This window comes from Homo sapiens, chromosome 5 (genome assembly GCF_000001405.40).
Source record: "Homo sapiens chromosome 5, GRCh38.p14 Primary Assembly".
NCBI lineage: Eukaryota > Metazoa > Chordata > Mammalia > Primates > Hominidae > Homo > Homo sapiens.
Window position 1 is genome coordinate 24,477,710 of NC_000005.10, and position 288,358 is coordinate 24,766,067.

The window sequence follows — 288,358 nt, forward strand, 5'->3', positions numbered from 1 at the left end:
AATTTACATCTCATAGTACAGACAGAACTAGAGAATTTAAGCTTTTCAAAAGAATTTTGGGTGTGTTAGAGGAAGATTAATAAATGGATGCCAAGGTAATATAAAATTACTTAAATTTATCATCAGATTTTATAAGAAAGCCAATTTTATTTAGATAGGGACTTTTAATTTAGTTTTGATCTTTTAAATGGAACATTAAACTCAAGGCAGGGCCCACCATGAGTATTGGATTTCGACGAAGGAAGAAACGCCATGGGGACTGGGCCACATAACAGTTTCACAGTGAATTTCGCTACAAGGAAATTCCTCCAAGGCTGGTGGGCAACCAGATGCCAATCAGCCCACTCTGTGATCAGCCCATTCCCTTGTCATTATATACACCAAAGCCAAATTTTTTACGATACAAAGTAATTTCTTGTACCCCCAAAAGCCAAAAAGATAAGGTTACGCAATCCAAAAAAAAGCAGAAGTTTGGATTTGAAAGGACTCTGTTCATTCCAACTCTTGGGATTCCCTGAGTTAAAAAAAAAACAGCAATTTCTCTAAAAAAAGTAATCTGCAGTGCCTTTTCTGTTTTTTCTTAAGGAGGGAGAGGGGGTTGGCGTGGAGGTTAGAAGTCCCAGGCTGTTAAATTTTTTCTTTTTGTCCCCTTATGTTGTACCAAGGGTTGCAAGAGAAAGGACGGGCCTATATAAATAAATAGGGAAACAGAGGGAACTCATGTGGCTGGCAGAGGTTTAAGAGAGAAATTTAGTTGACTGAGAGCTTCACAGAGAGAGCAAATAGAGGTCTTATAACTACATATATATTGATATATAATCTAAATGTCAGTTTTTATTGTCGACTTTTGAGGATAGAGCTCTTAAAAATCCTTTCAAATTTCTTATTACTAGATTTTAGATAGAACAGTTCATATTTCTAATATTTCTGGCTTTTGAACTGCTTTAACAAAAAGTATCCTCCCAAGTACCTTAACCAAGGATATGACTTAACCTTGGACACACAAAGTGTCTCCAAAGAGGTGACAAGCAGTTTTTTTACAAAATCCAGAATCACCCAAAAGATAGCTCAGAGAAGGACAGTGTCACTAGCTATAAATGAGGTATAACCCACACTTCTGTCCGGCCATACTCTCTGGGGTCTTCGTTTCTTGGATGACCTTCCACTCCAAAGGCCCAAAACTCTGTGAACTTCCTGCAGATAGAAGAAGGCAGGAAATCAAAGGCTGTTCAAGGAAGGGGGAAAGATCAACAGTAAATTGGTACCCCAAAAGTCACAGAAATAAACTAAGAGATGCTGGTTCACTGACCAGCAATCAAATCCTTGCCATAGCAGTGAAAGTGCAGAATTGAATTTTAGCTATTGTGCCATAAGGTTAAGTGGCCCTTGTTCCCTGACCAGATAGCAAACCTAAGCCATGGTGGGAGTTTTAACTGTTTAGGTCAGATTTTTTTCTCTCTCTCTTAATTTAGCCAAGAGAATTTTTAAGGCTGGCCATGGCACTATTATATGTCCTTTTGAAATTTGATCTTTTCATTAATTATGTAGAATAATAGATCTCTATAATCTTTCAGTTAGTAGCACACAGAGAGAAAGGCTGGGAAGGCAGATTCGTTATATAAAGAAAAACCCTCAGGTAGTCAATTTTTTAAATCTTTCTTAACTGGCCAGGGTTTTTTAGAGGTGGAACTTAACTTTATACAGCTATGAGGGTTTCACTTGACATTAGAGGGAGCCAGGAGGTGGTTAAATCTAAGGGAAGATAGACTAAAATTTACAAAAGAAAGAAAAAAAAAGGCCCAGTGGGGTGGCTCACACCTGTAATCCCAGCATTTTGGGAGGCTGAGGTGAGTGGATCACCTGAGGTCAGGAGTTCGACACTATCCTGGCCCACATAGTGAAACTCCAACTCTAATAAAAATACACAAAAAATTAGCCGGATGTGGTGGTGCATGCCTGTAGTCCCAGCTACTTGGGAGGCTGAGGCGGGAGAATCGTTTGAACCCAGGAGGCGGAGGTTGCAGCAAGCCAAGATTGAACCACTGCACTCCGGCCTGGGTGACAGAGGGAGATTCTGTCTCAAACAAACAAACAAACAAACAACAAACAAACAAACAAAAACAAAAAACAAAAAAACAGAAAAAAGGCAGTCACACAATTTACATAAAGTCAAGATCTCTGAGCATAAAAAGAAATGATAGCTGACAGAACTTGACCTTTAGCTACCAAACCCCAAAATGAAGCCCCAAACCACTTACCTGGAGATGGAGCCCAAGTGGAAGCCTGCTCTTGGCCATCACAGAAGCAGAAAACTCCCAGAAGAGGAGCTCAGCAGCAGAATAAACCTCAGATCTCAACCAAAAATTATTGGGAGATCAGGGATCTCTGGAGGGAGAAGCTCCCACACTTTAGCAAATCAAGTCATCTGTCAGGACAATAAGAGCTCCAGCTAGTAGCAGGGCCCTGATAGGGAAGCTGCTGTAGACCGAGGTCTAAACTTCACACTCCTTTCAGAGAATGCCTTCATGGCTACCAAAATGTAACCCAACGAAAGAGTGACTGACACAGATCTCAATTGATTAGAGGTTTATCTTGCCAAGGTTGAGGATGTGTCTGGGAAATAGAAACCCAAGTCACAGTAGGACCTGTGACCAGCACTTTTTCCGAAGAAAGTTTTGAGAATTTCAATATTTAAAGGGGAAAGAGTGAGCAGGAGGGAAGCTCAGTGAATTAGCACTCAGTGAGTCTACTTTTTTTTTTTTTTTTTTTTGAGATAGAGTCTTGCTCTGTCACCCAGGCTGGAGTGCAGTGGCACAATCTCGGCTCACTATGACCTCCACTTCCTGGGTTCAAGCGATTCTGCTGCCTCAGCCGCCTGAGTAGCTGGGATTACAGGAGTGCCCCACCATGCCCAGCTAATTTTTGTATTTTTAGTAGACATGGGGTTTCGCCATGTTGTCCAGGCTGGACTCAAATTCCTGACCTCAGGTGATGCCACCCGCCTCAGCCTCCCAAAGTGCTGGGATACAGGTGTGAGCCGACCACCGCACCTGGTGGAGTCTACTTTTTACATGAGAAAATAAAGGAGTAGAAGGAAAAGTCAATTATGCATTCCTCTTGTGCTCAGTAAATCTGTTTTACTTAATATTAAATTTTTATATTACCCAATTTAAGCATGTGGAATTATAGCTATCTGTTTGGGAACAAAAGAAAGTCAGTGATTCAGTTCCCAAGGTTAACTTTGCTTTTGGCATAGGGAGTTTGGGGTCCTAGGATTCTAATTTTCTTTCACAAACATTTTGGAGAGGGAGTTTGAGTTCTTAAATCTCTGGTCATCTGTTCCACTTCATCATTCTCTTTCATAACAATCTTCCTCAAAACCTTGCCTGAGTGACATTCCTCTTATTTGCCCTTTTCATAGTCTTTGAATATGAAGTTCCCCAAAACTGTGACTCAGACTTCATCTACATTAGAACAGAATCTGAAAGAGTAGTCATTCTCTGACACTAATACTTATTTTATGTTAAATCCTACTATCATTATCACTGGCACTTTGCAAAAGTTCCAAATATATTTGCAATGTAACTTCACTTTTTTTCAGATTCTTTTAAGGTTTATTTCTAATTTCTTAGAGTAATTAACCAAAATAATTACTGGCTATCATTTATTCTTAAAATGGTGGGCAAGCACTGTTGTATTTTGGGGAAAAAATCAGTTGTCTTTGTAAGAGTTAAAGAGGAATGAAAAATGAAACGCGGCTGGCAGTTAAAGACAGGTTTTCTTTAGTTAAAACCTGAGAGGCACTCCTGGCTGATTTCGGTCAGTTGCGCTTTCTCTTACAGACTAAGAGAATATATTGGTTTTAGGGTGAGGGGGCTTATCACAAGCTTGGAATGTTTATATGTGTGGAGAAGTTTTTGACAGGATTGGAATCTCTCTGGGAGGAGGGGAGGTTATTTTGGGGCAGGCATCTTTCCGGCCTGGAGTGGGGTTATCTCAGGGCTAGCATGTCTCTGGTTGAGGAGGAGTTTGGAATGTTTTTGGTTGGAGATGTTATTTGTGGTTTATGGTCATGCTGACCTTAGCCATTAGGCTGATGCCCTTTGGTTTTAGGTGGCTTTTTATTAAGGTGAACTTTAGAATCAGGGGCTTGTCCAAGATGGCAGTCCTCCTGCTCTGTCAGTCATAAAATGAACAAACAAATCACTAAGGCACCTCCTATAACTTTAAGTAGTTCACTAACTAAAGGAGGAGGCAGAAATATTGCATACATATAATATGTTTATTGCCTAAAGTTCAGCATAATATGTGATAAATTTAATAGTAAAGTATTTGTTAATTCTTCCAACAAATGTTTTTGAGCTCCTAGACAGATAGACATCATTCTATGTATTTGGTCATCATAGTGACCAAATTTACAATTAATGACATACTGTCATGAATTTTACATTCTGTCTGAGGGAGACAAAAAGTAATCGGTGTAAACAAGTAAGTAGCATTGAGGAGAAAACAAATGCAATGTAAAGGAGGGACTAGGGAAATACTATAGTTTTAAGAGTGGATAGGATAGACCTCAAATCAACACCAGCATTTGATCAATTGATCAAGAACTTGAGCTAGCTAGGGAGACCAGCTACAGGAAGAAGGAATGGTCAGTGTGAACACAGGAAGGCAGGAAAAAACAGTACCAAAAAGAGACCAGAGCGAAGTTAATAAATGGGAAAACAGCAGAAGAGAGGTCAAAGGGGTATGGAGAGGCTTTTGGCCATTATAAGGAGGTAGTTTTCTACTCTGACTAAAATGACAAATGACTAAACAGTTTAAAAGAAGGAAATGACCACATAGACAATTTATTTTGAAAAGATTTTTCTGACCACAATGCTGACAGTTGAGTGTAAATGGGGCAGGATGGAAAGCTATGAGTTAGGAAGCTAATTGTTCCTAATAATTGAGGAAGAAGGTATTGGTGGCGATCAGAAATAGAAACGGTGAGAAGTTGTGGGACAATGTGTGTTTTAAAAAGAAAACTAATCTTTTTGGAGGTGAGATTTGCAAGAAGCAGTATACAGGGCGACTCGAAAGTCACGGGCCTGAGCACTTCACTGGAGGGAAAGCATTGCCAATCAGTGCTGAAGCAGATTGCAGGTGAAGCAAGTTTGGCATGTATTGGTGGGGAAATGTGTGGTACTCTTCTGGATATATCAAGTATAAGGTGTTACTATTAGGTAGTAGTTATCTTTGGAATTTCAGGAGAAATTCAGACTTAAATAATAAATTATCTGGTCACAAGTTTTAAAATGACAATTCAAATCCTCATAGCAATGAGAGAAAAAAACAACTTGAGGGAAAATATTGTTCTATAATAGGATTTCGGAATTGAGCCTCTAGGTGAGAGGGTGCAGTTAAGTATTTGACAATGAGAAATATGCCTTTTTTTTTTTTGCTTTGAAGATTACTAACCTATTTTTTGGTTTTTGCTTTTATTTTTTTTCTTTTCTTTCATTTTTATGAAAATAGATGGGTAAGCAAAATGCAAAATTGTATTGCAGACAAGGAGAGAAGTTTGAAGACTGTCACACTGACAGTGAAAAATATAAAGGGCTCAACTGCAAGGAGAGCATCTTCACGTTAATACCACAGTAGTTTGCAGCTCTATTTATTTGTAAATCTTGTATGCTATGGGGATATTAATACATTGGAGAACTTATTGTAAAGATTAAGGGCAATCTACTTTAAGTGTATGGCAAAAAACTGACACAGTGGTGCTTAATGATTGTAACTGAAAAATTTATTTTAAAACAAGAATGGCAGTAAATTAAAGCATATTTATTTTGGGAGATTCTATAGTAAATGAAAACTGACGTGATAGGTATGGAAGATAAAGAAGGCCTCAAGTCTAGCTTGAACAGCCATAATTGATGGTGAGGCCATTGGAGAATGACAATAGGAAACATTTAGAAAATGTGTTGGGGAGATGTAATGAAATTATTTAGCATTATGAGTGACTATAACGTGCCAGAGACTGAGCACTGAGAATATAATGGAAGGAAAGACTGTCCTTGAATTAAAGGAGCCCACAACATTTTTTATTAAATTCTTACTTTTCATTTTGTATGCCATTTAGTTATTTTGGGGCATATATGTAACATTTCTTATACCATAATTGACTAGAGGCAGAGTCCATAATTCAGTCATTGCTTTTGTATCCTTGTACAAAATAATTATATGTTCTGTATAATTCAGTTCTTGCAAATTTATAAACTTTATCTCCTTTTACTGTTCACCAAAATCTATGAGGCAAATATCAGTCATGATTAGTAATCGACTTCTGAATGAATGTAAGGATCACACCATCCTTCCATTCTTTCATTCATCTATTTGAGCACAAACGACCTATAATGAGTAAGGGATTTTGAAAAGTGACACTATTTTATTGTTAATAGCTATGTTAAGCTGAAATTTTTAATAAAGACATATGAATATGAGTGTGTATATGTGTATTTGTAAATGAAAAAATAAAAGGAATAGTTTCCTTGAATAGTATATGGAGTCTAACAGTCATGTTTTATATGTACATACATGTATATATAACATAGACATAAATTATATATAGACACTTAGGTAGCTATATTGATAAATGAATACAGATAAATAGATATCCTTAATCTTAAAAAACCTGAATGTTAGGGTTTTATAATTTTAGAAGATCCTAGACGTCTAATTGCTCACACTTAATTCATGTCTACTGATAAATATCTGCAATTCTTGAGGTTGTGTAATAGTATCTACTTCATATATGGTGAAATCTCAGCCTGAGTATGTATGTATCATTGCATACATTTTCTTTCGTATTTTGTTGATAGTAGAACCAATGAGAATTGATCAACTTAGTCACCATTTCTAATGATCAAAAGATTTATAAATCAACTCTTATTAGCTTAAGTTATGAAAAAAAGAAGAGCAAAATGGTTTATTTGCTGTTTAGAAAAGTAAACAATAGGGCATAGCATGGTGGCTCACGCCTGTAATCCAAGCATTCTGGGAGGCCGAGGTACGTGGATCACTTGAATCCAGGAGTTTGAGACAAACCTGGGCAACATGGTGAAACCTCATCTCTATAGAATATAAAATAAAATAAAAAATAAAATAAGACAAAATAAAATAAAATAAAATAAAAAATTAGCCAAGGATGATGGTATACACTTGTAGTGCCAGCTATTGAGAGGCTAAGGTGGGAGGGCTGCTTAAGCTTGGGAGGTAGAGGCTGCAGTGAGCAGTGATCAAACCATTGCACTCCAGCATGGGGAAAAGAAAGAGTGAGACCCTGTCTCAAAGAAAAAAAAAAAAAGAAAAGAAAAGAAAAAGAAAAATTAATAATGGTAAAAGTTAGATATTGTGTTAACTATTTTGCAATTTTTTTCATTTAATAGAAAAATCATGCAGTAATATAATGATCTATGATTTATTACATCTCTAGTGTTTAAAACATCCCTTGATTTTATAATAGCTGCTCAAAAATTATTTGACGAATGAAGGTGTAAGTAGATGAATAAAAGAAAAGCCCACATTTGTTCAATGAAATGAATGATACGAAGAGAGGGTTGTCCCAGTCCCCACATAAAAGAGATTTGGGGCATAGAATAATCTATATATTGGGCATTCCTTTCTCTCCTTTGGGAGAGCACAATGGCAGTGAAATTACTGAGAGAGTTTTAGCAGGTAATTATAGGCATACATTTTACATTTCAGGATCACCAATTAATTTTTAACTTATCACCTTCTGTATCAACAAATAAGATAGCTGTTACTGAATAATTTCTGTGCAATATAGGCCTTACAGTGACAAAGAAGCCTGTTACTAAATCTCCCTAAAGAGAATTATTGGAAACCTGGATTGGATGATGTTAAACATTAGTCCTTTAATTTAATAAAAACCAGAATGACACAATAAATGATAGCAAGTTCATGTTACTTTAAAATTACATAAATGAGGAAAATTAAAATTATTCAAATAAGAATTCCAATCATTAACATCAAGTATTAATATAAACAACCAATGCTATAAATTTTAAAACTAGTTTTAATCAAATATATATTTTGAATCATATCTAATGTAAAATTCTTACAATTTGTACTTTTTAAATTTTTCCATTGTTAGCTGATTTTGTTTTTAATGAGTAGTCCTTTTAGGATATTGAGGATGTTCTCTCCTTTTAGTTAAACATATATGATCAAACTTTTTTTGTTCCTTAAACTTTGTCCTTTTGACACCTAGCCTTCGGTAAAAATGAATGGGTTCTTGGAAAAGAGGAAATCTGCCAAATCATGTTATCGTTTAGTCTTGTCATACGACTGTATTTTTAACTAGAATATATATTGTTTTCCTTTTATAATCAGGCTAACATGCAAACAAAAATATCTGTGTTCAGAGTGATGTGGGCCCTTTCAGTCTGGAAGTTGGGAAAATATCATCACTTAATAAGATTGAAATAATTCTACATTAAGGACACGTCAGTATTGCACCTTGATTCAATCCAAAAGCACAGCATTTTCACTAAGTAGAGAGCACACTGATCTTTGGTATTATTTACGATATACTCAGCAGGGAACGTGGCTTCCTAGTCTATGCCCAACAAAATGCTCCTTTTATAAATAAATCCTGTTGTGGAGGTTGAGAAATAAGGAATCAGTTAGTGTCAGCTAACTTTCATGATTCTTAGGAACTCTGGATAATTAGCTGCCAGTGTTTCAATTTTTTTATTTTTATTTTCTTGCCTTCTATGGAATCTTTGACAGGAAAGCAGGCTTTGTTACAAACAAATGTATCATGCGTTTTAAAATCTTGATATAATTGTAAAGCTGTGTCTTAATGGAATATTCTGCATTATTACTGTCATCAGTAGGCATTTTCAAAGTCACCACGGGAGGTAAGTATATTTTCCATTAAAGGATTCTTTTAGTCTGAAATCTGCCTGAACTATTATTCCCTATAAACGTCAATGGCATGAATGCCATAAAAAATGAGAAAATGTTTTATTCTTTCAGGTATGATTTTAGTGAATATAAACAAAATGAAATTACTGCATTGTTGGTGTCTTGAGATATTTAGCATAAGGATGGCCATGTTTTAAGTTTGTTTAAATGGCAAATTTTTATGTGTTTTATAAATGACTATTACTTTGTATATGAAGAGTTTTCCACATATCATAGCATATCAAGACTCGCTGGAAAAATAATTCTTGCCTAAATCATATTAATTTGGTTAGCACTTTCAATACTAATGATAATGACATTGTGTTCTTACCTGTATGTAAGGTAATTTTGTATCAAGATATTTAGTTCAGGGAGAAAGTCTTCCATCCTAGGGAAAAAAAGAAGCTACAGACAAAGTAGTTGTAAAAACTGGTTTATTTTTTTAAAAATAAATACAAAAATATAAATATAAAACATTAGCAGATAGAATTTGATGAAATGAAATTGCACAAATGTCTGTATACCAGGTTGCATATCACACCTACTAACATCACATGTACATTTTTGTTTTTTTAATTTAATGTACAGAACAGGATATACTGTAAAATTTTTCTTCACCTTTTTAAAAGCTTCATTTGCAAGGGCAGGACATGTACCTAACAGAAGCGGCTTGTTTGTGAGGTTGCTTAAGGGAGAACTATCCTGTTCATGTTTCTGAAATTATCTTTTATTTACTAAGATGGACAACACTGTATTTCCATAGCTTTGGCTCTTGGAAGTGATTAAATAAAATGTCATATATATTCCATGAGACATCCTACAGGAAAGAATTAATGTAATTAATGAACAAATTAAGAAGTAAATGAGAAAAAAAATTGTGCTGACTGGCAGGAAAATGCTCCTGAATATCAAATATTGTGAAGTGGAGACAGCATGGGTAGAGTTACTTTCTCTTGTTTGAACAGAACATATATCCTACGTTAAGAGTCTTTGTCACTTTCCCCACCACCATACATTTCTGCTAGCTTATTAAACCGAGGGCCCCATTCTCGGAGGTAATCGTAGTTTTGGTCTCCTTCAGTAGTACCTGATTCTAATGAACTCAGAGATTCAGCAATGGAATCATTTCCTTCATAGGCATAGGTTGCAAGTGAGTCGTAGGGGGGTGCGGTGGGGTCAAGATCATGCTCTTTTAGCCTTTCATTAATGAAATCCCGGACGTCCGTGTTATCTGGAGCTGTAGGAGTCCTCCGAGGAATAAATAACGTTTCTGGAATAATATCTCGCCGGAGCTTTTTTTCCTCAATGGCTGCAGGATTCCTCAGGGTGCCGATATCAAAGGCCTGGGTGTCCTCCTCTCCACCACCCTCATCGTTATAGCTCACAATGTTGTCTCTGATATCTTCTTTTGACAAGATCAGAGGCTCTTTTTTTCGCTGTCTTTTCAGAGCTGCAAACAGTACTACTATAACTTGAAAAAAGACAAGAAGATACATTAGACGTCCGTTCAAAACACTATAAATAACGAGTGGAAATACTATAAAAGAGTTTAAGTTACTCAGGCTTTCTATAACAGCTTAGACTTTCAGATTAATTTTGTGCTTCCCACAGTTTGGGGGAGGTGTCAGGGGAGACGCTGAAGGGTTTAGCAAGGGTGGGTGGTGTTTAAGATCAGTGTTTCTAATTTATTTTTAAAACAACGTAAAATATTCCTTAAATATAGTGACTTACACTTTATTTTCCTAGGAACCATTTAGTTCCTCATTGTACAGATAATATTTATCTTCTGCATTAAATAAGGAACATAAGATACTATATAAAATTTGTGTGTATAAATCTACACAAATTGAATTCAGCTTCAAGTAAGACAATTTAAAAGGACAACACGATGCTTACTTTTTTCAAAGCATTTACACAATAGCAAAAAGCAACATCATTCACAACATACTGAGTACTGACTTCTGTTAAATAGCTTTGCTGATGAACTTACATATTTTTGTTACTTTACTAAAAGAATGCTGTAATTATTGGAAAAAAAACAGATTAGTTAGAGTTAGATGAATTTAGAAATTCCTAATGTTTCCATGAAAATATATACCTTGCATGAGACCCCCCCCCCAAAAAAAATTGTTAGGTTATAAGATGGCAAAGAGTAAATTTCTCAAATTGCAATACTGAACTAACTCCCCCCAAAAATGTATGAATCTTGGCTAGATTCATAATAGAAAAGTGCACTGCTCAAAAAGAACATTTTCCCACTTCAATGAGAGACAATATTCATAATCAAAACAGTGGTAATAGCATAAATGATAAGAGAAAGTTAATATCAAATTCTTCTGATTGCATTAGAGTTTCTCACCCTTACTCATTATTCCCAAACATTTTGATCCTCAACCTTTAAAAGGATTTGAGGGAAAAAGTGTGAACTCAATTAGATAAGATAAGGATGGGAAGACTCTTACTGGATATATATATATGAAGAAATATTGATACAAGTATTTATTTAGCTTCTTAGAACACACAGAACACACATTTAAAGAGTATGTAATTAATTACATTATTATATGAAGGGATATTAAGTTATGTTTTCTTTTTTATTAACATGGAATGCACAGACTAGTTTGTCTTCAACCTGTGAGAGAAGGCAAACAATAAACTTTTTTAATGTCATGAAAAAGAAAGTTTTAGCTATTGATAAGTGTTCTTGCCCAAGCAATTAAAAAGCAAATAGGCAGAACTTTTTAAAAAGTGTATTCTTCAAGCTTTTAAGAAAATATGCCATTTTATTTTGCCTAAATTCATATATTTATGCACATGAAAATGTGTAAAGATTTTAAATCTCAGATTATTTATCATCAACCAAATGACCTTGCCCAGCAAAAACTTTCTAATGTTGAGGATAATGACAACTTATTACAATTCGCTCCAAGTCCAAGTTCATTTCCCTCTTTTTTGAATGTTTTTTGATTAGGGTAACAGAAATACTCACAAAAAATAGGTTTAAACTAACAAAACTAGAGAGAATGCTTAATCTGATTTTAATTCAAAAGCAGTTAAAAGCAGTCTGCTCATGACTATAAAATGAATTATCATTGTTTGGGGGGAAAGTAAACCAGGTAAAAATCTATTTTAATACGATTTTAGTGAATATGTAAGATAGTGAGGCCTCCATCCAGCCATAATAAAAGTGGAAATACAGATTCCACTGGGAATCTCTGTATACACTGACTAATAGCAAGGTACCTTAGCTCAACCACTCAGAAATTGTGTGACCTTGGAATATGTTCTGAATATTTTGAATTTTCCGTTTCATTATGCATAAAATGAAAATAATAACACCATACATGCCAGACATTTTTTTGTCAAGTGAAAAAGGTTGTCATGGCAAAGTGCCAATGAGAGTCTGAAACACAGTAAACACGTACTAAAAACTTACTACCATTAATATTATTCTTACTAGAGACTTTCATTTTAATTACATATTTTAATAGAACAAGTTTTCTATATGATTTAAAGTATAAATCCCCCAAATAAATATTTATATTATTCATATTTGCAATTGTGGATTCAACTATTGTAAAGCACATTTATTAACTTTTCCTCAATGTTTGTTGTACTAATGGTAAGTCAAATTATAAAAATAAAATTATACCAAATTCTCATTCTATGAAATAAAATGAGGTATGCATTTTTTGTAGTACAGAGAAAAGTTTTGTTCTGGATTTCATTTCATAGTAACAAATTATAAAATATATTTTTTAATACGCACGTTCTCATTTCCTGAACTACATAAAAATCTAATCTTGAATTATTCAATTCATTCATTTAATGATTTATCTACCATAAGTAATTTACCTTTCTGTTATTTAAACACACAGTGAAAGTGCATAAATGCTATGATAAAAGTAGAAAAGTGGAAACATCTATAGAATGAAGTAGACATAATTAAGTCAAATAAAGAACGTGGAAATATTTTTAATCCATTTTTGTTGTTGTTGCAGGCCTTAACTTCATATAAAAACATGCTCTTTTTATAATCATAAAAATATTGCTACAATTTATTATTGTCTGCATTATTTTAAAATTTAAGACTAATGTTAAAGTTGTATTTAACTTTATTTTGTATATATGAAAAGTTAGCAATTATTGAATACAGGAATGCCGATGGGAAGTGCTCATATGTCAAGTTTTTGAATTGTTATTCTAACAAATGTTATCAACTTAACCTTTGTCTTTGTTGCTTTTAGTCTTATTGAGATTGATTAATGTCCACCTTACAGAGTTGGGGTTTGAGACCCTACTATTATCTTCCATCTCTTCCAACCCCTACTTGATTCCCGTATGGAGGATGTTTCAGAAGAACCATTGCCCCAGACTCTGTTACTACACCACTCAAGAGGAAAATAATGGGCCAGCAATAAAATAACTGGGGTCCTGGCCACTGATGCGTCTCCTTTCATTTGTTCACTGGACCTAGGTTCCGAAGATCTCTTAATTCCATTAGAACATTCAGCATGGCTACCAAGAATTTTGTGTCTCAAATTTCCAAGCTCCTACACATGCCATTCTGCATTCATTGTTCTTGCTTTTTCCTTTGTTTACTGCATTGTGGTGAAAGACAGTTGTTGTTTTTTCTAAATATTTTGATTCACACTGGAATGAATTCTAGGCCCCATTAGGTAAAGTTCCACTATTACTACAACAAAAATTCTTTATATATTCGTATATATTCCGATCAAATAAAGTATTTTAATATAAAGAATATCACAAAGTTAATTTATGTCTATCTTAAAATTTGGGGTGGTTTTGGGGGAGGGATTTTAATAGCCACAATTCTTCAAAATCATACTAAAGAGCCTAGAAAATGCTCCCATTGTTTTTAAGGTTTCTTACCCAGTAGAATGATGATGCAGAGGAGGATGGCGATCAAGGCCCCAGTGCTGAGGCCGGCAGGGAGGAGCAGGGCTTCAGCACTGCAGGATTGCATGTTGCCTTGGCTGTCACAAGCACACACTCGAATGGTCAGTGTGCCTGTGCTGCTCTGAATTGGGTAATCATTGTCTGATATCACCACAGGCAAGAGATAGGTACTGATTTCATGTCTATTGAATCCATTTTTTCTGGTTAAGATTCTGGCAGTATTATCTAAAACAAATTTTAAAATATTACAAATGGTTTGGGATAGTAAATTTTTCCCAATGTGATCACCAAGGTTTAACATATAAATAAAAACATATTTATGTAAAATATAAAATTGATATACATTTTCCTAAAAAACAAGTACAATGCAATTAATATATAGATAAGACAAATAATCAGTTTGAGAAATATACTATAAATTGTTCATTTATTAGGTTTTCATGTAATTCCTCAGTACTGTTTTCAAAGTGGTACATTTTTATAAGTGAATCATTTACCAAGATTACAGATGATAACAACTGGCTTTTCTCTTTTCAAAAAACCTATTTTGCATACCAAGAGAAAAACCATACTAAATGTGTGTTTTTTAATTTATGTGCATCTGTGCGTGTGTGCTTACACACATACAGAACACACATCAATCCAATACTCATGAAGAAAATGGATTAGGTAAATTTCACGCATTGTTGCATGTTTTAAATCAATAACAAAGTAGAAGAAGGTTTTTTAACCTTCAAGAGGCATGCATCTTGCCATTGCAACAGTACCTTTGTAACAATGCCTTCGTACTGAATCACCTCACAGGCTACTTCTCATTCTTTTCATTTCCTTATGTATATTTGGCTTTGGTGAATCTGCTGCTGCTAAATCTCACTGAAGTCTGCTTAAGAGTCTCACTGAATCATTCATTTTTCTACCCTATGTGTCCTATATTATTGTTGTAAGAATTATCTCCAGCCGTTCTAATCTTATCAAGACACAATCATTTTTTAACATCCATAAAGAGACCTCTTTCAGATATTTTATTATTTTAAAATTGAAGACAGTACACATTGCCAAAGATGGCTTTACTAAATATATCAAATACTTGATTAAAACAAAATTGTATAACTCAGATCAATAAATTGATATGGCATATATATTGCAATGGTTACACTCGGGAAATTTCCTGTTAATATCATCATAAGTCATAGTGAACAAGTTCTAAAATTTACCTTCATTATCCTGTACTGTGAAGTTTGGATTGACAGCAGCTAAACTGAAAAAAAATTTCTGTCCACCTAAAGGGTCATCTTTGTCTACTGCACTTATAGTCTGTATTAGCTGCAGAAAAAGAAAAATATATCTCATCAATATATCTCTTATCCATGGGTATAATCTGCACTTAAGATCTTCATTTTGTCTGAAGTTGTTCAAAATAATTGACTTTTATTTCATGTGAATGTATCCTTGAGTTAATCCATCTTTTTAGTATTACTTTGATTTTAATAATCTCTCCCTCTCTCATCTCTGTGTCTTTTGGATCATACCCTTTACTTCAAAATGGTAAATAAAAAATATATTATTTAGGGTTTTATTAATTTAGATATAGCACTTAAAATGAGATTATTTTATATGCATTTACACATTGATCTGGAAGAGTTTTTCGAATGTCAGAAAAATTTAGGAAATTATTGTGACTATGCTTTGTTTTTCCCCAAAAATAAAATGAAAAATGGTCGAGGAATGTAGAGATTTTATAGGTAATGTTATATATTACTTTTTAACAGAGTCTTAAACATTATTAGAAACCTTGAGAGTAAAAGTTCAATTAACTTACACTTTCAATAAAATTGTATTTTAAAAATTCAGCATATATAATATGTGTGAATTATTTTAAAAGGGTAAACTCTGATTGATTTTACGGTAGGAGAAAACATAAGACGCTATATGGTAGCAAAGTAGACAATTTAGCCCCTAATATATAATCAGATCACTGCTTTGGACATATGATATGATTAACTAATATACAAATATGTATGTATGATGTATATATATGTAATAGGTAGGTTTTTTTGCACCTATCTTCCTTTTGTTCTTTAACTTATATTTATAATACAATTTGTATATTTTTTACATATTTTAATTTTGAAGATGGCCTCAAAAGTTGTTAAATATGTACACTGATGCCTACATAGTCAAATTTATGTTTAACTAAAAGCAATACACTTTTTACTGCGTTAACTCAATGTTGTGTGGATGCTGGATGAAAATATTTGTTGTTGATGTCTTGTTGGTTAAACAAGTGATTTCAAGTTAAAAACATTATGTCAAAAATCACAAGAAATAAAGAAATTATTACAACTATCTGTATTAGATTACTTTTCTTTTAAAATGTCTTAGAGCAATGAAAATGTGATATATTTGTGGTAGCAATCTATTTAATTACAACCCTAACCATTTATTTCAAAAGGATACAAGAAATATAATTGGACCAAAGATTTATATTTATTGCCTAGAAATAAGCAGCAAGAAAAACATCATTTAAAACTTTGAATTATTTCAAAAGTACATTTTAAAAACATAGCAACATAATTATTTGACTAAATTTTAATTGTAACTTAAAATTAAATGTAAGCAAGAATTATAAAAAAGCAAGAATATAAATCTATTAAAATTAATAAAGTCAAAATATTGTTAACTAATACTACTTAAGATGTGTCAATTCAGTGAAAAAACATTTCTTGACTGATTTCTTGTCTGTCAAATGTACTCTTAAGGATGTCATTTTCAAATAATGATTTATAAGTATATATTGAAGAGGAAAAAATGACATAAATGGAATAACATCAAAAAAGACAGTAGACTACTAGAAATCCTTAGTCATTAAGATTAATATTTTAACATTCACATACAGACACAAAAAGTGACCGAAATGTAAAAATAGGGCTAATGGCCTTTGAAAATGGAAACTCAAATGTTTCAAAATAAATATACATTTCCAACTGTATATTTTCCCTTAAAATAAATTTACAAAGTATAATTTCAATTTATTTTTACAGATCAAAATAATGCAGTTCAGAAAACAAATAGTGACATCTTTACATATATCTATAATAAATTTTAAAAATTAACATTAAAATCTTTAATTAAAATGTATTTTAATCAAATATTATAGCACTATTGATTTAAAGATCAGTAGTTAATTTATACATTTTGAATATCATAAAAGGGGTAAGCCAAACTCATAGAGATGACACAAACAAAATAGAATGATGTGTTGCAGAATCTATATTACATTACAGTATATTTTTATGACCTTAAGACTTCGCTACTGCAGATGGAGGCACTTACATCCTTTACAAGATAATAGGTTTTTTTTTCCTTTAAGACATTACTTCTAGTGTTCAATTTCTTCATATCCTGAATTTACCTCTCAATCTAGTCTTCCTTTCCATTTTCAACCATATATTAAAAATCACAGTGCTTTTGTTTTGGTAAATGTGCCGTAAAGACTGGTAACAGATATCAGAACTTGGCAACAAGGAGGTAAAATTATTTTCCCTGGCTCTTTCTATAAGCATCCACTGTTTTGTTTTTGTTCTGGAGACAAACTCATTTTGGTCCATTTCCAATAAAAAAGTTTGCCATAATTAGGAAACAAACAAACAAAAACTAGTGATTTCCAGTATTCATTTTGAGCATTTGAAGAAAAGTGCACAGAGAAGTCATTTACATTTTATCTCCTTAGCAACAATATAATTGATTTCTGTCTTCACTGGGCTGTTCTAAAATAATCTTAAATCAACTTGAGGAATGTTTCAGTGTTCATATTATTACAGTGTCTGGAACCGTGAATGGGTTTTAAGATATTTAAAGTTAGAAAACTGGTTAAGTTTTCATATGTTTTAGCTTTTTCTATGGGAAGCCTTGGAGTTTCCGTTAATGAGAACATTTCCTTTGTGCTAGTAAAATGCACCCTTTTGGCCAGGCGCCGTGGCTCACGCCTGTAATCTCAGCATTTTGGGAGGTCAAGGTGGGCGGATCACAAGGTCAGGAAATCGAGACCATCCTGGCCAACATGGTGAAACCCTGCCTCTACTAAAATACAAAAAATCAGGCGGGCGTGGTGGTGCGCACCTGCAGTCCCAGCTACTTGGGAGGCTGAGGCAGGAGAATCACTTGAACCGAACCCAGGAGGCGGAGGTTGCAGTGAGCCGAGATCACGCCACTCACTGCACTCCAGCCTGGCAACAGGGAGCATCTTCCTCAAACAAAAAAAAAAAAAGAAAGAAAGAAAAAGAAAAAAAAAGCACCCTTGAACCCTTTTCAGTTGTTAGGGAAGTAATAAGCATAGAATTGATTTCTATTTTCACTGGGCTATTCTGAAATAATCTTAAGGAATGCTTCAGTGATCATATTATTATGGTGTCTGGAACAATGAATGGGTTTTAAGATATTTAAAGTGACAAAACTGGTTAAGTTTTCATATGTTTTAGCTTTTTCTATGGAAAATATGTAATGGGATATTTTTGGTTTCTTAAAGGCTTAGTTGTCATTTGGTTTCATATTTGTTGTTAGTTGACATGTGGTTTGATAAGTCATTTAGATACTATTGAAGGGAAATATAAGCAGCATATACAGATTTCCTTGGGAAATCTGTGGTATTAAATTCTTTCCATGAAGATTAAAATCATTAAAATGTATTTTATTTACTTAAAATATATTTTATTGACTCCAGGAGTAGGCATGAATGAGACAAGATAGAATGAAAAACAAAAACAGCTAGCCCTCTGTCCTGTCTTTTGCTGAGGTCCTCTGACTCTCTCTGAGATGGAAAAGGTGAAGGGTCAAGCAGCCTAGTTCAGGCACACGAGGGGACTACTAATATTACATCAGTTAAAAGTTGCAACATTTCCAAGGAGAAATTCTACACTTAGATCAGAAAATAGGCAAGAGCAGGGAATGGTCATTAGTTTTATTTGTCACCTCATTTTGTCCACAACCAAATGAATGGATAATTGTCCATGTCGGTGTTCTAAGTGCTACTCTTAAAGAGCAGTTAATTCAGAGGAGTGTTGGGTGGACTGAGATATACCTTAAGTAACTAAAGCACACCTAGGAACCCTGACATTCTTCTGCTTTCCTAGGAGAAGGAGAGTCAGAGCTAACAAATTAATTTTAAAAAGGCTCTGAACAAGAATTTTATCAAATTACCACTTTGATTTTGCCTGCTAGGATGTCATAACCTAGAATCTCATCCCTTAATATATAACAGTTTAGTTTAACCGAGGCATTTTTCAGCCTATGAGACCGAAGTGACATCTAACAAACTGGTCTTATTAGAATTTGCCTGTATGGGAGGCTATTGCACAGGCAGCCAATTCAACAAAAAATATTAATCATCCTCTTCCTATCAGGTGGGTCAAGATAGGCTAATTCCCTTTTTATTGAAATCATCTTTTGATTATTTTCCTTCAATACACCAGCTGTTTTTTAAATGTCCAAAAGGTATGGAGACGTTGTGAGCCAGTTATAGTGAAAAAGAAAATAGACAGAAGGAAAATAAACAAACATACTTTCTATTTTGTATATTTTGAATACATTTGTAAATCAGTATTTATAATGACTTGAGTGCTCTGAAAAGATATCTTTTGAAAATCAAATAGAATAACCATAGAGGGAGCGATGTATGCAGCAGTAGCAAAGTGGGTAATTTATCTCTTAGAGAAAAGACTTCAGCTTATATCATGCTGAGCCTGCCAAGCAGAGGACGATTTGGAATGGTATTTTTGGGGCGTGCACTGTTTCATTAAGTAGTAAGTGGGAAGCAACTAAGTCATTTAAATATTCCAAATTAAACATTTCCATAACATTTTCAAGTTAAAAAAAATGAATCAAATTGCAGCAATTTTACCATATTCAAACAACAGACAGGCTATTGAATTCTTGTTAGAATCTTCAAAAGGAAGAATTTGAATTATTCCACAATATAATTTGCATAAAAATGTAACAATGACATTGATGTTTATAAAGAGTATCAAATAATGTCAAAACATAATACAGTTTCGTGATGGTTCCTTTTTTTAAATAAACACATTTGATTCCCAATTATTATTTATACCACGCAGCTTCCTTCTGTGAAGATAGCACTCAAACCAATTAAGAGCATTCTCTTTCATTCACATACACTGGAGCTTTTCAATCAACAAAATGAGTCCACTGAGGAAAAGACTTACAGAATTATAAACAAAGCTGATGCAGAAAAAATGTTTTAAAGTACTAAAACCAAGTCATTAAGCACTTCATATGCTGCTGTAATGATGAAATGCAATATGTAAGTCTAAGGAGGAAATTCTGCTGCCCTGATGCAAAACCGTATCTGCACACATCAGAAAAGTGATTAAATATTCTGCTGCTCCCATACATTTGTCTCTTGTTTTCCACAGCATTCGTCTCTCATCTCTCTAGCAGGTACCAGTATTTATTTAATGACACAGCAGGCGGTCTTAGGGGTTTGCTTGTCTTTGTTTTTGAAAATTTTGAAAGTAGTTATTTTTTCTTATGCTTCAACTTTTGTGGCAACAATAAAATTTTATTCACACATTAGAACTTTACAAAGGAAATATGAAACTGGTATATGGTTTTAAAAATATTTTCACCTTTAAAAACATCAGTTATGGTTTTTAAAAATTATATTGGGACTCTATATGAGTATTTCCATCTCTGTGTATTCTTTCCTCTCAGGATTTTGAAAAGAAAATATTTTGCATACAGTTAAAATCTTTCCAGAGTTTTAATCCTGTAGGGGCTTACCTGCCCTGGTCTGGCATTTTCACATACAAAAGTGTCATAGAACACAGCAAACTGTGGGGCATTGTCATTAACATCCAAAATTCTCACAAAAACAGCCACGCGTGTTGTCTCTTTGGGATTGTCTGGAAAAGGGGAAGAAAAATATTGTTTAGGAAGATAAATTGGTGCATCAAATTTAATTTATATAGGCATCTTGTGGGTATGAAGTGCTCACATACAAATAAGCATTGCAATCATTCTACTAATATAATGAGCAAATGCAATAAAGAAAATTACTGCAGAGCCTAATTAAGTAGTCATGAATTCAGTTATTATTGGGCACAAGGGTACTATTATTATTTTGGAAAATCATGTTAAAAGTACAAGCCAGTATAATTGAGTTCACACTATATTTGCGTCCTTATTGTCCAAATATATAAAATAAGAACACTTACTTATTAAATCCTTGTTATACTTCATTATAATTATATCATTTAATTTTTAACCTTTTTTGGATGAAGAAATAGTTTTTTTTGTTTGTTTTTGTTTTGTTTTGTTTTTTTGAGCAGCAGCAAGATTTATTGCGAAGAGCAAAAGAACAAAGCTTCCACAGCGTGGAAGGGGACCTGAGCGGGTTGCCCGAAGAAATAGTTTTAAATAAATTGGTAACTTATCTAAGGTCCTTCGCTCGTAAGTGGTAACTGTTATAAAACCTATGTCTGTGACTACTTTTATCACCAAAATGTATTTCAACAACTGCTGTCAAATTTCTGTTTGAAAATTTTATTATATGGCTACTTATCTTACAAACTAGTTGGGAAATTTATGATGAAATATGAAGATTCACATATTTTATTAATATAGTTATTGCTGGTACCATCTCAACATTCTAGCTCAATTTTGCATTACAATCTATTGTCACAAATTAGCTCAGTAGTAAGAAATAGCATACTAATCATACCTTTTGCTATAAATGCTGAAATCAACAGCATCAAAGTTCTCACATAAAGAGATGCATTTCTGGCTGGCTCATGCACGATGGCTCGTGGCTGTAATCCCAGCATTTTGGGAGACTAAGGCAGGTGCATCACTTGAGGTCAGGAGTTCGAGACCAGCCTGGCCAACATGGTGAAACCCTATCTCTATTAAAAAATACAAAAAATAGCCAGGTGTTGTGGCAAGAGCCTGTAATCCCAGCTACTTGGGAGGCTGAGGCAGGAGAATCACTTGAACCCAGGAGGCGGAAGTTGCAGTGAGCTGAGATCGTGCCACTGCATTCCAGCATGGGTGACAGAATGAGATTCCATCTCAGAAAAAAAAAAAATGATGCATTTTCAAACTTGTTTTGATATGTAAATTAATAAAAATATAAATACCACTTTATTTAGCTTAGCTTTGAGTAACAACCCTGTATTGGTTATAATTGCATTTTTCCTATTATAGATTTTTCTAGGCACTTATGCTGGCTGAGAGTATGTTTACATTTTAAATTCAGTTTACATTCATCAGATTTTATGATATCAATATCTCAGTCTTTGGATACAGTTAAACTTCTGTGTACATTTTGGAAAAGTAAAGCTGAAGAGCAATATAATGCAATAAAGACTATAATTAGCTGAAAACAAAACAAAACAATAGCAGAATAGCTAGGGGACAGCAGCAACCTTATTAAATGGTCTCAACCAACATGGGCTGTGGATATCATTTTGCCTTGTAAAATTTATCTGACGTCTTAAGGTAATCTAAATAATTTTCAGATACAAAGGTAAAATATATTGTCACATACAAATAGGAAGTATATTACTACTAAAAATAATTTATATCCCCTTGTTCTCTCCATATAATTGAATGTTACTCCAATATTAAAATCAGCACTTTAAAAAATGATATATAAGAACAGACTGCTTAGCAGGGATATATTTACAAGGCTGAGCGAGAATAAAGAAAGGCAGACAGAATCGAAGTGTATTTATCACTTTTTGCAAGAGAAAATTTAAAATGCATCCTTTCTTCACCAATCCTTTTAAGTCTTACTGCAGTCTTCTGAACCCACATGGATTCAGTCGTCAGGTTCTAACTTCTTATTTGCTAATATGTTGTTGCATATTATCCACTTGTTCGTGTACCACGAGGTTTAGCGTTCAGGCCCTGGGGTCTAACATAGCTGCTGCTTTGATTCCCAAGTTCACCACTCATTTGTTATGTTACTTTGGCCAATTTACTCCACATATTCAATGTCTTGGTTTACTCAATATAAATCAAAGTAGAACCTCTAATCTCACAGTTACTTGTAAAATTAGGAGTTAATGCGTGAAAATTTCTTATGAAAGTATCAGTTTAATGATCAGGACTCAATATGCGTTGACTATAATCATTACCATCATCTTTATTATCATTATTATATCTTCTTCACTTTCTTATGTTACTTAAAAACTTATGCTTTCTCCACATAAAGTATTCACCTAATAAAAATACATTAATTAGCCTTTCTACCATTCAAGTGAGTCTGAAGAGGTATGCATTTGAGAAGAAGTGGAGAGAGGAGGGAAAATAAAAAGGAGAAAAATGCTATCTCATTATTTTCCACTTCCTCTATGCCAGACCATTTGCTAATACCCAGAGCCATGGGGTTCTCTACAAATGGACCTTTTGCTATCTACTTGTTGCTATGGAGAAAAGTGGGAAGGTATGCTTCTTCCATATTTTCTGGAATGTGCTCTTTAACCTAATTATATAGTGAGTGGACATAAGCAAAATATTTCCTTTCAATATAAAGTCTTGACATAAAAATATCCCTTGTTGGTAACAATTCACTTTCTAATGATGCCACAGAGACAGGAGAGACAAAACTTTCATAACTAAAAAATTCCGTCGTCAGCCCCTTCCCTAACACAATATAGAGATTCTCCAGGGTCTTTACAAATAATTCAAGGCTCTTAAAATCAAAAGCTAAATCCACAGGGATGAATGTGCTTTGTAAAGCATCGAGCCTGGAGCTACCTATTCAAAAAACAGTGCTTACACTAATTTTTTGGCTGGCAGATGCTGTCGCTTATGTATAAATAAGAGTATAAAGTGTTCCAAGGAAGAATCAAACTGAATAGCAGCTGGCATATATTTACCACCTGAGTTTCTCTCAAAGTTCTTCAGGGAAACACTACTATAGCAAGAAGGTATCAGCAATAAAGGATCTTAAAATGTATGTCCTAAGGTGAAGCCATGACGATGCATCCATGGGCCTTTTCATGCCTCCAAAGAGAGAAATTTTAAATCATTATCTAGAAATCACAGACATTAGAAAAATATAACTGTTTTACCTGCTTTGGGTAAGAATTCTATGAATAAGAACTACGGTGTGGATAATAGAGTTCTTTAGTCATAAACTTAGTTCTATTGTCCACAGAATGTATTGCAATGATTAAAGTCAAATTTTCAGAGGTAGTGAGAGGAGCTCTTTGGTGTCTATAACAAATATGCCCTAAAATCCCAAGTTTATTATTAAGTCATTGATTGTGACCTTAATTTTAGATGTTTTATTCTCCACATGGCCTTTTTTTTTTTAGAGGGAATCTCACTCTGTCGCCCTGGCTGCAGTGCAGTGGCGCAATCTCCGCTCACTGCAAGCTCCGCCTCCCGGGTTCACGCCATTCTCCTACCTCAGCCTCCCGGTAAGCTTGGGACTACAGGTGCCCGCCACTACGTCCGGCTCATTTTTTTGTATTTTTTTAGTAGAGAAGGGGTTTCACGGTGTTAGCCAGGATGGTCTCGATCACCTGACCTCGTGATCCGCCCGCCTTGGCCTCCCAAAGTGCTGGGATTACAGGCGTGAGCCACCGCGCCTGGCTCCCACATAGCATTTTAAAATATTTTTGAAGAAGAAAAAGAGGAGTTATTCCGTGATATGATGCACTAAATAATTACCTGGAGTGGTGCCTGCCATATGATGTGATATATTTGTATGTATGGAATGTAGAATTAAATGATTAGAAGAAAGGCCTTAAAACATATTGGTAAGAAGTACATTTGAACGTCATTGTGTCCTGCTCAGGGCGTGATGTATGACACACTGACTGTAAAGTCAGTGTTTAAAGTCTAGTAGAAAAAATTCCTTGTATGCTGTTTCCCTCTCATCCTCGTTGCATTTAATGCCCAGAACAGAATAATGGGATCCTGGCTGTTTGTGGTTTGGCAGGTAGGCATTTTTGGCAGTTGTTCTACAGATTGATTTTATTTGAGGACAAAAAAAAGATTCAGTCCTTTAAAAAAAGAAGTAATTGGCTTAGCTTTTTACAGAACTGTAATTACTTCAACTAGCTTTAGAAGTTAAATCTCACAAAATATCTGTAAGGGAAAATGCAATTCCTTGTTCACTAGGCTTGAATAAGGATATTGAATCAAGCAGAGAGCACAATCATGATTCTGAAATGACCAGATTGGATCATGTTAGGTACATCTAACTATGGGGATGTGGATACAGATAGAAATAAAAGCTTTCCTTAGAAGAAAAACTTGGAAATATTTAGTTAGCCTTAAAATCAAAAGCTAAATCCACAGGGTATTGAGCTTTTATATGCCATATATAGCAATTAAATGGAGAGAACAAGGGGCTATAAATAGATATTTATATCTCACTATGAAAAAAATGGATCATTTGAAATTAATCTGTATTTCAGGGGCAGATGTAAGAAAGACGCTAAATCTATTACTTTGTCCTGAAGCTTTTAGTTCATTGCTGATGATCTGTCTAGCCTAATTCAATTGTTCTGGGACACTTGGTGATTCGGCCCCATCCAATGCTTTGCCTTCCAAAGCCTGTAGTGGTTACTTCAAATAAATAACTTGACCTTGATACGTGTTTGTGGATTCAGCTTAGTATTACAGATCTAAAATTTATGGGCTTAATTTTTAAAAACGATTCTGTCCCTAATTAATGCTTATTTTAAAACAGGTCAAGAGTTGCTCTACACCACATACATCACACCATGGGAATTAGCAAATTTGAACAGGTTTGCATGTACATGTGCTGGCAGGGCTGGCTTCATGGGCCTGTGACCCAAGCAGTTCCACAGGGCCTTACCCTTAAAAGAGACTCTTGCATGTTTTAATGCTCCATCTCACATTTCTTAATTTACTTTTAACAAGCACCTGACATTTTCATTTTACAATAGGCCCCATGAATTGTCCTAGTATGGGCAAGAACTTTCATTACTAGAGACAAATGTGGTTTGAATCCATCAGGTTTTAGTGAATAAAATTTTGTAAATTAGCTATGGAATTAAGTAATGAATCTAGAAATGACATGGTTTCAAATCTCAGTTGTGCTACCTCTGACATGATAACTTTGGACAAGTTACTAAAGTTCCCAGAGCCTTAGTACCTTCTCTGTTAAATGAGGTTAATAAAAATATTAGAAGAAAATAAATTCTTTTTTTTAGAATGACACCTGGCATATATGATTAAATGTGAACTCTGATTAACAATATATTCCTGGGATTCCTCATCTGTAAAAGAGAAGTAGTAATATCTACCTACAGGCTTGTTCATAAGATTAAATGGTATCATATGCAACCAGCATTTAGCATAGATCCTAATTATTAGTGTGCAAGTGACAAATTTAATGTTTTTAATTTTTCCACAAATGATAATATCTTTAGTCTATAATTCAAGCTCATTTTTATTAGTTAATATTAAATATACATTTATATATACGGAAAGGTGGCAAAATATGCCATTTTGGCATAAAGATTATTTTGAGTTAAAGGTACTCAAAAAAATCCCGAAAAACAGCAGATGTAAGAAGGGTGCTCTGCTCCTCCCCTTTTCTTCCTGAAAGCAGGACATAAAACCCCCATATAGAAGATGTCCTCTCTATACCAGAAGAAAAGTAACATTCTTATCATCAAAAATGGGAAGTGAGGCCAAGAAAATTCCATACAAGTGATTCAGATTTTGTTAACAAATTTTTATCTTCATTTATGCTCTCCATATACATTTAATTACTTTTTCACTATTGCCTTTCTTTGTCATCCTAGTATAAAAACATTTCAGTTTTGCCACTTCATTGGGTCTTTCTTTGTGAGAGCTCCTGTGTCATGTAAAATTTATATTAAATGCTTTTCTCCTATTAATCTTTTTTTTTTTTTTTTTTTTTTTTTTTTTTTTTTTTTAAGATGGAATCTCGCTCTGTCGCCCGGGCTGGAGTGCAGTGGCGCGATCTCGGCTCACTGCAACCTCTGCCTCCCAGGTTCACGCCATTCTCCTGCCTCAGCCTCCTGAGTAGCTGGGACTACAGGCGCCCGCCACCATGCCCGGCTAATTTTTTGTATTTTAGTAGAGACGGGGTTTCACTGTGTTAGCCAGGATGGTCTGGATCTCCTGACCTCGTGATCCGCCCACCTCGGCCTCCCAAAGTGCTGGGATTACAGGCGTGAGCCACCGTGCCCGGCCTGTTAATCTGTTTCATGTCAATGTTATTTTGAGGCTCAGCCAAAAACTCCCAAGAAGGCAGAAATAAAATTTTTGCATCTTCTACCAATATGTATAGGTATCCCTCTATGCACTGATGTAAGAAATATTGAAAAAAAGTGTAAGTGCTGAGAAAATTAAAATTCATCTGTCCAATGAGAATGAATTATTTTTAATGTAAAATAAAACCTATAAAATATGTTAAACTGCATAAAATATATAAACATAAACATATCTAGATATATGTTAGATACATAAAATTCATCTTACTGATTTCAGCAGCAATAACAGTAAGATTATGCCACTGAGATAGTTCACGGTCAAGAGGTTTTGATGTATAAAGAGATCCATTTCCTGAATGAATGTTAAAGATTCTGTCAAGGTCAGTATGGCGATCCAAGGAAAATCTGAACATGGAGGGCAAGAAAAAATACATGGCAGCATTATTAATAGTTTGCAGGAAAAAATAGTGAAATGCAAACCCACACATATCACTGATAATTACAGGAAAGAACACAGTGCTGATCTGGAATGTAGATTGTTTGAATGACTTTTCCTAGTTGCACACACACATTCTCCTCAAGGCATAAATTGGTACTGCTCTGCATTTCAATGCTATTCTTCTGAATCCTTGTGTTATTTAAATTGTTGTCTATTGTCATATTCATTCAACTGACTTTGATATATTTGGTCACAAAACAGTTGGAATTACAGACAGCTATATTGCCAACTGACTTTATTCAGTTATTGGAAGTTCTGCTGAAGAATAATACAAAGATTTATTGCAAAAGATTATTCCCAGAAGCTATGTGTTGTTCTTAGAAAATTGGAGACAATGTTAGTTTCATCAAAGTAATAGACTATCAACTTATTATGGTGTTTAGCAGCTTCATGATATAACACCCACGTAGCTTCAGTTTCCTAGCCATGTGTATCATTATTACACATATTGCTTTTAACTTGAGATATTTTAAAAATAGAAAAGTCTGGATGGCCGGGCACAGGGGCTCACGCCTGTAATCCCAGCACCTTGGGAGGCCCAGGCAGGAGGATCATGAGGTCAGGAGTTCAAAAGCAGCCTGACCAATATGGTGAAATTCCGTCTCTATTAAAAATACAAAAATTAGCTGGGTGTGGTGGCACGTGCCTGTAGTCCCAGCTACTCAGAAGGATGAAGCAGGAGAATTGCTTGAACCCAGAGGCGGAGGTTGCAGTGAGCCAAGATTGCGTGCCACTGCACTCCAGCCTGGGCAACACAGCAAGACTCCGTCAAAAAAAAAAAAAAAAAGGAAAAGAAAAGAAAAGTAGTTTGGGATAAGAGTTTTTAATATATCTGTGTTTTTAATATATCTGTATCAAATAAAGTCTATATGCATTTGAAAAACAACAGCAAACTATCCTGCAACTTGATTGCCAGCATGGTACGCTGGGCATGATTTTAAAGCCTAAAACTAGATTAACATTCTGGTTGATGTAGTTTAAATAGATCCCATTATCTTTATCCAACTACATATCTAACATTCATGTATTAAGAAAATCATTGTGTCTCTCCACTTGGAATAATTATTTTATTACCGAAAGATCTAACATAAATTTCACCTCTTCCCTGTAGCCTCTCATGATGATGTAAAGTGGAAGCATTTGTCTCCTTCACTCATAAAGCAGATTTTACCACCATCTTTCCATTTACCACATTGTGTTAGGAATGAATTTCATCTCACATCTCAAACAGACAATAAAACATGAAAACACCAAGCCTCAAAGTCTACTAGTCACTCAATGAGTATTATTTGATTATCATCCTGAGTCTTCTTTTCTAACAGACTAAGAACTCCTTGAGAAACATGTTAATATCTGATATGGTGATCCACAAATATTTGTTAAATGAAAGAAAGAATGACCTAATTAATTGGCATTTTGGCAAATAATAAGGTTCCTTACTTCTGTAGAAATATGACATAAAGTTGAAAAATATAAATCAATAAAAGCGTCTGCTGTCATGCATCACTGATTTTGCTAAATCCATTTCATGTGTGTTCTTTCTGAATTAATTCTTGTAGTTCAGAATGAAGAAGTAATGACAAAATTTTGAACATTATGTGGCATTATCTTGCAGATACACAGAGATCACAGCTCTTTTTCAAATATGATTCAAAGTATATAGTTTGCAATTCTGTATTGGAAAGTTATGTGTGTTAACTTCCATTTTCCTTTCTAAAATAATTTCCAGAACACACATTTTAAGAAAATCCCTTTGATTACTGTATTAACATTCACAAGATATGACACAATTTATAGCATGTCAAGTATGATCCTTCCCATAACAACATATTGCATTAGTAAGGCTATTATATTTTTTAAATATATATATTCTATCCAAAGAATGACATCCAAGAATGTTCATTAAATTTCCTACATCAAATTAGTATAAAGTCAAAGTATACAGCAACTTAATGGCATACCCTCAGTCATTGATAAGCAAGGGAGCTATTATTTTTGCTATAATATGTATAATATTATACCTAAGAGTATTATAATATACATATACATAATAGGAATATAATATGTATAATAATATACACAAGATGATTCTTTCCTCCTAGTCTTTAGACTTGCATCCTCATTAACTATTTTATTTTAAATATCCACAGATATATTTTGACATATAATAATTATATGTCCATAGGAGGATTTAAATTCTATTTCATTGTGTGGAGAAATATCTTGGTATTACACTTTAAGTATGCCACTTGATATACATTTAGATAACAATATTATATTTTATTTTGTAAAGTCTATTTTAAAATCTGAAACACAGAAGACAGCCTGCTAAACCTTAGAATCTCTACCAAGAAAATGCTTGGTAAATATTTAATGAAGAAAATTAGGCCTGTGTATTGGTTATATAAAACTTTCAAAGGAAAAAGAAAAAAAAACACAAGGAATGCAGCAATACAGTTGTTGGTAAATGAATTGGGGAAGAGGCATTTATGGGAAAATCATGCTGGCATGTACAGGTTTCTTCTGCCAATATGTAACCTGTGATGCTGTGTGTGAATATAAGAAAACATATTTATGTGAAATTATAGAAATAAAAAGTAACATAGGTATTCATAAAATACATGATTTCACTTGAAGATATCGCAGACCCTATAGAATTTTTAACTGGTTGAAGTCATATGGCATATAAAATTAGAAGTTTCCTGCATGCGCTGTGGCATATGTAGGAGAAAGGTAAGAGTGCGCTCAGAAAGTGAACAATAACCATCTGAACTCATACTTGACTGGTTCACATAGAAAATGAGCAAGGAAAATTAGCCTGCAGAGATTTAGAAAACAAATGAAATCCAAAATACAAAATGGACTAATGGATTATAGTAAGTGTTCATTTTCATGCTGAATAGTGTATGTCAATATATGTATTTCTTTAAAGTAATAGAACAAGTGTCATTGAAACATTGATTCTTTTTCATTTTCAGTTTATCACATCTCATCTGTTTTTAAGCTGTCATAAGAAGGAAAACAAGAATTGAAAAGACTCATCTTTCTAGAATGTTCTCATATTTTTTGAAAAAGGCAGAATAAATAAATAAACATAAAACAGAAACCTCTCAACTTTGATGGCTGTGCATTAGGGGAGTTTCTAAAATCATAATATAACCCACATTGCAGCATTGCAATTACTTTTTTCTTTTTTTACAAAGACAGGGTGTTGCTTTGTCACTGGAGAGCAGTGGTGTGAATGAAGGTCATGGCAACCTTGACCTCCTGGGCTCAAGTGATCCTCCTGTCTTAACCTCCTGAGTAGATGGGACTATAAGTGTGCACCACCATGCCTGGCTAATTTTTTAATTTTTTATAGAGACAGGGTCTCAGTATGTTCCCCAGGCTGGTTTCGAACCCCTGAGCTTAAGCAATATGTCCAACATGGCTTCCCAAAGTGCTGAGATTACAGGTGTGAACCAGCACATCCAGCCTACTTTATAATTTTAAAACTTCTCTCATTCAACCTTACATTTTATTTAATAACTTGAAAGCACAAATAAAGTAGTTTGGTTGCATGTAAACGCAGAGTTGACATAGCACCCTGGATCTGTACTAGGGATCAGAACAATAAACACCGTAAGGAGACAGGCAGGTGTAACAAGCAAGGTTTCAGTCTAAAGGGCATGATGAAAATAAGAAAACCATGAAGCTTGTGCATGCCCTGGCCCAAAAACATTCAGAGGCAATTTACTAGAAATGCCTGTGCTCACCATATTTGTATACAACTTATGGAATGACTCTTGTATCTTCCATCGCATTAAATGTTTTAAATAGAATTTCTTGATCTGTATATGTATTTCAACTGCTTTTTTTTTTTTTTTCATTTTAAACAACATTTTGTTCTCCTTTTTCCTTTTTTTTTTTTTTTTTTGAGACAGATTCATCTCTGTCGCTCAGGCTGGAATGCAATGGCACGATCTTGGCTCACTGCAACCTCTGCCTCCCGGGTTCAAGTGATTCTCCTGCCTCAGCCTCCTGAGTAGCTGGGATTACAGGCACGTGCCACCAAGACCGGCTAATTTTTTGTATCTTTAGTAGAGACAGGGTTTCACCATGTTGGCCAGGCTGGTCTCGAACTCCTGACCTCGTGATCCACCCGCCTCGGCCTCCCAAAGTGCTGGGATTACAGGCGTGAGCCACCGAGCCCGGCTGTTTTCATTTTTAAAAGGCACACTTACCTAATGGGGCTGGAAATAGAATCTGGGTCCCTTGCCATTACAGTACCAATGATTGTGCCCACTTCAATATCTTCATGAACTTCAAACAGATAGGAGGACCTACTAAAAACAGGAGGTTCATCCACATCTTCTATAGAGATTTTCACTATGGTAGTATCTTTAAATGGTCCTAGGTAATAAAAACGGGGATCTACATGGGTGTTTTCTGCTTCGACTTTCAGAGTATAAAGTCTTCGGCTCTCATAGTCGAGTGGCTGTATAAAAAAATAAATCATCAAATTAGAGTGAGGGAAATTGGATGATATGCTCCCACCCAGTTACAGTATGATTTTTAAGTTGTGGTTGAGTTCTCTTACATAGTTCATTAATTATAAATAAAAAAGACTAACACAAATAATATAATCTTCATGTTTCATTTAGGATTCAACTTCTACTCTTTATGCATTCAATTAGTAAAACTTCGGAACATAGGAAATTGAGACTTTAAACCTTGGAAAAATTGGGATGGAAGCTGAAACCTATTTTAAAGGTGGTACCATTACAAAAAATGGGCTAATGGATGTTGCATGTGTTTGCGTGTGAATGTGCACGTGCAAAGGTGTTAGCTACTGCTAAATTTTTCTAAGTAAATACATGCAGTTATCTTTTTACATCTATGCTGTGATGTTTCCATTCAATGTAATGGGCTTATGATATTATAAAAACATTATGAAATCTTGGAGACTAATATACAACTTTCAAGTTATGTCCAATATTCAAGATAAGAAAAACCCTCTGTAATAAGAAAAAATTTTGATAGTAATTTGGTAAATAGGTTACATGTTGAAACAAAATACCTTAAATATTCATATAGTTTAACTGTCAGAAGTATAAAATCAACTATTTTCTATCTCACCTATTCTGAAATGTATGTTTTGTTAACAGATAAATGATATTATTAGTTCAGATTCCCTCGACCTTTTATTTTTGTTTCAAAAAGAACAAGATTCTATTTGTATTACTGCTGCTGTCTGGTCTGAAAAATGACAAGACAGCTGCTTTCCCATTTGCTAGTCACTGTCCATTTAATAACAGTTGGTTTTGTACTTTGTACCTTGCAAAAGTATCTCAGAATAGTTTAATTATTAACTAATGCTTGTGTAGTTACTCTATGTATGGCATTTCATTAGGACCTAAAGTTTAATGTGCCTTATTTTTTTCTCATAATGATGGCACTTATGCTACAATAACAAACAGGTTACCTTTAGATTGTATCACTGAGCATATGTTAGCAGAAGAGTTTAATTTATACAGCAGAAGGGAAAATGTGAACAATTAAATTATGTTCCAATCCATGCTGTCTCTTTTATTAGTAACTCTAATTATTGCTTCATCATCTGGATAGATGGCATTGGACTTTTTATACCCCCAACTGGGATGATATATTGCCATTATTAGGTATTAACTACACAATTTAAAATAAAACAATGTGATTATGATGGGCTTTTATTAATGTGGCTTAGAAATATGATCACACATATATTAACTTGCCTTTTATATTTTCTAAAGTTTCAGGTTTCCTGTCTCAATCAACCAAAACATGTGGTCAAAATTTTCAAGGAGCTCTTTGGCTTTATGTCTTTCTTATGTATGCACAGTATAAATTACATTGCTGGAAAATTAGAGTAGTATTTCCCAATGGATCATTCATGAGCGAAGAGTATATAATGCAATCCCTACTCCTGAAACACACAGATGCTTATTTATATGGATGCTGTGCACCTTTTTCACAGTGATGATGCCTTCCTGTGTGTCCTTCTCAGTCACGATGTCAAACATATCAGTACCGTCACCATCAATAATTCGGTATTCTACTTCAGCATTTTTCCCAGTGTCAGCATCAGTTGCTTTGACACTTCCAATGGCTGTGCCAACTGGGGAGGATTCAAGAACTCGAAGATGAATAGTGTCTGTAAAGTATAAAGAAAAGAAGAGAGAGACAGAGAGAGAGAGAGAGAGAGAGAGAGAGAGAGAGAGAGAGAGAGAGATTTCTCAATAGAATAGCCAAAAGCAAAACATGTAAGACGCAATATAATAGATCTTAAACTCTAAATCAGATGTTGACAAATGATGAATACACATAACATGGATAACATTAAGGTCTAGGAACTTCCGGGGCTTTTGTCTGCACATATTATGAATAGTAAGAAACAAATCCTAACAGTAGGACAAATTCTGGTTTAAAAATGAGTATGTTCATAAAAAGAAACGAGTTCATATCTCTCGCAGGAACATGGATAGAGGTGGAGGCCATTATCCTTAACACACTAATGCAGGAACAGAAAATCAAATGTCACACGTTATCACTCATAAGTGGGAGCTAAATGATGAGAACTCATGGACACAAAGAGAGGAACAACAGACACTGGGGCCTACTTGAGGCTGGAGGGTGGGAGGAGGGAGAGGATCAGAAAAACAATAATTACTGGGTACCAGGCCTATTACCTGGTCTATGAAATATATATCTGTACAACAAACCCCCGTGACACAAGTTTACCTAAGTAACAAACCTGCACATGTACCCCTGAACCTAAAATAAAAGTTAAAAAATATTAGCATGTTGTCTCTTTATTTTATTTTATTTTATCTTTTGAGATGGGTGTCTTGCTATGTTGCCCAGGCTGGTCTGAGCTCAAGCTATCTTCCCATCTTAATCTCTGGGATAGTTGGGATTAGAGACGCAAGCCACGCACCAACCAAGCGTGTATTTTTTCATTGCGTAGATCTGCTTTGAGGGCAGATATGTATTTATGTGTGTTTACACAATCACAACAAACCACAGGATATACACTGAATGTTTCTATGTAGTTGTTTTTACTATGCTATATTTAGTTATTTACTACTCATACTTATTTCAACTGCATGGCAGAACATTACAAAATCCAATGAAATCAGCCATAATGGGTAGGAATCCTATTTCTTACTTGTGACAGCAGGAACAAAGGACAGTCTGTGGAAAAAATATATAGATGCCCTTTGCAGTGTCAGAGTGAAAACACTCAATACTGACAAACTCCCCTTCATTCCAGAGAAACACAAAAATTTATGTTTTTGGTGTACCTAGATGTGCTTCCAGCATGAACAACCTCTACTGCTAATGAGATTTATGTTTCAGCACCTGATCATAAACTACATATTTCTGATGGATTAATCAACCTCAAGTACACTCTGATTATAGCACCTTCTTGCTCATAAACCTTAAGTAATTCTCCTTAATATACATAATAAAGTCCAGACCTCTTAGCTTGTCACAGTCTTGCCTGAATATGTCTCTCCTATATCATTTTGCATTTAGTCACTTCCATGAAAGATATGGACCAAACTGGGCTTTTCAAAGTTTTCTAGGCAAAACTTAATTTCCTATATTACTATTTCTTCTTGCTTTCTCTCTTTCTTTTCTTTTCTTTTCTTTCTTTGTTTCTTTTCTTTTTTTTTCTTGATGGAGTCTCAGTCACTCAGTGCTGGAGTGCAGTGACATGATCTTGGCTCACTGCACCCTTACCTCCCGGGTTCAAGTGATTCTCGTGCCTCAGCCTCCTGAGTAGATGGGACTATAGGCACCTGCCACCACACCAGGCTAATTTTTATATTTTTAGTAGAGACCGGATTTTACCATATTGGTCAGGCTGGTCTCGAACTCCTGACCTCCGGCGATCCTCTCACCTCAACCTCCCAAAGTGCTGGGATTACAGGCATGAGCCACTGTGCCCGGCCCCTATATCACTATTTCTATATTTCTCTCACATAAAATTCCTTCCCCTTATCCTCATGTTATCATAATGCAGTTTACCAAATCTGAGAAAATGACACTGTTCAAAGCTGACTGTTTGTTGGGCTATGCCAAGCCAAGGAGAGAGGCTTCAGAAAAAATGAGCCAGCAGACACCTTGTTCTCAGGATTCTAGTCCCTAGAATTGGGAGAAAATACATTTGTGTGGTTTAAGCCACCCATTCTGTAAGACTTTGTTGTGGCAGCCCTAACAAATGACTACAGGCATATACATACGCTACATGTTGGAAGTCATTTCCTAAGAGGCATCATTAAAACTCAGTTTCCATCACACTGCAGTTGGTCCCTTAGCCTGTATCCTTCATTTTTTCTATCTCCGGTAACACACCACTGAAAGCAACTCTCAATTCATTACTTTGCTACCATCTTATTGGTTCTCTTTGCCTTTGCTGATTCTTCTTGGAACACCTGTCCCCTGGATATTCTAATGGCTCCCCTGTTCTCTTCCTTCAGTTGTCTGCTCTATGGGGACCTCCTCAAGAGCTTTCATTAATAGCTTAACTGAAAATAGCCTTATCAAAAGTAGTGCTCACAATCACTTCTCCTATCATCCGTCATCACCAGGCATTCTATTATCTACTTACTTATTTGTATGGAACATAAGAATGTAACAGAAAACAGGCACTTAGCATTTTTATCTAAGAGTTCATCTGAGTGTAGTAGCCACCATATCATTATTTGTATATTATTTTATACAATAAAATAAATTATTTGTGTATTGTACATTGTATAGAAGCTTCCTACCTAGTCTACTAGCTCCTATGCTTGGCCAAATCAAATCAATTCACACACACTCTTAGTCCACATTGTAGCCGCATTGCCCCTTAAAAACATTCATATTATCAAGCTTTACTCAGAGTTTCAAAACTCTTTGATTGTTCCCATTATACTTAAAAGAAAATATCCACTGACTGACCCGTCATAATTTAGATCCTCTGTCCTGTCAGTTTCTCTCAAATTAATACTATCCAATTATCTTGGTCTCTTTTAGCTTTGTCACACAAACTTTTCCTACCTCAACACTTTTTCCTTCCTTATGAAAGATTTTCGACACAACTCTGCCTGATAACCACATCCTCTTTTAATATAGTTCACTATGATTCTACCACAGCACATCATAAATTCTAACCTGTTGATTGCAAGAACTCTCTTTAAAAAATTAAATTTTACACAAGTGGCACTTCAATAAATGAATTTATTACTCCTTAGCAAAGGTGACCTTTCTAAAATACAAAAATGATATCACTGCCCCAATGAAAGCACTTATTGTTGATGTTAAGTGTTTAATTTCATTTGGTGTATAAAGTCTTATAAAATTTGATTTCTGCTAAAATCTTCATTATTACTAGTATCTATTCTCAAAGCTAGAGCAAATAGGAAATGCAGCCACAATATTTTTTTCAATTAATGAGTTTTCAATTAAAAATTTTAAATATAAGGAATATTTAACAAAACAAATACAAATATATGGATGGTTAGATTGAGATATATATATACAACTTGAATAAATCATTTAGAGAGTACAGATTCTTTCAGAGCTGGCATGAAACATTTAATCCAATCTAACCAAATACTAAGTTATTACACAAGTTTAAATACATTTTAATAAACCACATTCAACTAAATATTCTGACCATGCCACAATTAAGTTAAAGGTTAACACAGAAAAGATAAACTCAAATCCTTGTATTCCTGAATATTTTAAAAGAATAAAATTAAAAATAACAGATAGTATCAAGATTGTGACAGTTAGAAAATATTACCAACACTTATGTGCTAATAAAATTGAGTACTTAGCCTTAGTGGAAAATTCCTAAAAATAATTAAAAATATACCAAAATCTACAAAAGAGAAAATCAAGTATGTTTTAAAATATTCTACCCTTCCAAATCCAAAGAGTTCAAACAGTTTTCAAGGAATATTTATGGAAAAGAAAATTCCAGTCTTATGCAAAGTGTTCTTGAAGAAAGAAAAGTGGGGCTCCTATCATAACTCATGAGAATGGTATTACCCTGATATAAAACCAGACAGGAGAAGAAGAGTCCAGTGGACGTATAGTGTGGTCAAAATTCAGGCTGTACCACATGGAAATGTATAATATTTAGTAAGTTCATTTAAAAATGTTTCCGTTTACAATCACTTATGTAAAGTTTAGTTTATTACAAACACTATTCTAATCATTTTACTACTAACTAAATTCCTGACTTTGTTCAAATTTCATCTTGCCATTAAAGTCATTCTTTTCTGGAGATCTCACTTTGCATTTGACTGTCATGTCTCCTCACTCTCCTGCAATCTGTGGGAATTCTTTAATCTCTGTCTTTCATGGCTGATATGGTTTGGCTGTGTCCCTGCCCAAATCTCATCTTGAATTGTAGCTCCCGCAATTCCCACGTGTCATGGGAGGGACCTGGTGGGAGGTAATTGGATCATGGGAGCGGGTCTTTCCAATCCTGTTCTGGTGAGAGTGAGTAAGTCTCATGAGATCTGATGGTTTTATACAGGGGAGTTTTCCCCTGAGCAATCTCTTTCGCCTGCAGCCATGTAAGATGTCCCTTGCTCTTCCACCATGACTATGAGGCCTTCCCAGCCATGCGTAACTGTGAGTCAATTAAACCTCTTTCCTTTATAAATTACCCAGTCTTGGGTATGTCTTTATTAGCAGCATGAAAACAGACTAATACAATGACCCTGACACTTTTAAAGAATACTTGTCAAGTTACTGTGCAGAATCTCTTTCAAGGAGGGCCTGTCTGGTATGTTCTTGTCATTAGATTAAAGTTATGCATTTTTGTCAAGACTATCACTGAATCAGTCTGTTCGTAGTGTATTATATCATAGCAGGGAGTATCCGATGTCAATATGTCTTAGGACTGATGATTTTAAGTCAATTAGGTGTTTCTGCCAGTTTTCTCGTTTGTTAAGTTACCATTTTTTTCATAATTAATACATATCTTGGTGAAGATATTTTGAGTGTATGCAAATATCCCATTTCTCCTAAAAAAATGCCCACTAATTTTAGCATCAATCAGTGATCTTACTGGCAACAATTAATACCACCATTTACTAATAGTGATTTTCAATTTTTTTTCATTCAGTTCCACATTTATTATTTGAAATTCTTCTACGAGGAAAAGCTGCCCCTTCTCTCTCATTTATTTTTACTTATGCTTTTATTTATTTAGATCAGTATAGATTCAAAAACATTTATTTTATTTTATATTATTTATTAGAATCTAATAATATGGTTATTTATTGTTTTCTGCAAATCCTTCTAGATTCAGCCATTGGATGATTTTTTTAGGTTGGCTCTGGTGCCTTTCAACATGTCTTCATCATTCCTTCAGCAAGCTTCCTTAATTTCTGGCATCACAGAATGTTCCAAGTTCATCTTATATTTTTTGCGCCTAAGCCCTCAAATCAAACAAGTTTCCATATATGCCTGGTTGCTTCTGCTTGAGAAAGAACCATAATTGTTTCATATAGTGCAGTATTAAAAATTAAAAAAATACATAACTCTTGCTTCATAATGTCTAAATATGTCAAAATATGTACATGAAAGTATTTGTATTTGAAATAAATCTAATTATGTATTGAATATAAAAATCTAAATAACAGCAAGTTATTGTTAACATGTTAATTGACTTTCATTTTAGAAATCAACATATCTGCATCCTTGAAAAGGAATTTTGAAATCTATGATTTTTAATATTAGTATTTAAGACTTTTCAGCAAAAGAAAAAATTCTCTACAAGAATAAAATGAAAGTATTTACATAGCAACACTATAACATTTGAACTGATTATGCATGCTTTTTGTAAATTTATATTTGTGAAGTAGTCGCACATTTTTGTTTAATCATTATTGCTCAAAAAGGTCTACAATTTCATTTCTTGGCGTGAAACACAATTCTAACGCCCAAACACTGGTCAGTAATACCACTGTTTTCACATTGATATAAACTAAATTTTCTTAGAGATTTGCTGTTTCTAAGTCTGAAGAATTGAAGGGAAAGTGGGAATAGGATTTCTTCTTGAGAACAAAATTAAGTGAGATATCAAAGATTAATGGGATCACAGAAACATACAAAGAAACCAATTGTTGCCTCCACTGGCCAACATTTAGAAAATTTGATAATCAATAGGAGAATAATAATTCAGGTGATTAAAATACATTGAATCATATTTGTTTTTGACAATGCAAGCTAAATAATTCAGTTCAATATCTTAGTGACAAACAATTAATATTTGTGGATTATATGTAAAGATAAAGATAGTTGAATGAAGGTAGTAAAAAAAACTCAAGTCCAAATTGAAGGGAAATGAGAGCCTAGAGAAGTAAGTGAAAAGCTAAAAGTTTTTTTGGCCTGGGGATATTTTCCATTTTCACAACATTTATCTTTATTTTTATGGCCTCTTGAAGCAAGGAGGGGATAGACCAAAATCTAGGTTATCTACAAGGTTATTTACTGAAGCCGCAGATAGACTCCACAACAAACTAAACCTAACGAGTTTTCACTAGGTTTAAGGGTGATCCAGATGTAAACCACCCTTGACAACATTTTAGATTTCGTAGTGTAGGCTCAGATAACCCTGGTAATATCTATTTTTACAGACACAGACAGCTTTAACTGCTAGGGGAGAGGGTGACACTGTGGTATCCACAATGGATTGGGATGAAGGATCACAAAACAGTCTAAAATTACTTGAGGGAGATTCTGTGTACAGACAAGAAAACCTCTAAGCTTGTCCTAACTAAGAGGACGTTTCCTGGCTGCTTTTCCACATACCTTTTTCTCTCAAGTGTCTTTTGCAAAAGTGAGGCACGTTAATATCTCTGAAACGTTTATTATATAGCTCAGTGAGAGTATAGTTGTAAACATTTAGCTCATAAAGCCAAAAAGGAATGAAAAATGATGGCATTAGTTACCCTAAAATATAGAACAACACATCAAACGCATGTTGGAGACAGAGACAGATATATATACACACACACATATATATGCACGTATACACATATTCACATATGTATATATGCACACAGATAAATATATTTATATATACATGCATATACATAAATACACGTAAATATATGAGTGTATATATACATATGTGGATATATAATGGACAGTTTTACCAAGCTAATAAATCTTTAATATTTTAATGGAATACCTTATTCACAGTCTTTAGTAAAAATAAACTTTTGAAATTTTCCACTGAGGGCAAATTCAGCCCTGCCACAATGTTGCAGGTTTCCCTGCCTCCAAGATCACAAGATCTCCCCTTTCAATGAATATCATGTTTTTTTCCCTGTTCTCTGCATGTCTCAACATAATGCTTGCACTCAAAAATATTAAGTCATATCTGTATATTAATAAAGTTATTTTATTGCAAAAGGCAGCTTTGACCTACATCGGAGAAGGATTACAGTGAGATGGTAATTTCTAAGTTTATCTTGCAAGGGACTAATTTTGATTTTTTGACATGTGCACTTTTTTTTTTTTTTTTTTTTTTTTGAGACAGAGTCTTGCTCGGTCACCCAGGCTGGACTGCAGTGGTGCGATCTTGGCTCACTGCAACCTCCACCTCCTGGGTTCAAGTGATTCTCATGTGTCAGCCTCCTGAGTAGCTGGGATTACAGTTGTGCACCACCATGCCTGGCTAATTTTTGTATTTTTAGTATAGATAGGTTTTTGCCATGTTACCCAGGCTGGTCTCAAATTCCTGGCCTCAAGAGATCCACCTGCCTCAGCCTCCCAAAATGCCGGTATTACAGGCATGAGCTACTGTGCCCAGCCCACATGCAAAATTTGAGTTAAAAATTCTCAGTCTGCATCTTTTTTGGTTTTCACCAGCAATCCTAAATTTATAAAATAATTTTAGCAAAAGTTTAGTTTATAAAACAATATAGATCAATATTTTAATGATCTTCAGTTTGAAAGGGATTTCTAAAACAACAAAATTTAAAAAGGTTGATAAATCAGTCTATACTCAAACTAAAACCTTCTATAAAATAAAGACAATGTGCAGAAAGTTAATCATTTTACAAATAAAGAGAAGAAGATAGTTTCAGCACACATACTTACAAATACAGTATGTTTAAAGATCCCTAAGAAAAGGCAGAATAACCTAGTAGAGAAATTAGTCAAGGATGTTGATAGAAAACAACTTACAGTGGAGGAAACATGAAAGATCAATAAACAGAGACAACTACCCTAAAATTAAACCAGGCAAATGCAAATTAAAGCCAAGACGTGATACCATTTTATACTTATGAAATTAATAAAAGTTAAGTCTGACAATCCCAAGTGTTAAAAGTATGTGGTAGAATAAAAACTATTATGTAGAATTGATGGATGTTATATTTGACACAATGACTTTGGGAAATGTAATTTCCTAGAGCTGCTGTAACAAAGTAACAAAAACTAGGTGGCCAATAACTATAGAAACATACTGTCTGAAAGTTCTGGAGGATACAAGTCTGATGAGGACATACTCAGAGAATCTTCCCTTGCTGCTTCTGCTACTGGAATTTGCTAGAAAGTCTTGGTGCCCCCCAGCTTGTAGCTGTATCACTACCATTGCACCCCATCTCCTCCCTGTGTGTTCACTTGGCCTCCCCTATTTCTGTGTCTTAATTGCTCCTTTTCATAAATATACCATTCATACTGGATTACAGCTTTAACTCTAATAACCTCATTTTAAACTATTTTCTCTATTTCCAAATAAGCTCAAATTCTGCGGTACTGGAGGTCAGTAATTTGACATATATGTAGACATAGGTCATATAGAATTATTGTTTGTAAAATGAAAAAAAGGAAGTAAACCAAAGTGTCAAACAGCATGAGAACAGATGAATAAATCATTGTATAATCACACATCTCAATGTAATATAAAAGCAAAAAATGTGAGCTATACTTATATGGAAAAATATGGGTAAATCTTGGGAACATATCATTGAGTGAAAAAAAGCAAGTTTCAGAAAATGATGTACAGTGTGATACTATCTTTATAAACCTCAAACAAGAAGAGCTCAATATATTTTTTAAGAATACATACATTCTACTATGAATATATATACACATAGTTACATACACATACACCTCCCCAACTCCGTCCCTTTCTATATTTATCAGTCTCAATGATCAGATACTATCACACGGTAATTAACTCTGGACTATCTAAAAGGAGAGGATGATATATGCACATGTAAAGTATTCTTAAAATCTTTGTAATGTAATTTTTCAGGTGGCGCTACTTATAGTCTTTTGTATTTATTAAACACGACTAGAAAATTTAAAACAAACAAACACATATACAACACAAATCACTTTTTTTTTGTTGTTTTTTTTGAGATGGCATCTCAGTCTGTCATCCAGGCTGGAGTGCAGTGGAGCCATCTCAGCTTGCTGCAGCCACCACCTCCCAGGTTCAAGCAATTCTCCCATCTCAGTCTCCCAAATAGCTGGGATTACAGGCATGTGCCACTGCACCCGGCAAATTTTTTTTTTGTATTTTTAGTAGAAATGGGGTTTCATCATATTGGCTAGGCTCCTGACCTCAGGTGATCCACTGGATTCGGCCTCCCAAAGCATGAGCCACCGTGCCCGGCCACAAATAATTTTCAAGTTGAGAATTTAAAGTATGGGTAGCATTCCTGGCACTCAACAGAAGCAAACACAGTTCTGCTATATAAGATTTAACAGGAAAACAAAAAACAGAAAAGCAACAAAAACTCAAACTCAAACACCCCCAAAACAAAACAACCTCTAGCTGAATCCGATCAACAAAACGGCTAATGTTGGAGTCATCAGATGCAGAACAATCCACATACAAGCTCACGCTAAATATGTTTAAAGAAGTAAAAGTGGGCCGGGTGTGGTGGCTCATGCCTATAATCCCAGCACTCTGAGAGGCCGAGGTGGGCGGATCACCTGAGGTCAGGAGTTCAAGACCAGCCTGACCAACATGGAGAAACTCTGTCTTTACTAAAAATGCAAAATTAGCCGGGCATGGTGGTGCATGCTTGCATGCCTGACTAACATGGAGAAACCTCCTTACAAAATTAGGTGGGCATGGTAGCGCATGCCTGTAATCCCAGCTACTCGGAAGGCTGAGGGAGGAGAAGAGAATCGCTTGAACCTGGGAGGCGGAGGTTGCGGTGAGCTGAGATAGTGCCATTGCACTCGAGCCTGGGCAACAAGAGTGAAACTCTGTCTCAAAAAAAAGAAAAAAAAATTAAAAGCATAAAAACATGACTAGACTATAACTCTAAAAAATAACTCAGCATATTTGATATTAAACCAAACTATTAAACTAAACATAACTGAATATTAAAAACATAATCATTGAAGTTAAGAAAATAATGGATGGGTTAAAAAGATTAACATCATCCAACAAGAAAATAAGTGAGCTGGAGGAAAAAAGGAAGGATGTAAATGTATTTAAAAACTGCTAAGTAGGCCGTGCCAGGTGGCTCACACCTATAATCCCAGCACTTTGGGAGGCTGAGGTGGGCGGATCACAAGGTCAGGAGTTTGAGACCAGCCTGGCCAATATGGTGAAACCCTGTCTCTACTAAAAATACAAAAATTAGCCTGGTATGGTGGCAGGCGCCTGTAGTCCCAGCTACTCAGGAAGCTGAGACAGGAGAATCACTTGAACCCAGGAGGCAGGAGTTTCAGTGAGCCGCAATTGTGCCACTGCACTCCAGTGGGCTACAGAGCGAGACTCTGTCTCAAAAACAAACCAAAAAACAAACAAAACAAACAAACAAACAAAAAAAACTAATATGTAATTGTGAGTGTTAAAAAAAAAGATTAAAATGTCACTGACATTTCAACAGCAACTCCTGATCCCACAAATTATTGAACAATATTATCAAAATTTTATGGTAACACTATTTTGAACCTTGAATGCTCACTTTAACCACCACATTAAGTGTGATAACTCAATGAAGATGGTTTTAGATTCAGCATAGTCCCTTTGGATCTTTTTAAGAAACCTAGTAAAGAATGCATTCTAGGAACATAAGGGACTAAATCAAGTTTTAGGAATGCATGAGATCCAGAAAGTTCAAATCCAAAGCAAGAAAGTAAATAAAATAAAATAAAATAAAATAAAATAAAAAAGTCTGGGATGACAGGCGTCCCTGACTATGAAGATTAGCCAGCCTGTGCTGGAACCAGAATACTGAGGGCTCTAAGATTGCATCTTCAGGTCTGCCAAATTGAAGCAAATGCTATAGGGCTGCTCACTAACAAATTTTCAGCAGCTGCCCACACAACACATCAAAAACACAAGCCTGTAATATCTTGGAAAACATAACCCTGCTAAAAAAGATCTAAAAGATTCATCAGTTGAAAATAATTACTTAGGAAATAAAATGTCTGCCTTTTTTCTCTTTGACCTTTGGGAGCAATGGTATGCTCTGCTATAAATTTTAGCACATGAGACCTAAATTTTACAGTTAACAGTATAGCATTTTTGAAAATTACACTAAAAAATCAGTTTGTGTCTTAAACAATAAAAAAAATTTCATACATTTAGTGCTGTAGTGAGAGTGCTCGTAGGACAGAAAGCCAAAGAAGGAGGTTGACAATGGTGAATATTAAAACAAAATAAAGGCACACGCAAAGGAAACCTTTCATAGCATGGCATTTAAATATGCAAAGATAACTAATACAGAAAACGGGGATGGGGGCAGGAAGGGAGGGTGGGGAGTGAAATTATATTTGGGGAGAACAGAATGATGGGTAACTGATGTCCATTTTCATCAATCATAAAAGCAAGTCAATGAGTAATGTATAAACATATCTCAACAAATAACAAGAAGATACTAGTTAGAAAATTGTAGCTTAATCCTAGATGAACTAAAAAGAGTAATAAAGTTGTTATCTGTGAGAATTAGAGCTATAGATGAGAATGGAATGGATGGCTTATTTTATATATGTATATATACACACACATAGGCATACATACATGCATTTAATACTCTAGTAAAAATTGTTTTTAAAAATTAAAAAATTTCCTAATGATAGAAGAAATAATCAGTTTATGATAAAAAAATTACCATATCAATGTTCTCTCCCGAAAGAGACAAAACAAAAGAAAAAAACATTCCTTTGTTCCATTAATTTTACTTTCATATGGAATTCATTGTGAATATTAACTCTGGAAATTTGTTCTCAAACATTTTATTTTTAGTTTGACTTCTTTGTGATTGTTTGATTTGTATTCTTAGGCACATGCTTAGAATCTGAAAATATGTCTGCTTTAAACTTGCCATTATAATTCTGGTCAAATATCCAAAAATTATTTATTACTGTTTTTTATTTTTCGATTGGTGCAGAGACAATATTTGTTACAAGGTGTATTTCATGTTTATGAGAGTTAGTGTTTTTCATGTTAATTTTTACTACTTTCAAGACTTAAACGGGAAAGTGATCATGCTCCACTGTTTCACATTAAAATGAATCTAAATTTTTTAAAATTTTACTGATGATACAATATAACTATATTGATGATCTATCAGTTCTTTTCCACAGTAATTTGTCTGAAGAAATATAGATGGGTTGTGTGTGTGTGCATGAATGCACATAAGTACATTAATTTTTTTCTAAAGCACACATGCATATAAACACATTTATTTTTCCCTAAAACAAAAATTGATTATATGGCAACATCAGTAATTAATTCATTCAACAAATTTATATTCAGTTCCCTACATACAGAAGTTAATCGTGCTTTCTCTGGAATTATGTTTATGCTCAGAAATCATTTTTAGGACAAGATTTATTGGGTCTATTTCAAAATTGAAAAGTGAATTTCTATATTTTAAATGTATGAAACAGTGATTCATTCACACTTTCTAATTTATTTCTAAGATGAGTCTGTTGAATAGAAGTATCCTACTTTGTCAAGCAAACTGAAATTACTAATTGAGAACCAGCATGCTCTTCCTCCAAGGGTGTTTGACATTTCGGGCAAGCAGTAGGCAGGGAACTAGAAAGCAGGCATAGATTGTTTATGCGTACACTGACAAAGGCAAATGAGTGCTTAAGTTTCATTTCTCCTTAAAGACACCTATTTGCATGCTCCTTATTTTTTTATCTTACAGTGATGAAGCTTTAATTATGTGGTACGCTTTCCTATCAATTCTAATTTATAGTTGTTTTAAATTCATTTCCAGGTGTCAGATTGAATCATCTGCTCCCCTTTTAATGTTTAGGCAGATAAATATTTCTTCCTGGTGGGTACATTCTTAGTATGGTTACCCATTTAAGCACAAAGGCATGAATGTGAGAAGGAGAGAGGTAATTGCCATTTCTATATCACATAAATAAAGTCGTATTGAAAAAGTAAAAATCTAGAAGGTAACATCGCAAAGAAAGCTTCCTAAGGACTGAGCAAAATGTGGGGCTACATAAATAAGTGCACTTTCATCCTGATACTGACAACCTCACACAACATCTGCACTGGCAGTTATTAATGATTTCAAACAATTTTGATGCATTTATGGTTTTTCACTATTTGAGGCTGATATTCCTGTTCACTTCTTCTACCAAAATTTGATCAATAGGACCTTTGCACTTGAATATTTAAAATACTGCCAATTTGTGTACAAGAGTTAAAAATAATTGACAGCTCACGTGAGTAAGCGACTTTGGAGGAAAGATATAATAGGTGATTTAAGAGATGTGACATAGTGACTTCCTTAAGAACAACAAAATGATGCCAGAAATCAACTGGGAGGGCGACAAAGGCAAACTGCTTACCTCTAGGTTTTGAGTTTAGCGACAAACAGCTGCTGTTTCTTTTTGTTGATAAAAACCAATAAAGTTCAAAGAGATATAATGTATCCTAATCCTTTATTCTCTACCCTCATTGCTACTCACATTTACATTAAAATTCTACTTCTCCAGAGTTGAGATGAAAAAGGCATCATATATATGAATCAACAAAATAATTTAACTTTAGCTTAATTTTTTTATTTGCTTTGTGTATAATCATATTGTAACATCGCTATGCTGCACGATAATCTCGAACAATACTTGCTTTAAGAAAAATGTCATAATTATGCACGTTTATAAACCATTCCATTGTATAATGCTTAAAAGATGTTTTTTAATGAGCTTAAGAGGAAGAAATTAAAAACAAGATAAAGCTCCTTGGAGGGAACTGCAGAGTAGTTAAGGAAATTATGCAATGCTAAATGGGCATTTAGGAGAAAGCAGAGGAGAGCTGAAAGTCACACCAGAGACTGAGAAACTACTGAGGCTTTCGAATTGAAGATTCTTACCAGAGGAAAGAGAGAAACCCAAATTTGTGAGCACTGGAGATACGATCATCAACTCAGCTTTGGGCATTTAAGTTAAATTAGAGCAAAACGAGATGCTGTACCATGTCTTAGTTTCCTGTTCAAGCTACTGAAGAAAGTAACTTGACAAAGCTTTCAGCGAAGCTGCCATGGATCCCCAGAGTCCTGGAAATCTGTTTTGCTACATTTCTCAAAAATGGTCTCCAAGTTAATTGGCATCAATAGATAATACACAATGGCAATGTGTAGAAACAATAAAAGCATATAGGATTCAGCGAGGTTAAGACAAACTTTAAATTAGTCACTCATAAATATATTGTCCTAGGTATTCTTTACAATGGATCTCACCTGAAATTGTAAGTGTACTAAAAACTCTGCAACAACAGCTTTAATTGTGTCTAAACAGGTTTGCATAACTGGTTTTACATCTATATTTCTAAATTTATACCTACTGAGGGATACTGTCCAAGTTGTCCTAGAGGACATCATGATACAGAAGGAGTGTGAATCCCATTATGTAAGATGCCAAGTAGTTCCGTCTAAGGCAACTTTCCACTGGACTAACTGGAATGTTCCAAGTAGGTTTTTGTATAATTTCCATATACATGATTTCTCTTAGAGAATTACACAGTTCATCACAGACGGAAAATGTGTATTTCCCCTGGTTCTGTCATGCTAAACATTTAGCCTAGCTGATATTTTACATGTCTATTTTCACTAATATCTCATTTGCACACATCAGATTCACATGCTGTATTTCACTAGCTACTAGATAGCACTATCTTTCTGCAGGGATCTCAATTCAAAATGCTCAAGTCCAGTTGAAATCCCTGTCCCTCTCTTCAACTAAACACTTCCGGTAGAAAGCTTGAAAGTATCTTTTCATTGATATTTTACCTTTTAACCCTCAAACCTTTTATCGACCTAGTTACTAAATTGTCTTAAATGTATCTCAAATTCCTCTTCTCTTCAGCATTAGTTCAGACTGCAGCAACTCTTGCTGTTCCTATCCAGCAATGTGCTTCATTGCTATCAAAATAATTGGTCAAAACAAAGAACTGTGCCTGATGCTGTCCGAAAAAAGATCTCTTAAATAATATATGCAGCATTTTATCTTTTTATTCAACCCTTTCATGATGCTAACAACGTCTTATCTCATAATCTCACCTCTCACAATCCCTGATTTAAACCAAATTACACACATTTCACTGAAGTCTGTTTTTATTCATTTTATCCCCTTTAACAACAATAACCACCAAAAATGTTCCTTCCCTCATTGCCCCTTATTTTTTTGCCTGGAAAATTCTTATTCATTTTAGAAGTAGTTTTAAATAATGTTCTTTTTCATGATTCCCTTATGTCTAAAATATTTAATTATTTAGACAATTATGGCACTAATCTTATTGCATTACTCTCCAGTTATATGTGTGTACACATTTATGTTTTGTGTATATATGTATAAGTATATATAATCATATATATTTTGTGTACATATGGATGAATATAAGTATATATAGTCATATATACTTACATAATTAAATACATATAGTCTTACATATACTTATATAAATATAGTCTTATATATATTTATATAATTAAATATACAGTCTTATATATATTTATATAATCAAATATACTTATATTTATACATATATACACAAAACATAAACATGTACACACATATTATATATATTTATATTTATACATACATACACAAAACAAAATATATAGAGTCATGTTTCACTTAACAGGGATACGTTCTGAGAAATGCATTGTTAGATAATTTTGTTGTACAAACATCACAGAGTGTACTTACACAAACCTAGATGGTATCGCTTTCTACACAACTAGGCTATATGGTACAGCCTACTGCTCCTAGGCTACAAACCTGTACAGCATGTTGCTGTATTGAATACTGCAGGCAATTGTAACACAATGGTATTTGTGTGTCTAAACATAGCTAAACACAGTAAAAAATAAGTATTGGTATTCTAATCTTACGAGACCACCATCACAATAGGTGGTCCGTCATTGACTGAAATGTCACTATGGAGTGCATGACTGTATAGTTACAAAAGCAAGCAAGAAAAAGTGAGAGAGACAATCAGTAAAAGAGAAACTGAAATGAAAAAAGGTAAATGTGTGTGTGTGTACGTGTGTCTGTGTGTATCAGAGACAGAGAGAGAGATTGTGTCTGTTTATCCTACCAAAATGCAAATTAGTTGTGAATGTATCCTGTAGGTAATTTCTTACTTTAAGACAATTACAGTTCATTTTTATTTCTTAGCACAGTTCTTGGCACATAGTAGGGCTTCGGTCAATGTTTAATACATCAATGAATGCTTTAATAACATAATTTCTTTGTAACTCCTTCAAACTATAGGCATTGGGAACATGAGGGAAAATCTGACAGAAGTTGAGGATATTTTGGTGGTCACAGTAAAAAATCACACTGTATCTAATGAACATAAATCGTAGAACAGTGCTTTTGCATGTAAGTAGGTTCATTTTTTTTCTAGATAATAAAACAGGGAAAAAGAGACATTTTTAATTTTATTCCCTTCTTTCTCATGCTGAAGCATCTTCCTTGGGGCATACCTGACAGTTGCTCTAGTTGAAAAGTGCTTGATAATTTTAAAATATGCAAATCAGCCTGGGGCCTACATTACCTTGGGATCCCCAGTAGAGGAGAGGTTGACTCTATTTACAAAGTGAAAATCAGCACTTATTAAATCAAATCTCTCTTGTACCAGGCAGGGATTATGATAGTCTCACAGCTCACTGAACGTACGTGTCTTAAATCCCTATGTATATCATATAGACATTTCCTTGAAAGACCTTGTCTCATGCAAACTTGTTTATCTGCCCAGGCAGTATAAGGATCCCAGAAAAGAGGTCAGTCGTGTTTGGTCCTTGGATATTGCAAAAGCACCAAGCAATAAAAGTATGATTTACCTGTCTCTGTATCAACATGCATACACATTTTAAGAATTCAGTGTGTCCTGCCTGAATTTTGCCCTATAATCTATGTAAAAGTAGTGAACTACAGAATTAACTAAAGTGGGATGCATCAAGGAAGATTAAATTTTTGATGTGCCAATATCTTTCTAGGTGTAGTGCTTTGAAGCACAGGCTTAAAAGCCGAATAACCTGGATCCGCAACCTGCTTCTTATTTATTTCATGAACAAGTGACTTTACATTTACATGATTCTGTTTTTTTAACTAATGAAAAGGGGTAGATTTATGTTGGTGCAAAAGTAATCGCAGTTTTTGCTATTAATGGAAAAATTACTTTTGCACCAACCTAATACATTGTCTATCTCATACGGATGATGTAAAGATTGAGTTTATATTTGCACAATATTTTACAGTAGTATTTAGTGCATGCTATATCAATGCCTAATACTATTATTTTTACACTGTTGCTGTTTTATTTACTTGGGCAAACCAGATAATCCTTTTTTAAGTAATTTAATAAGATAAAGTCAGTAGCCCTACAATGGCATTCAGACAAAACAAACAAACAAGCATGCATAGGTATGACATCTCTTTTAGGTTCCTCATAATTCTGGAATTGTTTACAGTTGCTTCTGAATTGGTTGTAGTTGTGTATAATCTTTAGTGTTAATTTGATGGGAAATATAATGAATTGATGTTGAAATTCTCAGGAAGTAAGATCTTCCTTCAGTTTATTTGTATACTCAAAGTCTTCCATCACCTATAATTTATCTTAATAAAAACTGTCCTTTAAGTGGGGAAATTTTTTATTAATTTTCACAACTAACATTAACCAAATGATGAAAAACTGCTTATATTTGTCACTATTCTCAATAATCCATGGGAAATATATAGTAGACAACAATAAATTCATTCTTTTGCGTGCATTTAGGATTGATCTGGATGCTTACATAATAAATATCATATCAAATCTCACTTAATTTGACATTGATTATCTATATACATAATACCCTGCATACATATGAGAGAGTCACTCAATCATACAGTGACCTTTTGCTTGGAGTTTGTAAGGATTTTTTCTCCCTCATAAAGGCTCAGCAAAGCTGACACTACATAAATGTACATGTTATTGGTCCATGACTTCTATTTGTCAACCTAAATTGTGTGCAATAATGTCTGTGAGTCAGTGAGTGTACAGAAGCATGATTCTATAAAAGCCAGGTTTCTCAGGAGCTCATACCCATTGTTAAGTGGAATTTGAAAACAATCTGCTTTCCTTGACTTTTGTCCCTGTGATGGGATGTATGGAAAAGCACCTACCTGTGAATAAAAGGCTCTATTTTTACTTTTTTTTTTTTTTTTTTTTGAACTAGTGTCTAGTCCTAGGCACCAACCAGTTGGCTGGGACCCTGACCACCTGCTTAAATGCTTTTGCAAACTCTTTATCTCTAGGTCTTGACCTTCTTCTCTGGTGCCTTTTTTTTTTCCTTGAATAGATTTGAGAGTCTTTTCAAATAGACATTCTCTGGAGTGTTAAGGCAAAGATGGAATTAGCCAGGCCTCAGTACATTAGATGTCCCTTAATCACTAACTATGGGCAGATGAAAATCAATATTGTAACATTTTCTCAGGGATACTTTTTGTAAAACCTTTTGGAAACAAATACTGTTGTCCCAGTTGGTTTTGTCAAGCCCTACAATGATCAGGTTTCAGTAATGTAATCTTTTCATAGACCTTTCCAATGATCAGTTTTCACAATTTTACATAATTTTATGATTTTCTATTTTTTATGATTTTAGAGAAAGAAGGAAGGAAAAGGGGTAAACAGGACTAAAAATATTCAAGTGAAAATACCAGGCAGATAGATTTAAAGTATGGAAGTATAATATTTTTCTAACACTAGCAAAATGAAACAGAAAAAAATAAGGATTATTGAATGTTTGGTTGGAGAGCAGGAAAATTTGCTCTGGAATCCTCCTCAATGGAACTGTTATTGGTACATATGAAGTAAGTGCATTTATTTCGTATACATTTTAATATTTAGAGCCCAAAGAGTAGAAAATACTTTTAGATATCAGGATTTAGGTATTAGATATTAGGATTTTAGATATCAGTTTTAAGGTGCATCCCTACCTTCTAAGCCATGAACTCCTTTTAAGAATTATACTAATGTGCATATGTTAATGTTCACATATTTATATACTTTAAAAACCATGAGACTATAAAGATAACTTAGATCAGGCACACAGTTATGATTTTGTTAATGGCAATGATAATTTATAATTATCAATGTTCCCCTGAGCGTAAAGCCCTCTAAACTCATCTCCCATCAACCTCCTCATTCTTTGGAATGTTCCAGCCACAGGAGGTTTCAGTTGTGGATAGACTCCCTTCAATTTCCAACCTCAGGATTTCCCACATGCTGATCTTTTTGCTTAGTGGATTTCTCCCTCTATTGGTGGCTAGATCCACTCTATATTGCAGTGTTCAGGTGAAATATCACCTTTTGAATGACAGCTTCTATTAGCCTTCCCCCTTCCCCAGTCACCAAATCCTGCTTACATTGGAATTGTCTCACATGTTATTCTTTTTATACAGGTCTGAACCAACCCCTTGCCAGTCACTGATGCTTTTACTTATGTATGATTTGTCTCCCCTGCTTTAATGAAAGGCAATAGGGATACAAACCAGGGCTTTTTGTTGCTATTTTGACAAACACCATATACTTGTACTTAGTTTCTAAAATGGCTGTATTAGTCTATTCTCATGCTGCTGATAAAGACATACACAAGACTGGGTAATTTATAAAGGAAAGACGTTTAATTGACTCACAGCTCCACATGGCTGGGGAGGCCTCACAAACGTGGTGGAAGGTGAATGAGGAGCAAAGTCACGTCTTACATGGCAGCAGGAAAGATAGCTTGTATAGAGGAACTCCCAATTATAATACCATCGGATCTCATGAGACTTATTCACTATCACAAGAATAGCACGGGAAAGACCACCCCCGTGATTCAGTTACCTCCCACTGGTCCCTCCCATGACACGTGGGAATTATGGGAGCTACAATTCAAGATGAGATTGGGGTGGGAACACAGCCAAACCATATCAATGGTATTTGGTGCAAGGGTGATCTCAATAAATATTTTTATATCAATGAATTTGTGATGTACTTGAATTGCCCCTCATATGACATCAAAATTTCTCACTTAGATGCTACTGGGATATTGGGCCAGATAACTCTTTGTCATTAAAATTGTAAGGATGCTTAGAAGCAGCCCTAGCTTCCACCCATTAGATTCCAGTAGTACTTGGCAGTTGACATAATCAAAAACGTCTTGGGACATTGCCAAATGTCCAGGGCCATGGCTAGGGAGGGCAAAATTATCACTGAATGAGAAACATTGTTATAAATCCACACAATAAAATAAATGAAAAAATAAAGCAAGATATCTGAGTTTTCATTTGTCTCTGTCTCCTCCAAATGACTGAGATTGTTGATACAGCATACAGGGAAATAATGAATTTGGATCAGCCAACCTAAAGGAAAGTTTGAGTTGTGACCTAACTTTTATAATACTGAATAATAATAATAATAATGGTAATAGAGCACTAGCATTAGTCAACATTATTGGATGCATAAATACACTAAATTCCAGCCACTGAGTCCATGCTTCCTAGATATTAAATTATTTAGTCTTAGATTACTCCGCAAAGAAGAGACTGCTATCCAGTGTTACTGATGACAATGAAAAATAGATGGTCAGTTTAACTGACCCAAGTGAAAAACCTACTGAGTGAAAATTACTGGGACTCACACAGGATGACTGCAGGGCCTGCTGCTGAGCTATCCAATATGGCAGCCACTAGCCAAGCCACTAACCGTCATATAGCTATGACTACAAATGTAGTTTTTGAAATGAGATTTGATGTAAGTTGAAAATACTTGATAACTTGATATAAGCTTAAGAATTAGATAAAAAAATTTAAAATATTTGAGTATGTTTTATATTGATGACATATTTAAAGGGTAATGTTGGGTTAAAGAAAAACATATAATTCAAATAAATGTCTCTTGCTTTTTGAAAACTTTTCCTATGTGGCTTTATCATTTCTATCCTAAGCCTCCTTTTCTTCTACACTTTGGGTATAATAATAGTAATGGTGTCTATAGATTAGTTGTGAGGTTTCAATGATATGCTACATATGAAAGGCTTCATGAACTGTAGAACTCCCTCCAAAGATTGTCTATTTATTTAAATAACATTCAATATGAAATACAATTTTCCAGACGTTATATGATTTAGACAATCAAATAACATTCTAATTCTCATGAATGTGTGTTCCCAAAGGTCAGATAAGGTTGTAAATATTCATAACAAAAAAGATAACTTAGAAAATAAAAATCCATAAATTATGTTTCCATCTATAATTTGAAAATAATGGGACAGTTCAAGATGAGCCTGGGCAACACGGCGAAACCTTGTCTCTATTAAAATTACAAAAATTATTTGGGCATGGTGGCATGAACCTGTAATCCTAGCTACTCATGAGGCTGAGGCAGGAGAATCACTTGAACCCGGGAGGTGGAGGTTGCAGTGAGCCAAGATCACACCACTGCACTCCAGCCTGTGGCACAGAGTGAGACTCACTCTCAAAAATAATAATAATAATAACAATAATAATAGTCATAATAATAATGAGACAAGATATGGGATGATCTAAAATCCTCTAAATGTATTGTACTATACATTCGGAGTTGGAGGTAGATTTAATTTACTTATTAAATGTGTCATTTGTAAATGGACTGTATTTTAGACACATGTGTATATATATTCCTGAAAATGTAAAATATAATACTACTCCCAAAGGAAATTTATTACTGATAAAATACTTTTTTTCTCCAGTAATAGTTTTGCTCATTGTGGATTATGCAATTAATTAGTTATGGTTTATTGTGCTGAATTTGCATGTTCATTCTCCTGGTAAAAGGCTCGAGCTAAGAGGTGGTCAAAAATACTTGTAAAATGTGAAATTTAAATTTTAAACAGCACACACCTTTAAACTTGTTCTAAGAAATATGCAGGATTATTATTGGTTTTATTTTTCTTACCAATATTAAAGGTAACCTGGAGCTGAAACCTAATTAATTGAAAAAAGCATAAGCACATGCCTTGCCCTATGAGTTCTGGAGCCCAGCACCACAGCAGCAGACCTGATGGGCATACGTTAAATATCTAATCAAAAACTGTCACAAATATATAGGTACGTGATTAGTGTGCTCAAGAAAATTCTATATGAATTTTGAAATCTTTCCAAATACATGCTTTTAAACAATTTAATTTGAATCATGCACTATTAATAATGAAAGTTAGGTAAAAATAGTACAGAAAAGAGAAAAAATGCTTTTAAAGAGTCAAAACAATGCTGTTAATTCTTAGACAGTAATTCCTCTGAGCAACGGCCTTTAATATAAAGATAAATATTACAAAAAAAGCTACTGCCTTTAAATTTTAATACTTTATCACAAGGTATTTAAAGTAAATTACAAACTAAAATGGTGGGGGGACCAATTCAGAGGTTAATATTCAGCATATACTGGACATTCAGGACATAGGCTGTAGTCGAATATTTTTTTTTGTGTCACATTTCTAATGACCCTAATTTCTATCTTTAAATACAGGATCTTTTAGCAAAGCAAAAAATTGGGAGTGTCCATTGAGACTTGATACCATCCTCTTTAGTATGCGAGCAGACATGTAATCTACCAAATTTGTACAAGAAAGAAGAATAAATGCATGTGTTTCTATGGTCAGGAGCTAAAGGTTCTTTACCTATTCCTAATCTATTTTAAGAATTTGAGAGGTCAGTTCAAAATAGATCTATGCATAGATCAGGAATGCAAAATGTTATACTAAGGTTGTCACTCCACACATAATAACATTAAATGCAAGTCAGATAGTTTTCGGAGGTTCTCGATCTACAGTGCTTTCTGGCTTAGTTCTTATAATTTGTCAAATTAGATTTTTTGTCGAAAAAAATTGTCCTCAATTTAGGTTCCCCTTTATTTAATTTGAAACAGAAACAAACATATTTATTGTAAAATTATGACTTTGTTTTCTAATAAACATTGTTTCCTTTTGTTAGCTGAAAGAAACAGTTCTTAAACTACAATTACAGATGCCAGGCTCACATATGAAGAGGTTTGGGATCATAGGTCTTCCTGTCTCTGAGTGAAATATGCTTGTAATATTCAATTTTATCTTTTAATAACAGTGAGTTCATCAGCATGTACACCTTTTGTTTACTTTTGTATCACATTTTCAATATGTTTTAAATTAAATGAATGACAATTGCTTTTTCTTTTCTTTTTCTTTCTTTGTCTGTCTTTTTTTACTCTAAATCTTTTGCCCGGCAGAATGACCATTAAAGGGTGCTTACTCTGGGGGAAACGTGGTGGGTTGTCATTGACATCTGTCAGCGTGATGTTCACAGTGGTTGTCCCCGATAAGCCTCCCATCTGGCCGCCCATGTCTTTGGCCTGGATGACCACTTGGTATTGCTCTCTGTTTTCTCTGTTCATGTTCGGTAAAGCAGTCCTGATGATACCTTGAGAAAATATAAAAAAACTTCCATTATCTTCACTGAAATCTCCATTGTTATTTTATTAAGTCCACAAAAAGTATTTTTAAGCTAGTGATTTTTTTGAAAGATACGTTTTGATACTCGTTTTTATTGTCTAGAAATTATAAAAGTGATTCTGCGGAAATATCATTTGTATTGTGTTACCCTTTCCTAGCAATACCACATGTGCTTTGAGTGGCCTATGCTTATATGTTCAAATATCTAAACAGAGGTTTCCATTAGTTCACTCTATCATTTAACTTTGAGTTCTTATATCTTTAAGTGTTGTGTCTTCACTCATCTGTGAGTATTAATGTTAAGGTTTTGTTCTTATTCTCCCATGGTCTTTCTACTGATAAAGGTCATAAAGATGATCAAATGAACAAACAGCAATTCATGATTCCTGACCTGTTTCAGGCTCCACAGAGAAATAGGGCTGCCCTTGAAGTATGCTGTAAATGACTCTGGCGCTGTTCCCATATGAAGGGTCATCGGCATCTGTAGCTGTGACTTGCACCACAGAAGTACCTGAAGTATCCAAATTCAGCTTAGTTCTGCACAGTACCAGAAGGAGGAGCAAAAGCACTGGTTTTCATTGAAGACTTGAATGATTTCTGGCTTTAATCATGACCTCTTAAAGAAACTTTCATATATAATTTGGATGAATATGTAGATATATAGTGTTATTACAGGTAAACTCTGAGTTCAAATACATAATATTTATTTAGTCAACATGTCTATTTTTATGCATGCAATAAATAATTCTAGCATACAGAATATAATAAATACAGTCACTTTACAAATGCTCAAGTTGGATATTGAAATTCATTTTCACATAATAGATTTGTTTTGTGTAAAGGGCATATCTAATCACACAGGAGTAAGTATGTTCTTCTTCCCCCTCTCCACTAATTAACTCTAAAAATAATTAACATCTGCTCTAGAATACAATTTTATGAATAGATTAAATTCTAAATTTAGAAACAATTCAACATGATCCCAAGTTCCATGAACTACTAAAATCTATTTAATAAAGTTCAAGATATTTAAAAGGACTTTATAGTGAGATGACTGCCAGAAGTTCTTGGGATTTAATGAAGTAAATATTAAATAACAATCCCAGAACAATGCTTTTGAGAAATGTAGAGTCTGAAAATGTACAACTATAACTGTTACAAGTAAAAAAAAGCTTTAGATTTGTTTAATCAGTTTAAACAACTTCACACATATTTGAGAAGTGTCTATTCTCTTACCAAATCCAAAAATATGACTCTAAAAATGTTATCACTGTTCTCTGATGCTTTTCATTGCCTGTCATTCTATATCTAATTTAAAAAATTAATGCAGTTTTAATTTTCTTGGCCTACAGATACATCTCCCATTTATGTACATTGAAAAGAGAAATTCTACTTTCTTGAATGTTATATTTCTACCTTTTTTCATGCCTTATGTTTTACAGGTTCCACAATCTAACTTGGTAATTCTGTATCAGTATGTATTTAACCATAGGTTTTCAACTGGTTTTTTTCGAAAATAAGATTTCAAAGAAGTTGAAAGATACCAGCAGAGTTTTATACATAATAATTATAATGATAGGATTTTTTTATGATGTTTAATAAAAAAATTCTAATCAATTTCCTCAATTGAAATATGTAGATAGTACATATTCCAGATGAAATTTTTCGGTAAATTATGACTAGAGTATATGTGAAGATTATATAACCTCTATGGTATTCTAAATGTATTTATATTATATTTGGGATCAGAAATTTATACAACTTTTATCTGAATCCAAGGGACAAAAAAATTATTTTCACAATTTTCTACTGAAGTTCAATGATATTTTCTTGATTTTTGAGGAGAGTGTCTACCTATATGTATTATAAAGATTCACAAATCTGTAGGAAGTGTAAATTGCATTGATCTTTTTTTTTCTGATTGTCTCCTAAAAGAAAAAATAAATAAATATGTACTCATGGTAGCAAATCAAAGAGGATTTCAATTAATTGATTATACTATTATAAGAATTTCTTGATTTTTAAAACACTTTTTGAATACCATCATAAACGCTGTAAATGAACTTACCTACAACAGACATTTCGGGAACACTAGCTGTATAGATTTCTTCTGGGAACGTTGGCTCATTGTCATTGATATCATGAATTTTGATCACAAACTCTGACTCTGGCTCTACTGGCCTCAGAGTTCTTCTGTTAATAGCTTGTGCGCGTAGAGTATAAAAGGCCTTTTCCTCCCTATCAATTCGCCTTGTGGCATGAATATCACCTGTTTTTTCATCAATAATAAAAAGAGTACCAGCTCCATCTCCAGATAAGATATATTTGAGTGATCCATCTCCTTTATCTTGGTCTGAATGTAGCTAGGGGAAATAAAAAAGAGTATATCCATGATCATGTATAAAGGTGCAGGATGCTGAAAGAATTCGCAGAAGGTCTTTCATGTCTCATCACTGAGCAACGGGGTCGGCTATCCTACTTCTTGAAATGAGAGCTGAATAAGTTTGATCACACGCATTTATACACTTTAAAGAATATGAATAGCCTTTTATATATCAGGATACTTTTTATTCTAAATGAAAAAAATGTAATAAAATTAAACCAAGCTCCTGTCTTTGCTTGGTAAATATTCATTTTTATGGGCAAATAAATTCTGTCCCAGATATAAGATATCAGTCTTGATAGGTGGGTGTAAACATTGCTCTCTCATCTCTTTCTGTGAATGAAAGATTATTTTATTCTTAAATGGTGCAAAACAAAATCTGCTATAAACTTGTTATTAGCTATCATATTTTTGTTGATGAATTAGTAATGTCTTAAGAACTGTAAGACAAGCAAAGCTGTAGGAGACAAAGTTCTTACTTTAAAAACAACATACATTATTTTTTGGTTTATACAATAGACAGCGATTACCCCACAAATATTTGTAGTACTCAGAGCAGATAGATATCTACATAACACATGTCTGTAAATTTTAAAGTTATAAATAAAATTAATGAACTATAAAATAAAATATGTTCTAGCCTCCTGCCTTGTCAAATCTACCTTTTTAAAAACCTACAAGGACAAATTCTGTGCAGGAACAAGGCAATACAAGGCCTGTGTCTTGCTTCTTTTCCTGAGCCTGTAACATAACCACACTGAAGCTTTGAGAATCACTTCATCACATCAAAGAGCTTTGCATGCCTTCATGTGGACATCTCAGCCCAATGTACACACCATCCTAGTGCAAATGCCAGTCCAGGAGTTCATGTGTCATGAACAAATTCCATCTAGGTTATTTTTCAACAGATGCCCTTAAGGCTAGCCAACAGGCTTAGGAGTACATATACTACTGTACTAGTGACTGAGTCTAACCTTTGGGCAATTAACTTAAAGAAGAGCCTCTTCTAAAACCTAGAAGCAAGCTCCGGAATGTTTGGGCAGGAAATAATGGGCCCAATGACCTTGAGAATTCTGGAAATGGACAGGCAGTTGCCAGATGGGTATACCTCCTGCCCTATATAGAATTCTTACTCTGAAAAGTAAAGCGTGGCCACAGGAAGAACAGATCTTGGCTTTGAGAAACATAAGAAGTGTAAGGTTTTTCTTTCAGTGTTACCACCCTACCAATAAACATTTTTACATGCTAGAATCACAGTTTTATTATGTGCAATGAGATTATGCTTCAACAAATTTTTATGTTGTTACATGTTTGATAAGAAATATTTTTAAAACTGTAGATCTTAATTTCTACAAAAATATTTATTATAAGACATCATTATAGACATGTTTTATGTTTTAATATTTACATAAAATCTAGACATAAATCAGAATAGGCACACTGATCTACAGCCTACAGAATTGAGAATTCGAGACAATAATCTTCAATTATATGAAAAAATACATAGAGTTACGTATTTACCTAAATAAGTTTCATTTTTGCTCTTTACTTACACCAACACTCATTTTCATCTAATTAAGTGTAGAATTTTAAACTAATTACGTCCTATTTAAGAAGACTTTTGTTTATTTAATTGAAAGGTTCTTTTTTACTTATGAGAACTTATTTCAATGAACTTGCCCCTGAAAACATTTTTATGTAGACACCAAAAATATTTAAAATAAATAAAATTTTATGTGTATTTATCTTTAATGCATGCTATTACTTGTTATCACTGGGTCTATAAAAGCAGTCTACTTTTTGGTTAATGGAAGTAGTAATTAGCACCTAGCCATCAACTCTGGATAAAACTACATTTCTGGATAAACTACTTATTAATACAGATATAATAGATTAAGAAAACCCCAAATGGGCATATACTTTGGAGAAAAAGATAAAGAAGTCAGGTAACAAATAGTTTCTTACTACATTTTTAGCTATTCATAAACAATAATGTAAGGTTGAGAAACTCAGGAAATAACTCCTTTTAACTAAAAAGCTTTCCGAAGTAACATGTGACTTTTATCCAGGAAACCACTCTTAAAAAAAGTCACAAGACTGATGCTTTACAGGAACTGAAAATGTACATAGTTGCTGGGAAACTTTCCAATTATATGCATGTGCAACACAGTGGCAATTTTCCAAGTTACAGATTTAAGCACTGCATATCTCTTGTTCTATCTGAGAATTAAAATAATTCAAGAAAAATTATTGATATTATCACTAATTTGATGAGCTGTTATGGTTTACAGTAGACAGTTATATTTATTCTCTATGCATTCAATAATTTTAATTGAGAAATATTTGCTTATTCTCCTAAGAATTGTGTACTTCTTAATCCAAATCAACAATTCCAGTCAGTTTCTGTGGAAGATCCAAACATTTGTGAAATGGAAATTCACAAGACAGCCCCTAAAAAAGCCCCCAGGAATCAATTAGGATTTGTTAAGCTTACAATACCTAAATTATCAAAGAAGGAGTAGAGGTTTGAACCTGGGAAATTTTTATATGTTATTAATTTTGCATTTTAGAAAGAACACTGCATAAATATAGAATATAGATTTGGAATGAAGAAGGATCTAAGGCAAGATAGAGGTCATTAAAACCCTTTCTCCTATTCTAATCAGTTAGACATGCAAAAAAGCTGCTAAGATGGTGAGATTTTAATTTTTAGAAAGCTCAGTTTTGGAATATAAATCACAGCAGGATTTATTATCTTCACTTATACTACAGAGAGTGAAAATTAAATCTTATAATTGGACCACATACTGTGGGAGTTTCTGTTGGATTAGAAAATTGAACATGGTAGTAGGGAATCAAAGAGATGGAGTTTGCAAGTAGACTGTGGTTTTGAGAATCAGAAAATGAAAGGATTTCTACCTTCACCAATGGGAATATAATTAAGAGAAGCAAATTACAACTAAGAATTTATACAGTTTGATCCTAAGACGACAGAATTACTATACGATTTACTTGAATCACTAGAGCTTGTACTAATGATAATGTATATTTAAAAAGTCACAGAGGGAAACAAATGATCACTAGCACTAGAATGAAGGGCAAAAAGGACTGTATTTGAGGGCATGACATTAGCCTATGTTTAATGAAAGATGGTCTTTGAAAACATATTTGATACATGGACAAGTAAAGAAACTACAAGAGATATTCACTGTAATAATGAGATTATGTGGATAATCTAATTGTACATAAAACTGTGATCCTGGCATGTAAAAATGTTTATTGGTAGGGTGATACAACTAAAAAAAAACCTTACACTTCTTATGTTTTTCAAAGTCAAGATCTGTTCTTCCTGTGGCCAAGCTTTACTTTTCAGAGTAAATAAAGGAGGCAGAAAGATGAATTTCCAGATCTCCTGAGACTTGGGGAATAGCTCCTCTTCTAGATGAAACTGATGGGATACAGGAACTAAGTAATAACAGGTCTATTGATATTGATGATTTCCTAACAGTTACAGAAACAGACCAAAGGACAAAGTTCTTGAGTTATAGTCCCCTTCCTAAGCTTCCCATCTTCTTTTTAAATTTCTCTTTAGTTTTTTTAATTATCTCTTATTCTGCATAATTTTTCAACAGTTGTTCTGGTATTACCACCTTCCCTCATTCTTTGTGCGTCTGCGGCACAATTTTACTTCCTATTCCAATTCATTGACTGAGTAATGATCAGACAAGGGTTAGTCTTTATAACTGCAGCTTTCTCATGATTCTTCCTTTTTGTTTTGGATATCAGGTAACAACACTTGGATTTAAAAAACAAACATTTTATTGAACGAAAGAGTTTACATTGCTGAGAAGTTGGGATCAATGGGTCACACGCCAAAAAACTTAAAGCATCTACTTTGAAAGATATGACTTATATATTGATTTGTGTTTTACTATTTTATTATGTGAGACATTAAGTTTTCTTTAAACATAAAAAAATCAGATTATTGTGGTTTTAGTTCCTCAGTAACACCTGTTCTTCAGTGTGAAACATTTGTGTCACACATTTTTAAAAAGAATTTTATGTTAATACTGACCTTTTCTTTCCTTGAGAAAAGCCTATTAAAAATTCACAACCTGCTGTGTTCCTTGTAAATTCACAACCAGATAAAGGACATGGCAAGATACATGACAACTAATGAAAATAGAACAACTGGTACTGCACTGCACATTTAAAAGTCATTTTCCCATTGTTTAACTTTTTTATTCAGACATTTAATTGTAATACATTATTACATTTGTTTATATTGAGTAATTTTAATATTTACAACTAAATGATAGATTGAATTTAAAGAAAAATTTAAACAAATTTTTCAATGAATGCCTGGTCACTTGAAATGTGTCAGATTTCTGCTAATTTTATAACATTTCTTGTAAAACATCTTTGTATAAAATGAAATTTATAAGTTAAAGGGGACTTACAGCCTATCTAGTTTAAGACCATTTTAAAAAATTATTTTTAAAGAGGAGGAAAAGAATATCCAATCAATTGTTTATCCAGTGGAAATGAAATAAGCTTACACGTAAGTATATGGACAGTGTTGGTAAAACATTTTAGTTTTTATCTGTTCAGTCTGCTATAGCAAACTACAATCATGTGCCACATGAAAACATTTCAATGACAGATTGCATAGACAACAGCAGTCCCATAAGTTTATAATACTGTATTTTTATTGTATATTTTCTATGTTTAGATATACGAAGACTTATCATTGTGTTATAATTGCCCACAGTACTCAGTAAAATAACATGCTGTACAGGTTTGTAACCTAGGAGCAATAGGCCCTACCATATAGCCTAGGTATGTAGAAGGTTATACCATCTAAGATTGTGTGAGTACATTCTACAATGTTTGCACAATGACAAAATTGCCTAATGATGCATTTCTCAGAAGTTGAAGCTATGCATGATTGGACCACAGACTGGGTGGCTTATAAGCAACAGAAATATACTTCTCACTGTTCTGGAGACTGGGAAGTCCAAGACCAAGGTGCCAACAGATTCAATGTCTGGTAAGGGCCCTCTTTCTGGTTTATAGATGATACCTTCTGGCTGTGTCTTCACATGGCAGAAGGGCAAAAGGTCTTCATTGAGGATCTCTTGCTGGAGCACTAATGCTATTCATGAGATTTCCACCTTCACACCTAAGCGCCTCACAAAGGCCCCACCTCCTAAAACCATCACCTTAGGAGTTAGGATTTCAACATATAAATCTTGGTGGTGAGGCCACAAATATTCACACCATAGCAAATCTTTAACTCTTAATATCGATTCATTTTTAAGTTACATTAAATGAAGAAATATTACCAAAAAAATCAATCTACAAAGTACAGGAAATTTAAGTAATTTGTTACCAAAAGGATAACAGATAAAATATTTTACTTTTATTTTCACCATTGGCTAGAAGAAAAATAAAGAAAAAAAGTTGAATAGTGAAAAAACCATATCTATCAGGAGGCACTTATATTGCTTATATTATTGTGAGATTATTTCTCATTCAGAATATTGATACCATTTTAGATATTGATAATTGTTGGTATTTGGTTTCATTCCAAAAACTGGAAAAGTAGAGATAATTAGAATTATATTTGTAGCACTACATTAGAATTATGTTTGTAATAGTTAGACTAGTTTTTAGAAAGATAAATTTCGATGAATGAATCACAAGGATTATAACATTCAGTATCTGAGTCAAACAATTTATGCTAAGTTTTTACATACATTAACCTGAAAATAACGAAATTATTAAATAGATTTTTCAATTTACAGTGATAATTTGTGCCTGATTTTCTTTCAAACAGCCAAGGTATTTTATATTTGTTGAAAAAAATGTAGAATGTGGCAAATACGCCATCCTCTCCTGGTGGTATCATTAGTATTCTGCTCTAATTGCTCCAGTTGATAAACATAATATTAAATGGAAAATAAAACACTGAATCAAATAACTTTAAATTTGCACCCAACAACAACAACAACAAAAAAACACAGGTGAAAAATTGTCTGGTATCAGAAAGCAGCTGAAAGCATGTCAAAGCCAGCAAACACAATCTGGTCAGAAATAAATAAATAGTTATTCATGTTGTTGGGGCTGAAGAAAAATGAGGAGAATGGGAGAAAACCTTGAATTAAATGGAGTATGGGAAGATTAGAGAGTAATGCTGGCAATATAGTCCTCCAAGTGTAGTTTGCTCCCTCCAGAGCACTGTTTCAATATTAATGTACATAAAAACAAGACCAATTTCATGAATCTCGATAAAACAATTCTTCCTTCAAAAGTGGAAGGCCGGGTGTGGTGGCTTACGCCTGTAATCCCAGCACTTTGGGAGGCCGAGGAAGGCGGATCATGAGGTCAACAGATCGAGACCATCCTGGGCAACATGGTGAAACCCCGTCTCTACTAAAAATACAAAAATTAGCTGGGCATGGTGGTGCATGTCTGTAGTCCCAGCTACGTGGGAGGTTAAGGCAGGAGAATCTCTTGAACTGGGGAGGCGGAGGTTGCAGTAAGCCAAGATCACGCCACTGCACTCCAGCCTGGAGACAGTGCAAGACTCTGTCTCAGCAACAACAACAAAAATGGAAATGGAGAGGGCAAATAAAGCTTAACAATGAAATAGATTATAAAAACAACTATAATAATTTGCCCATATATATGATTTAAATTGATAAGTACTTTTCTGAATAATTTCTTTCGGGGACCAGAGGCAAGTTTTGAAGATTTAAATGATGGGTGGGCACATATAGCTGCATAAATTAGTTCTTGGCAAAAAAGTTAAGTGGTTCATTCTTCACATTTGACAGGGTTCCCCAGAGATTTCCTCCAAGAGGGAAAACGTCAATAGGATCTGGAGTAAATAACTAGGGATTCCTCTTTCCCATTTAGTCTTCCAAGTCTGCAGCCTATTGAAAGTTGGCCTTGTGCTTGTGGCCACTTCTGACTAAGGTGTCCAATCTGGGATGGTCCTGGAGATGTAGGAGCTCTCTTTGAAGTCAACTTGAATTACTCAAGAACCTACAAGAGATCAGACTTCTTCATGAGAATGCTATATAATTCTAGAAGGCAGGTCCTGCTAAAAATGTTGCTATGTCACTTCTTGAAGCATTTCAACTAGGATATATTTATTTGCTAGCATTGGAAAGATATTAAGATTACACTAAAGGCATTTATTTATTTCAGAAACACACTTTCACAGGCATTATCTACTTCCAAGGCCAGAAATTTAAAAAATATATTTACAGGCATTAACTGCTTCAAAGGTCAACAATTTAAGTACTTAAGTTAACGAACCCTCCTTCTAAGTTCTTAAGTGGTATATAAAACACAAAATAGACACATTATTTCTCATGTATTAGCTTATCACTTGTAAAGAGAGTTATTGAGAAAATGATTTAGAGAAAGTTCATATTATTTTAGAAGCCAGGACTCTTCTTATATTTTTGAAGATCACTGAATTATGAAAATTATCTCCTTGTGGTCTGAAAATGACATTGAACGTTTTTACACCTTATTTTTTCCCCACAACTTGGAGAAGTCTTCTTAAGAATCTTGGATTTACAATATAGGGATATATGTACACAGGTGTCTAGGAAGTTGTTAAGTAAATTTACAACATTTAAAAGCAAGAGATTCATTTAAAAGAAGATCACAGAAAAATTAGTAGGGAAATATAACTTCTTTGCTATGAGCTATACAAATATCTGAGAATCATTCTTTCCTCCTTTTCACCAAGAAAGGCATAATGACAGAGAATTTTAAACGCAGGTGAGGGCTCAGTGTAAGTATTCACTAAGGAGCCTTTCAGGCCTGGCATGTGGCTCATACCTATAATCTCGGTGCTTTGGGAAACCAAGGCAGAAGGATCTTTTGAGGCCAGGAGATCAAGACCAGTCTAGGCAACACAGACTCCTCTCTACATTTTTTTTTCTTTTAATTAGCCAGTCATGGTGGCATGCCTGTAGTCCCAACTACTTGGGACTCAACTGGGACTCATAGGCAGGATTGCTCGAGCCCGTGCATGCAAGGTTACAGTGAGGTATGATCCTGCCATGACATTCTGGGAGACAGAGTAGAACTCTGTCTTCAAAGAAAATAAAAAAAGGAAATATTTCTGTAACTGATTGAATGAAACTAAAGAAGTGATAGAAATTCAAAGGGTGGTATTTTCGGACTTTAAAAGTTTGGAGACTTTGCTACAGAGACAATATTTGAAGGTCTGTGCCTCTAAGCCTTCTAAAGGTGCTTTTATTTTTCAGAAGGTATAGGTTGACAAATACCTGACTGGATTCCTGAAGGAGAAGGACTAGGCAGCAGACTACGGTCTCGAGGGACTATGGTCAAAGAGAGGAAAGAGATAAACGAAGTTGGATCTTTACATTTATTTGATTTTTGAGACACGAACTAAAATGAGCATTTTTTTAAAAGGCTATGAATGCTATCCTTGAAAAAACTTGTGTGTGTGTGTGTGTGTGTACAAAATACACAAACAATGCTAACACAGTATCAGGGGGTACAAAGATCCTCTGAAATATAGCCAAGCAACCCTAAATTAAAATAAAAATAAGATTCTTGTTCTAGGTTAACTTTCTGTGTTTTCCCCAATAAAAAAGAATTAAGAAATCAAGATCAACGCTCTCACAAGGAAAAGGGATTGCTCGATTGACTGAGAGATATTCATATCTTCATCAGATGAATATACCTATCCCCAAACATATCAATGTCATGACTCTGTGATTTGCGTCCTCCCTCATGACATTGATTTATCCACCCTAAAACTTCGTACTCATCTATAAAGATCCTATTTATCCAATTATACTTTTTACATGTGTGTGTATATGTATATACAATAGTATACAAAATTAAATATTTAAATTGCTTATGTATATATGTATATATAACTGAGCATGTACATGGGTATACATATATAATTTGTGTGCACAAATATATACACATATAAACTCTTAACCTGTAACAATTTTGAACTATTATTTTTGTAATTTTTTCTGAAACTAAAAGTATAGTTATTTGAAAATAAGAACCAAGTTTTCTACTCTTGTGGACTCCAAACTTCTCACAGCACATAGTACATTTTCCTTTTATCTATTTTATTTATTTATAAAAGAAAATGGACATCAGAGCCAGATGTCAAACAAATAAATAAAAAAGATGAGCAATGATTTTGGAAAGCCTGAATATTTTAAATGAAGTGAAAGAGAGCCAGAAGTTCATAATGAAACATGGGGTCAACAATTACTCTATGTTAAAAGTATAAATCTGCACAAAGAAAATTTTAGCCTTCAAACTGAAAAAGATTGGGCTGTAAGATATACAGGACTTCCAGTTAACTATGAAATTAGATCAGTGGACTATGTATACATGGATTACCAGAGGACGATTTAAAATTTTTAGTGAACTGCTAATAATATAAATGCTAATCCAAATTTGCCTTTGAAACTGTAAGTTAGATCATTGTAAACATCTGTAATTTATCTTAAGTGTAGGATGAGGTAGGTAAGCAACAGCAGGCCAACGTTCCCACTGTCATCATGTAGAACAGCTAAATAAATCACAGAAAATCATATTGCCAGGGCCAAATTGCTATGTAAACAAGAACTGAATAAACTGAAACCTGAGAGAAGAGAATTGTACAGATGTGAGCTGATTACTGGCAGCTGCTTTTTCCCGAGGGAATTTGCCAATTCTTGGCCAGGGGCTTGAAGGTGAGTATCTGTAACTGGCCAAGGAAAGGGCACTTCTAGGAGAAAAAAAAATAAGAGTTTTTATGGTACTGGAGTAAAAATATTGGTAAACTGAAGGTCTTCAAGCACATTGCCAGTCTTCCCCAAAAGACTTTTGTTGAATAGAGTCTGTAGGAGGCTAAAGGGCAAGGCTGAAAGCTTCTGAAAGCTGTAATATAATTACCCACATTTCCAGAGAATTGTGGTTCTTAGATTCAATTTTGTTTTTTAAGTAAAGAGGTGAAAGTTGGAAGTCCTCCAGAGATTATGGAATTGAACTTGAGGATTTACAGAGACTTATTTTTTAACCTAAGGGCATTCAACAATTCTCAGTGCCTCTAGAAACTAAACATACACACTGGTCCCTTGACAAATGGCCATCGCTCAGGAGAAGAGAAAGTAGAAGATACACTGCTCTTCATGTCAAGCTTAAGTGGCAAAACACACAGACAAATTCCTCCTGGTGACTTCTGTCAATTGTTGAAGAAGCGTAAAGCAAACAAATGTTAAGAAATTGGGTCATGCAATTGTCAGGGTTGGCAAGTCCAAAATCTACAGGGAAGGGCAGCAGATTCAAAATTCATGTAAGCGTTGATATTCCAGTCTTGAATCAGAAATCCACAGACTAGGCCACCACATGGGAACCTCAGCAGGGTTTCTTTTCTCTTTTTTTTTTCTGAGACTGAAGCTTGCCCTGTCACCTAGGCTGGAGTGCAGTGGCGTGATTTCAGCTCACTGCAACCTCCACCTCCCAGCTTCAAGCGATTCTCCTGCTTCAGCCTCCTGAGTAGCTGGGATTACAGGCACCTGCCACCATGCCCCATGTATTTTTAGTAGAGATGGGGGTTCACCATGTTGGCCAGGCTGGTCTTCAAACTCCTGACCTTGGGGGATACACCTGCCTTGGCCTCCCAAAATGCTGGGATTACAGGCTTGAGCCACCGAGCCCAGCCAAGGGAACCTCAGCAGAGCTTCTATGCTATAGTCTTGAGATAGAATTCCCAGTCCTCCTCTTTTTTTTTTTTTTTTTTTTGGAAACCTCAATCCTTGCTTTTAAGGCCTTCAACTGATTTGATGGGGTCCAATGGTATTATGGAGAGTAATCTGCTCTATTTGTTTACTGATTATAAATGTTAAGCAGATCTAAAAAATACCTTCATAGCCACAATGAGACTAGTTAGTTTGATCAACTGTGTACCACATCTTAGCCAACTTAACATATAAAATTAATAATCAGAGTGATAAGCAAATAATCTGATAAACAAAAAGAAAACTTTCCAGTAAAAAATACCTCACTCTGGAGTCTTTGTGTTCTTTATACATATTGTTTGGTTAAAAATAAATTTTACTATACATGCAAAAAAGCACAATTAGGGGATTAATATACAAGAATAAAAGTAGAGATAGAGAGAAACCATATTTGAATAACAGATTTAGCAAACAAGGCTGAAAAATAGCTATATTTAATGTATTTAAGAATATAAAACAGGTGGAAAAATAGATAATAATTGAGATAAAATGAATCAAAAGAGCATTCTGAAACTGAAAATACAATATCTGACATTCATAAATCAACAGAGAGGTTTTACAGCAAATTGGATACAGAAAAATGTAAGTTTAATCTTTCAGAGGCCAAAACAAAAATTCCCAGGTGAAGTCGTATATATAGAATATACACAAACTGAAAGATGCAGAAAACAAAAATATGAAAACGAAAATTACATAAGGTCACTGAATGCTCGTGAAGCACAATCAAAAGCTGCAAGACATGAAATCAGATTTCTAGAAGGAGAAAGAGTAAGAACGAAGTAGAAGTTGTATTCCAAGAGGAAATAGGTAAGAAATTTTTAAAAACTGGTGAAAGATTACAGCCTACACATTCAATAAAATGGAAGAACTCCCAAAAGGATAAATGAGAAGAAAATCACACCTAACCCAGTTATACTCAAAATTTTAAATACTCAGGACATAGAGAAAACTATGAAAGTACCTAGGAGAAAGACACATTAATGTCAAAGCAGCAAAAGTGGGTAATAGTTCGTGTTTCAGTAAAAATAACAGAAGCCAATACACAATGGAATGACTTTTTTTTTTTTTTTTTGAGACAAAGTCTGGATCTTGTCTCCCAGGCTGAAGTGCAATGGCACAATCTTGGCTCACTGCAACCTCCGCCTCCTGGGTTCAAGCGATTCTCCTGCCTCAGCCTCCCGAGTAGCTGGGATTATAGGCGCCTGCCACAATGCCCTGCTAATTTTTGTGTTTTTAGTAGAGACGAGGTTTCACCATGTTGGCCAGGCTGGTCTCAAACTCCTGACCTCAGGTGAGCTGCTCGCCTCAGCCTCCCAAAGTGCTGAGATTACAGGCGTGAGCCACTGCACCCAACCTGGAATGACATCTTAAAGCATTGATTAAAAAAATAACTAGCAGTATAACATTCTATATTGTATCAAAATAGGTTTCAAAGAAAGGTGAAATAAGTATATTTTTGGACAAAAACCAGGGAATTTATCCCAACAGGCATTCAGTAAAAGAAATATTAAACTGGTATTTTCAGGCCTAAGGAAAATGATCCCAGATAAAATCACTGAAGAGAATGAAGAATACCAGAACAGCAAATATGTGGTAAATATAAATAATTGCTGAATATACAAAACAATAATAGTCATGTCTTTGGATATAGAAATAAAGTACATGAAAATAATACATAGAAGAAAAGGGGGCAAATGTTTAAAGTATTCTAAATTTCAACCAGTGTGTGAAAATACATTGAATTGTACAGTTTTGACATGCATATTTTTCAGTATAATTCTTCTTCAATACAAAGTTACCATCTTTCATGTCTTTCCACTTTCCATTTGACCCCACCACCTTCACCCACCATCAACATCCAGGCTTATACATCTGGCTATAAATCTAAAAAAAAATGATGTATTCCACCACAATGGAATGTAAAGAGAACTACATAGAATAAGAAAACAAAACAAGGAAATACTAGGATTCCATAAATGTCAATATTTTTCCAAATTTATATCAGATATTTTTTACTTTAAGATATAAAATTAAAATGAACTGTAATTCATTCAGCTGAAATCTTCTCTATCTTTTTCTCCCTTTCTTAGATCTTTATACAACCTCCATCCTGAGGCTGGTGTGCATCTTTTTCATTCATATTTTATATTTTTACAATTTGGGTAAGAATACTTGTCCTTAACAGAATGCATCATTTCCATCCTCCCCACAAATCAGTCCTTCTCATTTTACTAACCTGCATGATAATCAAGCCAATTTTTCAAAATAAAAACCTAAGAGTCACTGAGTTTTTCTCCAACTTTACTCATTTATTCCATAAGAAAATCCCTTCTGACTTCTAATGTATCTCCAATTCCTTCTCACTGCCTCTGCTGTTCCCATTCCAACACAAATCGTCCTAAGCCATCACCTCAGCTCTCATTTAGTCCCTTAGCTTCTTTTTCGGTCATTCTATGGCTACTCTCTACCCAGTAGTGAGAATGATGATTTTTAAATGCATTGGCACTCCTCTGCTCAAAACCCACCAATGGCTTCCCATCACATTACAATACAATCTAAACCCCTTAGCCCAATTTACAACATCCATATGATGTAAGCTCCTGCCTGTCACTTTGGCCTCATCCTTTTCCATTCTTAAGCCATATAAGCCTAAACTGGCCTTTCTGTTTCTTAAATATGCTACACTTATTTCTACCTCAGCCTTTTGCATTTACTATTCCATGGAATGAGACTCACTCCCTCACTTATAATTTTATAGACTATTCAGCATTCCTCTTCAGTATGTTTATATTTTATTATTCCCTCTTGTTTCACTTGCTCTGACATATTCTTTTCAATTCGACACAGATACTTTATATATTCTGATTTAACAATTGGGTAATATATTACTACAAATATCTTCTTCAAGTTTGAGGTATTTTTTTAACATTGGTAACAGTTCATTTTGTACTAGAGAAATGTTTAATTTTAATATAGTCAAATTTATCAAGCATTCATTTTATGGTTACTCCTCTTTGTATCTTACTCAAAAATTATTTTTCTAAGCCAGTGTCATCAATATGGTCTCACAGTCTCTTCACTTTTATATTTTTAAAGCTTTTCTTTTGAAATTTCATTCACTTTCACCACGGAGATTTGCGTTTGTGTGAACATGTGTGTGGTGTGAGCAACAGATCTATATTTAAATAAGAATTCTCTAGAGATATTCATTTAGTCATTGATTTTTAATTCCAATTTTGTAATGGAAATATGTCTGGTATGCCCATCATCTGCTTTAGAACCTTCTATCTGTTCCATTTATCTATTGGCACCAGTATTACACTAACAACATACTCTTAGTTTCTGAAGCTTTACAACTATTACTGATATCTATCCAAATAAACATACTTCCTTATCCATCTTTTAGAAAAATCATCTTAGGGTTCTTGGTCTTTATGACATGGATTTTTATTTATTTATTTTCCATTTTTGACATGGATTTTCTACATGGATTTTTAACATCAGTATGTTATCTTCTATTAAAAACAAAGCAAAACAATAAACAAGAACAAAGTATTCTTGCAAAATATTTTATTGGGATTGCAATGAATTTACATGAAACATATAAGTGCTTCTTGGTCTCAAATATACATATATCTCCATTTATTTAGGACATCTTAATGTCTTTCACTACAATTTTACCTTTTTGTTTGGATATGTAGCTGACTTTTGCCATATGAATTTGTGGGACTCTGTTAGCTTTCTAGAGATATTGTGCTATTATGAGTGAGATTTCTTAACATATTCTTTTTATGGGAATAATCACTTCTAGTGTGCAAAACTATTATGTATTCTAGTAAATTGAAGAAAGGTCATTATACATGCATATTAACTTCAATATAATAATTATAATCAATATAATAAATAAGTTTTCATTAAATGCCTTTGTATAATTTATAATTTTCTTGTGAGTTTTTCCTATAATCTGATAGAAATAGCTCACTACAATATGTTGTTAGTAATTTTTTGTCTATTATCCTATTGCTAATCTTCTTTTTCTGTTAATGTTTGATTGGTGCATCATTTTCCATTCATTAATTTCGAACTTTGTCAATGCAGATTTCCTTGTTAATATAGGCAATAATAGGTTGACTCTATAATACATAGAACTGATATTAGTTCTATTTCTCCACCCCTCAATGATTAATTTTCCTTTAAATTCAATATTTTTGTCACCACTATTATTTCCTTCTTTCCTCATAGCTACTAATTGTCTAAATTCTTATTTTTCTGTGCTCCCTTTTATTTTTTTAACTGAATCACAAATTCTTCCATAACTTCTTAAATTTCCTCATCAATCTCCTGAGGATAAATGGGTTTCATCTTGTTGGAGATAAGATAAATCTCCCAGAGCCTTCTGACAGATTCCAAAAGGGACTGTTTGTGATTCAAACTTTGTTTAGAGCTGTCATCCTGTAATATTTCTTCACCAGCATCTTTGGCCTCTCCAATCTCCCATGTTTTCCTCTTTTTTTGTGTTTATTCTTGGATTTTAATATGACAACAAAATGCTGGATGTACATGGACTCTCTTGTTGGGCAAGACAGACAAGACCGAATATTATTTTTTTGGAGAATATTGAACCGACCATTTCATTAACTTCTTCTTCTTAATATTGCTATCAAGAAATATGTAGTCCTTCTGATCTCTGATCTTTGTATAAGAGCCACGGATTTATTTCTTTCAGAAGCTTGTAGAGAAGCTTTTGTTTGTCCATATTCCTGAAACTTTCTGGTATTGTTCCTTGGTGTGTGTATGTATTTATCAAAATTGCAGAAATGCTCAACAGGCCCTTTCAGTCTGCAGTCGCATGCCATTCTCTTCTGGGACAGTCTATAAATTGTTCATTGTCCCTCTGCTCCATTTTTCTTGCTCAGTCATTTTGGAATTCCTGTTTATTAGATATTCATCCTCCTGGCTTTTCCCTTTAATTTCACTGTCCCTGACTCCTACTTTCCATCTCTTTGTCTTCTTGCTTTACTTCGTAGAGCATTTTCCTGTTATTCTCCAAGCCCTCTATTGAAATTTTTATGATTTGTACAAAATTTTAATTTCCAAAGACAATTTTTATTCTATGTGAATTCATGTTTTGTATTATATATGTAGCATCTAATGTTTTCCACGGGTGGCTACAATGATACCTTCCACCCATATCTTCTTTCAGTAACTTGCCATTCCATAATCAGGAGGAAAAAGTCTATACCCCTCCTATTGAATCCCCATCAAGATGTGGAACCTAATTCCTCTTCCCTTGAATATTTTGTAATGGAGAGAACGTAAGTAGCTAAGGTGATACTGCATCATTTTTGAGGTTGGGTGGGGCAAGGTGAAGAAAGATGCCTCTGCCTTTGGAACTTGAACACTTGTACTACCACTCCCTGAGTTACCATGGACGCTATCCAGTTGTCTGGCTGCTACCAGAATTTCAGGAGCTCCCACTGGGCTGTGCAGAAACCACATGGGAAAGCCATTGGACCACATAAGGACAGAGTGAGAGTGAGAGCAGGCGTGAAAGAGCAAGACACAGAGAGAGAGAGAGAGAGGAGAGACAGAGAGAGAGAGAAGGGGAGGTGGGCGGGGGGGGGAGAGAGAGAGACATTCAATCAGCCCTCAGGAACTCTAGCCCCTCACCTACCATTTGACTGCAACTTCGTAAGTAACTCTAAGTAAAGAAACACCCAGCCAAATCCTTTCCAAGGTCCTGAAACCCAGGAATCATGGCAGATAAAATTATTGTTGTTGTGCTACATTATTAAATTTTGCAATGTTAGGCAGCAATGGCTAATTAGAAATGTAATTTATTATTATTTTATGAGTATAATGTATATAAAATTACATTGCATAATATCTTACATGCCTGTGAAACTTGGTGCTTCCTTTGAGATTTTATTTTCTCTGCATATTCTCTAACTTTTCAAGTTGTTCTTTCTCCCTATTCGTGTGTGTGTGTGTGTGTGTGTGTGTGTGTGTGTGTGTGTGTGTGTGCACGTGCATGATTTTTCTTGATGGCTTTCCTCAAATGTCTTGACTGATAATTCAACTAGTTATATATCCTATGATCCTAATATTTTTTTCTCAGAAAATTTTAGAAACTCTGTCCTTTTCTTCTAGTATCCAATATTGCTGTTGGAAAGTCTAGTCAAATCTGATTTTCATTTAATTATGGTAAAAAAGAGAAAGACTATTCTGAGAATGTGTAAAAGATCTTATCCTTGTGGTTTTAAAATCTCATAATAATAATTATAGAAATTGCACTTTTCCTTTTATGTGGTAATATATCATCAAGTACCTTTAATCTGACCATTAATGTTTTGGAAACATTATTGTCCAACATTATGTCTTTGAAAAATATTATGTAAATTAATATTTTATCTTTGCATTTTCTAATCTTTATTTGCTTCTTGCTCTCTCTTTACATTTTATATTACAGATTTATTAGACCTCAATTAATCCCTATTTTTCCCAGAACCTCCTTTAACATTTTCTTTGATTATTTATTTTTGGAGTATAATTTTTGCTTGCTTCAAATAACTCTTTTTTATAAGAATGTACTGTACTTTTTCTAGTCCCTTGAAAGATATGATTTAATTTTTCTAATGTTCTTTACTCTTCTCTGACTTATTTCTTGGTTCCCCAGAGAGTGATGCTCTATTTACTAAATGAGGTTTTTTTGTGCCACTGGATTTCCTAAAGTATCAGTGACATTTTATTATTCTTTTCTAATTTTGCAAAAGTTTCATTAGAGGCTTATGTGACTTTTCTCTTTCCTTACAAGCCTGACCATTAAATGAACACAAAGACTGCAAGCTATACATATAGGACTGTCAAGCAGTTCCCAAGCAGTAGCATGGTAGCAGCTGCCAGTCTGGTTTATCACACTTCCATAGATGTGGCCACTAAAGACACAATGAGCTCAAACAGATGTAGACATTAATTACTCTGTCGGCAGAGCAGGCAGCATAAGTTTCATGCTAGTATCAGTTTCTCTTGCCCCCTCGTTCATGGGGGTGATGTGGCATCACAACTCACTGATCATATAGTGGGTCAGTATCACAGCGGAAAGACACTGAGCCCAGGAAACCGTCAAGAGAACCTGTAGCTTAATCTATTTACCTGGAATGTATGCAAACTTCATCAGAAATGAGAGAGAGAGATTATCATCTATCCTCAAATATCACTTGGGAGTGAGCTATTTTATTATTCTGAAATATAAATTAATCTGAGTGAATTAGCTTTCAATCTCTAGAAGTGAAAAAAAGTGAGAAATCTATAAGCAACTGTCTTCTAGCAAGGTTAACATACGTCTATTGGGATTGGAGAATTCTAATACAAACAGCACATGAAAAAAACATGAAGACAATGAGCTGCCATCTTTACTATACCTCAAAGATAATAAGCTTGATGCTAGGTAGTGATATCCAATTTGGAAACCACAATCACTTCTAGGAGAAACCTTATTGGATGTTTTGCTTATGTTATTAGCAGAGGTGGGTGTAAAGGCAAGAGGAGAAGCCAATCAATATAACTTATTGTTGAGAAGAAACTTAAAACAAAAATAATGCAAATTTAAGGTAAAAATTAAACCCACTTCTATCTCAGCTTTCTTCTACATTACTAATCATTAGTGTTTATGTCTGCTCTCGTAGTTAGTATAGCCATTATGGAAACCCAATCCACTTTTAATTTATAAGTGTTATTGATTTGATGTATCATCAGGTTGTTCCTTGTGCTTCTAATCTATACTTAATTCATTTTTTCTTTAGCTAGGAAAGCAAATAAGAGTGGGCTACAATGTTGAAGGAAGCTTAACTTTAAAAAACATGCAATTTTACTGATTCAAAATGAATTGTAGTCTCTAATTGCTTTAAGAATAATTGTGTTTGATTTATATTAATAAATAAAATGTAACTGTGAAGATTGTGTTAATTTATATATTTTCTGTAGAATCTCAAAATTCCAAAAATATTTTAAACATTTTTTACCAGTTATTTTATATGATTAGCTCTGCAAGCCTCCTTTAATAATATTTAATTAAAATCAGTTATAATGAGCTCCATCCTTACTAAAAAATACCCTAAAAGTGTTACTACTACTAAAAATTAAACATCTTTTTTGGTTAAACTAACCATTAAATAGTTATTGTTTGGATGATTCTTAAAAACTTAATGACTAGAGAATTATAAGAAACAGAATTAAAATATTTACACAATTTAATAAAATATTTAATATAGCTGTATTAAAAAATCAGCCCATTTGGTATGCCTTTCATTCTATATATAATAAAGTTAATTGAGCATAATTTATTCTTCATAATTCTGTGATATTATTACACATTCAATTGGTTTCTAGAGATGTACACAAAAAGTATTTCTATATATATTCCCAATTACTTCAAATTTTTTAAACCAAATAAAATTTAATCTGAAGTTTTTTTCATATTTTTCTTTAAAAAAGTACAGAAAGAAAACATATTGGAAGGTATTCTTTTCAACTTGCCTAGACAAACTCATTTGATGTGCTTAAAGTCTCTAAAAAATATTTGTGTGTATTGTAGTGGTCATGTGGGAGGGGGGTGGAATGATGGTGAATGGCTTTCTGTTAGTACTATTAGTATATTCTGTAACTTTAAACAAAGATCAGAATAGAATTATTAACATCAGTTTTTTTTAATTACTTACTATAATTTAGATTATTTCTATCACTGATACCTTCCAGATAATTTTTTAATTTGAAATTTTCTGGGTTTTTTTGTAATACTTGTATTTTACTTTTGTTGCCAACTAAAAAAGGTGTGATTTTTTTCTTTCTACCAATTTAATGTCCCTAATTTACAGAATCATTATTATTTCCCATTATGTAATTTTCAACTTACATCCATTTCATTTTTAGTAAAACAGAACCAATTGCTGACTGAAAAAAAACTCAATACATTTACATATAATTTCATGCTTAATTTCATTTGTGATCCTCAGCCCCCTTCACATAACAATAAAGATAACACCATTAAAATTCCACAACTTAATCTCATTTTTTAGCTAAGCTGTTTGCTTGCATCCTTTAGTCTTGTCAAAGGAAAAGAAAATGAGATGAATTCACGATGCTTATTTCTAGTCAGTTTATAAAAGAAAAAAAATAATAAAAGCCTGAGGTTACCAGTAAGCATCTGTGTCTAATATAAGAGTAAATAACTACTTCGGCTTCTGCAGCAACTGATTGTATTACGATGTTCCAATAAAATCCTCCCTGCTGAATCTAACAATTACTTAAAAATTAGTATAGTCACTAAAGAAAATAAGATGAATGGAATGGATTAAAGAGGCAACTAATGATGCATAGCAGTTTTCTCAAGCAAGAACCAAATTTAATTGTTTTTAATCCCTTTGAGAAAGCATTACAGCAGTTTTATATTTGGCTTAAAACTTTCAACCACCCCCAGAATTCAAATTTTTAGAAACAAGAGGCAAAGTATGAAAATAAAATAATTTTTTGACTATTAGAATTCCAAGTGATATTAAGTAAAATAAACAGGAAAAAGGGGAAAAAGACAAAATATATTTTGAGAATGTAGAATAATAAGTACAAGGTTAACCACAGATCACTTAAGTGTTGGAAGTCTTAAATCCTCTGTAGGACATCCTGTAAATAATGTTGAGAATTATTTGTGTTTGGGGTCAAATTTCTGTAATGGAGGCTGTTTAATGCTGTGTTAGAGCATTTTATCATTTCAGAATATTTTGTTATATAGAAATTATATCTTTGTTTTAATAGCTCATTATTATAAACTATGACCAGGATTCTGAATTTTCCATGACATTCACAATTTCAAATATTTCCCCAGACTATAATTTGGGTTTAGCAAGCAATGACACTATGGCAAAGGAATTACAATAAATTAAATAATAGTAACTATTCAAATGAAAATCTTTTTTAAAAATTGTAGTCTATATTTAAAATACATTTATTTAACAATCAAAATGTATTTTAAATAAGTAAAAATAATTTTAGATGGCCATACTTTATATAGAATACTGCATTCAACTTCCAAAGGATGTAAGTATATACTTGAAGATATAATAAAATACACATCAAGGAGATGAATCTAATCAAGGAAAAAAGTCAGTCAAGAAATGAAGATATCTGCATATAAGTCAAAAGAGAAAACGAAACAGAGAAACATTTTTAAATATTGTAAGATACATCTATATTATTACCATTTATATCAGTTTGGTTCAAGCAACGTTTACAAAGCTTGTGCAATATGTTAGAATCAGGACGTTTAATCATAAAGTCTTAGTTTTTGCTTTGCTGTGGCCTGCCAATATAAACTTCAACATATATTAGTTATTCAAATATTCCATTTCAAGATCCAGATTTTTCTCTCATTAAATTAGTTCTATCTCATTCAGCATTCCCCTTTCATTTTCAATTATTTTACAGATTTTAGAAATCTCATCTCTTAAAAGCAGTTGCTTGGGGTGATGTCATGGGGAGGTCTGTCTAGTTTGAATTATTTGTTTTAACTTGTTTTTCTAGTAGAATAATTCTTCTAATAAAAATAGACATTGGATCCCTTATTTTGTTTTATTATTGTACACAAATATGCTGTCAGGAAATAGGTATTATAGGAATTATTTTTGTTTGTTTATTATAAATAAATTACTAAATAAAATAGGCTGTTAACATTTTACTCCTTGTGCAAATCATTTCCATAAATCTGTTTTAGTCAAGTTGTATCAGGCAGCCAATTTTAGCAATAAATAAGCCCTTGTTGGAATTTACTGCTTGGTTCTGACATTGTTCAGCTACAAATATGTGTAAACAAATGTATATCTGGGCACATAAGAGAAACATTCACAATAAATTATCTTTTTAATCCAACTGAATGCATAGCTACAATATTCATAAATTTATCTTAGATTAATATCCAATCAACAACACTTCCTTCAAACATTTCACTATTGAACTGATTCACACTGCAGTACTTTATGCTGAGATCTCTGTATATGGGAAGAGAAAATTGAAAATGTTTTTGGTCAACTGAAAACATGGGAAAAAAGAGAAAAATAGGTTTGTTCTGATATTGTGAAATTGTGGTTAAAATATTACCACAACTGATGAGTCTGCATGATAATGAAACAGGTGACAACAATAATTCATAAGTTTTTAATTATGGGACTGATTGAAAATGATGCTTTGAAAGAAAAGGCCAAGTTTCATACAAAGTAAATGTTAAAGTCTAGTTCAAAATTACTATCAAAAATGCGAAGTGAACATTTTCATTTGGAATCATTGAACTGATTAAAATGCAAATACCCCTATCAGTTTCTTTATTTTATGAGCCAGATTTGGGTTGCTATATGGCTTTTGGCCAGAAGACAAATGAAATGTGGTCATACTTTCTGTGTTTTAAAGTGTGACTTTATACTATTTTGCTTTCATATCACTGCTCTTAAATAACTTACCAGTTTTCATTATTTTGTCTCCAAATTTGTGAACACCTGACTATTTGTGTCTTTCCTTTAACTTTTTAATTTAACATGTTGGCTGATTTCACTTCAGTAATCCACGATCCCAGATGCTCAACTTAAAGTGAGATTTCTTCTTTTTTATTCTCCAGATTAAGTTTAAATAAGATGATAATGTTTCATTTGGAAATATTTGCAATTGTGTGTGTGTGTGTGTGTGTGTGTGTGTGTGTGTGTGTGTGTGTGTGTGTTTCAACATTCTACACATTTCCTCTGGCTTGCATGCTTCCTGCATATTAAACAGATCTGTAGGGAAATATGTTGGGAAAGAAGCCCAACCACCAACCCACCAAGGCACATGGCCAACATGTAATTACAACTTACACTGACTTCCACTTCTTACTATTTCCTTTAGATTTTTCTTTTCATTTATATAATTAAAACTGCATTGAATTAAATATGCTTTTTGATAGAAACTATTGTGTTTTTTCATTGAGGTGTGCCCTAAGTTTGAATAATGCTGGGCATTTGAATAAAACTTGATAGATTTTAAAGGATTTGCATATTTATTACCTAATTTTGATTCTCAAATTACAGCTTGTATAAATAGATACTATTATTTTATTTAAAACTATAAAAACTGAGACTGTAGGAGATTATGTCATGTTTTCAAGGAATCTTGGCTGCTAATCTATGCTGGAGTTGAAACTCCAGGGTTCTTTTCTCTATAAATGGTTGTCAGTGTATTTTTAGACCAAAGCAACTTCAGCCTTTAAAATGTATTGCTGATAGATAGATGTATTCAATCAGAAACCTGTCCACAAAAATAAAATAAAGTTGTTACTCTGTGGTGTTTTACATATATTTACTAATATGCCTTTTTTTACTATAGTGAAATAATCCAAATTTCCTGATTATATAATACTAGACTTGAATTCTAGCTATGTAATTTATTAGCTAAATTGATAGATATTATAGGCCACTTCCCTAAGCTTCAGTTTCCTCTTGTTAAAATAGGAATGACAATCGTTGTCTTGCAATAGTGTTGAGTAGATTAGAAATTCAGTATTTAAAGTGCTTAGCAATAGCTGGCACACACTATGCTCTCAATAAGCGGTAACCAGTATTAAATTAATTATTTTATGTTTAGAAGTACTACAAATATTTTATTTTTAAAAACAAAGTGCTAATATTATGTCAACATATGTGTAGTAAAAATGAGTGGAACAGAATATGTTTGGGGTTAAAAAGCGTAATCTCTGGAGGACTAACAAAAATTTCATATCCTATACTAGTCATTGCAAATATATGTATTTGGTATTAATTTGAGTTTATTTCATAATCAAGACAAATAAAATTAAAAATAATTATATGAGAAAATTGTGAGGATACACTTCAGTGAGAAGAGGCAAAAGACAATACTGTATCAGTTTCTAGCAATGTTACAGTAAATTTACTCTGAACTTAATTTAAGGGTAATTTGCCTGGCAATTAGCTCAAAGTGAGCCATCGTTCGCGACCCTACTGCATTTTTCAGTTCCCCTTTCCCTCCCTGTAGTAATTCTACAAGGCATATACCAACTTACAGTCATCCCTTCTCTCCCACAATTAGGTTAAAATGAAAGAATTAGAACAAAAGCTATAAAGTGTCTCAAAACTACCCACGTTAAGATTAAATGCAGATTATTTGGAATAATGGAAAATTAAAGCAAAGTAAAACCACAGCATAAGACAACCAACAGTAAGATCAGTTCATCTCTAGGAAATCCTGAAGAAGCTCAAGCTTGGAGCAACAAAACATAATTTTGTAAATAAACCGCAGGACACTGATCACAGTAATTAATTAAAGATTGGGATTCAGAACATTAAGAGAGGCCAGGCTTATGTTTCTCTTCCCACTACGAACCATGCACAGAAACTTAAAAAATAAAAACAAAAACAAACAAAAAACATATGTGATCAAGAATTTAGTCAAATTTGATTGGAGTCTTTCTTGGTAGGCCCAATAAATGGTTTGTTGTTTCTAATTTGCTGGATGCATATAATAAAATACTGTGCAACAGTTAGATGCAATAATATAGATGTAGAAGTTATGACATTATAAATCTTTAATATATATATTGTTAAGAAAAATGAGAAAATAGAAAAAATGAGAAACAATGAAACTACATTCATGTAAATTTAAAAATACACTGCTAAAACTATATTCACAATTTCTGTCACCATGCCATGTTCAAATTATACATCCATAATTTAAAACATTCCTCTTAAAGAGATTTAAACAGACTTAAATATGTCAAGAAGTATTATCTCCCCCTCCTGTACTTATGAGTGTATTTTTTCCTTCTTTTATTTTTATCAGCACTGTTGATATAGAATTACAGAGTCTAATGGTGTCTCAAATTTAATTTCACTCAACTACTCTGTTTTTAGTTTTGATCAAACTGGAAACCAAAGAAATTAAATGATTTTCCTATAATCATACTGATATTTAGAGGGAGAGCATAAATTCAACTTGTCTTATGATATACCCTACGGAAAAAAAAATCTACAAGACTATTTGACTGTATTTTATCTTATTATTTCACTATAAGCCACTGTAAAACTTGATTGTCTATTTATTCTACAAAAATTTCTGTAGTTAATATCATATGTGATGTAGAAAGACAAAAAATATTTCCCTGTAAGTTAAACAGAGAGAGAACATCTATTCTCACTCCTTCCACGTAACCTAACACTAGAGATCCTAACCACTGGGATTAGTAAATAGAAATACAATCACAGGTGTGCTAATTGGAGATGGAAAAAAATACCTTTTTTTAAAAAAACTTTGAAACACTTACAAACTTATAGAAAGGTAAAACTAATGTATAAATAACTTATTTTTTCCTCAACCATTTGACAGCAAGTTGTCAACTTGATGAATGATCATTGCTGAGCAATTCAGTTGGCATTTCTTACAAAAGGACATTCTTACCCGATCTCAAATCCTCTATGAGCATTGCTAATGTAATATTAATTTGTTATCATAATCCAATTACCATATTCCATTTAAACTTCACCAGTTGTTCCAATAATATCTTGTGTGGTACAAATAACCACCTCAAATCATGTGCTACATTTAGTTGTCTTGACTTTCAGCATCTTTGAGGCTGGAAGAGTAACAGTCCTTCCTAAATTTGAAGATTTAGGTGACTGCAATAATTACAGATGAGTTGTACTGTTGTATCTACCTCAATTTAGGTTTGATGTTTCCTCATGTTTATATTTGGGTTAGGCATTTACAGCAGGATTATCACAGAAACGGTGCTATGTTCTTTCTGTATCCTGTTGACAGGTGCGTTTCCACTTACGCCTTTACAGACAGTGATATTCAATTTGGTTGACTAAGTCCTCCACTAGAAAGATTTACATTTTCCCTTCATAATTAATACATCTTTTATAGAAGCTTAAAAAAAAAAAACTATGTAAACAGCCGGGCGCGGTGGCTCACGCCTGTAATCCCAGCACTTTGGGAGGTCGAGGTGGGCGGATCACGAGGTCAGGAGATGGAGACCATCCTGTAACACGGTGAAACCCCGTCTCTACTAAAAATACAAAAAAAAAAAAAAAAAAAATTAGCCGGCGTGGTGGCCGGCAGGCGCCTGTGGTCCCAGCTACTCCGGAGGCTGAGGCAGGAGAAAGGCCTGAACCTGGGAGGCGGAGCTTGCAGTGAGCCGAGATCCTGCACTGCACTCCAGCCTGGGCGACAGAGCGAGACTCCGCCCCCTCCACCAAAAAAAAAAAAAAAAAAAAAAAAGAGAAAAAAACTATGTAAATATCCCACTCTTTATAAAATGTTCTAATCAATCAATTAATAAATTATATCTGTATAGAATAATGGTTTTCTATCTTCTCCAATGGGTTGTAACCCATCACTAATATTTATTTTTATGTTCAAATCATATTAATCTGCTTCTGAATACTTTAGACAGGTTCCATTTATTATTTGAGCACTTACTTGCTTTTCGGCCCAAGAAGGGTTGAGTTTATCTTGTACATACAGTGGACCACCTGTGAAATCATCTATATCTCAAAAGATCTCTGGTTCCTCTTAGTCAAAAATGATATTTAGAAACAAATATCTCTGTAATATGTGTATTCATTGCTATTGGGACACTGCTTTCCCCAGACCCTCTTCATTGGACACAACAAAGAAATATTTGTACACACACATACTATATGTAGATATATTTCTTTTTGTTGTTGTTGAGATAGCTCTTAATATAGGTTGTACCAAAATGTCGAATGCTTTATCTGGACCTACTTTTGTGAAGAAAAGTAGAGAATACTAATTGGCATATAGAAACATTACTGGTGGTGGCATTCATCCTTCTTACAGGGTCTACATGGTGTGTTTTCAGTTCAGTGAAGGCTGAATAATTAATCTTTACAAAGGAATCACTTCTATAATGAAGTCAAGAAGATTTTTCCTCTTCATAATGGTAGAGGTCAGATCCTGGCATGGCATTCTTGGGTTCCGTGCTGCTGATGGAGCTGAGACCTCTGCCCCTACAGGGGTTGTTAAAAGTGAGCAAGTCCCCCACGGCCCCCTCCAGGACATTTTTATATCAATCTGAATAAATACGTTTAAAACATGAATTCACATCAGTATTTCTAATTGCTACCCAATAGCACAAAAGTGATTCTAATTTTCTTCCTTTTCTTATTTGCAACTTTCTTCTATGAGAGAAAGAATACTTGTTACAATGATCCTATACGTATTAACTTATTAGATCAATCCTGCTGCATGTAACAAATCTCCCATGTCTTCCACCTCTCTCAGGATACTTCATCTAGTAATTCCTGCCCAGGTTTTGAAACCTCATGCTGGACCCTCCTGTGCAAGGCTGCCCTGCTCATTCTGCTCTCATCTGATCCTCTCACTGGGCCAGTCCATTGAGTATATGCCCACCATACCCTTTTCTGACTCTGAATGCCCTCACCAGTCCAAATCCCTGTACAGTAAATTTCCTTACCTCTCCTGACTCTCTACATCAGCTCCCATCTCTAAGAATGCCTCCTTTACCCTAATTTAGTTCTGAAACCTCATTCTATGCAATAGGGTCCTTTTCAACCTAGAAAGTGGATGTATAGGTTAATCTTCAATAGAACTGAATTGTTTAGGAAAGAAGAGAAGAAAAAGGGAGGAGGAAAGAAAGCGATGCAAAATTGTCTTTATTCAGACAACATGATGATGTGTGTACAAAATCCTAAGAAATCTATATTTTAAAAAACTTCTATAGTTGCTAAATAAATTAAGATCACAGTACACAGAGTCAAAATAAATACAAAATATAAATTTCTATGTACTAACATTACATTCTTGGAAACTGAACTCTAACATACCATGCCTTTTACAATAGCACAGAGAACATAAAACACTGATGATAAATGTAACAGGATAATATGTAAAATCTCTACACTAAAATCTGTACAAAATTGTTGAATGAAAGAAGTGCAAAATCAATGGAAAGATATAACATCTTCATAGATAAGAAGACTCAATGTTAAAATTTATTATGGACTAGATGTTTTTGACCCCCACCAAATTTAAATGTTAAAGCCCTAATTCCCAGAATAATTAGATTTGGAGATAGGGCCTCTAAGGAAGTAATTGAGGTTAAATGAGGTCCTAAGAGTGGGACCCTGATCCTATAAGATTAGTATCTTTATAACAAGACAGGGAGAACTCTCGCTCTCTGTCTCTATCTCTCTCTTTCACACACACACACACCCACACCCACACATACACCTTGGAAAGGACATGGGAGGACATAGCAAGAAGGCAACCATCTGCAAGTCAGGAAGACAGCATTCATCAAAAACAATCCTGGTGCACCTTGATCTGGAACTATTAGCCTCCAGAACAATGAGAAAATAAATTTCTCATTTAAGTGACTCAATCTATGGGATTTTGTTATGGCAGCCCAAGCAGACTAATACAAAGTACTAGTCTGTCCAACTTGGTTTACAGATCCAATAAGATTCAAATAACATCATAGTTTTTTGTTTTGTTTTGTTTTTGAGACAGAGTCTCACCCTCTTGCCCAGGCTGGAGTGGAGTGGTGCGATTTCAGCTCACTGCAATCTCTGTCTTTCGGGTTAAAGCCATTCTCATGCCTCAGCCTACCAAGCACCTGGGATTACAGACATGCACCACCACACCTGGCTAATTTTGTATTTTTAGTAGAGGCAGGATTTCACCATGTTGGCCAGGCTGATCTCGAACTCCTGACCTCAAGTGATCCACCTGTCTTGGCCTCCCAAAGTGCTGGGAGTACAGGAGTGAGCCACCACTCCCGGCCCCTAGCATGTTTTAAATATATTTTTGGTAAAGGTAAAATGTATGTGAAAATGCAAAAGATATAGAATTATTTTCAAAATACTTGGAGAATAAAACACAGTTGGTGCCTTACTTTTGAAGCTACAGTAATTAAGATAATGTGTTATTGGCCTAGCTATATATATAGAATAACCGAAGAGAATTGATCATTCATAATTAGACCCCAAAGTATATAGTCAGTCGACTTTTGTCCAAGGTATGAGAACATTTCAATGAGGACAGGAAAGTTGTTTTCACAAATTATGCTAGAACAACTGGTTCTCTATATGGTAAACAAACAAAAAAATCACCTATTTATATATTATTATGCTATATACAAAAATATATTTACGTTCTAATGAAAATCTAAAACTATGTATTTTCTAGAAGCCAATACAGAAGAATAACCTTATGATCTTAAGGTAATAAAGGATTTGTTAGACAGGACCCAAAAAGCGCTAACTATAAAAAAATAATAAAATGGACTGCACTAAAATTAAAACTTCTCCTCAATGTAAAGAAAATGAATGAGCAAGTCAGAGACTGGGGGTAAAATCATTTAGAATGCCTACATATTTGGTAAATATCTTATATCCAGAATATATAAACTCTTATAACACAATTATAAAATCCCAACTGCCCAATAAAATATTTGGGCAAACCTCAGAAACATCTTGAATAAACTGATATATACAAATAGCCATTAAGCCATTTTATTAAGCCATATTAAGGATGCTCAGCATCCTTAGTCATCAGAAAAATGCAAATAAAAAACTACATTACACTGCTATTATATACCTTTTAGAATGACTCATTGAAAGACTCTAACAACACCAATATTATCTAGGACACTGACTAATAGGAATTCTCATGTACTAATTGTGACAGTGTAAATTTTTACATATATCCACCTGAGAAAATGAGAATGTTCTCATTAAGTTAACACATCCCTAGGCCATGACCCAGAACTCCATTTCTACACATTTGGAAAAAAAAAAGAAACTGTATGTGCACAAAAGGACCCAAAATGCCCATTAACAGGAAACGAGATACACAAACTATGATATACTAATATTGTGGAAGAGCACTCACTCAGCAATAAACAGGAATGAACCACTGATTAAAATAATAGCATACAAGATCCTCAAAAAATACGCTGAGAAAAAGAAGCTGGATATGTAAGAGTGTATGCTCCAAAGGTCCATTTAAATAAAATTTTAAATGAAAGAATATTAATTCCTGTTGAATGAAATCAGAAAGGTGGTTGCCTATTGAAATAGGAAATGGACTGGGAAGACACAGAGGGAAATTTCAGGGTAATGAAAATGATTTGTATTTTCATGTAATTGCAAATGTATATGTATTTGTCAAAACTCATCAAAGTACACTCCATGTCAGTGTACTTTGCTATATGTAAATTATACTTCAAAAATGTAAAAAAGTACTTCTCATAAGGACATTTAGAGAGAAAATTTAAATAAGCAAATAAGTAGTATCCCTTCTTCCTATAACTATGTATGCATTTTTTCTTTCTTTTCCTTTTGTCAGCAGTGTTGATATAAAAATGTACACTTCAATGATGTCTCAAATTTAGTCTCACCCAAAAAATTCAATTTTTAATCATGATCAAAACAGGAATGCAAGAAATTAAATGATTTTCCCATAATTTTATAGAGAGTAGCAGAGGGTGAAACTGAGGGTTCATGATCTATTCTCCAGAAAAATATCCACAAGACTGTTTGCCTGAATTATTTTGAGTTTTTAATGTAAGTAGCTTCAAAACTTTAAGAGTCTTGTTATAAACAAAAAACATAGGATAGAAACCAGAGAGAAAATATTAATATTTTGGAAATACGACATCCATAAAGAAATATTGGGCATGGAGAACATATTCTTAATTTACATAAAAAGTAAAATTATTCAAAACTAAAGAATTTTAAGCAGGCAGCACAATTAAAAAAAGATCAAAGAAATGTAATAGACATTTCTCCAAAGAAGACATCCAAATGGCCAGTAAGTACATAAAAAGATACTCAATATCACCAGTCATTAGGGAAATGCAAATCAAACCACAATGAAACATCATTTCATACCCATAAGGATAGTTATTTCAACAACAAAAAACAGAAAACAAGTGTTGTCAAGAATCAGGTGAAATTGGAACCCTTGTGCATTGCTGGTGGGAATACAGAATGGTTCAACTGCTGTGGAAAACAATATGATACTTCACATAGGTAATTCACATAGAATTACCACATGATCCAGTAATTCCACTTTTGGGTATATACACAAGAGATTGAAAGCAGGAATTTGAGCAGATATTTGTATAGCAATGTTCATACCAGCATTATTAACTATAGCCAAAAGGTGGGAACAATCCAGATGTTCATCAACAGATGAATGGATAAAGAAAATATGGTATATACACAATACAACATGATTCAGACTAAAAGAAAGGATTTCTTGTCCAGGAGCGGTGGTTCACACTTGTAATCCCAGCACTTTGGGAGGCTAAGGTGGGTGGATCACGAGGTCAGGAGTTCAAAACTAGCCTGGCCAAGATAATGAAACCCTGTCTCAACTAAAAATTCAAAAATTAGCTGTCCGTGGTGGCAGGCACCTGTAATCCCAGCTACTCGGGAGGCTCAGGCAGGAGAATGGCATGAACACAAGAGGCGGAGCTTGCATTGAGCCGAGATCGCATCACTGCACTCCAGCCTGGGCAACAGAGCGAGACTCTGTCTCAAAAAAAAAAGAGAAAGGGTTCCTGAGACATGCTACAAAGTGAATAAATCTTGAAAACATATAATTCCACTTATATGAATTACTTAGAATAAGCAAATTTATAGAGACAGAAAATAGCATAGTGGTTACTATGGGTGAGGGAGATAAAGGGGAGTTATCGTTTAATTTGTATCATTTGAAATGATAAAAATATTCTAGATAGTAATGATGTTTGCACAATGCTGTAAATTAATAAACTGTACACTTAAAAATGGCTAAAAAGTACATATTATGCTGTGGTTGTGTATATTTTTTACAATAATAAAATAAATCATAGGAATTTTAGAAGCATATTGATTTAATAAACTTGATTTACAATGCCTTTTTCTACATATGCTAAAATAAATGCTACATATGTATGCATGTGAAAAACTCATTGAAATATTTTGAAAATAATTTTCATAAAAATAATGGGTTTTCCTCCAAATCAGTAATTTCCAAAATAATCTGTAAAAATTTATTTAAAAATTACTGCATACTTTTTCTTCAAAATAATTTATTTTTAAAATAAAATTTTAGCAGATAACATTTCAGATACATACTCTTTTTTCAAATCTTTTTCCTTATTGGGGAGATTCACTGTCATCAGTGTGAATCTTTATGTGAACAAATGTGTGCTTTTTTTTTTTTTATTGATGGAGTCTTGCTCTGTCGCCCAGGCTGGAGTGCAGTGGCGTGATCTTTGCTCACTGCAACTTCTGCCTCCTGCGTTCAAGAAATTCTGCTGTCTCAGCCTCCCGAGTTGCATGGGACGACAGGCGCGTGCCACGACGCCCGGCTAATTTTTTTGTATTTTTAGTAGAGACGGGGTTTCACCATATTGGACGGGCTGTTCTCGAACTCCTAACCTCAGGTGATCTGCCCGCCTCAGCCTCTCAAAGTCCTGGGATTACAGGCGTGAGCCACTGCGCCCGGCCAACAAGTGTGTGTTTTCTATGAGATTTGTTTTTGTCTGAAATTGGTCCAATTTTCTGTTAAATTGGGAATCACCCTCTTAGAGATATTAATTTGTAGAAACTTTTGCATACGATTTTAACACCAATAAAGTATTTCTATTCAACTTTGTTTTAACTGAAACAATAAGTTAAAGACAAGAAGAAACAGTAAGTCAAACAATAAGACAAAAATAATCATCTAGTTTGTGCATAGATTTACTAGCCTCAGTTCTGCCTTCAAGGATAGAGCGTTACTACAGTTGTACGAAATCCCTTTCAAGGATGCTTCACAGAGATGCCTAGTTCCGTTAGTGTCGGATAGAAGTGGAAGGTAAGGGCCTGGCCATTTCAGTTCAAAGAGGGACAATTCTGGTAGGATATTTAAGCTCTAGAGACCCCAGAAGGTGGGTGGAGGCTGTAGAGATTGCATCACTGCCCAACTGTTGACGTTATCAAATTCCTATCCACAGATGTTTATACGAAGAGCATTCCCGAATACATATTCTGATAGGCTATATCCTGCAACACCCATACTCAAAATGTACACTGCTTGTTACCTTACTGTAAAATATATATATGTGTATATATATATACTAGAGTAAAATGGCCTCTGCATTTCTATCTAATCAAATCTTTAAAACTGTCTGTATGAAATATAAAGAAAATGTCTGCTTATGATAGTTTTGTACTTCACATTTTTTATCTAATTTGCTTTGGAAGCTTTCAAATTTTACCTCATAGAAATAAGCTCGTTTTGAGAATGATTTGAAATATTTTTTGTTTTTTCAAAAAAAAAATTATGACCCGGCTAGACTCACTTCAGTGTGTAGTGTGAATGTACTACAACCTCTGGTTTTGAAGTCCTACTGGCTTATTACCTATTTTAATAAAGACTTGTTCCTGATGACGTGTTTTAAAATTTGGTCTGGATAAAGTAGAGGAATGGTGACCATCAGCCCATTCTTTCATTTAGAGGTTTCATATTCTTCACAATGGAATTTTCTGTCAGTGAAGAGCAAATTTAAGAGTTTTACAGAGAACCAATATTTTCTTTTCATGGAATCTCTCACAACCAGCATCTCAGTAATCTGAGGACTGTATACATGGGGTAAATATATTAATAATTCATATGCTTCAGTGTATTTTAATAGTTATGTTCACGATGAGCCTTGAAGATTGTAGAGATAAAGGGCAAAACATTTTTAAGAAGTTGGAAAAAATTTAAGAAAAAAGCAGGATGTGAGAAATAATAGGGACAACTTCAATTAAGCTAAGAAAAGACTGATTAATGCTACAAGCCACAGGGGTCAACAGTAAGAAAATGCCTCAGAGAAAGGAATAACTGAGGGGTTATGTGACAAGAAAATAAATTAATTTGAGTCAGATGCCAGGAAAGCATTATTACCCAGTCTGGAGTCAAGGTCAATGTAAGAACAACAAAGCAATTCAGAAGAAATTTTATATTGGCCATGAGAGCTAAATTTAAGACACTGACTAGAATAGAGCAGCAGGAAGGCAAAAAGTGGAGGAGATTTACTAAGCATTTATAATATGCTAGACAGAAAACCTACATAAGGTAGTCCATACATTATTACATTCAATTCTATAATAGCAATAGTTCTATGAAAAAAAATAATGCTATGTATCAATGAGCTGGCAAATCTTTAACAATTAGCTCTCTGGGAGCAGGAGTCCTGACTCGTAGTGTTTGCCAATTTCTGTGGTATAAATACTGCACCATACCCGATTTAAAACTACCCCCATGACCTCAGCTGGGCATGTAAAAATCCTAAAAAATTAACAATAGGCTCTTGCAAGTAAGCATGAGCCAGCTCCAGCACACCACACCATTGCTATGTATGTTTTACAAATGAAAACACTGCTACAAATAAAAAAAAAAAATCGACAGAAGGGTGGACTCAAATTTATGTAAAATTTTTCTGGTTTAAAATCCACGTTTTTACTAATCTACTATTCAGGAAACAAGCAAACAAACAAAACAAAACAAAATTTGTTGTCTAGATTTCTTTTGTGAAGTCTATATTATCTTGGAGCTCTGTCTGAAGAAGAAATCAAAATTAACCTGGAACTTACAAGGACCCGGGAAAGCCAAGGAGCAGAGCTAGAGAAGTGAAGTCCGCCATCTTCTGGGAATGCGGAATGACACCTTTGAACCATGCCTTTCAACTTCCAGGTAAAGAAGTAGCAATGCACAGAGAGAATTTCCCACTTCCTTTTTAAAACAGACTAAAGGCATTCGGCAGATCTAGAAGGAAAAATGCCAGCACCTTCTTTGAAGAAACCAAGAGATAGCCGGAAGCTATCTGCATGCTGTAAATTTTAAAATATCAGGAGAAAAAGACACGGGGAGAGGATTTCTGGACCTGAGGATCTTAAAAAAGGAAAAGCTGACAGAATTCAGTTTGACAAAACAATTAATATTAAATGCCCCTCCCCCCAAAAAAATCAACACTATCTTATTTAGAAAAAAGAGAAAGGTTATATTGGCTGATGGCAGGGGCATAGTGGATCAGTTCTGGCAGAAAAATAGCAAGGTAAAATGAATCAAAGAGTAGAATCGTATTTTCAGGAAGCCATGTATGTATGAGACTAAAAGAGGAGAAAATTTACAGTATAAGTAGTCTTAGAGCCACCAATTTCAGCTGACAATAAAGAAGAAAGCAAGCACACATAAATCTTGTGTCTTTCTCACACCATATTCACATAGACAGAGAATTCCTCATTCTTGCCTGTGCCTCACATATGATCTGTAAAAAACTGGGACAGAAAAGCTTTACTTTATTCAGTCATAAGGACCTGGTCAGAATCTGTATAATTGTACTTAGAAAAAGAAAAAAAAAAAAAAAAAAAAAGGAGAAGAAGAGAAGACAGAACAAAAAGACGTACACAAAAAATAAAAAATAAAGATCACCAGAAAATAATGATAAAACAAATATAAATTGATTTCCAAAAGTAACAAGAACATGTGCTTTTATCTAACAAGACTCCAAATATTGATATGAGTTCATAGAAGATAGTGCAATAAAATAAAAGATACTGCAATACAATGAAAAATAAATATATAAATAGAGCTCGGGAAAAAATTTGAAGAGTTAAAAAATAGTGACAGAAATAAAGACATGATTGTAAACAGTTAAAAAGACAGTAGAAATTGTTGTAAACATAGTAAATGAAAGAGAATACAAGACGAAGAAATCAAGCAAAGGGAATTATAAAAATAGAGTAAAAAGATTTAGAGAGAAAAATGAAGCAATGAAGGGAGTTGTTTCCAAGAGTACCAGAATAATGAGGAAAGAAAGTTTAAAGACAAAAGCAGGCCGGGCGCGGTGGCTCACGTCTGTAATCCCAGCACTTTGGGAGGCCGAGGCAGGCAGATCACGAGGTCAGGAGATTGAGACCATCCTGGCTAACACGGTGAAACCCCGACTCTACTAAAAATACAGAAAATTAGCCGAGCGTGGTGGCGGGCACCTGTAGTCCCAGCTACTCCGGAGGCTGAGGCAGGAGAATGGCGTGAACCCGGGAGGCGGAGCTTGCAGTGAGCGGAGATCGCGCCACTGCAGTCCAGCCTGGGCGACAGAGCGAGACTCCATCTCAAAAAAAAAAAAAAAGAAAGAAACAGCCATTCATATAACAACACAGTTCAATTTTCAATTATCATAATATATGTATTTATATCTTGTATATATTCATATATTTACTTAATTTTTATCGCATTAAATATTTATAACCATTTTCATATTATATATATTTATATTTACATATATTTCATATTATATAAAAAATATATATATTTTTGAGACGGATTCTCTCTCTGTCGCCCAGGCTGGAGTGCAGTGGCGCGATCTCCGCTCACTGCAAGCTCTGCCTCCCGGGTTCACGCCATTCTCCTGCCTCAACCTCCCGAGTAGCTGGGACTACAGGCGCCTGCCACCACACCCGGCTAATTTTTTCGTATTTTTAGTAGAAACAGGGTTTCACCATGTTAGCCAGAATGGTCTCGATCTCCTGACCTCGTGATCCGCCCGCCTCGGCCTCTCCAAATTGCTGGGATTACAGGCGTGAGCCACTGCGCCCGGCCTATCATAGTATATTAACTTGAGTAATTGCATGCTAGCTTTGCAGTCCTCAAGCCACTACATAAATAACAGTGATTATGATTAGTGACCAAATATGTCACTTTTTTCAAAATCCATCAGTGATTGATCACTGCGTATCTATTATTCAATTCATTTACAGATACTTAAATGTGTAGTTGCATTGTCTGGTTGGTTCTCAGTGATAAACTCGCATGACATTTTACAAAAATGGATAGTTGGAAGAGGATATTGGCCAAAATAGATGAAAGTGTAGCAAACCAAATATGACATTCTTGCAAGTAAAATTCGAATCAAACACAAGTGCAGCTGTAGAACAAATTACAACCACCACGGGAATATTGACGGTGTCACTACTTGAGATCTGATGCCACTCCAGATCTGATGCCAACTGAACAGTGAACAAGATATTGACATATTGAATAATGTGGATGTAAAGAAAAGAATGAAATGTCACAAAGGAAGTAACACCAGAACAAAATATCCTATTGAAGGAACTTCAGAGATGTTTGACAACAAACTCAGAAAGGAGTATGACAATTAACTTCCGAACTAACATAACAAAATAAAGACTTAGAGTTAATGGGCAAATACTAAGATATTATTTTTTAAATTTAATTAGTTCAAAAGATGATAGGAAAAAAAAACCAGAGAACAAAACTAGACGGTACAAATAGAAAACAAATAGATTATAAATTCAAACCTAACCCATGAAAGATACCTTAAATGTAAATAGTACAAATACCTCAATATGTTATTTAGAAATGAAGTTAATCACTATTACACAAGTCTGTTTTCAGGTAAATTTTTCATGGTCACTCAAACGGATCTGAGACAAGGAGGTTAATTTCACATTCAAAATGTCTCCTGCTGGTCCAGCACCAGTACCATGGCTCATGCCTGTAATCCCACCACTTTGAGAGGCTGAGGCAGGCAGATCACCTGAGGTCAGGAGCTCCAGACCAGCTTGGCCAACATGGCAAAAACCCCTCTCTCCTAAAAATATAAAAATTACCCAGGCATGGTGGCATACACCTGTAATCTTAGCTACTCAGGAGGCTGAGGCATGAGAATCGCTTGAACCCGGGAGGCAGAGGTTGCAGCGAGCTGTGGTCACGCCACTGCACTCCAGCCTGGGCAACAACAAAAACAACAAAAAAAAAAAAAAAAAAGGAAAAAAAAGAAAAGTCTCCTGCATCCTCAGTCTGTAATTTTAGAGTAGTTTATTGTTTCCATCTTTTACGAATTACGTTAAGATACTTTACCTAAAAATCAACTTAATGCTTAATGAACACTTGGCTCTATTATATTGCTTTAAAATGTTTGGGTTTTTGTTAAAATATAATATTTTTGAAAGCCAGAAGCAGATACCACTGGTCATAGCATTTCCTCAGCATCTAACTGAGGTTCTCAAATAAACATTTTTATTGAATGATTGAATAAATAAATATAAATGAACAAACATACGTTCACTTAAATGTAAGGAGTGCCTGCTTTACTTTTTGTAACATTGTTTCCAGTGATGGAAATATTCCTTTCCAATAGTATTTCCATGTGCTTTTATATTCTTTATATTTAAATACCTGTGCAAGTTTTATAGTGTGTTTAGATATCTTAATGTTTAGCCATTATTCTGTTCTTGAGAGTTTGAATAGGTTTCTATTGTATATTTTATAAATAGCACTTCTATAAACATTTTTTTTCTCTTTGGAGTTAACTTCCAAAATGTTCAAAATGCTATTATTGGATCAAATATATAAAAACTTACTGTTTGTTACCTATTGTCTGAAATATTGACTCCTGCTGATTTGAATTAACCCAAAGAGCTATCATTCCTGCATATCGGTTTCCTACAAACCTGCCAATAACATTTTTATGTATTTTTATAACTTTAATTATTTTAGGGCATTTATTTTTCTCATGTGGAGAGACAATTTGACTTTTCTATGTGATAATCTCTCATCTGTATTTCTTCAATTTTATCAGCTATAAACCAAAATTAAATTTCCTTATTGCTAGTGACAATAGCAATTAAGGTGAGGGTGACTTTTCCATTACTGAGTTGTTCCTGATGTGTATTACATTGATATCTCATAATACTTTATATCACCTTTTAGCATTTATTTTATTATTTTAGATTGTTTTTTCAACTTAGAGCCACGTGCTTTAGAAGATTATTATGTAACTTGACTTAAATTCTGGTAGGTTAAACCTCTTCACCATCTTTTTATTTGAAAAATGTCTTCTTGAAATGTCTTATTCGATCACTGGGCTAGAAAATACAAGATGAGACTGAGACATCTTGCAGTGCTCAAAATAAGAAAGTAAAAGTGCTCAAAACCCAAAACGATAGGGCAGAGTTCCCAATGGCCAAAGCTGGATCAATCTGAGTAACAAAGTCAGTCAAATAGTATTAGATTATAACCTAAAGTAAAAAGTAAATATCCAGGTGTAAATGTGAATATAAATAAATTACTAAATAAATAAATGAACAGGGGAGAAGAGACAAATATCCTACAGAAGAATTTCAGGTAATTTTGTAAATCTACACTTCAAAAAGTTAGAGAAAAATTGGCAGTCCCTTAAGAGTGGACTATGCTTAGTGACTAGTTTCCAAAAGGACAGTATAGAAAGCAGCATGCCAGTGGAGACTTTACCTAGGTTTCAAGGTTAACATGATCACTAATGAGCAATATTGAAAACATCTGTCCATGCCATGATATGATGTGCTGAGAATGGCATTTTTACCTCAGTGGTCTTCCTCCCAAAGCCCACAACCACAGTCTGTCCATTAGCTAAAATATTAAAAAAAAAAAACCCAAACTGAGAGATATTCTACAAAACACTCTAGTACACCTCAACGTCAAAGTTATTTAAAAAAAAAAAACCAAAAACTGTGAAGCTTCCACAGCATAAAAGAATTTAAGGATACATGATGGCTAAATGCACTGTAGTTTTCTGGTGGAATTCTAGAGGTGAGAAAGGTCATTAGGGAAGAAACATGAAAATCTGAATAAACCACAGAATTTATTTAATAACAATGTATACCTATTGGCTGATTATTTGTGACAAAAGTACTAAAGTAACTGAAAATGATCGCAAGAGGGGAAGTGAGTTGTGGGATATACAGGACCTTCATATTATCCTGTAACTTTTCTACAAACCTGAAAGTATCATAAAATATAGTTGTTCATTAATACGTTTTTCAAAATTTTAATTGCATAGATTTTCCATCACTCTTTATTACAACAATATTCATCTCATTTCCTTGCCTGCATACATGCAAGAAGATATGACAATAAAATAAACTCTGGCAGGAAATATTAGATAAACCAACTGATCTGTTAACGTTTCTCTTTCACTACATATAGTAAATAATTAAGAATATAGAATTTATAAGTCAAACATAATATTCTTATCAGGTATATGTCTGGTTTAGAAATTGATTTAATTTATGAATTTCCTAGATTTAGATTTCTTCCAACTCCTAAATTAATTCTAAACCTGTATTCTGTTGAGAGAATCTAAGCTGTCACCTTGTTCCTGAGGCTATAGGACGGCCATGCTCCTCTCATATATGTTATAAAAATTGAAGTCCTTACCATATAACAAGACCATTTTTACTGGGCCCCACACAAATAATAAGGACTGAAATCTTTGTTCAGTGTTGTTAAAGAGCACAATGATCAACACAGTCACAATCTACTAAATAACTAAATGTCATTAGAAGCCAATTCCATATGCTAACCCATACTGTCACCATTCTTCAGCATTGAAGAGCCTGACCTTCACTTGTAATGTCTCTATGAGGAAATGTGTAATGGAGAGGACAAATACCTGCCTCACCCCACCACAGTGCTGGTGAGGAGAGGACACTTTCCATTGTCCCTTCAGAGGGAGCAGAAGAGTGAAGCTCAACAAATGGGGCAGCAGCTAGATCTTTCATAAAATAGGTGTCCAAAATGAGAAGATTTCCTTAATGCCAATGAATACATTGTAACCAAGAAAATGGTTTTCACAAGCTTTATTATTTTTTGCCTAAGTTGGGTAACATGGAACTGACTCAGAAATGTTCATAGAGTTCACCCTTTTAAGCTAAAAAGTAATTACATGTTTTTAGCAAGTCCTGTCTTCAGCAGTTGGTTTATTGAAAGAAGCATCTTCATCTTCTTCATCTAGCTGTAGATGACCAGAAGACACATGGATTCTGGCCATGGAGACTTTATTCCTTTGCCATACAAAGAGTAATAGTCTGGTTTAAGAATCTCTGCTTCAGAATCACTGGATTCACCAGCTACATATCTTTCTGCTATACTCTGATCCATTAGAACTGCTGGAAACTCCTGCTCTGCAAATATATATGCATTACTGTTTTGTTTGTCAAAATCAGTATTTAATAAGTGCTAAAAATGAGGTTTACTAAAACTAAGGCTAGAAACAAGGAGAATTCAAGTATCTCTATAACCATTGAAGAAAACAAATCAGTAGCTCATTTTTTTCTACAACAAAACTGTGGCATTATAGGATATCTTTAATGAATTCTGTCTACCATTCATGAAAGCAATAATTCCATCTCACAGAAATTATTTAAGACAATGGAAAACATGTTGATACTGCCTACCTGATTTTATGTGGCTAATATAAGTTTGCCATCTAAATCCAACAAAAAGAGTTAAAGAAAATGCATTTTACAGGGAAATATCTTGTATAAAAAATGAAAAATTTTATAAAACTCAAAAATTTTAAACAAGCAAATGGAAGATAATAATTTTAAAAAGTTATAATTACCAATATTGACTTCTTCCAGATCTTCAAATTTGGTTCAAATGAGAAATATTATTTAAGGTAATCACTCAGGTTAATTTACTAAAGGGGAAATAAACAGGTCAATAGAGTTATAAATATATATGAAAAGATTTCATATTCATTTATGAGTAAAAAGAAGACACTATGATTAAAAGGCAATTCCTTCTTCTGCTAAAGATATCTTTAAAAACAACCTTAAGATACTTTATAATTAAGAGTAAAATGGTAAACATTTTCTCTGAAACCAGGAACAAAATAAGAATTCTCCCTATCATATTTCTTATTCGATATTGTATTAGATTCTTTATTCATGCAGAAAGACAAGGAAAACAAAAATATATATATATGTATACATAAATATACATCTATGTATATAGATATATATTTTTTCTTGATTACACTGACACTGTTCCCTGCCAGATACTGCTGCACGTATTTGCTCCTTTCTAGCAAGACTTTCTAAAGTTTGCTCACATGTGCTTTCTCCACTTTTTCTCCCTGTATGCCCTTTTAAATCCACTGCAAAAAGAATGCTGGACTCACTACATCATGAAATTACAAGCATCAAGCACACTTATAACCTCATGGAAACCAAAGTTAACAGTCAATTCAAACCTCTCCTCATTCTTGACTTAGCAGCAGCTTTTGACAAGGTTGACACATTCTCTTCTCCTTACATTTTCTTTGTCTTCTAAGAGGTTTTCCTGCAGCTCAAGAAATATTTATTCTCAGTTTCATTCATTGTTTTTTCTTCTCTCTCTCTCTACCATACACATGTCTTAATGAGGGTTTGCCCCTGAAAATGGACCTAGTTCTTCTCTCACTACACTCACATTTTTTTGCATATTATCTAGTCCCATGACATTAAATACCATACAGAAGGTAATTACTGCTAAGAGGTTCCAATTTACAATTCAAAACTTCATGTATCTTACTCTATCTAAAGCTGAAATCTGTTTTTTTCTCCCTAATGCTCTATCGCTTCAAATAAAAGCAGATTTATAGTCTCCAGTTGCTAAGGCCAAAATCTTTGACTTAGGAGTCATCCTTAACAACACTCCCAAAAACTCCATATATAATACTTGAGAAATTTCTGTTGTATCAACTTTAAAGCCAGAAGACAGAGTGAAAATTCTATTTTTTTAACTTTTATTTTAAGTTCAGAGGTACCTGTGCAGGTTTGTTATATAGGTAAACCCATGTCATGGGGGTTTGTTATACAGATTATTATATAGACTATATATAATTTTTGAGTTTTATAAAATTATTCATTTTTATACAAGATATTTCCCTGTTAAATACCTTTTGTTTAACTATTTTTATTGGATTTAGATGGCAAAGTTATATTAACCATATAAAATCAGATAGGCAGTATCAACATGTTTTCCATTCTCTTAAATAATTTGTGTGAGATGGAATTATTGCTTTCATGAATGGTTAGAAGAATTTACTAAAGATATTCTATGATACCTTAGTTTTGTTGTAGAAAAAAATGAGTTACTGGTTTGTTATACAGATTATTTCATCACCCAGGTATTAAGCCGAGTATCCATTAGTTAAAACTTAGTTAGTATAATATCAACCTTCTGCTAAAAATTCTACAGTATCTTCCCATGTAACATAGAGTAAAAGTCAGAATTTATATAAGACCCTACATATTAGTTTCCTATTCCTATTGTAAGAAATAACCACAAACCCAATGAATTAAAACAACACAAATTAATTTTCTTATAGCTGTTAAATGTCAGAAGTCTAAAACCAAGGAGATGATAGGGTTGCATTCCTTCTGGAAGCTTCAAAGGAGACTCCGCTTCCTTGCCTTTTCCAGCTGTCTGCATTCTGTGGCTTGTGTCCCCTTCCTTCATCTCCAAAGTGCATCATTTCAACCTCTACTTCCATTGTCACATCTCTTTTTTCTAAAATTGACTCTCTTGCTTCACTCTTGACAGAGACCCATGAGTTATGTTGGGATCATTCATGTAATCCAGGATACTTGCTTCACATCAAGATCCTTAATTTGATCACATTTGCATAGTCTCTTCAGACATTTGAAGTGACATGCTCACAGTTGTGAGGATTAGGGTGTGGCCATCCTTGGGGGCCATTATTTAGTCTACCACACCCTAGGGATTCTGGGCACCCCCCGACCCATTACCTCTTTTCCAACCTCTTCTCCTACCACTTTCCTCTTGCTTCCTTTGCTTCAGCTACAGTTGACTCCTTGCTTTCCTCAAATATTCACTAGAACCTCTCAATTTTAAAGCATTTGCAGTAACTATTTCTTCTTCATGAAAACAGTAACCCCTTGATAACTGCTGGTCTCATTCACTTCCTTCCAGTCCTTTGCTCAAATATCACCTTCTCCGTGAGGAAGCATTGATCACCATGACCTGTTCTGCCCTATTCCCAATATTCCTTATCTTGCTACATCTCTTCTTTTCTGATTGCACTTACATTTGTAACAACTATAAGAATAATATGTCTCACATTTATTTTGAATTTCCTGTATTTCTCACTAAAAATGCAAGCTTCGTGAGGACAGGATGGTTGCCTTCCATGCAGTGATGTGACCAAGTGACCTAGAGATTGCCCAGAAAATACTTGGTGTTCCACGCCTGTTATGAATTTGTGAATGAAGCAATCCACAAGAAAACAATAGACATCCTGAAGAAACTATTGGTAAAACACTTGAAAAACTTCAATACGTGGTTATAATCATCCAGACGAAGTGTCAAAGTAACCGAAACTTGAACTGTTTACTAAATTCTAGAACAGATAACCCAGGATGGAACCCTTAAAAATTGTGTTTATTTCATTATTTGCTTGGATTTATTTTTGGTAACACAAAAAGTAAACGTTTTGATCTAAAAAAACTTAATTACAAAGATGGAAGATTACTGATATTGAGAAAAATGAGAATAAAAAAGATATTTTTAAAATTCTAAAAATAAGAAGTTAAGATGTTGACATCAAATAACAGGAACTCATTCACTGCTGGTGGAAGTTTTACTGGTTACAACTTAGGAAAGTACTATGACAACTTCTGAAAAGATTAAAGCTAGGTTCATACTATAGAACAGCAATTTTACTTCAGATTATATACTAATGTACATGAGTATCAGGATACATGCACAGAAATGATCGTAGGAGCATTATTGGTAACAGTGAAAACTAGGGGAAGAGGCCACTCCATATACACATTGATATTGCATAACATATCCATTGATATGTGATCCATATTAATAGGATTGTACTGAATTCAAATACGTTTATGTAGAAAGATACGCTACACAACAATATTTGGCAAAAGAAGAAAGACAAAAGATTATCTGAACTATGATTATGCTTAAATTTCAAAAATAGCCAAAATTCTAGTATTTTATTTAGAAATACCTATATAGATATTCAAACTATAAAGAAAAACAGACACTATTATCACAAAATAAAGCTTAATAGCACCTCTTGGAAGGAAAAATGGTGTTGCTATTAATACACCACAAAGAGGGATTCCTGGGGGCTAGAAATTTTCCATTTCCTGGCCTGGGGAGAGGACACATCCATTGATTTGTATTTATTTGTTAAAGTGTATACATGTTTTATGTAAATTGAAATATGCATTATTTAAAAAATTTTTAAAACATAAAGGTCAATTAATAAAGACAGACTGTGGATCAAAAAAAACACTACCATGTCAATAGAAAGATTGACAAAGGATCTGAACACATTTGCAAAACGCAAAATGCTTCAAACACATAGATGCTCATGCTCACTTAGCATGAACAATAAAATGTCACTCATAAATCTTTTCACTTATAAACCAAAATAAATAAAAATGATAATGGTGATACAGTGATTTGCTACAGATGTGGAAAAATAGTTACTTTCCTAGTCATTGGTTTAGGTTGAAACAACCTCAATGGAGAGTAATATAAAATCCCTATCAAAGTTTAAAACTTTTCAAGACTATGCTTCAGGGTTTCTACTTGTAGTCATATTTCCTAAAGATATAACTCTGTGTCAAATAGCACCTGTCATATTGCTATATTAGTAATTTTTTTTAAAAAAACTAAACGTCCTTTAAAAATGTTAAAACAATTACAGTGCACCCATTAGAAAGAATATTATTCAGCTACTCAAAAAGAGAAAAACATCTTTATGTACTGTAATGCAGTGAGTCCTAGGTTACATTTTTTAGTTAAAAAAAAAAAAAAGCAGATTCCATTAACATCTCACATCTCATAAAGTACACTGCCATGTTTCCAAAAACAAGATAACACACGTCTTTACATGTTTCTCTTGGAATATGTAACAAAAAACTGGAAATATATATATTTTTAAAGAAGAAAACTAGGGATATCTGAGGATCAAGATGAGAATCTTAGTTTTAACTGTATACCTTTTCTGTATAAAGTGCATGCATCATCAATTCCAAATATAAATTAAATAATAAACACATAATGGCTATGAAAATTAATTGGATTTTTCTGTGAAATAGTCAAAATAGCTCTATTACATATGCAATCTTAGTTTTGTACTTAACTAGAAAAAAATCTGCTAATTTATTAATCAGTGCACTACTTAAAAATATAACTGTTTTGATGTGGTAATATATATTAATAAATGTAAGAATATTCTTTTTTGTTTGTTTGTTTTTTTGAGACGGAGTCTCACTTTGTTGCCTATGCTGGAGTGCAGTGGCGCAGTCTCCACTCACTGCAATCTCCGCCTCCCGGCTTCAAGCAATTTTCTGCCTCAGCCTCCTGAATAGCTGGGATTACAGGCATGTGCCACCAAGCCCAGCTAATTTTTGTATTTTTAGTAGAGATGGGGTTTCCTCATCTTGGCCAGGCTGGTCTTGAACTCCTGACCTCGTGATCCACCTGCCTCGGCCCCCCAAAGTGCTGGGATTACAGGCGTGAGCCACCGTGCCCGGCCAAGAATATTCTTAATAATGGCGAATGAGGTATAATGTTGATTCTAATCCTGGAGTCATACGTTCAGGGTCAGAAGTCCATTTTTACAACTTTCTTGATTCTTACCACTAGAAAACTTAGACAATGAAGGCACATATTTTTTTCTTAATTATAAATGAAAGATAATTGGAACTACCTCATGAGGTTGTTGAAATCCTAAAATAATAAAATAAACTTTAAAGGTATCATTATCAGGCTACATCAAGTTTCAAAATATTATATATCTCATTTAACTGTACCCCCAAAATTGTATGTGATAGTAATTATACCAATATTTTCTTCCAGAAGAACGTTAAATACAGATGATGAGAAAGGTCTTTTTAAAAACTGGTGATTTAAATTAGCATGTCTTTTTTTTCTGATTATGTATGATGGTGACTTTGAGCTTAATAGTTATATTTAATTACAATTTTTAACAAAAAGAGTGAGCTCACCTGATGTTCACGTTCACATCCTTTCTTTTCCTTTTTTTTTTTTTTTTTTTTGTGTGTGTGTGAGAGAGAGAGAGAGAGAGAGAGTCTTGCTCTGTTGCCAGGCTGGAGTGCAGTGGCACAATCTCGGCTCACTACAACCTCCGCCTCCAGGGTTTACAGGATTCCCCTTCCTCAGCCCCCTGAGAAGCTGGGACTACAGGCACGTGCCACCACGTCTGGCTAATTTTTTGTATTTTAGTAGAGACGGGGTTTCACCATGTTGGCCAGGCTGGTCTCGATCTCCTGACCTAGTGATCCACCCGCCTTGGCCTCCCGAAGTGCTGGGATTACAGGTGTGAGCTACCGTGCCCGACCTCACATCCCTTTTTACTATCCACATCATAATTTATCTTACCTTTCTGGTTGTCTAGTTGTTCATCATTTCAAATATAGCTTTTTTTTTTCCCCCCTGATACAAGGTCTCACTCTGTCATCCAGGCTGGAGTGCAGTGGCATGATCTTGGCTCACTGCAGCCTCAAACTCCGAGGCTCAGGTGATCTTTTCACCTCACCCTTTCTGGTAGCTGGGACTACAGGCACGTGCCACCATGCCTGGATAATTTTTTCTATTTTTAGTAGAGACAGTGTTTTGCCATGTTGCCCAGGCTGATCTCGAACTCCCAGTCTCAAGCAATCTTCGCTTCGGTCTCCCAAAGTGCTGGGATTGCAGGCGTGAGCCACTGCACCCGGCCCACTTAATTTTTAATCTTAATAATACGACTCTGAAAACCTAGCAAGTAGGCTTCTTCCAGTCTAGCTCAAAGCCATCTTATTCTCATTTGCCCAGATTATTACAACTAGTCTCTCCTGGGTCCACACTGATCTCGAAATTGCTACATCTGTCCCTGTAATGAGTTTGTATCACTCAACAAGATCAGTCATCAATTCCTTGGAACGTTTTGCTTCTTTGGCCTCTAGAAGGGTCATAGTCTCCTTCCCTCCACCAACACACAAACATACTTTTTCTTTAAAAAACAACAACAACAACAACGGAGTTTAGCTTTTGTTACCCAGGCTGGAGTGCAGTAGCGCAATCTCGGCTCACTGCAACCTCCGCCTCCCAGGTTCAAGCAATTCTCCTGCCTCAGCCTCCCAAGTAGCTGGGATTGCAAGCTCCTGCTACCACGCCCAGCTAATTTTTTGTATTTTTAGTAGAGACAGGGTTTCACCATATTGTCCAGGCTGGTCTCAAACTCCTGACTTCAGGTGATCCACCTGTCTCAGCCTCCCAAAGTGCCGGGATGACAGGCATGAGCCACCGCTCCCAGCCCAAACATACTTTTTCTTGGATTTTCTCTACATCTAGGAGTAAACATAATCAAAGGTCATTTCCTAGATTTTTGTTTTTTTCTCTTTATTGTGTCCCTTCAGAAGCTCAGTTATCACAGGGGCGGAAGCCTAGTCCTCTCATGATTCACAGTTCTGTCCCTCCGCTCTGCTAGACTCAGGAAAATCAAACAAACTAGATTTGGTGCTAAGCCTATGATGCAGACTTGCAAATAGCGACAGAGGAGTGTCAAAGAAAATTGAAAAAGCTCAGTCGTCTTGCACATTTTTTGGGGTGGTATTTGAAAATGACACCACTGAATGCTGAGAAATTTGATGATGTAAGTTAAGCTAAACTGCAGCCAAATTTAAATTCCTTTAGAAAATTTGATATAATAGTATACATTCTTACAGCTCAATTTCCTACTTGATAATATACCTCTAATCTTGGGCTAGGATTTAACATTTTAATTCAAAGTTCTACATTTAATAGCTTTATGTAATCTATAAATGCATAGTATATTTTTAAACATGAAGTTAGTGAGATAATTTTGCTAAAGGGGGAATCTGAAATTTACATTAAATTCCCTTTGCCTACTGTGGATTAGAGCTCTAAAGAGAGAAGCAAAGGTTTTAAGTTATAGTTTAACAAAGTTGCTGCTCCCCTCTCAATTTTAATCCACCTACCTGAAAATTTACATGCTTTATTAACTCCTTTTTTTTTTTTTTTTTTTTTTGAGACGGAGTTTAGCTCTTTTTGCCGAGGCTGGAGTGGTGCATTGGGGCAATCTCAACTCACTGCAACCTCCGCCTCCCGGGTTCAAGCGATTCTCCTGCCTCAGCCTCCCATGTAGCTGGGACTACAGGCATACACTACCATGCCCGGATAATTTTTTTGTATTTTTAGTAGAAACAAGATTTCGCCATGTTGGTCAGGCTGGTCTCGAACTCCTGACCTCAGGTGATCCACCCGCCTTGACCTCCCAAAGTGCTGGGATTACAGGCGAGAGTCATTGCATCCAGTCTATGTTAACTCTTAATTAAAATTACCAGGAGTCATGGAACACAGTTCAGTGATTAATAACAATAATAATAATAGTAAAACAATAAGATAGCCCATATTCTTTTTTTTTTTTTTTTTTTGAGCCGGAGTCTCGCTCTGTCGCCCAGGCTGGAGTGCAGTGGCGCGATCTCTGCTCACTGCAAGCTCCGCCTCCCGGGTTCACGCCATTCTCCTGCTTCAGCCTCCCGAGTAGCTGGGACTACAGGCGCCCGCCACCGTGCCCGGCTAATTTTTTGTAATTTTAGTAGAGACGGGGTTTCATCGTGTTAGCCAGAATGGTCTCGATCTCCTGACCTCGTGATCTGCCCGCCTCGGCCTCCCAACGTGCTGGGATTACAGGCGTGAGCCACCGCGCCCGGCCGCCCATATTCTTTAATAAAATGGATGTAGACATTTAGCTATATGAAGTGACTATTTAAGAATTTACTTTAAGAAATTTATTAAAGTGCTCCCTCCTATTCATGCTTTCATATGAAACAAGTGAGAATATGAATATATGAACATATGCCAATTATGAGACATTGATGAGCAAACACAATAACAAACATCCCTCTCTTTCATTTACTTTATAGAAAAGAGCATTATTCTTCAATACAATGGGTACAAAATTTAATTGCACATATAATTATGTATTGTCTCCAAGAAAGAAAATGAGAGAGCTCTGGTAGATATTCATAATATCATATTAATAATAACCATGCTTCATTGCCATTACATATGTACTTGTGTGAATTATGTGAATTATGCAAATATGAAGTATTGATAAATTATATTGAGATACCTTCTGCAGAGCAAAATTTATGTGAGATTTAATACAGTTTTCATTTACCAAGATTTCTCTTGAGCTTTTACTAAAAATCACTGACTCCATTTTCATATAATCTTAATATTCTTGACTATATATTTTAAAAATTCTGTATGTGAAAAAATGATTGGCTAAATTATAGATATAAATGTTTTATTTTACTTTGAATATTTTGATGGAATAAAGTTTTTCAAATTTATGACAGAGAATTTTGAGTGCAAAATGTATGCATTCAGGATTTTCCTGAATACTTTGCTAAAATGATATAGTGAGATTTGAAGATGTATTTTCCCTACATAACTGCTAGCTAAAATATTATTGTATTGAGAGATACATACATTGTATGCGTTTTGAGAATTAAAAACAAAGAGGTGGTCTGCTCTGAAGATATTATCACAGTTTTCTGCAAGACATGCCTCTATAAATGCTTTTATTACTTCTTACTTGAAGTCCCTAGAGATTTTAATATAGGTTTACATTTTGCATGTGTGTATGATCTTTACATATTAGAGAAGTAATGTCTATATTCATGCAAATGTCCACTCATCAGGAAGATATTTATAATCATTTAACCCAAAGGAGTCTCTGTCAATGTCTATCACATCAACCTGATTAATGTTTTCCAGAAATTTTTCTAAGTAAAATTTCCTAATGCATTTATCTCTTCATGTCCTATTCATTATATGGTTGCAATGGACATGGTTCAAATAAAAAATAACTGTGTCCCAATATCCCTGTATCCCCTACCCCATCTAACCACTAAAAGCAGGTTTATATTTAGTAAACAGTTGTTTTTTATGTAGGTCCTTTTGGTCATGTTTGGATAATTTTTTTAAATTACTTGGGAACGTTTAGTCTCAAGAACAGTCTCATTTCAGTTATGAAGTAGAGTGTTTTCTACATACTGAACTCTCATATAATGCAAAGATTTTCCACTTGTGCACTTGAGATTTATTTTAGCCTAGGAAGTCTGCAGTGGTGGAGGTCAGAACAGCTTCTCCTCCGACTTCATTCCAGCTACTCCTTCTCCAGCTGTGGCCAGTTGACATGACTGTGTCCATATTATCAAAAGTAAAAGGGACACAGTCTAACCTGGTGGACACAGTTGCTATTTCTGGGCTTTATTGATATTTAAATTTGAGTTAGTCTCTCATGGATCAGTTTCTACAGTTTCAGAGAGATCCTCTAGAAATTTTCAATTATAATTTCCTTATGAGGTATTTCACAGCAAAAATACATTCCCAAGGAATAAACAGATCAATAAAACAATAAAAACATGCTTTTTGAGTCTTCAATCTTAACATTTAGTAACATTGATTCGTACAGCAAAAACCCTCAAACTGTTTTATTTTCACTGTATTTACAAGTACTGCAGAAATAGGACATGGGAATATTTGTTGACTATTGTTTTGTTCTTGGTTTTGGAGTCTGTGCTATATCTGAAACAAAAGGGCCCCATAACTTGCTGTTATTCTTATTATTTGCTGTCTTTGAGCAGAGAGCTTATATTTTCCCCACTGTGTGCATAATACTGGAGTGGTACCTAGAAGGTCCTCCATATATTTGCTGAAAGAAGGAATAAACACTTCATGCATAGTGGGTGTTTGGAGCCGACAAGTCTATAGAGAAGGATGACCACGAGGCTGGAGAAAAATATATGCTTTAAGACTGGACATAAACAGGAGGTCAGGAGATCTTGTTAGAAGTCTACACTGTGGGAAACAAACAGTAATGGTAACTCTGAAGGGAAGAATATAATTGAGAGCATATTTAGAAGTATTGACAGCATATTTAGAAGTAAGAAGCCATGAAGAAATAAAATTAGTACTGTTAGGAAAAGGCAAGAGAGATTTTACTATACTGACTTAGAATCAGATTTATGGTTGCCCCTTTATGTTACTGATTTTTTTTTTTTGGTGTTTTGGGATTTTTCTCAATTTTTGGTTTTGATTAAAATCTGTTTTTAACATGCTTTTTACCACCTGAGACTAATTATAATATTAAATATAGACAAAGTTTGTGCAGTAAATATAGAATTAGTGATTTGCTTAGAACTGCATATTTGTTACAACTAAAAGTAAATTCAAGGCTTTACAGTTTAATATCATTATTTACTTTAGATTTGAAGATATGGAAGCTGAAGAATTTGAAATTATCTGCTCAACGCAACTGGACTGAGCAATAGGAAACTGATTAGAAACTACATGTAAAAAGATATTAAACTAATAAAAAATAGGAGTTTATAATCGCAATGTTCCTTGAATTTAAATTTGGAAATTTTAAAATATTTATAGAAGGTTTCACTACGGAGGTAACATATTTCAAAAGTAGGTTCCTTGAAGTTCAACATGTGAAGCTCTTGCCTTGGAAGATAAAGAGAGGGGAGTGAGTATATAGGAAATACCTACATATTCCAATAAATTCCAGTATACAGGAAGATTCTTAAAGGTCAGTGTTATGATTAGATCATGGAAAAAATGGAAAAAGAAAGCTCTTACACTAAATATATTTTTGTTTAGAATGCATTTAACAGAATGATTTACAGGAAAATGCTTCTATTTATGGCGATCTCAACAAATAAATGTTTTGAATTGAGCATGGTTGACTTTGTTTCTTACAAAACAAAAGGAGTGGTGGCAGTGACAATTAGCCAATGGGCTTTATTACTCTCCGTTCCCTTTCTCTCTCCTCCTCTTAATTTTTTTTTTCTAAATGAGTTTTTAAATACACATATAATTTATATTTATAATGTAATATTATTAGAAGTGAGTACAATAATAGAAATTATTTAGTATCTATATATAGTATATATTATGTTAGTGTATTAGTGTATATAATACACTATAATCATGACCTTTGATTTCATGGATAAGAAAATGAAGGCCAAGAGAAGTTGATAAACCAAGGGGAGAGAAACAGTGGCAAAAACAATGTCACATTCTAGGTTTTCTGATTGACAGTTGTATGTTTTCTTAAGCTCCTCTCTACTTTAACCCAATGAGCAGTAATGGGATTTTCGTTTTGCTTTAACCACATAGCAGTAATGGGTTTCTATCTGAGAAATTATAGGCATCAATTCTTCCTAGGGTCTGGTTAGCTAATTGTTTAGGTATTTAAAAAATTTTTTCTTCTGCTCCACACAGGTGCTTTTTAGTCTTGTCCTCATCAAACCAGTGTAAGTCTCTCCATTGCTAGTGGGAGAGTGCTTTGTGAGCTCCCAAAATATTCCCCACTACAGAGAGATACCTGTCACCATGTTTCCATATGTCTAGTGATTGGAACACATATTACTCCGACATCTAAACCAACCCAGAGGCATTGAAACACTTATCACCATATCACATGTCTACTTTAAAGGATGTAAAAACCGGAATAATTTCTGAAAGAAAATATGACTGTGATAAATTCCTTATAAATAATGATGGAGAGAATATGTGGGGGATTTTAAGTTTTTTATACTTCATGAGGAAAATATATTTTAGCCTCAAGTTATATTTATTGTAATGTTTGTTTATTAAAATATCATATGTTAAACATTGCCTTTTTGTCATATCATGTGTATGTTTATCTCTTAAATAAGATTGTAATTGTATAAGTAATTAATGTAATACAAATAATAAGGCAATTAATACAATAGTATAGTATAGACAAAAAATGTTAAAGCATCTATTTCACAGATTATGACATGAATAAACCACAGAAACTACAAAATTGATTGAAATGTGAGCTAAAATCTAGACACTCTGGCCATTAAAAGCAGACTCAGAGAAGTGTGAGAGTTACAACACCTAAATCATTTCTGTTAACTCTAGTAGTTCAGCACAGTCTACATGGAAAAGAACTGATGAACACATTCATAAATTCCTTACACCAACACTCATTAAAGAGTTTTCTAATTTGTTTTCATAAAGCAGAGTATGAAGCATAAAATTTGAGTTGTATATCAAGATGCATATATATTAAGTTTACCAACTTAATTGTCTTCAGTGATTACAACTTCTAGACTAGTCTTCTCTGCCAAAGAGCCAAATGCCACCAGATGGCAGAGGGAATTCAATTTAATATGACTCAGGTTGATTCAGTCAGCTAAATAGTTATTAAGATCTACTCTAAGAGCTTAATACTCTCTTACTACTCTAAGAGATATGAAGTACAGTTCTTGATTTCAAGGTGTTGATATTTTATGAGATAAAAATAAAAAATAAGAAGTAGCTTGACTATGAGAGTATATAATGTAATGATAATTCAATTTACCAACATTTATTAGATCATCATAAAGTACTAGATGAAGGGAAATAGATGCAAACAAGCTAACTGCTATGTACTAGTTTCTACAGCCCAGATTTCAGTTATTATCTTTCTAAGCAGTTAGTTTCATAAACTAAAAGTTGTCTATGAGAGCAACCTTCACTCTCTATTCCCAGGCTTTAAATCAATAAGATCTATGAAAAGCCTGCTACTTTGTGCTTTCTGGTAAGATTCCTTTGGTTGCTGTTTCTTTTCCTTTTCTTTCTAGTCAACATGATATTTAACCTTTAATATCATCTTTCTCATTTTACCAGATATTTTAAAAGGTCTGAAATGAGTGCAATATGACAAAACATATCAGTGTTTTAAAATCACTGAAAATGTTGTCTCAAAAACAGGGTTTTTAGAAGAAAAAATCTTTCACACAATTTTAATTATTTGAATGAAGATATTATAGTTAAGGTTAATGCAAGAATTGTCAAGGCAGTGATGTATGCATGATAATTGTGTAGTGTTAACATGTGATTTATGTTAGTCTACTTAATTTCCTTTTATTCCTATGACATAGTCTCACAATCTATAAAAATAATAATATTGACTATTAAAATGAATTTTTTTGTAAGCTCTCAAGTCAACTAAGCCTTTATCTAACTTCAATTAGATTCAGATAGCGTCAAGAAAGAAAATTTGAACTGAATACAACATAGTGTGTAAAAGCATTCATTAGTACTTTTATGTTAAGCTTCTCATTTCATTTCCAACCACAACTAATTATCCTCACTAACTTTATAATTCTGTAGAATGAAAACTCTTCCTGTCCACCTCATATTGCAGTAGCTAAACTATTTTTACTTGCTTTTCTTCCTATTCGTTTTTCTTTATACAAATGCACCCATAGTGTGACCTAAGAAAAATAAATAACATTCATACCTAGAATAAATTTTCTTATAATAAGCAACATTTTTGTCCTTGAATCATATTTTGATGACATTTGCTTTCTCGTTCTGTAGAAGATTAAACAACTTTGAAATGTTTTTGCTTCCTCACTGAACTCAATAGCAATGTGAAATATATATATATATATATACACATATGTATTTTCATTTAAATGACTGTATTTACATATAGGTTTCTCACTATCATTGCTTTCTAACCATAAATTCTAAAATTGCAGTTTTGAGTACCTCTTTAATCCATAAGTTATTGGGCAGAATTAATTCTAATAAATAAATTTATGCATTTATCATTTTATATTCATTCCACAGTTTTTATCAAATTGGAATTCGTGTTCCATAAACAAAAATCCTTTAGGGAGATTTAAAGAATCAGATTTATAAAAATGATGGTTTGATGACCTTCAAATTTTCATCAGTAAAATATATAAAGAGCAAATATAAACACGTGCCATTTTAACACAAGCTTACCTTGCCTACGTACTGATAATCAGATCCTGTATATTCTTCAAGTAAGAAAAATTGATTCCACATCCAACCACGTTTTTGACGATGGAGAATTTTGCCATCACTCCTTGGTACACGTGAACTTAAAATTCTTTGCTGTGGCACAGGCGTCCTTCTGAACATTATTTCTGGAGAGCAGAAATGTGGCAGGCATACCCAGAATAGAAACAGTAGCAAAAATTGATGTATTGTCATAGTTCACTTCTTGACAAATCCCAGTGTAGATGAAGAGAAGTGGTCCTATTTTACCCAGTTGGTTTTACTGTGTTTCAACTGGTTTCCAACATTTCATCAATGTTTTGTTCATGTTTCCCAAAGCTTCAAACAAACAAACAAACAAAAAAAGTTAGTTGACAACATTATCATTATTACTTTTCATTTAAAATTTAAAGTGACAATAGTTTATTAATAACAACCAAAACATTCATTTTCTTTATTTTTCATACAATAACGGATAGCTTTGAGAAATATTACTTGTCTAGCAATATGTCTACAATGTACAAAAATATAATTGTAAATGTTTATTTCCACCAAATTCTAAAGAAAGGACATTATTAGGCTTTTTTTTCTTTTGGCACTTTAACAGTTTTTAGTAATTACATTGCTATATACACAGGAGATATAGTTCATTCTGCATGTCAATTTTTTCAGAGTAATTTAATGCAAATTATAATTTTGAAAACAAAACTGATTTAAATAACCTACAGGAATCACGCCTTCTGTTGTGCAATTTTATATTTTAATGTTTTTAAACAGCAGCATCATTTCTTCAAATTTAATCCTACTCAGAGGTAAAAGTAAAGGCACAAACAAAACAAAACAAAACAAAACAAATGAGAAAACTAGGAATGCCTTCCTTTGAAGTGCTCTCCTCTCTTCCCTGTTAGGTTAGCCTGGGGAACACCTAGAGTTTCCTTGAGTAGAAAGTAATCACTACTACAGTGAACCAATTTGTAATATAATTAAATCCAGCAGATAATCTGCTTCTAACTACCTCTACTGCCTGGTCCAGAACTCCACTATACCCCAGGCTGACTATGGTAACAGCCTACTGACTGTTCTCTACACCCTCCGTGCCACTATTTTCTCAACAAAATTTCCTTAGAAATCCATTAAAATTTAAGTCAGATCATGTCATTTTTTTTTCCACAAAACACTCCAGTGGTTTCTTATCCCACTGTGATGGAAACCAAAATCTGTCCAATAATACTGCACTCAATTTCATCACTGCTGTCCACCTCTCTGACCATGTTTCACTTTAACCCTCCACCACATCCCCCTAAACTGACTCTTCTCCAGCCACAGGGTCCTTCTTGCTTCACCATGCAATACATTTTACATGCTCCCTTCCTTAACCAGCAACTTCCTACTTGTTCTCTGTGCCTAGAATGATTTTCCTGTAGATGTTCACTTAGCTAGATCCTCTGTTTCCTTCAGGTCTTTCTTTAAAACCACCCCTGACATTTCATATATTCCAGTATACTCCATGTATTTTATTTATTTATTTATTTATTGTGTACATATTCTGTTTTTCTTCTACAATCCCATGTAGGAAGATAATTTTACTCTTTTCTTCATCACTGTATCACAGTGTATAAAAAAGAATCTTGTCTATAATAGATGTTCAATAAACAGTTTGAATGTATGAGTAAATGAATGAATGAATTGCAAGTCAATGCAAATATTTGACTACCATTACCTGCTATATGTTTTTGTGCCCAAGCATTTATGTATAGAGATATATATTTTTGAATTACAGTAATTTTTATATTATTCTTCACTTATAATATTGTGAACATACTTATTTTGTTTTGTGTGTGTGTGTGTGTGTCTATTGTCTTTTGTTTCCTAATATGTATGGATTTTATTTCAGGATATAATAAAGTATGTGTTATAGAAAGTGATTTGAGAACCAAAAGGATTGAGTTTCACTTCTCTAATATGGCAATGCATTATAAGTACTCCTGCTTTTACATTTATGCTTACATCCACAGTAATTTGTTAGCAATCTCTTTACTTTTTGTTTCATTATTAAGAAGATTTAAAAGTTAATATAAATGTTTCAAAGAAATAAGATTAATAGTGAAGCAGTGCCTCCCTTGAGTGTATTAAATGACAGTGGAGTCGTCCACAATGCCTGAAGACGTACAGCATGATAGATGGAAATTGTATTTCAATATGTCATGTAATACTCTACTTGGAGTTTAGAAATTATCTGATGCATAAAATGGTCTTACATCACAAAGCACTGGAACTCAAATTGATTGGATTCTAAGTAATAGGAACATTTACCAAAATAGTGGCTTTTATATGTATTAGGATGTGCCAGACAGTATTCTCCAGAAATGTACTCTATTCCCAAGAGGCAGGGGAGAGTTTGTGTAAGTGAGGGTTTCTGCTTTCTTCTACAAAAGCTTTAAAACCTATTGAAGAAACAGTCATTCTCATTTCATCTCTTTTTACATTTTTAAAAATTGTCAGCAATTCTATGATGCATTGGTGATCATTTTCAATACAGTTATAACCTTCCCTAGTGTGAAAAGCCTACTCACCAATGTTTTGGAAAAGAGTAGGTGGGGACTATAGCTATAAAAGTTGCTATTGAATAATTGGACCCCACATGCATGAGATCATTTCCTTTGTTATTGTTCTAGTTTCAATTATTTAATGATAAATGTCCTGAAGAATCCCCAGTAAAATGCATTATTTAATACTGATGCAAGATAATTAGAAAGTATATAAAATACATTTTACATAAAGACTACAGTATTTGACAAAAACATTTTGAACAATGACACGGTTAAATAAAAATAGAAAATTATATGAAACAAATCTAACATTTAATTTCTCTGCAGTTAGTTCTTCCTAGTTATGTTCTAAGTAACTAGGAGCCTACATATTAGATATTTCAAAACATTGTGACTTTAGTATAAATATCACTAATAATCATCCTTCCAGTAACCTAACCCAAATTACAGAATATCTTTGGCATTTCCATTTAGCCAAGTGTACCTTTTACATGGTCAGTCAATGCATTGCTTTGCTGCTTTTTCCACCCTATGGCTCTCAGCTGTCTTTTTTTTTTGTCAGTGTGTCATCACACTATTTTAAACGATTATCATTTCATGCAAACAGCATACAATAACTACTAACGGCCGTTTTCCTTAACCTCAATCTTTCTTATTTAAAATATATCCTACAGGGTGTTAGCTAAATTAATTTTCTGAAGCCCACTTCTCCAAGGCTCAAATCAATTAAAATTTTTGAACATGTCTACCACTGGGAAGATTAACATCAAAACTTTATATTTCATTTCAATATCCGAAACCAGATAATTTTTAAAACATCATTTTGTAATATTTCTAGTTGTTTTAATTTCAACCCTGATATGTAACTTCTTATATGTATAAACTATCTCCCCACTAATAGACAATTCTGAATAATATCCAGGTGATTTGAAACGTATTGAATTTTCCTCAATAGTAAAAAGTGGTATATACAGATGTATCAGTATATGTCTCTTTAATTAACTGATATTTATAAAAGCCTCTCTAAATATGTTGGACTATTTATGATGAGAAATAAAAGCTAAATTTTAGGATATAAAAATATTACATAAGGGAGCTGTTGTGCTTGCTTGAAATTATTAACAGAATTATAATGAAAAGGAATCAGGTGGGTTGAAACTATTATTAAACTACCTCTCTGACTAAAAATGCTAAAATTAATGAAATTCTATAATTTCAGTCCCAGTTAATTTTATTTTTGGAAAATATTTTCAAAACTACATTTCTTTATTTTAATATCAAAAATAATTTAATATGAATATCCTATGAACTTTAAGAATTATTAAAACATCCTTCAGCCATTCTGCAATCCCATATTTCCTTTAGACCAGTGCTCCTCCACTTTTAATATATATTCACAACTCCTGGGTCACTTGTTAGATATCTATGTTCTCATTCAGTGGGTCTGGTGTGGGGCATAAGATGCAACATTTCTAATATGTTCACCTATAATGCCAATGCAGGCGGACCATGTGCTTTGACTGGCAAAGCTGTAGACCTCCCTCAGACCTCAAATCAACCTCAGAATGTTTTTATAACTTTTTCCTATTTAGTGCTTCAGCCCCCAGATACGTAGCCTACTACAATGAGGGGAATATAAGCTATATGGCGACTGCAGTCAGAAGATCAAAACATTATTTCTAAGTACTCTAAGGCCTTTTTCCACGTTTTTTTAACCAGAGGAGTTTGTTTGCTTCAAGCTACAGTAGATAGGATAGCAATTTTTCTCTTAATCATGCTGTCAACTATGTTTTTCTTTATATGTTCATTTTAAAGCATTTGTCTCACTGGGTCTCATTTCATTTTTACAATTACAGGACTTTCATTATTCTTCTGAAATACTTATCACAAATATTATTTTCTCTATAACCTGTTAATTTTATTATATAGGCAGCCAAGAACAGCAGATCACAGAATATAATATAATGGGCATTTTGGCACATCTCAATTACTAATTAAGTCTCCACACATCACAGATGATCAATTAAGCTACAATCTATTCTTGGCTAATAAAAGGAATTAGTCCTTCTTCAGTCAATTTATTATGTTGATTAGGATCCTAATGTACCAGCTTTTAAAAATATATATATTATTTATAAGAGTAATCGAAAATGCTAAAGATTATAGATATAAAAGTCCCTAGAGATGGATAATTTTAATCCTTTTAAAGTTTCATAGACCAAATACAGTCTAATAACATTTCAACACTGAAAAATAAAGGAAAATTTTTCAGATGTGTTTATACAATTAAAATGAGTCAGTGCATACTAAATGCATACTAAATACTTCCTTTTTATTCAGCTGATACCATTTTATGCATCTAGTCTAAAGCACCATGTGAGATAATTGAATCAAAGCATTACACTAAGGACTCAAATAATATGAGTCCATATGCTTGATCATATTATCCAAGAGTTCATTACACATTACCTACTGTGCTCTATTGTCATAGAAAATGTATAATTCTACATTGAATATTTATCACTCTGTTTTAAGTATTCTGCATATGTATTTCTATTTAGACTGTAAGTTTGAGGCAGGGTTTTATGTCGTCCATGCAAAGCTAGCAATATAGAGAATAATGCAAAGTGTTAAACAAGTATTTTTAAATTGGATTGAATATTATAATTATTTGTAAAACATTTCAATACGAAAGAAACTTGCTTTGTTGTTCCTAAAAAAAAAAAAAAGGTGGACCATTTTATGCCTATATCTTATTTGTATTTAACATGACAGAACTCACATAAGACATTAACCAAAAAGGCAATCAATATATCACTGTTGAATGAAATATACAACACAAAGGTTTGGTAGTCTTAGATAAGTTATCAACCATTGCTAGGATTGTTATCAATGCAGAAAGAATCCCAAGAAGCTCTGGTCCTTGCTATTCTTTTGAGACTAAAATTATCTCCTTCAAGCAAAACCGTTTGAAATTAGTTTTATTCTCTAGGAATGTGACCTGCACACAAACTGGTAATACACTTCTCCAGCTATACTACGTGCTAACATCTTTATGTGATAATTTGCAAAACCAGATATCAACCATATAAATTTGGGGTCAGTGGGTAGATAAAACATATGGCAGGGATAAAGAGGATTGTTGAATGAGGCACATAACTTCATGTGGCCATTATCTCTAAGATCCCTGCTAATAGGCTAAAGAATAGCATCCAAGAGTTCTTGCTACTCTCTGAGCAACCTTTTTAACTCAGCAGCAAATGTGACAGTCCCAAATGTAACTTGATCCACAAGCAAGTTAGCAGTGCTAATACAGATGTGACATTGCACCTGCTGCCTCCTGAAAGTCTCATTTTACTGTAGCTAGGATTTATTTCATTATGTGGAGAATGGTAGCAAGAATGCTCTGAGGGTTACTTAAAGATGTTCGTATAAAAGCCATCTGGTACCCAGTTTTCTTTGATCCAGGACTTGAACTGCTTCTGTAAAACAATGAGTGAAGAGATAGGAAGAGAGAGTTTGGGAGATTATTAGGATTTCCTTCCCAAGATGGTTTGTCATTGTTCACTTAATTCATTATTATTAGGACATCAAGAAAAAGAGCCACAGCTTGGAGAAAGAATCCATTAAAGATTATTTTTCTTCTAAGTTACTTCTAAGAAAACCATTTGTGCATGTACTAATGAATGGTGTGTAAACTAACTTACTATGCACTTTAGTGTGTTCAACTATGAGAATGTGTAGAACATGCATCAGACTGGCATAAACTGTTCTGCAAAATATGTTTCTGCTGTTATACCTGAAGGTGCAAAAACATACATGACACTCATTGGTGAAAAGCAATCAAAAGTATAAACATGGAGATATAAGACTGGCCATTAACAATCTACTTAAATGCATAAATATAGATCTTTACGCAAGGATAAGCACAGGAATCATAAGACAAATCTTTGTGGCACGTATTTGTGAGATAGTCAAGGTTAAGAATAAGAAGCAGAAAAAAACTTATCAGCACTAATTTTTGACTCTAATTATGGTTTAATATTTGCACAATACTAAAAACCCACTTTTAGATGGCCCGTCTTATCTCTATGTGTAGTCCCATTTTATAAAAAAAGGATTATCTCCTAAATTATGCATGTGTAGCTGAAATATAAAATTGGAATAATGTTCCATTAGTTAAATTTCATTTTCCTGAGGGCAGAAAGGGGCCAGATTGTAATTAATTCTTTATTTTTTCAAATGCCTGACTCAATTCTAAATTGTACTTACATTGTAGTTTTCAACTTATCAAAAAAGACAATACAAGACTTATTCCTCATTTTCTAATATCCATTTTTTGATTCTTAAAGGGATCAATCCCAAAATATAGAATATAGAATCCGAAACATGTTATTAGTTGTGTAAATCCTTCAATTATTGAGCTATAATACAGTGAACACCTCAGTGAACCAGTTATTGAAGAAATCATTGTGTTTTTTTCTTCACATCTCAACAGAGCATGTTTGGGATTTTCTTTCTATAAATAGGGTCATTGATGCTGAGAATTATTCCTTCAGCAATGTCTATGAAGCTCTATCTCAATGGAGCCATGAATTCTGTTGTGTGGAATCTGTAAAATGTAAACAAAATTGAAGTGGTTCTCACAATCCAAGAATTAACAATGGGAATCCATGAAAAGAGCACCTAATCCAAACACGGGTGGTCTGAGAAATCTTTTTGGAGGAAACCACATCCTACCTGGCACAAATGAAAGAGCAGAGCGTCGGTGTGCGTGCGTGCGTGTGTGTGTGTGTGTGTTCTGTACATGCATGCAGATGTACGTGTTTGCAAACAAGGACAGGAGTTAAAATGAGTTGTGGCAACACAAGAGAGAAAGTGCGTTTCATGAATTGACATAATGGGTCATAGGTATGTAATGGGTTATAAGAAAAGGAAAGAATGTGCAAAGCTCAGGGGGGAAAAGAAATATATACATTAAGGAAATAAAATTATTTTGCATGACACTTCTAAGGTGACTAAGTTCAAAAACAGATTTAGGTCTAGGTCTGATACAATGTGGAGTTCAAAGCAGCTAATCCTTTAGCCACAATTTTTTCTACTGTAGACAGTGTTGGGTTATGTCTTTGATGGGCCCTAGGCAGTTTGTATATGTGGCTTTTTTTTTCTTAAAAAAATAAAAGAAGAAAGAAAATACATTTTACAACTGCATTTAAGCAAAGAGCCATATATTAATATTATATGTTAGATAATTTTCTTTCATCTAAAAGTTCAGTTTTTTATTTTAAAATAAATTAAATCATTTTCATGGGCCTCCAAAAGTATCATGGGCACTCAGCTGGGTGCCTACTGGGCTTAATGGAAAAGTCAACCATGTCCTTAGCAGCAAACATATCATCATGGACTTTTGTATCCAGCTTTGGAAATCAAATTTTTCTCCCATGGGTTAATATGACAGATAAGGAAACAGTTTAAGAGTAATGTTATGTGATTTGCTCAGTCTCAAACAGTTAGTGTCATAACCAGAAATATAACTTGGGTCACCAGATTCCCTTTACACTGTTCTGAAATCTCCTACATAATTTAGTAATGAATAGATGTTACTATGATTAAAATTTACATGCTAATGTCCTTATCTAGGAGACATCCCAGCTAGCTTCCAGTTTGCTGAACACAGATAAGACAGACCCACTGGGAGTTGGAAGCGTATGAACTACAGACCATGAATGTACTTAGACACACAAAATAAGGGTCCAAGAAAAGAATACTAGTTCAAAACATTTAAAAATGTGTGGGATATCTAAATTCCACAGATTGCTTTGATTGCAAACATATCATTGATATGTTGAATTTTAAGTATAAATTTGCTATTCAAATGCCCTTGAGAATAAAGATTCAATAGCTATTTTTTTTTCTTTTTTTAAGAATTGTGCCAGTGGAAGGAAAGCTTGAATGGGTTAAAGTCGTAAATTAGTTGATAAAAAGATATTTTAAAAATTACCTTTAAAAGTGTGGACACATTAAGTGGTTTCTTCTCCAACACTCATTACATTCACACCCTGACCCTAACCCTACCATTATCATCCCCTGCTACTACTCTTGCAATTCCAACTAAATCACAGTTTGCAGTTTTTCATGCAGTAGGTTTTATGACCACCCACTTTAACAAATTTTGGTTTTTGTGTATGTATGTCTGACTTTTTTTGTAGTGCACACTACTGGTGAAATCATTACTTTTAAATATGTTTAACCATTAGAAAGTACTAGAGTTCATAAGTCTGATTCAGTGAATAATTTGGTGCACAAATCCAGTATAATACTAAACTAATCACTACAACAAAAATTCACACTTATTAAAGGCAGTGAAATTTGTAAGCTTTCAGACATTACAAGAGATTATACATTAGTCCTTGCACCAATTATATATTTGATCTATATTCAGTCACAATTACTGTGGGAACCAGAGAGATTTATCATTTCAGCAAGTATTTAGTGGGCTAAGATCACTGCCAGAAACAAAGCAGTACATCTAAATTCTGGACCATTAAGCCACAATCTGTAAACTGCCATTCATTCAGTTTAATTGCAAAATAGTAGGTCAAGCAGAGTGCTGCTCAGCATTTCCTGTCTTCCTTGGATAGCTGGTATACCTTTTGTGTATACCCGCTCTGTGTTTAAATGATATTTCCTGAATTTGTGCATGGTGATACTTACTACGTGATGTTACAGCACTTTTTACCTATTTCCCCAATTAGACATTCTGCAACTTGGGAAAATGTATTATTGCATTGCATTGCATGTGTGTGTATATGTGTATATGTGTATGTTCCCTTAATGACCTTTAATGGACTGAGTTAATCAAAGAAAAAATTTCTTTTTGAGTTTATTTTAACTTACTCTCCTGTCTCCTACCACAATCTAGGAATGTGCAGTAGTAGATGCTAGAGATAAGAAGATGGGAAAGAGATTAAGGAAAAAATAGTTTATTTAGAGTGAGTCTTCTCACTTTCTTACTCCCCTAACTCAGCTATGGAATAAAAATATGGAGTCATAAGGGAAGAATATGTCTCAAGGCCTAATTTTCTAGAATACATGCTTCCTGAATACATTCGCTATCCTGATTTCTTTTCTAAAATGTTTATTCACCTTTTTCAAGACAATCTATTGATCATTTTAATAACTTATCTTGGGATTACAGTGGCTTTGTCTGATAATGAAACTCTAAAAACTAGAAGATTTCAATTTTTTAAATAAGAGGAATCAGACAGCCACTAGGGTAGAAGTGAAACAGCTGTGATATATCAAGAGGAACAAAGAACACAACATGATAAGGAAGTACAAGTCTCTGTATAACTACTGGTGTCAGTTTCTGCCTTCATCAGCTTTAGTTGTAAAGACCATTCAATTCAATCTGCACATTTTCTCTTTGGAGTCTAACACAATCCAAACAGGTACTATATATGTAGAATATAAAGAATAAAAAACACTTCCCAACACATTTTATGTATGTATCATTACTCTGACACCAAAACGATAAAACATTACAAAGAGGAGAATATCAACAACAAAACAAAATTGAAAAACAACCTTTGTGAAGACAGATACACAAATCTTCACCAAAATATTAGCAAGTGGAAGCAATATGTAAAACATATAATACATCATGACTTCACCTTAGTATAATGTTGGCTCAACATTCAAATGCCAATCATTGTTGTAACTGTCATATCAACAGATTTTTTAAAACTATGACCATTTCAATAGATGAAGAAAAAACATTAGACAAAATCTGACATCCTTCATGATAAAAATTCTCCATAAAGTATGACTGAAACTAACTTCCTCAAGTCTTATATAGCAGACCCATAAAATCCTACAACTAGCATACTTGCTGGAAAAAAAAAATGCTAACGTTTCCCCCGTATATTCCGGAACAAAGTGTAGATAAGATACCTACTTTTACCACTTGTATTCAACTTTAAACTGGTTGTCCTAGCCAAAGCAGTGAGGCAAAGAAAAAAGAAATGGAAATCATACATATTGAAAAGGAAAAAATAAAACTGTGTCTATTTGCAAATGGCATGATCCTGAACATGGAACATCCCAGAGAAGTTACATTAAAAGCTACCAATCTAATCAATGAGTCCAGTAAGTTGACAAGAATATACGATCAAACAAAACAATTAAAGTTTTACATAAAAACAATTAATACTTCTAGATTGAAATAAAAATAAAAATTAAAAATGTCTGGCATGTGGCTCACTCCTGTATTCGAAACCCTTTGGGAGGCAGAGGCAGGAGGACTACTTGAGGCCAGGAGTTCAAGACCAGCCTGTGCAACATAGTGAGACCCCATATCTACAAAAAAATTTAAAAATTAGCCACATGTAGTGGCACAGGCCTGTAGTAGCTACTCTGGAGATTGATGTGGGAGGATTGCTTGAGCCCAGAAGTTCACAACTGCAGTGAGCTATAATCATGTAATTGCCCTCCAGCCTGGGTGACGAAGCAAAATTCTGTCTCTAAAAATACAATACAATAAAAAAAATTTACCAATGTGCAATAAAATTGGGTAGAAATTAAACAAAATATATGCAAGATCACTACGCTGAAACTTTTGTCTTTTGTAATTGGTAAAGATTTCTTTGAGATGATACCTAAATCATGACACATAAAAGAAAAAAACTGACAAATTGCATTTGATGAAAATTAAAAGCAAAAGTCTCTTCAAAGACACAATAAAATGAAAGATAAGTTAGAAACTCTTGGCTGGGCACGATGGCTCACACCTGTAATCCCAGCACTTTGGGAGGCTGAGGCCGGCAGATCACCTGAAGTCAGGAGTTCAAGACCAGCCTAACCAACACGGTGAAACCCCATATCTACTAAAAAATACAAAAATTAGCTGGGCGTGGTGGCAGGTGCCTTAATCCCAGCTACTTGGGAGGCAGGGGCAGAAGAATCGTTTGAAGCCGGGAGGCGGAGGTTGCAGTGAGCCGAGGTCAAGCCATTGCAGTCAAACCTGGGGAACAAGAGCAAGATGTCTCTAAAAAAAAAAAAAAAAAAAAAAAACAAAAACAAACAAACAAACAAAAGAAAGTCAAAAACTCTTAGAAAATAATTGAAAATGTGTCTCTGATAAAGTCTTTTTTCATACTGTATAAAGAATTGCCAAATCTCCATAAATGAAAACAAATAACCCAATTGAAAACAGGCAAAGAACTTGAACAGACATCTTTAGCAAAGAAAATATATAGATGGAAAATAAGCATATAAAGACTTGCTCAACATCATTCATCCGTATGGAACAAAAATTTGAAAATGAAGACCGCAATGCACACCACTACATTAAATTAAAATAGCTAAAATAACATTTTAAGAAGACATTACCAAGTGTTGGAAAGGATATAGAGCAGGGATATAGTATAGGTCTATGACCTGTTAGGAACCGGGCCACACAGCAGGAGGTGAGGAGCCTGTGACCAAGCATTAGCACCTGAGTTGCACCTCCTGTCAGATCCAATCAGCAGTAGAGGGAGGGGGGATTAGCTTCTCATAGGAGTAGGAACTTTATTATGAACTGCACAGGCAAGGGATCCAGTTTGCACACTCCTTATGAGAATCTCATGGCTGATTGCCTGACAATCTGAGGTGGAACAGTCATCCTGAAATGATTCCCCCAACACCTCCTCCCATCCATAGAAAAACTGTCTTCCACGAAGTGGGTCGTTGGCACCAAAAAGGTTGGAGACCACTGATATAGAGTAATTGAAACTTCCATACCTTGCTGGTGGGAATGCAAAATATCATAGACACTTTAGAAAACAAATTTGTGGTTCTTAAGATGTTACATATGTACTAATCATTTGATACAATATTCCTACCCTAGGTACTTGTTGAGGAAAAATAAGAAAATTTGTTCACATAAAACTTTTTACAAATGATTATATCTTCTTTATTTATAATCATCAATCGGGAACAACCCAAATGTCCTCAAATGGGTGAATGGGTAAACAAACTTTGGTGCATCCATACAATGACATACTACTTATTAATGTAATGGAATCAACAATTGACACATGGATGAATCAATTGACACACGGATGAATCTCAAATGCTTTATGCTAAATAGAATAAGCCAGCCTCAAAATCATATACAATGTATGATTTTATTTATATGACATTCTTGCAAAAGCAAAAGTATAGGGATACAAGAGAGATCGGTGATGGTTAATGTCTAGTCACCACAAAGTGACAAGAGGTAACTCCCTGGGGAGATGGAAATGTTCTCCATGTTGACTACAGTGGTAGTTATAAAACTGTAGGCATTTATCAAAATTCATAGAACTTTACCCTAGAAAGGATGAATTTTACTATCTGTAAATTTTACTTCCCTGCAAATGGCCCAAAGTTGCATGAAATGATGCTCAGCATCACTAATCAGGGAAATACAAATCAAAATCACAATGAGCTATCATCTAACACCTGCTAAGATGACTATTACAGGCCTGGCGCAGTGGCTCACACCTGTAATCCCAGCACTTTGGGAGGTCAAGGTGGGTGGATCACTTGAGGTCAGGAGTTCGAGACCAGCTTGGCCAACAGGGTGAAAGCTTGTCTCTACTAAAAATACAAAAATTAGCCAGGCATGGTGGCATGTCCCTGTAATCCCAGCTACTTGAGAGGCTGAGGCAGGAGAATCGCTTCAACCTGGGAGGTGGAGGTTGCAGTGAGCCGAGATCACACCACTGCACTCCAGCCTGGGTGACAGAATGAGACTCTGTCTCCAAAAACAAAGAACAAACAAACAAAAAAAAGATGGCTTTTATTTAAAAGGATGAATGCAATGTATAAAAAAGATTTTTACCTTCATCGTATTTTTGTTATCAAATATTATTTTAATAATTGAAAACGTTTAAACGTTTAAGAGTATGTAATTTTATGAATTACACAGGAAGCAAAACTTACTACATATCCATTATATATCTAAATATGCAGCATCCAGAAAAAAGCATTCATTTAAAAATGTTATTTAGATCAATGGTTTCTTTATTCTACTCTGAGACATTGGCGTTTCAAATAAAAAGATGCCCTAAATTGAATGTTCCATTTTGTTTCCTGTTATTCTTTGATTCTAGCTAGTTATCAGTTGTCAAAACAACAGACTAAGCCTAACACCTAACACCATGTCAAATATATATTTTTTTAATCTCTATAACCTCATCAGAACTTTATTTCCTCAGCTTGGCCTGGACACCCTCAGCTTCAGCAAACAGGGAGTCAGTGCAACAGTGCATAAAATATGAGGGCTCTGAAAGCCTGGGCCTGCTTAGGGGAGTGTGTAATTTAATAAAGTGTTCATTGATGTCAGCACACGGGCTCATCAGACTCATGTTGATGCCGACGCCTGCAGCACAGAGACTCCTAGTCCTAATTAGATGACTGAAGTAAGATTACATTTTCCCTTGGAGACAGGCACAAGGGTGGGAGAGTTACTCTCAAAGGGATTTAGACTTACAAGTATATGATGGAACAGAACAAAAATAGGGAAAGGCACACTTTAGGGAAACCAACGAGGGAAATGAACTTAACAGAGTCGCATTATTTATAAGAAGGAAAGTTAAAAAAACCACCGTCAGGTGTCTGTTGTTCCTACTTTATTCACACAGAAAGTCTGACATAAATTATAAATAAGGAAAAATATTTTTATGACTTATACGCTAAGCTTACAACAATCCCTGGCAAATCCCAGAGAAATTTTAGCAATATGACTTAGAATTTTAAGTATTATATTATACACTTTATTGTCTAGGGATGTCCGTTAGTTTTTTATGACTTTTAAAATTCTATCTGAAAAGGTCAAATTAATGATTTCTCAAAAAATTAAATTATGTATTACTCACAGAGCAAGGACATTTTGTCTCAGATCACACAATGAAAGTTTTGTCATAATGAGGAAAAAGCAAATATGTACCATTTTTGTGAGTGTTTCATTAATATTTTAAATGTTTTATCTCCTAGCCTAATATAAATAGGAGAGATTATCTGGTGATTAAACATTATTAACTAAGTATTGCTATATAGATAATTCTATATTTTAAAGCAGGCCCTCTATTTTTTGTTTAATTTGACAGCATCAACCTAGCCATTTTGACCTTCCTGACAATGTTCAAATCCTCATTCTTTGCTACTGAAATATCCTTGGCTAGAAATATTAATCTTCGGAGGAAAAACACTAGTGTATGTAAGATAATATTTCATATTTTTAAACAGTAGTATAGCCATGTTCTTATATTAAAAAAAGATTGCCGACAGAATTATCCCATTTTAAACCACTGGTAATGAGACAGAATATGGAGCAGTAACAGTTTCTGTTGGCAAATCGAGTCATCTTCTATGACTTTTCTTATTCTATTTGTCAACACACGTGTTGTTTCTTAGTGGCTTAATTTATTTACATTTTGAATGTTTTTTTTTATTATTATTTTGAGATGGAGTCTCACTCTGTCACCAAGCTGGAGTGTAGTGGCGCGATCTTGGCTCACTGCAACCTCTGGCTCCTGGGTTCAAGCGATTCTCCTGACTCAGCCTCCCGAGTAACTGGGACTAGAGGTGCGCACCACCACGCCCAGCTAATTTTTGTATTTTTAGTAGAGACGGGGTTTCACCATGTTGGCCAGGATGGTCTCAATCTCTTGACCTCATGATCCGCCCGTCTCGACCTCCCAAAGTGCCAGAATTACAGGCGTGAGCCACCGCACCTGGCCTACATTCTGAATGTTTTAACAAAAGGTTTCAAAATATAAAGTAGTAGTAAAAATTACATTATCCTAATGTTTCAGTGAAAACACATTTAAAAATTTTTAATCATCCCATCACTTAATTAATTTGTTTAATGAACAATTGTTTAATACTTCACATGAACCAGATACTTTGCTATATAATGAGGATATAATGGCACAAGAGCACTGGTTTAAAGAAAGCTTAAATTTCGTCAGGGTGAAATAGATATCTTAGCAATATAAAATGAATAAGCTGCAATTTCAAAGTTATTAAAATGTGTACATTGAAAAATTTCCCATAACACATTATGCATAGCTGCACCCCAATTAACTTAACATTATTCTTTGAGCTGGAGGCTTTGGATATAAAGCTCCAAGGGTGTGGATAGAATTAGAATAAAGGTGTGATTATATAGTTCTGAGTTTCAAATTGTATTTTCTTCAGTGGATTTGCAGAATCAGTGCTTGAAAATCACTAATTGTTGAATTTTTAAAGCTTTACTCAAAACCTCAGTATGGACAAAACTAAGAATAAAATGTAGGAGAATTCCCATCCCACTGGGAAGGGGGAAACCATTACGGATTCTGAAGAATGGCTCTCAGGGAAATAAATAGAATGCAGATCATCAAAGAGGGTCAAGCTATTGAGTCCTGGTTGATTTTTTCCCCTTCCATGCCTCTAGTCAACATCCTTGAGGCTTGGTGGAACGATAGTTGGGGGGAGGTTAGAAGAAGCACAGGCTGCGTGGAAAGTAAGAAATGGTTGATGAAACTGTCTAGGTAAATGAGTAAGAGGACAACCTCACAGAGCTCCACACAATCCAGTGTGCGCTGAAGATGTGACTCAGAGTAACAGAACACAATTTGGAAGGGAGGGAGGAAAAGACAAGAAACCTTGGACAACAGACTTCAGCAGGAGATTATGACAGGACACTATGAGAATATGTTAAGACAACCACACTGCATCAGATGCCAGCACAACTCTGAAAGTGTCTATCAAAATGAACGCTTCTTAAATGATTACAGTATAAGTGTATTGAAGGACTAGCTACTGTACAACAGAGACCCAGAGGAATTCAGGAGATTGTGTGTCCACCAGTGCAAGGCTGTGCAAGTTTCCCCACAATGTTTTGATTTCTGCTCTTTCTTCTTAGATCTCTCCTATACCTTTTCCGGCCTGGCTGGAGTCATCCTCACAACTGCTGATACTCTCCTAATTCCCCACTAGCTGGCTTCGCATCGATGATCAGGCACCCGTCAGAATGACTAATCGTGCTGCTCACTGCCTGTCGGATGTTCATCCAAGTCTTCCCCTGCCATTCACAGAATTCACGCTACAGCATCTGGTCACCATTACAACGTGCAAGCCAAGGTACGGAGTAGAAGAGCAGGGAGGGAAACGCGGTAAAAGTCACTCCCTCGCATATGGCAAGGAGGCCCTGGGCCCAGAAACGCTCCATATTATTACGCATACAGGAGAGGTATTTAGCTAGTTGATCATTGTTTGGAGGGCCTAATTTTATCCTGAGACAGTTCTGCAAAATAAACTTTCTTATGTTGCCAATTATTCCATGACAACTGCTTAGCAATGTACCTTCACAAATGCTAAATTAATTTTTAAAATATTGTGAAGTAGATTCCTAATGACATAAACGGGAAAATGAGGCAAAGAATCCTAAACATACATGTGTTGGACTGTAGAAAAGAACATTAAATAGCTTCTTAAATATAAACTTAATTTTTAATCTTAGTTACAATATTTTAGAGTACATTTAAAAATTGTATTGACTAGGATTATCTTTATTTTTGCTTCCATTATGCTAATTGTATTTGATTAAATTTAGAGAGATTTAAATATTAATGTGTTTTTTTCATATTATAAATATGAATGTTTGGCCTCTATTTCAAAATACACATGAATAAAACATTAGGTTTCCTCTGAATGGCAATGTTAAACTGCTCTACCGAATGGAATTATGATCTGTGAATATAGAGATTATATATTGATTTAATTTATTTCTGGTGAAATCTTCATACTAACATCAATAAATATTTCCTGGCAATATTCTCATCCTTGGCATTTTATTGTTCTCAGTTCAAATCCTCAAGAAGATTTTAAATGCCTTGTACCTATGTGCACTGAGGGGATAGGGAAGACAGTTTGGAGATGTGAAGAAGTTAGAAAAATGTAAACAGGTTAGGGCTGGAGAAAGTGGGGAAGCTGCACCTTTAACTGATGTCCTCCTAAGACTGTAACAATTGCTCCTTTGCAGTCACTGAAGGCTACAAGGTACAATATGTAGTGAGGCTCAGCAATCAGTATTTAGTAAAAGAAAACAGAAAAAGAACAATATCCCTCTTTAGTACCATCATTTGCTGAGTGGCTATTACACGCCAAACACATTTATGCATAGCTTAAACATTGTTTCTCATCTTATATTATTTGTTGCTCCAGGAAAGGACTATTTATTCCTTACCTTTTTATACCCAGCATTTAGCACAGATCCCTGTAGAGACAGTTGCTCAGTAAGTTCCTGGAAAATAATATATTGTTATTCTTCCCTCACGGGGTGCCCATGACTAGGCCATATTAAGTATCCACCCCTTTAATTGATACACCAAACAATGCTGATGAATTAAGTAATGTGATTAACATAATATAGCTTGTAACTGGTTAAACCGGGATTTTTTAAAGTCTTGGCCTGATGTGGGGGCTCCATGGCTGTAACCCTAACAATTTGGGAGGTGAGAGGATCGCTTGACACCAAGAGTTTGAGACCAGCCTGGACAACACAGGGAGACTCTATCTCTATTAAAAAATAAAATTAAAATTAAAAAAAGAAAAGTCTTTCTCTGTCTCCCTTATTATGTTGTCTTCAAACAATAGACTGTTCATAACTTGTAAAATATCGAAAAATATAGTTATAGTGAGAGAATAAAATAGGATTATTAGAAAAATTGTTAAACAAGTTTTGTCTCCTATTTTCAGAGTAGATTTTTGTTAACAATGAACTTTTAAGAGGGTCCCCCACCAATGGTCCCTTCCTCCTGGTATGCAAACCCTATGTGATCCCATCTTCTTGCATGCGCACCGATCTAGTAACTTGCTGCTAACCGACATAATTCAGCAAAGGTGAAGAGATACATTCCCATGATTCAGTTACAAAAGATGGCAACTTACATCTTGCTAGGAGACTCTCTATTGCCTTCTCAGCTTGCATGCTTTGATGCACAAGCCACCATGTTGAAGAGGATCATGGAGTCAAGAACTGACTGTGGCTGAAGGCCAATAGCCATCAAGAAACTGAGGACCTCAGTCCAACGACCCATAGAAACAGGAACCTGCCAACAACCACCCATTGAGCAACACCTCAGATGAAACCTTAATTGCAACCGGCAAGAAATCTTAAAGCAGTGGATCCAAGCAAAGCCTGCCTGCATTCCTGACCTACAGAACTTGTGAGATAATGGATGTAGGTTGTTTTAAAGAGCTAAATTTTGTGATAGTACGTTACACATTAATAGGAACCTAACACAATAACAATCAAACAAATTAATAAGAATTCAATATCATAGATATCTTTTTCTTTTAATAAGAATTAGATATTCTACATTTTAGCAAAAGGTATCAGTTGCTTATGATCATATGTGTGTGAAGGGACAAAGTGTCTTAGTGGCCCACTGGAAGTAAGAATAGTTCCCTGAACTACAATAAATGCCATAATCAGTGTGGTTTCAATTGCAATATGATATTCCAAAAAGGACATTTCATAAAGTTTTACAATTTTGTTTTGGTGAAAAATTTATTGCTTATCACCTTATCTCACAGATATACTTCTTTTCTGCATATTTACGACTGTGAATATAGAAAATGTATTTCAACTGACAGTACGGTTGAATTAAAAATAGTTTACTCAGTGTCACAAAATAATGGAGGTTATCCAATTGAGAAACCTCAATAATTGATCAATGCGTTAATGGTACACATTAATGCTTTTTGTATTTCTTTATTATTGGGGGTAAAACTACAGAAACACACTTGCCATTAGAAAGTCAGAAGTCAACTGAGAAAAGCTCTCAGGTTTATATACATAATTCTTATGGCAAAAATAACTTTTGGAGGAGTTATTTGTTTCATTTGTTCACATTTACTGGTGTGCTCCTATTTAATCAATACAGTAAGATTGATTAATAGACATAAATGGAACTTTTGAAATGTAAGGCAGTTTTTCAATCTATCATAAAATATTTGTGGTAATCAGAGCCCCTGATGGAATATTACTATTGTATTTTCAATTTTTTAAAAGATGACTAGACTTCTTCTCAAGATTGTGCAGTATGCTATTTGCAACACATTGAGGACACAGCCCTCTGAGAGATGTAATCCAAACCGACTGCTTCAGAAACATACTAGTAACTGATTTGAGTGTCATTGTCATTATCTAGGATAATTCTAGAGTACTTCCATATAGAAAAAAATGTTAAATAATGCAATATAGTGATTTTCATTCCATTCCTACTGAAGGTACCTCTTTCTTAAGAGAAAAAAAAAATGGATAACTGAAGTGCAAATCAGCCATAGGGAATATGTGGAGAGTATCAGCACTGCCTGTAGCTATTTAATGTTTTGTTCAAATATAGTTGTGGTGAGTAAAAGTACCTTTTAAAAACTCAGGAAAAACAATGCATACGTATTCTCTGCTGTTAATATATCTATGAGCAAGAATAAATAACACGTGGTTACATAAGACTCATTTTCATGCTTTTACAGCCTTCCTAGAAAAAGAGGAAGACTACGTCGTCTTTATTTTCTATGTGTTCTCTTTCTTTCCTGTGTAATAGTTTTCACATTTTCCTTCATTGTTTTCACTGTATTTTTCTGCTATTGTTTGGCTTGCAAGCATCCTCTTTGCTGGGAAAAAAAAAAAAAAAAAAAGGAAATGACAGCTTTTATTTACCGTAAAAGTGAAAGAATGTCCTTGGAAGTATTTGGGGCAGCTGGAGAAGAGTCTCAGAAGTACAAATGGGGACAATGTTGCTACCTAGGACACTGTGGCAATTGCCTCAAGCTTTAAATAAACTTCGAGGCACATGAATTAATGGTCACTGAAGAATGAGTTTCTCATGAACATATATTCTGTGGTACGGATAAAATATTTTCCCTAGTTTTTGTATAGAAAGGGCTTTTTCGAACTGGGTATTTATTGCTCCCTTACCCCACTAAAAACACCTTCTATATTTCTATTTATTTATTCAATATTCTATGTTCTATGTATTTATTCAATAAATAAATGTTGAATGAAGCATTCATTTAAGAATGGGACAAGGACAAATTCGACTTTGCATCTGAAGAATTACCTATTCAGAGAGATACCCAAACATCAAAACCAAGAGTTCATTTTGTGAGTTAAAAATGTGCATTCCGGAACAGTATAACTAAGTCAAAGCAGACAGATAAAGAACATAGTCTGATAATAATGTTGATAAAGGTGCTTCCTGGTTCTATTTTATGGTCAGTGTCATTACATATCTATAATGCAATCATGATGGATCCAAAAATGTTAAAACAATAATTACTCTCTATTGATAGGAAAAACTCTGTAAGTTCTACGGATAGGCTATATCCTTGCAATGAACATTTATGAAGTAGAAAAATGCAAACAAGTATGGATAATGTTATGCTTGAATAATGGAATCTGGCATTACACAGCACACAATATATTCCTTAATTCCTTCTAAAACCATACATAAATAGAAACATATCTCCAGAGCTTGCACCCTTTCAGTGTTATCCATGCTCCCTCCTGATCCAATGTTACAGAATTTGGAAAACACTAATTGGGTGCAGATTTCACTGTAATTGATGATGTGCATATTAAATAATAGCAGGCTGATAAATTAAGTATTTGAGGAAATGACTAGCATGACATTGCAGAAGCCAATAAAATGGGTCAGGGATGAACGTCTCCATTTTTTTCTCTGTCACTGCCTTTTACAAATTCTCATTGTTGGGGCCACCATCAGATGAAGACAGAATTTAGTTTTGGTTTCCAGACCGAGTAAACAGAACCAGTGACAATTATTAGCGTCCTCATGACTGCAATAATTATCTTTGCCAACTAGATTAAAATTTGATATTTGGGAGTATTTTATATGTACCCATGTAAACTGGGGCATAGTACAAGACTCATGTTTATGTCGCATTTGCTTCTTCATTTTGCCATCTAATTATTCTGTGAAAATCCAAGGCGGCAGGACTTATTTTTTGTGTGGTTCTCTCCTGTACTCCTATTGGTCAGAGCAGTAGCAGATGACGATGTACAGGCTCTGGTTTTACCCATTGTGCCATCTTCAGCTGCAGGAGTCAAGCACCAGGAGCATCTACATATTCTGTTGTCTCTGGTGAGTGTGGCCACCTCCCCAACAAGTAGACATCCACTCTCAACTATGCTTTCTTCTCAACTTGCCCACATTACCCACAATCCATGATAATACTGTTCTCGCCTGTTTCTCCAAACTCCTTTCTCACTGATTTCTCTTGATCAAGTATCATCTGGCACAATAGCCTCCATTCATTTTTACCAAAACACCAAGCTCATTTCTGCATCAGAATTTTTGCACTTGCTGTTCCTTTTGCATGGAAATCTCTTCTGCTCACTTTTCACATATTTCAAATATTTTATATTTCTGTTCGCATTTTTCAGTTCTCAAATATCACCTCGTTGACACTAAAAACTGACCTTCAAAGACATTCTTGATCAGTTTATCTTGTTTATTTTATTCACGTTATCACAATGTGATTTTTATAGTATTTAACTGTTAATCATCTGTCACTGAAATACATTCTACATGAGTACAGGAAACTAGTTTTGATTGTTCCCTTGGGAGCCACACTGCACAGAACAGTGCTTAGTATATTGTAGGTATGGAAAAAACGGAACAAAACAGATAATATGTGAATGACTTCAATTCTTTCTAAGACTATGGAGCTTCCCTATAAACTCCTACATCTTTCATGGATGGTTTTTGCTCTCTGAAGCCTGAAGTGTTGGTGAATATAATTCCCAAATAATACCAACAGAGCTCTCTAACCTTCACTTAATTTCCAGGTACCATAGGATTCTTACTGCCATGCCTACTTATTAGACTGGCCCTCTTCATAGAAATTAAATCATATATGCAATTCAACAAAGTGACCAAAGCTGAGCACAGCATATATTTTGGAAATTCTGCCTTGAGGCATGAGGAGGTCCTTACTGTGATCAACCTTAGTAGGTGTTCATTTCCCAGATCCCTTGGCAATTAGAAGTTGTGAGCCTGACCATAGTGTTTTAGTGTTTTTCATTTATCCCTTCTCATTGCCAAGGTGTTAGCATGTCTTGTGTTTTAATTACCCCAAATCATATAAATTATAGCCATATTCTTTTTATGGAATGTTGACTGTAATTATTTTGTTTATGTTCTTTAAAAAAAGTATATATTTCATTGCATTACATAAATTTAGTTCTTTCAGAAAGTTAAAAAAAAAAAGAAAGAGGAAGGTGTATGCAAAATAATTTTTAGGAAGAGGTATCTAGCCTTGGCAAACAAAGTAAACTTCCATTTTCTCATTTTTCTGTTGCAAAGACAAAGTAATATTTAAATGTTCATTAATTAAGGAACTAAGTGAATAACTTCTGCATTTCCCAAGGCTCACAAGAACCAGAAATTTGTTTTTTCCGCAACGAATTTGGATTATGGTTAACACTGTAATTTTTAAAGAATTTTTACATTGTAGGAAAGAACACTGAATATAGATTCTACACTTGGGGGTCGGATTTAGGTTAAAAGGTAAAAAAAGGAATGAAGGCATAAAATATATAGAAAAATGAATGGTAGAAATAAATGGCAGCATTGATAAATGTGAATAAAGCTCATACAAAGAAAAGGCTATTAGTAGATTGCAATTTTTTTTTTCAAAATCTGCACATACCTCATACTTTCTATATTTAAAAAAAGAATTCTACAATCAATTGTTCTTGTTCTGTGAGTACTTGGACATGAGGCAAAATAAAACTTATTCTCCAGAATAAACATTCTCAGGCACTCAGATGCTTTCATTGATTCCAGATAAGTAGGAGTATCAAATTCATATTTCTATTAGACCACTGGACTAAGGCCAAAGTCTTGTGTTTATCAATTTGTATGTCAGCTAAGTTCACTCTGTGGCATGACCATAAATTATACTGGTCCTCAGAGTGCATATACTATTTTTCCTCTAGCAGTTATCTTATCAATATATCTTTTTTAAAAAAATTCAAGGACATTTAAGCGAGAAGTAATTTTAGAAAAGCACAAATCTCTCATTGTTATAATTCCATTGAATTTAACACCTCATCTTTTGAAAACACATATTCCTTCAGTCAAAAATCTTTGCATCAGTTATTACGAAAGGGAATGGTCAATCCAGCCCCTTGCAGGTGCATCAAGCTGTATTCAAAATGAGTATATATCAGAGTTTATCAAGAGTGGCACTCTTGAGACTTTGGACTAGACAATTCTTTGTTAGGGAGGTGAATCTTGTGCATTGTAGGATGGTTAGCAGCATCCCCAGCCTCTACCTACACCATGCCAGTAGCAATGCACCCCTCCTGCTTTTGCCCCGATCACGGCAGACAAAAAAATGTCTCCAGATACTGCCAAATACTATCTGGAGGGAAGGGAGAAAAATTACCCCAAATGGAGAACCACGAAATTGTAATATTACCTAGAATATTTGTATTGAGATCAATAAGATAAGAACCAAAAGCAAACTTTAAACAAAATGTAGAAGTAGGACCTGGCTGAAGTCTGGAGTAGGCATTAAGCATACTGATCATTAGTAAAATTTGCTGATAAAATTAGTTGACTATTTGAAAAAGAATTGGCTCCTCATAGCCTATGCATGCCAATATAAATTCTAAATGACTTTAAGAGCAAATGTAAAAGTAATACTATTTTTTAAAAAGCTCTAAGAAAATACCATTTAATATTTATTAGATCTTAGGATAAAAACAGAACAAAAGAATAAAGAAATATCTGACCACAAATTAATGGAAGATGTAACAAAGGAATAATCAAACAGCTGCTTCTAACTCTTCATTTGTTCCTCTTTAGGATTACATATCCATGCTCCTTTGCTATGTGCCTCCCAGAGGCCTCCCTGCAGAAGAGATGATACCCACCTCCCCGCCTGATGCACTTGGATCACTTTGTCATTATCAATATAACCGTAAACCCAATTGGTCATCTTGTGAAGGGGTTGTTTACAAAGCCATACGGTTTTAGAATTGTAAGGAATCTTAGCAATCAGTCTGTTCCCCACCCTCTATTTTACATATCAGTGTCAAAAATGTTATGTGATTTTATCTGTATCATGTGCAATGGCTAAAAGGGTAGTTAACACTCCTCAATTCAAGAGTGTCCAATTTCAATGTGTGTTTGGTTAGGGGTTCATTTTTTGGTTTTCAGAATTTTTTCACTGTTAAATGTGAAATATGAGGTAGTTCATCATCTGTTCAGAAATCCACTCAAAGAATGGACCATTATTATTAGCATAATTATGGATAAAACTGATGTAAAATCATTTAACATGGATTTGATTGCAAAATTTCTGAGTCTCTGGAAACTGCACTCTCATGAATATGACTGAAGGATAACTTGTTACGAAGCAAAAGTTGAAATCATTTGAAGAGACAACGCTGTTGCAGAGTAAATCATGTAAAGGTGATTGCTGAGTGTTTCATTGCCATTTGTTTTTTAAATCCTTTCAATTAACAAGATGTTTACTTAATAATTTAAATATTACTCTTAAAACTCATGTGATTATTCTACAGCCTTGCACAAATATTAAGTGGATAAGCATGAAGCCTTTTTCTTTTCTGTACTTTCTATTTTTGTTAAAGTTCTACATGTGTATCAGCTATTCCTTTTAAACGCTGGCTCCTTAATTTTATCTGACATAGAGATTTCAAACAAGTACTGGTTCTAGCCAACTGATTAAGCGAATAGTCCAGTAACTGGCGCTGGTCACTTTAAAGAATCATAAAGAGGAAAAAGTTATATTGTGTAATTATCTAAATAATGCTTAAACTCTCCACAACAGTGTAATCAAATGTTTATACATAATCATGAAACTCCTTTGTTTAATTTGACTTCCTGGTCTTTGTTTAATTTGACTTCCTGGTCTTTGTAGAGCTTATTTTATACTGGTATTAAATGACATATTAAGAAGCACCTAGAGGCATTGTATATTATTTAATTTTGAATTTTTTACAAACTGCAAAGGCATCTATGTCAAACATCTGATTTTAATAATTATTTTAATTGTTTTAATGTGTTCTATAGTATCATTGAGTCATATACTAAAGTAGTCAATCATAAAACAGCCATGACACTCCTTTCTTCTCTCCTATTTCTCTACTTTTGAAATGGTAATGTCTACCCTGTGCCTGTCCCACCACTGCACGTTGGAAGTACATAACATGTTTGATTCCACAGATGCATAATTGCAGAGCAATCTCCTTCAAGATGAATGGTACCTCTAGTCTCATCTATATCTGATTTAGATGATTTTTTTTTTTCTTTTGAGACGTAGTCTCACTCTGCCACCCAGGCTGGAGTGCAGTGGCGCAATCTCGGCTCACTGCAAGTTCCGCCTCCCGGGTTCACGCCATTCTCCTGCCTCAGCCTCCCAAGTAGCTGGGACTACAGGCACCCACCACCACGCCCAGCTAATTTTTTGTATTTTTAGTAGAGACGAGGTTTCACCGTGTTAGCCAGGATGGTCTCAATCTCCTGACCTCGTGATCTGCCCGCCTCGGCCTCACAAAGTGCTGGGATTACAGGCGTGAGCCACCGTGCCCGGCCTGATTTAGATGATATTTAGATTAGACATTGGACTTAGATTTTAAAGTTGATGCTGGAACGAGTTAAGATTTTCAAGGCTATGTGGTAAAACAAATGTATTTTGCCTGCACGAAGGACATGAATTTTGGAGGGCCAGATGCAAAATGCTGAATATTTATAAATATTAATTGTCTGAATATTTATGTTCCTAAAACATTCATATGTTGGAATCCTAACCCCCAAGATAATGATATTACAAGGAAGAGTCTAGGAGATGATTGGGTCATGATTGGGATTAGTACTCATAAAAGGGACCCCAGACCACTAGCTAACTCCCACTACTACGTGTGGTCACAAGGAGGAGGAGCTGTCTCTGTACCAGAAAGAGGGCCTCGCCGTATACTGACTCTGCTCTCCTTCATCTTGGAGTTTCCAGCCTTCAGAACCGTGAGAAATACATTTCTAATGTTTAAAAGCTACCCACTTTATGGTAGGTTGTCACTGTAACCAGAAGGGACTAAGAAAGTCACCATTGAGGTTTGTTCACAAAAAGAAATACCTTGTAGCAGTAAAATAAATGATATATATTTACACACATCAGAATAAATACTTCTGCAAAAATCTACCTTAAATTATCTCTTTTTTAGTTCTACCTTACTAACTTCAGCTCATAAAGCTCTTATCTCCTCACACGTTAATAGGCATAATATTTTTTATTAAACACATCAATAGTTTTTCTAAAGTCAACAACTTGTTTTCTGACGTCCTTTTGTGAGCTCAAAATGCAGTCATTATTTACATCTATTATAGTTTGACAAAACAATATACATTAAAAGAAGATTGCACATCTTTCTAAGATGTACATAAGCTCCCTCAATAATTACATCTCCAAATTGGTTGAGAAAAAAAATTATTAAAAAGCAGTTATTCATTTTTGTCTAAAATGAATCAGCCTTAATGATTAGTAAATTAAGATAAGACCTTGAATAATATATATAAAATGTGATTGCATCCTTTTTCTCTTCAAAATCTGGTTATTGAATAAAGAGAGATCTCTGAAAGTGAAAACAGACCTAAGCTCTGTGTCTGATTTAAAATCATACAAGTTAAACTATTTTTCCATATATATACTAAGGACAGTACATATACTTGTTAAAGTTGTACTTTTCTGGCCTTTATATATTGTTTAGAATTGCTTTGGGAAATCAACTTTGAATATGCCAGTTGTATACTACCACACTTATAGGGCAGAACAGGTTTTTTTTTCATCCTCTTCTCATTGCCCCTGTTTTGTTAAGCGGTGCCCATACCAGTCTGTATTCATATTAGACATAAAGAATGTTGACAGAAGAGGCACAAACAAAATAAACAAATCCCATAAAGCAGCAATCAATTTAGCTGACTGACTAGCTCTGGACAGCTTGTTTCAACTTTTGAAGGTTTATGGAAAACTCTTTTTAGTTCCATCTTATCGTCAAGGTCTAACTGCCAGCATAATATACAAGACACTTGGACCTATCAGCATTTGACTTAATATTTTGAGATTGAAACTGGGATATATCTGCCAGCATGCAGCAAATATTGGTAGGCCTGATGCAGTTTAATTCAGGAGGGAGCCTCCATCGGCTGTCTCCTCAAGGACATCAGAACTGCCAGGTCATGAGAGCCCTTAGTGTGCCTCTAAGAGCGCTCACTCTGCCTCTCACCTACAGTGCCAATGAGTGTCAGAGAAGCAGTGTGCACAAGGAGTCCCAAAGAAGAAACTGAGTCTCCCTGAGATCTCTGGGACTGGCTGCCATCTAGAAACCCCACAGAATCCCCATATCCATTTATTTATTCATGCATTTGACCAAGGCATATCTACTAAGAGGACACAGAGCTAAACAAATCAAACAACCTTCTCAGCCATAAAAAGCTCGCTTCCATTTTAGTGGAAAGATTCAGACAAGTACAATAAATAAGTAACACAGCAGAAACAAAACCAGCAAACTCACTGTCAGCAAGAAGCTTGATTTCACTGAGAGGATATCAACAATAACCACATGGAAAAAGTAAAATACAGAGTATATTGCATGTAATAAATGTTCAGAAAACACCAAAACAGGAAAATGGCATAGGCAATGTGGAGAGATTTCTATTTTAAATTGGAAAGTCTGGGGAAGCCTTCCTGAAAGAGTCATTTTGACTAAAGAACTGAAGGAAAAAAGAGAAAGCCTAGTTGATCTCTCTCTCTCTTTCTCATCTATATAGATAGATGGACATATTTATGTGTGTGTGCATGCACACATATATAATCCATTTATATGCACACATATAATTCATTTATATGCATTATATACATGATATACGTGTGTATACACACACACACAGATATAAACATCTTTCATGCATAAGGGACAGCAACAAATAAAGGCCCCACCCAAGGTAGAGACATGACGGAATGTTATATGACCAGCCTAAAACTAGTATGACTGGAGTGCTGTGAGTCCTGAGAGAACGAAAGAAGATGAGGTTAGAGAGGAAATGCAGATCCAAGTGCATTGGCTTCTTGCCAGCTCTTGCAACGTCTTTGGCTTTTACACCAAGAGAGACATTTGCACAGAAGACTAACACGATCTCATTTACTTGGGTTGAGAGAGATTGAGGTGCAGCAAGCACAGAAACAAGCAGACCTGCTTGAAGGCTACTCAATTCAGTTAGAACGAAGACTTCAGAAAATGTCAGCACAAACTCAAACTCACAAGTCACAGCTGACCTTTGACAAAACATATTAATTTGATGTGCGAATGTTGACAAAATTTTTCAGCTTCTAAATGTTATGGGAAAGAGTATGCATGATAAATCAAGAATATATCTGATCGCAATTTGGCTGTGAGAATTGGCAAGGAGGGAGAAGAAAGGGCCTGAGGGAAGAAGGGACATTTTCCTGGCTAGCCACAGCAAATTCATTAGCTCTGTTGATATTGAAGGATCAGTTTTAGCAGGCTGCAGAATTTGGAATGCATTAGCATGGATGAAAATTTGTAGATCAGATTACCTTATTCAGATCACTCTAGTGTTCTGATTAGAGAATGGATTACCATTCTAAAGCCCAGCCAGTTTTGACAGTGATAATCATGAGGCAGTTAAAATCTGCTAATATAAACTTTTGAATACAGACTCTAACTCCTCTTCAGGTCCCCAGGACTTAACAAAATCCTAGGACAGATGCGGTATTTATTGGTGGTGGTAGCAGGGAGGCTCTCAATATTCAAGAGACAGCAGGCATTACTTCATGTATTTTAATCACAAAGAAATAAAAGTATAGGTAGTTAGGGGAAACAACCCTCTAATGTCAGGTTTATATTTTACTCTCATATTTTTAAAAATAAAATCTTCACTTAGTATCATTCCGTTTTGTAAATTTTTAAAAAGTTAGAAATTATTTAATTTAATCCTTTTATTTTCAAGAGGATTCTGAGACCACATAACGTGATGTGACTCGCATATTTGACCTCAGTGGTAGCACTTTCTAGGGCACATAAAACTGTGAGACAGCTTCAAAAAGTGTTGTTCTTATAATGCCAATTGTAGGGAAAAGGGAGAAAATGCTATGCCTCCGCCAGAAATGAGAATTATTTCACATTTCCTTTGTGTCATGCAGGAAGAAGATATGACTGGGAACTAGAGCTACTGGATCAGAGCAGCCTCACAGCACTCATTCTGCAGCCAGTTCCAAGCCAGCAGTCCTGCAGATGCAGGGAAGCTAGTCAGGCACGCTCCTGGTGGGGGTACTAGTTTTATGTAACAGTCTTGAACAGCTGGAGAGCACAATGCTAACGACCACTTGAGCAGGAAAGTGTCTGATGATTGCATATAAAATATGACATGCAATGAGGAAAAAGGGTAATAACAATATATCACTGAACAAATGTACAGCGCCAGGCCAAAATGTGTAAACCGCATAACAAATTTTAAAAGAGAACTGTCATTGTAATGTGCATTCTTAAAGTGGACTATTTCTTTCAAATCAGAAATAATTTAAACAATCAGAGAAATTCTCTCTTTTCAATCACCTCAAACATATGTAATTGGAAAATGATGCAATATTAGCAATAGAGAAATAAGAACATCCCCAAAAGAGATATTTTCAGGTCCAGCAGGAGTTTTTCAAATGGCATTTAAGCATCATGTGAACAAAAATATTTATGAATTGAAGCAACACAGAGGTCTGAATATCTCTTACCTTGCAGAAAAGGAATGCTATCAGAAACAAAGCAAGTAGAAGGCAGTGCTGAATTCCAAATGCAATTGCAGGGTGAGCTGTTTTTAAATAACAGCATATGTGTTTTTAGGGATTTGCCTCGCAGCATGTGTCTCTTTTTTTCACATAACTGTCAACTATACCAGTGATGAAAATGAAAAATGTATCACTCAAAACTTTTTTTTGTTTTCTGAACTGTACCTTATCTAGTGAGAAATGAAAGTTCTCTCTCTCTTTTTTCCCTAAGAAATACATTCCTGTAACATTTCTATACTATCAAAGCATAACAGCAGGTTGAAGGAAACACAGGACATAGCCAGATACCCACACAGCAACTGTTTTTTGCTTGTTTTGTTTTTTGAGAGCTCAGTACGTACTCTGAGGTCTAGTAGAGAAAAAGACTCTGTCATCAAGGAGCGGTGTCCTGTGGTGAGAAGAAACAACTTATAAACCAATAACACTCCTCTTCTCTGCACTGTTTCCTCCATAGCACTTATTACAAATAAGCCATATGAAATGTTTTTGTTATTCACATTGTATTGTCTGATGCCACCCTTGAAAGTAAACTCTATGAGGTCATAGATTTTCATCTATTTTATATATGGATTTTTCCTCACTGCCTCAAACAATATTTAAATAAATCAGATAATAATTATCAAATATTCCTGTTAATTCTACAAATTATGGGTAAACAACATGTACTAAGAGATAGGAAAATTTAATTCCCTCTGAGACATGTAAAGAGACTAATGATGAGGTGACACACTGGGTATGGTGATCTCTAGGTCCTAGAAAGTTTCCGTGTCAGAATATGAAATTGCATGGCTAAAGTCTAAATGACTTCATTTTGTTTCTTGTCTCATTAACCACCCCTAAAGTATTTCTTAAAGTAATTTTGTAGTTTCATTTCTGAGATTCCAGGTTCAGAATGGAATTTAGAACCAATTCTTCTAAGTGCCAATGTTTGATGAAAGCAAACTAAAATCAAGAGGTAGTAAGGCATATGTTGAAGGTCCCTTGATTGGTGAAAAAGGCAAGTCTGGAATCCATATGCTGAAATGCTCATCCTTTCTATCATTAGCTTCTATCAACCATGTGCCTGCATGTTCTCACACAAAGAACTGTATTACCTCAAAGAAATACAATAGAGCTGGAAAATGCTAACAGGAAGACAACTAAACTATCATTAAAGAAAAGAAGCAGCTTTGTAAAGGGAGACCCTAAAGATTAGCATCTTCAATCTGGAAACTCTGACATCTATTAAATCATGAAGAAGGTGAAGAGTGTAGAAGCCAAGCTATCCACAAACTTCAATTATACTAGGTCTTAGGGCACCCTTTGAAGTTTAAAAGAGATAAATATAGGAAAATAATGGGAAGTGCCATACTACTTTATTTATTAGGTAGAGTGCTCATGGAAGTAACACAGGCTGAAAATATAATAGGTTCATAAAAGGTTTAGATAAAAAACATGCAATAAATCAATTCCAGACTATTAAAGGGAATTGGCCCAATATACTGTTACTACCACTTTTATCTTTGTCAAAGGACAGAACTCTCCTTGCTCTTTAGTTATATTGGAAGTGCCTGAGTTTGAACATTGTTGCACTGATATTAAAAAGCCAGATGTCTTAGTAATATGAACTAAATAGCAAGAGTAGATGTGGAGCAATACTCTACACATAAGGCCAAGGTGAAATTTCCAAATGACCATTATAGCAATGTGATTAGATATAATAAACTCTCTCTGAACACACATTTTTCTCAAGTGTGTGTATTACGTCTTTAAATTTAGATGCGAGATCTGACTGAGATCAATCTATTTATCTATCTGTATATATATATATATTCATATATATACATATATTCATATATATGAATATATATGTGTATATATATATTCACAAATATGAATATATATGTGTATATATATATTCACAATTCACAAACATGAAAATGTACCAAAGGCTATTTCCCTTCTAGGTGTACAGTTTAGATTTTGGTACATGGTTTTAGGTTTTGGTACATGGCATCATTTTGAAGCATCTTAGGCTCTTGGTATCAGGGATTTATAAAGTTCTCCTACATCACAAAATTCATTACATTTTTAAGTATTAATCTTTGTTGCAGAATAAAATACTTTCATTATATATTACTCTCATATAGTAATCATGATCTGAAAAAATTTTACTATCCTTTAAGAGAGAATTTATTTATCTTGGGCTCTTACATTGAATCATGTTCTCTTATCATGATTCCTACTGCTACATTAATATGAATTAATTGTAGAATAATGTTGCTGGAACACATGTAAATTAAGCCTAAAAGCTTATCATATAAACATTTGTGCTTATAATGCTTACAAAGTCAACGCAAAAAATAAAAATAACTGCAAACACAAATCACAAAACCAATGGCCATTCAAATTCATGTTAATTTCATGGATCAGATTCTTTTGGTTCCCAAAACAATGTGGTTGACGACTATGTGAATAGGCACTGGGAGCTAACAGAGAGAGTTTTAGACATTGGTAGGCTTGAAGTAAACTCTTGATTCATTTTTTCTCTATATGGGAAAATTTTTACATAATTCTCATAATTCACCATTACATAATTTGAAGCTTATTTGGCAAAAACTGATAAAATATATAGTATGTCTTTATCTGTTCCTTTTTCAGAGGCCTCAAGGAGGCATGAAAGGGACAATAATCACGATGGAAAAGCAGGTCCTAAAACATGAAAGTAATTTGATAGAAGAGTTACCCACGTTAAGCATGATTATATTAAACACATTCATAGTATCACATGAAAGTTTTCCAAAGTCATACAACTTGAATCAGGTTTGAGAAACACTATTTTATATCATAACTTTGATGTAGATTTCTAATAGTAAATTTTTATTAAAAAATATAATCTAGCTGGCTGTACTGGCATACACCTGTAATCCCAGCTACTCGGGAGACTGAGGCATGAATCACTTAAATCTGGGAAGCAGAGGGTGCAGTGAGCGGAGAACATGCCACTGCACTCCAGCCTGGGCAACAGAGCAAGACTCTGTCTCAAAAACCTATATATATATATGTGTGTGTGTGTGTGTGTGTGTGTATAAGTACATATATATAAGTGTATATATATATAAGTGTATATATATGTGTATATATAAGTGTATATATATGTGTATATATGTGTATATATAAGTGTATATATATAATTTTATTGAAAAATTAATCCATACTCATAAAAACAATTTCTAAAAAATTAAGTACAGTGAAAAACAATCCTCTAGATGCAGACATGCAAATCCCTTACCCTTCTACCCAGAAGCAACCATTGTGACCATTTTCCTGTATATAATTAAAAATATTCTATGCACATTAAGTAATATCACCATATGCTTTATTTGCCCTACCAGTAACATTTTAAAAAGTAAACTATTATATAATGCTAAAAGGATGACATGAAGTTCACTGAGGAATTTATGGCTACTTTTAAGTTAGTTTTAGTGACATTTTCTTACACATAATACTAATCTTCTCACTACTGTGAATACATTTCGACAACTCGATTTTACATATTAATAAAATAAAACAGTGTTTAAAATATGACATATTTGGTGTACTCTTAAATGCTTAAATCCTACTTAATTTTAGGGCAATTTTCTCTCATTGAAAAGGAAAAAAATAAGTCACCAATAAATAGAAATTTTATAAAAAGAAAAATATAGAGTGAAATAATAGATCACATATTTTTTCCTCTCAGGAATACATGCATGTATATTTAAACATGCAATAGCGGTTACGAATGGAGGAGCAGGGACCATATTATAAGAGTTTCATTCTGGCTCTCTTGTTTACTAGCTTTGTGATTTGTGAAAGTCATCTAAACTTCTTTGAGCCTCAGGTCCCTCGTTTGTAAAATGGAGATGATAATATCACCTGCCTCCTTTAACATGAGGATGAAAGGGAATACTAGAGGCAAATCACTCTGTACATTGTCTAGTATGTAGAAAGTGCTCAATAAATAATAGCTATCCTTTATTTATTTGCTTTAACACATTTTAATAGCAGAAAAAACATCTACATATAATCAGTATTAGTGAAAGCACAACGATAGCTTTACATATACGAACAGTATGTACTGCACAGCACACACGCACGCCACACACACACTAATATAGTATATGTATTATCTCAGTTAATTAGAAAAAAATAAACTCATGAAGTTGATATTGTCCAAGTTTTTATTTTATAGTGAGGAAAACTTTGACTACTCTTATGGCATCGTGGTAATAACACAGGAATGGGAATTTTAGGTGTAAGCTCTACATCATATTTTGCTGATGACCAGCTACAAGATTAAGAGCAAATTGTTTTCCCAGGGGAAATAAAAACCACAGAGTTTGAAATAAATACTGCCTCCCCTGGTTACACAGATGAGCCTGAACTGAGGTATGATTTAAACAAAACTATCTTGCACATCAAAGACTCATCAGTGTGAACATCAGTAGTTTTAGCGGCTACAAAACACCAGAACACCAACAGCATAGACTAGAGACAATTAGACTTTCATCAGTGGGAGAAGATGCTATACAGCAATCAACCCAAAACCATGATATTTTAAACATATTAAAGACATTTTAAAGCTATCTTCACTGGAAATGTAGTGGAGACAAACTGCAGACACCAAGTGGTAATTCAATATACATATGAATTTGTGAGCACATATGAGAAAAATGCTAGGAGTGGAGAACAGTTTAATTCCATTGCCACCCCTCAGGTCGGCTTATCTGAAAGAAAAGCTTCTGGTTGACTTTGAAAGTATTTGGGTGTATATTAACACCAACAGCCATGCATGTAAAATGACAAGAACAGAGGTTGATACTTTTTTACCCTATTTGTCTCTTTGAACTTCTTTTAAGTGAAATTTTTAAATAATACCTCTTTTATAAACTTTTTCATTATGTCTGAACCCTTTAAGCTTGTATTCAAGTTTCTTCACAAATGTATTTTCTCAGCATAAACCCAGGTTGGTGTCTTAGTAACCAATTAAACTTCCATATTCATTCCTGCCTTTGCTCACAGAAATACAAATTCTAGAACACTTGCCGCCCCCCCCACCCCGCTCCCCACCTTGACACACACACACACACACACACACACACAGACACACACACATTCTATGTATTTTCCAAGCCAAGCATTACTTCAGTTTTCTTACTTATACTGATGATCCTAGTACTTTATTCGTTTCTTATAGTGCTTAATTATATGCCACCAAGTACTTCCATGCATTATTTTATTTCTCAAAGATATGTCTCTTAGTTTTTCTACTATATTCATCTCATTGAGGCAAAGTTCTGTAGAGAATATGTGTTTAAAACAATAAATGGCTATAAAGCAAGAATCAGTTTAACAAAAATCAAATAATTTGTATTTCTCAAAATGAGTAATATCCTCTACCATAAGCCTACTTTAAGGAATAAATACTTGTCATTTTCAATGTATTTAGAAAACTTTCTCTTTTAAAACTGATTTTAGATTCAGTTTATGAGCTTGGATATAAAAACATCTCAGTATTTTCTAGTTACAATTATGAATCTACCCAAACCACCCAGCAAGAATTTTAAAATATATTTCACCATACCATAACTTCAAAAATTCTGATTCAATAGGTCTTAGGGTGAGGCCAGTTGTATATATTAAGTGAAAAGGATAACAAAGAAATAAATAAAAAGCAAACTCATCAGGTGAAGAAAAAAAACTGCTTTAAAGTTTCTCCTCTTAAAAAGATAATTGCTTTAGCTTAAAGAAGGAAGTGATAGAGTTTGGCTTTGTGTTCCCACCCAAATCTTATCTCAAATTGTAATCCCCAGGTGTTGAGGAAGGGGCCTGGTGGGAGGTGACTGGATCATGGGGACAGTTTCCCCATGTTGTTCTCATGATAGTGCATGAGTCTCAAGAGATCTGATGGTTTTATAAGGGGCTCTTCCCTCTTTGTTCCTTCACAGGCTCTCTTGCCTGCTGCCATGTAAGACATGCCTACTTCCTCTTCTGCCATGATTGTAAGATTCCTGAGGCCTCCCCAGCCATGCAGAACTATGAGTCAATTAAATCTCTTTTCTTTATAAATTACCCAGTCATGGGCAGTTCTTTATAGCAGTGTGAGAATGGACTAATATAGAATATTTTCCAGTGGAAAGAAAAACACCTTTTGTGTCTCTCATGAGTCATTTAATCTTTCAATTACTCAATGTTAGTATACCTGTCTGTAAAATGCAAACCATAATATATGTTCTACTTATATGGTGCATGAGTTTCCTCACTGAACATCTGCTACTATGTGGGAGATACTAGGCTGTGAGTTGGGGATGTAAATAAAAATCAGAATGATCTTGGTTTTAAGAAAGTAAAAATATACAAAAGGAATAAGGCATGCAAAAAACAACTCAGAGCAGATGATGATCGACAGTAAAGAGAGGTATAAATTAAGAGTGATGAGTTTTCCAAAGCCAGAGAGCCCTAGTGGCTGGAGAACTCAGGGAATATTTTAAGGAGGCCACACACAGGGGCTCACTCCTGTAATCCCAGCACTTTGTAATCCCAGCTGAGGCCGGCAGATCACTTGACGTCAGGAGTTTGAGACCAGCCTGGCCAATATGGTGGAACCCCATCTCTACTAAAGATAGAAAAAATTAGCCTGGCATGGTAGCTTCTGCCTGTAATCCCAGCTATGTGAGAGGTTGAGGCATGAGAATTGCTTGAACCCAGGAGGCGGAAGCTGCAGTGATCTGAGATTGTGCCACGGCACTCCAGCCCTGGTGACAAAAAGAGATCATCTTAAAAAAAAAAAAAAAAGAATATCAAGAATATCTTAAGGAAAAAGAAACATTTGAAAACTCAAGTGTGAGTTTTAGCAGCCAGAACCCGAGGGCAGACTGATCAATAGAAACAAAATGAGAGAGATTGAAATAATAATAATAAAATAAATAAACAGAACTCCTAGAAATAAAAACTGGTCTATTTGTCAATATCATGAGGCAAATTACAAGAGAGGCAGAGAAGCTACAATGAAGAAAGTATTAGAACAGATTAAAAAAATTGACTATTACCTAGTAAGCAGTAATACATGCTGATAATATTTAATAGGCATTTGTAATTGCAAAAAAAAATACTCTGCCAAGTGCTTTGTAAGTTTCATTTAATCCTTTCAGCAAAGTTAGGAGGCAGCAACATTATTGTTCCATCTTCTAGACAAGGGAACTGAGGTGTAGCTAGATTGAATACTTTGGCCAAATTTTCAAACTCCTTCCTTGGTGGAAGTGGTAAAACTCTTAGTAGATCTGCCTCAAGTCTGCAGTGAGAGCAATTTACCACTATGCAGTACTGCCTCTGGAAATGGGATTGTACCCAGGGTAAATACTGAGCTAGTGAGTAACACAAAGTGTCACTGCCTTAAGGACTTAGGTTAATCTCATCCCTGAAGGAAAGCTAACACTGTATGTCATCAACTTTAGTTCTTATAATATCCTGTATGTTACTTTTCTGTGAAATTTTCATAGTATATTGTAATTTCTGACCTCTGGAAAACACCAGAAGTCATTTGAGGGCAGGAGGTCTGAATATGGCTTATTTTTTATCATATCTTATTGCCTAACGTGTTGCCTTCTTTATAATGAAAAATCAGTACATATCACTGAATGGATAATTGTGGGGAAAAAATCAATTAAGAAAAATATATTTCAGGAAGAATTGGAGAGGGAAGAGATACAGGCATGCAGATCAGCTCAGCCAGGTCTTTGGATTTGCAGACAGCCATGCCTCCTGGCTCATCAGCTTCATCTTTTAATACCCAGTGAAAGAGTACTCACCTTTCAAGTCCCTCTTCAGCTTCCCATGAGTAGAAGACCATGTTCCCTCATCCACATTTTCCTGAAACTCCAATCATATCGCAAGCAGAACACTAAATAATTGACAATGTACTTACTTTTAAACGTGGCTCTCTCCTACTATATTTCCATTTCATTGAGAAAGGGGACAAAAAAATCTCATCTACATCCATTTCTCAAGTTACTAGCACACTTTATAATATATATATTAAAACTCTAAAATGTTGTTGACTTGTGAAGGAAAGATGTAATTTGAACCTCTTCTTTAGTGTGGAGTTGGAATCAAAAGGAAAGGATCATTTTTTAAATACAGATAGAATTAAAATCATTTGTCAAATAATTCTATTTGAGAGGAAAAAAGTTGAAATTTACAGAAAATACATTTTTTGCCTTAAGTTAGTGGAAAATGAAAAGCAGTTCAAAAATGGTCCCAGGGTGATGGTTGACTATGAAAATCTCCCTTATCACTTGAGGATAATTATCTTGTATAAACAGGTTTGCTATATTTTAGACAAAAATTGAGAAGGAAGTAGATATTTCTAGCTAAAATTATTTTGGGTTGTTTCTTGGTTTTTACTTACTTTGGGAGGTGCTTTCATATGCTTCTTTCTATATTTATGATCCATTTACTATTTATTCTGCAAAAAACCTTTGCCCTAAAATATAGCACTAAATATGACTATGACATCATCAGAAGGTTGCATGCAAATTTTAAACATTTCTATACTCTTATATACACCATTTCAATTTCAATTTCTGTTTCCCCTTTGAAGTTGAAATAAATGCTTTATATATTCATTTGAAATAATACCTAGTGTGCAGCACTGCTGAGAAAAAAACTCCATCAGTCTTTTGAGAATAAAAGCAAATCAATAGTAATATATCTCAGAATAGAAGCACTTTTGTTGACAGAAGGAGCATGGTTTAATGGGAAGCAAAGTAATCTTTGTTTTCAGTCAGACTATTGGGCTGTGCATGAGAAATGGCATGCTCTGACCACTTGTTCTATATTAAAGGGCAGTATGGCAGATTCAAAATAGAGAAAATAATTTGCCTAATAGCAATGGACAACCATAGCTTTAACACATAACATAGAGATCATTATTATAAGATTTGTATGCAATTTTATAAATTTGTCTTTAGTTCCCATTTAGGGCTATTCTGTTAATTAAATCAAATCATCCCAGTGCCCCAAAGATGGGTGATACAGAACCTATTCACATGGTATCCTGTAATTGTGATTAAGCTATTCCATGTCCAACACCACAACTGAAGTTTTACTCAGGTTTTGATGATGATGATGATGATGATAATGATGATGAGGAGGACAATGTTGATACTTTAGGATGTAACATAAATGTATCCAGATCGATTGATAAATAGATACCACTATAGATATAGTTATACATATAGAAATAAAGTAGGGAAAAATTTTGTGCTTATATATTCCTATGAGCTATATACAAAGACAATTTATTTTGATCAAATTTATTCATGTTTACCTTCAGATAATAAAGTAAAGAAAATAAGAGGAGTAAGACCACATAAGCAATCAATGACTATTCTTGACTTAAATACCTAGGTCAATGCTTATTTTCATTTTCTAGAAAATAATTGTATTATTTTCTTTTTAAGTATAGGTACATACTAGTAAAATTACAAGCAGTAATTATAGGTCTTCCTCTTCTGCAAGTACATTACTACTTTATAAAAAACCCAGTCAAAGAGGCTTGATATTTGGTGAATACGTATGTTACACAAAGTAAAAATGAATTGTTTTAGAATGTATAAAAAAAATGTAAACAAATTTGTCTCTTTGAACTTCCAATGAACCCACTGAAAAATGCATTCAATGACCAGAGTTTGCTGGTATTAGTTCTCTGCTTTTCTTGTAGGCAGCATATTTACATTTAAGTTTTACAAAATGCAAAAATAACAATAATTCAGCCCCTGGTTTCTTTGTGTTGAACACCAGAGGATTCTGAAAGGAATTTTTCCTTGAGAAGGTTAAATGTATGAGTCATTAGAGTTTACTTGTAACTGCAAAGTAATACATTTTAGTTTAAAAATGATATCTTGCCTCAAAAATATTGTTTAAAAGATTTCATGCAGATTTTGTAAAACATTTGCTATAATTCATGTCAATATGTAAACATTAAATGGCATTCATTTAAAAATGATTCATTTTCAATGTCATCTTATAACCCTTAATGTAAATTCACATCTGTTTCAATGCTTCCAAGTGCAATGTTCACTTGGAAAAACGTCTAAAGCCAGAAAACATTGTGTACTATAGAACAATAATTCTCAACATGACCACAAGGTGGCTCTCAACACCGAAATATGTTATTTTCCCTCTGGACAAGTGAATAGAATTTTACCAGAAATATTAGCAGCAATTTACCCTATAAATGGGTCAATACTTCAAAAACGTAAATTCATCTCAACCCTCTGATCACGTTGTGAAGCCTAATTTATATTGTTTTAAACTTCAGACATTCAAAAAAACACATGAAATGGTTGAAAACCTTTAAAGAATTTGAAGGATTTTGAAAAGAAATGATTATTTCAGTAGTCTGCATAATTAATTATTCAATAACCATTTCTTGGGCTTTAAAAATTAATTTCTCCTCTAATTTTGCACAATGTTATTCTCACTTTACTTCCAACTAAATGAAAGCAAAATAGATGCAAGTTAAACTTTTTCTCTAGTATGATTAAAGAATGTGAAACTTAAAGAGAAAGTATGTCAAAGTTTTTAGCCTTTGTAAAGTCCAATTCTAAAAGTATATATACATTTAGATGATCAATTATACTAAATGTAAAATGTGTGTAATATTAATAGAATATTTTAAATTAGCCATCCTGATGAATAAGCCATGAGGTTAAATTATTTTGCCAAATATTATAGTGAAGTTGTGAAAAAAAACAATCCTATAAAATGGCCACAGCATTTAATCAAGATGATAAGAAAAAGATAACTGTGACTCTGATTAAGCAGATAATACATGATTAAAGAGATAATAAATGTAAATATATAGCTATGGCAAATACGAGCATTATCTTTACTATGCTCACCAAAGTATAACTTTCAGCTAGGTTTAGGAGTCTCTATTATAGCTTACCTCATCTTTACAAGTTATTGGACAAGATGAAGTGCTAAGTATGCCCTACCAGTATGTGAATGTATAAATAATATATTAATTATCCCTGAGCTATAAATAAAACTGAAAGAAAAAAACTGTGATATAATCCTGGATTTTTAAAATAAAGCTTTTAAAAACGTATTTATGAACCCATATAAATGTATATTTTATGACCTCAATGTATGTTTTCATGTGTTTATGTAATCCGTAGAAACCATTCCAGATGCTTTTTAAATTAACATATAAATAGAGCCAAAAAAGGAAAAAAAAAAAACAGAAACAGTGGTTTCAAATTGATCTTCATATCACCTTGAATGTGAAGAATGAAAAGAATGATCTAAATAAAACCTGTTAAATTTTTCACATTTTGCAGCAGGTTCTATGTCTTCATCAGACAGTTTCAGGGACCTCGTCTAGGTAATCGGTAGTCCACTGACCTTTCAGCTTGTAATATAGACTGCAGAATTATTCTTGAGATTTATAGGTATCAAAACGTTAATGGAATAATTTCTGTAATGCACTGCCTCTGTTCACCATTCTTTTTCTAATTCTCATTACTCTGACCTCAAGAAGGAGAATCTGAGAAAGGAAACATTACTGCAGTGTATTCAGAAATGGCTCATGTTTCACCTGAGTGAGTTTATGTGGCTCATGGACCTCACAACAGTTAGTCTCACTCTTTCTTATGCTTTTTTCCTCCTCTCGAGTCTTTCCTATCGTTTTCAAAATTCGTATCCATCAATTCCCTACTTCATGCAATGCCTCTCTGAGAATGCAATTTAAGTTTTCAGGTTACATTCAAGTCTTTATGCAACTGACATTTTCACTCTTTCTTATGCATTTTTCCTCCTCTCGAGTCTTTCCTATCGTTTACAAAATTCGTATCCATCAATTCCCTAGTTCATGCAATGCCTCTCTGAGAATGCAATTTAAGCTTTCAGGTTACATTCAAGTCTTTATGCAACTGACATTTTCACAATCATTAGAGAATGAATATATTTATAAAAGTTTTATATTGAGCCCTTTCCAATTACAATCATAGACTTATGAGCCCTTTCCAATTATAATAATAGATAAGTCAACTGTGTGCCTGGAAATGTTTTGGTTCAAACTCCCACTTTTCCAAAAATAAAATTCAGAATGAAGAATTTATTACATTGTCCGTAGAATTAGTAAGAGAATTAGACTTAAAACACCAAGAATTTCTCACTTCAAGTACAAAATTATTACATAATACAAGTTAAAATATTTAAATATTTTAAAGTTGTAGCCCTAATGATATTAAGTGCTGTGGTAAAAATACAACACACTCAATATTCATTAAGCATAGGTCACATGAATTAACATCTAATAATAATACAAATGACAGTAATAGATAGCACTAGAACACCTATTGTGTATTAGGCATTGTTGTTAGACACTATAGTAATTGCTTATTTTAATCATGACAATTGTCCTATGATGTAAGTATAATTATTAACCCCATTTTACAGATAGAAAAAACTACCAGTGACATTAAATATGAAACATATGGTAAGTGGCACAGCTAGGATTTAAATCCAGACAGTCTGGTGCCACGATCCATGCTTTTATCTGTCAAAGGACCTTGTGAGAGCACTTACGTTAGGTTGATTGCATTTTCTAAGAAAGGAAATCTCAGTGCTTCTAGAATGTAGGCTTATCACTGTGCAGTCTCCTATTAAACATGACCTTCCTCTGGTGTCCTCACAAAAACAGACTATTATATAGAAGAGTCTTTTTCACAGTGACCAAGTTTTAAACACAGTGGCTTCTATGAAGTGCTTATTTTCATTACTTTAGGAATAAGGAAGCTCCTGTTCGTAAAAATTTTCTGTATACCAAACTCCCATAACACACAATACACCTATATAACAAACCTGCACATGTACCCCTGAACCTAAAATAAAAGTTAAAAAAAGAAAGAAAACAAAAAAATTAGCAATAGAAATTTGGGATACATTTGGCCTCCTGATACATAATTCTCCTGTAGGTTTCTTGATGGGGATGGGTATATTAGTCTCAACTTTGGGCCCTTGCTTTATCCCACATAGTCCCCTGTGTCTGCAAGATGATAACTGGCTGTTGCAAATTTGAAGTGCACCACGGATCACCAACCAAAAGGCTGCTCCTAAGGGAAGCACCAATTCAAAATCCATTCTCAGGGATTAACTAAAGAAATCTTAGGCTACACAAAAATGTTATCTTGAACCAAACTGTTAACTCTGATATTTTCTTTAATGATATGGTATGGCTATAAATGCAACAATGCAGCTTTAAAAATATAGATAAGTGAGATCCTTATATTAGTCACTTTAAAAGCACCTAGTACTTATCTTTCTTGTATTTATCAAAGCTGGAATATAACAAGTCATGTGATTATTCATACAATGGCTCACAGTAGCAGAGACTTTTGTTTCTTTCTCCCTCTTTCCCTGTCTTCCCAAGTTTGTCTTTCTGGATGCTTGCACAGTGTCTGGCTTATGGTAGGCACTTAAATAATACTTGGCAAATGAAGGAATGAAAGAACGGATGAATAAATAAAATGCTTTTGAGGGGTTTCTTCAGCAGTATATCTAATGGAAGATGAAAACTTAAGACTGTGGTAGGTGGAGGAATACATGACTGCCCATGATGTTCTACCATCTAATTCTACTACTATTTCATAAAAATGGAAACATTTAGAGCACAACTACTGATATTTCCATTGTAAATTATATTACATTTAATTATAAATATCTCAGATTAGAACCTGCCTCTTCTCAAGGACAAAATTTGTACTAAATTCATCCTTGTATCTCCAGGTGTGACAGAAGGGAATGCGTCACAGTAACTTCCCCCAAAATGAGTGAAATTAATTAGGAGCTAAAGAATAATTGAGCAAATTATTGTATAGATAACAGGATACCAGTTAAATTAATAACAGAAGCTGCAAAATAAAAAGTATAACACATATAATAATAAATAGCAACATATGATAGCCTAAAATCAAAAGAGAGTTATTTAATGATTGTGAATTTTGAATTCATAGTACTGAGCCCCTAAGTACTATCAAAAATTTCAAATTTCCCTAAGGGTGTTTCTGGAAACAGCGGTTCCTATGCAAAGTTTCATTTTGCTTTAATGAAGTACAAGGCTCTCCCTCATCCACACTTTTTTCTTCTTCGACCTACCTAGAAACAGGCTTGATCTAGCCTCTACTTATAAAGCAAAGTGATTAATTTCATTGCTCTTAAGTCAAGATTATGGTTGCCATTCATCTATTTTCTCATCTCCACTGGGCTGGATTTCAGATTTCATACTCTATATGATGGCAAATCTAAGTCCAAGGGGAGAAAAAAAATTAGTAAAGAAAATATTTTTCTCAACTTAGATTTTAGGAGTATTTCATTTCTGCCGTTTTTTTAAGTATCGATAGCAAGTACTTATGCCTATTCCCAAGTTAGTGAAGGCTTATTAATTAATTTTTAAAATATTATGTAGAACTATCTAGTATTAACTATTGAAAATTAGGATATATATTTTAAAAGACAGTTAGCTAGAAGACAAGAAAGTCTCAGAAAAAGTAGAGTTCTCATTTATCATTTTTAATTGCATACAGCAAGAAGGGGGGGAAGTCACTTCTTTAGTGTAGAAATTCTGTAGAAAACCTCCACTCTTCACTCAGTAGTTGAAAACAAAAAAAGGAAAAAGAGACAAAGTGACAGTGCCTCTAAGTATATGTCTGTGCTTAGGATTCATTTTTTAACTCATCTCCAAAGGAATAACTAAAGTCTTGGTTGAGGGGGTAGATAAATAAAGATTTTCTGTAAGTTTCTACTCATGGAGAAATATTCAAATTTAGGGAGCCAAATGCAGGCAGAATAAATCTGCATGTTGCTGTTTTTCACTCTTCAGGGACTACATGTTGAAAAATCACTCTGGTGACAAAATATGGTTCAAGACTACAGAGCAGGACTAACCCCCAACTTATAATGCTTTAAGAAGAAGTCAAAAAAGAATAGAAAATATATTATAGTTGACTAAGCTAATAGATAATCATTGGATAATCAGCTTCTTATTTGATGTAATAAGTTGACATATATTTTACTCCAATAGTTTCTTTTCTTCAGGTCATCACCAAAGCAAATCAATATCACACTGTTGGTTTTGAAAGTATGTAATTCATGTTTTTGATCTTATTAGCAATAGATTTAAACCACTTGAGTTAGAGGTATAAAAATTTTAACGTTTTGGTTTATTTAAGGAAAATATTTTATATAAAATAATTGATAAATACACTTTAGAGGTTGAAGATTTATATGGAAACACAAAACCCTTAAAATTCCTCAGGTAGCTAAATATTTTCAAATCTATCAAAAAATAAGCCTACTAATTTAAAATTTACCTTTAGAAGACAAATTATTTGGAAACATTATGGTGCCTCATTTAAATTTGAAGTTCGCTTCAGTAATTATGAAAATATTCCTTAATTCAGAAGTCCCAGAATTTACAATGGATTCAAAGGAAGTTTATTTGACTTAATTTTATTGAGAGTGGAGCTATATTTTTACGAAAGGAGAAACAGTTACATTTTAAAAGTTTGTATTAATATTATGTACAAAATTTACTCCAAATTTTCCAATTACTAGGGCAAATATATGGGCTGCCTTTGATCTATTCAGATAATGATATTGAATTTCAACTTTAATTCTTGTATTTATACATATTACATTAACCATAGAGAGAATTCCCAGTATAACTCAAGGTAGAATATTTAATGTATTCAGCTTATTGATTATTTCATTTTGTTACATATTATGCCTACCTCAATTATTGTTACAGTTTCTGTTTCCCAAATTTCCAACTGGAAACAAAAGCAATGGTAGTTCTTTACAACATTTGCTCATTATATACCAGATTTCATTTTTAGATTCTAAACTGGTAATACTTGTTTCTTGCAGCAAAGAAGAATCAACATGTCTAATGAAACATTGCTTTCTAGAAACATGTAATTTATGTTTATTTTAAAAATCAGGGCTCTGTCAAACCATTTCAATATCCTCTCTTATAGTAAATCAGTAAAGATTCCTAATCAATAACTTATGCATTGAGCATAATAATTCATGTCTGTACATTCTACATTCTGATAATTTGGAGGAGTCATTTCAATAATAAGTGCTGAATTCCCACACTTGGCTTGCTAGTGCAGTAAACTACACTGGTGCCAATTTCAACTCCTTAGAAGCCTCAGTGTTATAAAATTTATAAAAGAGTTGCTTTCATTTAAAAGAATAGATTCTAGCCAACTGAACTGTCATATACTTTGTGCTATAATGCAAAGGATAGTGTAATAAATATAATGTATAATGTGGCAGATGATAGAATACTGGCCATAAAAATCACAAGATTTACAGAAATATAACTTTACAACAGGGCAATTTTTTTTAAAGCACATGGGAAATTTAATCAAGGAGTTTTGTAATTGTTTTAAATGAGGAAGGAGAGAAAAGGAAAAAAGAGAGGGAGATGGAAATAGATATAGATTTGCAGAAAGAGAGATGGGGTAGAAGAGAGAGAGAGGGAGAAGATGACCTGCTAAATTTATGGGGATCAGCAGGGCTCTGAAGTGTTTAGAAATGTCATTTATTGCTGAATTTCCTGTTGTGAAGCAATGTTGTATTATATCTTATAGTCTATTGTTTAATTCTGTCCTGAATCTTGAAATGTCATTTAACTTTAATTTATATCATCACATCATATAGAGTATGTTGAATCAAGACTACTTTCTTGAAAAAAAAAAAGAAAAGATTGAAAATTGAAATCATGTGATTTCGTAAAGTGCTTATAATGTTTCTGACAAACTCTCTAAGGATACGAAACCCTTTACTGAAAGGCATTTTTATATGAAGGCATTTCAATCTCCCACAGGCAGGCATTATTTTGAAGGAATGCTACATTTTATTTCCTAAAATGATGTAAAATGTGATTTTATTGTATTCCTTCTTATTTAATTTGCAGCTTTCCCTTTCTTTAGTTCCATAATGTTTAACCAATGTCTCTTAAAGTGTATAGGTCATCACATACATTGCCAGAAAGAAATCAGATAAAAATATAAAGAAACTGATGAAAATAAAGCACTTTCATTCTTAAAAAAATCAAGAGTTACTTTTTTGTGAGAAGTTGCATTGATAAGAGAGTTAAGCAAAAGTTGTATTAATAATTTTTAAACAGGTCAGATTATTTCAACTCATCATTGTTAATATTTCATTAAGAATAATACATTCCCAGAAATCTACAAATTTAATGTGATGGGTCTTATTTTTTGACAATATGTGTCTACAGTTAGTTCAAGTGAGTGATGACAAGAAGGTATGGGAAAAGCAAAATGGACTTATACGCTTTAGGTGCCCTTCTATTCAAGAAAGACAGGAGAAATGGATTATAAAAGGGCTCAAGGGCTCATACTAAAATGTCAAGTGAGGTGAGACTGCTCTACAGTCAGAAAAGAAGAGGGCACAGGCGACCCAGAGCTGATATTGTTATCTTAGAAAACAGGCATTGCTTGGTAATTGTTTGAAATTGTTTCTTGTTCTTATGCATGAAAAAAAAATCTGTAATTTTGAAGGTTGAACTTATTGGGGTAAATGCAGAAAATTATATGAATGCTCCGTGAATATCATCCAAAGGTTTCAACTAGAAAGGAAAAAGGCAGATTTTCTTTTAAATTTAGGACTTGTATTTTTTCTGTAGATTTCAGATTATTGTAATTATGACAAAACAATATATTTTTGTGAACTCATTGGTCTGTGTAAGTGTCAAGAAAAGATAAATAGATTTGTCTGTGCTAACTTTCAGTTTTTCAAATATGCATCTATAGTGTCATTCCGAGAACGCTTCTTTTTACTACTTAAAATATCATAATATGAACCATATATTGTACTTAGTATAACGCTTAATCAATTTTACCATTGCTCAGTATACGTTTAAGAAGGATGAGGAAATGTTTCTTGCTACTTGGTTTTTAACTTCAATCTATTCCAGACATGACTGTTAAATACAATATGGTTAGTAAGTTGTCTCTTTTGAAACCCTATTCCAGATAATATGTTGGGTTAATTGAAAGTAGAGTTTTCAAACATAGACCTGAAATTTAGAGATCAAATATCTGCATAAAATTACTTATAATTGGCATAAATAATTTTACTGTTTTTCTATTTATAATTTCAGTATTTTACAAGTACTTCTAATGTGACAGCAGTATTAGAATGTAATTTGCATAGTAGAAATCAGAATATAATATGGCTAATGCTTTTAATACCCAAGGGCTACACTAGAGATAGTTGGGTTTGCATCACTGGTTTGTATTAATTGCTTACTATGAAACACTATTACTGATAATAACACTTAACAAGAATATGGTTCACTTTGCTGCTGATTCAGCATCATCAGAGCCAATACTGCTGCTGTGCTGCAGCCTAGTGGAATGATTTGGTATAAAAATGACATATTCCAGTAAGACGTGTTATCACTTACTGCAAAGTAGGTTAAGAGACATAGGAAATCAGTCATAAGCACAGAAATCCCCCAGATAGTATATACTTTGCCTCAGTTATTTGCTTATATAAAAAATTAAGTAAAGGTCAAGAAATTCACCCTATTTTTTATGCAAGATTCATATATTTTGGAATTAACCTTTCCAGTTTCAAGTAGTCTATTTTTCAACAAGAAAAAAAACATACCTCTTCCAGATTACACTAACTTTGTAAATAACGTGTCAGAAATATCACTCTAAATTAAAATCAGTTTTGTATCCTCTCTTTTTCTTTTTTAAAGAAAATCCCAGTGTGGGTAAAAATCTAACAATGAAATATTAAATTGATTACCTGCATAGCACTGTTCTAATTAATAAACAGTTTCTATAAACATCAAGGAACATCACCTAGAGCATTAATCAGGTACCAAACAATTTAACCATTGACTTCACACATATGCATATGTAGGTGGATGCTCATACAGTTTACCTTCTTTTTTCCCATTTCCCAGAGATTTTGGTTTTGTTTGTTGTTTTTTTTCCCCCAAACCTTTAAGTGTATGAAATTCTATTCTTTGATTGAAGTCAGGGAAGGCGTATGCATTCACCAGAGAAGTCAATTTGTTCACAGCAAGTATTTGAAACCCAAGAAGTATCTGATTTAATGAAAGCAGACATTGACTCACACTTTAATAACACAGCCAAAAAAAAAAAAAGTGAAAGAAGTATTTCTTTATATTTTTATCATCAGAATGGGTTTGCATCTGACGTGTCCCTAAGGCACAGATCCACGCTGTTTACACCTGTGCACTCTCCAGTCTCTTCACCACATCCCTCCCCAAATAAACCATTACTTCCTTATGCATTGCACATTGAATACATATGTGCCACATTTAGTACACTCGGGGGAGCGGGGTGCAGATTATCTATGCGACTTAGCATTTACCTGTGTTTCTAGGACATAACCTCTTTCTTTCTTCTTCATCACTTTTAACTAAAAATGAACATACGGCTCTGTCAATGACATAATGTTTTCATGAAAGTTCTACTAATTAAAAATCCTCACCATACCAGACCTAAAAAATGAGCACACTCTTGCCAAGTGTTATTCACCACAGAGAAGCTCTTGTAGCTACGTTTTAAAGGAAGATAGAGAGGGGGATGGTATGGAGGGAGAAAGTCTACTAACATATGCATTGAAGTATAACAGTTGTCAACATCAGAAGGACAGATTATTTTTAATACAGATCCTTCAAGAAAAAAAAAAAGAGGAGAAAAAATAATGTATCTCCAAAGAGCTGAGAAGTAATGGATGTGCAGTTTTGGATAATAGAAGCTTTCACTGGAATGAAGGAATGAAGGACCACAATTATAGGAAACATCTGTTTTTTCAAAGCAAAAGATGATAGGTCATTTTTAAAACAATATTTGTCTTTGTACCTGTAGACTCCCCTTTTTTCATAATAAGGAGACAGTAGGTTTTTATTTTAGTGGCATAAAAACAATTTCAGACTACTGCTTTTGCCCATAGTTACAGTGCTATCAATAGTTACTTGTTGGGGACATGCATTTATACTTGCAATATGCTGCATTAATTTAACAACACATAAAATATGGATTTTATTGCAGCAGAAACAATAAATGCTGCAACTGCTGACTACATGCATTTACTCTCCCTCTCTTTACCTCTCTCCCCCCAATACTTCTGACTCAGATATAAAATTGAAAATAAGAATTCTGCCTATTCTATTTCTGATGAATGTCAATCTATTGTATTTATGTAGATGCTTAGTGACCATTGACAGTTTCAAGGAATCTGTCTTCTGCCTGTCATTTCTGTTTATATTGAACGTACAATGAACTATGACTACGAATAAGTGCAGAGTGAATCCATTCATATGGAATGCAAAGTAATGTTAGATGATGTTAGAGTTCACAGTAACAATGTTATCTCTTGAACTGATTTTTAAAATAAAAATGAACAAGTCTGGGCATGACAAATTCACTTCATAACATATTTTTTAGCATTTGTTCCAAGTGAATGAATTCACAAACTCTAATATCATGACCCACTGTTGAGCATAATATATAATTTATCCAGCTTTACATTGCCTATATAGATATTCGAAGCAGTTGTTTCTAGAATTAAATATATAGAGTTGTATGCTTATTTAAGTATTAAAGATAATTATTTTGAAATAATTGCTAAACACAACTTAAAAACAAACATTTATCTCCTCCCTCTCCCCCCCCACCCCTCAAGTGGAGGAATATATAATACCTTAACGGAGTTAAAAGAAAGAGGTGAAGTCTTCCTACCTTTTTTATCAGCTTCTGGATAATGGAAGTTGGTTCCAGCCAAAATAACCCAGGAGAAATTGTCACTATGTCCCCTTTTTGTTTGTTTTCGGCTGTTATTTTCTATCACTGATTCTACTTCAATCTAACTCAAGCTCTTTCTCAGCATCACTTTTAACTCTGGACAGCAGGGAACCGAAGAAAACGGGGGCGAGCTCTCTCTGATTGGCTTTCATTCAGTGCTTCTGATTAAGGGGAAAGGAAAAAAAAAAAAAAGGAAAGGGGGGAAAAAAGCTCTTCCTCACACGGAGAGAAAGGTTCTGCTGATAGAGCTGCAGCACTCGCCATGGGAAGGTTAGAGACTGTGGAAGTGCTGGCTTCTGCGAGCACACAGCGATTTGCAAGTGAATGCGAGGGGAGGGCGCATCCGAGAGGAGGGCTTTGCTTGAAAGGCGTCCCCTCCCCCGCAGGGCAGAAAGACTCTCTGTTTCAAGGCTAAGGTAATCAGCCCAATCTAATCCGCCTGTGTCCGTAATACAATCTCAGGAACAGGACTGCTTCTTGCAATTTTTTTTAAAAAAAGATAGTTCTTCTGGAATATATATTCCTGCACCGTCCTTACACCAGACTACCGAAATCCAAGTATTATCAGAGCGCCAAGTCAAATTGCAACCAGATTTGATATGTTACCAGAGTGATTTTTCGTTGTGATTTTAAATGTTTATTTTTTGCTTTCAGGGAACTTTCTCGGCTTGATTTTCCAAATCCCTTCTCTTGTTGCTTATTGTCACAGGAGTGCATACCTCGCTCATCATTTTGGAATGTCCGCGAGCCAGTCTTCTCTGCCTAATCTTTGCATTTTAATACTTTATAGATAAAATATTTTATTAAAAATGTAAATATGTAATTAGTGTTATTAAAATATTTAGACTTTGAACTTGACACAGTCTCCTTTTTTTTCTTTTTAACGTTGTTTTTTCTCATAAATACGGGTTTCATACCCAAATGAGTGTGTGGACAGATGTAAATACATTTGGATTGTTCTATCTACTTAAACATCTAACTGTCTCGCTATTTATCAATCTCCACATCAAATTGCAATCAACCAAACCTTACCAAAGGATGTCAGTATAGCTCCACAAAGTAATTAACATCTTTGCATTTTTCCGGCTACAGGTAGATTCCTTTTAAAGTGCCATCCATAAATAAATTATATACACATATACATACATATATGCATATAAATACATATATGTCAATTATAGTTTTAAAGCTAGAGGAGAAATTACGAAGATCATTTTGGGCTGTTATTATTATTATTTCTTTAGCAGATAAAAATGCTCAGAATGTTAAATTGTCACAGGACTAACTGGAGGCGGGGTCAAAGCTGTAATACCACACTCCTACTTCCAGTTTAGTATTGTTTCCGGTTGCCATACTGCCTCCTCTGTACCTGTTTGATCATTCTAACAGTCAACAGGCCCCTTACATAATCAGCACAATGAAAAAGGAAGAAACTCAATCTGAGGGGCAAAAAAGAAGTGAGAGGGAGATTCAAAATTAGATTCCAAAAAGGTTTTAATGTATCACAGTGTTATTATATGATGAATTTTACCAATTAGTTTTATATTTGAAAACACCAAACATTTCCACTGAGCTGAACAGCTAAATGACATTTAGAGCAGAAATGGACTTTTGAAACTCTTAATTTTACAGACGATGGCATTAAGATCAGGAAAATTTTATGGCCCCTCTAAAGTTTGATAATAATAGAGCTAGAATTCTGAATTATCACCGTATCATTTGCCCATAGTTTTTGTTATGTTTTGTATGTTTTCTTCGACAGGGTGCCTTAATTTCAGAGTCAAGTGAAAATAGATATTCAGTTTTTTACCTCTGATACGTATATTTGTGTGTATTTGTGTTTGCCTGGTATATGTGTGTATTCAATATAATACTGTTATTGACATGTTAAATTAGCTATCAAGAGAAATTTATAATATTTAATTAAATGCAGCAGGTTAGGTACACACACACACATTGTTCTCTTATTAAATTAACTATTTCCATATGTTTGTTTAGTGCTAATTTCAAAATGTATGACTACATAATGTGAAGAATTTGGGGGTTACATTTAAATGGGTCGAGAAAATAACCAAAGGCTAAGATCTGAGGTAAATTGCTATTTTATTAATTAGAATACATGTTGAAATGATGTATTCCCAAAATAACATTTTCTGAATTATATAGTTTATGCTTCTCTTACATAGGTTTTTGGTTGGTGTGTTTATTCTGCCCTGTCTAGTCATCAGAAACTCAGCTTCCTTCTGTCTTGATGCTCAATGTTTTTAAGGAATTGAACTCATTTATATGATCCAGGAGAGATCACCACACATCTACCTTCTAGAAAAAGGAATAAAAGGAACAAGAGAAAGTTGCTCCCGTCCTTTGAAAAATGTGACCCTGAACATGTACATGTCACTTTCATGATCTCATTGGGTGGAATTTAGACACTTGGTCACACATTGTTGCTAGGGAGGCTGGGGATGTGGTATTTACTCTCACTATTTGCCCAGCTAAAGTCACTGGTGCTATTAGGGAGGTGACAGAATTGGGTACAAACAGCAGGATTGTCTATTATATTCATGTATTATAGAGTAGTATATTTGGTATAATGTACTTTTTTGGAGAAAAGCAAATTTTTATTCTAGTTTAAAATTAAAATTATGTTATAATGCTAGTGAAAGGTATCTATACAAAATAACGTTAATAATATTTTAACATTTATGAAACAATTGTCAGTTATTGCATTTTTTCTTTTTTTGATCAAGTAATATAATTAATAAATAATAGGCAAAGCATCCATGTATTCCAAAGTTCAGGGGATCTAGTTATAGATGTGAGAGAATGAAGAGGAAAACATTTGAACAATAAATGAATTAAACCCATTCACATTTTTCTTAATGCTCATCTTAGAAAGACTCTATATCTGAGATCAAATGCCATCCTATCGAATATACGCCCTAGTAATTAAAATTAAAATAAAGAATAAACAGAACATTGACTAAAATGTAAAACTTCTGACAATGGGTTTTGTTTTATTAAACAATATTATTTTTCATTTTCTTTATTTCACAATATAAATGAGTTAACTTAGGATTCTGCAAGTTTTTCTATTTCTTTATAATTTTCCCTCCAAATCTTATGTGAAATAGTCTTGTGAATTAGATAGGGTTTTCCTGTTGTTACCAATATCAGGAAACTGGTAGCACGTGGGAAGTGAAATGAATAAATGAAATGTAAAAGGGACAGTAAACTCTCAATGAAATGAATGGGTCAATATCTCGCAGAAATGTCCTTTAATATGAGGAGAGGCCATATATCAACTACAAGCAAATAAAAGTTAATGAAAACTTTTGCAAATATATTTCTATATACAACTTTTAAAACTAAATAGGAAATTGCACAGAAAATACCTTACTACAATCATACAGCACTAAGAAAATTTGAAAGCATTCTATTATTAATATAATAATGGGACTCAATGACGGCTGATCTCTTCATTGCAAATGTGAAAGATCCAATTTGAGTAAAATCAATTAAATGAAACAACCTTCCATTTTGTATGAAACTATTACATGCCTAGAAGTTGTCATGCTGTTGCTAAACAATAAGCTTAACTGCACAAGACTTTACTTGCTGAGCAGCTATGTGCTTATTTTAAAACACTAGCTTCTTAGCCACCCTTTCCTCGGTTTCTTTGAATGTTATGAAAAATAATATCAATTTCCATTTTCTGTTAGGAAGTTACTGAAACCTAGTTATCTCACTAAGTCTATGAAACAAAAGTAAAGAGTGTCCACATTGCTTCACTCTCCATAAATATGTTGGCAGAATAATAATTTGTCATAGTCTGTTTGACAACATTTTTGCTAAACTCCTTCTAGTCTGCCTTAAAGGACTGTACAGACTTGGAAAATTAAAAATCACATTTTCCTTACAGCTAGTGTTTGAGGTAGGAGTGGAGGGTGATTCATATTCAGTTTTTCAGATGCCCTCATCATCTTTAATTAGAAACAGAGTTAAATAAGCAGAAAGGCAAGATGCAAGGTATTTATTTCACTACCATAGTAGCTGAGGAAGCATGGTTTTGCAGTTACCATAATCTGGGGGCAGTATTGGGAGCTTTTTTTTTGGGAGGGGGGGACGGAGTCTAGTTCTGTCACCCAGGTTGGAGTGCAGTGGCATGATCTCAGCTTACTGCAACCTCTGCCTCCTGGGTTCAAGTGATTCTCCGCCTCAGCCTCCTGAGTAGCTGGGATTACAGGTGCCTGCCACCGTGCCCAGCTAATTCTTGTATTTTTTTATAGAGACAGGGTTTCACTGTGTTGGCCACGCTGGTCTCAGACTCCTGACCTCGTGATCCGCCTGCCTGGGCCTTCCAAAGTGCTGTGATTACAGATGTGAGCCTCTGCGCCCCGGCCTGGGAGCTTTTTGAACCAGGACAATGAATGTGTGATCCTGGGAGCTAGAAGTACTTTGATCTTCACCTAGTCCCTCTCTTTCTACTTAGGTTGTTAACCACACATCATTCAAAATTAAATTGTTATTTGTCTAAAATAGTGAGAGCGGTTTCTGTTATCTGCAACTGAACTGTTACTGATATTTTTCTACTTAATCATATCTCAACATTTCAAAAGTCCTATAACTTGAGGGTGGAAAAAGGGAGAATCAATCCTGAGAAAAAAATGAAGTGTCAAATAGTTAGCTATGTTTTAAAAAATGTAATCATTCTGACAATCAATAGTTAATTAAAGAACATATGATCTTAAATTTATTTTTGTCTCATGCCCCTTCTCTTTAGAAGTTACTATGCTCTCTGTGCTTTAGGTATAAAGGTTACTGCTTGCTTTCTTGACTTTTTTGGGAACGCAGAGAACAATACCTCAAAGTATGGTGCTTTGGTGTACTGAGCATGTTTCAATTAAAGGAAATTGAAAGGCCTTAGAAACTGCCTCAGAAGCAAGGACTTCTTCACCTTCTCTTGTTTCTTCCCCTCAAGTGTTCTCTCTGGAACTTCCCTTATCTAACTGCAGGGAGCCGAAGGCCCAAAGGCCCCTGGGACGTGACCAACTCAGCATTCCACTGGAGGCTGTATGATCAAACAGCAAACTGTTTATCATGAATGCAGGATTTGAGCAAACTCAGGACTGCTCCTGCCAACAGAAGGTTTGCTGGAGGCCATCACTCCCTGGTGCTGAGGTTATCTACTGCGACATCTAGAGAATACAGTCTCACAAGCCTACTCTAGACTGAGCAGCTGACCCCTTCTTCCACCCCACTTCTCACTTTCTCTTTTGCCTCATAAAGTTGACTCTTCTGTTTTCTCCACTTGGAGTTTAGTTCGTACTGTACTTCTGCCATTATCTCCTTATTATTCTGCTGGACAGCAGGCTGAGTCTAAAAATCTGAAAGAATCGGCCAGGTGTGGTGGCTCACACCTGTAATCCCAGCCGTTTGGGATGCTGAGGAGGGCGGATCACGAGGTCAAGAGATCGAGACCATCATGGCCAACATGGTGAAACCCCGTCTCTACTAAAAATACAAAAATTAGCTCGGTGTCATAGCATGTGCCTGTAGTCCCAGCTACTCGGGAGGCTGAGGCAGGAGAGTCGCTTGAACCTGAGAGGTGGAGGTTGCAGTGAGCCCAGATTGCACCAGGGCACCCCAGCCTGGTGACAGAGCGAGATTCCATCTCAAAAAAAAAAAAAAAAAAAAAAAAAAAAAAGAAAGAAAGAAAGAATCTGTTGTTCCACCCACAGCTCCAACTGAAAATAAAAAACAGGAAAGGGAGGATAAAAATTGGCCTATACCACCTTCTCCATTTGTAGAAACATCTGTACCGCCTCCTTCGGTAGCAGAAATAGAAACCCCAATACAAATAATTTTACGCTCTGCTGTCATAGCTGGAGAGCCCTTAGGACCTCACGCTTTTCCTATTTCCGTAAGGCCTAATCCAAACAATCCACAGCAGGTTATTCATGAACACACTCCGCTAGAGTTTAAGTTGTTGAAGGAATTAAAAGCGACTGTGGTAAATAATGGCATACAGAGCCCATTCACCTTAGGATTGCTAGAATCTGTGTTTGGTGCTATGCATTTTTACCCTTTGATGTGAGATACTTGGCATGAACTTGCTTGTCCGCTAGTGCATATCTGACATGGAATTTAAATTGGCAAGAAATGTGTGCAGACCAGGCTAAACAGAACCATGTTGCTGGACACACAGACATTACAGAGGATATGCTGTTAGGTAATGGCCCTTATTCAGACCTGGAACGTCAAATGGCACTTGCAGACACTGCTCATCAGCAGTGTGCACAGGCCGCTAAACGTGCCTGGGCCACAATTCCTGAAGAGCGAGTCCCAGTAAAATCCTTTTAACATATCATACAACGGTCGCAGGAACCTATATGCAATTTCTTGCAAGATTACAAGAGGCAGTGAAGTGTCAAGATTACAAGAGGCGGCTGCAGAAATGCTAACCTTAACTCTAGCTTTTAAGAATGCAAATGCGGATTGTAAACATGCACTGGCACTGGTGAGGCATACAAAAAACTTGGGAAATTTTCTCAGAGCTTGTCAAGATGTAGGAACTGAGCTTCATGGCTCTGCAATGTTAGCACAAGCAATGGCTAATTTAGCAGTTGACAAATCTAAAAGGAGCCAAGGATCCAACCCTAAAATGAGAAAATGTTATAATTGTGGAAAAGCTTTTATAAAGGAATGCCACCAGATCTCAGGACAGAAAGGACCTTACAATGCAGTGCCCCACCCAGCAGAAAAAAAACGCAAGGACTTTGTCCTTGCTGTAACAAAGGAAATCACTGGGCTAATCAGTGCCACTCAAAATTTCATCAAAACGGCACCCCCCTGCTGGAAAACGAGACAGGGGCGTTCCCAGTCCAGCTCTCAACCCCATTTCAGGGCTGGGTTCCCGGAGGCACATCGATTCCTTCACCCCAGGAACACCAGGAAGTGCAGGATTAGATCTACCTGCCAGAGAAAGAATCCCGTTAGTTGGTGGAGACAAACCTATCAAAGTTCCTACTGGCATTTGGGGACCTTTACCAACAGAATATATGGGATTAGTTTTAGGCAAGTCTGCCTTAACTTGCAAAGCATTACTGTATTCCCAGGAGTGATTGACTCCAATTATGCAGGAGACATTCAAGTAGTTTTAATGTCACAAGATCTTTGGATTTTTGAACCGAGAGAATATGTTGCTCAATTATTGCTTATTCCCTGCAAATTCTAGTCTTCTCCATGAAAGGTGAAATGAGAAAATAAAGGATTTGGGAGCACAACTACACAGGAAATCTATCTATCCCAACCCATAGCCTCTAATAGACCCATCTGTGTATTTCAAATTAAAGGAAAGAAATTTTGTGAGCTTATGGATATGGGAGCTGATGTATCAGTAAGATCTAAAGACAATTGGCCCCCATCCTGGCCCTTGCAATCAACTTCTACATCTCTAGTGGGAGTAGGAACAGCTCAGAGTGTTCAACAGAGCGCTGAGATTTTACCTTGCCTTGGTCCGGATGGACAGTCATGTACTTTTCAGCCTTATGTTGCAAGTATAGCCATGAATTTATGGGATCAAGACTTACTTACAGCATGGAATAGGAGACTTACAAATGAATACTTTGATAACCCAGGATTTAAAATGTTGAAGAACATGAGATATCAGAGTGGAAAAGGTTTGGGGAAGTTTCTACATGAAATCCTAACCCGATATCAGTACTGAAAAAACAGATGGAAAAGGGCTAGAACGTCACAATTTCTGGCGGGGGGTCATTGATATTTCTCCTCCGCCCACGGCCTTACCATTAGAATGGCTTAGTGACAAAACTGTGTGGGTGGATAAATGGCTCCTAACACAGGAGCAGCTAGATCGACTTAATCTCTTGGTAAAGGAGCAGCTGAATGCAGGACATATAGAAAAGTCAGTTAGCTCCTGGAATTCTCCAGTGTTTGTTATTACAAAAAGGTCCGAAAGCAATAATGACCTCTGGTGCTTCAGCTCAAGGCTCAGAGCTAATTGCAGTCATTCAGGTTTTACAGCTCACAGCTTCAGATCCTATCAACATAGTCTGTGATTCAGCTTATGCTGTAAATGTAGCCAGTCACATAGAAAGTGCTACAGTTAAAAGTACACTGGACGCAGAACTGCTTAATATGTTTCACTTATTCTGATATGCTGCATGCTGCATGCCAAACAGGTGAGACAGCTGGTCATTTACAGCGACATTGTCTGTCATCATTTGCTCATATGGGGACACCTAAACAATTAAAAACTGACAATGGACCCACTTATACTAGTCATACTTTTCAAAATTTCTTACAGCTTTGGACTATAACCCATAAAACAGGAATTCCTTATAATCCTAGAGGACAAAGCATTAGAGAGCGGGCACATCAAGCATTATAACGCATGTTGAAAAAACAAAAAGGGGGTACAGGAGGACAACTACCACCTCAATCAAAACTACATTTAGCCTTATTTACTGTAAATTTTCTGACTCCTGGTATGGATGGTAAGACTCCAGCAGAAAGACATTGGCAAGTGTTAGAGGAAAAGAGGAAAGTTTACCCGAAAGTGTTATGGAAATCCCCAGAAGAAGGACGATGGAAAGTTCCGGTGGATTTACTGACATGGAGATGAGGGTATGCTTGTGTTTTCACAGGAGATGGACAAGCCATGTGGGTGCCCTCAGGATGTGTGCAATCATGGAATGGGAGACTGGAGGAACCCAGGGTGGCCAGCCATGGGCCTAGTCCCTCCAGTATGAGCCATGAGTTAGCCGAGCCTGAGTGCAAACACAGAGAGAAGGCCAACCAGAGTCACAACACAGTTCTACTGTTACATTTGTAAAGAATATCACCACTCAATTTACAGTTTGTGTTTTTAATCCTTATGTCTTTTTGGCTGCTAAGAAGGACCAGCTCCAGGTAAACAATATTCAGTTGACGTGCAGATCTTGCCAGTTATAACACTGCATTAATCATAGCACATTGAAAACACATAATATCTCTACTTTGATGATTTTAGGTTGCATCCCTGGGCTAGGGATTCCTGTTAATCTGTCCAGAGACTTGGGCTGCCACACCTGCTTTGCATTTTGTGAAACTTCTAACTCAGCTCACTCATCGTGTCTTTAGAGCCTTGGACATGATAATTTTTGCTCTTGTTTCCTTGGTCACACTAATAACTTCTGTTGTGATATCTTCTGTAGCTTTGCATAGTTCTGTTCAAACAGCTCAGTACTTGGATAACTGGACACGTACAGCTAACCAAGCATGGCTACTTCACAATAGAATTAACACTGACCTACAAACTGAAGTGGCAATGTTAAAATCCATGGTTCTATGGTTAGGGGAACAAGTACAAAGCTTGCAAATGCAGCAGCAATTGCATTGTCATTTTAATCACATCAATATTTGTGTAACCAACTTAGAATATAACCAAAGTGAGTATCCATGGGACCTTGTGAAAGACCATCTGCAGGGAGCTTCCACATCCAACATCACCTTTGATATTGGTGAATTATAAAACAAAATTCTTGATTTAAATAGGAAAACTCAAGTACTTCAGCCTTCTTTAGAAGACTGGACCGAATTCCAGCAAGGCCTGGAGAGCCTCAACCCCTAGACCTATCTAAGGCACCACATTAACATCTTATATATAGTTCTTGGATTAATGTTTTTTTGTCTCTGTCTTCTGTTTATAGTCTGTAAAATCAGATGGACTGCCAATCAGAGAATGAGAGCTGCCCAGCCTGGCCTTACATTCTTTCAATTAATTAATAAACCGAAAGGGGGATATGCAGGGAGCCGAAGTCCCTTGGGATGTGACCAACTCATCATTCCACTGGAGGCTATATGATCAAACAGTGAACTGTTTATTGTGAATGCAGGAATTGAGCAAACTCATGACCGCTCCTGCTGACAGAAGGTTTGCTGGAAGCAATCACTCCCTGGTGCCGAGGTTATTTACTGAGATGTCTAGAGAATACAGTCTTGCAAGCCTACTCTGGACTGAGCAGCTGACCCCTTCTTCCACCCCTCTTCTCACTATCTCTTTTTTTTCTTTCTTTTTAAATTATACTTTAAGTTCTAGGATACATGTGCACAACGTGCAGGTTTGTTACATAGGTATATATGTGCCATGTTGGTTTGCTGCATTCATTAACTCATCATTTACATTAGGTATTTCTCCTAATGCTATCCCTTCCCCATCCCCCACCCCACCCCACCACAGGCCCAGGTGTGTGATGTTCCCCGCCCTGTGTCCAAGTGTTCTCATTGTTCAATTCCCACCTGTAAGTGAGAATATGCGGTGTTTGTTTTTCTGTCCTTGCAATAGTTTGCTCAGAATGATGGTGTCCAGTTTCATCCATGTTGCTACAAAGGACATGAACTCATCCTTTTTTATGGCTGCATAGCATTCCATGGTGTATATATGCCATATTTTCTTAATCCAGTCTATTATTGATGTACATTTGGGTTGGTTCCAAGTCTTTGCTATTGTGAATAGTGCCACAATAAACATACGTGTGCATGTGTCTTTATAGTAGCATGATTTATGATCCTTTGGGTATATACCTAGTGATGGGATCACTGGGTCAAATGGTATTTCTATTTCTAGATCCTTGAGGAATCTCCACATTGTCTTCCACAATGTTTGGACTAGTTTACACTCCCACCAACAGTGAAAAAGCATTCCTATTTCTCCACATCCTCTACAGCACCTGTTGTTTCCTGACTTTTTAATAATCGCCATTCTAACTGATGCCAGATGGTATCTCATTTTGGTTTTGATTTGCATTTCTCTGATGACCAGTGATGATGAGCATTTTTTCATGTGTCTGTTGGCTGCATAAATGTCTTCTTTTGAGAAGTGTCTGTTCATGTCCTTTGCCCACTATTTGATGGAGTTGTTTGATTTTTTCTTGTAAATCTGTTTAAGTTCTTTGTAGGTTCTTGATATTAGCCCTTTGTCAGATGGGTAGATTGCAAAAATTTTCTCCCATTCTGTAAGTTGCCTGTTCACTCTGATGGTAGTTTCTTTTGCTGTGCAGAAGCTCTTTAGTTTAATTAGATCCCATTTGTCAATTTTGGCTTTTGTTGCCATTGCTTTTGGTGTTTTAGTCGTGAAGTCCTTGCCCATGCCTATGTCCTGAATGGTATTGCCTAAGTTTTCTTCTAGGGTTTTTATGGTTTTAGGTCTAACATTTAAGTCTTTAATCCATCTTGAATTAATTTTTGTGTAAGGTCTAAGGAAGGGATCCAGTTTCAGCTTTCTACGTATGGCTAGCCAGTTTTCCCAGCACCATTTATTAAATAGGGAAACCTTTCCCCATTTCTTGTTTTTGTCAGGTTTGCCAAAGATCAGATGGCTGTAGATGTGTGGTGTTATTTCTGAGGCCTCTGTTCTGTTCCATTGGTCTATATCTCTGTTTTGGTACCAGTACCATGCTGTTTTGGTTACTGTAGCCTTGTAGTATAGTTTGAAGTCAGGTAGCGTGATGCCTCCAGCTTTGTTCTTTTTGTTTAGGATTGTCTTGGCAATGTGGGCTCTTTTTTGGTTCCATATGAACTTTAAAGTAGTTTTTTCCAATTCTGTGAAGAAAGTCATTGGCAGCTTGATGGGGATGGCATTGAATCTATAAATTACCTCAGGAAGTATGGCCATTTTCACAATATTGATTCTTCCTATCCATGAGCATGGAATGTTCTTCCATTTGTTTGTGTGCTCTTTTATTTCATTGAGCAGTGGTCTGTAGTTCTCCTTGAAGAGGTCCTTCATATCCCTTGTAAGTTGGATTCCTAGGTATTTTATTCTCTTTGTAGCAATCGTGAATGGGAGTTCACTCATGATTTGGCGCTCTGTTTGTCTGTTATTGGTGCATAAGAATGCTTGTGATTTTTGCACATTGATTTTGTATCCTGAGAGTTAGCTGAAGTTGCTTATCTGCTTAAGGAGATTTTGGGCTGAGACTGTGGGGTTTCCTAAATATACATACATGTCATCTGCAAACGGACAATTTGACTTCCTCTTTTCCTGATTGAATACCTTTATTTTTTTCTCTTCCTGATTGCCCTGGCCAGAACTTCCAACACTGTGTTGAATAGGAGTGGTGAGAGAGGGCATCCCTGTCTTGTGCCAGTTTTCAAAGGGAATGCTTCCAGTTTTTGCCCATGCAGTATGATACCGGCTGTGGGTTTGTCATAAATAGCTCTCCTTATTTTGATATACGTTCCATCAATACCTAGTTTACTGAGAGTTTTTAGCATGAATGCTGTTGAATTTTGTTGAAGGCGTTTTCTGCATCTATTAAGATAATCATGTGGTTTCTGTCTTTGGTTCTGTTTATGTGATGGATTACATTTATTGATTTGCATATGTTGAACCAGCCTTGCATCCCAGGGATGAAGCCCACTTGATCATCGTGGATAAGCTTTTTGATGTGCTGCTGGATTCGGTTTGCCAGTATTTTATTGAGGATTTACCATCAATGTTCATCAGGGCTACTGGTCTAAAATTCTCTTTTTTTGTTGTGTCTCTGCCAGACCTTGGTATCAGGATGATGCTGGCCTCATAAAATGAGTTAGGGAGGATTCCCTCTTTTACTTTTGATTAGAATAGTATCAGAAGGAATAGTACCAGCTCCTCTTTGTACCTCTGTTAGAATTCGGCTGTGAATCCATCTGGTCCTGGAATTTTTTTGGTTGGTAGGCTACTAATTATTGCCTCAATTTCAGAGCCTGTTATTGGTCTATTCAGGGATTCAACTTATTCCTGATTTAGTATTGGGAGGGTCTATGCGCCCAGGAATTTATCCATTTCTTCTAGATTTTTTGTTTGTTTGCCTAGAGGTGTTTATAGTATTCTCTGATGGTAGTTTGAATTTCTTCGGGATTTGTGGTGATATCCCCTTTATCATTTTTTATTGCATCTATTTGATTCTTCTCTTTTTTCTTTATTAGTCTTGCTAGTCTTTTCAAAAAACCAGCTCCTGGATTCGTTGATTTTTTGAAGGGTTTTTTTTCTGACTCTGTCTCCTTCAGTTCTATTCTGATCTTAGTTATTTCTTGCCTTCTGCTAGCTTTTGAATTTGTTTGCTCTTGCTTCTCTAGTTCTTTTAATTGTGATGTTAGCATGTCAATTTTAGATCTTTTCTGCTTTCTCTTGTGGGTATTTATTGCTGGAAATTTCCCTGTACACACTGCTTTAAATGTGTCCCAGAAGTTCTGGTACATTGTGTCTTTATTCTCATTGGTTTCAAAGAACATCTTCATTTCTTCCTTCATTTTGCTATTTATCCAGTAGTCATTCAGGAGCAGGTTGTTCAGTTTCCATGTACTTGTGTGGTTTTGAGTTGGTTTTTAATCCTGAGTTCTATTTTGATTGCACTATGGTCTGGGAGACAATTTGTTGTGATTTCTGTTCTTTTACATTTGATTTGCTGAGGAGTGCTTTACTTGCAACTGTGTGGTCAATTTTGGATTAAGTGTGATGTGGTGCTGAGAAGAATGTATATTCTGTTGATTTGGGGTGAAGAGCTCTGTAGAGATCTGTTAGGTCTTCTTGGTGCAGAGCTGAGTTCAAGTCCTGGATATCCTTGTTAAGCTTCTGTCTCGTTGAGCTGTCTAATATTGAGAGTGGGGTGTTAAAGTCTCCCATTATTATTGTGTGGAAGTCTAAGTCTCTTTTTAGGTCTCTAAGGTCTTGCTTTATGAATCTGGCTGCTCCTGTATTGGGTGCATATATATTTAGGATAGTTAGCTCTTCTTGTTGAATGGATCTCTTTACCATGAGGTTATGGCCTTCTTTGTCTCTTTTGATCTTTGTTGGTTTCAAGTCTGTTTTATCAGAGACTAGGATTGCAATCCCTGCTTTTTTTTTTTTTTTTTTTTTTTGCTTTCCATTTGCTTGGTAGATCTTCCTTCATCCCTTTATTTTGAGCCTATTTGTGTCTCTGCATGTGAAATGGGTCTCCTGAATACAGCACGCTGACGGGTCTCGACTCTTTATCCAATTTGCCAGTCTGAGTCTTTTAATTGGGGCCTTTAACCCATTTACATTTAAAGTTAATACTGTTATGTGTGAATTTGATCCTGTCATTATGATGTTAACTGGTTATTTTGCCCGTTAGTTGATGCAGTTTCTTCCTAGCATCAATGATCTTTACAATTTGGCATGTTTTTGCAGTGGCTGGTACTGGTTTTTCCTTTCTACATTTAGTGCTTCCTTCAGGAGCTCTTGTAAGGCAGGCCTGGTGGTGACAAAATCTCTCAGTATTTGCTTGTCTGTGAAGGATTTTATTTCTCCTTCACTTACGAAGCTTAGTTTGGCTGGATATGAAATTCTGAGTTGAACATTCTTTTCTTTAAGAATGTTGAATATTGGCCCCTACACTCTTCTGGCTTGTAGGGTTTCTGAAGAGAGATCTGCAGTTAGTCTGGTGGTCTTCCGTTTGTGGGTAACTCGACCTTTCTCTCTGGCTGCCCTTAACATTTTTTCCTTTTTTTCAACCTTTGTGAATTTGATGATTATATGTCTTGGGGTTGCTCTTCTGGAGGAGAATCTTTGTGCTTTTCTCTGTATTTCCTGAATTTGAATGTTGGCCTGCCTTGCTAGGTTGGAGAAGTTCTCCTGGATAATATCCTGAAGAGTGTTTTCCAACTTGGTTCCATTCTCCCCATCACTTTCAGGGACACCAATCAAACGTAGATTTGTTCTTTTTCACATAGTCCCATATTTCTTGGAGGATTTGTTCATTTATTTTTATTCTTTTTTCTCTAAACTTCTCTTCTTGCTTCACTTCATTAATTTGATCTTCAATCACTGATACCCTTTCTTCCACTTGATCAAATCAGCTACTGAAGCTTGTGCATGCATCACTTAGTTCTCATGCCATGGTTTTCAGCTCCATCAGGTCATTTAAGATCTTCTCTACACTGTTTATTCCACTTAGCCATTTGTCTAACCTTTTTTCAAAGTTTTTATCTTTCTTGCAATGGGTTCGAACATCCTTCTTTAGCTCAGAGAAGTTTGTTATTACCAACTTTCTGAAGCCTACTTCTGTCAACTCATCATTCTTTGTCCAGCTTTGTTCCGTTGCTGGCGACGAGCTGCGATCCTTTGGAGGAGAAGGGGTGCTCTGGTTTTTACAATTTTCATCTTTTCTGCTCTGGTTTCTCCCCATCTTTGTGGTTTTATCTACCTTTGGTCTTTGATGATGGTGACCTACAGATGGGGTTTTGGCGTGGATGTCCTTTTTCTTGATGTTGATGCTATTCCTTTCTGTTTGTTAGTTTTCCTTCTAACAGTCACGTCCCTCAGCTGCAGGTCCATTGAAGTTTGCTGGAGGTCCACTCCAGACCCTGTTTGCCTGGGTATCACCAGCAGAGGCTGCAGAACAGCAAATATTGCAGAACAGCAAATACTACTGCCTGATCCTTCCTCTGGAAGCTTCGTTTCAGAGGGGCACCTGGCTGTGTGAGGTGTCAGTCAGCCCCTACTGGGAGGTGTCTCCAAGTTAGGCTACACAGGGTTCAGGGATCCACTTGAGGAGGCAGTCTGTCCATTCTCAGATCTCAAACACCATGCTGGGAGAACCATTGCTCTCTTCAGAGCTGTCAGTCAGGGACTTTTAAGTCTGCAAAAGTTTCTGCTGCCTTTTGTTCAGCTATGCCCTGCCCCCAGAGGTGGAGTCTACAGAGGCAGGCAGGCCTCCTTGAGCTGTGGTGGGCTCCACTCAGTTCGAGCTTCCTGGCTGCTTTGTTTACCTACTCAAGCCTCAGCAATGGCAGACATCCCTCCCCCAGCCAGGCTTGCCACCTCGCAGTTCAATCTGGGACTAGCAGTGAGCAAGTTTCCATGGGAGTGGGACCCACTGAGCCATGCACGGGATATAATCTCCTGGTGTGCCATTTGCTAAGGCCATTGGGAAAGCTCAGTGTTTAGGTGGCTTCAGTTTAGGTGTTTAGCTCAGTGTCTTGATTTTCCCAGTACAGTCAGTCATGGCTTCCCTTGGCTAAGAAAGGGAAATCCCCTGACCCCTTGCACTTCTCTGGTGAGGCGTGACCCACCCTGCTTTGGCTCGCCCTCCATGGGCTGTACCCACTGTCTGACAAGTCCCAGTGAGATGAATCAGGTACCTCAGTTGGAAATGCAGAAATCACCCATCTTCTGCATCAATCATGCTGGGAGCTTCAGACCGAAGCTGTTTCTATTTGGCTATCTTGGAACAGCCTCACTTTATCTTTTGCCTAATTAATATGGAGGGCTGTGTAAAGCTCAGGGCCCTTGTCCACTAGAGGCAAGATGCACCCTGTCCCCTTTTTCCAAGTATACTTTTTTGCCTCTTGTCTTTTATTCCCACGTTCACCCCCTCTTTGTTCAGTCCCACTAGGTCCATGTGGGTTACATAGTGGCACCCCAAACAGCGACAGAATTGGGTGCTCTACATCTAACTGAGGAAAGCTTCTTCCATAAAAAATGCAATTATCTTAAGATCCCATCCCTAGAAATCTCATCAAATAACCAATAAAGATTAATCACCCCACCAGAGAAGAGAAAAGACTAAAAGTTGTCACTGTGCCCAGGCAGACTTTCCATCTGTTTTTCCGAGAGTTGCTCAGAAAGATTACCTGGGACACTTTTTTCTGTATAAAGTTCAACCTTTGATAACAGTGAAGTTCTACCTCTTGCTTTTTCACTACTTCTCCCAGAACTCAGAGGAGCTTTGTCCCAGTCCATTGTCTGTTCTTTGGGCTCATTCATTTCTCTTGAAAGTCATTTCCTACCCCTCAGAAATGCCTTCATCTCCTATTTCCTTCTCCTCTGTGCTATTTAAGCCTCAACCATCTGGCCCTTCATTGAGTCTTATATTTTATATGGCTCCTGTGTTTATATAAGTTAATAAATTTTTATGTCTTTCTCCTGTTAATCTGTCCATTGCCAGTTCATTGCAGCAGATTCAAACCTTCAGAGGGGGAAGAAAAATTATCTTTACCCCTATACTTTCTTAGATAAAATCTGAATCACACTGCTTGGTCTTTTTCCTATTTTTAATGTTAAAATATTTAATTACATATGAAAAGATTTACAAGTAAATTAAATGCTATTTTCATAGGAAAAGTGACAAAACGTAGAGTGAATAATTCTTACATTGATTGAAAATTAAATTCTTACTCAAACTGACTACTTCAACCCATACCTGAATAAGGTCAGTGGCCTAGTTTAAATTTTGAAACATTGGTGAAGTGAAAATAATTCATTGTTTGGCTGTGATATAACTTTATGCCTGCGAAATTGAATTTTAAAAAATCTTTGATATTAAAAAAAGTGACAAATCATAATCTAGTGTATTTGTAATTGTGTTTAGTGAACATAGATATAATCTTTTATTTTTATACTTTAGGCTGTAATTTTAATGCAGAAACTAGGCTTTGGTGCTAAAACTAGTGTTTTAATCAATATTCCCATTCTGAAAAGCCATTCTAAGAATTCTTAGATGCTTCTTAATAAAAGGCAATATTTAAAAATAAATAAATATGTATTACAAAACACCAGACAAACCACAACTATAATTTTTATTTCTTCTCTCTTAAAATACTATTTCATTACTTTTATGCTTTTTCTTCTCTTATTATTTGTCAAGGACTATTAATTGTGTGAGATTATTACTTACATGTAAACCAACAAATCACCTTGCCCATTTCATGGATGCTGACAGAAGATATGAGACTTCTGAGTAAGACACAAAGGGCACAGGAAGACATATTTTCTTTTCCCCCAATATCCCATAGGGGCCATACCTGAGATGGACTCAAGTAGATATTGCACATAGAATGGGTTTGCATATTAGCTGAGGGACCACAGCTAGGGAAATGCAGCATTTTATTATAATGGTTTGTGAACAATACTGTATGAATTTTGTTCCCAATGAAGTCCTCGTCTTCATTTTATTATGCTGTCAACTTCAAAAAAAAGACTCCAGAGGAAATTACCTTTAGATATGTTTGGTTTATTCAGGATTAAGTTATAAGGATAATAATCCAGAATGCATGAAATAGCAAGCCCTCAGTGCATTTAGTGAGGGTGAAAGAAGGGTGAGGGGAGCTTTTTAATAAAAGAGATTCATGTAAGCTACTTAGAAACAGAGTTCATTTGTTCTACAGGTTCAAACCCAGAGATGTCAGTTCATATATTAAAATGCTGTTTGTTACTGGGAAAGTCTCCTTCCCAGGACATCTTATCTGAATTACTGCAGTCCCAGTCTAGTGATAACCCTAGCAAAGCAGGAGATGCACGAAGGGTTTCTTGCGGGGTTTGTTTGTTTGTTTGTTTTGAAACTCCTTGTAAACAGTTTTTTTTTTTTTTAACTTTTAAGTTCAGTGGTACAAGTGCAGGTTTGTTGCTAGGTAAATTTGTGTCATGGGGGTTTGTTGTACAGATTATTTCATCATCCCAGTATTAAACCTAGTATCCATTAGTTGTTTTTCCTGATCCTTTCCTTCCTCCTTCCCTCTGCCTCCAAAAGGCCCCAGTGTGTATTGTTCCACTCTATGTGACCATGTGTTCTCATCATTTAGCTCCCACTTATAGGTGAAAACATGTAATATTTGGTTTTCTGTTCCTGTGTTAGTTTGCTAAGGATAATGGCCTCCAGCTCCATCCATATCCCTGCAAAGGACATGATCTCATTCTTTTTTATGGCTGTATACTATTCCACAGTGTATATGTAGTATATATTCTCAAATATGTAAGTGTACACCTCCTTTCCTTTGGGCCCTACTGTCTCTATTTTGTCTGGGTCTGACAAAAGAGATTTCATCTTGGTATATGAAACATTCACTGCACAATATGCAAACTTTTTGCCTGTCTGATGTTGACACTATATCATCCAAGACTATTCTTATGTCAATGTCCTTAAGACAGTTCAGGAAAAAAAGGATGTAGTACAGAAACATATGGAAAATTGTCTCACAGGATCCCACCTCATTTTATGCAATGCAGGTTCTAGGTTCCTTATTAGAAAGTGTATCTCCTTCTTCTCTTCTGACTGTATGTCATTCACCTAGACCATGAAGGGTTTATATTTGACCATTCCTCAAGTCAGAAATTGATCCTGACATAGGCATAACATTAAAAAGGCCACTAATTCTCTCAACATACTACAGCCACATTGACCACCACAGCAATGTATGGCTGGACAGACCATAGGTTCCATAAGGCAATGGGAGGCCGAGGGTGAGACTATTAGATAAGAAATTCAGTTTTCAAAGTATCTATTCAATCAGATTATCAAATACACTAGGAAGTATGTTTAATAAAACCAACATAATCATTCTCATGATATTTAATACTTACTTCACTTTGACTCAGTATAAAGGTACCATGTAGATTTATTTCTTTTCCATTTCTTTTTATAATCTTGCATCAACTAAAAACCAATTATGAAATTATGGTTTTTGTCCCCTACACAGTAATCTTTTCTCTTTAAGCTACTTAATTCACTGTTCTTCCAATTTTACGATTTAAATGGTGGGAAAGAGTGTGAGATGAAATTTTATTTTTCAAAGGTGTATTCTTTAATCTCTTTTCACCCTTCCTAACCTTTGCTCTTTCCTTTTCCCCTCTCTAAATGTCTGTAACAACCTCTTTACTCTTAACCTGGAGCTCAGGCTGAGATATCCCGCCAAGAATATGCAAGCTCAGTGGAATGCCACTCCTCTTCCCACTCTAGACAGTGAATCTCCGACTTCGTCATTCATAGTGAGTTCTTAATCTTGCCTCAATGTGTCTGCTCGGAAACTCACCTATACTCAGCATGTGGCCACCCCAATCCTTAGGAAAATTCAAAAGAACATGAATATTCTACCTCTAGAATCAATTTTATGACCTGGAACAACATTTCTTGAAATGGTAGTTCAGGGAAAAAAGCATTAGCCTCACCTGGAAGTTGGGATCACCGTCACAGTTTCTGATTTAGTAGGTCTGAGACTTTTCATTCATACTGTGATCAACATTCTGTGCTTTCAAAAGTCTCAAGATGATTCTGGGAACCAAAATTTGAGAACCCTTGCCCTACAACAATTGCTTTAGTCTAGAAAAGAAAGCACCTCTGAATTAAAACTCACGGTTCATATATGAGAGATTTGTTTATGCAATCACTTATTTTTACACATATATATCATATGCAGAATCACTGCAAAATATTATGCTATTTATGAGATTGTGGAGGATAGCTATAATCACGATCTTGGCTAAATAAGGATTTAACCATGTAATGAGAGAGACAAATGAAGACAAGTGATACACAAAAGTAAATGAAAGGGAAGAAAGGAAGGAATTTTGCCGTGTGTGATGAATATAGATACAGTTACTCTAGAGGTTTCAAAATAGAGTATTACAACTCTGATGAATGTCAGCTTTGGTTTTCATTTCAGCAGGCAGCATCCTAGGGGAAGGACAGCAGTGAAAACTCCTGGGTTGTGATGTTCCATCCTAGCAGTATGTTGATAATACAGAGTCCCACAGGAGTTGCCAAGAGAACAGACCAGAAGAAGGAGGGGCTCTTTACTCCTTTCTAATAATCTCCAATTGATGATGGTAGCTTGCTTTGCATACAAATGTCTGCCCTTTCCCCAGTCCCTCTTGTAACAGTGCCTCCCCTGTGTAATCCTTAGTGTGACATCACAGAAGAAAAAGAAGAGGGAATTAAGACAAGGAGAGGAAACAGAAGAAGGAAAAGAAGTTATATAAAGTCAGATTCTAAAACTAAAGGAAACCAGAAATGTCTTCTTCTTTATTGACAGGGTTAGCTTTAGAAATGTGCATCTTGCGTAGTTGCATAGGGCCTCGTGCTCCCAAAGGCCCCTTCTTGGTTTAATGCACTGAGATTGCATCCCAGAATTTCCTAAGATTTTTAACAAAGGGCTCCACGTTTTCATTTTGCATTGGGGCACACCATTTTGTAGCCTATCTGCTTATTCACTGGCTGATAATGCCAATGCAGTAGGATGGCTCCATGGACTAAAAAGGTCCTTCACAGGTGAATGTTTGCACAGTAATCAATGTTGACATTTAACAGACAAACAACATTGATAAATCCATTTGTCATTAGTAAACAAGGACAATAATATGTACTTGACTCCTATTAAGCTGGGCCTGCCTCTGTGTATCATTTGATCTCTAGTGTCAAGGCAGTGGCCTAAGGTTTCTATGAAATCAGCAGGTAAAATTGTGTTCTTTTATGTATTCAGCTATTTATTCTCCAGCTATTTATTGAATAGCTACACTTTGCCAGATATTCTGCTTAGCACTGCGGATATAATGGAAATCAGTACCTCATTCAGTTCTCACCCTCACAAAGTTCACACTCTAGCAGGAGAAAAGAATCATTTAATCATATAAATGATTATATAATTGTACATCGTTATATGTGCCCTAAAGGAAGGCACTTGATTCTTTTGCAGCTGATGAAGGTCTTGACCTAAATGGGAACAACATAGAAAGGGAGAGGCTGAAAAGAGGGTCAGAGAAGTTTCCTTGATAAAATGAGGCTTAGGGTAAAACGGGAAACACAGTAGAATGCCATTTGCCCCACTGACTTTTAGAAGAAATCATTTTGTGCATTGCCTGGTAACACTTGAATCCTACCCTCCTAACACCTAATTGGTCAAGAGATTTCACTGGTGCAAATATCTGTAACCACTACATGGTAGATAACCAAATTATCAGACATATCGTGCAAACACATACTCTTCTAGTTGTGGTAAAAGATCTTACTCATCCTGTAATACATTAGAAAAGAGCATAACAGACCCCGATTATTACAATGCACCAAAGGTTTTATCTCCAAAGTCCCTGTGAAAGTACTTTAATCTCTGTCAGCTTTTTGTCCAATTTTTAGCACTAGCAAAATGAAATAAAAACAAAACTATTGAACTATATATGTTTATTCTTTGGTATCAAACTATCTTTCAGGAAAACCATGGGGGAAAAATCTGTGTTTATAAACAGTTCATTTACACAAGGAATTATGCCATTGTTTCTTTAATTTTTATTCTTTTTTAATACCATGGTCTCTGCGTAAAAATACTCTTTGGCTGAAAAGTCACCAAGATTAATCAAGTATTTAATTTTTTTTAAACATAATTTGATCTAGCTCACAGTTAAACTGAGACACAAAATAAATATTCTGATTTAGAAGCATTTTATTTTTAGATAAAAATTTATCTTAAATTTTATTACTTAATTGATGCAGTAACTATTCAACTAGATACAAGATTTCAAGCTAAGTATAGTTGCTTAACATTTTTCATTTCTTATCCTGACTCAATTAAAACAAATGAATTAGAAGTCTTTACAAAAAATACACAATCAAAAGCAAAATTTGGGTGATTTGTCAAAATAATTAGCAATTCAAATACTGCCTTGTATAAAATGCTATATTAAAATTAAGAGCAAAATAAATCAAATCATAAGGATCACTTGTGAAAGTCCTGAGCTGGTTTCTGTAAAAATACTGTTCCAAAGGTAGCATTTTTTAAAGTGTGCATTTTATCAATTTTATTTTTTTAGTTGTCATCATTGTAGTATAGCAAAATTTTCTTTCTCCAAACTAAAAAGAAAATGACCAATATTTAAGAAAAGCAAGAGAACAGCATCATTTAACAAAATGAGTAAGTGATAAACATAGAATTCCAAACAGAGAGATAAATTTAAGATGCAAAACTATCAGTGACTTTTAATGTTAATGCTCATAACCATAAAACGTATAAATATGTTTGTACAGACATGATATTCAGAGCATTATAGCTATTAAAGTATGTTAAATATTATTACTATTATTACATTTTTATTTCTCAAAAAAATTCCCTTCTGAATCTCCACCCTGAGCTGAACTTTCCTGCTCACATCTCCTTTCCTAGGCCTTTTAGACATATTTGCTATTTTTGAATAAGTTCATGATTATGCTGATATTAATCCATTCGGCTCCCTACATCTTACACTAGGGGTGAGAGGAAAGATTAGCAAATAGAGATGATCTGAATTCCAGAGGTAAGGTGCAGCGCCCTAGAAAATAGTGGGAAAGAACTGAGTTTGAATTGGAGGCACAGGATAGAGAGCTCTCTGAACTTGGGCTCATCACTGGAAACTTCTAGTCCTGGCTTGGCACAGGCGGTTGTCACCATAATCAGGGGCTACTTTTTTTTCATAAAACTAGCATGGAGAATAAGGTAGACTATACTAAAACAGGAGATTATGATCCTCTAACCCCCCCATTTGATCCTAAAGCCCCACATATATATTCTTAAGTGCCTCCATGTTTGTCTCAAGAATCTATATAATCTTTTAATTAACGTTCATTTTTTTCTAAATTTTCTTTAACAAGAAAATTATACACGAATAATTGACAAATAAAGCCATTGACAAAATAAAGAAATTAATATGCAGCCAAACACAGATCAGAAAGCGAGAATGTTTATTGTTTCAGTAGTGTTGATACAGCAAGATGAATAATAGGTAATATGTGGATGTATTTAAATTCCGTACGATATATTGTCACACATAAATGGCTATGTAGTGTCATGAAGGGAAGTGAATGGCAGGTAATTATTACTAGAGCTTTGAAAATCTCTATCATGATGATTACACTTTATCCTTTGTGTTCACCTTGATGCTTACAGTCTACAGTGCAGGCAAGATTGCTTGTGCCTTTTTGAAGCTGATCAGTAGAAAAAAACACTTAGATGTTTATGTGCAATCCCTCAAAAATATAATGTTGAACCAAAAGTTAAGTAACAATCAGGTTAAATTTAAGACAATACAGAGGGAATGAATTCAGATAATTACTTGAATGAGTGTTAACACTTTTCAATTAGAAGGCATTGATGTACAATACTCTTAGTAGGAAATGTTTGCATTTCATTTGTTTAACTCAGCCCCTCTTCCCCATACATACTTTGAAATATTTGTCAAGAGCTTAATCTAGTGTAAAGCTATTTTGCTATTGTGTTTTCTTATATTTTTTTTTAGCGATGAGGGTCTCGCTATATTGCCCAGGCTGATATTGAACCCCTGGCCCCAACCAGTCCTACCACCTCAGCCTTCCAAAGTGATGAGATTACAGGTGTGAGCCACTATGCCTGGCCAGTTTTCTTTTTATATAAAAAAATGTAAATTTCTTCTGGCTCTAAACTTTCAGTATAATATTTATTTTTTTTTTTCTTTACTTAACCTATCCGTCCTTGTGTGAATATGGAAGATGTGGTTTGCAGACAGACTGCTATACTAAGAAACATATGACATAAAATATTTTACCACACCTGTTTTACTTCTGTTCTTATATTTAAACAAAATCACAAATATTTTGAGTACTATTTACTGTTTACAATATTGAATCTACTATCCCTGGTCACAAATATGTTTTAGTTATTAAATACACCTGACATTTCTTCACTGTGCAAATATTTCTTTAATACCTCCTAGATCTCAAGCACCATTATAGGTCTTGGGTATGCATCAGTAAACACAACATACAAAGACTCTGTTCTTGAGAAAATTGCCTTTGACTGAGGAGAGACAGACAGCAACCAAAGAAGCATATAATAAAACAGATGGTGATATCAGCTATACGTAAAAATGAAGCAGGGGAAGGTAGGCAGAATAGTGGCCCCCAAAGATATCCACATCCTAATCTCTGTAACCTGTGAATATAGTGACATACATAGCGAAAGTGATGTTGCAGATTTAAGTTAAAAATCTTGGCTGGGTGCTCTGGCTAACGCCTGTAATCTCAGCACTTTGGGAGGCAGAGGTGGGCAGATCACGAGGTCAGGAGTTCGAGACCAGCCTGGCCAATATGGTGAAACCCCGTCTCTACTAAAAAATACAGAAATTGGTCTGGTGTGGTGGCACGTGACTGTAGTCCCAGCTACTCGGGAGGCTGAGGCAGAAGAATGGCTTGAACCCAGGAGGCAGAGGTTGCAGTGAGCCGAGATTGTGCCACTGCTCTCCAGCCTGGGCAACACAGCGGGACTCCATCTCAAAAAAAAAAAAAAAAAAAAAAGAGAAAAACCAACCAACCAAACAAAAAAAAACCTTGAGATCCAGTGAGTTTTTGTTGTTGTTGTTGTTGTTAGTTTTTTGCTTTGCATGATTCTGAAGGGCCCAATATAATCGCAGAAGTCTTTAAAGCAAAGAACGTTTCTCAGCTCAGAAAATAAAGACAGAAGAGAACCAGAGTGACAATAGCATAAGAAGGACTTTCAGCGCATTGCAGCTGGCTTTTCATATGGAGGAGTCAAGAACTGTGGCCAGTCTCTAAAAGCTGCAAAATACAAGAGAACACATTCTGAGAGTCCCCAGACAGGAATGCGGTCTTTGCTGATACTTGATTTTAGCCCAGTGAACCACACCCCCACTCCATGTAGGACTTCTGGCCTACAGAGCAGCAGATAATAAATTTGTGTTATCGAGGCCACCAAATTTGAGGTATTTTGTTACCTTAGCAATAGGAAACTAATACAGGAGATCAGTAGAGAATGGTAGGTATATGCCACTTTGTGTCACATGGTCAGGGAAGGAGTCCTTGGTGAGGTGATGCTTGAGCAGAACTGAATGAAGTGACGAAGTCAGCCACCTGCATACACATGCGAAGAGCCTTATGGGCAGAGGAAGCAGCAGATGAAAATGTCCTCAGACAGAAATATGCTCAGTTGTTTGGGAAATAGCAAGGAGAACATAATGACTGAAAATCAGTAAATCAGTGACAGAGAATTAGGCAATGAGATGAGTGCCAGCATCAAGAAGCCAGACATTCTGGGGCCTGATATGTCCTGGCAGTTTATTCTGATTGAGATGGGAAGCTCTTGGAGGTCTGGGGGAGAGGAAACACACCATTTGAAAAGGATCATTTTGGTTACCCAGTGGAGATCAGACTATAGGAAAGGCAGGAGTAGGAGTGAGCAATCTGAAGATCAAATAAGAGGTTTGTCCAAATAGAAGATGGCATCTTGGATGAGTTGATGAAAAATAGATAGATATATTTTGGAGCTAGATGTAATAAGATTTGCTAATGGATTAGACATTAGTGTTAGAGGAAAAAAGGGGAGAATAATTGCAACTGCAAAATAGAGTTGCCCTACTGAGATCACAACAAAGGATGGAATTAATTTGGGGACAATCAAAATATTTGCAAAGGTTTCTTTTAGGACTTTAAAACATTTCATATTTTTCCATACTGCACATATGTTGAATTTATCTGTCTTTTACCCTACCTCCAACAGTGCACATGACTATTGCATTAATTCACATACTCCACAATGCTACCTTAGAAGAGGCCATCATTATTTTCATGCTTAAATAGCCACGGCTGTGCTGTTCACTCAGAAAATTGTATCTTCAGAGTTTTCTGCCTGTCTTCCTAACCACTTTGCAAACTAAAGATTTTTCACTTGAGTACTTTCTAGTCAACGTTTTTTTTTTTGGCTAAAACATAATTTGAAAATCTAAATAAGAATGATATTTGAAGGTATATGCAAATTCATTGAGATGAGAAACTTCTGCGCTTGGATTCTTCTTAGCAATGGTAGTTGGTTCCTAGGTAATGTTATGTGGGGATGAGCAATTTTGGCTTGTTAGATGGTAGGTTTTGAACATTAAGCATGACTACTATAATTTGCATTATTTAAAAATGTCAACTTTATATATTAGATATACACCATACTAGGATTGAGGCTTAAGTTTGCACATTTAACATTAAATTAAAAAGTAAGTTAGAATAAAATCAAAGATAATTTAAATCTAAACAAAATATTTACAGCAATTGCCACTTTGTTGAAAAGTAAATCTAATAATAAACTATCTCTCAACTATACAAAGTAGCCATACATAAATATAAAATTTTAAATTGTATATAAAATAATTAGCTTAATATAACTGAAATGTTCATGTCTCATATTTTATTACAGCAAAGTAGTATTTTTAACATTTACTGATAAACTCCCATTAAATCACCTACTGTAAAAATAATTTTAATATAATTATTTAGATTATATATTTTATAGATTATTACCAAATACCAGAAGTATTATCAAGGGTTTATGAATTCTTTATCCTTCTTGTTTTATTACTATTTTTGGTTTATAAATTCGTAAAGGACAAATAATATTATTTGTCTGGGCATTAGCGTTCTACAAGCTAATTTATGTTTTTATATGATTCATTGTGTTAATCTTAACTTTTGATGATATCACGAATCCATACCTAGGTAAATTTTTCTAAGCATGTCGTATGGAGAATGCCATATAGATGAAAAACAAAGACTGTTTTTTAAATGTAAAATAGTTAATAAATGTTAGTACAAGCCAAGTTATGACCTAATTACTGAATTAATAATATAATAACAAGATATACTTACTAATTGTCTAAGCATAAAAATATAATTTATTCCAGAAATATACCTCATTCTATTTCACAAAAATATGGATATTTTACAAAATTTCGATATTTTTTATAATAATAGTATTAAATTATAATCTTGTTCATGTATTGAAATTATCTAAAAATCTGATGCAGAATAGCTCCTTTTAATGTCATTTAAAAAATTAATGTGTGATATGGTCAGTAGCCAAGCAGAGGAGACTGTAGCATTACTTGTGTTAAGATCATCATTTATCAACAAAATTTTTTCTTTTCCTAGTACATAAAATTTAGAGATGTCAAGATAAAAATGTGCAGTTTTGCTTTCCAAATATTTAGTTAACATAATAATTTAATTATGTATAAGTCTTATTTTTCCTCAACAAAAGAAATCAGAGAATTACTAATTTTAATTTATTCCATACATTTGTTACAAGGCATTTAGTTATAGGTGAAATCATGTGTTTTGTAACTTAGTATTTGTCCATCACTTTAACTTAACAAAATTTTTCTGATGTATTATAATAAGCATTTGAGAAAAGACTACTTCTGATATTCAACAGTGTTCTCTGATTCCTGCTTTATTTTCCTTTCATTTTCAGTCTGTGACTATATTGTGTAACCTTTGCAACATATTGATTGTTAACTAACTCATTAAATCATACCTTAGGTCTGTTTGGAACCCTGAAAATAAAGTTCTTGGCCGGGCGCAGTGGCTCACGCCTGTAATCCCAGCACTTTGGGAGGCCAAGGCAGGCGGATCACGAGGTCAGGAGATCGAGACCATCCTGGCTAACACAGTGAAACCCCGTCTCTATTAAAAATACAAAAAATTAGCTGGGCGTGGTGGCGGGAGCCTGTAGTCTCAGCTACTCGGGAGGCTGAAGCAGAAGAATGGCGTGAACCCGGGAGGCGGAGCTTGCAGTGAGCCGAGATCACGCCACTGCACTCCAGCCTGGGCGACAGAGTGAGACTCCATCTCAAAAAAGAAAAGAAAAGAAAAGAAAAAAGAAAAGAAACTTCTCCAAAATCATTGTTTGAGAGTTGAGTAAACTGAGTCAGAAAAATACTAATCTTTGATCCATACAAAATGGCAATTTAAGCAAAATTGGGATCCTTGTCAAACAACTGCATAGGTAGACATTCATTTATTCTTGCTCATGCTGTCACAGGATGAGAAGCACACTTAATCTCATATCTTTTGGAGTCTAAGGCACTTTCTAACTGCAGTTGTGTTGTGTGTTGAAAGTAGAGGATTAAATTTTTGAGAACACCTTTGTGTAGAGTCCTTTGAGTGATGCTCATTGATATCCTTTGGAGATTCTGCAGTTTTTCCTTTCTCTTTTTCTTTTTCTTTCTTTCCTTCTTTTTTTTTTGTGAAAGACTAAAACATACTTTAGTGATCTATTTTTACATTTCCATTTACACTCTCTTATCCCATTCACCAAATTTAAGAAAACAAATATTCCCATTTTCAGAATTACTTTCCAAGGGTAAGGTACAGATCTGTGGGTGATGGATGGAATTAAGAGTGCAGTGGAAATAAACCAGTGACCTTAGCTATTTTGTTTTGATTTACTGTGACCTCACCAATTGAGAAACCAGTTTTTAGTACAATGTAGAATTATTGTGACTTTGCTGGCTGTAACTTATTTGACAAAGGTTAAGGCACATGGGCCAATGTAGCCTAGAAAGAAGCTTTCATCACAATAATTTTTTCCCTGAACTAGAGTTCTAAAGTATTATTCTTTTTTGTCCAGTCCATGTTTCAATTCCCAAAAGATATTTTTATCTCCTTATCTACAAAAAGCACAGTAGAACACAGAATAATAAGTCCATTAGGAGCTAAAATGATGCAGAGTTTTAGTTTAAGGTAATATACATATTTCAAAGAACAAACAAACAACAACAAAAGCAAATGAGGACTTTAGGAGGCCAGTAGCCTTTATTTTTCATCTGTAAACTCGAAACCAGCAGAGGGTTTTTGTTTTCAGTTCCTTTACTTTCATGGCTTCCCTAAAAAACCATTTACGAGCTTTCTCCTCTCTCTCCCCAAATCTAAGTTCTGGAAGGTTCTAACATGTGGTACTGAATGACCTTAGGAGGTAAATGAAGGCCTTTAGGAGATGATTAGCCCAAGCTTTAAAGGCTCGGGATGTTTGCTTTTGTTTGTTTGTTTTTGTTTGTTTGTTTTGCCTATGTTTCCACTTTAAAAATCCACAAGGAGTTGGGAATTAAGGAGACTTACACCAGCGTCATATTCTTTTATCTTTTTTTTTCTACACGGAGTTTCACTCTGTCCCCCAGGTGGAGTGCAGTGGCATGATCTCGGCTCACTGCAGGCTCTGCCTCCCAGGTTCAAGTGATTCTCCTGCTTCAGCCTCTCAAATAGTTGGGATTACAGGCATGAGCCATCACTCCCAGCTAATATTCGTATTTTTAGTAGAGACGGGGGTTTGCCATAATGGCCAGGGTGGTCTCGAACTCCTGACCTCAAGTGATCCACCCGCCTCGGTGTCCCAAGGTGCTGGGATTACAGGCATGAGCCACCACGCGTGGCCCAGTGTCATATTCTTATAGCAGAACTATATTCAAGCATAGAGCTATTACCAGACATTTTGTCTACTCAATGTTATTGTCAGTATAAAAGTACTTTTGTAGTTTTGAAGTGTTCATATTACTAAAAATCTTAAAATAACTTGTTTCCAATAAAATTCCAACACGGGCAGTTTGAATAATGCTCCATATGCATGCCTTCAGGAAGAACTTCTTCTAAGATCATTTCTTCCAAATATTGTTTCAATTATAGAACATTACATGACAAAATTCAGCTATAAATTGAACACCATCTGACAATATCTTTTATTTTTTCCTCTCATTTACATTTTCATTACTGGTCAATTATAAATGTAAAACTGCCAAATAATCACTCACTCTGTGAATGACATTTTTAGGAGAATGAAAGAGAATATATAAAATAACACAGTATGTATGAAATTTAATGCAATATAGAGCTGTGTTTCGCTGCTTTAAAAATACCAGCTTTGTTATCTGTGGCCGTATCAACAAAACTACTTAAATTTCTTTTTAAATGAAGTCAACTTGTTTTTAAAATGCTAAATAGTATTTTTGATGGTTTTTGGAAAAAAAAATCCATTGATTTTTTTTAGTCCTGAGTTAAGCGAATTTTGATTTAATATAGACACTGGATCTAGTCAGAGAAAACAGCATGGTTCCATTTAGAAAGGGATACTGCAAATGAAATATTTATACGTATCTTTGGTGCTTAATTGATAGTAATTAAACTGAGATATATTTATTTCAGAGGAAATATATTAATCTCAAGATATTTGCTGAGTTAAAATGGCAAAGTCCTGTATGTTTTTCACTTTTTCCCCCTCATCTTGGTGACAATGCAAGTGATATAATGGTGGTTACTGGAATTTATCTTGCTGATGGGAAAACAGATACAATATTTTGTCATATTTCATTAGAGAATGTGTGCAGTAGTTCTCGTATTAGCATTATTGTGTTGTCGTGCAGTGGCTGTGTGACATGGTGCAAATGACTTAAACTCTTTCCACCTCCATTTTCTCATGTGTAAAATGGAGGGAAAAATAATCCTGTTTCTTTTAGCATTACTTTCAGTAGATACTATTAACATTTAAATATTCCAATAAACTAAAAATGCATTTGAAATTTTTTTAAATTTTCTTGGAATGAACCAGGTAATCTTCCTAAATAATGCAAAACATTGTTGCTTTCATCATGTGCTTGCTAATCTGGCCCAGATTTTCTGAAAATCAATGGGTTCCATAGAATGTGGTAACACCTTTCTTTTATTTTGGCTTACTTAAAAATATCATTTTTGGCCAGGTTTGATGGCTCATGTCTGTAATTCTAGCACTTTGGGAGGCCAAGGCGGGCAGATCACTTGAGGCCAAAAGTTCAAGGCAAGCCTGGCAAACATGCTGAGACCCTGTTATTACTAAACGTACAAAAATTAGCCAGGCATGGTGGTGCACACCTGTAGCCCCAGCTACTCAGGAGGCTGAGGCATGATATTCCCTTGAACCGGGAGGTGGAGGTTATAGTAAACCAAGATTATGCCACTGCACTGCAGCCTGAGTGACACAGCAAGACTGTCTCAAACAACAAAAAAATCATTTTTATTTCAAAAAGTCTTGAAAACAAAAACTAGCGTATTATCTTTGAAAATACACAGATTTTTTTATTTCTGATTTTTAAAATGACTATAAATATTAGCTACCAGTAAACCAAACATAGCTTCAATCTATTGAAAATGAGTTATTATTAGTTTTAGAATAATTTTAAATTAGTTTCATATTCTGAAGGACATGTAGATCTATTTGAAATGTTATATATTCCCTTTCAATAAATTCGATTATTTAATCAAAAGATAGCCATAAAACTTTTTCTTAGAGTTCTCATAAGGAAAAGCCTTGAAATATATAAAATGAAATTATTTGTATTAATAAATACTATATACATATGTATTTCCTTGAAAACTAATTTGTGTGTATACTTATTTATGTATTAATTTATGATTACATATTTATATGAGCACATGTAATTTTAAAAAATAGTTTGTAGTTATTTTGCTTCCAAGGAAGGAGCTAATTTGGTTGGATGATTATCATTATAAGATAACTATAAGAGAAGCTTCCCATATAGTGGTTCCACTGGGACGCAAGACTAAAAAAGATGAGCATTAGCTAAATAGTTCTGCATAAAGAAAATAAAGTGGAGGTAGAGGCCCATTTAAACCTCTCTGGAGGAAGTCTCCCTAGACTGAGCTGGTCTGAAGTAGATGTCAAATGGGATTTTGGATGAGGAATGCTGTCATGTAGTAAGAGAACTCTATCCTCAGTATATTTAACAACACATTAAATCAACATTGGTCAGTGATATAGTTTGTATGGTCACCCTATCCAAATCTCATGTTAAAATGCGATCCTTAGTGTTGAAGATGGGGCCAGGTAGAAGGTGTTTTGGTCATGGGGGTGGATCCCTCATGAATGGCTTTGTGCCTTTCCCACAGTAATAAGTGAATTCTCACTCCACTCATTCAAATGAGGGCTGGTTGTTTAAAAGAGCCTGGAACTTCCTCCTCTCTTTCTTGCTCCCTTTCTCAGCATGTGATATGCCTGCTCCACCTTCACCTTACACCATGATTGTAAGCTCCCTCAGGCCTCACCAGAAGCGGATGCTAGCATCACACTTGTACAGTCTGCAGACTGTGAGCCAAAATAAACCTCTTTTCTTTATAAACTATCCAGTTTCAGACATTTCTTTATAGCAATGCAAAATGGACTAATAGTCAGTAATGTCATGTAGAATGGGATTTGTATTTAGAATACACTAAGATGTATGCTACAGTGTTGTTTTAAGACAGAAATAAAAGTTTTTGAGAGTAAAGACAATCATACGTGACTGTCAACATGTGAGTGTATGTGTGAGCATTTGTGTGTGTGTTTGAGGGTCTGTGTGTTTCCCATGTAGTTCAAAATCAGAGAGTACATTTATAAGAACTGAAATAACTTATGAAACCTAGTTTTTTACACATATGGTAAGCATTCCATATCTGTGGGTTCTGTGTCATTGATTCACTAACTCTGGATTAAAATCATTCAGAAAAATATCAACATAGTTTCAAAAAGCAAGACTTCAATTTACTGCATGCAGAGTACTACATTGAATTCACATGAATAAAATGATGTAGGCATGTCATAGGAATACTAAGTAATATAGAGATTATTTAAAATATAGAGGAGAATGTGTGTAGGTTATATTCAAATACTATATTATTTTATTTAAGAGACTTGAGTATCCCCCAATTTTGGTATATATGGGAGTTCTGAAAAAAATCTGCCACAGATACTAGGAGACAACTGTATGTATCAAAATTCATAATTCACAGAAATGTTTATTAAATTACTTTTTATCTCCTTTTTATGAACTGCCTGCATTTTCTGTAGTTTCTCTCATATGCACTCATTGCCCTCTGAACCTACATCTACCCAAAAATATCTCCCAAATCCTTTAGCTGAGAGTACTAATAATGTATTCTTTTCTTTTTTCTTATTCATTATGTAAACTTTATATGTTTGTCTTTTCATCTTAACTTGGGCCATTCCAAGTCCAAAAAAATTATCTTTGTATCATCTACACTAGTGATTGGCAGTTTTAGGCACGCATATACCCTGAGAAACAATCAAATAACAGTCTTGATTTTCCTTTGATCACTTCAGCAGCAAAGGAGTATCTTTAACTCTAACGGAGCAGAAAAATAAGATATTCTTCAACACCACACATCGTGGCCATTTCGGCATTCAGCTTTTTGCCTGTTCATGCTTCGCAACCTGCTCATTTTTTGAGTTATTTTTTTCTATGAAAGGCCCATTAAGTGTTAGGAAGAATAAGGCAATGGATAAAAGATTGGATCCTGCAGTCAAAATTCCAGACTCCAAATATTGGCTTTGCCATCAACCAGTTGCGGCAGTCTCTCGGCAACTCATTTTTCTTCTCTGCAAGATGGGATAAAAATAGTTCCTACTTCGTAGCTAGGTTTTGATAATTAAATGACATAATTTCTACACAGGAACAAGGTAGTTAATTGATAAAAAAGGAAACTATGTAACTTCATTTTCACTATATACACAAAACATGAAAATTACCTGTATTACAGAACCAAGGATTAAAAACTCAGCAGATGTGTAATGAGTTTTAAATAATTACAATATTTAAATTATAAATTATTTAAATCCCTTATTTTCTTCTATTGTTAATAACAGCAACATTTATTTTTTTTTTATTTTTCAAATGTAAATTTAGGTATATATAGCCCATAGAATAATAGCAAAAGGGAAAATGACATTTTAATATATGATTTCCCACCTATACCATAGTATCATGGGGCATGCCTCAATAACTTAACAGGTGGGGATAATATTTATCGTCATCCTTCTCTTCCTCCTTAGAAAAACAGAGGAACTATGAGTTTAGAGGAAGTAAAAAAATGAAATCAAAATCTAAAAAGGCAAATAAACCCAGCCAATTTTTTCATATTCAGATACAAAATACACTTTTTCTGCTTGGGATTAAAAAGAAAATACAAAAAAAAGTTTCTACATTTAACAACTTCAAATTAAAGCTTGTCCTAATTCTACCAATTATTCCAAACATATATTTTAGCAATTAAAAGTGCATTGATCAAAACCTAGTGTTTCTCCTTGCATTTTTTATTTAGTTATATTCTGAATTTACGTAAACCTCTGTTTTTGGTTAGAATTCATATAGTTAAATATGCACTAATTCAAAAAATGTAATTTCATTGTCCTATTACAATAATAACAAACATGTCCATTAAAAAAATCTGTTTTTTTCTTTCCATAATCATCAAGATATGGCCTACAAATTTTTCCAGATTTGTTTTCACCTAAAAAAGATCAGAAGATGGCTTCTGAGAAGAGAGAGGTATGGTAAAATACAGGAGGATATGATGACAACTTAACTTAATCAAATGAATATTTTCAACTTCTTATCTAAATCATAAGCTGAATTTAATATGGTGTTTGTACAAATTATTTCACAGTTTTCAGACGCTGGAAAGTCAGTGTCTAGGGCGAGAATGTGTAGTATATAAGGGTATTTATTATGGTAAGCTAAATAAAGCACCATCCCATTTATCTTTGATCATAATCTAATTATTGTAATTGTTTCAAGGATCCACAGTTTAAAAGGTTTGTATAATAATTATTTTTTGGAAAAAAAGATTTGGTTTTAATTTTTCCCCAAGGGAAAATTTCTATATTTTCCAGTGCTAACTCTTCTGTTTAGTAGAAGACAGGCATTTTATCCAGATAGTTGAGGCAAAGCACAAAACTGATAAAGCTTGTTATCATTTCAAATTAAATTTGAAGTTTTGGAAATTCGATTTCTCACCAGCCTACTCATTTCACATTGAATTTTTTAGCCACAGTGGTGTACTCAATTTGATACCTTTTGCATGTCTTAAAATGTCTATGCAACCTTCATTATGGATATCAGTGATGTACAGGTTAAACATCCTTAATTTGAAAATGTGAGCCAGGCATGTTGGCTCACACCTGTAATCCCAGCACTTTGGGAGGCGGAGGTGGGCAGATCACCCGAGGGTCAAGAGTTTGAGACCAGCCTGTCCAACATGGAGAAACCCTATCTCTACTAAAAATACAAAATTAGCCGGGCATGGTGGAGCATGCCTGTAATCCCAGCTACTGGGGGGACTGAGTCAGGAAGCTGCTTGAACCCAGGAGGCAGATGTTGCGGTGAGCTGAGATTGTGCCATTGAACTCCAGTCTGGGCAACAAGAGTGAAACTGTCAAAAAAAAAAAAAAAAAAAAAAAAAGAAAAAAAAAAGAAAAAGAAAAAGAGAAAATCTGAAATCCACAATGCTTCAAAAATCGGAAAGTTTCGAGCACTGATATGGCACCACAAGTGGAAAATTCCACACCTGACAGGTCACAATCAAAACACAAACGTATAACACACAGTTTATTCAGTATCCCCAAGGGAAAATTAAAATTACCTTCAGGCTACATGTATAAGTTGTATATGAAACACAAATAAATTTTGTGTTTAGACTTGGGTCTCATCCTCAAAATAGCTCATTATATATGTGTAAATATCCCAAGCTTTAAAAAAAATTAAAAATTTAAAACATTTTTGGTTCCAAGCATTTTGGATAAAGGATGCACAACCTGTATCATATAGGATTTGTATTCCAGAAATGTTAAATTTTTGTCATTGAAGGTGTGGCAATAAACAGAAACACGCAGATTAAATTCACTTTTAGTACATACCCAGAGTATACAGGGAAAAATATAATAGAATTATAGCTAAATTAGCAAAAATTTTGAAAACAAAATATGTTTGCAACATTAAAATATTATCCCAGAGAAAAAAATAATGACATTGATAGAACAACTTATGAGCTACAGAACATTCTCAGTTACATTTTCCAGAGGGAGAAACTGAGACTAGAAAATTTAAAAAATGAGTCAAAGTCACATAGCCAAGCATTATGTCAGAACTGCAACTTATTTCTATTTGAGTATAGAACTTAAGCTCTTTCATTACCACTATGAACTATTTAAAAAATAAACTTAAACTTTGTACTTATCTTGAAGAAGTTTGCTCTCAAGTTGAGATGGCATGAGTAATATATATGACTCAAAAAGTGAGAAAGCCAAGTCAGTATGAAAAGTAGTGCTAAATCATGTTTTAAATATCAGTGAGTGTTAACAGTCGTTGAAGAATTCTTTCTTTGGAATATAGAAATTGAATTTGATCTTAAAGGAATAAATAATTTGGATAGATTAGTATGCATGCTTGGGCAAATATCACTTGTAGTTATTTGGAACAGTGCAAATTAAAGGGTATATAGTGTCTCCTTAAAATGTAGTTGGAAGAAATTTCATTTCTACTAAAAATGTGTGTGTGTGTGAGTGTGTGTGTATGTGTATGGAGGGGTGCAGATGTTTGTGTATATAAGCATGCATATCGGTAAACATACAAATGTTTGTGAGTATAATTTGTATACAAAATGAAATGAATTTAAAATAAATCTCCAAATTTGGAGACCAACTACCATCAAATTTTATTGTTATTTGTGTCAGCGAAATATTTGTTAACATTTTAAATAAAATGTCAGCAGGAAGATCTGGTTTAATAGTAGCAACATAGCTCAGTATCAGCTGGTATCAGCAAAATCTGCTCATAGAGAGAAATAATAACATCTGGACAAAATGTAAAATTAAATAAATGAAAAAAAACATTATCCTCAACTATTTGAAGAAAAACCATTAGAAAGTCACTCGAATAAAAGCACTGGAAGGAAAACCAAAACATAAAATTTTGTGTAAATGCAACCCTTGAAAAAAAGGGAAGCACACTAAGAGAAATACATTCTTATAATGTTTTAACCTGATTGAAATGCCATGTCAATGAGGCCTAAGTTGGCTAGCAGTCAAGCAGAAAGATCCCACCCTATTAATTCAGGGTGTTAAATGACAGAGTTCTGGGCTGCCAGAGTCACTGGAAATTGAAGAAGGAAATCCTGAAAAGAAGGTAGCCACCCACAGGAGACAATTCTAAAACTTGCATACAAGTCGCTTTAAATCCTTCAGTGAACTCTGACCTGCACTTAAACACTATTTATTCATGGTTACGCTAAAAGCCCAGACTTCACCACTACAAAATATATTTATGTAACAAAATGGCACTTGTACCCCCCAAACCCATAAAAATAAAATAAAACTTTTAAAAAAGGAGACAAAATATCCCATCAGAAAGTAATCATTGGAAGGCTAAAAGAGCTGAGCTGTGGGACAAAAAGCGTATGAAGCTTGACATGGTTTTGCTGGGCATCCACTGAAATCTCATCTTGAATTGTAGTTCCTATAATCCCCATGTGTCATGGGAGGAACCTAGTGGGTGGTAATCATCTAACATGGGAAAGTTTGGCAATTCCTAGAGACTTGTTGAATGGCTTTGACCAAACTGCTGATAATAATATGGACAATGAATTCCAGGCTGAGGTTGTTTAAGTGTTAAGCCTGCAGGTGAACAGAACTCAAGAGTTGAAGTGTGGGAGCCTTTCCCTAGATTTCAGAGGATGTACGAAAAAGCCTGGATGTCCAGGCAGAAGCCTGCTCAGGGGTGGAGCCCTCATGGAGAAACTCTCCTAGGGCAATGCAGAGTGCAAATGTGGGGTTGGAGCCCCCACGCAGAGTCTCCACTGCCAGTTCTTGAAAGCAGCCATGGGAACTGAACCCTACAAAGCCACAGAGGTGGGACTTCTCAAGACCTTGGGAGCCCACCTCTTGCCTCAGTGTGCCATCGATGTGAGAAATGGAGGCAAAGGAGATTAATTTGGAGCTTTAAGATTTGTAATGACTGCCTTGCATGGAGCCTGTAGTCTCTTTCTTTGGACCAATTCCTCCATTTTTCAATGTGAATATATACCCAATGCATGCACCCCCACTTTATCTTGGAAGTAACTAACCTGTTTCTTATTTTACAGGCTCATAGGTGGAAGGGACTTGCCTTGTCTCAGATGAGACTTTGGACTTTGGACTTTTGAGTTAATGCTGGAATAAGTGAGGACATTGAGGGACTGTTGGGAAGGTATGATTGGATTTTGCAATGTGAGAAAGACATAAGGTTTGGGAGAGGCCAAAAGCAGAATGATATGCTATGCTATGCTATACTATATGATATGATATGATGGTATGATACAATATGATATGATATGAGATTATATAGATCTGTGTTCTTACCCAAATTTCATGTTGAATTGCAATCTCTAATATTCTAGGTGAGTCCTGGTGTGAAGTGATTGGATCATGAGGGCAAGTTTCCCACTTGGTACTGCAGAACTGTGAGACAAATAAAACTCCTTTCTTTGTAAATTACCTAATCTCCAGTATTTCTTTATAGAACTGAGAGAATAAACTAATACATAAAGTAACAAATATGTAATCAAAAGTCAAAAGAAAAAGCAGTTAATATTAATTGAAATTTAGATGACATGAATGTTAGAATTAACAGACAAGAACTTTAAATATGTGGTAAGCAATATCCTAAAATAGCCCATCAAGATTCACTGTCCTAATTCTGGGGATTATAATATGAAGAGATATCACACCAATGATTATGGCATATAACATTGCAAAAGAAATTTAGCACATATAATTAAGGTCTATAGTTGTGGAGGTTAATTTTATGTATCAAATTGGAAGGTGTATCTGGATGATGGTAACATTTAAGTTAATTAAATTTGAGTAAGTAGATTGCCCACCATAATGTGAGTGGGCCTGATTGAGCCAACAGTAGGCCTGAATAAAACAAAAAACAGGCCTCCCCAAGCAAGGAGAAATTCTCCAGCATACTGTCTTCAGACTTTATCTGTACCATCAGCTTTCCTGTGTCCCCACCCCATTGGCCTTCAGACTGTAAATGCACCATAGGTTCTCCTAGGTCTCCAGTCTGTCTGGCCTTCAGATTGGCAATGCCTCATCAGCTCTACTGGGTCTGAAGCCTGCTGGCCCATATTGCAGATTTGGACTCACCAGCCTCCATAATCATGTGAGCCAATTCCTTATAACATATCTCTTCATATGCTTGTATATCCTATTGATTCTCATTTTTGTGATAACCTTGGTTAATATACTAATCAATTGATTTTGCTTTAAACAAATGAGAGTTTAGCCAAGTGGACCTAATCTAAGCAAATTAGCCCTTTAGAAGTAGATAGTCTTCCTGGATGGTAGCAGAGTGATTTGAAGCACAAGAAAGATTTTACATACCAGTTCTGGTTTTCAAGATAGAGGGGCTACATGTAAAAGGCTAGAAAGGAATATCCATGATCTCAGAAGGATGTCTAGAAGTTGAAAATACCACAGTCTAAGAGACAGGAAAACAATGGGTACATCTGTCCTACAACTGGAAATAAATTAATTCTGCTAAAACCAAAAATGAACTTAGAAGGAATTTATTTCCCATGGCACATGGACAAGAGTCCGTGCACTGGCACCTTAATTTTAGCAGGAGTAAGTTCATATTTTCAATAATAACATTGAGTGTAAATGAACTAAATGCTTCAATCAAAAGACATAGATTAGCTGTGTGAACAGAAAAAAACAAGGCCCAACCATCTGTGGCCTATAAGAAACACAATTCACCTATAAAGACACACATAGACTAAAAATAAAGAGATGGAAAAATATATTCCATACAAATGGAAACCATAAAATAGCAGGAATAGCTATATTTATATTAGACAAAATAAATTTTAAGACAAAACTGTAAGACACAAAGAAGGTTATTATTAATCAATAATAACAGAATAAATTCATTAAGAGGTTAAATCAATAGTAAATGTATATGCATCTAACACTGGAGCACAAAGATATTTAAAGCAAATATTATTAGAGCTAAAGAGATAGATAGACCCCAATATGGTAAGACCTGGAGACTTCAACATTTAATTTTCAGCATTGGACAGATCATCAGACAGGAAATCAACAAAAGAACATTGGACTTAATCTGCATTATAGACCAAATGGACCTAATGAGTATTTACAGAAAATTTCATTCAATGGCTGCAGGATGTGTATTCTGCAAAATTAGAAATGAAAAAGGAGACATTACAAATGATACCACAGAAATTCAAAGGATCACGAGAGGCTATTCTGAACAACCATATGCCAATAAATTGGAAAATCTAGAGGAAATGGAAAAATTCCTAGACGTGTACAACATACCAAGACTGAATCATAAAGAAATCCAAAACCTGAGCAAAGACAAGAAACTAGTTTGAAGTTGTAATAAGAAGTTTCTCAGTAAAGAAGAGCCCCTAACCTGATGGTTTAACTGCTGAGTTCTACCAAACATTAAAGAAGAAATATTATCAAAGATATTTAAGCTATTCAGAAAAATAGAGGAGGAGGGAATTCTTCCAAATTCATTCAATGAGGCCAACATTACCCTGATGCCAAAACCAGACAAAGACATATCAAAAATAGAAAACAGTGGGCCAATATTTCTGATTAATATTGATGTAAAAATCCTCAATGAAATACCAGAAAATGAAATTGAATAATGCATTAGAAAGATTAGCCACCATGACCAAGTAAGATTTATCTCTGGGGTGCAAGGATGGCTCAATATATGCAAATCAATCAATGTGCTACATTACATTAACAGAATGAAGGACAAAAAGGCCATATGATAATTTCAATTAATGCTGAAAAATCATTTAATAAAATTCAATATTGTTCATGGCTAAAAAAAAAAAAAAAAAACTCAAAAAGCTGGTAATGGAAGAAACATACCACAACATAATAAAAGCCACATACAACAGACCCACAGCTAGTATCATACTGAATGGGGAAAAACTGAAAGCCTTTTCTCCAAGATCTGAAACAAAGCAAGCATGCCTACTTTAACCACTGTTGTTTCACATATTACTGGAAATCCTAGCTAGAGCAACTAGACAATAGAAAGAAATAAATGGCCTCCAAATTGGAAAGGAAGTCAAATTATCTGTGTTTGCAGATCATATGATTTTATCGGTGGAAAACCCTAAAGACTCCACCAGAAACTACTAGAACTAATAAATTTACTAACGTTGAAGGATACAAAATCAACATACCAAAATCAATAACACTTTCATCAAAGGATGCTTGGGTTGTCACTTCACCAGCCAGAACCTCTGTGGGCAATATTGCCCCTGCTCGAGATTTGCTTGGGCGTGCTGGGCTCATTCCGCTTACTCAGTCTGCCAGGCTGCACTCAACTTGCACTACCAGCCTGGATCCCATGCCTGTTAAAGGGGAGCAAGATGCAGAGTGGTGAGGGGTGTCTGAGCAAGCGAGCATGGGGTCTAGTCACTGTGTACATTCAGGCATGCCAGCTGCAGTGGGGTGGGTAATTTCAGGTGCTGGCACAGGCTCCAGCTCCTTGTGAGGCTGTGGTGGATCAGGCATACCACAATCAGCTTCCACAGCTGGCTCTGGGGAATGCATTTCTGACTGGAAGCTTGGAGATGCCAGGAACTGCAGCTCCTCAAAGAAGGTATTACAGCCCTGGCTCAGGGAGCTCCTAGGTCTGGGCTCCCCAAAGTGCTGCAGCTTTTCTGTCCTCCTTTCTTCTATCCCTCTCATTGCCCACAAACTGGTGAGTAAGGGGCGTGTTTCAACCCTGTTCGTGTTACAGCTCTTTCAGCCCCACCCTCAGTGGGTCCCAAGTTCTTGATCTGTGTCCAGGAAAAAATGAGGTATGCAGATAAGTGGAGGGTGAGCCATACAAAGAGGTGTTTTATTGAACTTCAGAACAGCTCAGAGGAGAACCACAGTGGGTAGCTCTTCTCTGCAGGCAGGTCATCCTGACAAGTGTCTAGCTCTCAGCAGAGAGGAGGCTCACAGTGGGTAACTCCTCTCCACAGGGAGGGCATCCCAATAAGTGCTCAGCCTTCAGCAGAGAGGAGACCCACAGTGGGTAGCTGGGTGGTTCCTCTCTGCAGGCCAGTTGTCCCATCATCTGCTCAGCTCTCAGCAGAGAGGAAACCCATAGTGGGTAGCTTGTCTCTGCAGGCAGATCATCCCATCATCTGCCCAAGTCTGGCTGAGTCTGGGGTTTTTATGGGCCTCAGAGGGGAAAAAGTGTGTCCATGGGTGGTGGGCCCTGAAAAAGCACCATAAATTCTTACTCTGGTTCACAGAACTGGCAGCCTGGCCCACAGGCCTCAGGCAGTCTCTGGCCTGAAAGTGGGGTTTCACCTGGGACCTGCCTTTTTTCACCCAGGAGCCTGTCTGCCTTGCCTCCTGTTACCATTAACTTGCTGTCCACGGTGTCCACGGGGTCTAAAGTCCAGAGGGGGCCTAGGAGGCAGAGGGCTGTCATGTCAGTGCTGCCCTGAGCAGATGCACACACGGCCAGGTTGTGACACTGACCTGGGCTTGGCCACAACTTTGCTCCAAAATTAGAGTGGATGCCAGGAGCAGAAAAAGCCCAGGCAGTGGGAGCAGGCACTTCCGAGCTTGTAGGGGTAAGGGGGTTTCCCAGGCTCCAGAGAGTGCAGAGATGCCTGGGTCCATAGCCATGGCTGGGGGCCTACAGCTGCAACAGGGAGGGTGGGGCTCCCACCCCTCCAACTTGGAAGGGGGTGGGGCTTCTGCCTATTGCCCGCCAGCAGACAGCCCTGGCCACTCCTCCCCTGCTGCAGCCAGCATCTTTGCAGCAGCTGCTCCAGATGGACCTCCACTGCCATCACTTTTACATGTCAACAGTGAACAATCTGAAAAAGAAATCAATCAAGTAATCCTATTTTTAATAGCCACAAATAAAATTATGTATCAAGAAATTAATGTAAACAAAGAAGTGAAAGATCCCTACAATAAAAACTATAAAACATTAATGAAGGAGATTGAAGAGGATACATAAAAATGAGAAGATATTCCATGTTTATAAATTGATAGAATAAATATTGTTAAAATGTCCATACTACCTGTATTAGTCTGTTCTTGCAATGCTATAAAGAAATACTTGAAACTGGGTAATTTATAGTTAAAAGAGATTTAATTGGCTCATGGTTACAAAGGCTATACAGGAAGCATGACTGGGGAAGCCTTAGGAAACTTTCAATCATGGCATAAGGGAAAGCAGGTACATCTTAAATTATTAGAGAAGGAGAGAAAAGGGGGAAGTGCTACACAATTTTAAGCAACCAAATCTCATGATAACTCACTATCACAAGAACAACAAGGAGGAAATCTGCCTCCATGATCCAATCACCACCCACTAGGTCCCTCCTACGTTGGAGGTTACAATTTGACATGAGGTTGGGTGGAAACGCAAACCCAAACCATATCACTACCCAAAGTAATTGAAATATTCAATGGAATTCCTTGCAAAACACCAAAGACACTCTTCACAAAAGTAGAAAAAAAGTTTCTAAAATTCATATGGAACCACAAAAGACCCAAAATAGCCAAAGCTATCCTGAGCAAAGATAAAAAAAAAAAAAAAACTGGAGGAATCATATTACCTTTCTTCAAATTATCCTACTGACCTATAGTAACCAAAACAGCATGGTACTGGAATAAAAACAGGTACACAGAACAATAGAACAGGATTGAGAACCCACAAACAAATCTATACCTCTACAGTAAAGTCATTTTTAACAATGGTGCCAAGAACACACATTAGGGAAAAAACAGTTACTTCAATAAGTGGTGCTGGGAAAGCTAAATAGCAACATGCTGAAGAATGAAACTAGACCTCTATCTCTCATCTTATACAAAAATCAAATCAAAATAGATTAAAGACTTAAAACTAAGATCTCAAACTATGAAACTACTACAAGGAAATCTTGGCTTAACTCTCCAGGAAGCAGATTGGGCAAAAATTTATTTAGTAAAACCCCACAAGCACAGGCAACAAAAGCAAGCATACATAAATGGGATCTCAAGTTAAAAAGCTTCTGCACAACCGAGAAAACAATCAACAAAGTGAAGAGACAATGCACAGAATGAGAGAACACATTTGCAAACTACTCATCTGACAAGGAATTAATAACCAGAATATATAAGGAGCTCAAACATCTCTTTAGGAAAATTTCAATGATCTGATCAAAAAGTGGGCAAGGAATCTGAGTAGACATTTCTCAAAAGAAGACATACAGGTTGCAAACTGGCATATGAAGAGGTGCTCAGCATCACCGATCATCAGAGAAATGGAAATCAAAGCTACAGTGAGATATTATCTCACTCCAATTAAAATAGCTTTTATCCAAAAGTCAGGCAATAATAAATGCTGGTGAGGATGTGGAGAAAAGGGAACCCTCATACACTGTTAGTGGGAATGTAAATTAGGATGACCACTAGGAAAACCAGTCTGGTGGTTCCTCAAAAAAACTAAAAATAGAGCTACCATATGATCCAGTAACCCTATTGCTGGGTATGTACCAAGAAGAAAGGAAATCAGTATATTGAGGAGATATCTGCACTGTCATTTTTGTTGCTGTTCTGTTCATTGTAGTCAAGATTTGGAAGCAACCTAAGAGTCCATAAAGAGATGAATGGAAGAAAATGTGGTATTTATACACAATGGAGTACTATTGAGCCATAAAAAAGAATTAGATTCAGTGATTTGCAACAACACGTGTGGAACCGGAGCTCCTTTTGTTAGGTAAAATAAGCCAGGCGTAGAAAGAAAAACGTTGCATGTTTTTACTTACTTGTGGGATCTAAAAGTCAAAACAATTAAACTCAGAGAGATAGATAGCAGAATAATGGTTACCAGAGGCTGGAAGTATAGTGGGGGATTGGGTGGGAGGCGAAGATTTTTAATGGGTACAAAAAAATAGAAAGAATGAATAAGACCTAATATTTGATATCAAAACAGGGTGACTGTAGTCAAGTATAATTTAATTATACATTTTAAAGTAGCTCAAAGGATATAATTGTGTTGTTAGTAACACAAAGGATAAATGCTTTAGGGGATGAATAGCCCATTATTCACGCTGTGATTGTCATGCATTGCATGCCTGTAACAAAATATCTCATATACTCCGTAAATATATATACCTATCATGTATCTGCAAAAATTAAACATAAATAATTAAATAAAAGACAAACGGACATACGGCACAATCATAAAGAAATTAGATGGGCCAGGAGCAGTGGCTCATGCGTGTAATCCTAACCCTTTGGGAGGCTGAGGTAGGAGGATCACTTGAGGTCAGGATTTGGAGGCTGTGATTGCACCACTGCATTCCAGACTGCAGCAGAGTGAGACTTCATCTATATTGAAAAAGTGTGGGTTCAAGAAAACAGGGAAAAAAGCACCAAGAACAGAGTCAATTCTGATTCAGAAAGAATTGCTGAAAGAATAATACATTTCCATGCAGAAAAAATATAAAGCTTGGAGTAAAGAGATGGGCTTTCAGACTTCAACCTGCTACTAACTAACTAACCTTGGAAAAATCAGTTCTTCTCTCTGGACCTTCCTAACACGAAGAACTTGGCCTGGATGATTGTTATAATTTTTATATTTTGTTTATTAGCTATTTTATATAATAAAGTAATAAATAATATACTCTAAAATACCTTTATGTGTATATTTTTTAGGTTGGCCTTACTTCCCTTTAATTATGTAACAGCAGTACTTGAATTGTGAAGTTTTCTTTCCTAAAAAAATATAGATCCTATAGTTTACATTTAGAAATTTAAGGTATAAAGCTATAATGAGTAAGATGCTCTGAGTTTCCCATTCACAAGATTAGTGGTTGTGTATTCCAGGGAAAGAGATGTCAAGGTATATACAATCAGAGAAAGAAGAATTAAAAATGAAGTATAGAACTGAGGGCGGTGAAAGGGCAGAAGGTTTGGAATTACAAACACAATTTGTAGGTTGCAGTGCAATCTTCGTATTAGTAATAGCTTACCCACGTGATACGGTTATGTCCCTCTGGCAAAGAACTCCTTATGGAGGGCAGATGGCATGTTATTTTCTGGGTGTCAGGACCTAAGAATGTCTGTTTTACTCAGTTTATTTTATATAAACATTTCTTCTTCTGTTGAAATATTACACTATATGCTGCAGAAAGCAGAAAGAATGATGACGCAGCATAAAAATTTGAAACAGTAATAAGAAGCCATGGCAGCAGGTGCACTTGGCTAAAGAGTGAAGAAGGCACAGTGTGGCACAGACAGCAGGAGACTAGATGAAATGCACAGACATTTTACAGGGATAAAAAGTTGGTAACAAATAAATTTGAGAAGGGATCACAACAATATGACTGTGGATTGGGTGCTGAGAACAGAAGTAGTATCTACATGGAATAGAAAGCTAAGTGCTCAGAAAGAAAAGAAAAGCAAAAGATAGAAGAGATACAGTTAGCATGTCACTATAATTAAGCAGTCAGAGATATTACCATAACTACCTGTAGAGTAATGAAGAGATCTATGAATTATGATCCACAGGGCAAATCTGGCTGATGGTCTAAATGACTAAAAATCCAAACAGAGTCAGAAAAACAATCAAAATCCAAATAAGAATATGTCACAGGAGCTATACATTGCTGCAAAGTCTTAAATATTTACTATCTGGCCTTTAACTGCAAAAGTCAGTCTCCCACTAGAGTAGTCAGTTAGCAAATATATAATTAATCAACTCATTTCTTTGACTCATTTTCTTTGACTCATTAATGAATACATTTAACACTTTCCTGTTGACAGACATAGCTTGCTGTGTGCTGGAGCAATGCTGATAAAGTAACCACCTAAAACACTGTACTCCTCAGTACAGTGAATCAGGAGTAGAATTCAAGGTCTACTCAGATTCCTTGCCCATTTTTAAATCAGATCATTAGAAATTTCCTGAAGAGATGTTTGAGCTCCTTATATATTCTAGTTATTAATTCCTTGTCAGATGAGTAGTTTGCAAATATTTTCTCTCATTCTGTTGGTTGTCTCTTCACTTTGTTGATTGTTTTCTTGGTTGTGTACTCCTGTTGGTAAAGGAATAGAAAATCAACAAATCTTTAGAAAGTAATTACAATAATGACAAGCTCTGAAAAGAAGCATATATGTTTTCTAACAGGGAGCAATGTGTAAATGGATTTTCCCTAACCTGGGAAAGTATTGACGGCTTTCATGAGGAAGTGGTCAAGCAACTGAGGGCTGCCAGATAAATATGAGCTAGTCAGGGTGAAGAGGAAGGAGGGATAGTCTAGAGAGATGGAATAACACATGTGAAAGCTTTCAGGAATAAAACAGCTTTGATATATTTGAAGAAAGTAATAAGGCCAAAGTGTTTGAAATACAGAGAATGAGGCAGCACCCTGTGGGCTATGAGTGGTTGATAATATTTTTTGTCTACCTAGCTCATGGGTGGATCTAACCTAATCCAGACTTTTAGTCTTTAGCCCAAAGATAAACAGGAGACAAGAGACCCAGGTTAGCAGCCCAGTGGTTGGCTTAGAGAGGTGCACACTTAAATTATGTTGAGACCATCTTATTTCCTTGGGACATTTACCAGAATGATGTATCAGGAAACATACTTTTTCTTCCTCTGGAAATTCAAGCTATAATAGCATGTATGTTTGGAAATGCCAGTTGGCATCTCAAATTCATATTCAGGTGTCACCCTGAGAACAATGCCTATACAAAGAGAGGAAGAGGAAGGGGAAGCGGAAGAAGGAGAAGGAGAAGAAAAAGGAGAAGGATGAGGAGGAAGAGGAGGAGGAGAAGGAGGAAGAAGAGAGAGAGAGAAACTGAATCAAATTCCTGAGGTTATAAATAGGACACTTATTCAGCCATGACAGAAGATTATATAATTGATTATTTACTGGCTTGATGAAACAATAATTTAGTTGTTTATTAAATCTTTTGAGGTGCTTTTTTTTTTTTTTTTTACTGTTAGTTAAAAGAGTCTTTAAGAATTCTGGATTTTATAAACTGAGAGACTGGGTAATTTACCCTATGTTTCCTATAGTGGTTTTCCTAAATTTCTCATTTTGAAGCAAATAGGAAAAAAATAAAAGAAAGCAGAAGTTCATGTGAAAGTTTTTTTTTTTTTTCCAGAATGCTATTGTTTTATCTTTCCTGGATGAAAAAGAAGGAAATATACTTAGGTGTACTTGTTCATTCAATATATATTTATGAAGCACCTATTATGAACCTGATATTTATTTAGATGCTAAGCACATAAAAGGAAATAAAACAAAAAAATTCCCTGATCTCATGGAACACCTGCTTTAGTGAACCTAAGTTTAAATATAGGCACACCTTATTTTATTGTACTTTGTTTTACTGTGTTTCGCAGGTATTGTGATTTAAGTTTGTGGCAACCTTGTGTCGAGTAAATCTATTGGTGCTGTTGGTGTCATTTTCCCAACAGCAGACATTCTTTTCATGTCCCTGTGTTACATTTTAATAATTCTTGCCAAAGAATGACAAACTTGCTAAATGTCCTATGTGCTCTCACTACTCCATCAACTGGCTGTTTTCCATTTTTTCCTCCCTCTCCTTGGGCCTTCCTATCCCCTGAGACATAATATTTAAGTTAAACCAGCTAATAACCCTACAATGGCCCCTAAATGTTGAAGTGAAATGAAAAGTCACACATCTCTCACTTTCACTCAAAACTAGAAATGACTCAGCTTAGTGAAGAAGGCATGTTGAAAGCTGAGATAGCCTGTAAGTTAGGCCTCATGTGCCAACCATTTGGCCAAGTTGTGAATGCAAAACAAATGTTTTTGAAGGAAATTTAAAGTGCTACTCCAGTGAACACACAAATGATAAGAAAGCAAAACAGCCTTATTGCTGATATGGAGAAAGTTTTAGTAGTCTGGGTGGAAGATCAACCAGCCACAACATTTCTTTCAGGAAAAGCCTACTCCAGAGTATGGTCCTAATTCTCAATTTTATGAAGGCTGACAGAAGTAAGAAAGCTGCAGAAGAAAAGTTTGAATCTAGCAGAGGTTGGTTCATGAGGCTTAAGGAAATAAGCTATCTCCATAATATAAAAGTACAAGGTGAAACAGTAAGTGCTTATGTAGTAACCACAGCATGTTATCCAGATCATCTAGTTAAGATAAATTACGAAGGTGGCTACACTACACAACACAACAGATTTTCAGTGTGAATAAGACAGTCTTCTATTGGAAGAAGATACCGTCTAACACTTCCACAGTTAGACAGAAAAAGTAAATGCCTGGCTTCAGAGCTTTAAACAAGGCTGATGCTCTTGTTAGGAGACAACACAATTGGAACTGACTGTATTAGTCAGTCCTTGCATTGCTATAAAGACATAACTGAGACTGGGCAGTTTATAAAGAAAAGAGGTTTAATTGGCTCAAAGTTCTTCAGGCTGTACAGGAAGCATAGTGGCTTCTGGGGAGGCCTCAGGAAAGTTACAATCATGGCTGAAGGCAAAGGGGAAGCAGGTACTCCTTACATGGCTGGCACATAAGAAAAAGATGGGGGGAGGTGCCATACACTTTCAAACAATCAGATTTCCTGAGCACTCTATCACAAGAACAGCACCAAAGGGATGATGCTAACCTTTCATAAATGATACACCCCCATAATTGAATCACCTCCCACTCAAGCCCCACCTCCAACATTTGGGATTATGATTAAATATGAGATTTGGGTGGGGACACAGATCCAAACCATATTTGTGACTTCCAATTGAAGCCAAGGCTATAGTGTTAAGGCCTTTAAAAATTATGCTAAATGTAATTTGAGTGTTATCTATGAATAGGATAGCAATGTCTAGATGATAGCATATTTGTTTACATAGTGGTTTACTAAATACTTTAAGCCCACTGTTGAGACCTACTGCTCAGAATAAAATATTTCTTTTAAAGTGTTACTGCTCATTGACAATATACCTAGTCATCCAAGAGATCCGATGGAAATTTACAAGGAGATTAATTCTGTTTTCCTGCTTGCTAACACAACATCTATTCTGTAGCTCATGGATCAAGGAGTAATTTTAACACTTAAACCTCATTATTTAAGAAATAGTTTTTTAAGGCTATGGTTTCCATAGATAGTAATTCTTCTCTTGGATCTGGGCAAAGTAAACAGAAAACCTTCTGGGAAGGATTCACGATTTTAGATGTCATTAAGAACATTTGTGATTCATGGGAAGAGGTAAAAAAATAAACAGTAATAGGAATTTGAAAGCAGTTGGCTCCACAACTCATAAATGACTTTGAGAAGTTCAAGACTTCAGTGGAAGAAGTTACTGCAGATATGGTACAAATAGCAAGAGAATTATAATTAGATATAAAGCCTTGAGATGTGAATGAATTGTTGCAATCTCATGGTAAAATGTGAACAAATGAGGGGTTGCTTCTTATGGATGAACAAAGAAAGTGGTTACTTGAGATGGAATTTATTCTGGGTAAAGATGCCATGAAAATTGTTCAAATGACAACAAACATTTTGAATATTACATAAACCTAGTTGATGAAGCAGTGGAAATGTTTGTAAAGATTGACCTCCAATTTGAAAAAAGTTTTACTACAGCTGGAATGTTGTCAAACATCACCACATTCCACAGAAAAATCTTTCATTAAAGGAAGCGGAAGCCTATTGCAAACTTCATTGCTGTCTTATCTTAAGAAAGTGCCCCAGCCACCACAAACTTCAGCAGCTACCACCTTGATCAGTCAGCAGCCATCAACATCAGGGCAAGACACTCCACTAGCAAAAAGATTATGACTCACTGAAGGCTCAGATGATTGCTAGCATATTTTAGTGGTAAAAGATTTTGAAATTAAGGTATGTATATTGTTTTTTGGACATAATGATATTATACACTGAATAGACTACAGTATAACATAACTCTATATAACCTTGGAAATAAAAAGAAATATGTCACTTGCTTTTTGCTGTGATCTGGAACCAAATACACAATATCTTGAAGATATGCCTGTATTGAGAATATCTTATTTTAAATGGAAAATAAGTTAATGATAATACAGTATGGTTTTTCATGAATTGGATAGAAAAACATTGTGATTTATCAACATCACTTTCATAATTAAATTTTCATTTCTCTGATTAGGTCTTAGAAAGAAATGAGCCAAAATAAATAGGCTCTGGCTTCTGAAATGACTACCTTTTCAAGACATAAGTACTGGGGTGGTTGTTTTGATTTATTAGAAACTTGAGCTTCTGCAATTTGTATCATGTTATAAGTCCTAAATATGTTACTCTGATTCCTCTTGGACAAAATATAAATGGGGACTGGTCTATCTGAAACGTTGGTTCTGGAGTAGCCAGTGGACAATCTACCATCAGAGATCTCTTCCCAGGAAAAATCCCTGACCTGGTTTGATAATGCAAAAGTAGATAGTTTGTGTTACTTATATCCTTATTCATAAACTTGTTTGTAATGTACAGTTAGTGGTATATGTTAAGGCATAGTCCATACAAGTGCACCAGAGTCCAGATTCAGGCCACTGGAACTAGTATGAAGGTCCAGGAGCAAAAGAAACCTAGATTAAAGCAATTTTTATGAGTTTGACTCAACTGTAGCTTGTGATTTGATCATATGTGGAAAACATGAAGAAAGGGTCATTCTTTGCTTTCTCATCCATTTCACAGGGTAGGTATCAAAGTAAAATTTCTGTGTGTGCTTATATTGAAAGACAAATTTTAACTAGTGAAATATGGATTACAAGATACTAATTAAGTTTGCAAAAGTTAAATTACCCTAATGTATTTTAATTTCACTTTGATTTGCCTGGCCCTGCCTTTATTCTCTACCCCAACTCCCACCTCTGATCCATTGTAAGCTCCTAGAAGTAAGGGACTTGGATTTGTTTAATAAACTATACCTAATTCTTAGAATCACACTGAGCACCTTTTAGGTAAAAGATGCATTTAAATCATTAAATGAAAGAATGAATAAGATATCTAATTTAAAATATTAACATATTTTAAAAATAACATTCAACATTCAAAAATACATGTCTAGATATGTTATTCTAGAAATATTTTGTGAATAATTGCAACATTTCAGCTCGCAAATAATTGAAACAAATAATTTTTTATAATTTTCTTTTATTTTTAGTTTTTGTGGGTACATATAGGTATATATTTTTATAGAGTACATGAGATATTTTGATACAAGCATGGGATGAGTAATAATCACATAATAAAAAGTTGAGTATCCTTTCAAGCATTTATCCTTTGTGTTACAAGCAATCTAATTATACCATTTTAGTTATTTAAAAACGTACAATTAAATTATTTATTGACTATAGTCACTCTGTTGTGCTATCAATACTAGGTCTTATTTATTATTTCTGTTTTTTTTGTTTACCCGTTAACAATCCCTACTCCCACTTTCCACCCACCTACTACCCTTCCCAGACTCTGGTAACCATCTTTCTATTCTTTATCTTCATAAGTTCAATTGTTTTGATTTTTAGATACCACAAATAAGTGAGAACATGTGAAGTTTGTTTTTCTGTTCCTGGCTTATTTTACTTAACATAATGACCTCCAGTTCCATTCATGTTGTTACAAATGACTGAATCTCATTTTTTTTAATAGCTGAATAGTACTTCACTGTGTCTAAGTACCACATTTTCTTTATCCATTCATTTGTTGATGGACACTTAGGTTGCTCCCAAATCTTGGTTATTGTTAACTATGCTAAAACAAACATGAGAATGCAGATATCTCTTCAATATGCTGATATCCTCTGGGTTTATACCCAGCAGTAGAGTTACCGGTTCATTTGTAGCTGTATTTTTCATTTTTGGGGGAACCTTCAAACTGTTCTCCACCGTCGTTGTACTATGAAAATTTACATTTCCAATGAAAATGTATGAAGGTTCCCTTTTCTCCCCATCCTCACCAGTGTTTGCTATTGCTTAACTTTTGGATAAAAGCCATTTTAACTGAAGTGAAATGATATCTCACTGTAAGTTCTGACTTCCATTTCTCTGATGATCAGTGATGCTGAGTACCTCTTCATATGCCTGTTTGGAATCTGTATGTCTTCTTTTGAGAAATGTCTACAGAGACCCTTTGTCTATTTTTTTCAATGAGATCACTAGAAGTTTTCTAAAGAGGTGTTTGGGTTCCATATACTCTGGTTATCAATCCCTTGTCAGATGGGTAGTTTGCAAATATTTTCTCTCATTCTGTGGGTTGTCTCTTCACTTTGTTGATTGTTTCCTTCATTGTACAGAAGCTTTCTAACTTGGTGTGATCTCATTTGTTCATTTTTGCTTTGGTTGCTTGTGCTTGTGGGGTATTACTCAAATTTTTACCCACACCAATGTCCTGAAGAGTTTCCTCAATACGTTTTTGTAGTAGTTTCATAGTTTGAGATCTTAGATTTAAGTCTTTAATCAACTTTGATTTTTTTAAATAAGGCAAGTGACAGGGTAGAGCCCTATCTAGACTAGATGTTTAATTCTTCTGCATATTGCTATTTAGTTTTCCCAGCCCCGTTTATTGAAGTTACTGTTTTTTTCCCCAATGTATGTTCTTGACCCCTTTGTCAAAAATGAGTTCAATGTAGGTGTGTGGATTTATTTGTCCATTCTCTATTCTGTTCCTTTGGTCTATGTGTCTGTTTTTATGCCAGTACCATGCTGTTTTGGTTACTATAGCTCTGTGGTATAATTTGAAGAAAGGTAATGCAATTCCTCCAGTTTTGATATTTTAGTTCAGGATAGCTTTGGTTATCCTGGTCTTTTGTCATTCCATATACATTTTAGGATCATTTTCTCTATTTCTGTGAAGAATGTCACTGGTATTTTGATAGGGATTGCATTGAATCAGTAGATTGCTTTGGGTACTGTGCAGATTTTAACAATATTGTTCCTCAAATTCATGAACATGAAATATCTTTCCATTTTTGGTGTCCTCTCAAATTTATTTCATTAGTGTTTTATAGGTTTTGTTGTAGAGATCTTTCACTTATTTGGTGATGTTAACTCCTAGGTATGTAATTTTATTTGTGGTTATTGTTTATGGTATTATTTTATTGATTTCTTTTTCAGATTGTTCAGTGTTGGCATTTAGAAATGCTACTAATTTATGTATGTTGATTTTGTATCCTGCAGCTTTAGTGAATTTATAAGTTATAATATTTTCCTGATAATAGTCTTTAGAGTTTTCTAAATATATGATTATATCATCTGCTAACAAGGACAGTTTTTCTTCCTTTCCAATTTGGATGCTATTTATTTCTTTCTCTTGTCTAATTGCTCTAGCTAAGACTTCCAGTACTATGTGAATAACAGTGGTGAAAATAGGCATCCTTGTGTTTCAGATGTAAGAGAAAAGGCTTTGAGTTTTTCCTCATAATACATGTGGGTCTGTCATATATGGCCTTTATTACGTTGAAGTGTGTTTCTTTTATATGCATGTTTTTGAAGGTTTTTATCATTAAGTGATGTTGAACTTTTTCCATCCCTTTATTTTCAGTCTACGTGTATCTTTATGTATGAAGTGTATTTCTTATAGGCAACAGATCATTGAGTACTTTTTTTTATCCATTCAGCCCCTCTCTGTCTTTTGATTGGAGAGTTTAGTGCATTTGCATTCAATGTTATTATTGATAAGTAAAGACTCACTCTTGCAATTTTATTACTCGTTTTTTGACTGTTTTGTGGCCTTTCTCTTCCTTCTTCTCTTCCTGTCTTCCTTTTAATGAAGATAATTTTATCTAGCAGTATGCTTTGATTTGTTGTTTTTTATTTTTGTGTATTCATTGTATATTTTCTGATTTGAGATAACCATTAGGTTTCCAAATACTATCTCATAACCTATTATTTTAAACTGATGAGAAATTAATTCTGATTGCATAACAAAAACACAAAATAAAACTAATGATAACCCTATTCTTTATCTTTATTTTCTAGCTTTTAAACTTTTTCTGTTTCTCTTTATGTCTTATTGTACCGTCTGTATCTTGAGCAGTTGCTGTAATTATATTTTTTGATTGGTTCATCATTTAGTCTTTCTACTTTAGTCAAGACAATTTTACACACCAAAATTATGGTGTTACATCATTCTGTGTTTTTGCATGTTCTTATTATTAGCAGTGAGCTTTAAATCTTCAAATGATTTTTTTGTTGTTGTTCATTAATATCCTTTTCTTTCTGACTGAAGTACTCCCTTTAGCATTTCTGGTGGGACAGGTCTGGTGTTGATGAAATTACTCAACTATTGTTTGTCTGGGAATATCTTTATTTCTCCTTCGTGCACAGAGAATATATTCACTGGATATACTATTGTAGGGTAAAAGTTTTTTTCCTTCAATACCTTAAATATGTTGTGACACCCTCTTCTGGCCTGTATGGCTTCCATTAAAAAGTCTGCTGCCAGACATATTGGAGCTCCGTTATATGTTATTGGTTTCTTTTCTCTTGCTGCTTTTATAATTCTTCATTTATCCTTGACATTTGGGAATTTGATTATTCAATCCCTTGTGGTAGTCTTCTCTGGGTTAAATCTGCTTGGTGTCCTATAACTTTCTTTGTAATTTAATGTTGATATCTTTCTCTTGATTTGGGATATTCTATATTATCCCTTTGAATAAGCTTTCTGCTCCTATTTTTTTCTCTACTTCATCTTGAAGGCCAATAACTCTCAGATTTGCCCTTTGGAGTCTGTTTTCTAGATCTTGTAGGTGTGCTTCATTGTTTTTTATTTTTTATTATTTTGTCTCCTCTGACTGTATTTTCAAATAGCCTGTCTTCAAGCTCACTAATTCTTTCTTCTTCCTGATGAATTCTGCTATTAGGAGACTGTGATGAATTTTTCAGCATGTCATTTGCATTTTTCAACCCTAGAATTTCTGCTTCATTCTTTTTAATAATTTCAATCTCTTTGTTAAATTTATCTCATATAATTCTGATTCTCTCCTCTCTGCTATCTGAAATTTTTTTGAGTATCTCTAAAACAGCACATTTAATTTTCTGCCTGAAAGGTCATGTATGACTGTTTCTCCGGGATTCATCCCTGGTGCCTTATTTAGTTCATTTGATTAGGTCATGTTTTCCTGGAAGGTGTTGATGCTTGTAGATGTTTTTTATTGCCTGGGCATTGAAAAATAGATATTTATTGTAGTTTTCACAGTCTGGGCTTATTTGTGTTTGTCTTTCTTTTGAGGACTTTCCAGGTATTTGGAGGGACTTGGGATTCAAGCCCAATAACACTGTGGTTTTTTCAAACTTGTAGCAGTACTGTCTTGATGGTCTTGGATGAGTTCTGGAAGAGATCTCTGAGTTACCAGACAGAAACCCTTGTTTTTGTTTTGTTTTCTTTTGTTTTTTTCATTTACTTTTTCCCAAACCTACAATCTCTCTGTCTTTACTGAGCACCCTGGAAACAGGGAGTGTGGTGATGCAAGCACCCCTGTAGCCGTTATTGCCATGATGCCCAGGGCTCTTTGCTTTAGAGTGGCAAGTTCCCCCAGGCCCTTGGAGTATCCCAGGGATTAGAGTAAAAAACTTTAGCAGTTTATTTAATATTCTATTCTACTACAGCTAAGCTGGCACTCAAAACACATGATGAAGTCCTTCTTACTCTCCCCTTTTCACAGGCAGAAGAGCCTGTCCATGTGGCCACTACTACCACTGGCCCATGGCGAGTTCTGCCAGGTTTCTGAAGATCTTTGCTTCAAGCCCAAGGGCATCTGCATCAGCTTGTGGTAAATGCTGCCAGGCTTGGAACTCACCCTCCAGTGGAGTGGTCTCCTTTCTGGCCCAGGGCAGGTCTAGAAATGCTGTCCAAGAGCATAAGGTCAATACTTTTGCCTATGATCCAAGACCATTAATATGCATACCTATTATTTGTAGGAAAGGAGTCACAAACACCAGTGTTTTCCACAAACACATCAGTGGTGACTGACATATTGTTAAGATTTGTTTATTATAAAAGCTTACTGCTACCTTAAAGTGAGTGGAGTTTGGCCTGGAAAATATAGAAGAACAGAGAACAACAACAAAAACAAGTAAACATAATCCAAATCTGAGAGGCGTGGGAAAACTTAAAATGTTCAGTGAGAAGTCTAATCTTGATCTCAGTGAGGAGCTCAAACAGGCTTAATAATGGTTTGTCACCCAAATGATGTTCAAAAGTGCTGAAGTTAATAATGCATCTAATCCAGAAATAAAGCATCCTTTGAGATAACCAGCTCGGCTATTCTTAGATTGCCAATGGAGCTCTTTTTTTTTTAATTATACTTTAAGTTTTAGGTTACATGTGCACAATGTGCAGATTAGTTACATATGTATACATGTGCCATTTTGGTGTGCTGCACCCATTAACTCGTCATTTAACATTAGGTATATCTCCCAATGCTATCCCTCCCCACTCCCCCAACCCCACAACAGGCCCCAGTGTGTGATGTTCCCTTTCCTGTGTCCATCTGTTCTCATTGTTCAATTCCCACCTACGAGTGAGAGCTTGCAGTGTTTGGTTTTTTTGTCCTTGCAATAGTTTGCTGGGAATGATGGTTTCCCGCTTCATAAAGACATGAACTCATCATTTTTTATGGCTGCATAGTATTCCATGGTGTATATGTGCCACATTTTCTTAATTCAGTCTATCATTGTTGGACATTTGGGTTGGTTCCAAGTCTTTGCTATTGTGAATAGTGCCACAATAGACATATGTGTGCATGTGCCTTTATAGCAGCATGATTTATAATCCTTTGGGTGTATACCCAGTAATGGGATTGCTGGGTCTAATGGTATTTCTAGTTCTAGATCCCTGAGGAATCGCCACACTGACTTCCACAATGGTTGAACTAGTTTACAATCCCACCAACAGTGTAAAAGTGTTCCTATTTCTCCAATGGAGCTCTTATGTTTCCATGTAGAACAGTAGCAACAGCAACAAACTTGGTAGAGACTTATCTTAGATCTTTCTGTGCTGATCCAGTACATGATCCACCGTGACAATGAGTAGGTGCACTGGAGGAATGAGTTGACGTTGAGAGTCAGTTCTGTTATGAAAACCTGTGTGTCATGTGCAAAAGGGGCCCAGCATCCACCAGGAGCTACTGGCAGTGGCTCATTGATCTTCCCATTTACTGCACATGAGCTGGAGTAGAGTTTTGCTCAATGATGAAGTATAAATGTGGAGTGTGGATCCCAGGAGATGATAATGGTCATACTGAGTTTAAAATAATTCTGTTTCATCGCATGGCTTTGCAAAGCATTATAAATAACCAGATGCTGAGTATTATGTACAAAGCATAGAAAGAGATTTGGACATGTGAGGCTCTCTACGTAAAAAGCAATTAACTCATGTTCTTGACATGTCTATCAAAATGCCACTTGCTAGCACAACATTGACTGTTGAGTGCCTTTTCTGTAGAATTTATATTCTTTCCCCACACTGGGAATCACCAGAGTAACCTTTTTACTCTGTTTTCTTAGCTCTCACCCTACCTCCTTCTGCTCCTTGCCGTCTGTCTCTTTTCATTTGTGAATTTGATTAGTTTATAGGGAAGAACATAGAGTCAGTGCCCTCCAAAGTTTAACTAAAAAGCCTGAAAGCTCATGTATTTAAAACAGCACACATAATGTAAATAACCTATATCTATGAACTATATCCCTTTACGACAGAGATTAAGTTAAAAACGTAGTGTTTAAGTTTGACATGAGACTTGAGTACTCAAATAATATCACATCAGGGGAAATGCCACATTTTTTTGCAGTCTACTTCACTGCTAGTAAGGAAAGACCAATTAAAAAATAGGGATCGGTAAATATGTTGTCTTGATAATCTAGGGTAAAGGATATGTTTGCATATAGATTCTTTGCTGTATTAGCTCAGCTGAACTTTATCTTTTCCCTTGACACCCTGCTGATTTCCAGCATATGTGTGTGTAATCACTAGTGTGTGACCTTCTACTGTTTGCCACTTAAATATCTGTTCCCTTGCTTTTTGCCAGCTGTACTAAGCAATGTTCTCAGGTATATTTTTGGTCCTGTCAGCAATTTAAGCATCAGAAAAAACATAGCTGTGGGTATCTCAAAAATTATCCTTTCCTTTCTCATTGTGTTCTCCATTCCACTTTTGAATATAATTGATTACAAGTCTAATGAATGATCTTACTATTGTTAATACATTAACCTTTTTCTTCAATTTAAATTCAGTATCCAAACTACATATCTTCAAAAGGGATATATCCACGCAAAGAAGGAGGAGAAATAAAATGCACAATAAATATTTGAGATAAAATCCTTATGATAGTCACTTGAAAACTTATTTGCTGTATTTTCTCCTATTTCTCCCCTTGCCCTAAACAACATAACCTGAACTAGTTACAATATGAAGAGAATGTCAATATTAATTGGAGTGTTTTGACTTCATCAGGAAACAACGAAAAATCAGAAGCTCTTAAAGCAGTAAGTTTCATCTTCTGGGAGGTTAATTTCCTTCGGAAGTTATATTAACTCCTTCTCACCACATGGGCATTATGTACTCTTAGTGTTACTGTTGTCTTTATAAATAGCCCTCCAGTGGCCCTAAATAGTAATTAAAGCTTTGCAATATGCCTAAATTGTTAAAGTATAAAAAGAGTAATGTAGATATGTGAAGAGTGTAGCTTGACAAATTACAATGATCACTTCTTTTCTTTCAGATTGAACATTTTTCCCCCCAACTACATTTTCCTCTTCCTTGAACAGGATAAATTTCAACTGGCAGGGCCACTAATAGTCTCAGTTTCACTATCTAATGATAACTGTATTCAGATGCAATGGTCTTTGACAAATTGAATTCTAATGTTTAATGTATGCAGATCTTCTTTGTTCTGAATGTGGGAAGATGGAATTCCGTGCTTCAAGCTGACAGCAGTAGTTTGCATAATACTGATTTTAAGACTATCTTGTGATATATAATCTACTTCTTTACCACAGAAGAGGATTTAAAGCTTGGGACATGTGTCTGCATCTCACTATTTGACGTTTCCGCAAAAATAATATTAAACTTTCCCCGTTGACTCAATATAGGGTTCGTAGAATATGAGTGTTTTAGAGTGAATTAGAGTGTTCCCTCAATTTGATAACTCATTTTTTTTTTTTTTTTTTTTTTTTTTTTTTTTTTTTTTTCAGATGGAGTCTCACTCTGTCACCAGGCTAGAGTGCAGTGGTGCAATCTTGGCTTACTGCAACCTCCACCTCCTGGGTTCTAGCGATTTTCATGCCTCAGCCTCCTGAGTAGCTGGGATTACAGGCATGCACCACCACACCCAGCTAATTTCTGTATTTTTGTAGAGACAAGGTTTCACTGTGTTGGCCAAGATAGTCTCGATCTCTGACCTCGTGATCTGCCTGCCTTGGCCTCCCAAAGTGCTGGGATTACAAGAGTGAGCGACCATGCCTAGCCCAATTTTTTTAAAATTGGAAATTTTGTAATTATTTTTTCTCACTGTTAAGTCTTATAAATCCTTGTTATATTTATCTTAGAACCCTCAATTTTCTTTTAAACCCACACATGCATTGTGCATGCACACACTAACACACATACAAAACTAACATTCCCATGATTTCTGAATTCACTTTATGTACCTATACAGATACTTCTTAATTTACAATGGGGCTATGTTCCAATAAACATGTTGCTGGCTGAAAATATTGTAAGTTGAAATGTATAAAATATACCTAATGAATTGAACATCATAGCTTAGCTTAGCCTAACTTATACATGCTCAGAACACTTACACTAACCTACAGATGGGTAAAGCCTATGTTAACACAAAGCCTATTTTATAACAAAGTTTTCAATATCTTATGTAGTTTATTGAATACTAAACTGAAAGTGAAAAACAGAATGGTTATAACAGAATAAAAAGATAACCTGCAGAAAGAAAGAAAATATTTGCAAAGTCATTCATTTGACAAGGAATTAATATTCAGAATACAAAAGAAACTCAAACAGCTCAACATCAAAGAAAAAAATTGAATAAAAATTGGCAAATTAGCCAAATAGACATCTCTCAAAAGAGGACATACAAATGGCCAAGAGGTATATGAGAAAATACTCAACATCGTTAATCATCAGGGAAATGCAAATTAAAACCACAATGAGATATAATCTCCCTCTAGTTACAATGGCTATTATAAAATAGACAAAAGATAACAAATGCATAGAAAGGGGAACTCTTATACACTGTGGTGGAAATGGAAATTAGTATAGCCATTATAGAAAACACTATTGGCTAGGTACAGTGGCTCACTCCTGTAATCCCAGCACTTTGGGAGGCCAAGGCAGGCAGATGACCTAAGGTCAGGAGTTTGAGACCAGCCTGGCCAACATGGTGAAACCCTGTCTCTACTAAAAATACAAAAAATTCACCAGGCATGGTGGTGCATGCCTGTAATCCCAGCTACTTGGATGGCTGAGGCAGGAGAACCGCTTGAACCCAAGAGGGGGACGTTGCAGTGAGTTGAGATGCTGGGAAGGGAAATGGAGAGGAAGAACAGTACAAAATTGGTTAACAGATAAAAAATTACAGCTAGATAATAGGAATCAGTTTTACTACTGCTTTAAGCACTGTAGGTGACTATAAAAAAAATTATTTTATATTTTCAGGCCAGGAATGGTGGCTCATGCCTATAATTGTAGCACTTTGGGAGGCCGGGGTGAGTGGGTCACGTGAAGTCAGGAGTTCCAGACCAGCCTGGCCAACATGGCAAAACCCTATCTCTACTGAAAATGCAAATAGTACCCGGGTATGGTGGCATGCCCCTGTAATCCCAGCTACTTGGGAGGCTGAGGTGGGATAATTGCTTGAACGTGGGAGGCGGAGGCTGCAGTGAGCCGACATTGCACCACTGCATTCCAGCCTGGGCAACAGGGCTAGACCCTGTCTCAAAAAAAAAAAAATATTTTATATTTTCAAATAACTAAAAGAGCAAATTTTGAATGATTCCAACACAAATAAATAATAAATGCTTGAGGTGATGAATGTGCTAGTTACCCTGATTAGATCATTACACATTGTATATACATGTACCAAATACTACACTGTACCCCATAAATATGTACAATTCCTATATATTAATTAAAAATAATTTTAAAAAGCAAAAAAACCCCTCAGAATGGTTGTATAGCTACTTGAAGTATGGTTTTGTTTTTGTAAATTCAAAAAATTGTTGACCCATCATCAGTCAGAGATCCATTCATATGCACTGTACACATATATCTTTAATATCTTCTTGCTTCTGTTTTATAATATTATTTTGCCAATATTATGTTTTTGTGATATCATTCATTTATTTTTAAAGATTAAAATTATACTTTAATAAAATGAATTATGTGTCATTGTCTAATTTTAATTTTGTAAATAAATTTTCTTTTATGGCCTATTTGTCCATGTGTTTAAGAGTGACGGAGTTTCATTCTAGATGTAAATTCATTTTCCCTTTTGCATCTATCTCTTTGTGTTTTACTCTCTGTGTCTAGAAGTTTTGGCAATGACTTCAACCAACCACAGTTTCTATCAGTCCAAAAGCAGCATGGAGACTTTGTCCCTTGGTGACAGTAGATATTTGTAGATCTAGACACCAAGCCATCGGGGTGGTTTGTCTCAGTCCCCACCTCTCCCAGGTCCCCCAAATAATTCATAGTCTCAGGGAATGATGAGCTGGCAGCAGCTTTTCCATTCTTTTCTCAGCAAGTGGTTCTCACCCCAGATGTCTGTTTTAGAGTACAGAGCCTTGTTTTGTTTTTGTGCTTTAAATGGAATTATTTACTTTTATTACAGAGAAAGCTTTTCTTCTGATCTCTGTTGCCTGCTGGCTGGGGGTCAGGAAGCTTGAAACCTTGGCCCCATGCTCTGAGGTATGTTTGAGTTCTGAATATGGATTATGGAAATGGTTACCTTATAGTTGAACAAAGCAAGTTCTTTTCTACTCTCAGGTTATTAATTGAAACTATCATGATGTATGTGTGTGTGTGTATGTATATGTATTTAGGTTTGGGAGTTATACTCAAATTATGGTTTTAAAGTATCATCTTTATTGAAAGTCATGCAGATTGTTATTATGCAGTGAAATTTATTGTATAGTTTCAAATTCTGCCACTGTAGCTATGAATAAAGCTGTTTTTGAAATCATCAGTAAACACTAAACTAAGCTCTATATCTAAGAAAAACTTTGTATTTTGTACTATTTTTATAGAACAGTGTGTGTTTTTCTCTGTTAACTTTATTTTGAGTAACCTGATAACATTAGCTATAGATTGAGTCTACAAATAATAATCCTAGAAATTCAGTGAATAATAATGTTGATTAGTGTTATAAAAGTTCCTTGATATTAAGATTCATAGAAAGTGATCATTCCTTTGGCAAATTGTTACATGGGGAACTAAATATTGTCTCTAAAAATTCAGATTCGCAATCCAAACAAGAAGATAAAAATAAAAATAAAGACTTTTAAATATGTTCAATTATGTTCATGTTACATATTTAGTTTTTTTCAGTTGAGTGATCACTGATTTGCTGGAATAAAATTTTCTGTTCAGGGTTAAATAGGCTTAAAATTTTTAAACCATCAAAATATAAAAATAAAACTTTAAATTTGCATTGTGTAAATAGAACAATATCCATAATTTACTACTGGAAGGAAACATTTTTATTTTAACCTATTTTATTTATAAATAATGATATGATCACTGTTTATATTTGTTATATCATATATTTGAAATAACATAAATAAGAAAATTGTATATTTGAACTATTAAGTGTATTTGAAGACGCATTCATTAGTATTAAATATTTCATGAGTGGTGAGTAAAATACTCTCTCTTGATTAATATTATCATATATTAAACTGGTAACATTATTCAGATAATTGTTTTTTAGTGTTTTCTCAGCTAGAAATTAGCAGTAATTGAAGCAGAAGTCTTATCTGATGATTATATTTTTTAAAAACATTATAAATGACATAATCCCAGAAAAATTTTAAAACCATTTGTATATGGTGTAGTGCTCTTATATATGTTTCTTCCTAAAAAAAGTGGATAAATGATATTTATTTAGAGATTTTGAGACTTCTAAAATACTTGCCTTCAATTATATCAGGAAATCTCAGATAATTTTTTTCTTGCCAAAACTTGTGCATGCCTCTTTATCCAGAATTAAATTTAAAATTTTCTCCCTATTTTTCATATTTCTGCTTAGGCTAATTAAATGAGTTACTAAACTTCCTAGTTGGATAGAAGGCATCTAGTGTTTTAATCTTTCTGTGCTACAAATAGTATCTAATAGTGTCTTCTACAATTCAGATTGAAAGGTATAAATTAGTCTTTGTTGTCCTCTGTATCTAATTTCTACAATAAGTTATAAATATGTTTTTCAAATTGAGAATCATAAGATAATCAAATAACCAGTAATCAGTAACTTTAACCATATGATATATAATATATAGTTATATATGTATATATATTAAGATTTTAAGATTTATGGGCATGGAATAAATATTTTAATTCTACCAATAAGAAGCTTAAATGTTTTATTTTCCAATATTGTAAAAAGTAATACAAATATCACTATATCAAGACAAAATACAGATATCGACATAATTAAACTGTTATCTATATTTTCATACATACATACGTACATTCATATTTCTAAATCCTCATGGAGGACTAATGAAACAAGTGTAAGTCATAGCTATAATGTTTCAGAAAAGAAAAAAAAATTGTAAGTCTTGCTCTACCTAACATAAAATCATAGAAATAACAGACTCAAAATAGTAGGGCACTATTAAAATGAGTTATAAGGAATTGCTATGATTTAAATGTCTCCTCCCAATTTTATGTGTTGCAAACAATGCGCAATGCAATAGTGTTGGGGATGGGACTTTGAAAGGTATTTGGGTCATTAAGGGTCTGCCTTCAGGAAAGGATTAATGCTGTTATATAAAGGCTTGCAGGAGTGAGCTCTTATGCTCTTCTCCCATGTGAGAAACAGCGTTCAAGGCGCCATCTTGGATATGGAGACCAGGCCCTTTTAAATTTGCCTGTGTCTTGATCTTGGACTTTCCCGCCTCTGGAAATGTGAGTAAATAAATTTCTGTCTTTATAAATGACCCCGTCTGTGGATTTTGTTATATCAGAATGAAATGGACTAAACAGAAATCAATGCAATGAAATAGGCTAATGTAACACAGAAAACATCACAAATGAATGAAAGATAACTATTTAAAAGTAGCATTTGTTACATGGATAATTTGTAATAGAAGTTTTACATTAAGCCTTATCCAGTATGTTAGTCAGTTGTCAGTTCAGGCTTCAATAACAACTACCATACACTACATGGCTCTAAGCTGCAAACATTTATTTCTCACAATTCTGGAGGCTGGGAAGTCCAAGAATAAGTGCCAGGCTCACTCAGTTCTTGGCAAGGGCCATCCTCCTAATTTTCAGAAGGAGGCCTTCTTGCTGTATACTCACATGACACAGAGAGAAATCATCTTCTTCCTAAAGGAATTCTAATCCCATCATGAGCACTCCTCATGACCTAATAATCTTTCAAAGCTCCCACCTCCAAACACCATCACACTGGGGATTAGGGCTTCAACATATAAATTTTGGGAAGACACAAACATTCAGTCCATAGCACAACACTCAGCATCAAACAAGTACATAAGTGCATAAATGAACACTATTCAAAAAGTTAAACGTAGCCAACGAAATTACAACTATTACGTTCTGCCTTCTATTAAAAATAAACTTGGCTGGGCATGGTGGCTCATGCCTCTAATCCCAGCACTTTGGGAAGCCGAGATGGGTGGATCACATGAGGTCAGGAGTTTGTGACCAGCCTGGCCAACACGGTGAAATTGTGTCCCTACTAAAAATAAAAATAATTAGCTGCGCATGGGCACCTGTCATCCCAGCTACTCGGAAGGCTGAGGCAGGAGAATTGTTTGAATCCGGGAGGCGGAGGTTGCAGTGAGCCAAGATCATGCCATTGCACTCCAGCCTGGGTGACAAGAGGGAAGCTCAGTCTCAATAAATAAATAAAATAAATAAATAAATGAATAAATAAATAAATAAACAAATGCTAAACAGAACATTAACAAACTCCCACTAGCCTTCAAAAAATGAAAAGAAAAATCCGTGGATGCTTGTTGGATATGACAACCTATGAAGGAAATATAACTAAAACCAATATCACCAAAGTTAACATATATACACTAGGAAAAACTGTGCAAGAAAATACAAAGAACAAATAGTTAAAACACAAACATTCTTGATTGCCATCACCTAGAGAAAAATTTATGGGGTTTGTCAATTCTGAGAAGAGGAATCAAAGATGTTCAACACAACAGTATTCAAAGTATGATTTATAAAAACAAAATATTTCTTTTATAACTGGGACATTTGAAAATAATTTATAATTTTAAAATAAGATACATCCTAAAGAAGGTGTAGGGTAAACATTGCAGTATTAATAGTGTATGTAGTAGCCCACATTTATTAAGCATCCAATATGTGATTTGTGTTTTTCTAAGACTTGAGTTATATGTATTAGCAATTTATCTTCAAAACATCCTTATGAAGTAGGCACTATTAGTATTCTCACTTTGAGGCACATAAAAATTCAAAACTTGTTTTTATAATTAGTGCAGTGGAAAAACCTAGGTTCATCATCAAGCTGTCCGGTTCTAGAGGACACGAGACTCTTAAACACAGGGCAGTGCTTGCAAGGTATAACAATAATATTTACCACTTATGAACACTACATATTTGCTAGGGATTATGGTAACCATTTATATGTGGTATTTCAAGTAATCTCTAGAGGAAAGTTTATTTTCTTCTTAGACTAAGACAGAAACCAAAACCCAAATATTTTAAGTAAATATCCAAAGCAGAAAGAGCTGCTAAACATAGCAACTGTCTGTGAAATAGCAAAACCTTGCACACTCATGCCCTTTACATTTTGGGATTTTTTTTCAATATTTCACTAAAGCAAAATGAGGGTACAGTAGCCCCTTCATGTCTGTGGGTTCTGTATCCCTGGATTCAACCAATGGCAGATCAAAAATATTTGAATAAAGAAACAATTTTAAAAAAACAATAAAAATAATACAAATAAAATATGATAAAACAAATATTTACAAAATATTTACATTGTATTAGGTATTATAAGTAGCCTAGGGGTGATGTATATATGATGTGCGGAGTTGTATATAGGAGGATGTGCAGAGGTTGTACACAAATATTACATCTTTCTGTATAAAGGACTTGAGCATCCTTGGATTTTGGTATTGGTGGGAAGTCCTGGAACAAATACCCCATGAATACTGAGGAACTACTGTATGTCTAACTGAAAAAAAAAGTTTTTAAGATTATGTTATTTCATTTGTATGAAACTCTACTAAAAATGGTAAGAAATGGAAACAAAATGTTATGTTCATGAATGTACTTGGCAACCATGATTGTGAAAAAAATAAAATAATTCAAATGTCTAACCATAGAGAAATACCAAATTCACATACTGACTGAAGCATAGCTACTGGAAATCAGGTGTTCAAAGAGGATATAATGATATATATATTTATTCATTTTCTCTATATAAGTGTGCTCAGAGACAATGATTGAGGGAAGAATACAAGAACTATTAGCAGTGGTTAATGTAATATTTTGCCATGTAATATAATTTTTTCTTTGAGATTTCTCGATTTTTTTTGAAGTTTTCTGGTCTCAACTAATTTATTTCGCATATGTGAACCAGGGGACAAGAAGAATGAGAATCATAATAGGAGTATGCCACAAAGGAAAGATAAATAGTTAAATAAGTAATACTTTTTTTGAAAAAGGTTTATTTTCTATCCTACAATGGACATCTCAAGACAATTGGGTAGTCCACTGAGTCTCTAAATTAGAACACAGTTGGATGTTTCTGACAATGTTCAGATTTTGTTTTCATCTTCCGAGATGCTGAGATTCACTAGGGAAACCTAGCATTCCAAATGTGTTAGAAAATACATAATGTGTCAACACATTGTGACATGGGAGTGATACTAGTAAAAGCTGTTTGAGTCTATTAATAACACAAAACCAGTTCATTCTAATAGCAGAAAAATATGAGTAAATTTCAGGTTTCCTTCCTTCTCTCTTTCTTTTTTTCTTATTTGCTTTTGTAGTATTACTTTATAAATTAAGAAAAACGATGTAATTTTCTAAAAGTTGTAGGAGGCTTTGTGTGGAAATTTCTGCTCCCTTTGAAGCTCGTTATTCAGCATTATATACCGAACTATTTTAGCCATGCATTGTTTTTTACTCATTTACTCATTTGCTTTTTTTTCTGTCTCCCTTGCATCATCTGTGATGCTCACATTCAGATGGCAAATGAAAGAATACTTTGCAAAGTTCATGAATTGGCACAACTTTGGTTCATAAAAGTTATTTTCTGACTAATTTGCTGTTTTTCATTACACCTTTTCTGAAAGTGACAGAGAAAAGAGAGAACAGGATCAATAATAGATAAGTGAATATGACCTTACCAACATGTGTCCTCAATTGGAAAATGTTCACAGGTGTAATGAATCAGTCAGCATCTTACTTCATTCATAGGTGAAATGATTGACCTGTCTCTCCCAACTTCACCTCCATTACCTTTGAGGACAAGGGGCACTGAAGATGTGCTTAATGATTATTGGCTGCAGTATGTTAGTTGTTACTAGCCATGTTTATTGTTTGTTATTGCTTATGCCTAAATCACCTTTAGTAATAAAAAAATTGTTTAGAAACATCAAATATATCTATTTTTTCCTACTGACAGAACTCTGAAGGTTCTAATTTTGGCTAACATATCGAATCACTTCCATTTTGTCAATAGACATTTTGGAGAGATGACATTGAAACCTATCTGGATGTACACTGATTATTGCAGTTTCTACAGAATTATGTGTAACTAATGAGATGTATGACAAGGTGACCCAGTGATAGTGATGATAGTGATAACAAAGGGACTAGAAATCCCAGCACAGTTGTCACCTCAATTTAGTGAGAAAAAAGAAAGCTCTGAAGGATTTTTTTCTTCCTTGAGTAGCTTGTTTTCTTAGTTTGCTCCTTCATTATTATTATAAATTGAAATTAATTTATTTCCTCAGTTTAATCCTTAATACGCTAAGATATGTCAAATGTGTCCAATTGCATTGAACAATTTGAATACATTCTATTTTAATCTTATTGACTATATTGATCTCATTCTACTCCTCAAACAACGCAGCCAAAAATATGCAATCCATTTCAGCAAATGAAACCTCTGGGTGAAGGTTAATTACAAGGCTTCTAAATGAAACAACTGAAAAGAGACAATGATCAATTGAAAATAGACCCTAATAGAGTATGTATGTGCATTTTTCCTTTCACCATAAGGGTTGGAATTATAAGCCACAGATGCCAGTTCCCAGTTACTCATGCCAGCTGGGGGTACATTTGCCCCCACTCTTTCCCATTGGATTTGAAAACTGCTCAATTATCCTTGTATTCCAAGGTCTGTGCTTGCAGCAGGGCTCTGAGATCTAAATTCTTTCACAGATACGGAGATGGGTTCAGTTTACGTGTCTAAAGAGATAATGTTTTAAATGCTCATACGTATTTGACTTTCACATAGTAAGAAAAAGAAACATTTACATCTATCAAGTTAAAAAGAATGCAGTAAGTCTGGTGTGTGTGTGTGTGTGTGTTATAGGAAAGGTTGGGGAGAGAGGAGCAAACTGGCACTTTTTCAGGGACAATCTAGCTATTTGCTATTCCACAGTTGCTTCTGGAGTCTGCGGTGGCAGCTGGTAGTGCTTCTCTGATGGCCATGCTTCCAGGAAACAGCAGAACTAAGACAACCTAAAACAATAAACGCAATGCTATTAACAAATTACTGCCCCTTCCCCCTTTCTACCGATTTCTTTCCAGAAAACATCTGTCTTCTTGGTCTCCTTTCTGCATGCATAAATTCACCTCTAAAGTTCACAGCTTCTTGAGCATTTTTCTATTCTCTATTTAAAAAATGTGTTTTTTCTCACAATCATCTGACAACCTTTCAGTAGCAGAGGTTGTCTGTACTATTTAGTTTTACTTTCTCTATCAAGAATACTGTTTACATACTAGGCAACGACCAATGAGATCAAAAATTATTAGGGGCAATAATATAAGATAATCTTATTAGAGAAATTTTGCTTTAATAATCTCTCCCACTTCCTAGAGCCCATTCTACAACTTCCTAGCTTGTACTGGCATAATTTATTTTATTTTAGTTTCATAATATTACTATTTTTTTCTTTTCTGTGCACTTTTTCTATTACAAGAATCACGACTTCCACTTGTTTTCCACACATCCATTATTTACAATTAACTAATTTCAAGACTGATGGATCACCACTGCCTTCCCCTCTCCTTTTGTCCTTTCTTTTGAAATCAGTATCGTTAATTCAAATATATTTTTATTAAGAGTTTTCTTCAAATAGATACATAAAGATGTATCCTTTTAATGTTTGTTGTTGCTCAAAAATGCCTTTCTTTTGCCTAACATATGTTTGGTATTTTGCTTGGAGATGTGATATTTGAATTGCAGTCTCAACTTCTCAATAGTCTGTAGATGTTCTTCCACTGTCTTCCACTCTTCCACTTCCATTATTGCAGAGGCGAGGTCCAGTGTTTTGTTTTGTTTTTAATTCTTGTTCCTGTATAGTCAGTTGCTATTGCATGGATATCTTTTTTTTTTTTTTTTTTTTTTGAGATGGAGTTTCGCTCTGTCACCCAGGCTGGAGTGCAGTGGTGCAATCTCGGCTCACTGCAGCCTCCGCCTCCCGGGTTCAAGCAATTCTCTGCCTCAGCCTCCCAAGTAGCTGGGATCACAAGCAACTGCCACCACGCCCGACTAATTTTTTTTTTTTTTTGTATTTTTAGTGGAGGCGGGGTTTCACCATCTTGGCCAGGCTGATCTTGAACTCCTGACCTCGTGATCCACCTGCCTTGGCCTCCCAAAATGCTGGGATTACAGATGTGAGCCACCGCACCTGTCCAACTTTTTTTTTTAAATTTAAATTATGGAAGAAAGGATTTATGAAGATATTGCCTCTCTTACTCTCTGTACATTTTCCAGTAAAAACTTAATATATAGTAGGTATGAGAAAAATATTCAGGACGTATGAACAAACATTTGTTGAGTGCATGCTAATACGAAGTACTGTGATAGATTACAGACACCTCTTTCCCTTGCTCCTTAGGTTGGGAGTACAATATGGAATGTACACAGGTAAACATTTAATTATGACAAGGCATACTGAATTGGAACTAGTTAGGGATTAGACAAAGTTCTCTCTGTGGAAATAAATAAATGATTTGTTTCAATGGATTTTACAGAAGTCATCTGGGCTTTTCAACAAAATAGATTCCTCTCTCCATTGACCTGAATTGCCTTAACTGCCAAATGTCTGGGTCTTTGCTTAGTAAAAGATAGACACAGGGTGCAATTCTTCTATTTTGTATCCTTGTTCCCTTTGTCAATTGAACGTCTAGTTGGGCATTTATTGCTGAAGCACACTGAAGGCAATTTCAGCTGAAGGTGAGCCAATGTTTGTGTAAACTTCCAATACAGATTAAATATTAGGGTTTGTCCCAGCTCACATAAGAAGCTAGAGCTATCAGGTTTAGGGTTGGAGGGAAGTCAGAAATTCTTTTAGACAGAGGAAAGAACATATGTAAAAGGCTGGAAGCAAGAAAGTCCATGAAAAACAGGTTAAGAAAGAGATTATAAAGTACATGGAGCCGTATTACAATATGACCCTGAGTGCAACTGGGTGGCTTTGAATGAAAACAGATTCATGATATGAACTGACCTGAAAAATCAGTGTATGAGGTTCCCCAGACAGGAGGGATATTGGACTAATCCAATAGATACATGATAAAAAGAGAAAAAATATAATCCTTATTTTCTTGAAATGCTTTTCATTTAAACCAAAACAATAGCAACCAGGAAACCTGTCTGAAAAACAATCCAATAAACACAATAGAGCTACTTTATTTTTTGGAATAAAGAGGAATACTCTTATATTTTTATATATTATTTATATCTCGGCCAGCATAAAACATATTAGCATTTTTTTTCTTTTTTTTTTGAGACGAAGTCTCACCCCAGGCTGGGGTGCAGGTGCGTGATCTTGGCTCACTGCAAGCTCTGCCTCCCTGGTTCGATCAATTCTCCTGCCTCAGCCTCCCGAGTAGCTGGGACTACAGGCGTGCACAACCATGCCTGGCTAATTTTTGTAGTTTTAGTAGAGATGGGGTTTCATCATGTTGGCCAGACTGGTCTTGAACTCCTGACCTCAGGTGATCCACTTGCCTCGGCCTCCCAAAGTGCTGGGATTACAGGCATGAGCCACTGCTTCCATCCATTGGCCTTTGTTTAAGGTTTGATTGCTTTTTCACTTTTGTATGAATCTATTTTGAAAGCAGTCTCTGAGTGTGGGAGGTTCCCTGGGACTTGCAATGCATCTGCTGGAGTCACAACTGAGAAGATTGCCTTAAAAAATAAAGTAATCCATGAAAACATTGGCCTGACCAAAGTAGACAAAAATCCCTGTCAAGATAGGATAACAACTCTGTTTATTGATCTACTTTACTAAAGTTGGCTAGGAAGAGGGGCGTAATCACAATTCATTTTGTTTGAGGATTTGTGAAACTTGAAAAAGCTGATATTTTCAGATTATTTTGGAATTATCACTTAATAATTGAAATGTTTATATTCAAATATTTTAAATGTAAATTAATATTTGACTGTGTAATTTAAAAATATACAGCTGCTCCACAGGGAGCTTTTGGGGTTCTCCTTTCTGCACTGAGATCACTGTCATTAGCTATTACAGCACATTTTTTGTTTGTTTTTGAGATGGACTCTTACTTTCTAATCCAGGCTGGAGTGCAGTGGTGTGATCTTGGCTCATTGCAACCTCAGCCTGCCTCTCGGGTTAAGTGATTCTCCTCCCTCAGCCTCCCGAGTAGCTGGGATCACAAGTACCTGCCACCATACCTGGCTAATTTTCCTTTTTTTTTTTTTTTTTGTATTTTTAGTAGAAACGAGTTTTCACCATGTACCACATTGGCCAGGCTGGTCTCAAACTCCTGAATTCAAGTGATCCGTCTGCCTCAGCCTTCCAAAGTGCTGGGATTACAAGCCTGAGCCACTGTGCCGGCCCTATTACAACACATCTGATTGCATTCAAGGCATTATACTCTTGGAGATCAGAAAGTGTGTTCAACCTGTACAGAGTTTGTGTGCATATGCATATGTGTGAAACATATGTCTTGCTGAGTTAAGTTGCAATCTTCTTCAATACATAATTTTTCAACACATAATTTTAGTGTGCTCTTTCTTAATATGGAATCTTGAAAATAATAGACAGCTGCTACTTTAATGATTGATTGGTTGGCTGGTTGACATATCTCCTAGTTTCAGTTTCATCTAACATTTTTTGTTGTTGTTTTACTGGAATCCCATTACATGATTTTCCTTAATTTTAAAAGAATATATGCAGTTTTTTTTTTAATTTTAAAAAGGCAATTATTTCAGAATGGCTTAAAAATAATTTCACAGTTCTTTGTCCTCAAAACCACAAAACTCCCTATGGGCAAACATATTCAACAGTTTGTTTTTAATTCTTATAGATGTTGTCTTAATCACTCTTGACTTAATTTTAGGCCTTACTTCTGTTTTGACACTTTCTTTTATATAATTAGATAATTAGATAGAAAATTATTTCCACAACTTCTCCTTAAATTGTAAAGTTCCACTTTTAGAGTTTTGTTTGATTTTTAATTGACAAATAATAATTGTACATATTTATGGGATACCATGAGATGTTTTAATACATGTATATATTCTAGAATGATAAGATCTTGCAAATTAACATATCCATTATCTCACATGCTTATTATTTCTTTGTAGTTATTAACGTTTAAAATCTACTCTTTTAGCAGTTTTGAAATATATAATATATTATTATTAATCATGGTCACCATGTTGTGCAATAGATCACTTGAACATATTTCTCCTGTCTAACTGAAACTTGGTAAGCTTGGAACAACATCACTTCTTTCCTCTTGCACCCTCCAACACTGCTTTCCCCCTTCCCAACCTCACCCACTCCCTTGTGTCCACAGCCTTTGATAGCCACCATTGTATTGTCTTCTATCAAGATATTAATAATTTATTTTGACTTCAAACTATGTAAGATGAGAATATATGTTGCCCAGATTCTCTTTACCTTTCCTTTTCCATCTTTGACCATCACACTTACATGAGCTATATCTTCAATTTTAACATTTTTCTAAACCTTTTTGAACTCCAATCAGAGCTATGCATTCTCCCTGTACAGAGAATGCTATCCTCACAATCTGTGCAGGCTCACTCTTAACTTTTATTGAATTGTTTTTATTTGTATTATTCCATGTCCCCAATTCAGTTATTTTCCTGTAGTAGCCAACCATACTTCTGGGCTATGTAATGCATCTTTTCCCAAAATATGTTTGATTTTTTTCCTTTTAATTGTCTTTGGTTTTGGTATTGGTAGTGCTATCCTCCTAAGATTAGCTTGGAAGTGTTCCTTCCTCTTCTATTTTCTCAAAATGTTTGCAGAGAATTTGTAATATTTTTTTCTCTAAATGTTTGAAAGGATTCACCAGCAAAGTTATCCATTTAAAACTACACATCTTTTCTTTGTAAGAAAGTGTTTTATTATAAATTCGGTTTTTTAATTGGTATGGGAGCACTCTGATATACTCTTGCTTAGAGTCAAATTGGATAATTTATGTAGTCAAGGAACTCAACCATTTCTTCTACATTTCAAACTTGCTGGCATTATATGGCTACATAACATTCCCTTCTTAAAATATGTGTAGGATTTATGAAGACCTCTTTTATTTCTGATATTTTTAATGGGTATTTCTCTTTTTTTGCCTTTATCAGTAAAATCAACAGATTTACTCATTTTATTAGTACTTTTAAACAATTAGCTTACCACATAATTAATTTTATTTATGTTTTGCATTTCATTTCATTTCATTTGTTTTATTTTTTTGAGACAGAGTCTCGTTTGGTCATTTAGGCTGGAGTGCAGTGGCATGATTCAGGTCACTGCAGACTCCTTCTCCTGGGATCAAGGGATCCTCTCACCTCAGCCTCCCAAGTAGCTGAGACTACAGGCACATGCCACCACATCTGGCTAGTTTTTGTATTTTTTTGTAGAGACAGGGTTTCGCCATATTGCCCAGGCTGGTCTCAAGCTCCTGGGCTCAAATGATACTCTTTACTCTTACCTCGACCTCTCAAAGTGCTGGGATTACAGGTGTGAGACACTGCACCCAGCCTCATTTACTTTTTGTACTTACCTTATTTCCTTTCTTCTACTTATTTTGGGTTTAACTGGATTTTTGATGAATTTTTCTTGTGCATGTCAGTAGTCAAATAATTCTCTGAGCTTTCGCTTATCACAAGTATTATCAATTAAAAGTTTTTTTGTGATATAAAATTCTAGGTTGATTTTTTGGCTTTTTACACTTTAAAGATGATATCTCATCTTCTGCCCTTTTGACTTGCTTCTGATGAAAATGAATAGAATACATTATTATTTATGATGAAAATGAAGTTACCATTAATAATGTTGCCCTATATTGAATGTGGCCTATACATTGGTTGCCTTTTCTTTTTTCTGTGCGGTTGGTTTACCACATGCAAACTACTGCTGCCCTAAGCATCAAACTATTGCTGACCTAAGCATTAAACTATTGCTGACCTAAGCATCATTTAAAAAATGTATTTACTCTTATTATTAGCCAAACTTTTGGATACGTAGGTTTGTGTTTTTCAAAACTTTTTGAAAGTTTTATCTGATGTTTTATTCAAACAGTTTTACGTACAATTATATTTCTGAGAATTCAATTACATTTATCATGTTTGATGTTAAAAGTGAGAAATTGTTCATTATTTGCAAACATTTCATTTTCTATTAGTCTTTATATTTGATAATTTCTATTACTCTGTCTTCAAGTTTACTTACTTTTTCTTTTGTAATCTCCAAAATTGTATTACATTAATCTAGTAATTTTTTCATGTTCTACCTTTTAATCTTTAATTTTGAAATTTCATTCATTCGTTCATATAGATGATTCTACTGCTTTGCCCAGACTACCTTTCTCTTTAATCATCATCTCAATCATTTTGTTCATATAATCGAACATAGTCACAATAGTTTTCTAAAGTCTTTGCCAATTCCAACATCTACATTATCTCAGTCAGTTTTTAAAAAATTAATTATCAATGAGAATATGCGGTGTTTGGTTTTCTGTTCTTGTGTTAGTTTGCTGAGAATGATGGTTTCCAGTGTCATCCATGTCCCTGCAAAGAACATGAACTCAACCTTTTTTATGGCTGCATAGTATTCCATGGTGTATATGTGTAACATTTTCTTCATCCAGTCTATTACTGATGAGCATTTGGGTTGGTTCCAAGTCTTTGCTATTGTGAACAGTGCCGCAATAAACATACTTGTGCATGTGTCTTGATAGTAGAATGATTTATAATCCTTTGGGTATATACCCAGTAATGGGATTGCTGGGTCAAATGATATTTCTAGTTCTAGATCCTTGAGGAATCACCACACTGTCTTCCACAATGGTTGAACTAATTTACACTCCCACCAACAGTGTAAAAGTGTTTCAATTTCTCCACATCATCTCCAGCATCTGTTGTTTCCTGACTTTTTAATGATCGCCATTCTAACTGGCGTGAGATAGGTATCCCATTGTGGTTTTGATTTGCATTTCTCTAATGACCAGTGATGATGAGCTTTTTTTCATATGTTTGTTGGCTGCATAAATGTCTTCTTTTGAGAAGTGTCTGTTTATATCTTTCTGCCACTTTTTGATGGGGTTGTTTTTTTCTTATAAATTTGTTTAAGTTTTGTAGATTCTGGATATCAGCGCTTTGTCAGATGGATAGATTGCACAAATTTTCTCCTATTCTGTGTTTGTGCTGCCTGTTCACTCTGATGATAGTTTCTTTTGCTGCACAGAAGCTCTTTAGTTTAATCAGATCCCATTATGTCTATTTTGGCTTTTGTAAATGAGGACACATGGACACAGGCAGGGGAACATCACACACCGGGGCCTGTCTGGGTGTAGGGGACTATGGGAGGGATAGCACTAGGAGAAATACCTAATGTAGATGACAGGTTGATGGGTGCAGCCAACCACCATGGCACGTGTCTACCTATGTAACAAACCTACCTGTTCTGCACATGTACCCCAGAACTTACAGTATAATTAAAAATAAATAAATAAATACTTAAAAAATAAAACATTAATTATCACTATTTTCTACTCATTCATATGTCTTATACATTTTATAACAATTATATCTATTACAGCCATTCTTGATGTCATTCTGGAAGGTCTCTGGATTGTTTTGACAAAGACTTAAATTACTGGTGAGTTATTTTGTCCTGCCAAGCTTGCTTTCATAATTACTTTAAAAATGCTCCTCCTGTTTTGCCCTTATCCTGAGGATCTGGCCTTTACTGTACAGAGAGTTGTGTTTATTTCTAAGGGATGGTTTTACTGAGGTGTGAGTGAATTTCTTCTTGGCCAGGATTCACATTTCCCCAGCACCCTTTGCCCTTTGGTATCTCTACTGAGCTTGCCACCCCATTATATTCCCTCTGTGTTAGCCTAAGATTTCACCCCATAAAACCACATATTAGTGTTAGGCAAAAATTATAGAAATGTTCATGTAAACACAGTGTCCACCTCTGTCAATCTTCAGCCTCTCTTTCCTCTTCAGCGTTTGCCTTAAAAATTTCTACCATTTCGTTGTTCTGAGCTCTGAGCTGTGCCTCTTCACATCAGCAAGAACACTATACTCTGCTTTGCCCCTTCTTCCCTATGACTACTCTGGAAAGTGCTCCTAAGCAGAAATATGGAGGAGACATGAACTTCAACTTGAATATTTCTTTACTGTCAAAGTTCACATTCCTCTTATCAATTATCTAAAAAACACTTTCTTTAATTATTCTGAGCAAGGCTAGCATCAATTACTCCATCTTTGCTAGAAGTGGAATTTGAGCTTCAATTAGATTTTGTTAATATCAAGTTTAAGTATTTGTTTCACCTCACACTAATAATGGAAATAGGAGTACAACTGTAAATGGTCCTTCAGATTAAGTGGATTCCTTGTGTGTGTTTTAATTTTAAATATTTGGCCTTAAAAATCTGACAATGCTATAAGGTATCCAAAGACATTTCCTGGCCATTTGCTTTACTGTTAGATTTTTCCAAATTTAAAGTATATAGCTGGGCATGGTGGCTCATGTCTGTGATCCCAGCACATTAGGAAGCTGAGGCAGGAGGATGGCTTGAGGCCAGGTGTTCCAGACTAGCCTTGGCAGCATAGTGAGACTCCATGCCTATAAAAACTATAAATGAAATAACAACAAGTATAAATAAAACAGATGTGTCATATTTTACATACAATACAAATTAAACATATTATGTCTTTCATTGTAATATCCCTATTTTAATCTACTTCTCTCCATCTCTACTAACACTACCGTAGTTCTCGATGGCTTTACATATGAATTTTCCTTGATTGCAATTTTCTTTTCACCCAAGTTGCCTTTTCATCTAAGCTAGTTTGTCCGTAAGGTATTCCTCACATTATAGTTGTAGTGACTTTTAAAAGTGTATAAGTATGTCGTGCCCCCATTAGAAAACATCCAGTAATGACCTATTATTTGTAAGATAACACTCTAAGGCCTAGTCTGGCACTAGAAATTATTATGGAATAATGTTTCTTTATGCCTTCAACTCATCTCGCTTCATTCCTCTATTCCCTATTTACTCCCATGCTATGAAATAGGCATAATTGATTACTCAGTGTTTCTTAACACTCCATTCTTTCCTTAAATATTCATCCCATATTACTTTATCTTACTGGTATTGTATTGCTTTAAATGAGAACTCACGTTTCTTCACTTATTGCATTTTAAGCTATTTGCGGACAAAGATAGAACATTAGCATGGTTATTTAGTCAGTAAATTTTCATCCAATGAATGAAATCTATTAAATCTTCACATAAAATTATTTAAGGGTTGTTGGATGCATTCAGAAGGCAAACTGAGTGAATAAAATGTACATATTTTAAAATATCTTCATTTTTTCAGATCATTAATAGTGTACAAACACCTTTAAAAATTTAAGGGATAAAATGGGAAGTAATTAACTTTTAAGCATTGAGTGAAATAGTTTAATAAAATAATTAGAAATGAAACTACCAGCATCCTGTTGAACTACATGGAAATACAAAAAAGTCGGCTTTCATAGTCAAATATAATTCTTAGTGCATCTTATCTTTTAGCTATAGAAAGCATGAGAGAGAGAACATACAGAGAATCTATGAATATTGCTGCTTAATATTACCGAACTGAGAGAAAGATTGGTGAATTACTAATTTTTACTTGAAGATACACACATTTTGTGATAGAAAATAATAATAAAATTTCAGTTAGATATAAACCATATGTATTACAGTATTTTTACTGAGTGAAGCAGATAATATACCCATGTTAAATGTACTTATAAAATTCTTCTTTAAAATGAGTTTTTTGACAAATAGACATGAAATATAGATAATTTGGGGTGGCAATTTACAAGTGCTCCTTTCAGAAGGGACACAAGAAATATTGTTCAATTTGAGACCCAGGAAGTATAGATGCTGATGAAACATATAAAGTGACCTTCAATCAACACTATCTTTGTTTTCCTCCCTGATATTGTCAAAAATGTTGTGAGCAATAAAAGAGAATGATCACATAGATAGATAAGAAATAGTAAGGTCTTAAAATAAATAACCATATGCTCTAGTTGCTGAGAAAGGAAGTAGAGTTTCCAGATAGAATGGAGAAAATCTTTAAGGATGTAGGCCAGGACAGAAAGAAATAAAGAAACAAGTATGAAGATATAAAAGCAAGCTTTTAGGAAGTTTGATAAAAATAACATGTGGCATAATGAAGAAAGAGAGAAAAATATGCATTATTATATAATGTCAAATTTTCTTTCCAACCTCTCCTCATGCAGTGTAAAGAACAGCAGTGGGGTGGGGGGAGGGGGGAGGGATAGCATTAGGAGATATACCTAATGTAAATGACTAGTTAATGGGTGCAGCACACCAACATGGCACATGTATACATATGTAACAAACCTGCATGTTGTGCACATGTACCCTAGAACTTAAAGTATAATAAAAATAAATAAATAAATAAATAAAATAAAATAAAGACAGCAGTTAATTCTGCTGGCAATGTCTCACATCTTGTTATCATCAAATAAAATCTATCATCCATCCATCCCTCAATCAATCAATCTATGTATCTCTCTGTCTATCTATGAAAACTTATAGGTAAACATTTAAAAGGCTGATGAGTTACTGATTTGTTTGCAGATAACTACATTGTTCTGAAGAATGAATCTTAATATTCGTGGAGAGTTTGTTGATTTTCTCATAAATTCCACCAGCTACTGTCAATAGCCAATATATGTTGATTCTTATAGAAATAAAAGACACACTTTTGAAGATATTTAGCTTATAACTTGAGAGATCTTAAAAATTGTAGAGAGCATGGAATGAGAGCTGATATTCTAAGTAGGGTCGTTTGCAAAAGACTGAAGTTGCACGTGGTAAATTTATGAAATTTTTGTAAGTAGCCATGAGAGCTTGAACTTTGGAATTATTTTATTTAGATGAACTGTGGATTTGCCATACTAGTGTGCAGGAATAAATAATGTAATAAGTAAAACTATTAACAGTTGACCAAAGCCTTCAACTGAACCTAGCCAATCCTTCTCTCACTGTTCATAGCACAATAATACTCATAAAGAGGTAAAAATCAGGCATACCAACATTTTTATCATTTTTTTCTTGTGAAAAAAATATGATTGAGTAAAGGGTGAAGCTTTAATAAAACTGGAAAATAAACTGCATGATTTAAGTATAGGAAATTTGTACCAGAAATACAATTTTGGGGGAAAGTACTGCTTAGGTAAACATTTCTGTATATTAGGTTATTAAAACACCAAGTGTGAAAATCTGGAAGAAGTTAAGGTGGAGAACAAGTACGAAGGGCCTAAGAGGAAGAATGCTTGTCTCATTTAAAGCAAAGTCATGAGGCTGATTGGCTCCTGAAGAAAAGCTGAAGGGAAGGGTGGAAGGAGGTAAGATGAGCAAGGTAACGATGAACTAGACCCTGGAAGGCCATGTAGACCATTCAAGGTAGGTACAGAGCTTCATGTCATTCTGCAAACTGTCATCAGTGTATGATTAAATGAACATGGAAATTGAGAGTAAGCATTTGAAATTTTGTGGGTGTAATTCTGTAAAATAATTCTCTGAAAGAATTTACTTTTAATTGGCCTGAATTAACATTTGTTATTTTACTTTTAATAATTTATTTGTATATATTTATAAAATATCAGTACATGATGGGTTGGACACTTTAAAAGATACTTAAAAAAATGTTTCCTGCTCTCAGATAGTTCAAAAGGCACTGTAATCACTTTGACTTTTATTCAGTGAGATAATCAGAGAAATGACCTAATCCAAAATATTTTAAAACTTACTACATTGTCTCCTGGAAAAACAGACTATAGAATGGTAGACAAGGGTATACAAGGGGAAACCAGTTAGAAGACCACAATCACAATCATTTTGAAATCCTCTTTAAAAAACAAAACAAAAATATCTCAGTCCAGCAGGAAAATAATATTCCCATGGAACTGAAAAGAAATAGATTCTTGATCGGCACTAACGCTAAGACCAGCAGGATTTACCGATGGATTGTGTCATGGTTTACAACTGCCTGGGGCTGGCGCATAGGTGGAATAATTTACCAAGACAATTCTAGGAAAAAAAAAAAAGGCAGATTTATTAGAGAAAGCACAAAAGTATGTTGCAAGCGTGCAACAATGCACAACACAGCAGGGAAGGGGCTGTCTGCAAAGAGGCAGGTCTGGAGGGAAGTTTTATTAAGACCCTGTTGCTTGGGCTGAATGCTTGAAACAGGATGCTTGGGTGCCAGTGAGCCATTTGCAGTTGACCCTATTTCTCTGAACATTTCCTCCCCTTTGCCCCTATTTCTGTTCCTGCCAGCTAAGCCCATTTTCACATTTCTCTTATCTCTTTAGAGCTCCACAGATTGGACCTAGATATTAAAACAGAATGAGATTTCTGACTGTCTACAAGATTTTGCCTTGAGTTACTGGAAAAAAATGGAGTTGGATTTGTCATTTACTGAGACAGACAAAGATGCAGGCAGACTTATACATGTGGTGATGGGAGAACCTGAAAAGTCTGTTCATATTTCTTCCCTTTCTTCAACGAATTTGGAAACAAGGTATCAAGCAAAAATGAGGACTGTCAGGACAGGTGTAAGATTTGAAGGATAAATAGAATTTATAAAATAACAGGAAATAAAAATATGGTTTTAAAAGGTCATCTCATGTTAATGGCCATGGATTTACACATTTGACTGCACAGGCAAAAGTATCAAGGAAAAGGATATGGTATTTCACCATGTTTGGAGTTGCTCCCCAGACTACAATGGAGAGAGGAACTAAATTGACAAATATATTAGGAAGTGATGATAATGATAAACCAAGGGAACAAATTTAGTGAGGAGCAAATTGAAGACGTGAGAAAGGGGAGTAACAGTAAGAAGTGGTAGGACGAGGGGATTGATTGTCCCTTTGGAGACCAATAATTTTTGAAGTCAGAGACCTAGAGAAATAAGAGGAGAAGGTAATTGTAAAAATGAAACTCTTGAGTTTGAAGTTGTGGATGATTGTTACTTACCAATAACAGTAAGATGTTGGATACGACCATGCATGGTCTGCATGGCAGAGAAGTTTAGGAAGTATTTCGCTAAAGAACATCAAGTCCAGGGCGTTAGAAAGATTGTCTTTGGGGATATTAAAATCATCATGGTTCAGGAAAGGAGTAATAGTGAAAAGAACACTAGAAAATTAAGGGCCCATATCTTCAGGAAACAAGGAAAGCATAAATGACTCCAAAAGACTGAGTATTGAAAGTAACAATCTGATAGCATTAGCTTCAAATATGGCTTTAATATTATGTTTTGTCAATGCTGTTGTTTAATAAGCGTTATATTTTATTCTGGGCATTGTCAAACTGTAACTGTCCAGGGGAATAAGTTCAATAACATAGCATAAAGTACATAGAGATGGTTTCTTCCATGACTTTCACGTCTCCAGGGAGAACAACTTGGTACAATGAATAAAAGTTACAAGGCAAACATCAGCTCTAAAAATTCAACATTTTAAATACTGGTTTAGTTTAGAAAAAAATGAGCCACAAGTCACTGAATGTTCAAGCAAAGTCTGCATGGCCATCTGTCAAGAATTTTGTAGAGAAGATGACTTACTTCATAGGAAGTTTTTTCCCCCACTTTGGCATTTTACTCTAGTAATAGAAATAGCAGGAAAATAACATATACTGATCAAATAAACTCTCTCTCCTCCCCACCCTCATTCGCTTTCTCTTTTTTGCCTTCCTTCCTTCCCTGTTTTTCATCAAGTGCCAGACACTGTGCTAGACATAGTGAATAAAGAGTTAAAAACGCATCCAGTGATTTTAGGTACTATAATTCTAGTGTAGGGACGGGAACTCAAAAAGTGGATATGCATCTTCAAATAAATGTGTTCATGAGATCGTAAAAACACAAAAGAGAGCAGAATCAAATATGGCTTTACAGAAGACAAAATGCTAGAACTGGTTGTACAAGATGAGGATTTTGATGGCTTGAGGAAAGGGGAAGCAGATTTTAAGAACTAAGAAAAGCGGCCGGGCGCTGTGGCTCACGCCTGTAATCCCAGCACTTTAGGAGGCTGAGGTGGGCGGATCATGAGGTCAGGAGATCGAGACCGTCCTGGCTAACACAGTGAAACCCCGTCTCTACTAAAAATACAAAAACCCAAAATTAGCCGGGCGTGGTGGCGGGCGCCTGAAGTCCCAGCTACTCCGGAGGCTGAGGCAGGAAAATGGCCTGAACCTGGGAGGCGGAGCTTGCAGTGAGCTGAGATTGCGCCGCTGCACTCCAGCCTAGGCGACAGAGCGAGACTCAGATCTAAAAAAAAAAAAAGGAACTAAGAAAAGCATGTGCGTAGACCTGGACAGACGAAAGAGCAGACACTAGGAAACGGCCACGTTACTTCTGTTGGGGATATTCGGGGTGGAGAAGAGCCACTGTGGGTGAGAGGAAGGGATGAAGCAAGGTGGGGCCTATAAGCAGGATCTTGGTCATGAAGGTCCTTGCAATACTACTCTGCAGCCAGAGAGCTTGTTTTGTCTCTTTGTTTGGTTCTTGCTTACGTCTCCTAAAATGCAAATGTGGTCTGTCATATTTTTAAGAGTAACAGTAGGGTCCGCCAAGCTCTTATGTCAGTATTCTTCCTAAATTCCATCTGTACTTATTCTCTCTCAACTTTTGTCCCCTCCACCGCTATCAGGTTTTTGTAAATCTATGTATTCTCTTTTGCCCCAGAGCCTTGTTTACTCTGTTCCCTCTATTTGGAACAATCGTCCAGTTCATGCCTCCATGCCTCCCTGCCTCCATTCTCCTCACATTTAGCAGGGAAATCCACATGCAGCTTTGACATTACATTTTGCAACTTTGAATTACATTTGATCACAGAGCCTTTGGCTGACCCCAAAGCATTGCTGGGTTCTCTGTTTCTAAGTTCCTTCCATGTGCCATTGCTTATTAAAGTTAAGTCGTTCATTATTGACTAAGGTTCATGAGACTGGGAGTTCCACATCCTCTTGGCTTCTGAGACATAGTAACGAGTGGATGTATGAATGAATGAGTGGCTGAATGAAAATGTGCATGAACGCTGTGGAGTATAGACTCTTTTCTGCAGGTGACTGAAGTTCAATGGATCAAACAGGGAAGTAACTAACTCCAATGTGTTTTAGAAAATTCCCTTTGTTGAAAGGGCGGGGGGAGGGAATCTGGAAAGAGACAGGATTAGAGGACAAGTGTTATATCATAATATGAATTAGGAGGATACTTTTAACAGTTTTAAAAAGAAGACATTATGGACCAATAGCAGAGGTCGTGTAGTGGAAAAAAATAGATTACAGAGATATTTAGAGGGTGAGCAATAATTAAATGGATGCATAAGGTGGGAAAAACGTGGAGGTGGCAGTGGTGGTGAAGATAACATGATTCTGGCTGATCAAGGAGGTACTGTTGTCTTTCATTAGAACAAGTATTGAAATCAGGATAGCAGGTCTTGGGATGAGGCAATTGGTCCAGTTTTAAACAGGACTAAACTATTCATGTAGAGAGAAAATTGGCTTTATGATATATCTATTATTCTATTCTTAGGTTTGAGCAGGAAATCTAAATTATAGAATCAGTGTATATCAGTTAATTTTTAAGTAATGAGAATGAATAAGCAGCAGGTAAAATGTACAGTGATAAGATAATAGGGTAGAACAGTATCCTGGGGAGCTTCAACCTGAAAAGATGGCCAAAAGTGTATATGTGTGGTGTGTGTACATGTGTATGAATGTGTGTGTGTGTGTGTGAGAGAGAGAGAGAGAGCCAAGTTATAGGACAATGGGGACAGATTTTTTACATGGAAGCAAAGGGCAAATACATTTTTTTAGAGCAAGTAATCAAAAATATCAAATGTGGCGGGGGGTCAAATAAAATAGATATGGGAAAGTGTTCATTAGATTTCATCACACACAGGTTATTGCTACTTATTGTCAGAGAGGTTTCAGTCAAGTGGTAGGGTCAGCAACCAGACCATAAGTGCTGAGGAGTGACTAGGAGGAAAAAAGTTAATAAAAGGGTAGACGTCGCCATGGAGAAAAGTAACTGTGTTAGGAAAGAGAAGGAAAGTACTCAAGCATTCAAGCTAGTGGAAGGGTATTTGTTAAAATGGTATTAGCCTCAACTGCAGTGATATTTCAGAGTAGGAATACTTGTTTTGCATAATGAAACAATAGCTCTTAGATAATTCTATTACCTACACAAAGCAACGTGAGCACTCTAAAAATATCAGTGCTTATCCTGCTAATATTTATAGCATCCCGTTTTTTGTTTTAGTGTGAGTGTATCAGAGTTTGTACCCTAATATTATAATCTGAAAGTTAAGGTAATAAAAATGCTTGAGTAGGTACTTAAAAGTATTTTGTGACTCTGAATGGCTATTTAAATCTAAAATATCGCTGTTACTCTTTCAGCAACAACTGGTTTGGGGTACTGAATAGATATCCATGTCTATGGCAGCCTACTTTTAAAGTTCTACATACCATAAGGAGACAAGATTTCTGTCGTGCTATCTCAGTAGACAATTTATCATTGACAGTCACTTCTCTTAAGACTGCAGTCTAATTTTTAAACACTCCTTTCCTCAACCTTCAACTAGTTACAATGTCACTCTATGTATTAAGTCATAAATATTTCATGTTGGAAATTTGTCAAGGAAGGGGAAAAAAGCAACATGCACATAGTTATTCCCTGGGTATATTCTCTAATAGCTAAAGTGTCTTACAATAAGGAAATTAAGTAAATTATGGTGCATTAACTGGATAGCATATTATGCTGCCTATAAAACAATGATGAAAATATTTTGTGACATATAAATATGGTGATTTAAAGTTCTATTAAAAAGTGGACTCTGCAATGATTTGGTTTTATTACTGTTTCAACCATAAAATAAATATATCCCTATTGGCAATATTTGCAGGAGAATATGTAAACATAAAAATCGTGAAAAGTATGTTTTTTTATATATAGAACACTTTAATTTTCTCAGAGCTCACTTTAACCTTTTTCAATAAGAAGAAGCTATGTTCTAGGCACTGTTGCTATTGTCTCAATTTATCCAGCTGCATATAAGACAGATAGTAAAACAAATTGTCAGAAATTAAATCTATGACACCTATAATAAAAGGGTTGCTTGGATTTTGTAAATGACATTACATTTACAAAGGTAACATTTTAATGTTATTTTCTTTATCGTACATTCACCAGTGAGTCAAATACATTAAATTTCTTCACGTAAATTGGCCATACAATCCTCTATCTCCAGGATTTCGTAAGTGACTTTAGAAATTCTTATCTAACCACAAAAAATCCAGAGTCTTTTTGGTTTTCTTGAAAATGACGTTATACTCTTTGGTGAAAGCAATACTTGGGCACGAAGTTCCAACTTCACAGATGGCTATTAGACTTGAGTTGCCCTGAGACAGCATCCTTTTGTTGATCTGTGTTATTCTATGTTGCTTGAAACTAGAAAGTTTTTAACACCTCAACAAAAGTTTAAACACACACAATTAAAAACAAAGCATAATTGCTTCCTTTGATCTATATAGAACTCAATGTCCTGGAATTTTGTTGTTGTTGCTTGCTTTCAGAAATTTATTGTTTAGTTAATGAGCATCTGATTCAGCATCAGGCTAAGCCCTATAGTAAAGTCAAGGAGGTCTAGAAACTGTTTTTGGTGTCTTTCCTTGAAAGAACTGTATACCATGGTGACACTAGTATGGTTCTTTTACTCTAATATCTTTCTTCATAGCTATGCTTGGTCTAATTTCATGGTATTGAGAAAAACAGATTTTGGGGGCCTGATGAATGTTTTCCAATTTAGTAAAAGACATCTACCCTACCCCCAGTCACAGAGACTAGGCTAATCTTTGGATGGATGAGTTAACATTTTGGACTAAAAATTCTGAAATAAAGGTCAGTATTAGTGAGATGGGCTAATCTTCTTGAAGAGAAGCCCAGTAGTTATTTACATCACATTTTTTTTTTTTTCTTGGCTGACCATCTATTTCTCACTAAGCTTCTCTGATACAAGTTACTTAGGAATAATATGATCTCAGTTTTCTGATTCTCCTCTAGAATATAAATTTATGTGAAGTCACAGAATTGTACTATTTTTGAAGTTAGAAGACAGTAAGATGTCACTTACCTCAATCTTCTCATTTTACAAATGAAGAAGTCATAGTTGTAGAGATAAAATATCTTCTCTAGGAAACTATAGATTCATAAATATGAAAAATGATATTTTTGGCTCTCAGATCAATTATTTCTCTTGATCATTCTTTCTTAAATGTTATTCCATTTTGACAATATCCCCTACCATCATTTTGCAATATGAATATTTTTATATGGCAGGCACTTGCGGCTATATTTAAAAGAAAGCACAAATTCATATGTTTCACATATACGTGCATTATGTTGTAGCTTCTACAGCTTTCTATAGTATATATTTAAAATTCTTTCCTATCCCATAATTAGCTCATATGGTCATATAAGATTGATGGTTTGATTTTGTAAGTAGGTATAAATTTTTAAACATATAGAATGGTTCTAAAAAAATGTTGTACTTTTTTTCCTTCAGAACTGTTCTTTATAGTGATATGTGATCAGGAAGGCAAAACTCTCAATTTTCTAAACAGTGTACATGCACAAGAGGTCACAGTTAAGGTTACCTTGGGAGTTCTAATTCTGAATTTCCTGACTTTTGTGGGTTTAAATCACAACTTTAATGTTCCACTAATGCAGGGTGTTTTTTTTTACACTGATTTGTTTTATGTTTTTTATTCTGTACTAATGGACATTGTTGATTTCTATGAATATCAAAAAGAGCTCAGTATTCTGGTAAACTCTTTTGAGTTCACGTTTTATTTTTTAAGTCCTTTTATTTGAGTTTGACTAAAACAGTTTAAAAGCATTTCTATCATAAACAGTTTCTTTTTATTTTACAGACAAAGACTGTACAATATTGTTCTTTGTATTTATCATTAAGAACTGCCTTCTAAAAACTGAAAATTTCATGATTTGTTGTATTGTTCTAGTAGCTTTAGAATATCACTTAATCATTAGGCCAGTATCTTTTTCATTTAAATTTAAAAGCGTTATATTGTTCATCAGAAAACAAATAAACAGGAAGCTAAAACAAAACAAAACAAAACCCCGCAGTTAGGCATGATTCTCTATCACGTGTATACCCATAGTGCAGCTTTTCAATTTGGGGATGATGGTGAGGCTGAAGCAGGAGGATCGCTTGAGCCTCAGCTAGTGAGCCAAGAGTTCAGTGAGCTGAGATCGTGCGATTGCACTCTATCCTAGGTGACAGAGTGAGACCCTATCTCAAAAAAATATGAATTTATTGATAAAAGAATCATGTTTTCATATTTTTATGCAGTCAGAATTCTCAGCTTATTGCCCAATTAATATTTATTGAGCTAAATAGAATTCTCAGCTTCTTAAACTGTGTTTCTCTCCATTTTCTATACCAAAGTATGCCTCTTTTTAAGTTGGGAGTCGCCACAACGCCTATTTCAAATTAATTTAGTGATAGTTCTAGAACTGAGTACTATCCCAGAGCAATAAAGAGAAGAAAGAAGTGACTTGGTAATTATTTATATACCTATAATATGAGCTTAGTGAAAGCTTAGTGGAAGCAAGGACTGTGTTTTGGTTACCACTCTGAGCCAGTAAGTGTAATATAATGCTATTTGAAATTGGTTCTCTAGATTTTAAATGGTGCGTTTACTATTTTAGTATTATGTTGACCTCTTTATAATATGACAAATATAAGACATTTTCATACACATTTTACATATTTTTTTCTTAAAATGTAAATAGTCTCCTGAAATGTTAAGTATATGAGTTTTTGAGGAATTAGAATTAATAGCAACAGATAGAATATTTGAAATAACTGATGATGTTTTATGCAAAACAGACAAAGGAGAAAATCCAAATGGTTAAGTTACTAATAATGCTCAAATAGTTCCAATGGACCAAATATGAATGATTCTTAATATGCCACGGTATTTAATTCCCACATCAATACTGAAGGCTATTCTTATTGTCAGATGTGAAAATTACTATTCAGAAAAGTAAAGTGTCTCCGCAGAGGTAAAAGGGAGAATCCGGATGTGGTAGGACATAAAGCTGAAACTAAAACTCACACCCAAAAAATACTTTGGAAACTTTTTTGGGGGGATCCATTATCTATTAAATTTGAATATTGGTATACTCTTCAATCCACAATTCTATTCCTAGGTTATATACAACAGAAACATATACTAATATTTGCAGGGAACCGAAGGCCCATGGGACGTGACCAACTCAGCATTCCACTGGAGGCTGTATGATCAAACAGCAATCTGTTTATCATGAATGCAGGATTTGAGCAAACTCATGACTGCTCCTGCCAACAGAAGGTTTGCTGGAGGCAATCACTGCCTGGCGCCGAGGATATCTACTGCGACATCTAGAGAATACAGTCTTGCAAGCCTACTCTGGACTGAGCAGCTGACCCCTTCTTTCACCACCCCCACCTTCTCACTGTCTCTTTTGCCTAATAAATACGGAGGGCTGTGTAAAGCTCAGAGCCCTTGTCCACTAGAGGAAGGTGCCCCCGACCTCTTCTTCCAAATATACTCTTTTGTCTCTTGTCTTTATTCACGTGTTCACCCCGCTTTGTTCAGTCCAACAGGTTCGCGGCATAGTGGCACCCCAAACAGCGACAGGATCGGGTGTTCTACAAATATTCACCAAAATTCATGCATAAAAATCTTCACTGACTTAATTATAATATTAAAAACAACAGAAACATGACGCTGCACTAAAGAAGGCAGACAAATGATTTTATGCCATAGGATTCCATTTCTATACATTTTAAACAGATAAAACTAAGTTGTGCTTTTGAGGTAGCATAGTGATTATTTTGGAAGAGGTATTGATGGGAAGGAATGTTTCTGGGAGGTAGATGATTTTTTATTCCTTGATTTGAATTTTGGGTACACAAATGTGTTCAGTGTATAAAATCCATTGAACTTTATATTTATGGTTTGTGTACTTTCCTTTGTTATGTAAATCTTCACTATAATTTCAATTAATCAAAATATCGCTAACATGAAAGTAAAATGTATTTTGGAGTCATGTAGATTTAGGTCCAAATGCATCTCTGGTATTTAAGCAACTTTTGAATTTCAGGTGGGAAAGTAGAACTGGAACATCCACGTTATAATTTTTTTTTAAGATTAAAACCAGTGAATAGACCCTTTATAGCAAAAAAATAGATATTTAGATAAAGCTATTATGTTTTTGTTTGTTCATTTTTATTTAAAAGTTCAAATGCATAGCAAACACAACTGGAAATCAAATCTATGTTCGATTCTAAAGCCATGGTTTTTCTTTAAATCTTGCTGCATCTCTCCTGATGTGATTCTTCTCTTAAGGAACAATTACGTCTTACAGCAATGAGGAAAAATTATTACAGAATGTTATATTATGAAGCATGATTAGAAAAAATTCAACTCTTAATAATCACTTATAGCCTAAATCTTTCTTAAAAAATTCAGAATGAAGGAGAAAATATTTCAAGTTTTGATTTGCCTGAACTCTTAATGGCCTCAAAACAACTAGTCATGCTGGTACCAGATGTTCTTAAGAGCAATTTTGACTTAGCAGATGATATTTATTTCATGAAACTTCAGGATCTGATGACTTGCAACTTAACTAAGGAGAAGAAAAAATCAAGAGGGACAGAGAGAGAAACAGATAATGTTCTTCATAGATCTCTTTCTAACTGTGTCATCCTGTCATTGAACTCCCAGGTAATGCTGGATTAACAGCTTGTATATTTCTCTGCCTTCAGACAGAACAAAAAGATATCCATTTTTTTAGGGTACTCTTTCTTATATGTGGAAAATGCCATAATTTCTTGTTTGACTCACCATGTCTCTTGCAGGTGGCTTTTGAATCACCCCAACTTCTTTACCAGCTGATTCATTGAAATCAAATAAAAATGTGGGGTTCATTTAAGTGAGGATACAGATTATTTGCCTCTCCTCATTCTACAAAAGTATAACTAAACTCCCTTGGCATTTCTTGGATGAGTTTAGACACAGAAATTTGACTTTATGGCAATGTTAGAAGTCAGGGCAGGAGACAAGCTTGGAGCCAGACATGAGATCTGCCTACTAGTTCTGAAGGAATAAATGCAGATGTTGACATTGATTAGGCAAAATAGTACACTGAGGATGAGAATTTTTCATACATGATTCATTACAATGCCTAGCACCAGGAAGGCTAAAATGAGGTATCAGAATTACAATCAGGGGCAAAATTTCTGTGTTGGGCAATAAATGACTATTCTGTTATGAAAGTGAGCATTTGACATTTAAGATGTGTATCCATAAGAAACAGAGACCCAGTCTCTTACTTTGTGATTCCACTCAATGCAGAATTTCTCTTAAAGTGATGCCTTAAGATCATGGGAAAGATCAAAATTAATGAACAACAAAAAAAGTACAAGCAGAGTTAAACGAGTATCAACAACTGTGGAAAAACAGGTGTGTACAAGAGGTCTTTGTGGCATTGAACCCAGGTCTAATAATCAGCACAGGAATATTGGAGAAATAAAGATCTTTTTTTTTTTTTTTGTGATGGAGTCTCGCTCTGTCACCCAGGCTGGAGTGCAGTGGTGCGATTTCGGCTCGCTGCAACCTCCACCTCCTGAGTTTAAGCAATTCTCCTGCCTCAGCCTCCTGAGTAGCTGGGATTACAGGCACGCCACAACGCTCGGCTAAGTTTTTGTATTTTTAGTAGAGAGGGGGATTCACCATGTTGGCTAGGCTGGTCTTGAATTCCTGACTTCAAATGATCCACCCGCCTGGGCCTCCCAAACTGCTGGGATCACAGGCGTGAGCAACTGCGTCTAGCCAGGCTCTTCGTAGAATAGTGCTTGGAGTAAGAATATTCTAAGCAACAACAAATGAGGCTGGGCCTTTGCAACAGCAAGTTAGCATGCTTGAAAACTGTTTCGTTGTTGTTGTTTTCTGGAAACATAGGCAGGGCTGCTTCTCAGGAAAGCTCAGATATTTGGAGTCTAGGGCAATAGGCATATGAGGTTCAGTTCACATGTGTCTAAAATATTTCTTAAAATGTAACTGTATTCATTTTCGGAATTTTTTTTTCCAGGAAAGGCAAACCTTTCCACTAAAAAGAAATTAGTGGGTGCTGGTGCTGTGCATGGAAATTGGCAATGATTGCAAATGAGTCTGAAGGATATTTTTTATAATGAGTGGAAATGTTCTACAGCTGGACTATGGTGATTGTTGGACAACTGTGCAAATTTACCAAAATTTATTGACTTGTATGATTAAATAGAATTTTCTGGTAAGTGGATGATACCTTCATAAAACTGTTTAAAAGGCTTTGGTATTTAGACTTCTCTGATTAGCTGGCTTTCCACCCACTGCTTCTTCTTTATATCTTTTACATTAATTGTTCTTTCATTTTGTGTGATTCCTTGTAGTTAATAAAATCCCTTATGAAAAAAAAAATCCCAAATGAGCTCACATTCCTTACATCAGTAAAAATGCCATTTTTTTCTTTTTCTAGGAAAGCAGAATACAGAAACAGATTAAATCACTGTCACTTGTCTTAAGATACAAAATGTCTCTGGGGTCTTATCAAAATATAAGCCTCTGTTCTGTAATTAGAGTAGGACTACGTCATGCCTGCAAATCTCTTTTATAATCCTCCTTTACGTTAAAATCATACTAGCCTTTTAAAATGTATACTTTCATAAAATAATAGAAAGACACCACCTTTTGTGCCTTGTGGGTATGAGAGAATTGGGATGGAATGCTACCATAGACTAACCTCCAAGGAAGTTAGAAAAGATGACAGAATGGCACTCCCTCTTCCCAGCCCTCACCCTGCAGGACTTACTTGGAAATAGTTCCATAATATGTCCTTCCAAAACTCAACTGTAGCCCAGAGACAAATTCCTTTGTCCTGGGCCCTTTTCTTCCAACTAAACAAGGCAAACTTTTTGGATTAAGACTGATGATTGGATAAGTCTATCTTCAGGCATAGGGCTTGAAGCAGGGAGGGGGGCACCTGTCCATTTCCTGGCCTTGAACTTGATAATACATGAAACCAATGGGAAAATAGAGACAAATTTTTATCTCTAAGAGTTCTGCAGTTTTCACTTTATCAAGAACAAGAAGACTTAAATTATGGCCTGAATGATGTGTGAGAGGAAGTCCAAACTTTGGTATATTCTAAAATTCAAGAATTATTTGAAATGCTCAAGAAATGTTTTTCAGGAAGAGCTGTATAAATGCAACATTGACCGGACAATTGCATGTTCATGAAGACTTCCATATAACCTTTACATAGGAGAACAATCTGAGCAGATATAAAATACTTAAAATATAATTTTTGTTTTATATATCCAGTAGAGTACAAAAGAATATGTTTGAGATTCCAGGTTTTATATATTTTCAGGTTTGCTACAGGGCTTTAAAAATTAAAATATTGTGAGAATAGTTTGTAGTTATTTCTAAGCTATAATCCTCTTTATTTATCTATAATGCATTCCCATTTTTCAATGTACACCTACTGGTCTTTATCACAGGGAAGTGTTATTTCACTAAAGCTTTCTTATTTGCTTCTGCTTTTCCCTTATTTCCTACTTTTTTCTTTGTTAATATTAGTTTTGGAAGGCTGCGTCTCTATTTTCTGTCCTCTATTGTGTTGTCTTTTTGATTTAACCTTAGAAATCTCTTTGACCTTTTCATCTGTATTCTGGGAAGGCTTTTTCTCACTCCATCTTTTCCCATGTCTGAAACCACTTTTTACGATATAAATCCTGCATTTACTTTCTCTAATGTGAGGGTTTGTGTTTTGTATTTTTTAGGTTTCTTGTAAACATGTCTTAAATCCCCAGTTTTCCATAATCTCAAGTTATTCTACATATATTGTAGTTTGTTGGCTGCTGATATAGTTTGGATATTTGTCCCCACCCAAATCTCATGTTGAATTTTAATCCCCAACCCTGAAGGTGGAGACTGGTGGGAGGTGTTTGGATCATGGAGGTGAGTCCCTCATCGCTTGGTGCTGTCTTCATGACTGTGAGTTCTCACGAAGTCTGGTCATTTAAAAGCGTGAGGTACACCTTTCCACCTCCCCACCTATCTCTCTCTCTCTCTCTCTTTCTCTCTCTCTGTGTTTTCACGTTGCGATATGCCTGCTTCCCCTTCATCTTCCAGCATGATTCCTAGACTTCCTGAGATCTCCCTAAAACCAAGCAGATGCTAGCATCATGCTTCCTATAAAGCCTGCAGAACTGTGAGTCAATTAAGCCTCTTTTCTTTATAAATTATCCAGTCTCAGGTATTTCTTTAAAGCAATGCAAAATGGCCTAACATAGCTCCTTATCTTCTTTTGCCAGATTTTCTTTTCCTTTCTTTATATTGTGGTAAAAACACATGACATCAAATTTACAATCACAACCATTTTTAAGCTCATAGTATTATGTATATTCTTATTGTTTTGAAGCAGATCTCCAAAACATTTTTATCTTACAAAACTGAAACTTTATACCCATTAAACAATTCTCCCTTTTTTTTCTCCCTCTAGCCCTTGGTAACCTGTTTCTATGAATTTGACTACTTTTGATACCTTATATAAATAGAACTACACAGTATTTATTTTTGTGTGTATGTGTGTGACAGGTTGGTTTCACTTAGCCTAATATCTTCAAGGTACATCCATGTTGTAACATGTGACAGTATTTTCTTCCTGTTTAAGATGAATAATATTCCATTGTATGTGCATAGAATACTTTGTTTAGTCAGTGGACATTTCAGTTGCTTCAGCCTCTTGACAATTGTGAACACTGCTGCTATGAACATGCATTTGCAAATATCTCTTTGAGACCCTGCTTCTAATTATTTTGGATATTTACTCAGGAGTGAGATTATTAGATAATGTGACAGTTCAAACTTTTCTGAGGAACTTCCATACTGTTTTCCATTTTAGTTGCACCATTTTACAATCCTATCAAAAGTGTGCATGGTTCCAAATTTTCCTTATCTTAGCCAATACTTATTTCTTGTTTTTTTTTTATGGTTTCATTTTTTTAATAGTAGTCATCCTCATGGGTGTAAGGTGATATCTCATTGTGGTTTTCATTTGTATTTCTCTGATTAGTGACATTGTGCATCTTTTCATATGCTTGTTGGCCATTGTGTATTATCTTGAGGAAATGTCTATTTAAATCCTTTATCCATGTTTTAATTGGGTTATCTAAATTTTTGTCGTTAAGCTGTAAGAATTTTTCATACATTCTGAACTTACCAATTATCCACAATACAATTTGCAAATATTTTCTCCCATACCTTATGTTGCTTTTCCAGTCTGTTGATTATGTCCTTTCATGCACAAAAGTGTTGAAGTTTCATGTAGTCACAATTGGCTATTTTTGTTTTTGTTGACTTTGCTTTTGGTGTCATATCCAAAAAAAAATGTTGCCAAGTTCGATATTCCTCTATACTTTCTTTAGAAGTTTTATAGTTTCAAGTCTTAGATTTAATTCTTTAATCCAGTTTAATTTTTGTATGGTGTAAGATAAGGGTCCAACTTCATTCTTTTGCATATGAATAGGCAGTTTTATTAACACCAATTGTTGTCCTTTCCCCATTGAATGGTTTTGCACTTGTTGAAGGTCATTTGACCGTATATGCGAGGATTTATTTCTGGACGCTTTACTCTTTTCCATTGATCTGTTTGTCTATCTTTATGCCATGTACCACATTATTTTGATTACTAAAGCTTTACAGTACCTTTCAAAATTAGGAAGCGTGAGTCCAACTTCGTTTTCCTCAAATTTTGGGGGCTATTCAGGGTCCCTTGGGATTCCATATGAATTTTCCTGTATCCCAAAAAAGTGCTGTTGAGATTTTGATAAGGATTGTGAGGCCATATATTCACATACTCTTCTGAGGTTATTAAATACTTTCCTTCCATTTTTTTCTATATTGTATTGAAGATCTCGTAAACTGAGTTTTCACAATCATGTTCACTCACTTGTTTACATTTCTTTGATAGGTTTCAGATTCTACAGTTTTTATTTCATTTTTCATCTTTAAGCAAAATGAGATCTAAATATGGTCTATGTTTGTCACTAGAAATGATGTGTGAGTGGACACTGACTTTGTTTTCCATTAATTTGCATAAAAGTCAACTTATGTGTTAAGATCTATAGCTGAAATACATTTGGATAAACTTATAAGTCAGAATGCAGTTTACAGGAGTTATTCATCTAGACCATATCTTCTCAAGTCACACTTTCCTCTTCAACTACATTTTGTAATACTATGAAGTACACACAAAGCCACAACTTCAAACATGCTGCCATCTGTAGACTTTAACTGACAGTATACAGTTACCACTGAGGCATCCACCAGCTTGAGAGGGAGGGCTATGTCTTGGAGGAAGTAAAAACAAGCTGTCTAAGGAGAAAGGTGACAAAGAATTGTTCTGATTATTTTGAATACCAAGTCTCTGAGTCAGAAGTGAATTTCTTTTTTATCACATGGTCTGTGCTTTGGTTCAATGACTGGCAATCTTTAAGACGCGACGTCTAATTTTTTTCTTATTTCTATTGTATTAGCATTAACATTAGCACATATTTCTTACACTGCTTGACATTTTACATTTTGCACACTTTTGTGATTTGTAGTCTAGCTTTGTAGCTCTATGAGCATTTTAACTAAGAAAACCTGGAACTTAATCAGGGGACAGTTGCAAACTTCCATTTAAAGTGGTAGTTTTTAAACATATATTTCATAAGAATATTTAAAAATAAATAACAAATTATTATTATTATTATTATTATTATTATTATTATTTTTTTTTTTTTGGAGACAGAGTCTCGCTCTGTCGCCCAGGCTGGAGTGCAGTGGCGCGTTTCGGCTCACTGCAAGCTCCTCCTCCTGGGTTCACGCCATTCTCCCGCCTCAGCCTCCTGAGTAGCTGGGATTACAGGCGCCTGCCACCACGCCCAGCTATTTAAATAACAAATTATTTCTTTAGAGATTCGTCTATATTCTGACACAGAATGACCCAACAACTCTTATTATCAGGAAGTCCATGTTCTATTTCTTTCAAAGATACATTTTAAGGAGATTTTTCTTGACTTAATTTGAAAATATTATATCCAATTGAATTTTTATGTTCTTTTGAAGATTGAAATCTGTATGATTCAACTAATTCCAGATCTGGATCTAGATTGGTACATAAATTCTATTTTTAGGAAAATGTCATTTTTTTTTTATCTCCATATGGCAAACATCTTTCCAGATTCATTATGTTTCTGATTCTGCCTACATGCACTCTGGCATAGCTAATTTTCTCCTTAAAAAATCCCTACAAGTTGCTCTTCAATCCCATCAAGTTTCTCTTTATTACATCAGTACTAAAACAAGTTCAGCGTGATCTGGTACGGTTCTCAGCAAAATAGGTCTCTAGGCCTTGGGGCCCGCTTTGTTGAACTACACCTATATGAACATACTATGGTCATGTTATTCAGTATCTAGTGATCTGGTCCACAATCACTTTATCAATGCTATTAAAAAATGCTGGCTACTCAAATAGTTTATAATTGTAATAGGTTTAGTCTTGTCTCCTATATCTTCATACCTTGTCTTTTTATTCTACCTCTATGTAAAACGATTAAACTTAATTTTAATAGGTCCACTTTCAGACTGTCTTACACAAAATTGTCTGTTCATGAAGGCATGTAAAGACAGAAATATTATGTCCCCAATACAGGTAATTACATTTCTCCAAATTCCCTCACATTTATTACATTCTTTATCTAAAATAATATGTAAATTGTTGAGAAACTAACCAAGGAAAAAACATAACTCTTTTCTAGAATCTTTGCCTGTAGTTTTTATTTATAGATGCTTCTCAATTTAATAAAGTTTCATTAAAACTATTTTAATACGCTAAAGAGTTTCACAACAGTTTTGATGGTTCTACACAACTTTAAATCCATGTAGTATATGATAGAAATATAAAATGAGTGTACTATGACTTCAATGAGCTTATAATTTAATCAAAACAGAAAATAAATTTATTAAAATATGAGGAAAATATATATTGAAAGAAGGGTATTGGAACAGATAAGAGTACAAGCTAATTATTTGTATATTTTTGTTTTAAAATCCAAATTAGTCATTAATAACATTGACTACAGGTAAGCAATTACAGATGAAGATGCTATCCTTGTATCTATTAATCCACAAATTTCCATTGCCATTTAAAATAATTTAACTATTACGTGGTCCTATGTATTACTGTGACTAAATTAACCTATAGTAAAGTTCTCTTGAAACATCAGGGTTAAATGATGTGTTCAAAAATACATCTTTACTGTTATAATTTTTATTCATTATTATAAAAGACATCTATATTTTAGCCCAAAATTAATATGTAGAATTTAATGATAGCACCAGTATGAAGAAATAAAATAAGGTTATAAGGTTAGTGAATTTAATCACATGTTTTGATTTAGTAGTTTAGGGGATGGCTTTGAAATCCACATTTTAGTAAGCATCTCAGGGACTTCCAATGTAGATAGTTAAAATCTTTACTTTTTCAAGTTCTGATTCGGTAATTGACAAAAATAAAATTTTAACAACAGGTGTAGATGTTCGACCATTTGCCTGATTAGTGTTCAGCATTTCCACACTACTGCTCAGTACTGGATCTGGATATTTTTGTGGCACCTCCATACAACATTTCTAGAATGAAGTCATGGCTCTTTTAAACCTTCTTCTTTGCCTCTAATTCTTGTGTCTTTTATTAACACTTTTGTACTCACTATCCTCTTTTCTTTTTCTGCAGTCCTACTGGCATCACTTTATTTCAAGTGTACTTAAACTGCCTCTTCCCTGAACTATTGCATTAAACTTCAATAGACTTCTCGCCTCTTGTTCCATTTGGATGACAAAATGCTGCCAGATTAATATTCCCAAAGCCATAAAAATTGTTACATTTTACATAAAATCTTTTTAAATGGCTTCATTATATACCAAATGAAATTAACTTAATTTTAATATAAGCCCCAGGATTATGTGTCCTCAAGACGACTTTTCCCATCTTGTCTGACCTAATTTTTTTTGCTACATAATCTCTGCTTTATTTTGCTTCCAACTACAAGCCAATTAAATTGTTCACCGTACACTACTTGAGTTACTCCACTTGTCTATTTTATGTTTATGAAAGCCTGAGGTCAAATCATTTTCTAATTTACACAGCTGGAAGGAAATCTTCTTCTAAAACCACATAATAACATTTGTTCTTGTACCATTAACCTTATATTTAATATTGTGTTATACAATGACTTGCATATGAGCATAATTTTCATTTCTAGAGTTTACATTCTAAGAGTGTGGAGTCTATTTCAACCTTATACACCATCAGAACCTATTCAAAGCTCTCTACAGATTAGCCATTAAGATTTATCAACAAAAAACCTTTTCCTAGTTCAGCTTTTACTTCTTTTGAATCAGTGCCCATAGCTAGTACATATTATTTTACAACAACAGAAAGTATAGAAATGCATTCATTGAATTTAATATTTAATAGACACTTGTATAGAACTTACTTTTGCTAGACACACTTTGAATTATTAAGGATACTGCATATATTCCATGGGGAATTGTTAATGTTATTTTCATAAATATATATAGTTGAAACAAGAAAATACAAAACAAATTATGTTACCAATTTATTTTGCCTATTTGAAGCTTTAATTTAAAAAATATAGTTTATATAACTCAGCATAACCTTTAAATATCACCACTAATTTTCACTGATTATATGAAAATCTTTTAGGGTAGTATAGAAGTGTTAAATGATATAAGTAAAATTATTAGGTATAATTGACCAAGAAACATTCTAGAAACAATTTAGATTGTATCCATAAATTGAGGTACATGTGATAAAATCTTGAATTTATTTTATAATCAACTGAATAGATCTTATTTATGTCATTTTTAAACTATCATTACAATATTTTAAATGTAAGATGACCACGTCACGATATATTTTATTAAAAGCAATATTTACTATGTTAGTGTAATATAGTAAAGACCATAATAAAAAATGAGATTCATATGTAAAACAGAAGTCTTCTATGATAACAATTATAGATAACAAGTGGGAATTTAAATCTACTGTAGAAAGTAACATTTAAACTAATAATTTACAATTAAAAGTGAGCATATTATAGATGATTTTAGAGATGAACTACTGGGATTTATGTATGCCCTTCAAGTAGGTACATTAGCATTTTGTATTCAGTAAGAAATAATTATATAATATCGTGTGTACTGCTAACTAATTCAAAATCACTATAAGTATAAATTTTTCATTTAGAAATTCCCTTTAGTATAAGAATATATGACGAGAGTATTTACAAATCTTATAATTTGTGACATTTGATTTGCAAATAGATTCCCAGTTTGAACTAAAATTAGGCTGCTTTATCTATGGAGGATTATCATTGTGAATTATTTTTCTATTTGTTCTACAAATACTCTTTCTTTTTAAATATGTTTTTGATGTTTACACAGAATTCACCTAGATATAAATTAGAAGAGAAAAGAAGTTATGGCTACAAATTTCAAACCAAGTACTCCAAGAATCAGATATTAGGAAACATAGATGGCTAACAATTTGGATGAGGTGGGGAAACAATAAGGAAATGTGCAAAATATTAAAATAATTTGTCTTTTGGAATTATTTTGTTATAGAATTTGTTTTAAAAATAATTTTCTTCACTTATTGTAAATTTGACTTTATTATATTTTAATAAGCTATTCAACACTTATGTATAAATATCACATAAGTAATTGATATTATATACTAGTTTGGGGTTTCCTTTTTTTAAAAAAAATTCAATGTCCTATTAAAAATATGTACATATATTGAATCTGTAAATTACTTTGGGCAGTATCACCATTTTCATGATATTGATTCTCCTATCTATGAGCATGGAATGTTTTTCCTTTTGTTTGTGTCCTCTCTTATTTTGTTGAGCAGAGGTTTGTAGTTCTCCTTGAAGGGGTCCTTCACATCCCTTGTGAGTTGGATTCCTAGGTATTTTATTCTTTTTGTAGCAATTGTGAATGGGAGTTCACTCATAATTTGGCTATTTGTCTATTACTTGTGTGTATTCCAGGAATGCTTGTGGGTTTTGTATATTTATTTTTTATCCTTAGACTTTGCTGAAGTTGCTCATCAGCTTAAGGAGATTTTGGCCTGAGACAATGGGGTTTTCTTATTGGGGTGATCAGACCCAACACCAGGTCATGGGGGTGACAAAGTCTGTCGGAGTCAAAGGATTGAGAAAAAGACAGTTTGAGAATTAAAGTGGGCACCAGGGGGCCATCGTGTCTGTGGAGGCTGCAAAGGCCCTGAGCTCTGGGAGCCCACGTTATTTATTGGTAATCCAACAGAGAAACAGGTGGTGAGAACGTGGAGGTCGAACGGGTGCATTGCATTAAGCACATGATTTACAGCTGTGATGGTTTCACACTTGCTCTGCTACTTGATAATGGAGAGCAGGTTCTTTTAACTCAACATACAATGGATCCTGGGAGAGCAAGAAGCAAGGAGCCACCAAGTCTACACACATTCCAGAGCCACAAGCCCCGGATTCTGTCCAAGCCACAATGGATTTTATGCCCTGGGCTTAGATGATGGTGCATCAGGGTAGCCTTCCACCCCTTAGCACAGAGCTTGGTGTTCCAAAGGCCACAAGGGGTTTCAGACCCTGGGCCCCGGACATGTTCCAAGAGTCTTTTACATTATGTCAGACATGCAAGCCCTGCCTCAGCTTCTCCCAACACTCAGATTTTCCCAACATGCCCCCCTTCTCTTTTTTTGTAAAAGAGAAGGTATCGTTATTACTAGCATAAAAGGTAACCTCTTTTAATTGAGCAAGGCAATTGCAGGCTGTGCAGCCCTTAATTGCCGGTTGGTGATCCAGCTTCATTTTTCTTAGCCCTTATTCAAACTGGAGTCACTCTGGTTTGAGTGCTTTCCACATATCTCCCCTTTCCCTTTTACAAGAGGACCCCTAATCCTAGGGGTTGCAGAAGGATGAAGGTCCGTCTTCTGTAACTTCTTCATGCTGAATAGGGGTGATGATAGTCCTGCCTAACTATTAGGGTCTCTTATATTCAGGGTAGAGAGGAGCTGAGTCAGAAAGCATTGGTCCATTAAGCATCGTGACTCTGGTTGGTCTTTGTTCCATCTTCGCATTCAGATTCAACTGGCTTATGGCTCATACTGGGGGAACCCGGTCCATGGTTGGGATCCATGGGTCCCTCCAGTCTCCTGTTCCGTGGTCATACACATCTTGAGGGCATCCTCACGGTTCATTCATCTCCTGCAAAAATACAAGCATTCCCTCACCCATACATTAGTAAATCTACTGAAACAGAAGCAAAAACTTGTGGCTGTAGCTGGGAGGCTACTGATAATGAGAAACAGGCCCCTTCTAAGAGAAGGCACAAGGAAAGCAAATCGAGGCTTTTCAAACCTTCAATTCGCACTGTACAGGTGGGTCCACTAGATGCTGTGGCTCCTGATAGATCTTCGGATGTTTGGTGGGCACCCACATAGGCAGCTGATTGTCACCTGGAGAGACATACACAAATCCTCTTCCTCATATAATTATCTTTCCTTTTTCCCAGCTCTTTTTATGTGACCACATCTTTTTCTAAGGCCTGTGGCATTAAGATGAGTTTAATAATGGAATGTTTGTGCATCAGCAAAAGCTGCAGACACCAATGCATCCACCCTTTGATTAAGTTTAGTTAAAGGACCCACAGGTTCTGTTGGAGAGAAAAGAAAGAGCATTTTTATCCTTATCTCCCTCCTCTCTATTCCTTTTATATTTGCCCTTTGAGCCATAACTAATTTCTATAATTCAGAATGTTCTTGTCTGTCCCTGCAAATCTCTGTTAGTCTTTGCTTTTGTACCTCTTTAGGGCACTGACCTTATATTGCTAGTCTTCATCTCTCTACTTCTCTCTCTCTACTTACCTCTCTCTACTTACCTCTCTCTCTCTACTTATCTCTCTCTCTACTTACCTCTATCTCTGTTTATACTTAGCTCTACTTACTTGTCTCTACTTACTTACTTGTCTCTACTTTACTTACTTATCTCTACATCTTTCCTGGAAACCTTTTTAATGACCTTGGGTAGAGCTCAGAAATCCACCCTTTAAGCTTCAGCAAGAGACAAAACAGGGACCTCGGACCCGGCACCAGATTGAAGGGAACAGGAAGTGCTCTCCCCTCCCCAAAGCAGGAAAATGAGAGTTTGGCCCTTGCAAATTTCCACTCCACATCAGCGTCATCCTCAATTTCCTGGAATAAACTGTTGATCATGGCAATTTTAGCAAAACAATGACCATTGTAACATTATGGACTCCATAAAGAACATAACCAATGTTTTCAATTAATTTGTGGTTATAGTTGATGACCACTGATTTCACTTCAGAAAGTCCAAAGATAGCCCAGAACAGTGTCTTAAAACTCTGTTGTGAAGGCTTCATTTTGTTTTTCACCAATGTAGTAGGATTAGAGGTTGAATATTCCCATCATAAAAGCCACAAACGCCACAATGAACACATTCAGCCCATATCATGCCTATGTGCTCATTAAATCTGCAGAGGCAGGTTAACCATGAAACCGAAGCTTCAAGATGACTTTACTTGCACTATGCAAAGCAACCCATGATTTATTTTTTCCGGGGACTACTGCCAACCAGGCCTGTGTGTCCATCTGTAAGCATCCAACAGCAGGTCTACTGTACAAATAGGTCTTTTGTACAGACACTTGATTAACCCAATATATAGCCTTTCCTGTTGGATTAGTACTACCAAAGCCTCCTGTTCTTTTCACTGTGCTGCTTCCCAGCTTTATGTCAACAACTGAGCAATTCTTTCTTCTAGGGAAGCAGACCATGGAGTTGAGCAACTAATAACTAATTGAATTTCTCTGGTATAAAAAGAACCAATCATTCCCATATGCACAGTGACACCTCTAGATCTTTCAAGTAATAGACCTACTGTTCCTGAAGGAAATGGTCCCCCAACTCCCCTGGGGACCATCTCGGGTGGCTCCCCCAGAAGCAGGGAAATGGGAACTGCACTGCAAAGGTCCACGGCAGCACTGCTTACCACAGCGGGAGACAATTGTTGCTGTTTGTAAGGGCACTGGCTGTGCCGGATATGCCTCAATTTATTGAGGTGCTGTCTGAATAAACAAGCCTCAGATTCCACTGGGTCTTAGTACTACCAATTGCTCCGGGTTTTAATGTTGCAGCTATAGGAGGGGTAAGTTATGTAGCTAATTCATTTTCTCACCCATTAAGGGGAGAGAGAGGAGGTGGCCATTCACTTAATTCAGCAGGTGGAGCCAACAGGCTAGTAAAACACACTATTTTTAGTTTCCCTTTCTTTTCTTTAACTTCCTCCAGTTTCTATTCCTCACATTCAGAATCTGAAGTTAGTTTTTTACACTCGTCCACCTCTTCCTCATCTGAATCTGTCTCATCATCTGTTTGAAATGGCTCAAGAGCTGCTTTTATTAGCTCCCACATTGACCAAACTGAGACTGGAATTTTTGCTCCATCTTTATACGCTTTTTAAAAATCTCTGCCAATTCTCTCCCATTCATCCAACTCCATAGTCTCTTGTTCTGGGAACCATGGGCAAAACTGCTTTACTGCGCTAAAGAGTGATAACAAATTCTGAGTACCAACTTTCACTCCCCATCTTTGTAATAAATGCCTTAAGAAATTTAAACAAGCAGAATGTCTGCTTTCACTTTGTCCCATTGTTACCCTGGTTCTTCTGAGCGCTCAGCTTTCCCGCCGAGCTTCTTTTAGACATTCGGGTGTCCTTTGACGATGCATCCTTCACTTTCACGTGCTCTTGCATTCCTTCACCGAGGTCTTTGTCGCCCCACATTGAGCAGCCAGGAATGTTGGTGTGATCAGACCCAACACCAGGTCGTGTGGGTGACAAAGTCCGGTGGAGTCAAAGGATTGAGAAAAAGACAGTTTGAGAGAGAAATGTGGGCATCAGGGGGCCATTGCGATTGTGGAGGCTGTGAAGGCCCTGAGCTCTGGGAGTCCACGTTATTTATTGGTAATTCAACAAAGAAACATATGGTGAGAATGTGGAGGTCCAATGGGTGCATTGTATTAAGCACATGATTTACAGCTGTGATGGTTTAGCATTTGCTCTGCTACTTGAGATAATGGAGAGCAGGTTCTTTTAACTCAAGACACAATGGATCCTGGGAGAGCAAGGAGCAAGGAGCCAGCAAGTCTAGACACATTCCAGAGCCACAAATCCTGGATTCTATCCAAGCCATGAGGGATTTTATGCCCTGGGCTTAGACTATGGTGCATCAGGGTAGCCTTCCACCCTTTAGCACAGAGCTTGGTGTTCCAAAGGCCACAAGGGGTTTTAGACCTTGGACCTCGAACATGTTCCAAGACTCTTTTACACTATGTCAGACATGCAAGCCCTGCCTCAGCTTCTCCCAACACTCAGCTTTCCCCAACATTTTCTAAATATACAATCATGTTATCTACAAAGAGAGACAATTTGACTTCCTCTCTTCCTATGTGAATACTCTGTATTTCTTTCTCTTGCCTGATTTCCCTGGACAGAACTTCCAATACTATGTTGAATAGGATTGGTGAGAGATGGCATTCTTGTGTTGTGCCAGTTTTCAAAGGGAATGCTTCCAGCTTTTGCCCATTCAGTATGATATTGGCTGTGGGTTTGTCATAAATAGCTCTCATCAATACCGAGTTTATTGAGAGTTTTCAGCATAAAGCGGTGTTGAATTTTATCAAAGGCCTTTACTGCATCTATTGAAATAATCATGTGGTTTTTGTCATTTGTTCTGTTTATGTGATGGATTAAGTTTATTGATTTGCATATGTTGAACCAGCCTTGCAACCCATGGATGAAGCCGACTTGATCGTGGTGAATAAGCTTTTTAATGTGCTGCTGGATTCAGTTTGCCAGTATTTTATTGAGGATTTTTGCCTCGATGTTCATCAGTGATATTGGCCTGAAATTTTCTTGTTTTGTTGTGTCTCTGCCAGGTTTTGGTATCAGGATGCTGCTGATGCTGGCCTCATAAAATGAGTTAGGGAGGAATCCCTCTTATTCTATTGTTTGGAATAGTTTCAGGAGGAATGGTACCAGCTTCTCTTTGTAACTCTGGTAGAATTCGGCTGTGAATCTGTCTGGTCCTGGGCTTTTTTTTTTTGGTTGGTAAGCTATGAATTACTGCCCCTATTTCAGAACTTGTTATTGGTCTATTCAGGGGTTCGACTTCTTCCTGGTTTAGGCTTGGGAAGGTGTATGTGTCCAAGAATTTATCCATTTCTTCTATATTTTCTAGTTTATTTGTGTTGAAGTGTTTATAGTATTCTCTGATGGTAGTTTGTATTTTTGTGGGATTAGTTGTGATATCCCCTTTATAATCTTTTATTCTGTCTATGTCATTCTTCTCTCTTTTCTTCTTTATTAGTCTGGCTAGCGGTTTGTCTATTTTGTTCACCTTTTCACAAAACCAGATCCTGGATTCATTGATTTTTTTTGAAGGGTTTTTCGTGTCTTTATCTGTTTAGTTCTGCTCTGTTCTTAGTTATTTCTTGTGTTCTGCTAGCTTTTGAATGTGTTTGCTCTTGCTTCTCTAGTTCTTTTAATTGTGATGTTAAAATGTTGATTTTAGATATTTTCTGCTTTCTCCTGTGGGCATTTAGTGCTATACATTTCCCTCTAAACACTGCTTTAGTTGTGTTCCAGAGATTCTCGTACATTGTGTCTTTGTTCTCATTGGTTTCAAAGAACTTATTTATTTCTGCCTTAATTTCGTTATTTACTCAGTAGTCATTCAGGAGCAGGTTGTTCAGTTTCCATGTGGTTGTGCAGTTTTGAGTGAGTTTCTTAATCCTGAGTTCTAATTTGATTGCACTGTGGTCTGAGAGATTGTTATGATTTCCATTCTTTTACATTTGCTGAGGAGTGTTTTACCTCCAATTATGTGGTCAGTTTTAGAAAAAGTGCAATATGGTGCTGAGACAAATGTATATTCTATTGATTTGGGGTGGAGAGTTCTGTAGATGTCTATTAGATCCGCTTGGCTCAGAGCTGAGTTCAAGTCCTGAATATCCTTATTAATTTTCTGTCTTGTTGATCTGTCGAATATGGACAGTGGGGTGTTAAAATCTCCCACTATTATTGTATGGAAGTCTAAATCTCTTTGTAGGTCTCTAAGAACTTGCTTTATGAATCTGGGTGCTCCTGTATTGGGTGCATATATATTTATGATAGTTAGCTCTTCCTGTTGCATTGATCCTTTTACCATTATGTAATGCCCTTCTTTGTCTTTTTTAACCTTTGTTGGATTAATGTCTTTTATCAGAGACTAGTATTGCAACCCCTGTCATTCTTTGCTTTCCATTTGCTTGGTAAATATATCTCCATCCCTTTATTTTGAGCCTATGTGCACCTTTGCACATGAGATGGAGCTCCTGAATACAGCACACTGATGGGTTTTGACTCTATCCAGTTTGCCAGTCTGTGTCTTTTAACTGGGGCATTTAGCCTATTTATATTTAAGGTTAATATTGCTATGAGTGAATTTGATCCTGTCATTATGATGCTAGCTGTTTATTTTGCATGTTAGTTGATGCAGTTTCTTCATAATGTCGATGATCTTTACAATTTGGTATGTTTTTGCAGTGGCTGGTATTGGTTTTTCCTTTCCATATTTAGTGCTTCCTTCAGGAGCCCTTGTAAGGCAGGACTAGTGGTGACAAAATCTCTCAGCATTTGCTTGTCTGTAAAGGATTTTATTTGTCTTTCACTTATGAAGCTTAGTTTGGCTGCATATGAAATTCTGGGTTGAAAATTCTTTCCTTTAAGAATGTTGAATATTGGCCCCCACTCTCTTCTGGCTTGTAGGGTTTCTGAAGAGAGATCCACTGTTAGTCTGGTGGTCTTCCCTTTGTGGGTAACTTGGCCTTTCTCTCTGGCTGCCCTTAACATTTTTTCCTTCATTTCAACCTTGGTGAATTTGATGATTATGTGTCTTGGGGTTGCTCTTCTTGAGGAGTATCTTTGCGGTGTTCTCTGTATTTCCTGAATTTGAATGTTGACCTGTCTTGCTAGGTTGGGGAAGTTCTCCTGGATAATATCCTGAGGAGTGTTTTCCAGCTTGGTTCCATTCTCCCTGTCACTTTCAGGTACACAAATAAAATGTAGGTTTGATCTTTTCATACAGTTCGATATTCTTGGAGGATTTGTTTGTTCCTTTTCATTCTTTTTTCTCTAGTCTTGTCTTCACACTTTCCTTTATTAAGTTGATCTTCAATCTCTGGTATCCTTTCTTCCACTTGATATATTCAGCTACTGATACTTGTGTATCCTTTATGAAGTTCTCGTGAATTAGAAAAAACTACTTTAAATTTAATATGAAACCAAAAAGAGCTTGTATAGCCAAGACAATCCTAAGCAAAAAGAACAAAGCTGAAGGCATCATGCTACCTGACTTCAAATTCTACTACAAGGCTACAGTAACCAAAACAGCATGGTACTGGTACCAAAACATATGTATATATAGACCAATGGAAGAGAACAGAGGCCTCAGCAATAATGCCACACATCTAAACCATCTGATCTTTGTCAAATTTGACAAAAACCAGCAATGGGGAAAGGATTTCCTATTTAATAAATGGTGTTAGGAAAACTAGCTAGCCATATGCAGAAAACTGAAACTGGACCCCTTCCTTATACCTTATACAAAAATTAACTCAAGATGGATTAAAGACTTAAATGTAAGACCTAAAACCATAAAAACCCTAGAAGAAAACCTAGGCAATACCATTCAGGACATAGGCATGAGCAAAGACTTCATGACTAAAACACCAAAAGCAAGGTCAAGAAAAGCCAAAATTGACAAATGGGATCTAATTAAACTAAAGAGCTTCTGCACAGCAAAAGAAACTATTATCAGAGTGAACAGGCAACTACAGAAAAGGAGAAAATTTTTGCAATCTATCCATCTGACCAAGGGCTAATACCCAGAATCTACAAGGAACTTAAACAAATTTACAAGAAACAAACAACCCCATCAAAAAGTGGGCAAAGGATATGAACAGACACTTCTCAAAAGAAGACATTTATGTGGTCAACAAAGATGTGAAGAAACCTCATCATCACTGGTCATTAGAGAAATGCAAATCAAAACCACAATGAGATACCATCTCACATCAGGATGGTGATCATTAAAATGTAAGGAAACAACAGATGCTAGAGAGGATGTGGAGAAATAGGAATGCTTTTACTCTGTTTGTGGGAGTGTAAGTTAGTTCAACCATTGTGGAAGACAGTGTGACAATTCCTCAAGGATCTAGAACTAGAAATACCATTTGACCCAGCAATCCCATTACTGGATATATACCCAAAGGATTATAAATCATGCTATTATAAAGACACCTGCACACCTATGTTTATTGCCGCTGTATTCACAATGGCAAAGACTTTGAACTAACCCAAATTCCCATCAATGATAGACTGGATAAAGAAAATGTGGCACATATACACCATGGAACACTATGCAGCCATAAAAAAGCCATGTCCCTCTGCAGGGACAGAGATGAAGGTGGAAAGCATCATTCTCAGCAGCAAACTTACGCAGGAACAGAAAACCAAACACTGCATGTTCCCACTTATAAATGGGAGTTGAACAATAGGAACACATGGACACAGGGAGGGGAACATCATACACTGGGTCCTGTCTGGGGAGCAGGGTCATTGGGGAGGGATAGCATTAGGAGAAATACCTAATGTAGATGATGGGTTGATGGGTGCAGCAAACCACTTTGGCACATGTATACTTATGTTACAAACCTTCAGGTTTTGCACATGTATCACAGAACTTAAAGTATATTTAAAAATTAAATAAATAAAAAATATTTATATGGCATGCATATACAGATTTCTTACATGCATATATTTTGTAGTAGTGAAGTTTAGACTTTTAGTGTATTCATTACCTGAATAGTGAACATTGTACCCAATAGGTAAATTTTTTACCCCTCACTCCTTTCCTATCTCCCACGTTTTGAAGTCTCCTATGTGTAGTATTCTACTCTTTATGTTCATGTCTATCCATTGTTTAGCTCCCACTTATAAATGAGAATATTCTGTATTTGATTTTTCTGTTTCTGAGTTATTTCAGTTAAAATAATAGCCTCCAGTTGCAAAATACATGACTTCATTGTTTTGGATATATATACGTACACATCATGGAATACTACTGTGGAATTTATGTGTGCATGTGTGTACTTTCATACCTAGATATAAATGTATACACAAACATACCCTGGAATATGTATGTATGTGTGTGTGTATTTGTGTGCCTCCAATGATGGACACTTAACATTTATTCCATATCTTTGCTATTGTAAATAGTGCTGCAATAAACATATGAGTGCAGATATGTTTTTGATACAGTGATTTCTTCGTTTTTGGGTAGATAACCAGTATTCAGGTTGTTAGATCAAATGGTAGTTCTATTTTTAATTCCTGGAGAAATCTCCATACTATTTTCCATAAAGGTTATACTAAGTGTATAAGCAGTCCCATCAACATCTTTTTTTTTCTTTTTTTTCAACTTTTTAGTAGTAGCCATTCTGCCTGCTATAAAATCGTATCTCATTTTGGTTTTAATTTGATGATTAGTGATGCTGAGCACTTTTTCATGTTTGTTGGCCACTTGTGTGTCTTCTTTTGAAAAATGTCTGCTCATATCCTTTGTCCCCTTTTTTATTAGGGTTATTTGCTTTATCCTCATTATGCTGTTTGGGTTCCTTATAGATTCTAGATATTTGCCTTTTGTCAATGGCATAGTTTTCAAATATTGTTTCCCATTCTACATGTTGTCTGTTTACTCTGTTGATTATTTCTTTTGCTGTGCAGAAGCTTTTTAGTTGAATTACATCCCATTTGTCTATTTTTGTTTTTGTTGCACTTGCTTTTGAGGACTTTGTCATAAATTATTTGCCTAAGCCAATGACCGGAAAAGTTTTTCTTAGATTTTCTTCTGGAATTTGTATAACTACAGGTCTTATATTTAGATCTTTAATCCACATTCAGTTAATTTTTGTATATGTTAAGAGGTATGGTGCTAGTTTAATTCTTCTTCATAGGGCAGCCCAATTTGTCAAGCACTTTTTACTGAAATAGGTGTTTTTTCTCTAGTGTATATTTTTGTTGACTTTGTCAAAGATCCGATGGTTTTAGGTATGTGACTTTATTTCTCGGAACTCTATTCTGTTCCATTGATCTATGTGTCTATTTTTATACGAGTACCATGCTTCTTTGGTTACTGTTTGTAGTCTAGTAGTATAAGTTGAAGTCAGGTAATGTGATGCCTCCAGCTTTGTTCCTTTTGCTTAGAATTGTTTTGGCTATACAGGCTCTTTTTTTATTCCATATGAATTTTAAGATGTTTTTATAATTCTCTAAAAAAATGACATCAGTAATTTCATAGAGATTATGTTGAATCTATAGATTGCTTTGGGCAGTGTGATGGTTAATACTGAGTGTCAACTTGATTGGATTGAAGGTTACAAAGTATTGATCCTGGGTGTCCCTGTGAGGGTATTCCCAAAGAAGATTAACATCTGAGTTAGTGGGCTGGGAATGGCAGACCCACCCTTAATTTGCGTGGGCACAATCTAATCAGCAGCCAATACAGCTAGACTATAAGCAGGCAGAGAAATGTGAAAAGAGAGACTAGCCTAGCCTCCCAGCCTACATCTTTCTCCTGTGCTGGATGCTTCCTGACTTTGAACATTGGACTCCAAGTTGTTCAGTTTTTGAACTAGGACTGGATCTCCTTGCTTCTCAGCCTGCAGATGGCATATTGTGGGACATTGTGATCATGTGAGTTAATACTTAATAATAATAACTCATGTGATTATAATTAATAACTTGTAATAATAATTAACTCGTGTGAGTTAATACTTAATAAACTCATATATATATATATATATATTTTATATATATATATATATATATATAATATATATATATATATATATATATATATATATATATATATATATATATTCCTTTAGTTCTGTCCCTCTAGAGAATCTTGACTAATACAGGTAGTATTATCATTCTAATGATATTGATTCTTCCTTTTTTTTTTTTTTAAATGAGATGGAGTATCTCTCTTGCTCAGGCTGGAGTCGTCCTATCCATAAGCATAGGATGTTTTTCCATTTGTTTGTGTTATCTATGATTTCTGTAGTTCTCCTTATATAAATCTTTCACCTCACTGGTTAAATATGTTCCTAAACAGTTTTGTGGCTATTGTAAATTGAATTGCCTTGTTGATTTGATCCTCGGCTAGATCATTATTGGTCTATAGAAATGCTACTGATTTCTGTCTATTAATATTGTATCCTGAAACTTTGCTGAATTAATTTATCAGCTTTAAGAGTTTTTTGGTGGAGTCATTAGGGTTTTCTAAATATAAGATCATCTCATCAGTGAACAGTGATAATTTAACTTCCTTTTTCAATTTGGGTGACTTTTTTTCTATTTCTGATTGCTCTAGTGAGGACTTCTAGCACTATATTGAATAAGAGTAGTGAAGGTGGGCATTGTTGTCTTGTTCCAGTTCTTAGATAGGATGTTTTCAACTTTTTCTTATTGAGTATGATGTTGGTTATGGGTTTGTTATATATTGTTTTTATTATATTAAGGTTTGTTCCACCTATGCCTAGTTTATTGATGAGTTTTATCATAGATGTATGCTAAATTTTATCCAATGCCTTTTTTGTATCTACTGAGATGATCATATGGATTTTGTCTTTAATTATCTTTATGTGATGTATTACATTTATTTATTTACATATCTTGAGTCATCTTTGCAACCCTGGGATAAATCCTACCTGTTCATAACGGATATTGGCCTATAGTTTTTCTTTCTTTCTTTTTTTTTTTGTCCTCATTTGGTTTTAGTTAGTTGCAGGGTTATACTAGCTTCATAGAGTGAATTAGGGAAAATTTTTTCCTCTTTGATTAGTTGGAATATTTTTAAGAGTATTGATATCAGTTTTTCATCTTATGTTTGTTAGAATCAACTGTGAATCCATCTGGCACTGGGCTTTTGGTTGTTCTTTTTGGCAGTTTTTTTTTTATTACGGATTCAATCTTGCTACTCATTGTCAATCTGTTCAGAAGTTTTATTTCTTGTAGATTCAATCTCAGGAGGTTGTATTTTTTTCTGGAAATTTACTTATATCCTCTCGGTTTCTAATATTTGAGCATAAGTTATTTATAATAGTCTCTGATGATCTTTTGTGTTTCTGTGGTATCAGTTGTAATGTCTCATTTTTTATTTCTGAATGTGTTTATTTAAATTTTCCCTTCTTTTTTGGTTACTCTAGTTTGTGATTATCATTTTTGTAAATCACTTTGAAGAATAAACTTTTTGTTTTGTTGATTATTTTTATTGTTCTTTGTCTCTACTGAATTTAGTTCTTTCCTGATCATTAATTTTTTTCTTCTGTTCACTTTGGGTTTAGTTTGTTCTCTTTTTTTCTAGTTTCCTAAGGTATAATGTTAATTGTTAATTTGTGATCTTTCTACTTTTTTCGATGTAGGCATTTAATGCTATAAACTTTTCTCTTAGCATTGCTTTTGCTATATTACACAGGTTTTGGTATGCTGTGATTTCATTTTTATTTGTTTCAGAATTTTAAATTCCTGTCTTAATTTCTTCATTGCCAAGTGATTGTTCAGGAGCATACTTTTGAATTTCCATTTATTTGTGTAGTTCCTGAAGTTCTTCTTGGTGTTAGTTTCTAGTTTTATTCAATTCTGGTCTGAGAAGATACTTGATATAATTTTGATTAAAAAAAAAGTTTAAGACTCTTTTTGTGGCCTAAAACATGGTCTATCTTAAAGAATATTCCATGTTCTAATAAAAGGAATGTATATTCTGCATTTGGTAGAATGTTCTGAAATGTCTTTTAAGTCCATTTGGTTTAACGTCTGATTAAGTTAGTTAATTTTCTGTCGCAATGATTTGTCAGGTGCTGTGAGTGGGGTCTTGAAGTCATCCACTATTACTGTATTGCGGTCTGTCTTTTTCTTTAGGTCTGGTAATATTTGTTTTTGAATTTGAGTGCAGCGATATTGGGCTTATATATATATAGGATTGTTTTATCCTCTTCCTGAATTTATTCCATTGTCATTTTATAATGATCTTGTCTTTTATTACTTTTTTTATTTAAAGGATACTTTTATTTAATGTAAGTATAGCTACACCTGCTTACCTTTGGTTTCAGTTTCCACGGAATATCTTTTCCTATCCCTTTACTTTCAGTCTATATCTGTCTTTATAAGTAAGGTTAGTTTCTTGGAGGTAGCATACAGTCAGATCATATGTTTTAATCATTTCTGCCAATCTGTTCCATTTAAGTGCATCATTTAATCCATTTACATTCAAATGTAATATAATATATGAGCCTTTGTTTCTGTTGCATTGTTAATTGTTTCAAGTTGTTTCATAAATTCTGTTTCTTTCTTATTCTGTCTTTTTATCTTTGTATTTTGATGAGATTCTGTTGTGTTGCCATTTGATTTCTTTCTCTTCCTTCTTTGTGTTATTGTTTTATAAGAACAGTGGATTTTATATTTCCAAGTGTTTTTGTGAATACCGGCCTTTTATTTCAATGTGTAAGTACTCTTTGAACAGTTCCTGTAGGACCAGTCTAGTGGTGACAAATTCCTTTGTTGTTCACCTGTCTGGGAAATACTTTATTTCTCCTTTATTTATGAAGCTTATACTAGCAGGATTTGAAATTCTTGACTGGCAGGTCTTTTGTTGTTGTTGTTGCTCTCTTAGAATTGTAAAAATGCCATCTCACTGTCTTTTACTCATCTCATTCATTTCTCCTAAAATGTGTACTATTTGTTAGAGGGGCTTTCTGTCATAGGCAACTAGATGCTTTTCTCTTGGTCATTTTATTATTTTTTTCTTTTTTTTTATTTTTGACGGAGTCTCGCTCTGTCATCCAGGCTGGAGTGAAGTGGCATGATCTTGGCTTACTGCAAGCTCTGCCTCCTGGGTTCACGCCATTCTCCTGCCTCAGCCTCCCGAGTTGCTGGGACTACAGGCACCCACCACACATCTGGCTAATTGTTTGTATTTTTAGTAGAGACAGGGTTTCACCGTGTTAGCCAGGATGGGCTCAAGCTCCTGACTTAGTGATCTGCCTTGCTCGGCCTCCCAAAGTGCTGGGATTACAGGTGTGAGCCACCACGCCTGGCCTAGACATTCTTAATATAATATGCTGGATGAAGTTCATTTTGCAATGCATTTACCTGGGAAACACTGGACCTCCTGTATCTAGATGTGTGACTCTCTTGCTAGATTGGAAAGTTTTCAACAATTAATTCCTTAAGTAGGCTTTTTAAACATTTTTATCTCTGTTACCCCTCAGGAACACCAATAATTCACAAGTTTTGCCACTTTACGTAGTCCCAGATGTCTGAAATTCTTTGTTCATTCCTTTTCCCTTATTTTTGTCTGACTGGATTATTTCAAAAGACCTGTCTTCAAGTTCTGAGATTCTTTCTTCTGCTTGGTCTAGTCTGTTATTGAAACTTTCAAAAGTATTTTGCATTTCCTTCAAGGATTTTTTTACTTCTAGAATTTATGCTTGGTTCTTATTTTAAGATATCTGTCTTCTTGGTAAATTTCTTAGCACAACCTGAATTGATATTTTTATTTCTTTGCATAAGTTTTCAGATTTCCCTTGCATCTCACTGAACTTCTTTAAAAATCAATATTTTCAATTTATTATCTGGCATTTTTAGAAATTTTATTTGATTTGGATTTCTAGCTGCACAATTGTGGTCCTTTGTTATTTTTTTTTTTTTTTGCTTGTTCATGATTTGTGTGTCTTTACATTGAAATATATGCACCTGGTGTAGCAGTCACTTGTTTTGATTTTTTGAAATTGCCTTTGTAGGGGAGAATTTCTTCCTCAAGATATATGTATGCTGTTGATTGAGTAGGGTACTTTGGCTTTGATTTTGGGTGCCTGCAGGAGTGTGATCTTAGTAGGACTTTTTCAGCAATACACAGGGTCAGTAGCATCTGTGATTTCCTTGATGGCTTGATTAGTAATTAGTTGAGGTGTGGTGAAGTTTTTGGGGGACTTGAATAACAACTGAGCCAGTCTTCATGCTCCAGTGGTGGTAGCAGTGGGGCAAACATGTTTTTAGGGTCCGGAGCAGCTTACACTGGCTCTGGTATTCGTGGGTCCTAGAGGGCTGATTCTTGGACCTTCAGGTGGCTGCTTAGAAGCTAGTAGTGAAAGCAGTGGGCCAGATTTGTGGGCAGCATGGGTTGTGTGGGTGATTGCAATAACAGTGGTGGAGCAACCCACTGGGACCCAAGCCATCCCAGATAGAGGTCCAGGTAGCTTCAATGGATTGGACAGACTGCTCCAAGGTTTCACAGCCACCTATAGAAGCATGATGGGTATTGTCCAAAATGTGCTTAGGGGAGCTTGATTTCCCTTATTCCTCTCCCAGCTGGATGGTGGCTGCAGCTATATCATCTTGAACTTGGTTTGAGAGTGGGGCACAGCCCAGTGTTAAACTATCAAAGTGATGCCAGCTGTGGGCCTGTGACAAGAGAAATCAGCATGGGCTGCTTATGCATGCCCCTTAGGCAAACAGCATGGGCAGAAGCTGTAAGGAGTGTGATCCACTCAATTTTCAGTCTCACAGAAGCCCATAGCAGGGCAGTGGGTATTGTCCAAGGTATGTATAGAAGAGCTTGGTTTCCTTGTCCCAAATCAGCCAGATGGTGGCTGCAGCCATGTCAACTAAAACTCAGCCCAAGGGTAGGGCCCAGCCCAGCATTAAACTCCCCAAGTGGTGCCTTGGGCCTATGACCAGAGAGGGTGGAGTCCCTCCATGGCAAGGAACATGGGCAAGAAGCTATGGGGAGTGTGGTCCCCTCAAGCTTCAGTCTCAGAGCAACCCATTGCAAGGCAATGGGTATTGTCCTAAAAATACATAGGAGAGTCTGGTTCCCTGTCCCTTTTTGGCAGGGCAACAGTTGCTGCTGTGTTAAACTGAACTCAGCCTGAGGATGGGGCACAGCTCAACATGAAATTCTTAAAATGACAACTTGGGCCTGGGACCAGAGAAGACAGGGCCCCTCTTAGGGAAGACTTGTGGGAAAGAAGCTGGGTAGAGTGTGATCCCCTTGTCTCCATCTCACAAAAGCCCATAGCAGAACAGTAGTTACTGTCTTAGTGAGTGTAGAGAACTTGGTTTCCTTGTTCCCCCTCACAGGGATGGCGGCTGCAGCCATGTCAACTCAAATTCAGCCTGTGGGGCACAACCCAACATTAAACTCCCAAAAGTGGCACCTTGGGCCTATGACCAGGGATGGTGGGTTCCCTCCAAGGCAAGTGGCATGAGCAAGATGCTGCAGGGAGTATGGTCCACTCATGTCTCAGTCTCAACAACAGCTCACAGCAAGACAGTCAGGACTCTCCCAGGGGTGCATGGGAGCACCTTGTCATTCCTTTTCCTCCTTGGAACAGTGCAGTGGCAGTGGCTATGTTTGTAGATCCTCAGTATCTAGGCTTTCAAAATGGTGTTGAATTGCTCTAGGCTCAGATGCCTGTTAGATTTTGTGTGGGTTCCCTTTCTGGAGCAACCTCTCTGCAATTTTTAGGCAGCTTCAAGACCCTAGTTGATCAAGGGTTTCTCTTGTAGTTAAGATCATAAAAACCAAGCTCAGGGGTTTCTTTCTGTTTCCTCATGTGGAGCCTTTCCTGGCTCTCAATCAGTTCCTCGCTGGGCAAGCTGCCTCAAACCCTCTCCTCTCCTCTTTTTTTTTCTTTTTTTTTTTTGTCTTTTAAATGGGGTTCATTGTGATGGTATATAAAGACGCAAAACTAGAAATGCTTCTGAAGGCAAGGTTTGTTGTTGGAGAAGAGCTGAGGCACCAGTGCTCATTCCTGAGTACTCTGATCTTTAGGAATAAGACAGCAATCATTTCCTCCTTGATGACTTTCTTTGCTTCAGACAGATAAAATGTGGTGCCTTAATCATACCTTTAGGAAAGACATCCCATGGACATTCTTATAGCTTTCTTAATAGAGAAAGATTGAAAACTGAAAAAGATCAAGGAACAAAGTCAGAGAAGTAAGATTACATCAGGTTAAGTACATGGTAATGGGGTAAGTCCATCCTTCAACACTCACACTGGAAACATGAGGCTACTACTTGAGAGCTGCCTGCAGTAATAAAAATTCACACATACTGAGGACTACATGACAGCTACTGTTTTAAATGGTCTATTTATGCCAAAACTCTTTAGTCCTTATAAAAATGCCTTGAAGTGGGAATTATTGTTATTTTTGCATTATGGATGAGGAAATTGCAGTGCAGAGAGATTCAGTAATTCCTCAATACCACAGAGCTATGTAAGTTTTGGGAATAAGAAATAAACCCACGTAGGAAGAGACCAACCCAGGCCATGAAGAATCTACTCAGATGGTCTGGCATCTTTGATTTTTTTTTACTCCATTTTTTTTTTTTAGTATGGGTTGGATTGTGTTCCTTAAAAAAGATATGTTGAAGTCCTAACCTCCAGGACCTCAAAATGTGATCCTGTTTGGAAATAGGGTTGTTGCAGATATAATTAACAAAGTTAAGATGGAATCATGCTAGAGTACAGTAGGCTCTTAATCTAATATGACCAGTGTCCTTATAAAAAAGAGGAAAGAGAGACCAAGGAGACTATCATATGAGGACACAAAGACTCACAGGGAAAAGATTGCCACGTGACAACAATGGGTGCAGAGATCTGAGTCATGCATCTACAAGCTAAGGAAAGCCAATGAGGTCTGAAAACCATCAGAAGCTAGGATAGAAGGATGGCACGGCCACTTCCCAGAGTCCTCTAGAAGGGACTAAACTCTACTAGCAGCTTGATTTTGGACATATAGCATCAAGAATAAATTTGCTTTAAGCCCCCGGTTTGCAGTGTATGTTACAGCAGCCTGAGGACACAAGTGCTCTTTTTAAATATTCTCTTTTTCAGAATTTTGTTGTACTTGACATCCTGTTCTTATTTTAAATTATATCTTAATCCTTACCTTCATTCAATATAAATAGCTGACTGTGCACTATACTCAAGGGAAACTATTGGAAAATTGAAACCAATAGCATAAGGTTGTAAAAGACAGAGTATTGCTAGGAAATAGCAAGTATATCATCAGGATGTTAATTTTATGAACTATATGTTTGTGTCCCCCCCACACCAACATCCATATGTTAAGCTGGGATATTTAGGAGGTAATGAGGTTTAGAGGAGGTCATGACAGTTCAGGCCCTACAATGAGAAGAGAGAAAGACTAGAGCTTGCTCTGTCTGCTGTATGAGAATACGGGGAGAAGATGACCTGCGAATCAGAAAGAATGCCCTCACCAGACATTGATCTGCCAGTACTTCGATATTAGACTTCCTAACCTTCAGAACTATGAGAAATGAACATTTGTTGTTTAAATCACCCTGTCCAAGTTATTCTGATATAGCAGCCTGAACTGTGAGGGTGAGAAGACAGACATGCACGCTACTGGTATTTGAAGTAGGTTGGTATTGAGTAATAGAATAGAAAATTTGGGCTTTGTTTTGCCTTGCAGTGTCATTGAAAGTTTTTGGCTAAAGGTGTAATGTGGCAAGAAGTGTGTTTTAGGAAGATCAATGTAACTGCAAAGACTTAACATCTTATGGAGTAGAAATAACCAGAAGCAGCATGAATTGTTTGAAGACTA

The 288,358-nt window shown here is 35.0% G+C and overlaps 1 protein-coding gene, 1 long non-coding RNA gene and 1 pseudogene across 6 annotated transcripts, besides 5 other annotated features; 1 reads left to right on the forward strand and 2 right to left on the reverse strand.

Moving 5' to 3' along the window:
- Positions 1-9,390: 9,390 nt before the first annotated feature.
- On the reverse strand, positions 9,391-167,269 carry CDH10 (cadherin 10). 5 transcript variants are annotated; one of them, XM_011513923.3, is made up of 13 exons: positions 166,885-167,269; positions 133,374-133,430; positions 115,551-115,904; positions 59,671-59,965; positions 57,994-58,113; positions 57,403-57,570; positions 33,618-33,805; positions 31,857-32,110; positions 27,403-27,539; positions 20,689-20,810; positions 15,108-15,216; positions 13,867-14,118; positions 9,391-10,444 (listed from the first exon to the last, which is right to left on the reverse strand). In XM_011513923.3, the coding sequence occupies exons 3-13, from the start codon at positions 115,779-115,781 to the stop codon at positions 9,954-9,956; spliced, it is 2,367 nt and encodes a 788-aa protein (XP_011512225.1). In that variant the 5' UTR covers positions 115,782-115,904; positions 133,374-133,430; positions 166,885-167,269; the 3' UTR covers positions 9,391-9,953. The 5 variants fall into 5 exon arrangements, with proteins under 5 accessions (XP_011512225.1, NP_001304153.1, NP_006718.2 ...); NM_001317224.2 differs by lacking the exon at positions 133,374-133,430 and having other exon boundaries at positions 9,391-10,438; NM_006727.5 differs by lacking the exon at positions 133,374-133,430.
- Positions 60,611-60,905: a silencer, noted in NCBI's record as "tiled region #3372; HepG2 Repressive DNase matched - State 9:DNaseU". NCBI's record gives its function as "represses a minimal TATA promoter and a strong SV40 promoter by Sharpr-MPRA in HepG2 cells {active_cell/tissue: HepG2}" and the evidence as "EXISTENCE:reporter gene assay evidence [ECO:0000049][PMID:27701403]".
- Positions 100,037-100,206: an enhancer, noted in NCBI's record as "experimental_84111 CRE fragment used in MPRA reporter constructs". NCBI's record gives its function as "activates a minimal promoter by MPRAs in K562 erythroleukemia cells, with activity observed for both the introgressed and non-introgressed 5:24577940 variant alleles {active_cell/tissue: K562}" and the evidence as "EXISTENCE:reporter gene assay evidence [ECO:0000049][PMID:34662402]".
- Positions 100,037-100,261: a biological region, named in NCBI's record as "Neanderthal introgressed variant-containing enhancers experimental_84111 and experimental_84123".
- Positions 100,092-100,261: an enhancer, noted in NCBI's record as "experimental_84123 CRE fragment used in MPRA reporter constructs". NCBI's record gives its function as "activates a minimal promoter by MPRAs in K562 erythroleukemia cells, with activity observed for the introgressed 5:24577995 variant allele {active_cell/tissue: K562}" and the evidence as "EXISTENCE:reporter gene assay evidence [ECO:0000049][PMID:34662402]".
- Positions 166,966-167,561: an enhancer, noted in NCBI's record as "OCT4-NANOG hESC enhancer chr5:24644784-24645379 (GRCh37/hg19 assembly coordinates)". NCBI's record gives its function as "activates a minimal SCP1, AML or CMV promoter by ChIP-STARR-seq in naive H9 embryonic stem cells {active_cell/tissue: H9 hESC(naive)}" and the evidence as "EXISTENCE:reporter gene assay evidence [ECO:0000049][PMID:30033119]".
- LOC124901174 (uncharacterized) lies at positions 167,000-167,805 on the forward strand. The gene is made up of 2 exons (XR_007059125.1): positions 167,000-167,363; positions 167,602-167,805. It is a non-coding gene; the product is annotated as an uncharacterized LOC124901174 (long non-coding RNA).
- On the reverse strand, positions 271,565-272,060 carry TRPC6P6 (TRPC6 pseudogene 6; annotated as a pseudogene).

Coding starts and splice junctions, on each gene's coding strand:
- CDH10 (NM_006727.5), bottom strand. CDS start 115,781: ATGACAATACATCAATTTTTGCTACTGTTTCTATTCTGGGTATGCCTG. Junction 59,966..115,550: donor ATTATCAGTACGTAGGCAAG/GTAAGCTTGTGT, acceptor TATTTCCCCTAG/CTACATTCAGACCAAGATAA. Junction 58,114..59,670: donor TCCCGAAATGTCTGTTGTAG/GTAAGTTCATTT, acceptor TGGATACTTCAG/GTACTTCTGTGGTGCAAGTC.